The sequence below is a fragment of the Nesoenas mayeri genome (assembly GCF_963082525.1).
Source record: "Nesoenas mayeri genome assembly, chromosome: Z".
NCBI lineage: Eukaryota > Metazoa > Chordata > Aves > Columbiformes > Columbidae > Nesoenas > Nesoenas mayeri.
In genome coordinates, this window is record NC_137542.1 from 49535159 (window position 1) to 49790511 (window position 255353).

General features: G+C 40.5%; 2 protein-coding genes across 5 annotated transcripts; one reads left to right on the plus strand and one right to left on the minus strand.

Annotated features, from left to right (window-relative positions):
• Positions 1-60237: 60237 nt before the first annotated feature.
• Positions 60238-172766, minus strand: ZSWIM6 (zinc finger SWIM-type containing 6; the record flags this gene model as incomplete). Its single annotated transcript, XM_080362239.1, has 14 exons — positions 172241-172766; positions 110900-111256; positions 100603-100751; positions 99913-100063; positions 85165-85344; positions 83467-83643; positions 83031-83177; positions 79868-80014; positions 77434-77694; positions 74093-74228; positions 69101-69258; positions 68409-68572; positions 63234-63315; positions 60238-61100 (listed from the first exon to the last, which is right to left on the minus strand). The coding sequence occupies exons 1-14, from the start codon at positions 172749-172751 to the stop codon at positions 60238-60240; spliced, it is 3483 nt and encodes a 1160-aa protein (XP_080218365.1). The 5' UTR covers positions 172752-172766.
• A 280-nt stretch (positions 172767-173046) lies between these two features.
• On the plus strand, positions 173047-194993 carry LOC308051753 (uncharacterized protein). Of its 4 annotated transcripts, none has more exons than XR_013923525.1 (4): positions 173047-173318; positions 182325-182412; positions 184729-184837; positions 185105-188537. XR_013923525.1 is itself a non-coding variant. In XM_080362377.1 (3 exons), the coding sequence occupies exons 1-3, from the start codon at positions 173178-173180 to the stop codon at positions 194813-194815; spliced, it is 351 nt and encodes a 116-aa protein (XP_080218503.1). In that variant the 5' UTR covers positions 173047-173177; the 3' UTR covers positions 194816-194993. The 4 variants fall into 4 exon arrangements, 1 of the variants encoding a protein (XP_080218503.1); XR_013923526.1 differs by having other exon boundaries at positions 186408-188537; XR_013923524.1 differs by having other exon boundaries at positions 184729-188537.
• The last annotated feature ends 60360 nt before the right edge of the window (positions 194994-255353 follow it).

Consider the following 255353-nt stretch of genomic DNA (forward strand, 5'->3'; position numbering starts at 1 on the left):
CTCCATGAGTAGGAGTCACATTGACAGTGCTTTTCCCATTGTTTTTCATACCATTTGATTTGCTTCTGGTAGTCTGCTTGCAAGGCTAATGGTTAAAATCACTCGTGCAAGCTGAGGTTTTCCTGTTACAGATAATGTCTTCCTCCTTTGTTCAGTCATGAGTTTTAACTTGGACATACATTTCCTGTCTAGCAAAGTTTGTTGAAAACATTTCCATAGGATTGTTTTTTATTGGAAAATGTAAAGTAGTTGGAACCCAAGGCCTCAGCAAGGCCATGAGTGCATGGGCCACCTGAAAGACAACACAAGGGAGAAGCTAAACCCATACAGAAAACCCTCACTTCTTCAAAATGAAACAATTTCAGCCTTATCAAAATTAAATTATGTACAATGAAGTTGAAATAAAATGTTCTTTCAATTTTTCTTAAATTTGATTTTTGAAGCCAAGTCAAACAAAAACATTTGAAATCCCAGCTTTTTCCCCTGGTTGCATCTCTGTTATGGTGTTCCCACTTCTTGGGCAGTGAAGAATGAATGTCTGGCTACTTCCTGCATGGCAGCTGATGTACAGAGATGCTCAGGACCATCAGGGCAGCAATATCCTGGGCACAAGTGAGATAAATTATTTTATCATCTCATCTGTAAAGAGATTTGAAGTGAGGCAAGTATATTAGGTTTGATTTTTCCAATGTAAAAAATGTTACAGTAAGAGGGTTGTTCACATATGGTATCTGCCTTGTGCAATAGCCCTCACCAAAGACACACTGCAAATACCCTCTATTACTCCCCATGTTTTAGATGAGAATTTCTATCTTTTTTCTCCCTCTTCCCCCTCTGTTTCACCTGAGGAAATCAGGATTCAGACATTTCTTTCTGCCTTCTTGAAAGTATCCCAAAACCCCAGACCCAAAAGTCCTTTCCTTCCAGCAATATTAGTTACTCCAATTGCAATGTGTACTTTATGTGTAAATTTAAGTGATTAGGTTAAACTAAGTTTCTCCAGGAAGGTGAGGAGCAGTGATCTCTGAGACAAAAACAATTTGAAGTTGTCGAGGGTTTAGATTGTGGGGTGACAATAAAACCCTGGCAGATGTATTGTTAACGTCCTCTTCCTCCCACTTCCCCCGTTTGCCCCTTCCTCTCCCCGCTTCCCACTCAGGACAGGCGATCGGGAGGGAAAGAAGGACAGAGAGAAGAGAGCTGGAAAAATTAAAGATGTTTTACTACTGCTACTAATAAGAATAGAGAAAATAATACAAAATATACAAATCCAATCTTGAAAGTCTCAGCAACTGCAGAGCCGGCACCCGAAGTCCTGGATTGGACTCTGCAGCCAACCGGAGCTGGATTCAGTCTGTCACTAGGCCTCAGTTTGCAGGGACAACTAGCAAGGTCCGCTCCTAATGTCAGCCATAAGCAGAAGGGAAAAGGGAAAAAGGGACGAGATCCTCGTGATCTCTCACTTTTATATGAAGTATTCACGTGAATGGAATGTTATACTCAGTTGGTCAGTTTCTTGGTTACTTGTTTCTCTTCACCCCTCTCGCGAGATGTCCATCCATGCTTATCAATAAATTTGCATTCCATTGCTAGGTTTACCAAAACATGTGTCTGGTTCTCCAGGAAAATGCAGTTAATATGAAGGCTTTAGCTGACAGGCAAATTCACTAAAAGAGAAACTTGTTTTTAACAAAACCAGGACAGAAGTAGATTGATAGCACATGAGAAAGTATTATTAAATTGAGAACCTACTTTACTGTGTACACTAGCAAACTTATGCAGAGGAGTTTCAAGGCAAGGGTATACTGGAGAGAGAGATAAAAATGGGATAAAACCAGCATGTGAAACTCACAGCAGCTTTTTTAGTGGAAAATAAATTATAGAACTCAAGCCATTTGGTTCTGACTCTAACTGTGTAGTCATTAGGAGTTTTAGATCACAGCAGAGACTGTCATGGGTGGTTTTATTTCATAACAAAAAGCTAGTAAATCTCTAGCTCTTAGGAGCCAGCAAAGAAGAGACATGAAAGCAAAGATGTTACTTTTTTTCTTTTCTTTTTTTTTTTTTTCTCCAGAAGACAATTCTAGCTCACTTTTGCAAAACCATAAGCTGTGGCCAAAAAGACAAGAGTTTCTGTTCTACCTTAGTGGAGATCAGTGTCTCCTGGAGATGCAAAACACTAAATAAGACACCAACCACTGACGACGTTTCCTTACATAATGCCGAACAAATCTAGGTGAATCAGACACCAAGCTGGGAGGGTCTTTTTTATTCTCAGGTCTACCTGTAACTGGACTGAAGACTTTTTGACAAGTTCTCCAAGTCAGGAATTCCACCTGAAGGGAAGGGTGGCAAGGACTACTGTGTTTAAACACAGGGGCCAACAGTTAACATCTTTAGCTGTAAATGATATTAACCTATGGCATCTGAGAAACACAGAGTACCTCTGAACATTATATTGTTTATTCAGAAGTTTGAGCATGAATTCATACACCTATGTGGAATTGTGTACCTCTATTTTCCTACCTGCAAAAGAAGCAGAACAAATGAAATAACCACCACTGTGCAGCATGCATAGTAGAAGAAAATACCTAATCTTTCTACGCAGCTAAAAACAAGCTATATAATATTGCTGCTTGAAATAATTGGTCTTACTGGCCTTGGAGCCTTTCCCATTCCTTCATTCTTTAATCAGTCTGAACAGTCTGATGATGCTCACCAGAAAAATAGCACATTCCTTACCCTCTGGTTTGGACAAGTCCTCATTCTTGCCTGGTGCACTGAATCAAGATGGGCACACATATGGAACCCAAATAACTGTGTCCCATTTCACATGCTCCACTGAAGCATATGGAAGATGTGGTACTACAACCCATGAGATGTAGCAAAATTACTCAAAATTAAGGGAAGAAAAAAATCTCCTTGGGACTGATTTATCCCACAGCTGAGAAATCCCGTTACAGTGAGAGTTTCTGAGAAATCTCCCTTACCTGCCATATGATTTGCTATTACATATTGCTGTGCATATGCAGAGATATAGTTAGCTTAGTTTATGTAGAATTAGCCTGTCCAGTGTCCTTTTTTCCAGTATGGTTTAATGCAACCTGTACAGGGGGCAGTAATTTTTCCCTTATTTAGGCAGTGACAGAAAAGGAGACATGGTATTCTCCAGAAGCCAAGCTGTAGGAAGTCAAATAGCTAGTATGAAAGATCTATCAGGAAAGCTCCAACAAAATATATTTTCATTAGAATGCAGGAGACACCTCGTGATCTGCTGACTTACGGGATCTCTAGCTCTCTGGCAGGTTCTTGTTCAAGGTCCTGCTCCAGTAAACTTTTTCTTATTTAGAGCAATGCAACAGGTCCAACATGAGAGACTGAGAACAGTATTTGTGATACAGCTTCAGAGATCTGGGAAAACTTTACAAAAATAGTATTTGTCAGGAGGTAAAGAGCACAAATGACACCAACAAGAAAAGAAGTAAAATATCTGTCTTGGATAAGCTTAGAGAGTACAAGGAAAAGCTAAGCGTCTTCAGACCATATGGCATGGTGAACTCCTGCTCAGGGGATGGGCTGAGTCCTTACTGTTATCTCTGGGGACTCATGAGTGAAAGTCCAAAATGGTGCAGTAAAAGGGGAGGAAAGGCAGGTCTGCTTGATTTCAGTGTCTGTGAAAAAGACTGTAATGCAAGGTTTATAAAGACATAGCGGTGCTTGATTGAAGCTGGTTTTACATTGCATTAGAGAAGTTTTTGAATAGTTTCAAAAAGACCAGAACAGACCTTGACAGCAAAAACCTAAATGTGTCACAAACCTGTACCTCAAGGAAAGCTGCTAATAATTCTGATGTGACTTGGTCATGGCTGCCTGGGTTTGTTTCCAACCGCTCTGTGCTTTTTGTTGGGTCCATGCAGGAAAGCTGCTACACTGGATGACATGCTGGAGAGGAAATCCTTCAGAAAACTCCCTGAGTGCATCAGCATCCCTAACTCACAGGCACGGGAGCATACACGGGCATCACAGAGATGTACCACACAGCATACACATTCAATCAAACCAACTCATATTTTGAGTGTTAAATATTTAAAACAAGTAACACAGGAAAAAGTTGTACCTCATGAATTATTCACAGTAATTTGGTATTTTCAAAAGTGAATATTTGATAAAATGTGACTTGTTTGTGGACTATTTGTAATCAGAAAGAGATTAAAATCATCGATACATTATTCATTACGAAGTATTTGCTCATTTCTAGTATCAGGGTATCTGAGCTGTTTACTCACTCCTGAAGCTTCTCTCCACGGTCCTCCCCAATGTCACTTCAGAGAGCCGCACACCTGAGAGAGCGCAGGGCCCGGTGAACCACGGAGCCATCCCTCTTGGCCACCCCTCGCCCTTTCCCGCTGCACAGGAGATGTGTGGCACTGGCTGCACCCTCTGCAAATCTACTCTCCTGGGGCTGGTAAGAGTTTGGCAGCAGAAGTACAGAGTAACTGCACAGTGCAACTTGAGAAGGAGGGAATATGAGAGTAACTCCCTTCCTCACCCTCCCCTTGTCCTCCAAGGACAGAAAGCAGCCCCAGGCTACATCCAGGCTGAGAGGTGAGACAACTGATGCAGTAGTTTTGGGTAGTTCATGGGGTTAGACTCCCCTGCGAGCCAGTGTGTGACTGGTGGTGACACAGGCTGAAGCGGAGGGGCCCCAGTCCTGCTTGCAGCAGTGGAGGGGGTAATCAGGTTAGCAGGGTGGTGAAGGGGTCTGTTGCTTTTCCCATTTGGTTATTATCCATGATTACTCCTCACAAAACCTGATGGATTCAAAATAGCAAAATGGAAATTGATGCACTAATTTTCTGCAAAAATGTCTTGGCACTTTTTGACCAACATATTACCTTGCCAAAGCAGGGCTCAAAGTGATCCCTACAGTACACCACACTGTGTAGTGCTGTATACAAGACCTAAGAGATGGATGACAGTGTTTCTCTTTATAGAAGATGCAAAGAATAAAGATCTTGCAGATGCTGCAAGTAAATATATCACATTTTTAAATGCAGAATATTCAAGCCATGGCTCTGCTTAGTGTTGCATTTCAGGAAGTATTTATTTGATATTCATCATTTTTATTCTCATTTAGAGCAAGCAGCGACTGAGTGGAAGGCCTGGGCATCTGACATTCACCAGGATCTAGAAAGCTGGTTGCTCGCAAAACCTTTCTGTAAATTTGGAGAGAGAACCCAGCTCTTTGTCCTTTGTATAATTCCATTGTAGGACACTCAATTCTGTAACTGTCTTCTACTAGAGAAGCTGTACATCCTGGTGCCAGGCATTACCTACTGTGTGATCAGTAGTGCATTGTGTGAAATCCATTAATTAAGGGTGAATGAATGCACCCAATTCAAAGCTGTTCTTCATGAACTCCATGCTGGAGTTAGGCTCATCAGGCATAAAAGGCTGTAAAGACTGTACTTCTCCAAATACATACCTCTGTCTCATGGGCTTGTGGGAGAAGCAAACTTCACCACAACAAATTGGTGTGTGAGCCAGGACATTAACATGGCTACAGACAGAGTAAGCAGAGGTTTTGCTAGAGGCCATCTAGTAAGCTTTCATGCCTAATCTGCTGGGTCCCATTGAAAGGGATACAACAGGGGCATTCAGGGTATTTGACCTGCAGGCACGGAGGAGTCATCAGTCAACCATCTGGGGGTTGTGTCCCACCTCCATATCTCCCACCTCTTCTTCCACAGCTGTGGTTGCAGTGGTAGGGGAAGAGCTGGGAACACAGCTGGAGAGGAGGAAAGTGGTCTACTCTCACACCTTTGTCTTCTGGAGGCTCTTATGCACTCGAAGTGCCCACCACAACCCTAGTCCCAAGCATGCTCTTGAAGATTGCCTCAGCCATGGATTTCTTTTTAAGAAATGGGTGTTACATACAGAGATGCGCTCAGCAACAACTTAGAATAGTTAGGTGTGGTGTACAATACTTGCAACATAATGAATTAAAAGAGCATGATAAATGCACCCATATTGAGAAGTATATGAGTGTTTCAACCCCAAAGACCAATAGGAAAGAAAGATACCCATTAATAAATAATGGCGTGGTAGCGCTTCCCTTTCTGAATTAATATTCTCCATCAGAAGCTATACATACACTGCTCTACTTTTATTTGGTACCAGCATATGCGTCAAAAGAATGTGGTTGGTGATTAACAGTATTTGTCCTCAATACAGGATTTGAACAGGAATAGATGCAGAAAAGGATGTGAGACAGGATGTATTCAGAGGATGACAACTGTGAATTTTGAAGGCCAAATGTTAGAAAATACTTTATACAGAAAAAGGACTTTTTCTTAGACTTGGCAGGCATACATGCATTTCTTTCCATGCTAGTGTTAACTAGAAGGATAGGGGACATATTTAAGAGCTGTCTTTGTCTTTGGCAAGGCACTCTCTGTTTTCTGTTTCTATCTCTTAGATCCCGTGAGGCAAAGAATAGATTTGTCTGCTCAGCCCTCTGTCATCATTAAACAAACCGTATGAAGACAATACTAGTAACACACAGAAAGAGCTTTCATTTTAATGCAATCAGAACTGAAATTAAACCATTCACATAAATAAACAAAATACCAGCTGTCTTCAAAATAAAAAAACTTATGTATCAGGTCTGAAAATTACAAATGTTTCCAGACTTCCGTGCTTTAAATGTAAGTCCTTGTCTAGCACCTATGGGTGTTTGGAATCTGATACAGGCACTTGGCTAACAAGTGCAGTAGATAACAATGTCATGAGTTCATTGGCTTTTCGCTGTCACTTCCTACTGAGCAGCACACCTTGGGCTGGCAGAAGGAAATGCTTGTCTTAAAGCACTTTTTTTTCAGCAGGTCGAGCAAACACAGAGGTACCTGCCCTGGAACAGCCAAATTATGAGATCACACTCTTTCCCACCCACTCTGCTACTGAGAAGCTAACTTCCAGCAAGAAAGCCAAAAGGACAACTGTCTAGTAACTTTCTAGACCTTTGCAGCAGTATTTTCCAGAGCTTGTCTTTCACAGTCATAATGCTGCAGATTAGTTTCCTAGGTGCCTTTGTTAGAAGATAATGAACCATTATTTATGTCAAGATTATGTGATTTCAAAAGTCAAAGAGATCACCAGAAAACTGAAAAGGTTATATTTTATTTGCACAGTTGGTACAATAAGAGAGTAAAATTATCATTTATTAGCCATTTTGATGAAAATATTTTTGGAATGTGGCATAGCATAACAATGAGTGTATATTTCATATAATCTGCCATGTAGCACAGAATGGCGGTCTCCTCTGGGGTGGATTTGAGCCAGCATTCTGCACAAGTAGTTTAGACAGAAATATTATAATTTGCCTAATGTTATCTAATTATAACCACTTGTGACATCTCTTTTTGTATTAGTAATGTCATTGTGTGACATTTAAGCAAGGAAAAAGAATAAAATTAAGCTGAGCAGTTCTTACCTTGTTGAGCATGCAATGATATCTATGATTTGACAGCAGGATAAGTTATTTATTTATTTATACAGCAATGCGCTGAAGAGCCTATTGGATACTCTGTTGGATAGCTCAACTTCTCATTTGTAGAGTAGCTGAAATTCATCTGGATATAAGTGTCTGCTTTGAAAGACTTGGAACAGAAGAAATGCAGGAGAGAGAATTTCCTCTTCAGGTTTGGAAGTGCAAGGATTAGAAAATAGGGTAAAAATTTAAAAAAAAAAAAAATTGAGAAAGGAAGTACACAAATAAGAGTGTAAACTTTGGTCAGAGAGGCATTACTGTCTGTGAAAGGACTGTACTTGTTTGAACTGCTGGATGAGGATGTTGAGAAACACCGAGCAGCTTGTGAAACTTTGATTCGTATCAAAGTATCAAGTTCCAAACTTCACCTAGAATAGTACTTGTTGTCAGCTACAGGGTCACGTTTAGACGTGGATAACATCTCTATAAAGCTATTATAGAGATAAACACTACAAGGGATTTATTACTGTTGTGTCATTGACCTCCCAGATGTAGATTAAGAAGTGCAACCACTAATGGTACAGCTTACCTATTCTTGGACATGATAGCTGACAAATGTCTTACCAAATGCTCTGTAACTCCACAAAGAAATAAATTACAGAGCTGCTGTGTTTCAAATAACCACTGAAACTACTAAAGATAAAACTATGTCAGAAGTAGATTTGGTATGTATTCACAATGTTGTAGGACAACTGATCAAACTCAGACTGACTGTATGTGAATGTATTTAGTTTAAATAAAATGAAGAGTTAACAAACAAAACCAGGTCTGGAACAGGGTCTACTTAAAAAGCGTCACCATTTACTGTAGGGTGACAACAAACCATGGCAGATGCTCTCTGTTAACTGCCTGCCCTCCCCACGAATGAAAGGTAATAGGAAGAAAAGGGAGGGAGACTTGCAAGCTGTAAAAAGTTAAAAAAGCTTTACTAATAAGCAGAGAAAATAGTATCAAATATACAAAACCACTCTTAAATTTCCTGGGGTAGCGCAGGGTTGCCCGATGGAGCTGGCGCTGCTCCAGAAGCTGCAGGGCAGGCGCCCAGGAGTCCTGGGGTGGACTCTGCAGTAAACCAGAACTGGATTCAGGCCTCAGATTGCAGGCACGACCCGCAGAGTCCCCTTCAGATGCCGGCCATGGTCGAAGAGAGTGAGGCACTCGTGATTTCCCACTTTTATAGGGTGTATGACATGAATGGGATGGAATACTTAGTTGTTCAGTTTTAATCACCTGTTCTGTCTGCTCCTCCTTGCAAATACGTCCCTCTCACTTATGGGACATGAGAAATTCATCAGCAACCTTGACTGTCATAGCAGTAAGTCTAAGCCTGGGTATCTTCTGCATACCATTGCTACTGTTATCAGCTCCAGAGTGGACAGTGTCTGAAAAGACATGCAGCCAAATTCAGAAAAGTGCAGCTACTTAGAAAAACTTAGCTGAAAGGAAAATTAACTAAAAGAGAAACTGATCTTGTTTCTAACAAAACCAGGACAAAAAGGAAAACTGCAAAATAAACTAAACAAGTTGTTGACAAAGCCTGAAGTGCTGAACAAAATGAACACTTGGAATTCAGGAATATTCTTAAGTAAAAGACAAAAAAAAAATTGGAACTGAGAAAAGAGAAAAAAAAAATGTTCTAGAAAGACTTTAGAAATGGCCATTTTCAAAAATCTATTAGGAGTAAGAAAAGAATACCCAAAATAGGAAAAAAAAAACTACTAGGAAAAGCACCTCTAGGAACTCGAAGTTCAGGTTTAGCTGTAACTTACAAGGAAAATAAAAGTAAACAGTGAAAAGTGGATTGGTCATATAAATAACAAGTAAGAAAGAGTGGGAGAGTGGGCTTACCTTGCAGTCAGAGAAGGGAGAGACTAGGGAAGTATGACTTCAAATTTAATATTTTGTTGTAGTTTCAACATAAAGAAGATGTCAAGCAGAAGAATAAGGATGGCTAATGAAAATAAAGACTTGGGCTTGGATCTCACCACATCTGGGATTGAAATAAAACTTAAATCACTTAACGTATGCAAGCCGGGGCAGTGTGGAGGTGGGGAGTCAATTGCCACACAAAGCAGTAACAGACCTGACATGTGAAACTGCAGGTCCAGGAGCAAAGATATTTTTTTTAAAAATCTTTCGAGTTTAAGTAATGTTGCATGACTGCAGAGTAGCATACATAGACTGTATTTGAGGACAGAAGAAAAAGGACTTGAACAACAAGACTGTTAGGCTCATTTCAGTATTGTGAAAGGCTTTAGACACAAGACAGTGCAACAGAAACTTTGCAAAGGTGAATCACAACAGGGCAAATAATTATCCTGTTTTTACTGAAGTATTAGATTTTTCTAAAAATAAGTTTGATTTAATCTAGACTCTATCTCAATAAAATGTATTATTTACCTATTATTTAATATTGTGCCACATGACAAACTAATAGTTAGAATGGTGAAATTAGGAGTGAGTCAGATTTTAAGATATGCATTAAACTAACCAAAAGAGAGATAAAGCAACATATGTCTGTGGAAGAGAACTACAGTTGCAGAGATTTACCAGAGCAGTCTTTTATCAGTACATTTCAGAGCAGAATTAATTCACTTTCTTGCACGGCATAGAAAGCTGGGTTGTAGAGTTAAGGTCAATTGGAGTATCACAGAGGAAAAAAATCTGAAGGAAACTGAGACTGAGACTACAGAACAGGATTAAATTTAACCACTCAAATGCAAGATCAGGAACTTGGAAATTACACAAATTTCTGCTAAAAACTGGGAGCTCATCAGATGGAAATGGTGTAACAGGAAAAAGATTAAGATACCATTATCTCTCTGAGGATGACAATATGCTGCTACTGCTACCATGTGGTCCTGTAAGAAAAGCAAATACAAACCGAGGATGTATAAGAAGCAGCAATGCCATGAGATGAGGCCCTGGGGAGATAACATCCACACACAGTTCTGGCTGCTGTGTTTCAAGGAACACAAGTTAAAACAGAAACAGGTACAAGGAAAGACAACCAGCAGTGCTAGGGGATGGGAGACTCTTTGGGGAGCAGAGGCAAATACAGCTTGTCTAGTTTAGTAAGTAAAGGCTAAAATGGACTAGAGCTGCCACTTATAAGTACTGGGAAAGGAGAAGTGCTATCTAAGCTAAATGATGTGCCGGAAGGAAAGCAAAGGATATCAAATGGCCACAAATACCCACAGGCTGAGAATCAGAGGAGGTGTCTGGCCATCCAAGAAGTGACCTTCTACAACAAACTTCCAGTAGCAATACTGGGAGCAAGAAATTTAACTGATTCTAGGATGGATCAGGATAAACTCACAAAAGTGGTAGTATGAAATATGTTTGTGAGGCCACAGAACTACACTCAGAGTCCCAGAATGTGTCACACAACCTCCCATCTTCCGTTGTGAAGGAGAAGCAGAAGCAGAGCACAGAGCAAGGTCCTGTCAGATGTCCACGCTGTTAACTCCCCATGAACTGAGGCACCCACAGTCAGCAGACGGCAACTTCTAGCCTATAGACTACAAAATGTTAATACAAAGAATTTCCATTTTCCAGTTAAAATTAATTTCTTTGTGGAGTTACAGAGCATATTACAAAGGCTGATTGTCAGCAATATTTTTCCTGATTTATACCTTCCCAGATTCCCCGACGATGTTTCATGATTGTGTTTACACATCTGTGCATGCAAACCCACAAAAACTGTAATTTTCTGTGCTGGAAAAAGGGAACTGCTTCAACGAAATTACTGTTTGTTGTGGATACAAACTTTACTGCCATTGATACCGGTCCCTTGATACTTCCCTGTATAAAGTCCAGGGTATCCTGACCTGGCCTTCACCTCTGAGGTGTTCACCTGCTGTCAGCCAGCCTGGCTCCCCTTTGCTGTGCTGCAACTCTGCTGCACATCCCTAGCACAAGGCTGTGTGTTTCTTCTAGTCCAGGACTGGGAAGGCAATGGCTTGGGAAACAGGCAAAGCCTCTTTCACAGTCAAAGCACAGCTGGGGTTTGATGTGTTATCTGTACAGAGTGACAACAAGCATGACAGTCCATGCATATTTAGAAGAAGCATCAACTGTCCCACCTTCGGTGACACATTAGCAGAGGTGGAGGATTAAGCAGATGTGGAGACTGGACCACCAGTCTCCAGAAGTGTCCCAGATCACGGCTGAAGCAAATGCACTGAAGCTACACTTGCGGAGGTTGCCTCGCTCCTATTCTGCTGCAAACAGAATTATCTACAGCTATACATTCAGTGCCTTTCCTCAGTTCACTTAAATAATTAAACACCATGTTAGTGCACACAGCATGCAGTAAGACCAACTCCACCACCCCCTTTCCACATACACAAAACTTTCATTCCTCTTCTGACAGGGAAGTCTCTTGTCATCTAGTTTGATGTAGTTAAATTGACATATCTTGTTAAATCTTACCTAGCAGCTGATGTTAAATTGGAATGAACTAAAGAGATAATAGCTAGCAATATTGTTTCCTTGATTCCCACAATGACTTATTTAAAATCAGAATAAATATTAACCAATTCTGCAAACCTGCAACTTCCAATTACCAGAGAATTTCTGTACTTTAATTCTTCAAAGAAAAAAATGATGCATAATGCTTCTGAGTGGGAGAAAAATACAGCTTCAATTTTCATATGTTGTAGCATTGTAGGGGAAAATCTCCTTTCTTGTCGTGTTGTATCTTGTCCCAGAATGAATAAATATTTCAGGCATTTAATGCATTTATCAACTCTGCTGTATAAAAAGTACAGAAGAACCTATGCAGTGGTGTCAAAGGCATCTTGTGTATTAAGGGAGTCTGTGCAACCTCTTGGGTGCTTCTCCACCTTGAAATTTAACTTTTCATCTTATCCATCAACTGAGCAAGAAGTGACAACAGTTCCCTGCTCTCCAAGGTAACTGTGTGCTGGTTTTGCTGGTAGGAATGCAATTCTTTCAGCAGTTAGATGCTGCACATTTCCTCGCACTGTGAAATTTCACAGATTACTGTTATCAAGAAAATAAAATTATGAAGCATGCAATATTAGTCTTTACAAATACTGGTTTGCACTAATAAATATAAAAGAAATTGATCCAGTAATTTACTTTTCTTTTCTTCAAGTTTAAGATCTTTAAGAGAGTAAAAGAGTTAGACACCTCAGTATGACATTTCATAGGACCAACCTATCTAATTTATGAACCCCACTGAAAAATCCCATTCTGGATTTGTACACTGGAAATTCTTGTATTGAAAAACAAACAAACAAACAAAAACAAACAAACAACAAAAAGACCGCTACTTATTATTTTTCTTTATACAAGCATGTATACAAACTCACAGGCATGCACATACATGGATACACATGAAACAGAATTTAGTATTGTGTTAGATAAAAATCCACTAGTATCACTAAGATGGGAGGCATCATCAATAGAGATGAGGATCACGACATCATCTCAGAAGCACTGGATTATCTTGGGGTGACCACAGTACAATTAGCATTACATTTATAGTCAGAATGAAGGCAATCTGCTGAGACACCAGTGACAGCAACCTTGGCCAAAAAGTAGAAGGTTACATTGACTGGGAAAAACAAAACCAAAACAAAACACCAGCAAAAAAGTCCTTTGGTATCAGAAAAGCAGGGGTTGAATCTGAACCACCAGCAAGGTACATGCCATTATGAAATGTGGCAGAAAAGAGCTCAGTTTCCTTAGCAGAGTAAATGAAGTCTAGGAGAGATTGTCATCCATGTTTACATATAGAGGGATAAGGAATTTTGATTTGAGCAAAGAGACAATGCTGGGCAAGAACACATGTATATATGATTGACAGGAATAGATGCAAGATGGAAATAAAACAGAGTCTTCCCCAGGGGAGCAAAGTTGCTAAACAACCTTCTCATAAGGATAATGGGGACAAGTAACCAACTATTTAAAGATGGAGATATTTTACAGAAAGATCAACCACACTACAATTCAGGAAAATTATGCAACATTGACAAGTGCTATTCAAGAGAGATCTGAGACTTGTATAATAAAGGTATTGTATGTGAGGAATGAAGCCATAAAGATCTATGAGTAAATTAATAAGACTGTTTATTGTTCTAACCTGAAGAAGATTACCTAGAGATTTAATCTTGAGTTTTAATTTGAAAAAGCTATTTGGGACTTTCTCATAATTAGATCCTCTTCTATTGAGCACTCTCTGTAATGTCTAGTGACATCTTTAAGGAATTGGCTGTTTCATTAATAGCAATGTTTCACTTTCCAGTTTCCAGTCAGTCTTCTGTCCAGATGGAACAGGAGAGCTAGGAACTGGAAATCAGCATCTAAACTTTGTTATTTTTAGTTATTATTTTTAAGAACAACCTGTAAGTAGCTTTTCATAGTGTATGTATCAGTTATTAAAACCAGATCTTCTAGTCCTTCATTTTTCCTGGTAGTCTAGCTGATGGCATTTCACTGTTAGGAACTGATTCCATGACTTTTTATGTTCTAACTAACTCAGACCCGCTTTATCCTTTTTTCCTCTCTTCTCTTTTATCTTGGATCTAGGATGACTTCCTTGTTACTTATAGCAATCTCTTTCCTCATACTGTCTAATTCAACACAAGTTCAAAATCCTTGAATTTTTCCATAGCCATATTTTTGACCCTGAAGTTCCAGGTTTTGAATGGGTCTCCAAATTGGTGAAGGTCCTTTGAGCTGCCCTTGCTGTCATAGCAACCCACAAACTTCACAGAGGGACCGAGTACAACATGAAAGGTCCCTGTGAGGACACATAAGCAGGATGGAGAAGTAACAGGATGGAAATTTTCCACTCTAGCATACAGAAGGAGAAGCTTATCCCACTGTCTGATTTGCATAGGCACTGACATGCCCTCTTGTGCAGTCAGAGTTTGGCAAGTATTCCTTATGGCATAACGATCCTGTAAAGTGCTGCCCGCTTCTTCCTCTCTCCTGTGGTTTTCTGTGCTTCTTTCTTCTTTGAGGAATAGTTTTGTTTGATTAATTTAATAGGAGGAATCCAGAAGACATTTAACCTAGGCTTAGCCCAGACTCTGCGATCATTACCAAACTCTTAAATGAACCTGGGCAAAGGTCTTTGGATGCTGTGTCCTGTCAATCTTGACCTCTATCTGCGCAAGCAACTCGCCATCACCCATCTTCAGTTTTCACAAAATGAAAACCCAGGAGTGGATAGTAAGAATAGGCAAAAGAAAAGTAAAGAGGAGGCCCTTACTGAGAATATGGTAAAGCTGACTTACTTCAAAAGAAATGCAAGAATAGTACAGGGAGCTGAGTAGTTTCTATAGAGGCTGCTGTCAATGGCTTTTAATTTTAACCTGCTGAATACTTTTGCTTTTCATGTCCCAAGGCTCTGCAGCTAGAAAGTGTCATTTTGCTCCAAATATTCAACAGAGATTGGTGAAAAGACCATCATACTAACTGGCTTTACTGGGTCACATTATGCAGTGAAACCCAGGTCACTGGGGACAAAAAAACCCTGAAAGATTACCTTTATTTACCTGAGTAGGGTCTAACGTCATAGATGGTAAAATTAGTGTTTAATGTCCAGTCTCAAAAGTTGTTTAGGAGTGCAGCTGCTCTTTGTATGCAGTCACTGGGAGTCTGTGATACCCTATTTTAGATGATGGGGCCATGGTGCTTTTTTTGCCCCCTGAAGTATCACCTGATTTGTTTTCTCAGGTGCAACAAACAGTGTCTTCTCCACATCTCCTCAGCTCAGGAGCATATCTTTCCCTTCCTCACAATGTGCTCATTACTGCTTAGACTGCTCTTGTCAACTCTCTTCCCTGTTGGGGAATGCACAGGAATAAGGGGAAACTGGGCATTAAGGAGGGGTGGCCCTGCTTTCCCAATCAAATGACTACATTACTGTTATTTTTATATTATTTATATTTGTTTAAGGCACACATAAGTCGAATGACAGGGATTTCCTTGTTAAAGGGAATTGGAATAATAATAAATACAACATTATGAAAACAACCTGTGGAAAGAATGAAGCTGCAAGGAGCAAATGCACTGAACTGCTGCCTGCTTCAGCCCTTCCTGTCTGTGGAAATCAAATAGCAGAAGGAGTGCAGCTCAGAAACTCCTCCGTCCGCCGGGAGCCAGCAGCGTGCGCGCCGGGGAGGCTCCGGCGGCCGCCCCGTCTCAGCCCGGCAGCGGCTCCCGGCGCCGCCTCAGTAGCGGTAGCCTCATTACCCGCAAACTCGGCGTTTCCATCTCTCCTTCGCTCCGCGGCAGGAAGGCTTTTTTTTGCGAGATGCGAGACGTGGTGTTCACTCCCCTCCCGTCAGGGACAGGAGGGAGGAAGGTGGGATTTGAGCTCCCCCGGGGGCAGCGGGGTCCCGCCGCACCGCTCCCCCCTCCGCCGGGCACAGCCGCTCCATCCCCAGCGCCGCCTCCCAGCCCGCCCCGGCACCGTGAAGTTGCTTCATGCAAAGTCATCATAATCCCCAGGTAAACTCTGATTTCCTTTTCATCGAGTTTAGGCTGGAAAACAAAACAATTAATTAAAAAAGCAAAACGCAGGACCTAAACATTATTTATGCCCCTAATTATCTCATTCTAGTGGGTATTTTAGTCCCTGTCTGGTCAGAACATTAATCATCTTCATAAAGACAGCAAAAGTTAAATAATAACCACCCAGAGGTACAGAAGCACAGCAATGATCAAGCTTAAATGAACATATAAATTATATTAATGGATGCTTTATACAACTCCATATATTACAAGTCAAACAAGCCCCTGCTTCCATCTTCTAAGTTTGCAATGAAAAATCTTTAACTTTATTCAGGATAATTTTTATTGAGTTTAAGACTCCTTCTTTTGCCATAATGAGACTGTTATGGGGATAATTTAATCTGTTTTGTCATGAGACACCACAGCTTGTTAAATAAGTTAATAAATGACTGTGCATTAATCAAAGTGACAAAGCTATAAGGACCTGAGGATGGGAGACAATTCTGGTGATAGTATTAATTTGTATTTAATTAGAAATTTAGGGGCCATAAATAATAAAAAAAAAATAATAGGAGAGACACTTATGCAAATTGGTTTTAATGTGTGTTGGAGCTGTATTTGCTTCAGGAAAAATCCCTTCCCTACCTTCTCTTTTTAATTTTTTTCCATGCTGTACATAGCAGAGTTGCTGTGACATCACACAGATAGAAATGAGCTTTTATCAGTTTTAATTTTTTCCCAATTAGGGGGCTCTGCACTTGAATAGTGTTTTTTCAGTCTCTGGCTTGAATAGGAGGTGGTTTTTTGAGATGCCTGATTTCTAGATAAGCAAAGAGAAAGAAGAAAAAAACAACAACAACAACAACAACAACAACAAACAATGGAGAGAGAAAAGGAAGGGGATTTCTATTTCTGCCATTTTACTCAAATGTGCGTCACCTTTCTCTAAGGAAGAATTGATGTCACAACAATGCCCCTGCAATTCTCTCTACGCAGCAACCTCTTCTATTGATGAGCAGGAGCTTCATTCATTATCTCACATTACAGAACAGAAGTAGCGTTTATAATTATAGCCTTTTTGTTGTTTCTCCCCACTAGGTGCCCATTTTGAAACAGACAATTCCTGCAAGGACAAGAGATAATATATCCCTCTTTTACGTATGTCATGCTGTTTTCCCAAGGAGAAGACTGTATTTTTAGTTGCATTTATGCAAGAATGTTACCTGCAGTAAAACTGCTTTTTCTCTTCACCAGTCTATCTCTGTCATGGTTCATTTATGTGTGAACATGACTGAATGAAGCCAACATTATCCACAACTGACAACTGCCAGACCTACAGTTCAATCAGCCCCTTCCTTAAGATAATGCCAAGGGCCAGCTGTTTGAAGTAGTGGAACAATAAAGTGCAGAGAGACAATCAGGGTCAAATTGATCCAATTCCCTGTGTATTAAAGGGATTCTGCCTGATAACACACAGCTCTTTTTGCTCTCCAAACACATTAGACCTCAAACAGGGACCTGGCCTTCAAGGAAATATGTGACTGGCATGAAAATGCTGAAGGTTTAAGGTGGTTTCTTTAGTCATTTTCTTCTAAGGCCTTTCATTAAGAGTATAGTGTAAAGCCAAGGTAAAATGCACCTGGTACCTGGGGGTTTCGGTTATTTTTAGAGGGATGTTTAGACTGAAGAGCCTAGTGATGACATAGAGTTCATTCTCCTTCTTCTTTTGTTTTGTATGTACTTAACAAATAATTTGCATCTGTCAATAAAATTAAACCCGAAAAAAAGAATAAGAGGCAGCTCCTTTCAGTGATTCTCCCAATTCCCATTACCAATATAGCAAACTGAGTTTGTGAATATGTTTCTTTGTATTAAGTCTCCACAGAACGTAGCAGTTAACACAAATATTCCTTCAAAATTACCAGCTGCTTCTGCACTGCACTACTTATCAAGGCTGGAATTTAATACAATATTTTACTGAACTTCCAGAAGATAAAGGGCTGAGCAGTAGTCACTGCTGTGTGGACCACAAGCTGTATGTTGGTTTGTTCTGTGGTAACTGTAGTATTTTAAAAAATTTCTGCCGAACCCAGTAACGATGATAGCATATTCAGCACTAACTTTTTTTTGCTGGTGCTGGTCTTCTTGGGGGTCTTGCTGCCCCGGCCAGTACCCACTGGGCAGTGTGTCCACAGAGCTTGGAGATCTGCAAGCACCTGCCATGACTCCTATCCACTTCAGTTCAATTCAGAAGAGCTGGGCTGTCTTAGCTCTTTTTTCAGGCTAGCCTTGGCACCCCTTCACACATTCCTAGCAAAACTCTGCTTTGTGTGCAATGTGGCCAAACACAGGTTAATACATAGCGGGGAGTAGAAATTAGATCAAATGAGGATTTGGATGCAGTTCACTGAGCTTCAAATGCCCCAAAGTTGTTGGGCTACAACCAATAAGAGGAAGTGTGCTTTGGTGGTAGGGATTCTTAGCAGATATGGTGTTCTGGAAATTTCCCTCACTGTTCCCTCACTCTTTTATGTTTTTTCATGTAAGCTTGCATGCTCAATGAGGGTGCTTCCTCTAAAAGAAATGTTGGTTTTGTGTGTTTATCAGTGCACAGAGATTTAACCTCTGTCATATTCTTGCTCAGCTAATGAAAGGGCTTGTATGATGCAAGTAATCAACAGGAGGACTCAGGGCTTGGTCCTGTAGCTCTGCAGCTAGTGAGAAAATTTCTGTCTCCTGGGCTTAGTGTGAGTCTTCCCACCACAACAAACACCAGAGCATGCAGCCCTCCAGGAGGAAGCACACTGATCATGGTCACCACTGCTTGTTGAGTGGTCACAAAGGCAGTGTGACTCTTTCTGGACACAGGAAGGCTCCTGGTGGAGGAGTTGAGTAGGGGAAAGGGGGTGGTTTATGCCAACAGAGAACACAAATGCACTGCTCTGAACATCTGAAGAAAACCATTTCTCTCTGTTCATGAAGGAAGGAAACCTCCAGCACTCGGGCCAGCCCTTACAAATATCACCCAGTCTGGAATGTCTGGTGAAAAACTTAAATAATAATTAGGATAGAAAATATATCCATGCAAGTGAAAAGGATTAACCATTGCAAACACAATCTAAAGTATTTTTAATGTCATATTAGCAGAGCCTGATACATTGGAAAAATGTATTTGCACCACTTGTCTTGATAGTAAAGCACCTAAGCTTTTCTACAAAGCAGCATCAATTTCGAGGATTACACAGAGCACACCACATAAACACAATGCACTACTTACAACTTTGATCAGATTGGTTATCCAAAGACTGGCTCTATACATGTTTTTCATAGTGCTCTCAGTCAGAGAGGTTCCATAATTTAGGACCTGTGCATGGGCACCACACTCTTAGGGAGTCTGTATTTCTAAGCAGTAGATCTTGAGACTGCTCTTAGTAAGACTAATGTTTTCCCAGGTAGAATTTCGTTGTATCATTATTAGGAAATAAGAATTAAGTGCTTAACAAATGTAGCCCTATTTCATTTTTTGTGAAGCACTCATTATCAAATGGGGAGTCCACAGCCTATGTCTTTCCAGCAATACCAGGAAAAGAAGAAAAATGAAAAGAGAGTGCCAAGCTATCTTTAGGATACTACTCGGGCAGTTTGCAGCAGTCATTATATGATACAGTCGCCTTCAAAAGTGGAGAATTGGACATGGTGGCACAGCAAGTACCTCCCAAACCTATGTGCTTCTGAATTTATGTTATCAAAACAGCTCTAATTATAATACTGGAAAAAATTATACAGACAAATAAATTATACCTTTCCTGAGCTTTATGTATTTGTGCTGACAGCTGGTAAAAAAATTCTAATTACTTCTCTAGTTCCAGAAAAATTTTCAATATACACTGGAATTCATTGAGGTTCCATGGTGTACTGGAGAACATCATACTGGAGAACAAATGTTTCATGCCCAAGGCATGTAATTGCATATGAAATTGCATGCTCTTCCTTTTAATTTGTTAATGCCTGCTTTGATGTGTTAAAATTTCATTTTCATGAGCATGGGAGGATGGAAGCCAAACCTGGAATGCTCAAAAAAAAAAAAAACTAAAGCAAGAACCAAGGTAGTCTCTCAAGTTCTGCACTTCTTTCCAGGAAAGTGATGGAGTCATATCTGGATTAACAAAAATAAATAAATCCAAACCTACTTTTTTGCAGCCATTCTGAAGTTTAAGTTAACCAGGGCTCACTAATTTCACCAGGCAGAAGATCTGATACAGTGATCTCCAGGTCTTCAGAAGGAAGGTGGAAACATCACTGAGCACAGCGTTCACAGCGTGGCTGCCACTTGGGCTGTTCATGTCAGGACCCAACCTGAGGGGCATTTCAACATGGGCAGCCCTCTGTACTGTGATGCTGGGGAAACGGAAATGCTCAAAATGGAGTGTTCCAGTTCCTGTCATTAACATTTTTGCATTTTCTGGGTTTTAACCAGTGAATTCCCATAGCACTTCTTAGGAATGTGTAGAAAGCAAAACTGGTACACTTGACTCCATGCAAGGAGGAGACGCAGACAGCAGGCATGGAGGCAGCAAGACTTTGTCACATAACTAGAGGCTCTGTGTGCCAGGTTACGTGCCTCCTTACTCCTTTGCACATCCACATTTGTGTATATATGGCACAGCTCAGAAAAGTCAACCATTATCTCTCCCCTTCCAATTGTATATATATTCATGGGCTAAAGTGGCATAACACCAGTCATTGCACTGAGCTACTGTGTGTGTGTTTAATGATTTTGCCTGGTCTGATTATTACTCATGCTGTGAACAAAGTGAACAGTGTTTGAAGGTCAGACAAGAGCACAGAAAGAAGTAACAAAACCATAGAGTCACAAACTTCAGCTTGCTTTGATAGTTTGCTGATATTAAATATCTTCCCACTATCATGTCATATACACTTTTCCTTGCATCTTTTCAGTTTTATTGTTATATGACCCTTTTCTGTACTGTTCTTGAACTTGCTCTCCTGTTCCCTGAGCATGCGCAGAGGTAGGAGAGGGAGTTTGCATCAATTCACCAAGATGACTTTCAGGCTCCTGTTTCTTCCTGTATTTCTGTAAGTATGCAGCTTAATGTATTGCCAGTTAAGATAGAACATAAAGGAAAACACTGAAATGGACTGGTAACACCCTGGGTAAAAATACCTGCTTTGGAATAGAAGAACATCTGGAGGGGGTGTGGAAAAAAAAAGGGGGAAATGGGTAGGGAAGGTAGGTTCCAGAAATTACCCCAAATTGTCTCTTCTGGAGGCAGGAGAGCTCTTCAAGTGATCAGTAGTAGTCTGGAGAAAAACAAGTACATTCTGAGAATAAGAAACAATGGATATGGCAAACCTGTCTGCAGCAGCTGGACAGAGGCTTGGGGAGCTGTGGAGTGGGAACAAAGGTCTCCTCCCAGGAGCCCAGTGACCTCCACCAATGACACATGCATGGGAAGGGGACTCTGGCACAGTGCAGGCAGCACGTGCTAAGGGCAAGCTGGGAGCCCTGACTGACCCAGCCCTTTCCCCTGCACAACACCATGGCAGGGGAGTTTGATAAGGCATACATATAAGATCCCTGCAATGATGCATGGCCAAACACTCTTTCAGGGTATGTCTGTGGTGGAGTCACCAGTAGCCAAACCTGTGCCTGCAGTGCCATAAGACTGCCTCTGCCTCCATCTGTGTGAGCAGCCAGTTTGGAAAGAAGAGAGATTTCCTGAAAAAGATTCACCATGGAAGTATTTCACATTTCTGAAGGGCTCATTAGTGAGAAATGAGAGAGCAAACTATTAGTCCTTTGAAGACAAATACAGCTTTTCTAAACCACATCAAACAGAGACGGGCTTGAGTAACACTGTTTGCACTTTCTAATTTTGTGTAAACTTCCAAGGTGCCTTGCTCTAGGCCACTCTATCCTAATAGGTGATCAGAAGCCCAGACACTCCAGACACAGAATCATAGAATGTCCTGAGCTGGAAGGGACACACAGGATTACCGAGTTCCACTCCTGTCCTTGCATAGGACAACCCCACAGATCACATCATGTGTCTTAGGGTGTTGTTACTTCTTGAACACTGTCAGGCTTGGGGCCATGACACCTCCTTGGGGAGCCTGTTCCAGTGTTGCACCACCCTCTGGGTGAAGAACCTTTTCCTAACGTCCAACCTAATCTCCCCCTGGCACATCTTCCCGACATTCCCTCAGGTTCTGTCATTTTTCACCAGAAAGAAGAGTTTGATGCCTGCCCCTCCTCCTCCCCTTGTGAGGAGGCTGTAGCCACAATGGGTTCTCCCCTCAGTCTCAGGAGGCTGAACAAACCAAGTGACTTTAGTCTCTCGTCATATGGCTTCCTCTCCAAACTCTTCACTAGCTTTGTACCCCTCTTCTGGACACTCTCCAGTAGCTTTATATCTTTTTTTTATCCAGTGGCAACCAAAATCACACACAGTGCTCCAGGTGAGACCGCACCAGTGCAGAGCAGAGCGGGACAATCACCTCCCTCGCCCGGCTGGCAATGCTGTTCTTGGTGCATCCAACACACAGTTGCCCTCTTGGCTGCCAGGACACACTGTTGGCTCATGTTCAACTTGCTATTGACCAGAATCCCCAGATCCCTCCATGCAGAGCTGCTCTCCAGCCTCTCGTCACCCAGTCTGTATGTACAGCGCAGGTTGCTGCATCCCAGGTGTCAAATACAGCACTTGCTCTTGTTGAACATCATATGTTTGGTGATTGCTCAGTTCTCCAATTTGTCCAGATCCCTCTGCAGGGCCTCTCTGCTCTCGCGAGTGTCAACAGCTTCTCCCAGTTTTGTGTCATCAGTGATCTTACTTAGTATTCCCTCAAGTCCTGAGTCTAAGTCATTTATGAAGACATTGAAGAGCACTGGCCCTAAGATGGATCTTTGCAGAACCCTACTGGTCACTGATTGCCAGCCCAACATAACCCCATTTACTAGAACTCTTTGAGCCTGGCCCGTCAGCCAATTGCTCACCCACTGCACCGTGTGTTTATCCAGCTGTGTGCTGCACATCTTGTCCAGGAGGATACTGTGAGAGACAGTGTCAAAGGCTTTAGTGAAATCCAAAAAGATCACATTGACAGGCTTCCCTTTGGCAACTAGGTGGGTAATCTTGTCTTAGAAAGAAATTAAGTTTGTTAAGCAGGACTTTACCCTCATGAACCTGTGCTGGCTGGGACCAGTGACCGCGTTGTCACTCAAGTGTTTTTCAATAAGTCCCAGAACAATCTTCTCCATGATTTTGCCAGGCACAGAAGTGAGGCTGACAGGCCTGTGTTTGTCAGGATCATCCCTGTTGCCCTTCTTGAAGACTGGAACAATGTTTGCCAGCTTCCAGTCAACTAGAACATCCCCAGATTCCCAGGACCATTGAAAAATCATGGAGAGAGATCTCACTATGATATCAGCCAGCTCATTAAGTACCCTTGGATGAATCCCATCAGGCCCCATCAACTTGTAGGGATCTAGCTGGAGCAACAAATGCTGCACAAGTTCTGGATGATTGGCAGTTTTTCATTCTCACAGCCATGGTTCTCTAGCCCAGGGTTCTGGGGATCCTAGAGCCCATCTTCAGTGTTAAAGATCAGAGCAAAGAAAGCATTTAACATCTCTTCTCTGTGTGGTGGGTGCCTGCGGGGCTGGGGGTGAGTGAGCTCCCTGTGTTCCTCTGGGCAGCAAATGGGATGGGCTTGGAAATCCCAGAGAAACCTTGGAGGGCTTACCTCAACAAATTTAACTTTTTCTGGAGCAATTGTGATGCTTTTGAGGAGTGGCTCAACTCTGAACTATTTTATTTGCCAACACTGTGGGACACTGAGCTTACCACGATGCACATGATGGAGAAAGATATCTCTTCCATGTGTGATATTAAACATCACAATACAGCTACTACCCCTCTCTTCCAGAGGAATGAGTGCAATAGGCAAAGCTTATAACCATTTACAACAGCCTAGAGGGCAAGTAATTTCTAAATTTTCAGAAGAAATCACTGCTTCTTGCAGGACTCCATGTGCTGGATGGTATTTCATTTAAATACCATACATGTCTGTTGAGAAGACAGCCACGCAAGTGCTACAGAAGAATATATTTTTTCAAAATCTTTCAGAATATTTTGTGCTAGTGAGAGAAATCACTTCACCGTCAAGAAAATGCAGGAGGTTTTTCAGTACATTGATGATCCTGGGGCCATCACCAAGACTTTGAAGGGTCTGGCAGAGTTTTGACATCACAGACAAGATAAGTAGGTTGAGACATTAGTCCATTTCTCTTATAAGTATTCAAGAAGGCTCTTGTTGCCAGGTCATTGTACTAAGAGTCTGAGCCAGATTTGCATCAGTGACCCTGGAAAGCTGATGTACACAAAGGGAAAACTTCGGGAAGCACTCTTTGGAGCTGTAGGCTGTCTTGGTCACTGAGCCTGAGTCGCAGGTGGGCCTTTCATAGACAATACCCAAATAATTCCTCTCTCTTTTGACTCATGGCTGTGTGCTAGCACACATGAGCTTTACCCAGCCAGGCAATGTACACCACTTTCTCCTGTGCAAGGTCAGTCTTGTACCTTTGCTATCACCACGATAACCCTCTCTCACTGTCCTGAACAAGTGGTTCACCATGACAAGGGCTGCCACATCCAGACCAGTAAGTGCTCTATATACAGCTCAGATGAAATACATTACCATGAAGTTACCTGTGGTATTCAGTCCACTGACGCCAGGGTCTGACAGTACCAAGAGGGGAGCTATATGCAAACTCATAGCTGCACACGACAATGAATTTTGGAGGCTTTTTTCTGCAAATGTTGATAAAAAATATAACTTTTCCCCTTTGATAAAATGCAATGGTTAATTATGCATTTGGTTTTAAGTTGGTGTTTTCTTTTAGCTGTAAATCTCTCTTTTTCCTCTTGACACCATTCTGCTTCCCAAGCTATTTACAGAAAGTGGTCATGTCCCTCTCTCTGCCAGCAAAGGCAAGGAGCTGAGAACCCTTCACCTAGGGCAGGATCCATTGCCATGCCAGTCCTAGGAGCCTCCCTCTGCCTGACTGCCACCTAAGAACCCTCACTAAACACAGGAAATCAGACCTATACACAGATTTTCAGATGGGAGCTCTTCAGTGTTGCATGCTCCGGCATGTATGAAACCGTTTGCTAACTGTAATGATGCCACCTAAGTTTGCGTTTTTTTCACAGCTCCATTATATTTATAGCTACTTCATGCTCAGCAGTGGATCTCAGGAATTTCTTCTGTTGCTAGCCAACAACCTTATAGCAGAAATGTTTGTTCCCCAGTGTGTGAGTGACCCTGTGTATGCTGTAGCAAATTCCATACCTCATCTGTTAGTTCTATTCACAATTTCACCTGGTCCTTCCTCTGAGATCCTCACATTCCCTTCATGCCAGCAGTGCTTCCTACACCTCCAGCAGCCAACATTAGGATCTTTCTTACCAAGGTTGGCATTTCTCACTCATCTCAGGTCAGTGGATAAACCTGCCTGCTTAGAGCAGAGTGGGAAGAGGCAGGGACGGAGCTCCTCACAGTGGTAAAGCAAAAGTGAAGGCAAGGAGGATCTACATCAGGAAACTTTTACAGATACTATAAAAATGACTCTAGGTTCAGCATGCTTAAGGCCTTCTTCTGTACATATGTTTGTTTGTTTGTTTTACAGTGTTGTATCCTTCAAACAGCAACCTGTGAGGGACCAGGCAGAGCCCTGCCATGCTGGGAGGAGAGGGCACTGTCAGCACCAGCTGCACCATCTTGTATCAGCCCTACTTGCACCACCCAGGCTCTTGTAGTTATTGTTGTGCATGTCCTGTTTTTCATAAATATGTGATAGCCAAGTCAGTGGGAACCCCAGTAATCAACAGCAGAGCAGAATACAGCAGGTCTGACACAAAAGGAATACAGTAATGAGATTCGTGCATTCAAGGTTTAATTGTTTAGCATTCTTTGTCCAGTGCTCCTGTTATTTTCTTCTGTTACACAATGGTTGTCTTCACAGAATAGATTAGATTTCCATCAGATAAAAATGGATTAGTCTATAACCACTAAAATGTATATAGTGTCTCCATATCCACATGTACACAGACACAACAAACGGCTTGACAAAAAGGACATGAAGTGCACTGTGTTTTCTATTACAGGTCCACTGAAAATACTACAGGAAAATCTATTCCCATGGTACTGTGAGTGAAATGAAAGATAATGGCATGGAAAATAAAAATGAACAAAAAATGCCTGCTGAGATATGCCAAAAGTAAGGGAATGATAAAAGCCAAAACAAAATTCTGAAAGTAAAAACTTACAGAAGGAATTAGACTAAACCTTTACCCCACTGATTTTAGCATGAAAATCTGAAGAAAAATGCACCGTTAAAAAAAAAAAGGGGGGGGGAGGGCTGTTGTATAGCAAAGCCGACTAGAGGGCCTGTTGCTATCCTAACTGTGGAGTAGTTGTGTGCAAAATTACATTGAAAGGACATCCCTGTATCCCATATGCTCCACATATCCAAACTGCTTCCCTGAGCAGAGGATTTTGCACCTGGAATAATGAATTGCCTCCTAGCATAATATACCTATGTTCACCTTCATCTTTCATTGAGAAGAAGATGTTAAACACTAGTGATATACTGCAGCAGCAAAGAATTTCGTATTAATCATATAAAGGGATGTCAAACGCCCTGCTAGCATCATCTGTGACACTGCTGTAGAGCTACTGAGCTTTTCATTGTCAGTGTTGATAACTTTTGCTGAATTCAAATGTAAGTACTACAAATAAATTCCAGATTAAAGTACGCCAGGAAATTCTTTCTCTTTTAGAAAAAAGAAAGCTGATATTTAAGTCTTAAACAAGCTATTTTCTTCCTAAGATCTTTGTATACAGTACACAAACAGCTTACCACAGGCTAAACTGTGACGTGAACAAACAGGATGCTGTTGGCTGCTCTGGGTAACCACCTGTGGGGATGCACTTACTCCAGGGCAGATGTACACCAGCATCTCTCTCCCCATTCAGGGAATTAGTTGCTCTGCATACACCATGGGCAAGAATATACTCATAGTCTGTAATCAAGATGTCATCTATCAGCACCCACAAAATTACTTCACAAGAACTTTGTACTGAAACTGTATTCCAGGCAGAGATTTACCCTGGTGCCATGGGGAATTTAATTTCTGCTTCTTTTCCCTGTCTATTGCCCCTGCCCTCACCCCCAGCAGTGTGCTGGTGTTTCCAGTATGAGACTGCACCTTCTTTCTAACTCTCCACTTCAGATGCACGTGGAAGGTGAGCCCGGTACTGGAGACATACAAGGCCCATGCTGTCTCAGGGGAGGAAGAGACAGAAAGCAAAAGTACTAACACATCTTTCTGGCGGAAGATGTGTGCCACTTGCCCTTGCTCTCACATCATCCACCAGGCAAGGGCACCCCTAGTGTATCATTCAAAACAAGGTGTGCTTGCATCAACACATGTGGATTCGCAATCTATTCTTATACAGAGTTACATTAACCCTGGTGTGTCAGTAAGTATCTAGTATACACAGCACAGATTTTTAAAAGCAGAGATGAAGATAAATCACATAGAGCAGTCACATTCTTCCCTAACATTGCAGGGCTGCTCCTTACAGTTTGGAGCTGAAAAGCACCAAATTATGGGCTTCACACAGGTTCCTGGTGCATTGTTGTGTTTTCACAGACAGGAAATATTATTCTGATCTTCATCTCAGTTTACTCAAGGTGCTGTTCCCACACTGCTGATAATAAATCTTTGGAAACTAGTACTCTGCAATGACTGCTTTGCAGATTTTCCCCTCCAGACTGCAGGCCTGGACTGTGATGATGAAAAGATCCTGCCTTAGAAGTGTGCCAGCACTGCAGGGAGGTCACTGTCACAATCAGTGCTGAGACCAGCTGCTCAGGCAGACATATGTGGGCAAGGCAGTTTGACAGTAGTTTGATGTGGGTATAGCCAGCAGGATGTTATAGCAACATGGAACTCAACACAGCCAGAAAGCCTGACCGAGAGCCTGGGTAAATGGTGAGGCGCATAGTCAACCTGGTTACAGCTCCTAGTTTTGGCAATCATGCTTCTTGTTTCATCCAATCTGATTTAAATTGGCCAAAGCCAGCACAGATATATTCAAAGTTAGAGGTATATTGAAGGAACGTCATTACAAAGGAGATGAGCCCATTCTAAATCTGACAGTGCCATTTTTCTGGTGAGAAAAAGGATGATGCTGAGAAAAACTGAGGGGAAAAAAAAAAAAAAAAGTTTTGATTGTTTCAGTTAAAAAAAAAAGGCAATAAAACATTGCATTTTTTGAAGTTTCATTCTTGTTTCCCTTCTTTCCAAGTTATCCTAGCTATATTGAACTAGAAGATAGAATACAGTTACAACTGGAAGAAAAATTTTCTTTGCAACTTTTGCCTTTTAGAAAACAAGTATTTCTCTGTTAATCATTGTGCTGATTTGACTGAAAATAAGTTAATTTTCTTAATGCAGTTAGAAAACTTTCTTTTTCATAGCTAGCACGCTCATTATTTGGACCTAGTTTGAGAACAAGAGATAACACCCCAGCACAGAGTTAATATTTTTAATTGCTCTTGTCTGAGAGCCAAGGACATTCCGAGTGCTCTGCCCACAGGTGTGAGGTAACTAGGAAGGGGGGAAGGGATGAGGCAGAGCTTCACTGACATCTAGACTGATCAATAAGAGTGTTCCATCCCATTAGTGTCATTCTTCATATCTAAGTAGAGCTGGGATCTTCCAGTCTCTCTCTTGTGCACGCACATTCTTTCTTCGTTCTATTTGTCAGAGCCAGGGAAGTTCTGTTTGGGACATTTAACTAGACCTTTTGCCATTTTGCAGAGACCTCTGAGCCTTTCTGCCTTTTTCCTTTCTTCTGTTGGGACCAGGTTCTGCTTCCTGGGACTGGCTGCTCATTGTGGATGGAGTTTGTGAGGAATTGCCTTGAGCATCTTTTATTTTATAGTCTACTTCTATTATATATATATATTTACTAGTAGTGTATTTGCATTTTGTTATTTTATTAAACTGTGTTTATCTCAATCCAAGTTTCTCCCTTCCCTTTTGATTCTCTCCCCCGTTTAGGGGACCGGGGCAAGGGGTGAGTGAGTGGCTAGCGTGGTTATATTGCTAGCTTGGGTTAAGCCACGACAATCATACACCTTGTTTAGATGTTTATTTAATTAAAAATGCTTTTTAAAACAAAATCACACTATTGGAAGGTTGATATTAAGGATTCCCTACCAGGTGTCACAATCCCATGGTTGTAAACCCTGACAAAATGACCTTCGAAGTTTCATTCAGCAAGCTGAAATGTGTATAAAATTCTGCTTCGCCTTGAGCTCTGCCAGTCTCTGTGTTGAAGGTACAAAGAAAGGATAGACTATGTCTTTGTAATTTTCCCTAAATAAACTGTTATAACTTTTGTTTTTCTTCTTTCCCTCAAGCTTCAAATTATTGATCTCTTCTGAAGAGGCACCTAATTCAGAGACTTTGCAAAAGAATACTTTTGGTTATGAAACTAGCTTTGGGGATAGAAGGATAAGACATTTTTCTGCACCTTTCTAGAGGACTCATCAGTCCTTTCTGGTTTTCTGTAGTGTTCTTAAAGATTGCTGTTGTAGCTCCATTCAGTCCCAGGCTGAGCTGTTCCAAGCAAGGACAACTGCAGAGCTGCTCAGGGTAGCACATCTTCCAAGAGGACCTGCTGTCCTCGGTTTTAGTGACAGAGCAGCTGAGACCTCTCCAGAGCTGGACATGGGAGCTCTGGCCCAAATTCCTGGGACAACAACAACCTTAGAACCATATGACTGAAAGCAGAAGGTATAGGTTTTTCCAAAATCTGAAGCTGTTCACGTCAGACCACTTCATCCCTCCCTAATAATCCGAACTCTCTTCCCACAGCTATAGCTCCTCAAATAACAATAATTAATATTGTTTTGTTAATATTAGTAATAATAATAATAAATACTGGCCAGAACTTTTTCACTACCAAATCCCAGAGGTGGAGGTCACACTTATTCTTTAACGCCAAATCAGAACACAATTAACAGACACAGCTGCTTCATCAAGCCACTTGGTGGTCAGTTCTTCATTTTGACATGCCCCTTACAGGCCTAAACATGAAAGATTGCACAGTGACTGCATGGCACTGCAGCCTGTGACGACACACATTCAGATAACACCCATGCTCTCTTGCAGCAGTAAAAAGTCAAAGGTTTGAGGAGGGAAGGCAAAATCAACCAGTCTTTCCCATCCAAATTTGTAGTTCTGGTAAAAACACAACCTGATCCAGATTTCTAAAGTGTCTTGAACAAAACCTAGCAGCTACACAGCCACAGTACTTTGGAAGTCTCTAAGGTCTAAAGTAAAATAAAATGTGGTTCATATTGCACCACAACATCCCAAAAGTTTGAGGGAACCCAAAGACTCCAGAACACTTATGAGTTCAGATCACCAAAACCTGAGAAAAACAGAATTTCATCAACCTGCCTCCTGTGTTTTTCAAAAAAAAAAAAAAAAAAAAAAGAAAGAAAGAACATATCAATGTTAAATACCAGCAGATTTTGCAGGCTGAATATCAGTACAGACCTGGACTTCAGAGCTTTTTGGAAGTAGTAACTCAGCAGGGTAGTCAGTAAGACTTGTAAGTTCATTTACTGCATCTTTTAGATCAATTTCTTTATGATTTCTTCTACAACATTTAAAACCCGTCGAAGTCCCAAGATATTATTCTGCTCTGGCACCTTTAGAATAAACCACTCAATCATCAGAAAACACTGTGTATTTTAGCTTCACAGCCATGATGTGTGACTGGTATTTTAAGTGCTGTTAAAGCTAAAGAGCTGAACCTTGGAAATACAACAGTAAGTAGGTCTTTCATAAGTTCCTTCCTTTCTTTCCATACTATTAGTTTTGGCCTGCTTTCAAACAAGTGACTGATTCAATTTCTTGTTACTGTTCTTTCTCCCACTATCAGGTCTTAATTGCAAGCCAGCAACACATTAGCTGTGTGGACAAAATTAAAAATGCAGTCAAAAATCAATAAAAGCATGTGCAACTTCTTACTACAATTTGCTTACCTGTGTTTAGTTTCATAACAAGTTATTGTTTGGCAAAACTTTTTTCCATAGTATAGTTTTTCCTGTTTAACTATAAATCTGGTGTTATTGCCTACTATCCCTCAGTAACTTTCCTAGGGTTTTGCCTTGCATCCAGTAGGAACATTTTGAAAACAACAGGGAAATTTGACACAACAGCTATGAGGTTTAGCCCCTCTTCTCTAGATCATAATGTGAGAAATAAAATTCCAAGGTGTTAGTCATGAGCTATTTTCACCTCATATGAATACTTTGGTGGGCATCTTAGGGGAAGAAAGAGTTATTCTACTCTACTTGAATGTGTGCTGCAGCTCAGAATAAAACCATTAAACGTATGCAAATTTGCAAAATCTCCAGACTGATATTAATAAGTACCTGTCTTGCCCACAAGAAGTGACTCAGATGATAACTTGAGTCTTGACAATACTTCAAAGCTAATCTACACTCAAAGGTCTCAATGCATATGTAATGTGAGGTGGGGGGATAGTCTGGAGTCTGAGTAACCCCAACAAACCATCCATGCTGGGAGCACCATGTGCTGCAAAGCTCAGACCAGTGCCATGGAGGTGCTGCCCAGCACTGCTTCTCAGCCAGCCACGGTCAGCCCCAGACAAGTCAACGTGGAAAATGACTCAGAAGATAACTCTGCAGTGAAGCTGTAGCCTCTGGGTGAAGCTTAGGTACTCTGGCAACTGCTTCCTCGCTTTGAATGATACCTACCACCCACTACAGATTGCTGGACTTGGATTTTTGCTGCTAGTGCACAGTAAATTCAGGTTACACGGACCCACAGGTTTTCTGAACAGCTGCTGCTGTTCTTAGCTAGAATTGGGTCAGCTTCTCCTACTGAACAATGCATTTAATTTGGTCACTCTTATTATATCTACACATAGATTTCAGTGTTTTCATTATTTAGAATTATTCACTGAATAATGCATGGAAACATCTTGCAGACTGTGTACTTACTTGTGAATGCTGTGCCACGGTTATTGCTTGCTCACTAGTTGGACTGTGTGATTGGTTGCTGAAGACAAACAACATTTTTTTTCCCCAGATCAAGAAGCATTTTCAAGTTGTATGTTTTAGAATAATAAGTCATGTGCACTTTTGCACCAATACTTCTAACATTTCCAATTCCTTTGCACATTCCTCAGAGAATAAATTTTGTGTGCTCACGTGTGCAGTCAATAAAATGTGAAACAAAACTGTAAATGTAAACGAATAAATAAAGTCAGCTTTTAGCCTAGTTAACAGAATGCTTACCTAGGAAATGGGAAATCTTTGTTCAGCTTCATTCTCAGCCTGAAGGCATTCAGTCAGGTCCCTACAGCTCCCATGGGGCCATCCTTCTACAGCTGAATCCTGCAGGTAGAAACAACCCTCCCACTTCACTTTGAAATTTTCCCTTTCACTAGTCAAAATGATGAGTGACCTAAAGCCAGAGGAAGGGGGGAAGACAAGCAAAACAAACAAACAAACAAAATAAATAAATAAATAAAGCCACCTCGAGGAAATGTGATTTTATAACTTTGTAACCCAGCAGCTGGTGGGAGAAGGTAGTCCTGATCAGAAGCCCTTTTCCAGAGAAACTCCCTGAACTGCAGCAAGAGCAATGGCAGAGGGTAGCACTGGCACAGTGAGAAACACCATCCAAGGAGAAAGGGCTGCTCACCCAGCACCAAGGTAGTCGCTGTGCTCTGAGTCCTGAGGGAATGCTGAGCACTCACGATACAGCTGTGATTCAGCCATCAGGAGGAGCAGGAATGGAGAAGAACATCCTGCTTCATGTCTCCTTCTGACTGGCTCCAGATTGCTTCCTAAACAGTATTGGGAATTTGGGGGTTACCCTTTGTAGCTGTGGTATCCCTCCCATCAATTCCACGGGTCTTGTTTTGAGGTCTGAACCAATCTGCTGGGTTTGGATACCTGAATTTTTCAAGAATGCGAGGTCTACGTAGGAGGTTCTGAGCAGATGATCTGAATCTGGCCCCTTGTTTGTAAATTCATAGAATCGTGGAATCATACAACAGTTGAAAGAGGCCTTCAAAGGTCATCTAGTCCAAGCCGGCTGCAATAAGCAGGGACATCTTCAACTAGATCAGGTTGCTCAGAGCCTTATCCAGCCTGGCCTGGAATGTCTCCAGGGGTGGGACATCTACCAACTCTCTGGGCAACCTGTTCCATTATTTTACCACCCTCATTGTAAAAAGTTTCCTTCCCAATGTCTAGCCTGAATCTCTCCCCTTTTAGTTTAAAACCTTTACCTCTTGTCCTCTTGTAACGCACCTTTCTAAAAAGTCTATCACCATCCCTCTTAAAAGTGTCTTTTAAGTACTAAAAGGCCACAATAAGGTCTCCCTGGACCCTTCTCTTCTCCAGGCTGAACAACCCCAGGTCTCTCAGCCTGTCCTCACAGCAGAGGTGTTCCAGCCCTGTGATCATTTTTGTGACCTCTGCTGGGCCCCCTCCAACAGGTCCATGTCTTTCCTGTGCTGAGGGCTCCAGAGCTGGACACAGGACTCAGGGTGGGATCTCACCAGAGCAGAGCAGAGGGGCAGAATCACCTCCCTTGACCTGCTGGCCACACTCCTTTTGATTTGGTTGGCTATCTGGGCTGCAAATGGACATTACCTGCTCATTCCAATCTCTCATCCACCAGTACCCCCAAGTCCTTCTCCACAGGGCTGCTCTCAACCCCTTCATCCCCCAGCCTGTACTGATACTGGGAGTTGCCCAACCCAGGTGCAGGACCTTGCGCTTGGCCTTGGTGAACCTCATGAGGTTTGCATGGGCCCAGTTCTCAAGCTTGTTTGGGTCCCTCTGGGTTGTGTCCTGTTCCTCAGGTGTGTCAACTGCACCACTCAGATTAGTATCACCCACAAACTTGCTAAGGGTGCACTCGATAATGTTCAAGTATTTCTCTCCTACTGACCCTGGAAATTACTCTCACCTGTCACTCCTCACTGCCAGACAGGAGGTGCAGTGCATTGCGGAAAAGCTAACAGAAACTTTGCTTTCCTCTGGTTCTCTGTATGCCATGGCCTTGAGAGAGCTGAAGGTACATGGGCAAGGCAGGAAACAGGGGAGGTCCTCCAGGGACAGGCTCAAGGAAAGGCATGAGATTGTCCTTCACATTTCCAATGAAAAAGCCAGGTTAACTTTTTGACCTTTTCAAAAGGAGGGGTAAGGTCTTCCAGGGCTGCCATAGAAACCAACATGTCAGAGGTGAGGAAAGGCCACAGAGAAGCTGTGAAGGTAGAAGTTTTATAGAGAAGAAGGAGTATAAACAACATTTGATGGATACATTTTTAATAAAAAGCAACAAACTACTGAAATAGGTCAAAAAAAGCCCTGTGCAAGACCCTATATTTCTAATAATTATTGATTTTGTAGGTCCAGAGTTTTAGCCTCAAAAAATTATGGTGGTTTCTGCTCTGTATCCTGTGCTTTGTTACCCAAAATATCCAGCTGTAAGAGACAGTAACATGGGAAGATAGAGACAGATTGAAAAATTTCCTTGCATTTTTTACACCTAGTGTGCCTGGCTCATTTGAACTATAAGGTACAACAAGGTGTAAGATTTTTGTGCCTTGAACAACTGAACTCACACACACTTGCCATTGCCTGCCTTCACCTACAGTGTCCATTAAACAAGAAATATTGAACATGAGGATAACACTGTGCAGCAGAAGATGCTGCCAGAGGACTGGAGCTACACAGTGAACGGGCCTTGCAGCAAATCGATCTCCCCAGAGATCTCATCTTGGTCTATTCCCCTCTGTCATTTGGCATTTGTTTTCACAGTCAGATCTTTGCTTTGTGGCAGTTACTCCTTCTTTCTGCCATTCTGTCTTACTCCATCCTTTTTCCGGCTTCCTCTTGGTTTACATCCTTCCTTCTGCACTTTGGGTTTCTCTTCTCCTATTGTCCTTCAGAAGAAAGGGAAGTCTTGTGTAGGGAAGGGCTTGTTTTGTCTCATTTCCCCTTCAGCGGCGATGAGATGAGTCATCCCTTGACCATGCTGCCCTCCAGCACCCACTCCTCCCTTATCTCCCAAGAGCCAGGAGAATAAGTTGGGTTTCCTCAGTTAAATAACACAATTAACAACATCATGCAGATGATAGAAGGGTTAACTGATATTTGTACAGCCCTGAAAGTGTTGTGTAAGGTGAGCACAGCAATAACTGATCCCCTTCTCCAGGGGTGCTGCTGTAGCCACCCCAGAGTGGCTGGCATGGCTGAGGACCCAGCCCAGGCAAGCACCTCAGCAAAACTGGAGAGCAAGGGGCACAAGAGACATCCTCAAATGCTCCTCATCTTACCATGTCCTTCCTGCAGGGGCTGGGAATGGTAGGACAGCCACAACTTCTGCTGGTGGCGCTGGAGTGACCTACTACACGTTTCAAGCTCTTTCTGACAACATACAGGCTGGGTTCTCCTTCAGCTGAAGGAATCTCACTCAGGCACCTCCCACCTTCCTAGGATGCTCAAATGCATTAGCCTGAGCATGTTCCTCTTGCTTTCCTGGCAACGAAACCTCTCATGTGTCAGCATGAAGATGCAAGTGCCCATCAAGACAATTAAGCAGCTTAGATGCTCTCCCGCTCAGAGGGAGACATCAACGCTGAGGAGCTGCTTGAGCAGCACACTTTCCTGCCACATCTGCTTTGTTTCACATCACTTAGGAAAGTCCTTGAACACAGCCCCTGTAAACAAAGTTGCAGATGCTTTTAAATTGCCGCCTGTGCCTGGTGGCACAACACAAACATGCATTGATGTTCTCAAGTTTGGCCCCTCAAGGCTCGCATTTGAAGACAGCTCCTTGTATGTGCCTATTTTCCATCTGTAGCACAAAAAACACCAGCTATTGAGAAGCACAGCCAACAGCAATGTACACTGAAATTAACAGAACTTGGAAAGTAAAGCAGCAGGCTCCAGTCTAATAACTGAACACAACACTTGTCGAATGGCAGGCTGGGTTCAGATGCACTACCTTGGGCCATTTGCTCTGAGAATTAGAGTGGCTGGGAGCATTGCCAAGGTAATGATGGCCACCTCCAGGGAAGAGCACCACGCTCACAGCTCCCCTGCACCTGGGCAGCGAAATGGAGACTGCTGTGGCCAGCCTTACGGGTAGTGGTGCAAAGACACACTCTGGTACTGTTGTCCACAGTTGCCTGTGCCTAAGAACACCTTCTCACACTTTGTGCCCCTACCATGCATGGCTGGGTGCTTCAGGATGTCACCGGTCTGCAGCTGATTCAAGTGTCCTCCCTTTCTGATGATCAGCCAAGTCAAGTGCAATATCAAGTCCATTTTCCAGCCCTTAACTCAAAGCAGGTCTTTTCCTTGAGCTGTGTGAATAATGGATTAATTTGTTTGTTGGTGACACAGAGATTATGTGTTTTATTATGAGTCAACCTACAGCAGTTTATCTGTTTTTTGGCAAGGGAGAATTCACTGTGGCCTATAATGTTTGACTCTAAACCAAGATGTTTAGTTTCATTCTTTGGATGAGGGACGAGAACAGTGTATTTTTCTCAAAATTAGGAAAAAACACAGAGGGTGAGTTAGGTAAGCTTAAGGTAGATGTTTTAACATGAAACAAACACAGTTGCTTTACAAATAATTTTCCTTCCCAAATTTAATGCAGGTCCCTATTCACTATGAAAAGAAAATGAGTCTTTCTGTGATTCATTCTCATATGAAATTCAAAGGGTTTAAAAATATTACTGATTCTGGAAAGTTTCCTATGTTGTTACACAGTTTTATAGCTCAGGTAAGGTGGTCAGTGAGAAAGTCCAGCTCCAGTAAAGGCTTCTGACCATGGGCAGGGAGAGAAATCCCAAGGTGCAGGGTAACCTGGCACAGCATGGTTTGTAGCATCCAAATAGCATGTGCAATGCTGGATGGGAGTGAGGAGGTAGAAAGAGAAAGAAAGAGAATGGGGAAGTCTGAAGAAACACAGGATGTGAAAGAGGCACTGGAAGAGTGAATCAGTACTGTTTTCCAGTAACCATGAAGTCACAGCAGGGGCCAAGGGGCAACATCCATACACAAACTCCAAACTGCTGAAACCTTCAGGCACAGGAGGGGTGGTGGGACTACGGTCACAGATGAGGTTGAAATGTTATCTCTAAGCAGCATGAGCATTTGAAGAATCCATGAATTCCCTTCCTGCCCTGCTGTCTCAAGCATCCTTATATCTCCCCTTTTAAGGAGAGATGTTCAACTATATGTGTATCTACACTTTACAAAAAGACGTGATTATGTTAAAAAAAAAAAAATCAAAACCTGTTATAGCCATAATAAACACACTACAATATTGCAGTACATTTAATGGCATACACACAAGCAATGCATGAGTAGAGGATGCGTTCTTGCTTGCCTCACTCCTGGATACGAGGTAAGAGCAGTAGCGGGGTTCACAGGCTTAGCCAAAACAACCAAGGTGCCTGAGACAGGCTTGAGGCTGGCTGGTCACCAAGGAGAGTGCACCACAGCTGTCTAGACTATACATGACACTGTAAACACAAGAATGAGATGTTAGAGATGTGAGCACTTGGACAAAATTTCAGCAGGAGGTTTAATAGCTGCATCTAGAGAATGTTTCTATATTCCAGTCCCTCAAAAGCTGCTTTAGCAACTGTCCCGTCCCAACAGATGGGATGAGGGATGAGTTAACTCCGAACGCGACACGCGCCCTGACTCAACAGATGAGATCAGGTGTGAGTTAGCTCCGGGTAATTCTGCACGGCAATGTGAACTGAATGACAGACAATGACTCTGGGGGTCCAATTAGGAATATACTAAAAGCACAGGGTGGTATACAAATTACAGCAACCAGTGACTTGGCAAAAGTATGTTATAGTACCACAAAACTTATCAATACATAGACAGCAAAAACTCTTCTAAAAACGGTGAATTGGCAACAATTAGTAAACTGTAATGCAAAAGTTAACAAGACTTTAGCAGCAGAACTTAAAATGATATTACTTTATATGTTTAAGAAAAAGGAAGAGAGAGAAGAGGAAAACTAAAATATCAGAGAAAGGGAGAGAGAGAGACAGAGAGGGAAAGTAAGATATCACCACTCCACAGGTACATCGGTTTCACGATGACCTCTGGATGGGGGGGACATGCTGAAGATTTACACGCCGCCAACCTGTATCATACGTGGGGTTGTTTTATAACCCAGTTCATTTACATGAGAAATAGGAGAAGGCGGTTCGTCTCGTCCCTCTGCTCGCTCTTCATGCTAATTAGGAAGATTCTTCTGGAAATGGGTCTAGGGTCTTCAAACTAGGGGAAAGTTCACGGCACTGACCAGAAGTGATTTGTCCTGCCCGTCAGGGGTAGCTGTTGGTTTGTGGTTTCTTCTGGTAGTTGTTTGTCCGACAGATGGTTCATCTCTATCATCCCAATTAGTCCATGAAGCCTTTCACAGCAACACTGTTAATTGTCCTTATCTTCCAAGGTGTCTGCCTTCATGGCCATAAAACTAAAGATAAGATGAGGCGTCATCTATCTCTTCCTCCCAAAGCAACAAAAACCAGACATTTAAGGCATAACAAGGTCTTTGTTCTGCTAAGCATGGGGGGAGTGCTTCAAGGTTGTCACAGCAACACAATACAGTGGGAGAAGGCCACTCACTGACTAGAAAATAAATGTCCTCTGAGACTGGGGTAAGGATCCGGCCTGGTGTAGCACCTCAAGCAAATTACAGGACAGAAATGAAGGACGGAGTTGGAACCGGGGATACAAATGAATAGAAACACAGTAATGGCTAAAAGAGCTATAGTCAGAGGTGTCCAGAGCTGGACGATTGTGATTCAGGCTGAGGGAGACTTTTACTGTTGGCACAGGCCAGGAGTACAGCAGTTAGGTGGCTGAAACATGGTCACTCCTGTCCCTGAGCCTGCAGGGATATGAGCTGTTTCTCCAAAACGTGTTCCTAAATTCTGTCCTACCTCTTTGACTAAAGTCAAAGCTGATTTCCTAAAGTCCTATTTGTATCACCCCCCATTAAGAGATTCCATGCACGTCATCATGATACAGATCTGCGGCCTTAAGTAAAGACTAGAGCAGACTCAGAATATTTGATGTTGCAGAGGAAAATATAAGTTATAGGTAATAAGAAATATTTCTCTATCCTAGATGTTGTCAATTTTTCGGTAGAGTAAATAAGAAAGTAGCTTGTGAACTAAAGTTTAGAAAACAAGCTGCCAAAAGTGAGTCCTTAAAAAGTTGTCATGTTACTAAATTATCTTTATTTCAAAGCAGTAAGGGGGCAACTACATCATCCCTCTGCCTTTGTGTATAAAGAGACCCTGTTGGAGATCAATGAACGGGCATGTGCAGCCAAGCTTCTGCCAACTGTCTGCAGGTTATTACTTTGGAAGTTGTTGGAAAATTTCAAATTGAGCCTGAACATTCACTCACATTGGACTTTAATGTAAGAGCCTAAAGGAAGTGTTGCTCTAAATTTTAAATCACACTGAACTTGATGAAGGGCTTGACACTATCCACAGGAAAAGGTCAGAAAAGCTGTAAATGTTTATTTCAATCAGATTAAACCAATACTTTCAAGCTTGCTTTTGTACTTCCATCTATGCATTCACAGTCTCTGCAGAACCTTTCTAGTGCATTTCTGTCCTAGGAAAACTTTAGCATACATGCGCTGAAAGGCGATGTATATGGCATAGAGACAGGGACTGGGGTAGTGAATCTGCAGGCAGCTGCAAAATTACTAACTCCATCAGCTCATGGGTAGAAAAAACAACTGGGCAAGAAAGAGAAAGCTTGGGCTGATACAGGAATATTAAGTCCTTCAGCAGGAAGGCTAAGGGCTGGTTTGCTGATGGCAACACATATTGAAAGGTACCTCCACTGCTGAGAGACTACACAGTTTCATGCAGATCATGTAAGGGACTGTCCAAAGGGGATGTCCTGCTGGGAAGTCGTCACACTACACTACAAGTACCTATCAGTTGTGGAGGACAAAAAAATCAAAGGAGAAAATGAGACTAGACAAGACAGGCCAAATCATCATACTCTTCTCACAGAAAAGAGATGTCAGTACATGCTGAGGTACTTGTGAAGGGTGCCAGAGACTTCACTGGCAACAGACAAAATAAAAACATTTTATCAACTGTTTGGGCCAGTCGGCTGCACATGTTGCACAACACAGATGTGTCTGCCCTGCAGCAGGATTAGGAGAAACTCACTAGGCATTCCTCATCTTCAGCTGTGTCTACTCCAGGCTATAAGCAGCATTGTCAAGCTGTGTTTGAACTTTGCTTAAATGGTTGATGATTTCTGTGGCCAAACTGCTAGAGCATGAACTCAGTGCCATGTAGGAATTTGGAACTAGTGTGTTTAAAGTCAGCTGAAGTGTGCACCTTCATTCTTGAAGCTGGCTGCTAAAATTATCTGGCATAGAGAAAAAAATGACAGAGGTCTGACGGTACGGTCTAATATTATTAACTATATGTTCTTGCACATACGAAAAATGAGGCATTTTAAAAACAAAGAAATTTTGAGTTCAAACAACAAGAAGATGCCACTTAAACTCAAAAAAGCTGAATTTAACCCTGGTCAGTTTGACACAACCGTCTTGCAACTGACTGGAGCTACTGACACTGACACGTGGTTCTTGTTCTCTTGCCTTAGGTGCCACTTACAGCACTATTCCTTATTATTTGCTGTGTGCACTTTCTTGGTGTTCAAATCACCAAACTGACTTGCACTTCCACTGCTAACTTAATCACCATTAGATTTTTCTCCCGCTTACCATGTGCCAAGTCTGATCTGCTACCTTTTGTGTGTGTATTGATGATTATTTCCAAGATAAATTCACGTCTGTGATAATTTAGAGGAAAAGCACCGTCCAATGATAAAATACAAGAATTTAGATGAACTTTGGCATTGTTACATAACAGACAGCCACAAACTAGCTCTCCAGCACCTCTTATTTTCATCTGAGCCTGACTATTTGCAGTGGCTTGAGGGCTATTTAAAAGACCATAGCAAGCGTACTTCGGGAGCATGTGCTCTCTGTTCCTTGTACCCATGACAGGTGATTTCTTGGTTTAGTTTTCTCTATACCCTCTTCTTATTTCCATCCATGTTCTAATGCATGGACTTCCTAGTCTACAAAGTAAAACAAAGTGAGTAACCTGCAATAAAACAGGAGGATGAGACCATTGAGTGTTCACATCAGAAATGTCAGGTTCTGGAGGATCAAGTCCAAGCATAAATAACTGCATATGTATCATTTGTTAAAGCAATACTGCCTCTCAGGAGTATTTGCTGATTTCCAGTTTAGGAAGGTACACTACTGCTCATTTAGGCTTGCATACAGAAATAAAGTTTACAGGTCTGTTTTGTAAAACAGTTACTCAAGTTGGCTCATCACATTTCCATAATGACTACTACATTATATATAATAGTGACTTTTTAAAGCCATTGAATATTTTGTTCCATCCGACCACTTTCTACGGAATGGTTCAGTTTGTACTGGCTACTGAAAGTGAATGATGGCAATATTCTCCGAAGTCAAAGGCAAACCTCATGCAATGCCCACAGTGATCACTGTGAATTAATAGGGCTCTCCTGCTGCGACAAGAGGACCACAAAGCTGAGGTGCTGTAGGTAATGTCATTCATCATCTGGGGCATCTCCAGCAAAGAAAGGATGAGTGTAGGGTGAAAGAGAATTTGAATGATTTTTAAATAGATGTAGTAGGTTTTAGTATTTTGATGCTGGACAAGAATGAAATCTCTCAACTTCAAAGAATGAATAGTTTCGTATGTCAAGCATTTAAAGCCAAATGTTTGCCAGGATTTTTCTCTTAGTCCAAGTATTTACAGTGGCTCTAATGCTGTGTAAAATACTATAGCAAGACATCCCCAGGGATTTATATTACCATTTGGCTTTATACTTCTTCCACCACTTTCAATAAATCATGAACTTCTTCATATGTGTCAAAGGGCATTCCATTTCCTCAACTGCAAATGACAAATGATGAATAATACACATTGCTGACTTTTTTTTCCCTCCTCAAATTCCTATCTAGCTCTTCAGTGACTCCAACTGTTTCATTTGATCTGTTTTCGCAGATATATCCTACACAATGACTGTGATTCTCTCAGATTTCATGTATGAAGGTCATCCTCTTTCAGTACTACACATGTGTATGCATTGTATTATATTCGGCTAATTTACTGTAAGTGTGAATTTAGAGATTCTTCCTTCCCAGTTGAACATACAGAAATATGTGGAAATAAAGGAAATACTATATGGAAATAATTATTCATTGTTCTTTTGAATTTAGGCACCGAAGTAAATGTGTGAGTAAGCATGTAGCAAGCCTACTTTGTGTAGTCTGTGCTGAAGAGCATGACCTGGCTCTGGCTCTCATAGCTAACTAAAGCTAGTATAAACATGCCTTTAAAAGCTGCAATCACAAATTCTAAAAATTACAACCTATGTTTGTCATAGCTATAAACAAAATATTTTTGCTCACTCTCCATACTAAAAGAATGTCAGTGGAGGAGGTGCTTGCATTCGGGGGAGGACTGGCTGGAATAACAGGAGACACGTATGTCAACAGAGTCAAAGCAAGCACTCTCTTGCACACAACAATGGCTATTATTCAAAAATGAGCTGAAGCCAGTGAGACTGTCCCAGTCCTAATAAAAGTTTCAGCAGCCTATGTTTGCTTTGGTCTTTCTGGGCACAGTTTACATCATCTGTGAATTAGTGTAACAAAGCACACCTATATGTTCTTCCAGCCACACAGTCCCGGGTGCCTTGGGAGGTGGCTTTGTCAACTTCCTACTGTGGCATAAATCTCTTGGGTGAAATCAACCTCCTTTGCCTGCAAGACCCTGGGCTGCTATATCAGTATGGAGTGGGCACAACACCTGTGACTGACAGAGATACTCCTCTGTACCATCCTGGAAACTCTTATGAACTGAACGTCATACTGCTGGTTCTCTATTCTAAAATAGGTACTCCTAAAATATCACCTAAGAACTGAACACACTTCGTCAAAGAATGCATAAAATAACCCACAGGCATCCTGCAATCTGTCATTACCCGGTGTGGTACAAATCAGTACAGTCAACCTCTGCTTGCTGAGGAGAGACTTGTAGTACGACCCTTGTAGTGGTCTTTGGGTAAGAGTAGAGGTACCTGTGCTGACAACTATTTGGAACAGTCTGCACATGGCTTTAACCAGAAAATGTTGTAATCAGAAATAACAATACGTGTTTCAGAACAATAGACTTTAAAAAAAAAATAACCATCAGACAATGTTCCTCAGCTCCCCTTAGATTTCTTGTTTACAATGTCATATTTAGTGCTAAATATCACAGAATCACAGTATCACAGAATGTTAGGGATTGGAAGGTTACACAGGAAAGAGTCCAAGCCAGTTTTGCGTGTCTCCATAGAAGGAGATTCCACAACCTCCCTGGGCAGCCTGTTCCAGTGCTCTGTTACCCGCACTGTGAAGAAGTTTCTTCTCAAATTTAAGTGGAACCTCTTGTGTTCCAGTTTGTACCCATTGCCCCTTGTCCTATCATTGGTTATCACCGAGAAGAGCCTGGCTCCATCCTCATGACACTCACCCTTTATATATTTATAAACATTAATGAGGTCACCCCTCAGTCTCCTCTTCTCCAAGCTAAAGAGACCCAGCTCCCTCAGCCTTTCCTCATAAGGGAGATGCTCCACTCCCTTCATCATCTTCATTGCCCTGTGCTGGACCCTCTCCAGCAGTTCCCTGTCCTTCCTGAACTGAGGGGCCCAGAACTGGACACAATATTCCAGATGTGGTCTCACCAGGGCAGAGTAGGGGGGCAGGAGAACCTCTCTCTACCTACTAACCACCTCCCTTGTAATACACCCCAGGATGCCACTGGCCTTCCTGGCCACAAGGTCACTGTGCTGGCTCATGGTCATCCTGCTGTCCACCAGGACCCCCAGGTCCCTTTCTCTTACACTGCTCTCTAACAGGTCATTCCCCAACTTATACTGGAACCTGGAGTTGTTCCTGCCCAAATGCAAAACTCTACACTTGCCCTTGTTATATTTCATTAAATTTATCCCTGCCCAACTCTCCAGCCTGTCCAGGTCTCGCTGGATGGCAGCACAGCCTTCTGGTGTGTCAGCCACTCCTCCCAGCTTGGTGTCATCAGCAAACTTGCTGACAGTGCACTCTATTTCCTCATCCAAGTAACTGATGAACATATTGAATAGTACTGGTCCCAGTACCAACCCTTGAGGGACTCCACTAGACACAGGCCTCCAACTAGACTCTGCCCCATTGACCATGACTCTCTGGCTTCTTTCCTTCAGCCAGTTCACAGTTCACCTCACTACCTGATCATCCAGTCCACACTTATACAGTTCAGCTGCAAGGATGCTGCGGAAGACTGTGTCAAATGCTTTACTGAAATCAAGATAGACTACATCCAATGCTTTACCATCATTTATCCACCTTGTTATGTCTTCATGACATGAGGCTATGAGGTTGTTTAAGCATGACTTCCCCTGGTGAAGCCATGTTGACTGTCCCTAATGACCCTTTTATCCTTGATATGTCTTGAGATGGCATCAAGGATAAGTTGTTCCATCACTTTTCCAGGGATGGAGGTGAGGCTGACTGGTCTACAGTTACCCAGGTCCTGCTTCTTGCCCTTTTTGAAGTCTGGAGTAACAGAACCAGCTTTACTTGTGAGATATCTGTCAGGAGAGCCTATGATGACAGAAAATTTCCTTTCCAGCCAGTCTGTTTAGCAGCCATGTCAAAGTGCTCTTCTAATATCTTGCAAACTTCCTGCTGCCTGGAAGGGACCTGTCAGCACTCAAGCCTGGACAGGCCACTGCCCTGGCCTACTGCCTTCTGCTGTGTCCTGCAGATTACAGAGGGCTACTCTGGAAAAACAAATTTAAAAATCCAACCTGATTACTTTTTGCTAACTAAGCAGTCCCTACCAAGCAAACCATAGCATTTGATTATCATAATTTACAGAAAACGCTGCTCAATAGCAGTTAATTCCCACAGTCAGTTCTGGTATAAGCCAAGAGGAGCATGCAATTTGCCATAGTTTAGAAAGACGAGATTCAGGTTGGTCTTTCTGGATACCAATGTTTTGTAGCTATACCCATCATTAGAGCAGTTTCTACGGAGCAGATAAGATCAAAACAAAAGATCGTTGACCCTCTTGCATTTAAAGATTCCATTATCTTTATTATAGAAATCCCTGAACGCAGCTTATTTCCCATTACATATTGAAATCCATGTTGCTTCTGACACTCTTTAGTTCTCTCAAGATTGGAAAGCACTCTTTCTCTATGGTTATTAATTTTACGTGGTATTTTTGAGAGAAGTTAGTAATAGGATCCAACTCATCCACTGTCCCACTGTTGGGGAACCAAAATGCACAGATGAGAAATCTAGTGCTAATAGTGATACTATTCAGATAAAGCTGTTTATATCCAGCTGTGTCAGAAAGTTAAACAGCCTGCCGTTCCTGATCTCTCCAGGTTTGTTCTGTGGAAGACAGTAAACAATCCCACAAGTATTAGCAACTTATGACTTAATTTTCCTTCCATCTACTACATAAATTATATTATTGCAATTTATATCTGAGGTTCACATGCTTCCACACTGATACTGTCTGTGCAATGGAGACGTAGGTGAATTAACCAAAATATACTGAACAGCAGCAGCCGTTCTCCGTTCTTGTAAAGGTAGTAGGTTCAGGAAGGAAAGGCCGTGCCAGGGAAATGCCATGTAGTTTTAAATTGAAGGATTCTTTCTGTGCCAATTACCATGCCTGCACTGGAGGCACAGGTGATGCAAGGAGACAAAGGCCCACACTGCTGTCTTTAGATACTAGCATAATACAAACATTCACCCTTGCTTGACAAATTCAATTCAGGAATTATTAATTATCACAGGAAGTCACAAAGCCATGAGTGCAACGAGTGATGTATTCAGGTAACATAGCCACTGCTGTATTTGTGATTAGCCTGACACAAACAGTAGGTTTCTCATCATTATTTGTAGTTCTGTAGTTTACTGAAGTAAACTTCCGCAATTCACAAAAGTACAGCCTTGTTTGAAGACTTCATTGCATAACTTTTGATTTTTTTTGCCACCTGAGTCACACACTACAGGTCCTCCTTGGGGTAACATTTTGCTTAAGAACAGGATACATTCAGAGGGATCTGGACCAGCTGGATCATTGGACTGAGGCCAGTTGTATGAGGTTTAACAAGGCCAAGTGCCGGGTCCTGCACTTGGGTCACAACGACCCCAGGTAGCGCTACAGGCTCGAGGAAGAGTGGCTGGAAACTGCCTGGAGGAAAAGGATCTGGGGGTGTTGATTGTTAGTTGGCTGAACATGAGCCAGCAGTGTGTCCAGGTGGCCAAAACGTCCAACAGCATTCTGACTTGTGACAGGAATAGTGTGGCCAGCAGGACTAGAGAAGTGATCATCCCATTGCACTCAACACTGGTGAGGCCCCACCTTGAATACTATGTTCAATTTTTGGCCCCTTCTCATAAGAAGGACATTGAGGTGCTGGAGAGAGTGCAGAGGAGGTGATGGAGCTGGTGAGGGGTCTGGAGCACAAGTCTGATGAGGAGCAGCTGGGGGAGTTGGGGCTGTTCAGCCTGGAGAAAAAGAGGCTGAGGGGAGACCTTATCACTGTCTACAACTACCTGAAAGGAGGTTGTAGCATGGAGGGTGTTGGTTTCTTCTCTCAAGTAGCAAGTGATAGGACAAGAGGAAATGGCCTCAGGTTGTGCCAGGGGAGGTTTAGATTGGATATTAGGAAAAGATTCTTCCTGTAAAGGGTTGTCACGTATTGGAACAGGCTGCCCAGGGAAGTGGTGGAATCACCATCCGTGGAGGTGTTTAAAAGGTGTTTAGATGAGGTTCTGAGGGACACAGTTTAGTGCTAGAGTTAAGTTAGGCTATGGTTGGACTCGCTGATCCTGAGGGTCTCTTCCAACTGAAACGATTCTATGATTCTAACCTGAGAAAGCCATCTCTCTCCAGGACAGATGCAGAAGACAGGCACGTTAGAGGGAAAACTGGATCTTTGGAGAAAAAATTTGATAAATAAGCTCGTGAAGATTCAGGATCCTCAATTAAAAGTTGTGGTACTCTTCTGAAGAAGAAACCATATTAGACCTATGTGCACAAACTGCAGACTTTTAGGAAGCTGGTGCCTTCGTGGGGCTGTGTAGGGTACCTCAAAGACTGTGTGCTCCTACCTAATGTTTGCACCAAGGCACTCCTCATGTACACAGATGTGAAATCGTAACTGGAAATACTGCAGCTGAGCCCCTGCCTGGATTGTTAAAAAGACAGACCTCTCAGTGTTGTGAGCTGAGGGCACCTGTGTCCATCCCACCACATGTTTGTTCCATTGTACCAGCCTGGAGCTCACATCGCCCCACTCCACCTGCCAGCTGACATGGCACCTGCCTGCCGTGAACCTTCTGCTGCACACTGGAAACTAGGAAGCTTCTGGAAGATTTGCAGGAGGAATTTGCTTAAGATACAAAAGGAATTTGTGTAATACTGCACCTCCAGTCAATCATCTGTTTCTATAAGACTGTTTTCTGCTGTCCCAGTTGTAATAACCACTGTTCACATCACGGCTCAGAATACACCCAGTGCAAGTCACCTCGTTTTTGGTGACACAGGAATTTTTCAGCATCTTCCTGTCAGCACCAAGCTGAGTGTTTCACCCCAAGGCAATCTGGCCTCCTTCTCCCTTCCCTGTGAAAGCGTGGCCCCAGAGTCCAATGATGCAACACCCCCTGCCTTGTCTTCGAGCCTCTTCAGACATACTGCACAATTTTTCACCCTATGGTCAACATAGTTTCATCCCACATGGATCTCTCGGGACAGGAGGCTGCAGCAGGCTGCTGGCATGCACCAGGAGACTCTGCGCCAGGGTACATTTTGTTCTGTGGGGGACAATAAGGAATCACAACAACCACCACCAACCACAGAAAAAATGTGCTGTCACTAGACCTCATGCAAGAGAAAGGGAAGACTGTGGTAGTGAGCCCCAGGAAAGGCTCCAGCAATGTCCAACAGAACAGCAGCACTCCTGTGTTTAACACCCCTGCTCCCTGCTTGGGCTGCTTTCCAGGGTGAGGATGATCCCCAGGACCACAGCTCAATTCCACACCATGTCCCTGCACTTGGGCTGAAGATCCACTTTGTAGCAGGCAAGCTTCATGGCCCCGAGCAACCCTGAGATGTTCCACAGCTGTGCTGCACAGATGTGCTGCACAGCTGCCCCGCTCCAGCCCCAAGCTGGTTGCCTCCAGGTGGCAGAAGGGAAGGATCCTCTCCAAAAGCACTCACAGGAGCTTGGGTGAAAGCTGTGAGATGCAGCTAACGCTAAATGTTGCAGCATGCTTCTGTCTGCTGTTTATAGGAAAGACAGAATTGTGTTAAAATCCATAAGAAAATGGTTAAGCATAAAGTTAATGACAAGGTAGGTCTCTCCTGGGAGGAATTTAAACAGAAGCAGGAGCTTGGCGATTGCACCCAGTATACAAAACACTAGAAATGTTGCCCCATATTGGGGTTTATTTCAGGAAATAAAAACTAGGGAAGAAGCTGAAATGTCTTTATGGACTGTAACACACACATATCGGAAAAATTACATGTTCTGAAAAGGGCTGTGGTTCCTATATTGTAACTGGAAAAGCTTTTTGATATCAAACATGTTATTTTTCTACATGCTGGCACCATCTGAAGCATTAGATATAATCAAGGGCTTCTTAGAAGCCATTGAAGATTCAAATGGTTTGAAGAAAAGAAATGACAAGCTTCACTTCCAGCAGAAGCCAGTATATCCTCCCAGAACTACAGATATATCTTTTAAAACCTCTATGGGATTTATTATGGTCATGCCCATCAGCATCAACATATTCAAGGATGTCAGTGTTTCCATATAAAACACTTCAAAATAGAGGTTTATAAACTCAGTTGTAAACATGCAGCACTTTGCAGATACAGACGCAATTCAGCTGTTTCTATACCAAGACTTTAAGAAACTGTGCATGCAAATGTACACAAGTATATAGGCAATGGTGGAATCTTAGTCCTTGACACAGGTCTGTAGCTCAAAATGAACTAAACCAAGAGAATAATTTGTCTTCAGCCTTTGACACAGCTCTTTATTTTCACTGGTTTCCTGTTGTAGCCAGTTATAACTTGTTTTACAAACCTTAAAAGCAACTGCTGTTAAACCATACACATTTCTCCTCAGGGTTATAATGTTAGTGTAATGGGAGTTACACCTAAGGAGGGAGCCTCCCTCATCTTCCCCATGCACATTTTTGCAGCAGGCCTGTAATGAGCTATTTGGTAAACAAGCAGCAGTCTGAAAACCTACTTTAGCAGGCACTTACAAAAGCTACCTTTAAATAGGATAATTTTTTTTAAACACGAGGCTGCAAAGAGCTTTGATACATTCACAAAACATCAGTGAATAAAACAGAGCTGCCAAGAAGCCATTTGTTTAAGTTTTATTTTGCATTTGTGTTCTGCTTTTTATTTTAAGCTGTTAAAAAAAAACAAAAAAACAAAAAAACCCAGGAAATTAAATGAAAAGCTCTTCCATTGCTTGGCTGTTCCTTCCCCAGCCTCCCTAGTGTACTCCCCCATGCCCATTTCTGAATCTCCAGGGACTGCTGTTTCTCTCTAGGCAGAGCAGGATGGTCTCCTCCTGGGACCCACACGTGGAACTTCACCGCAGGGGTGGAGGTGGGGAGTCATCCCAGCAGCTCTGGGCTGGTGCCCCCAAGGATGATGGACTTTGCAGAAACAGACCAGGTCCTGCCAGCTGCTGCAGGAGCAGGCTGAGCACAGCACTGTGCTTCTGAGTCCCCTTTCCAGCAAAGTACTTTAGAGAAGCATCATTGACCTCATAGGGACTACTCACACACAGAAACTCAGCTGTTTGCTCCCGTACCTTGCTAATGCAGAGACCTAAATCAATAAGACTGTTCCAGACTTACATCTGGTCTTCATGTTAGGCATACCTGAGGTCTGCTGTGGGAACTGCTACTTGCCCAGTATATAGCATAAGATTTTGTGGGGGGGAAAAAAAAGAAAACCAAACCAAACACTAAACAACACAATAACAACAAAAACAAAAAGCCAGATATATCTAGTCTTTCAGAATTACAGCTTTCAAAAACCTCTGTCTTCTATATGCTTTCTCTAGCATCAAGATGGCTCTGCAGTTGTGCTGCTGATCTGGAAATAAACACAGGAAGCTGAAAAACACCCATTTGGAAAAGCCAGACTTCAAGGACCTACTGAAGAGGCCAAGGAATACTCTTTGTAGCAGAATTCCAGAGCTCTACCATTTCTGTATTTTATCACAAATCCATGGTGTGGCAGTTCAATAGGCAGATTAATTCCTCACAATCCTCACATACAGAAATTCACCAGAATTGCTAAAAGGTTGAAACATCTGCAGAAAGCCAAGCACTGCACAAAAGAGTGTTCACTCAAACAAAGGCACAGATGGGATCGGATACCCGAGTACAGGGAGGTTCTAAGGAAGATCTGTGATCTCTTTCAGCCACATGCCCTAAACCAGACCAACTCTGCTGCCTTAATCCTCACCATCACGTGTCCAGTAGAGAAGCATTCAGTACCAGAGAAGGAAACAAAGCAATTTCTCCACGGCTACCTATGCCCATGGTTTATCAAGCCATGTAGTTGTGGCCACAAACAAACATGTTGTTTTGTCCCCCTTGCTGTCCTCTGGCTCAGCCACAGAATGTTCTTGCAGGATGTCCATGGTGCTTGGAAAGACCAAAGCTACAGACATCAACTACTGAGCCAGCCGGTTCCATGCACCGGTCCACAAATGTTTCACCCAGCTGCAATATCTGAAGAAAAACCTGTTCCTGTGGTTAATAGCCATGTTTGAGCTTGCACACCTCCGCTGTCCCCACACCACGAGGTCAGTCTTCATTTGCCCCCACTGAACACGCTCACCTGCAAGCACACACTTGAATAGCAACAAAGACAAAACCCCTGTGAAGTTACTGGCAAATTCAAGGCCTTGAACTCAGCAGTTGCTAAAGTTCAGCCTTCAGCTCTAGAGCTGTCAGTGCAGCTGCACTTCCCAAGCATCAGTTCAAACACCAGAAATGTCTTTCACTTTATTTCCCATCAGTAGAAAACAAAGACTCAGGATTGCTGCTGGTAACAGATAGCCTGGATGTATTGTTAGTAAAGCAGAGCGAGCAACGAGATAGCACAGGGAGATTGCCAACGTGGCAAGTGTGCCAGAAATTCACGTTATTCTCCAGTTCAGTAGGACAGACAGGTGCATAAACTAGCTTTTTCACGCCGGGCTGAATAGAGTCACTGCCATTTTAGTGTATCAAATTAGATATCACCCACACACTCCTAAACTAAACAGACCATCTGGGTACTGAACAACAGGCAACTAAGAGACCAAATAATCCTGTCTGGTTTCTCTGAACTTTTCTGGGAGTGGAGAACTTGTGCCTTGGCAGCGTATATGCTTAGTGATGCGCTCCAAACTCTTCTCAGTAATTACTGTTTTGCTGATTTGATTCTTTCTGTTGGAAGAGCAAATGTTGGAAAAATCTTTGCCTTTACCAAAAAAAAAAAAAAAAAAAAGCCTGCAATTCCCAAGTAAGGAAGTCAATATGCTTACAAAATGAATGACATCAAACTCTCAGTAGCACTGTGTCCCTTCTAATGAGCCACAGCCAGTTCTTCCTCAACTGAGAGGCAGGATGTGACCCATGTAAGTTTCCAGACAAAACCAAACCAAACCCAAACTCTGATTGCCACATTAAGGTAATGCACCCCAGCATTAGGAACATACTGTAATACTGCACACATCTGTGAGTGGTAAAATGGAAAAGAGAATTGCTGATTTACAGAAGTCCTGGATTGTTGCAGTGACAGCTAGGACAATGCAGGCTGTGAGACCAAAGTCAGTGTGCTAGTGCAAGTTAATCTTTCTCATATGGAATAGCCTTCCCATAAAAGACCGAGAGGCTCAGAGCAGCTTGAAAACTCTGCGAGCACAGTCTCCCTCTGCAATTACCTCTCCATCAACCAATGCTGAATTTTCTTTTTCAGTATTTAGGTATCATCTCACACTAAAATTTCCCTACATGTCTCTTAGACTTCTTAGTTGCCCATTATATGATGTAGACAGTGTATGAAATACCTCCTAAATGACTAAGTATCAATCAAGCAATGCTGCTTACAACAGACTTTCAGAAGTCCTGTAGCACTTCGTGTTTTTAATTTAGACCCTGGATTCTTGAGAATGGATGGAGAAGCTCAGCTTTCAAAACCAAAAGTACCCAGACCTCACAGCATAACATGAGTGGAGACAGCCTCCTCAAGGAAGTAAAAAATGCAGTGTACCAAAGTATGTGTTGGGTCAGACATTTGCACTGACATAGAGGGGTGGTGGAGCAAAGACACTGTGAGTAAGCGGGCAGAATTACTGCTACATTTACACCACACACAGAAATCAGCCATCAGGTGGCTAGAGAGAAAAGGCTTTTAAATTCAGGAAGCAAAACACCTTCCAAAAATAGGTCCTTACCCTCTCTCCCACCAAATCTAGCTGGAAAGGGATGATGGTTGTCACCACACTGTCAGTAAGAACTGCCTTTTGCAGTTCCGTCTTCATGGTAAGGCAGGCAAAGCATGACTGAAAAAACTCTTCTGTAACAATATTTGTTCCTTCTGCAAGAAGTTAGCAGGACAATCATGTCTTCCAATTTGGTGGTTATTTGTGGATATTTTTAGTTACCATACTGATCTACTGAACATGCTTAAAGTGTTAATTACAGGCACAAGAGAAATAATATTTTCTTCGGAAACCATGATTTCCACTCACTTAAGTGAACAGCTGCTGTTAAGCATTATACAAATAGGATCTTGCCGGGAAACCTTTTAATGCAGTTTTCCCTGTTGCAGCCTTAGGCTCCAGAATTGGTTTGCTCCTGCTGCTAAAGGTTCCCTAACATGCGGGCAAGATGTCCCAAGTAAGGCCAACCTTTGTTACAGCCTCCTTGTTTTCAGAGGAGACAGAGGGCTACAGTGATATCATTTGTAATGCATCTGATAAGAGATGAGTTGCAGTTTGCTTGACTGTTTCCCTGTGCATTGGAAAAGCTAAACAATAAAGAAAGCATTACAAACTGTCATTGTGCTGTTTAAGGAGATTCAGGTCATCTGGAATCAGAGGCCACAAACCCCAAATGATTATTCCTGCCCACTGATCAGGCAGAATTTGGCACTACTTCTCTCACCACTGTTGTTCTTATAACTAACAGGCTTCCCAAAAGTGTCTGCCAAGATTAGCCTTGATGTAATTCCAGCAGCTCCACCAGAGGAATATTTAGCTCTGTCCTTAATCACCCTCATCCATTTTTCGACTTTCCAAAATCCTTCTATGAACAGTTACTTTCCTTTGATGCCTGGGACAACAGACCAAGGCTCCTCTGTGGTCAGACAAGCAATTCCAAGGTCAGAGGGGTGGGGGGCGGGCAGTGCTGGTCCTGCCTGCCAGCGGTGGCTGCTGCCTCAGGTCTCAGCTCACCCGCCTCTGCAGTAAGTGTGACTGAACAGCTCACACTTCTCGTTCACTGCTCCTCAGGTACTTCCACCACCAATGACCACAGTTACCAAGCAATAGCTCCACTGCTCATTCTACATCATCAGACCACAAGTACGTCATGTTCCACGTAAGCATTTTTTTGAAATAAAAAGCTCTTGAAATTAAATACACAAAAAGATCAAGGCTAAAGAAGAAAAAAAGGAAAGTTATAAAAATGAAAAGCAGTTGGTACAAAACTTAGTGAAACCCGACTCACTGGCTGGCTCCTGGGCATTTCATGATTGTGGTACTTTCTAGTCATAATTGCACTCTACAGCAAGAGCTATAGAATTCTGTCAAGGCTAGTTCTCAAAACAACTACTGCTTTGTAGCCAGTACATTTTAATAGACATATCTGATCCTATGACCTTGCAGATGTCTGCAAATATAGCAGCTGATGCAATTTTCTTTGTAAGGCAGGTTCTTTTTCCTGGAACATAGGATGCTCTACTCTTACTAACTCTAGGGATACTGATACTACCTGCAAGGAAGGATCGCAAACATTTCATCTGACAGCTAGGTGCTACTTGATGCTGACAGACCAAGGGGTTAGTGGAGGTAACACTCTTGTCTTCGCATGTGCAGTATTCACTGTACACTTCTACAGGGGAGGCAAATCCTAGAACGTCTTCTCTCAAGTAAAGCTACCTGACACCTTGTCTCTCCAAATAAGAATCTTACACAGCTTTTCATCTCAACTCAGTGTAGTCTGTAACATCCCCACATCTCTACTACACATTGCATTCTCAGAAGGCAAGGGTTGGACATAACACTTCATGGTTTGTGCTTCTTCCTTCTCCACTTCACCTTGCAAAGAGTCTGCTTTCAAGGGGACAAGCACTTAAAAGGATGGGAAGATGTTAATCTATGAACACTTCATACTTTAGCCAGAACTACAAAGCAAGAGAATACTTCAGGGCATCATACTTCCCAATTCTGTAAAGTTATCATCTATATTGCTATTTTTCCAAATTCTACGCTGCATTAAAAGCAGATGAATTACCAGGATTTTTGTTTATAAGCAGAAATAGAAAGCTGGATGATTTTTTGAGTAACAGTCTGTATTTTAATCAAATTGAAAGCATCTCAGTGAAATAAAATTTACTTCTAGCACAAATCCACTCTTTGGAATTACAAATCTAAATTGGGACAACTCAAAAAGCAAAATTTCCTTCCATGTAAGCAGCACCCCAGTTTTGATGCACTTACGCTACTTATATCCACTTACATGAAAAGCTTAATTGCTACTAGACAAACCTGAAAGAAAACAACTCTAACTAACTTGGCAGAACACTAAAGCATTGTTGAAAAGTGACTTTCACGGAGAGATTTGAAAGCTTGCAGCACGAAACTTTGTATGGATATACAAAGACAATGATGGAAGATGGTAATTCTGTAGAAGGGAAACTTACTAATGCGAAGCACTCAACAGTATCTTCTAGCCTCAAAAATGCTAGAAAGCCAATTTTACTTTCTGCTAGTGAAAAAAAGAGTCCTCTAGAATTTCATCTGTACTGCAAGAGCTGTCAACTGGTCATCCAAAGCACTGATAGCACCTATTAGCAGATGCATTGCCTTGAAGGAGCATCATCTGTTCTACTAGACAGCCATGGTGAAATGCAGTCCCAGTCTTCTCATTGTAGCTCTAGCCTCAGAATATTATCTGCAATTCATCTCAGACAACCTAATAAATTCATTGTCATATACATGCAATCTAGGTTTAACTCCACTGCCATAGCGTTAAAATGAAGATTTTGAAAATTAGACATAAAGTTCTCTGAGGGAGGTGGTTTTGGATTTCAGGTTGTTGTGGTTTAAGCCAAGTCAGCAACATAAGCACCAGAGCCGCCCTCTCACTGCTCCCCTGCCCCCTGCTCCTGAACAGGAGAGAGAATCGAAAGGGAGGGAGAAACTCGTGGATTGAAATAAACACAGTTTAATAAAATACTACTACTAATAATAACATATATTAAATGAAAATAGATACTCAATGCAATTCCTCACATCCTGAAAAGCCAACCACAGAGAGAGAAGAGAGAAAAAGGCAGAAAGGCCAAGAGGCCTCTGCAAAACGGAGGGATGGCAAAAGGCCGAACCAAAGAAACTGCCCAACAGAACTCCACCCAGCGAGTCTCCATTTCACGTTGAAAAACCTGGCTGTAAGACCCTGACACTCCTTAAATGTGAAGCCTGGTGCTAATGGCACAGAGTACTCTTTTTGATCAGTCTGGATGTCGTTCAAGGCCTGTCCCATCTATGCCCCCCGTCCTCACGCCTCTGGGGGCAGAGCACTCAGAATGTCCTTGGCTCCCAGACAACCACAATTAAAAACATTAACTCTGTCCTGTGGTGTTATCGTGTTGTTCTCAAACTAAATCCAAACAAGGACTGTGCTAGCTACAGAAAGAAAGGTTTCTAACCGCGTGAAGAAAATCAACTCACTTTCACTCAAACCAGCACACAGTTGCACCTTCAAGTCTGGGTCTCCCATATATGCTTTTCTTTCTCTTTCTCATGCTAAGAAGTTGTGCAGTTTTCTCTAACGGGAAAAGTGGATGTGGAAATGAAGTAAGTACCAAAACATTAAAAAGTTAAATAAAAGTAATGACATTTGAGTAAGGAAAAACCACCATCTTCTGTTCTGGCAGAATAAAGGCAATCTGAAAGCAAACCTATGTGCAGAAGTCAGTTTCTTGGGCTGCAACACAGTTTAATAATACAGAAATAATATCACATCAACTCAGCAAATGAATGAAGATGCAATGGTAGCCTGTTATATGGAAGATACATGCTCAGTTCCCTTCACTACTGAATACAAATCCTGGATTTAAAAAAGTCCTTCTCATTTAAAGGATTGTTGAAAAGCCGTGAAACACTTTGAGACAATGACAGTGGTGTCCAGTTGTGTAAGTCACATATACAGCTCTGAAGAGAAGGAATTTGAGACGTATGTTGATAAGATTTCCTTATGCTTCAGAATTAATTACAATACATATTTTTAGAAGTTACAGAGATATTTGAACTGTTTTCACCAAAAGAGTCCTCAGGCTTTTTCATGGAATCCCACTCCCAGGTTCTTCCTAGCTCCACAAATCAAAGAGCAGTACATATCTAGATATGTTTACTAGAGAAGTTGGTCAAGCCTCTGTTGGTCTGTGAGGGCTCTAACATGGTGTGAACTGCACTGCACAGCACCACTAAGGACACAAAAGAGATTTTACTCAGTCATGCAAACAAGTAAAATAAACTTCCATCTGAAGTTCTGAAAGAAGAGTAAGCCATTGTGCCCATCAAAAGCAGGTAGCAACCATAAGGACTGCATTTAATTCTACAGCCTGGTCTTAAAATAGGCTTCAGTTTTGCAATCTACGTAATAACCACAAAATCCTTAATACTGAATTATTTGCTATAGAAAAAAAAACAAAAAACAAAACCAACAACAAAAAACAACCAACACAAAACAAACTCACACAAAATAAATAAACCAAACCCCAAGCAAACACTATTACAGAATAGAGTATCCCTCTTGTTCCTTACTGTCTATAGCAGTATATTCATCTAGGACAAAGTAATGAAGGATTCATCTAGGACAAAGTAATGAAGGAACAATGCAATGAGGATTGAATACTTGGAAGGGATAGAAGTAATAGAAGCTATAGAAAGTTAGTACTATTTGGTCAGGACAACTCAGCTCTTAGCAAGGTTTGGTAAAGACTCATATTTTACATGACAAGTTGTACAAAGGTTCTTTCCTCCTTAATCTTCCAGTGACACAAGCCTCTCTGTCAGAATTCACAGGTACACCGGCATCTCTGATAGTTTCTTGATGCATACCAATTCTCTTTTCCGCTGAAGATACTAAAAAGAAGAGAGTGAGGGTGTTCAGGTCATGTATTCAAGTGTGACATCACATAACATTTCAAAGATAAAGATGTTGGCAAAGCAGAAGGCTCCTCTTCAGTTTTCAACCATGCTGTATCCCATTCTTCACTGAGGGCTGGAAAACTCATGGAAGTCCAACTGAACAAGAACTCCAAAAAACCAGAAATGTTGGCTGTCACCTGGTGATCAAGAACTCCATGCTGGATGGTGTGAGTTGCATGGCTCAAAATACACAAAATACTTCAGAAAAGCCAATTAATTTAAGAATAGCAAGAACTGTTCTTGTATATATTCGCAGCATATCTCAACTCTCATGGTCACCCAAAATAATGCACACAGTGGGAACATACTTCCACACACTCTACCGCCCCACCAAGGCAATATGTCAAAACTTAATTTTTGTTGTACAGACCACAATCATAGGCAGCATTTGGTCCCTCCTCTGATGCACCATGTCTTCTTCCACCAGCAACTGTGAATGCTGCCATTCCTCAGATTTTTGAGGAGCAAAGCATTTCTACCCTGGGCCTGGTGGTCACAGTTCTAACCACCATAATGCATTGAAGTTGCACACTGGAATTTAAGATCTATGAAAGACATCTACTCTATTCTACTCCAGTAACAGACACCATAAAGGACACAGAATCAACTTTCAAAAAACTAATTTTAATCAAAACAAAAAATTGTTGATCATTAACAAGTTTATAAAACAGTGATTTAGTTACATAAATAAATTGATATCAGTGTATCAAATCTTAATTACTTTCAACTTCATGAGCATGTGTACATGGGTGATGAAGTACAACCTTTTTACCTATTATAATAAATAAAATGGAGAGCATGAAATAGTTTTTCTAAACAAAAATACCTACAAACATACCTCTAGCATGTTCTCTAATGAAGGGAACAAGAGACACTGGACAACTTTTGCACCAAAACATAAAAACTGCTTTAAAAAGCACAAGGATACAGAACCATCAGCTAAAGTAAAGACACTATACTGTAACCAAAGTTGGTATTTAATAATATAATGAACAGTTTGGTAGTTAGATCTCCAGTTTGGTTATTTTAAAGCATTAAGACAAGGCAAGATAGAAGGCTGCTTTTGTTTGAGTAATTCTAGAGAAAATAAAATATATTAAAAAAACAAACTGAAAAGTAGAACAGTCATACCTACACAACTTTCTGTCCTGCACAAAGTCAAAATACCTATGCAGAATATATATATATATAATATATATATGTTATTTGTGCACAAAGGTTAGCTTATTATTAGCTCACTGCAAAGGCGTAATGTATCATGTCAATCATTTTGGAAAACATTTTGCGTTTTGTGTCAAAAAGGATATTTCTTTAAGTCTTCTAGGCTAGGAGGCACAAACCCCAATTCTGGCATACTGTATTCTTAATGCTAAGGCTTGCTGCTCTGGCTGTGTATTTTTTGTTGTCCCTCTTTACTATAGTGCCTGTTACAAGCATGTGTGTATGAGTGTATACATATATATGTATACACGAGTTGTATAAATATATATATATAAAATTTCCCCAATAGGTATCAGTCCAACCATGCAATCCAAAAGGTGGCTCTGCATAGATGCCCAGCATATAGTTCACCACCTGAGCCAACCCTGAAGCAAGGCGCACTTTAGTCCTTCTGATAGGTTTTCTTTTTTGTTTAAAACCAAGCTACTGCAGCTTCAAGTATTTTGCATTACATAGATTTTTTTTATAAATTAGTTAATGTTATATTTTTCAATATTCAGACATATACTATAATATATATACAGTACAATAAATGCTCTCATTCTTTTTTTTTTTTTTTTTTGATAAATCCCTGAGAATGTATGTTGACAGTTGCTAAGTTTCCACATGCACAAGCATTGTGTGCCATGCTTCTGGATGAACAACACTGCAAAGCCACGTGGTCAGCCTTTTAACTATTAGTATTTCATTTGTTGTTTTTTTTTTTTTTTAAATATACTGAAATGTAAGGATGAGTTACAAAGGAGTAAAGCTGAATCCATTCGAGGTACTTATCACAGGATGGAGGTGTTTTGTTTGGTTTTTAAAGCCATTGCAATACATGTTTGTTTTTGAGGCTGTGAACGTATACAGAAAGAACAGGAGAGCAACGTGGGCTTTTGCCACTTGACAACACATACTCAGTGTAAACCAAACCTTTTTTAACCTCTCTCTCATACAAAACAGAAAAAAGCAAAAAAAACCAAACAAACAAACAAAAACACACAAACTTTCACAACATGACAGTTTAGTTTGCAAACTCAGTATAACTATACACATATAATACCGGTGTGGCTCTGTTTCTTTAAGTTAAAAAGGATACAAAGGCAGGCTCAAGTAAAAACAAACCACCCCTCCCTCCTCCCACCCCCCCATCCCCATTCACACATTTTCATCAACCAAACCGCTCACGAACCAGCATCATCAGTTTCTTTTTGCCTTTGTAGATTTGTTTTAGGTTGTCAATAAATTGTGTAAACTGGATGTGACCATCATGAGCCATTAAGAAGGTCTCTCGAGCCTTGCTGAGGAACTCTATAAACTCACTATAGTGTCGTGGGCTGATGTGAGTGAGACGTGAATGAGTTGTATTAATGTAGGCTCCGATCGTGGCATCCAAGAGTTGCCGCAAAGGGGCTTTGTCCAGTGACATGAGCTTACCAGAGTTCCTCCTTCCATGAAGTCCCACCATGCCAGGAGTGGTCAAAGTACACCTACGCAAAATGTCTGACAGTACTGTTGCACATTTGACACTTTTGACCACCAGAGGTATTATAGCTGCTAGCTCATTTTTCCCAAGGGAGTGGCTGAGCGCACATGCCCACAGAACGTCATTAATGGCAGGGTGTGTGTCCTGATTGTAACTCAGGTTGAGATGTGTCATGGCCAAAGTGGCCAGCTTGTAGGCCCGCATGGGGTAACCACGGTGTTCCATGTATCGTGCTATAGTAAAAAGCTGCGAGTAGCTCATGCCGGTTGTAGCAGCATCTAGAACGATTTGGTAAGCAGTCTCAAAAGCTATGTGATCCTTTTCACATAAGGTCAGTGCAGAAAGGGCACAGTTTTGAGGATCCTTCATGGCACACTGTAGAGCAAGCGTCCTAGCACTGCCGGCCAACTTCTCCTGCTGATGGCAGTCCAGATGCAGACGGACAATGGTGCTGTTGGACATCACTGTAGTAGCAACAATACTAGTGGCTTCTGTTGGAGTGAAAAGTGTAAACCAGTTTTGCATGATACTATCCAGTGCATAAACACCTGGGGAGAGAAAGAAAAGATTAGCCACCATTGACAAGAACTAGCAGATACAGATGTTCCACAAGAGATCACATTTGCAAAGTCCTAAGAGATTGTCAGTACATCCAAGGGGATGCACTTCAGCAAGAATGGCTAAACCAGACAGCATTGGTGAAAATGGACATTAAAACAAGGGCTACGATGCGAACTCTGTAGCAATCACCCAAATGCCGAGAAGAATATAAAAAAGCCTGTAAGATAAACTTTAATCTCCTGGTGTGACAACTGCACTGTTTAACTTGTTATTTAAGATAATTTGGCTCATTTGGTCTCAACACATCACTGAACAGCAGCCCTCACCTTGAACACTTTCAAAAGGCAATTTTAACTTCTTTAATCACTGCACATTGCAAGGCACAGCACATGTACAAAGAAACAGGAAAGCATGCTAAGTGGCTTTCTTAATAGAACACCACAGTACACTTAAAAAAAAAAAAAATCCAAATCCCTACCTCCCCCCAAACAAGCTTTATAGATACATCTTGTACCCAATTCATATGCACCTGAACAGCAAGATCCTCATTAGGGAAATACTGAGCAATATGAACTACCGGGATTTATCCAAAATAGGTATTTTCTTTAGGATCATTTTATTCCGGGCATGTGTGTTTGTTTGGTAGGGGGACAAAGGGGGAAACTGTGACTAATGGATTCTATAAATTGAACCTTATAGCCAACTGGAGTGCTTTATTATCGCTAGAGGTAGTTTACACACATCTGTGAGTGCACCTAAACCATACCCAGAGGCCCTCATTTTCTCTGTAGGGCTCTGATGCTTCCCACACACCTCTTCACTCATGTGCAAAAACTCAGCATAGCCTGATAACACCAGATCTTAATTTAAATAAACAGATTCCTTGCTTTACCAACATGATTAAGTCTCAAGAGTACTTTGCATGACATTATAGGTTCTTTATGGGATACTTCTATTAGAATATGTAAACTAATTTAAAGCAGTATTTAACCCAGCATTTTAGTTGCCAATACGCAACTGCACAAAATAATACCCAGGCACTAATATCTGTACGATAGGCTCAGTAATAATCATCTTAGCAAAGATAAAAAAGCAATAAAACAAAAGCATTGCACAAAAATTTGCAGACAAAACACTTTCTGGCTGAAGGCATACAAAGGCAAGCTGTATTCTCCTATGCTACTGACAATATTAGTTTCCCAGATAAGCATATGGGAAAAAATAAACTAATAGAGAGAATAAGCAGCAGTAATCTTCTGAAGTTCTGAAACTCAAGAAGCCTCTATGCGATACAATCCAAATCAGATGCATGAAAAAGAATAAAGTACGGAAACATGCCTTCCAGAATTACCTTTAGTGACAATTAAAACTGATCCCTATTGTATGTACTTCTATTGTCCCCACTCCCACAGCAGCTGATTTTTTTTTTTTTGGTTAGAAGTACAGTTTTCAACACATTGATCTTTACTTTCAGATTCTGTATCCTCATTATGCAGATGTTAAACCTGAATACAGGAGCTAAGGCATGCCTCATCCAGACACACAAGAAATCCATGGCAAAGCCCAGAAACAAACAGAATATCCTGCTGAGTGCACTGTGCTCCCCCTCACATCCTAAACTTGGACCCACCCAGGGGCTTTAATGAGAACCCCTTCATGAGATCCTGTCTGCCACACAGTAGGAGGCATCCTCAGCATTTCATTAACCAGTTTTCTGGTTCCTCTTCCCATAGCTGACCAGACAGCTCTCTCACCTGCCTTTCAGAGCAAGCAAAATTTTAGCACGTGCAATAGCCCATAACCACTAGCCTTTTCTTTACAGCAGCCTCAAATTCAAACCCATCACGGAGGGGACCAGGGTTAATCTGTGGGTATTTCCCATGAGGTTATGCACACCCCTGCCTTGCAGGGGAAAGAAGTCACACTACATTACTCAATTATTGTCTTGCTTGGTCTGTGTCTTAAAAAAAACCAAACCAAAACGAAACTACATGTTACTGCCACAATGTCTTTTCACCAAAGGATGCATAGAAAGTGGGAGACATTGCAGAACCTGGGTGTTGACAAGCAAGATCAAGCCCTCTAAAATTAGATAACAAGAGAAGCATATCAGAACATACCTACTTCTGTTGCACATGTCACCAGCCACCTCACCATTTCCCGCCGTCGCCAATTCAGCGTTGACAGCGTCATCCGCATCACCTATTAAAACAACACAAACAAAATAGTAATTAATCCTATTGCAAACCAAGGCAATATACCAACAATTATGGATTTTAAGTTACTCAAACACACTGAGGTTCAAAATGGCAGCCACTTGCCCTCTCCACTCTGTTACCTGTTTTTTAGCTGATATGTCAAAAGATTTGAAAAATATTCCTCAGCTCTCTTAGAATAGCATGCAGAGAGTAATTCTGACTACCGGTCATTCAAGGCTAGAGAAGAGACTGTTTCATCCATGGGGGAAAAAGAAATAAGAGAAAAGCACTCCCTAAAGCAACAAAAAAGCCTAACCAATTATAGAAATTAAATTATATCATGCCTCCTCCCTCTATGCAGGGTAGCCTTTAAAGTTCAAACATGTCAACTCTTGTTGGCCAAAATAACACCTTTACTTTTTCTGCCATCTGCATTTCTTTTCATTGATTTCAACAATAAAGACGGGACTTAGTACAGTGCTATTTGACTGGCTGCTTATTTTGCAAAGATACATATGAAGTTCCAGACACATCCAGGTATTATTAAGAAGTCCACAGTGATGATTTCTCTCTCTGAACAATGAGTCTCTGCAAAGAAGTTCCATCGTAAAACCATCAGAATCCTAGAAAAAAGGACTATAAGCTTTGATATAAGCACTTGTGATTATTGTTTACATTGTTTCTCAAAACATGGGCAAAGATACTGATTCAGTAAAACAAACATTGCATGGAAATTGCATGTAAAGGCTTGCTTCAGCTACCTGGGCAGACCCACAGATATCTAGATGAAGAAAGCAAGTAGTGTTCCCCTTATAGTATCAGTGATCATACCATGATGTTACTAGTCATAGCAATTAAATAAAGAGCATAATAGGTCAATCATAGAGCTCTCAGAGACAATCTTTACAGATTAAACTCAATAAATGCACTTACAAAACAGCTTGGAGCCAGAAGCACTTCTAAGAGGGTTCTCAACCCATATCCCATAACCAATCCTGAGGTGACTTCAAAGTGACATGTAACCCTCTGTCAAATTTGTTACTCCTGCCACCTCCTTTACCTATGCTACAGATAAGATAATTAAGATGGAAAGATGGCTGAGGAGCACAAATGCAGATATGATCTTTAAGAAGTCTAGTTATAAGCAACTATGAGCAGTTTCAAGGTGGCCTCCAAACATTTCTACTTTGAGACTCTGCTGACCTATTGCACACCACCAGAAGTTACAGGATAAGGCCAGCTTTGTTGGCCTCAAATATTGTGGAATCATTTTAACTAAACCATAAGCTAAATGCTAGATTGGAGAACAGCATTCAAAGAAAGCAAACTGATCTGTAAGGAGCAACCCAACACATTCTAAAATATGGCTAAAGCAAATAATGGAACCAGCCTTTGCTTGAAGTCTTTCTGGAAGAAAAACAGGCAGCCCAAGTCAAAATGCGCTGTAGTGCAATTACGTGTCCCATTCTGTCCATTAAAGGGGAGGAGTCTAGGTGACTTCCTGTGCTGATGCAGACACATATCGCAGGCTAACACACTTCCAATATCCATGATCAACTTTCAGCTTCCCCCAGGCAGAGTGAATTCAAGAAAAAAATACAGGATTATGACTGAATTCTGCTACTGGTCATGAAGGTAAGTAGAAAAACAAAACAAACAACAGTGTGAATGACAACTTCTCTGATGACTTCTCTCATTGTGGCAGTTTGTGTAAAAGGACTGGCAGCCCCAAGAGCCTTCAGCATATGCAGTGGGCATTAACAATAGCCCCAGTGTAGACAGTCCTAACTCAAGAACAAAAGCAACACCATATCTAGTTTCTTGACATGTAAAAGTTTCTTGATTAACTATTCTGGAATTAGGTTCCTTTCATTTGATTAAAGTGACAAACTGAAAACAGCAAGAGAGAGGCCATTTACTGATGATAAAAACCCAACGATTTCAAATAAACCAAGAAAGAGCTGAAGATAATTTAAACTGTAGCACATGTAGCCAAAGAACTATTTCACTTCTGCTCAATACATTCTCGAGCTACCTCTTCCTAAAAGTTCTACATCTGTCCAAGATTCATCCAAGATCTGTGCTATCAATTGAAGAAAGCTTCTCAACAAGCCAATAAGTCTGAAAATTATGAGAAGTTTCTGGAAATTACATAGCTTATCTGAAAGCCAAAGTCTCTTCCACACGGAATAATCTTGACTTCGTCTTGACTGACCTTTATATGAATTTCTTAGTTTAGAAGAACAGACGATCTCACCACCCATAAGTGATACAATAAATGTCCAACCACTAGCTCCTGCACTAAAGTAAAATCTTCTCATCATGCACACTGGAAGCAGTTTTATCATTCATTCATTCATACGTCTTGAGGGAAAGGACACCACTTGCCAAATATGCTTTGAGTGATCACCTGCACTAACTTGCTCATCAGTTCTGCCAGCAGTATCTGTTTGCATGTGTGCAGTAATACTCACTTGTGCTGACGTAGCATACAACAGAAGACAGAGAAACAGAAGCCCCTCCTGTACATGCAGATCTTACAGCATCTGCACCAGTAAGGTTCTGAAGGACAGAATACACCTGAGATGCTCCATGCTCATTTGGCCATACTGATGACCCCAGACAGTTTATGCTGAGTCACATAACACATGTTGCCATTGGAAATAGGGAGAAAGAACCCAGGAGTCCAAACATTACTGCTAAATCTAGAATAATGTAAGGGGCTTTTTTGTCATAAAGATGCCAGTGACAAGAGTTGTGAAACTGCTGATATCATAACAGGCCAACGTGTTGCTGTACCTGAGGTGGAACAGTGTACCTGTGAGGACACTGCTGTGGCAGTTGCAAATCCCCCTATGAGATCCTCCAATAGGGCAGTTGATGGCTCTTTAGCACCTTTTGTGTCCACTGTGCCTGTCCCCACTTACACACTTAGGCTGATATCAAGGTGCTGACAGTCATATCCTCTCCCACCCCAATGCATGGTGAGTACTCATGTTCACCTTCCCCTGGCTGATGGGGCAGGAGGGGTGGGACCCTTGGTCAACAGACAGAATGCTCAACAAAGGAGGTGGCCGAGAGAAGCTGAGAAGCTTCTAGACCATACTCATGATGACCACAGCCAGATCTGACCAGGCTATAAAACAAGAGCCCCCGAAGACCCCCTCTGAGTGGTCTCAGGACTGTGAACAGAGCTCTCCCCTTAGACTAGGACACCACTTAAAGAGAATTCATGGGTTTGAACGCCCTTGCCTCCTCTTTGGTGAGTGATTTTCCTTCTGGATATATCCTTGAGTGAACCCTTGCTCCTCTCGGCCACATGGCAAGTTATTATTCTTTGCTGGGTACCCTAGAGCAAAAGAGGCTTCTAGTTCTTTTTTTTTTTGGAGTGAATAGATGCACAGTGCAGGTTGTAATTATTCTTGTGTAGTCATACAACAATAATTTCCTCACCTGGTATGCAAACCTGTGTTTTATAGTGTTGCTGGAGTGCTATATAATTTGGCTAAAACCTGTTTCTAGGTTTTTTTTTGGCTAAACTGTTCTGTCTAGAAGAAAGTCTGTTTGGAGCTTGTTGCCTGCCTAATTTGACTTTCGGGGTGCTTCCATGACACCATGTGAGGGGAGAAAGAGTTTTCCAGGGCACACAAGTGTCATAGGTAGTCAGATACTAGATAGTGAATACAGACAATCTAATGGCCATTAAGTTGGGGAGTCAGGGAAGGGGAAGCAGGAAAAGCATTACTGTATAAATCTACACAGCTGTGAGTTACTATGAGAAAAATAGTATGCACCTTTCTTCTGGAAAGCAAACTGCCTTTAAGATTCTTAAAACAGGTTTGTAAGCTTGGGACAAAACAGTGGACAAGTTCTACACCAGTTTGTCCCAAACTCTGGGATTGATGAGAAAGTACGGTTTCATTATGTTTTTTTTCCTGTATCTCAATGAAGACACTCTGACAACACTTTTAACCACATACAGATATCCATTAATACAGTGGTATTCAAAATATGCTGCTACCACTGAATGATACTTGGTGAATGCTTGAGGTGACATACAGGTCAATCATAAGGATCTTTCTCTCTCTCAAGTAAACAAACATTTAAGGCAGAATTATACCAAGATGTGTAAAAAAAAAAAAAAAAAAAAAAAGGAGCAGATTCCCACAGCAACCTTGTGAATATGACAGTTTAAAAATGCATATAGAATCTCAGCTTTCTGACTTAAGACTTCAGCTTCTAAATGTCTAGAATAGGCAAATAGTACCTTTCTTTGTCATGAGAAGCAACTGGGATAATATCCTTTCCCCACAAGTCTTTGGAGCTTTGTTTACTGATGCAAAGTAATAAATGGTTTTCTGATCTTTGCATGGTTTTTTGAAGAACTCCCTGAAGAGGGATGAAGAGATTTATTTTTGTTGAAATTAACTGTGTAAATTCAAAGATTCATCAGTGTAAGGCAATATTACTCCAGACACCTAAAACTTGGCTGTCTCCTTTTAGCTTGCAAAGTCTGATGTAAGAGCATGAAAACTGATCTGAGGTTCTTGTACACCTCAAGCCAAGTCTGATGCATCTGACCATCCCACAGCTTGTGGAATGCAGGATTTTGATGAAGGAAGTGAGAGGGCTGCTCTTAGCCTAGGCTACCTTCGAAACAGGTCATTATGGTTGACCTTGGCTTTCTCTAGTGATTCAACAAGCACCTATCCAATCTCATTTATGGGAAAGGGAGGGAAGGAATGGCAAGAAACTCCTCAAGTCGATGAAGAAAATATAGCGCATTACTGGCGAGCACAATAATTTTGCTTTCTAGCCAGTCCTGTGTATACTCCTGAACCCAGTTCACTGGTCCTGTCTCAGCCATGAACAGAAGAGTGCCTTTCAGACAGTTGCTCCCAGCTCTCTCTTCCACCTGGATGGCATAAACAGGCTGCACAGACCCTTGGTCTGTGTTTACCACTCAGTTGTACAGAATCGAAAAACTCCAGACAGATCCCAAAGAGTGTATGGTCCTCAGTGCTTGAAGTGCTATACCCACCAACACTGCATCCAATTCCTTTCTTCTACTGTAATAATAAAGAACTAGGGAAATACCTGAAGGCCCAGCTCCAGAGAAACTTTCAGAAGAGTGATGTCTGGCAAGCTGTCCATAAGTGTTGCTATTTTAAATGCATCCTGGGCAAGTTTGAAGATGTGTGATGAGGAGTGGATATTTTTCTGGATGGATTCTAACACTGTTTCCAGCCTGCGAACATCACCTGCAAGATGCAAACACAATCACCAAAACAGAACACACTCCCAAAACATGTAGAGATGCATTATAATTGTGCCTACCATTGCCATGCAATGATACAATGTTTCAGTTATACACACTTTGTTTTTAGTATCCTTCCATAATTAAATCACATATGAAAGAAAGATACAAGAGAGCACAAACTCCTCTAGTGCCTGATGGTGTTAGTGCAGTACATGGCCAAAAGTCATCCTGATTTGTGAATCTTACAACTGATTTGTCCACACCTGGATCTCAGTCTATGTTGTATGTCAGAAGAACAAAAAGCTGTCTCATCAGCCACAAATCAAGCTAATTTGGCTACCACCTAGCTAGTTTAACTCCTTTGCTAGTAAATTAAGTGACAGGTTTAATCTGGTTCAGTTTGTTGTACTCATTTCAAGCTCCTGTCAGACTGCAATTTGGATTCGTAAATGCAAGCTTTATAACCTGTTTACTCCATGCAATATTAAAAGCATACATTTAGTTGAGTACCTAACTGACAGCAATGTACCTTTGGCTGCTGTTAGCATGGTTGATGCCAGCTCACACTGCTGAGATTCAATGTGACTTAGAGTGAACCAGCGGGGATACCGGTTTGGAACAACTGATGCAATGTGGTGCGGGCGGGACACATCTCCTGAAGGAGCCGTAGATTCCAATACTAGCAACCTGAAATAAGGAAGAAACACTTATTAAATAATTACTACATTAGGCTACTCATGAGCAAAACTAAAGCTGCAAGAACACTTCACCTTCTTTATGAAATGTACCTCTTTGACTATAAAGATAAACCACCCATTTTCTTGGGGAATCTTAAAAGTTCATTTGCTAAACTTGTTGACATCAGTGGGCATTTGCAAGAATTCACAGGACAACTAAACCATCCACTAGCCAAGGCAGTACAGACTTTCTGCATTGTGCATGGAACTGTAGCTCTTTTTCCCTGCCTTGTTTCAGTCTTTGAACCACAGGCCACAGGAAGGAAAGTGAAGTTGTTCTCCACTGCACCGAGAACTTGTAAGTATTTTTTAACATTAGGAACATACTTTCTTCACTTAAAAATTCTTGAACTAAGGTAGAGGAATATTCAACAAGTAATTTGAATTTTGACCATGCAATAAATTCAGACATATCAAAGAGTACATTTTCTGCTCAAATACAACTACTTTTTAAAGTCCTTAAAACTTTTGCCTACCAACATTTTTTATTATGTACCATAATCTGATGTTAGGGTCCCAAACAGGAGTGATAGAGGAAGTTTCCTTTAAAGTTACTTTTAAGACTCCATTTTCTAATCTTGAAGCAAAAATTTCTTTAAATAAGCAATCTAACAACAGTCTTATCCATCAAGGAGAAGTCAAACTTCAAAAATTCAAATTAATGTGTGTGTTGTTGACTACCACAACACAAGTGACAGCCCATAACAGAGACCCAGCTGATGGCCATTACAACACACTACACACAACCGATACACTAGATAATATATAAATGCCAATGCAAAAAGCAGGAGTGAACAAAAATCAGCATTTTTATTCAACACAATTAAGTATAGTTTCAGGACATGAACAGTTAATGAGACATCAAATGATAATAACAGACAATGTCCAGAAGAAAAGAGTTTCTGGTGCTTGCCTTTTTGATTAGGGTTAACATCTTAGTTCTGTTTCTACCAGCTTTCATATGCAAGTGATTTTTTAGCAGGAAGTCATCTGGGAGGACAAAGCAAATTGGATCTCTTTTGTCAATAAAACTGCAACTACTGAATATAGAAAAATCACATTGCATTGCATTTTCTATGATAGAATATTTCTTATGGTATAAGCTCATTTAAACATAAGTCACAATTTCTTGCACTTAAATCCCTACATTCTTTAAGTAACTGAAGTGCACAGCTTTTTTTCAGTAAGTTTTAAGATATCTGCTGCAGTTCAATCAGTATTGTGTGGGTTCTCAAGCATACGAGAGTATCTTTAAGAATTCCCTGAGAAAGGTGATTTTGAATATAAGGAAGGGTATCTAGCAGACACACCAACACATGTAATAAATATAAGCAGGTTATACTAACATTTTCAGACACATGCATGTGCATGATAATATATAAATAAAAGACTTCTCTTTTGTTTTGTATCAAAAGTCAAATCTCTTCCACTGAGACACCTCTTTATCTAGCTTTATATACATACAAATAAAATACATGTAAACTCCTCAGCTGTGTTTTGTTTGTTTTCTGAACCACAGAAGCTGGGGAAGAGATGCCTTAGATGGTTTCAATAAACAGTGAAAATCCCAACTACCTAACGCAAAAAGGCATTATTAGGTTATGAGTAACAGTAAATAGACAAAGAGCACAAAAGAAAGAGACTGTGTTGGGAAAATCTTTTGTCACTTTGAATTTCACTACCAGCTTCTATGTTCCTTTGTTCTCAAAAGAAATGCTGCTGTGAATTGGTGGCTTTCATGCAATTTTGGCAAGACTAGAGAACATCAGAACAAGCACAGGAAGATTTAGCATTCTTCACTTTTTTCCCCCCCTTTCGAACATCAATTATCTAGCCAGGTTTTAGCAAAGCTACCTTGTGATTAAACATCACCATTAAAGTCTGGCTCCCAAAGCCTGTGTGAAATTGAGGCTTAATAAGGGATCAGCCAAACTAAGCCAAACATTCAAGTTCAGATTCCAAGTGAGCAGTCAACTAGGTCACTGCAGATCCACGTTCTCCAAAGCTCTACTCCATATGTTTCAATGCTGGAAGCAGAGAACTGCAGACAGAAGTGACCATCAAGAATAGCACAACCCAGTCCTTGTAGACCTGAGGCGAATGCATGAAAAGTTTTATGGTCTCAGCTTCCGTTGATTCCATATTGAGTATTCCACACACGAAAACAGGATTCAAAAAATTAAACAGCAACATCTGATTTTGATGACAGAGAGGCAAACTATTCCAGAGCTGCCATCACGGGTCATCGACTCATGTAGACTGACTCCAAACAGTTGTCTGGAGAGCAACTAGCTGGGGTCTTGGGAAGTTAACTTGTTTAATAAATGTTGAAGTGAAGAAATATGTTCCACTTCCAAAATAATGAGCAATCGCACAGATTTCTATGCAGCACCTCTACTAATTTCCACATGAAATCTTTGCCACGGCCATTTCCCCTCTTCCATGGAAGAAAAGATGCTCCAAGTTTTTCCTCTTCTGATCCATTCAACTTCACAACTATGTGACAGACATTCAATTTTCCCATTTACTTTCTTCTTTCCCACTCAAGGCAGTATTAAGTTAGTTTTTCCATTTGCTTTGTATTGGGAATCCTTTATACACTGAACTACAACTTTGGTGCGAATGCAAAGAGTAACCTTCTTCAAAAGAATGTGGGAAGCACTGAGGAATGTAGACAGACATGGTATAGGAAATGTCTAAATCTGCCATCACCACAATTTGAGGTAGTAGTCCACATTTCTGAAGAGTACCAAATATCAAAATACAGAAAGACTGATTATTGTTTAGAACTGAACTCTCATCTTCCTTATGAAGTAATGACAGAAGGGCTATGGGAACAGCCCTGATTATGCTGATGTCTCCTGCGATTTTACCAGTTCGAAACAAACAGGTAACTTTCTTACACTGGTCTGTTTGAGAAGTAACTTTGGCTAAGATCACAGCTTCATGCCAAAAGACGGTTGGAGATCCCCATGACTAAACTGAGATGTCACCATGTGGATTTTTCATTGTCTTGCTTGTTTTTCCAGTTGAGAAAGGAAACTTGCAGAAAATAAGTTTTCAGTTATGACTGGTTTCTGGGGAAGGCCCAAATCCTTGTTCAAAAGGAATGGCATGCTGCCGTCATGTTCACTGAAGTGTTCAGTGCACTGTGCAAAGCTGCTGACGGATGTCTATTCCAGCCTTTCAGCATGGTTTCAGTAGTTTAGTTTCAGGAAGAAAACACCACACAATCAATCTCTGAGAGACACTTTAAGGGTAGCGACTGAAAATAAATACAAGGACACAAGTCTACTTTATAAAATTGACCTTTTTTTCCCTGAAAAAAAAAGCAGCCCCCAAAAAACAACCAACCAACCAAACTCACCCACCACATTTTGTGCTGTCCTGCTGATCTGATATGACCAGGATTATTGATGCATGTAACTTGCAATAAAAGGAGTGTACTTACATGGCCCAGATACCTTTCTGGTCATACATTTTAATGTTCTCAATAGTTCATCAGTAATGCCCTTTTGTGTTCTCAATCTGTTTCTTAAAATGCTAATTATGAGCAGCAAGTATGCAAGGTCATTCTTCCTATTTCTTCGATGCCTTCTTTAAGATCCAAGTACTAAACACTCTTGAAGGCAAATAGACTAAGCAGACCTTTGGCCTGACCTGATAGTAGCTATGTTTTGGTTTTGTGCATGCTGTCCTGTTTAGTCCTTTACAGAACTATTTTTTCCCCATTTAGCTTTTTGGTGAAACTAGCTCCAGAACACACACCTCCAAAACACTAAGACACAACCTGTCTGATGAAGCTAAATACTACTTACATGGATAGTGTGTCCTCCAATCACTGTGCAATCATTCTTAATAATAATTAATCTAGGACTTGATTGCTCTTAGTATTCAGTTGTGGCTGTTCTTTGTCAACCATCAACTACAAAGTTCCTGACAGCAACTAGGCAATCCAGATGGGACCAGTTTTTATCCTGCATTGTATGTGGACAACAGATCTATCACTGATCATTCAGATCCTTGAAACTTCCTTCAGAAGGCTTTTTTTAACTGCCATTACCAATCTGGACTGCTCTGAGATAAAGCGAGCACACACTGCGCACTTCCTGAGAAACATCTTTTTCCTGATTACTGAAGACAAATGGGATGCCAGTCAGACTTTTTTTTTCACGATATGACATACTCCATTTAAATCCCAATACTCCCCCAGAAGTGGGCAAGACTGCTTCATTATGAAGCACAAGAGAAAAGTACTGGCTCAAACCACACCATATGTTTTAAAATCTATCATTGAGAGTTAATTTATAAAGAAAGCCAGTGGAACAAACAGTCCTACCAAACAGGCTAAATAGCAGATGATCTCTAGACTGCTGGTGAGATGCCTCTTTCCTCACTCCCTTCCCTCTACCATCACACATACACACAACCACATGAGTGAGAGAATGCAGGTGCTAAAGCCGTCGATATCTAACAAAACCGCATGCCTGAAGAGTGGGATTGTATAATAGAAAGACTTGTAACAGAGAATGCTGGTTTACAGTCACAGATAAACAGTAACTGAACATTTATAAATTATTATATTGCAGTCACTACTGACACCAATTGCTTTTAGAGACAACAGAACCTAAATAACTTTTCCTTAAAGGGAAGGATGCTTCCTTAAGGGAAAAAAAACAAAAAAACCAAAAAAACAAAAAAACCCTAGGATCTTGAATGCCAAGCTTTTTCCCCTTTTTGCAGCTGCTACATGTGATTTTTCTGGACTACTCATGAATACGTACCGCATGGCTCTCAGTGCAGTTTTGTATGCCAATTCAGCATCATGAGGTAGGAGAGAGGTAAAGAGATACTTGGCAAATGTGTGCATTGGAACGCTCTCTCGATGGATGACTTCACCTAAACCACTATATGGTCCAGCTGCAGAAAAGAGAAAAAGAATTTCAGCCTTTACACACTACTAAAACCCAATTTCTGACCTTCAAAAACACTGACTATACCTTCAAGTAGAATTGGTATTAAAAGACAGAATTTGCTGTACAAAAGGTAAAGTTATATTGCTCTTTTCTGTGAAATATATTACAAACATATCACATATGTATTACATATCACAATGAACTACAAGCATATTAAATAACATATATTGAGACAACTAGACTGAAAATTGTGTAGTACTAAGCGAACTACCCATGCACATACAAAGGAATGAATGGTTCCAGTGCTCCATAGGGCTCATTCAGCAAGCCTATACGTTATGCAAAAGAAGAAAGCGATAATCCTAGCTTTACCTCCATGTAGTTATACTGTGCACATGAATGCCTATGTATGCAGCTTGCTGCTGTGTGACTGCTTTATCACAAATCCACCAGGAAAAAAGAAGAGTGGTTACAGTGGAAAAATGCATATCTTAAATTGAAGTTACATAACCAATCGCTATAGCAGCAGATGAACCCTATCAACATCTCACCTGACATTAAGCATTTAAATAACCCTTTGGTCTGGACTTGGTCTCCAGAGAAGACTAGGTCAGATCTTGCAAAAAAGCTGGTTTTGTTAGTCCATTATAGCCAAAGGGTCTTAAAAATCATATTTGTTCTGGGAAAATAATTTCCATTGTTGGGGCAATGGATTTTGTTTGCACTCAGTGCAGCTAGTTCAACTTCATAAAAGCAGTGTCAAGAAGTCAAATGCAACTATTTCCTTGCTGAGTTCTGAATGTTCACTGTGCATACGAATCCCATTTTTACATTTTTCCTGCAACCTTAAGAGTATCATTCCTGTTAAATGGAAAATTGTGTCAAACAGTCTTTTACTTCAGTGACTAGAGGTTCTAGCATTAAATGTTGCATTAAATGTTGCAAGACACAGAATAAGGATCTTACATTAAGTATTACTGCACTACTATTGCACAGATAGCAGACAGCAGTCCTAGAAGTTACTATTACTTCTTCTACTAGATACTCCAACCCCACCACGCTTGGATGAATGATCGCATGAGCACACTTCTTTGCTGAAGTTACACGTCATTCAAACAGCTTCCAGCAGTGGTTCAAACTAACATGGCAAACCCTACACTGAAGCAGACAAGGAGAGCAGGCAAGGAGAAACAGACAGGCTTTTTCAGCCATGTTTTCCTTACTGGTGGCTTAGCACAACATGCAAAGATAAAAATCACTAGGCATGAAGAAATTCTGAGCTCTATAGGTGGGCATTTCTGAAGACTGGGCCTGATTACAAAGGAAATGTCAATGAAGATTTAGTAGTTGACAGTGTGTCTCAGAATAATTTAAAATGAAGTTGAAAGCCATTCAAAACTGGCTGGCATTGCTTCAATGAAAGAAGCCATTTCATGTATGTTTGCCAGTTGGTGGTCCAGTCAGAAACTCAGTTAGGACACAAAGAATATACAACAAAGCATTTATATGAAAATATATTCTGCTGTTAACTTTGCAGCGAGGCAAAAAAATTAGAACAGTTCTTCCAAAACAGTCTTAGGTTCCACTTTCCCACACACTCAAATGGTAGCTACATGCAGCATGCATTAATCTGCACTAACAGCATGGAAATCAGCTTAATATTGGATTAAGCTTTCTTTATTATATCTACAGGACTTTAACTATAAAAACACAATTGATATGATTAGCATCTTAAATCACTGCACAGTTTTTCTTCCATGTGAGCCATCAGTTTCTGCCTAACCTACAGTGAACTGAAGCTATCGCAGGAAGGAAATTTTTCATCACACAGTAATGCAAGACCATTGCTGCACACCGCTCACCACAGGAATTTTGTACGCAGCTCTATTAGCAGATTTCCTGCTATGATCACTTGCTTGCTACTTTAAGAAAATATTGAAACAACTTCAGTGATCAATTAGTAAACTAGAATTTTCAGAGAACACTTGAGAGAAATCCTGTCTTCTACACATAAAATGTTCTTACCAGTAAACAGATGCAGCAAATTGATTTTATAATCCATAGGATGCCTGTATAGTGGTTAACAGCTGGATCCAGCAACCAACTGTTCTTGTCCAAAGGCCATAAAGCAGCAGTATAGCCACACTATAATGGAAACTCTCCCCATGATGTGGCTTGTCTGCAGTTTCAAATGGCACCATCAGTAGGTACCACAGTCTTTAGGGATCTGGGCAAAAATAGTGACTCAAAGTTGAGAACCCTAAACAAGATATTGCATCTCTTCCATTAAAGAGGAAATTTTAAATAAATGTCTTACACAGCAGTCAGGTTTTGCTTTCTTTCTGGAACAGCCTTTACAACCTATCTAGAGAAGAAACCACACTCCCCACCATCCTGTGGGCAAGCACTCAAAACCTGGACCATGCCTTTGGCTAACTGGTTCAATCTAAAGTTTTTTATTTCATTTCAAAAAACAAAAACCAGAAGGAGCCTCAGAACCCATGAGAATACTCTCTGAACATGAAGCTTAAGTGTTACATGTTATGCCTTTTTAAAAGCTAGGGCAAAAATATGTGCTTTTTAATAAAGATTTTATTGCAGCCCACCAGCTAATTCCCAAAGACAAATTGTCTTAGTCAAAATTTAGTCACAAAATCAGGCCTTAAGCCTCAATATTTGACCACTTATTTCTATTCTCACATATAATACAAACTTCAGAGGCAAGTCATTTTCTTAACTGCTACAAATAAAATGTTACATTTCTGTCCCACCAATTCTAAGTGGATTTTCTGAGCTCTTAACTTGGGAACAGAGGTAAATATCTTCATGTGTTTATAAAGCTGGCAGTCTCTTTTTCAGTTTACAAGGAACACTTAGAATTTTGCTACCTGCAAACTGTTGATGATAACTGATGTCTATATAACTTAATTGTGAGCCTAGGTTGTATAATAAGGATAGTGGAACTACAACAAGCAACAAATCTGAAGAACAAAATGTAATAAAAATTAAAACAAAAAGCTTAAAGGTTAATAGATGCTTTATCTCTAAAGTCACACGATATCTGAAGTATGTTTGATTTTTGTAAGAGATGGGAGTTCTACATCAAAAAAACACTGGAAGTATGTAAGGCAGTTTCCACTGGAATACTAATTGTGTGTGCCTGTGTAAATGAAGACAGTTTAAAGCAGTTAGTATCTATATTGAGCTACCTTCTAATAGGAAGACTGCTTGTTTTCGAAAAATCTTCACCAGAGTATCATCCAATTCAATTTCCTGTAGCTTAGAAATGAGCTGCTCCTCATTTCGACAAACCTTCTCTTGTGCATACAAGCCATCTGGCATTATTCGTTGCTGTCCCAGCCCTATCAACGCTACTTCCACAGCCAGCGTTAAATAAGATTCCCCCTCTTCTAAGAACTTGTGTGCAGGCAGGTGCTGGTACTCCAGGGATTTGCATTGCCCCATGTTCTCTGTAAAGGGTGACAAAAAGATAACAGATCAGCAAAACATTCTAACCCATAATTTGCCTATAATTCCACATTCACAAATACACCCTCTGTCAGTATTTATTTTTTAAAACAGCTTAAATTACTACTGTAGTGTCAAGATCCAATGATCCAATCTAAAATTCCACATGGCAGAAATCCATCCAATTCCACATGGCAGAAATACACAAAACAATTAGGTTTTAGATAATCCACTCAAGTAAGAGTTTTCATTTTTAAACTGCACAATTTAGAGAAAGGCAGTTTCTCCAGCTTTGTGTTAATAAGGCTAAAATTGGAAGATCCATTTCAATTCTTTTTCCCCCACCCATTTCTGCACCTCCTTAAAGCCTTGATGTGTAAGAGGAAAGAAAAGGTGCTAATACACCTGCATAGATTTTTGTTGAAGCTATTAGGACTGTGCAAATACAACAGGCCTGGCAACTCAACAACTTCAAGGCATCCTCTGTTTGCTAGCACTCTTTTCAGGTTTTTTATTGTTACAGTTAAATTTATGATAAAATATATACTATTAACACTAAAGTCTTACTTTTAGTAAAGATTACATGTAAATTTCACACAGACCAAGCCATAGATTCTCTAAAGAGTACTACCAATTCATTTGGCACTTCACAGACACACCACATAACAAAACTCTATGCAAACCTGTAGCACTTTACAGTCTAATTTGGGAATAAAAAGTTATAATTAACAGATGTAAGCAGATGGACAACTACAACAAATGAGAAGGCTGAATGCATTTGGTCAATTGCATATGCGTGTGTAGGAGGAAGTTATTTTTCAACACGTAACGGTTTCATTTCATGGGGCTGTAGTGTTTGTTTTGTTTTGTTTGGGTTTTTGTGTGTGTGTTTTTCTTTTTTTTTTTTTTGTAACTGCAAATAATCTGATTTCCAATTTCTTTTAAGTAAAAGTTCTTCTAGAAGTAGTGGATATGAGATTAGAAATTTATTGAAGAAAATCTAATTGAATAATTAGAGTTTCAAAGAAAAACCCCAGAAGATTGCAGATGTTCATATGAAAGAGGTGCAAGCAGAGGGATGAATCCAGTTTCTGTCTACACAAGTGGTGATAAGAAGCTATCACTGAGGCAGAAAGAGACTGAGCATAAGGAATTAATCAGTTAAACTCCTGGGAAGCAAATACTGAAATTAAAATGGGCGTACACATCCTATCCTAAACCACGCTACTTTAGAAATCATATAATTTACCAACTACGTATGCCATCAATTTGAAGTACTATGTACACTTGCAGCTAAGAAGTCTAATAACATCCTGGGCTGCACTAGAAGTGTTGCCAGCAGGTCAAGGCAGGTGACTCTTTTCCTCTGCTCAGCACTGGTGAGGCCACACCTGGAGTGCTGTGTCCAGCTGTGGGCTCCCCAGTACACAGGCATACTGGAGCAGATCCACTGCAGGGCCACAAAGGTGATCACAGGATCGCAGCATCTCTCATATAATGAGAGCAAGACAGGTAGGGTTATTTAGCCTGGAAAAGAGAAGGCTCAGGAGGATCTTACCAAAATGTATATATATCTGATGGGAGATTGTAAAGAAGACAGTGCCAGACTCTTCTCAGTGGTATCCTGTGACAGGACAAGAGGTAACGGGCACAAACTGAAATACAGGAAATTCGATCTGAGCATAAGAAAATACTGTTTTATTGTGAGAGTGGCTGAACGCTACAAGAGGTTGCCCAGAGAGGTTGTAGAGTGTTCATTCTTGGAGTTATTCAAAACCCAACTGGACATAGTCCTGGGCAACCAGGTGACCCTGCTCTGAGCAGATCAGCTGGACTAGGTGATCTCTGTATGTGCCTTCCAACCTCAAACGTTCTGTGATTCCCTGTGACTTCTCAGAAAGAAGACATGTGGAAAGGCCTGCTGCTATGAAGTCTTATTTGGTTTTAAGTGTGAAATATGGAATTGTGTTCAAGAATGAGTAACTCGTTAATTTTTAAGTGCTGTAACATTTTACCTTAAGCATCTTCTCTCCCTTGTGTTTTCTTAAGGAAAGCTAATATGAGGTCTTACACTGTAAGAACATTGGCTTTGAAGCTGATTCACAAAGACACGATAGAAAAATGCCTCCAGTGAATGAAGACATATAGAAGATTGCTCCCTTTGCTTGGCCTTACCCATGAAGTCTGAGAATCCATGGAAGCTCTCATCATCCACCCTGCAGGCTTCCATCAGGCTACTGAAGAGAGTGCCAATGGGGTCCAAAGGGTGTCCCACCCAACCTTCAAGATTTGTTATTGAGGTTACTCCTCTGTGGAGAAGTTCTGTGACAGAAAAGAGGGAGGGAGAGTGAGCACGTTAGCTCCTCAAAACAACTATAAAAGTAAAACTGATTAAAATGCTCTCAGTACAAAATTCAGAGTATTTCCAGTAACTTCTGCTTAAAAGGAAAAATTGTACCTTTCAGGGTAAATTAATTGTCCTTTGGAAATATGTTGAAAGAGAAAAAAAGAAAAAGAACAAAGGCCAAACAGCATTTTAAGCACTAGCAAATATGGGTCAAAAATTTCAACCATAGTGTCTTCTGAAATCTCTTACTTGATACAAATAACTCTTCTAAAAATGTCTGCTGAAAAATTACAGCAAAGAATTTTTGTAAAATATTCACAACTGTTTTCTCACTCAACAAGATGTAGTACCTTTTTTACATTTTAAGTTTAGCTGATGGCTCTGAAGTAAATGAAAATATTCTAAAGTTTGTTCTGTTTTTATAAATAAAGTATAAGCTTATCTTGCATATAAATATTTATTGAAGTAATAAACTCACAATGACAGCTCCTTTAAAAAAGTAATATGTTTAAATGACATATACGAGAAAAATTAGTCATTTAAGTGGAGCAAGTAGGTTTTTTTGCCGTTCTAAAATGTTAGTCAACAAATACCTTAATGAATACATTGTTTTGTAGCCCCCACCCATCATTCAGTTAGAACATGGAATAACTGTTTAGCACAGTGAATTGAAGAAATTGTTGTTGTGGTAACATGTTAAGAGATTCCCCAGATACTGTTTTTTACTAAGAGTCTTATTGCAACAGCTCCCCTTTGACTCCAACTCCTAACTTTTTTCCTCCTAGACACATACACACAACTGAACTATGACATGTCAGATACATTATGGGTGAGATCATCTAATATCTTTATACAAGCCATTACGGATGCTCCATTTCTCTGCCTCTTACACACTAACTTGGACGTGCTTCTGCTCTCTCTTGTCCAAAAAGTGCCATCGTTCTGATGAACCATATGTATTACAACAGAGCTCTAAAATCCTGCTTCTTGCCTAATTAAATGTGTAGAGATGCAAAATGAAAACACAGCCACACAGCTGAACTTTGTTTGGTTTTGTTCGGTTGGTTTGTTTTTTGTTGGTTTTGTTTGTTTTAAAGAATCCAATGATACGCAATACGAAAAACAAACAAGTAAATCATTGTCTTACTAACAAACGGCATGTGCTAAAGACAATGGGCAGAAGTAAGTAATATTACCAAAAAGGATTTATCACAGTGACTTATTACTGACTCTTTTTTGTTTAATTTATTGTGCCTACTGATAAGCTTCACTCGTATCATGCCAAAAAAAGGCTTCAGTCCTCCAGTCATGTAGACATTTAACTTTAAATCATGCAAGTGGTTACACAGATGTCAGATCAGTCACATGAATAAAAGCTAAGTAGAAGCATGTGGTGTTTGCTGAACTAAAGCCTAAAGCTGAGCTGTAGCTGTAGAATTCATCTGCTCATAGACAAGACCAACACATCTTGTGGTATGAAACAAGTATTCTTTTAAAATTCCACACATAAGAGGAAAAAATGGAAAAAAAGCAGTGAGTGACAACACAGAAACAACAAACTTATTTGTTTCAGGGCAGGCTGGATCGCATTTCATATACTCCATTCTTTATTTATAATAGTAGAATATTAGTTGACAGCTACAGAAACTACTCACAGGAAAAGGAACTTATCAGAAGTATTGAGTGCCTAGATACTGCATTAGCAGCTGGGAATGAAAAGGAGCAGTACTGTGGCCAGCAGACTTGCAGCAGACCCTTCGCACCTGCCAGTGGCACCTACACACACACACACACAATGAATGACACAGGTCTCTCCCTTCTTGACCCCCCCAGTCTGAGAAGCTAAAAAAGCTGCACAGGCTTAAGGGAATGCTTGTTAAGAACAGATACATTACATGATAAAAAGCCCTAGCAAATTCTCCTAAGCAGTAATACAAAGTGCTCTTAGGTTTTTTTGAGCACTGTTGTGGATTCAAGATTCTGACAAAATCTTTCTTGGGTATCATGAAAAAAAAATAAAAATGGAGGCACACAGGAACTACCAGCTAATTTTTTTTTTTTTTTTTTCCAGTCAGGCGTCTACTTTATCTTCTAAATGCTTATTTCCGGAAAAACATCTGCACACATACAAATTAAGAATTTGCACATATAACTTCACATTGGTATTTTTGCCTACAATGCATGAGAATGCACATAGTTAAGAGTAGCAATGAAGATTTAAAATAAAATTTGAATTAAGGGATTCCTGTAGCAGCTAAGAAAGCAATTCCAGTTTTTCCCCATGTGCATTCTTCAAACACATACGCCATCCCCTTCTTCTACTGCCTCCTCAAACCAACGACAAAGTTCAGTGTGGGATTATTTTGGGTAGCAAGGATCACATGGCATAGAAACTGTATCTAAAGAAAAATGTTCCTTCTAAAACACAGGGGTAGTGCTCAGAGGAACACCATGGAACGTTTTATTAAAAAATATGTTTCAAAAACACACCAAAAAAGCAATTCACCTCTATTCAGAAACACTAAAATGTTAAGCATTGTAAGAGACTCATTTGGAACAAACTGCCCAATTTGATGAACTTCCATAGCACAGACCTTGCCTCATTGTTACCCTCATTGTCAACCTCAGGTTTCCACCTGAGAAATACACAGTTCAGCTAAATTATATGTCAGAGAAAAATATTATTTTAAACACCTGACATGTCAAATGCAAAGCTCTGTTTAAAAGTCTTTAAGTTACCCAGGGTGAATATTTTTACTGTGTAACCAAAAACCCCGATTGGGATGAAGGCTCCACTATGCCAGACATATTGCAGAAGGCAGAAAGCCTCTGACATCTAGAATGTGACATCATCACTGTGATTGTCTGGACCAAAGAATTAAAGTCACCTCTTTTCTTTAGTTTCAAAACCGGTTTTCTCATGCAAAGTTCCAGTCCGGTGTTACTATCACCTCTGCACGTCCTTTGCCCTTCTGTCTTCCCCACATTTACCTTTCTTCTGAGCCCGGAACATTTCCAGCTGTTTCTGCTGCTGCCTTCTTAGGGTATTAACAATAGCTATTGCTAGCCTCAGTGCTTCTCGTGGGTATCCGTGAGATCGTAACGCATCCACCCTTGCACAGGCTGTAGGAACATGTTCTAAAATGGAGAAAATAATTGAGGAATCACAATGCTTCCGTGTCTCCAATGGTCTGTTTTGCTAGGTTACTCAAAAGGGCTTTTTTTGTTTGGCTGGTTGGTTTGTTTTTGTTTTTAAAAGTATGCAAGAGAGACTTAAAGGACTACTTCTGAGCCAGCATTTCAAGGGAGCCTCTGTTCTTTTTGCCAGGCTTTTCATTCATCTCCCCACCATCCCCCAAAAAATAATGCCATAGAAAATGAACAAAGCAGCAAGTCATGGAAATGTCTTTCCGATTTAGCCACTTACCATGCCAGAGGGGCCACCCGTGAGAGTCAAAGAGTGAGTTTTCAGTGTCGTCATGGTAACAGTAGTTGGTGTATAGGTCACTGCTGATAATGTGCTGTAAGTGGCTGTCCTGCCAGTGCAGATCGCATGCCTCAATGGCTCGAGTGAACACCGTCCGATGCGGCCTGTTCGATGAATCTATCATTTTCACAAGTTCAGAAAGCTACATCAGATTTTACTCATTCATACATGAATCAGTTATTCACAGTATTCTTGCCTTCTGCCTATTCACCAACCCTCAGCTGAGGGCAGCCCACCTCACGCCCCTCTGCACCAAGCAGCCGGCAGATGACATTACGCATCCTATTGCTACCCAACAGCTTGGATGAAGTGTGCGCCATTCACTTTGCATTCAGAGAGATCTACAAACCAGCACAGCTGATGCTAAACAGGACTTTGCAGAGAGACAGCTAGAGATGAAGGACATTCAACAGGACATACAGAACTCCCCTAAAAACAAACTAGAAAGTATGGCACGCAGCTACTCAAGCATCCCCAGCTTCTCCTCAGACCCAGAGCTGCCAGGATGAGGGATGGATAAACATCGCATGAAAGATTTTTAGTATTTCTCTTTGAGAAGTAATATTAACTTTGAACAATTGTATAACTTGTCATAAACATATACAAATATGGTAAAGAAAGTGAGGTACTGAGGCCATGGGACTGACACAATCCTTACTGGACATCTTCCTATGGCAAAATCACTCTAACACAGCACTGTCTATGATTGTTGAGATGCCATGTCAGAGTTACCACTAGCCTGAACATCACAAGATACAGAAAGCAAAACACCTCTGTAGGGAGTTACATGCTGAATGAACTTCTCTTCCCAGATAGCTGTGAGATATGTAATCTTCCCAGAAAAGAAACAAGGAAAACCCCATCTAAGTCCAAATCTGCCACCTCCCAAGCATTTATCATAATTACATTGAATACATATCAAAATACTGGGGGTTTTGAGAATTATTAAGTGGTTTTTCCCAGATAAATATCCCGCGTCTTCACCAGTTATTAGCAAAGTAGCCATCTTTGCTTGAAGGGGACTGAATAAGGCTTCTGTCAGATTTGATAATGGCATTTTAGATTAGAAAGCATGACATCAAGTAAGAAGTGACACCTCCTCCAAGACAGCAGTGTTGCTTCTGCTTCCCCCAACACACTTAGCAATGCAGACTGCACATACAGAGCACATCTCACAGATAGCTGCTTTAGTTTCTCACACACAAGTTTAATGTAGTTGCAATATATCTCTCTTTAAACATGTATCAAAGGCTTTGTAACTGCAAAAAAAACCCAAACAAGAACAAAAGCCCAGCAGCAGAAGGAATACAAGATCACAGCCAAGCAAAGAAACAACAGGCTTTTACATTACATATTTCAGCACACCCAATTTTCATTCAACACATATTTAGAAGGACCAAGTGAAACATTAGAAGACCTAACTGAACACAAACACTTGAACACATTGTGGCTCCAGCACAAAAAGCCCACCTATTCATCCCTTCTGCAAGGATAGTATTAGTGAAAATAAGTTTGGCTGGTCAATCCTCAACAAGAAAGTTACTTGTACCAGAAAGGAATGCTGAATTCTGCAGGCTAGAGTATATAAGATAGAGGTTATAATACATGTTGCAAGTCAGTGCATATGTTTAGGCTCACCTTGGTTAGCATTTGCACCCTGAGGCAAAGCATTGGTTAAATTGGGCAGCTCGTTTCCATGGTTTCCATCTTCCCAGGGACAAACATCCACACTGTTCCATTTTTTCAGCTGTTTTAGCCAACTGGCCTTCTGCTCCAACTTGCAGTGGGGATTTAAGACTATACACATCCACAGAGCACCTGATTTTAAAAAAATCGCTAAATTACGTTTTCTATTAAAAAAGCAGCAGCCAATGACTAATTGCAAACTTCAATACTGTAACACTTTTTCTGCCCTCAAAAGCTACACTGCTTGCTCCCCAGCTACACCTAATACCAGGCAGACTGAGCTGTGGACACAAGATCTTTGACTTGGCGTAGCCCATCTGAAGCAGCTGAAAGACGGTACCAAGCCAACCTTCTCAATTAAAAGGCATTAAGTGTATTAGAAAATCCAGAGTTCACAATGTGTGATAGACAGAAACATCAGTCAAAAGCAAACAGGAATTCACATAAAGTTACAGCAAGAAATGACCCAAGTTTTTATTCTAATTTTTTTACCAGAACCAAATGTTTTCCATGAACAAGAACTATGTCTTTTTCGTATCACATTACAGGAACCAAAGTAGTGCATTAGTATGACATGTGTTGTGTAAACATATACTTCTACACTTCAAATCCAGTTAACTTATATCACTCATTCTCAAACACATCTGGGCCTCAGAGATCCAGTAAACACTGGTTTTATACAGTCTAATGAGAATAAAATATTTTTACTGAAATTACTTCTGTAATTTGGTTACATTGAAAACTCGTTTTACATTTTTTGTTTACGGAGCTTGAAGGAAAACTAATTTGTGCAGACATTTCACACATACCATCACTTTGGAACCTGCTCCCTGAGACTATAGAGCAGGGCAGACATAAATACATCAGGGTCTCTAGCAACAACTTTCAAATGGAAACGTTTTTCTCTAAATCAGCAGTCTCTTCATCAATGTGAACTTCAACAGAAGCATGAACACATCTGAAAGTACTGTTTAGCAACAGTTCATCTGCTCATTAAGAACATGCCTTGTATATTACAAGAGATAAAGAATATAGGCTTGAACTATGCAATCTTCATGACAGGCTGAAAAAAATGCAGCTGGTTCTTCTAGAATAATAAAATTCTCATATTCAAGTGTTCTTTTGCTAACTAAGAATGCAAAATGGATATGCAGAGCACAGGCCATCACATTACATTCATTCCTAAAGTAACTTGGTCTGTCACTATCCCACAACACAGGATCCAGTGAAAACACAGCTTGATCCTTAAGGCTGCAAATCCCCTGCTATTCAGATCAATATAGAGTAGGGAAGTAATATTAAAGAAATCTAAAAACTACAGTATATGATATGGCACACCGCAAAACACCAGAGAGAGACACTACTCTACTGCACAGTAGTTAAATCCTGTACAGTGGGTGTTTTTAGTTTTGGTTTGGTGGTCTGAAGCTTACAATAGGAGTGAATAATGACAACAATACTATTTTAAGAAACTTATTTTAAAATCAAATCAGATTACATTCTTTAGACACACTCATCAACACACTTCACTCTCTGAACAGAGTCAAATTATAACTAGTTCTTCTTATTAAGCATTAATGCATTCAGTACTGCCCAAGATGGAATGACTTGCAATCTGCAGAACAAAACAGAAGATGAGGCATATTGGAAAGCCTTGGAGAATAGTTAACTTGGGCTTGCTTATTTATTTTCAAAATTAAGTATCATTTGAGGGCACTATGGAGACACCATACCCCTCAGCATCTAAAAAAACCCCCACAATTTAATACTTTGTTAACCAGATTCCCAGTGTTTTCAGATTCAAGCCAAAGCAGAGTGGACCACCTTAATCATAATTGGTAAGTAACTCAATCATTCAGCAAAGCAGAAGACACACTACTGATTATACCATGGCCCTACAAAATGAGTGGCCTTTTCTTCTTCCACATCTCAGAAACAACACTAGAGGCAAAGGAATTCAATTGCCTCTTCAGAAGCTCCTCTTTGCATGTGGCACATCTAAGAGGCAGGAGAGGCAAGAGATACTCTGAAGTACCAAAATCCTTTAAAAACTTCTGTTTAAAGAGGGAAACTATGTCAAGCATAACTACATTGTTAGCAGTGCAGTCTCAGAAACCCAGGCTATTTTTATGCAAATGAAGCAAAAGGGAAAGTGTATTTCTAATAAACCCCACACAAGACACTTCAAATTTCAATAAAACCCAACTTCACCCTTCTCCTAGTGACTTCAGGGCAAGCTGCATGCACATCTGAGATCTCCCTCTGCTTTCATGGCTGCCCCGCTCCTTGCAGGAGGAGTGAGAGACAAAACTCCCTCACCAGAAAAGAAGGGAGCAGAAAGAGCCTCAGGCTCAGCTCCTGTAGCACTACAAAGGCCACCATGTGGGAGAAGGATGCATAATGCCAGTGACCCCACACTCTTCAGCCTATTTGAGTTTCTAGGTTTTTCAACTCGGCTTTTTCTTCTCTCCCACCCCCTTCCCGCACCCCCCTCCTGCCCATGTTTGTGCATTTGCCTGTACTCATATTTCTTCCCCCTCCTGCTCCCTAAGCGCCTTCCCCCTCCCCTGACATCTGCTCCATACTGGCTCTTTCAATTCACTGGTTCCTGCCCCGCTCCTAGCACTGACAAGACTAAGGAAAATGTTCAGTTGTGCCCAGATTTTTACCATGTGCCAACTGGAAGGAGCCTGGAGGGCTTTCTTTCTATTTCACTCTGATGCTTCTCAGTATAAGGGCCCCTAAGCTGGCCCTTAAATGTCACCACCAGACTGAAGGCTTACATTCGCCACAAAGAAGATTCTCTAGTTTCTGTCCAATGGCTCCTATACAGGGAAACTGCTGGTGCTTACCCCTTACTACAGACATGGCTCATGAAAAAAATAAGGGCAGCTACCCACAATTTGTGGGGAAAGTATCTGAATCCATTTCCAGTGACTTCAGCCTGGAAACTGCTGTTGGCAACAGTCTATACTCAAAAGAAGTTTCCCAAAATACATTCCTGGCATTCTCAAATTTACCTGTTTGACTAGATTTTATGATGTCACCATTACCACCTGCAAAATAAGCAAATGCCTCATTAAATAACAAACACATAACAACAGCAAAGCAGGTAATGTGTTCATGTTTCCATGCTCTATTTGTCTCTCTAACACATCGCTCTCTTCTTCCTGTCTCCTGTTCCCCAGGCACCAGATGTCTTTTCATACAGGTTTTCTGCAGGCTGATACATCTTTCCACCTGAACTACAGGCTACTAAACCAAACCAAATCAAGTTCTGATTTGGATCCCTTGATTGTGACCTACAGCTTTCCAATACAAAACTCCTCACAGCACAGCAGCAAAACGATCACAATCCAATACACAAAAAAATTTCCCCCAGAAGATAACTGGAAAATAAGACATGCTGCAACTCCAATTTGATATTAACTTCACAAGGGAATGAATATTAGAACTGTCACATCGCAGTGAAGAATTGCCTGTTTTGGTTCAACACTAATCCTCCTGACCTGGAAAAAGACAGCTTTACTAAAGCAGACCTTCAATTCAGACAGCCCTCCTTTTGAAAATGTATGGCTGGTACTTTTCTGTTTCTCAGTAGATATCCACACCCTTGAGTTCACAGGGAGAAAGGGACAGCATGCCTTCACACTGATTAGGATTTGTACATGCCAAATGAAAAACATGAAGAAGTACTCAGTCACTGTAAAAGTAGGTGTTGTAATAATTACACAACCTGTGTATGCATGTATTCATGAAGCCAAAAGAGGTGCAAGGAACATACAAAGATTCTCTCAAGAGATTAATCACTTTCATAAATCCCATTATATTTTTCTCTTGCCCCAGTAAATGAGAAGGTGGTGATGGAAAGAGTTTTACTGGGGGGCTAGGACACTGACCATGACTGAAAAGCCAGTGAACGATTCTGCTTGACTGATTAGTCTTCCTAAGAAATCTGCTTCTCCTAAAAATATTATGCTACTCGGTTAGGGCTGCTGTATAGCTAAGCTTGGGTCCGCATTTCCACATTTACAATACCTGTGTAATCAATGGCTATGACTTAGCCTTTGCTTTTTTTAACTATACTTAGGATCAATCTATTCATTTGCAAAATTTAAATATGCAAGAAATAGAAGCTTCTTTGCTCTTCCCCTTAATGAGCACCTCTTTCTTAAAAAATAAACCACCATAAGCTACTAGGTAAGTAGCACTTGATCATTTCAAAGAAAATTGAGTCAGGTGCTCAAGATGATTCCCTTTATGCAACAGACAAATCAGTTTCAGCACTTGCTGTATACTTGCCCACTGTGCCCCATTTGAGCATAATCAATTCTATTACAAAAGCATCATTTTCCAGCATGTGAAGTGCCAGAAAATAAACAATACTACTTTACAGGTTTCTGTCTCCTAGAAGTATCAACAAAAGATGTTGGAGTGGTTTACATCTGGTTTTTAAACACATATGCACTTACACTGGGACATCCACTAGGAAACCTCAAAAAAGGTAGTGTATGGTATTTATTGCTTCTCAAAGAGAAAGACAAGTGCCTTCAGAATGACTGGCAAAGCCACCTCCTTCCTCCAGGCACAGAGAGATCTCCATCAGAACAAAGCATAATCAGAAGTCCCACTGGAGAATGCTCCAATTAAACAGTTGCTTTTATGGAACAGTGAAGATAGGCAAAGCACTTCAGTGTTGTTCTTGATAAGAACCCCAAGGAAAAGTACTCTCAGCACTCAGTTGGATCCAAGCTGCAATTTTATTCATAAAAACAATTCCTTAATGCATTATGGTTTCTCTGTGCAGCCTTCAGAAAAAACGGGATTTCTATAGGTGCTGTGTTGGAGAACAGAATGCTTCATTTTGCTCTAATTCATTCTATTACTGAATTAAACTTTGATGTATTAGTCTTGACAAGTGCTTCATGCTGATTGTATTGTGTATGATAGTATAATCACTCCCCATGCATTTCACACTAGCTGGCTGATTAATGCAATAGATTACCTGCAGCATTGATGGCAAGAGGGAATCACTGCCCTTCTGCACACTAAACTCCAAACACGCATCAGGGGAGTGGAGATGTAACCCAGGAACAAAAAAATGCCTAATCCCTTAAAATTTCCCTTTCTCTCTTGCTGCACACTGCAGCTCCATGGGTTAAAGGCACATGTGTATTTGGCTGAAAGGGAATAGGTATTTAAATATTGAGATTCTATTCTAAGCTATCATCAATTACACTCTCTGATCTCTGTGTCAAGTAAAACACTCCTGCTCTCCTCTTCCTGCATTTTCAACTTCTAGCACAACAGAAAAAGGAACCAAGCAAGCACTCTGTCATTTTGCAGGCAGCTGTTGTTTTGAGTTACGTCTTTTTGAGTTTGTTTGAAAAACTGCTGCATCTTTACAGACATTCTACCGTTTGACCAAAGGGTTTAATGTAACAACAGAAATCTACTTGAAAGGAGCAGTTTACAATATCATAGCCCAAGTCTACAATCCAAGAGAGCACTTAGGATTTGTCACATGTCCATTAGATGCCCCTCTATGCACCTATAGTACCCCTCCAACCTGACTACCACAAGAAGACATGAGCTATTAGTCTACAAAGCTAGAGAAAAGTATAAAGCAGCTGCTAATGAATCCCACAGATGAACTTCCCTAATATTCACAAAACCATTCATTTGTTAAGAAAGAATAAATTTAAGGTAAAAGCATTGCTAATACTAGCACAAATAGTGCAAAATCACTCCGAGTATCTTTATACGTTTCTTCACAATTTTAACTAGTTGCTGACATTTACAGCTAGGCGGTGAACAAAAAGTATGCTCCTCCTCAAAAGAGGGATCAGATATTCTATCAAATATTTTAACTGGTTATACACTCGCAACAGTCACAGTCTATTTTCAGAGACTTTGATGATTTTCAGAAGAAAAGTTAATGTGACTACTAACTGTAAACACATTAACATACCTCTATTTTAATTTATCACTGAGATGAATGAATTCCTCTCACAGTTAACTTTTTTAGGAAGATGCAAAACCAGGAAGTTTGATAAGTTCTTCAAACAAACAAGATATTCATGAAGGGATGAAAATACCTCTCAGTTTTTAAAAAAGTGAAGCAAGTGCACACACTCCCTTGCATAGTAGAAGTTCATTAAAAAGTACTATTACCACAAATATGCTCACAGAATGTAAACAATCCACTGTAACTGGCAAGAGGAACACATTCTGATTTTCTAGTTGTAACTCTTTCTTACTCTAAGATTTCCTGAGTTACTTTAGTCTTCCAGTCCAAAAGTGATTGTTGAGTTTTTACAAAACCAGCATACTTCAATATCAGCACAGCTCCTGGTTAGCTGGTCTACTGCCTGGCTATGACAACTCAAAATTCTAAGCTTATTTCTAGTTTTCTAGTTACATTTGTCTGGATCCAATTACAATTTTCAGCTAACTTTTGTTTGTTTGGCAGAAGTGTCTTCCCTATCCTTTTTTAAGTCTACATAGGTATCTCAAATTATGCAGGCTTTCCTTCGTCTTGCTTCGATAGACAAGCAGACTGACACCCCTCACTTTAAATGACTTTTCCAATTTCAGCTATTTTTCCAGTATCTATTCAAGACATAAAACTGGAAAATATCACAAGGCCATATGTTAGACCACAGTAAAACTCAAAGAAACCAGTGAAGATTCAGCAATTCCTCTCCATAAATGTACTATTTCTCTCTAGTCTTGGTATTTAGTAGAAGTGATACTGAAAAATTAAATGGCTGCTTAACATTACTGAATTATTAAAAATAAAGAGAGAAAGGAAAAAAAATTGCTAAGTATCAGCTTGGGCTCATAGTAAACCTCTGCCCTTGATCTTGGCAGTCACAATTAAACAGTTAGGGCCATAATGAGTTTTGTAACAGCTCCAATATACAACATTTTTTAGGACATTTATAAGTAAATCAGTTCAAGAACTTAAGAATAAAAACTTCAAAACTGTTTTAATGTGGGTATTTCAAGAAATTTGGCTTCTGTGTAAAAGTACTTTCAATCCAAGTAAACGAAATGGAAGCCCAGACTTTCTGTACAGCACTAAAAATAAGACCTTCAAGCTATGCTTATAAACTAAACTTAATTACTTTCACTATTATTCCTCAAATCTGATAAATGCACTTTAATAATGGGAAAGAATAATCTATTTGAAAATAGCTCCCACTTACTGTTATACCTTAGCCTCATATACTCTCATTTCAAATATCATTATGGCACATGTCAATAATGAAGGAAGGAAGGAAATCATCCTCAGAAGACGGACAGAACCCATCTTCACAGAATTGCAGCCTGGCTTCATTCACCGGGGAAATGAGAATGACAGCAACAACTGAGACACTCTGGGCCATGACAGCAATTTATTTAAGTTGTCATCCATAACTCAGGCTTTAAAGCAGCAAATCTGGCTTGTGATGCTAACTCAGAGGTACTGTTAATTTAGTGACTCCAATAACACAAACCATTCCAATACACTGACATACATCAACAGCTTATTCTGTGAAACAGCAGATGTAACTTTAAGTGCATGAACTGAAAGCACATGTGTTTATCAATTAAGCAAAGACAGTCTACTGGATATGATACAGTTGAAGACACAAATGTGTAAGGCATCACTCTACTCAGAAGTCCCATGATGAAAAAACAAGGGAAATGGTGCAAAGCATGATGCATCCCACTTTGAAACATGGGTCTTCCTACAGCTTTCACTTCAAGGCCAGCATTGTAATATGTGCAACTGATTTAACTTAGATATTTGAAGTTAACTTTACTTTTTACAGGAACAGGGCATTGGCACTCTCCTTAGCTTTAAAGCAGAACATGATGCAGCTAGAACCTGAGGCACTCAGAGAAATCATGAAAATATAGACATAAGCTTAGCACTCAAATTTGAAACTTAGAGCCTTGCTTACCATTTTCAAAGCACCATAAAATTTGGGCAAAAATGATTTTTTCTGCTGCACAGCTGATCCTAAAAAGACATTACACAAAGTATGCAGCTCCAGAAAAATGGCACTGGAGAACAAAAATTGTAATGAATGCTTAACTTCAGTGATTCTTTTTCATGGCAGCCTTGAAGTAGTCATCAAATCTGGCAGTAGGAAGGAATTTCTCTAGGGGTGTATTGGCAACAACCTCAGCTGCTTTTGTCCTTTTTCCCCTCCATTTATGTACTAAGCAGAGATAATCTGTTTAGAACAGCTGGCATGACCCATTCATGTAAGTTTGTCTCTCTAAATACAAATGGAAGGAATGCCTGAGATAGAAATATACATGGAGAATAGCTTCATTTAGTTAAATTTACAAGAATCTAACTTTGTATTTTCTAGAGATGAATATACACTTTTATTAGAAAAATTTAGAGTGGTTTCCAGATCAGAAAAGCATTATTTAACATTGAATCATTAGTTTGCTCACAGCAATAGAATAATTAAATCTCTCTTGATTAATCTATAATGACTCCTTGCCTAAACTCAACATTTAGAATTAAGTTTTAGATGAGGAGCAAAGTGTTACTAATAAAAATTTAGGCAAGATCCTTCAGGAAATATATTGTACTATTTCGCTACAACACATGACCTTGTAAAATGATACATTAGTTTTAAGTTAAGATAAAAATGTATCACTCTAATGCAGAAAGTGGCCAAAATATAGGCAAATGTGAACTCAGTGCAGACCATCAGGCCTCTCCAACATTTAAAAAGCTGCTCACAACAGGGCAAAGTCCTAGTGAAACACTACCAAGACTAAGGCTACTACAACTAGTAAGGCAAAGACATGCCATTCTGCTCAGGAAATACCTTTATGATAACAACCCATTTACTACGTGTAACAGAAAAGACTCTAAGGATATCACTCAGGAAAGCTCTGTACCATGAGTAAGTGTCATGGCAATACCGTGACAGGTTCCTACACTTAAAACCTTTAGGTACCAACAAGCAGTTGAGGTAGACAGGAGAAGTATATGCATTAAAAATGGAGGGACTGCTCAGCTACCTTTTAAGCTCTCCACAACACTGTAAAATAACAGGACCTACAGAGACGAGGATGAGCATGATGCAAACCCAGAACACATTCACCAATTTTCTCCACTGCCATGCCTTGAAAGAGCTCTTTGGACACACCCTCTTCCCCATGGCATAGCCATCTTATTTTTGTTCCACAAGAAACTAATCCTTGACTTAAGAAAACCAGCCCTCCTCCACTTAAACAGTGCTTATATATCAAAATGGAGGAAATCTGCTGGAAAAGTTTGTTTCGAAACATGCAAATTATGTGAAGTTTCTACATCAGGAAGGCAAGCAAGAGCATATAAATACAATGAAAATGCTAGTTCACAAAAAAAAAAAAAAGTTTTGATCCTGTAATCTACATGTTGACAAGCTGTTGGGCTCCATCATTCTACCAAGCAGTAGATACTTGAGATTCTTCTACTTGACTGCTTTCATCAGATTAAGCATCTGGGATTTAATTTAACAGTTTCAGCTTTATTAAGCTGTCACAAGAGCAGCCCCGCTTTGATAACAGTAGCTGCTCCAATTATGGCTTGGTTTAGGGTTGACAAGTATAATGATTCATTCGTGGCACATGAGAAGCAATAAAAGGTTGTTTTGCATTACAGCTTTAAAAATGTGGGCACCTTTTTCATTTAATTTGTCACTTAGATTTTGCTAAGAGGACATTTAAATTGCAGTAAAAGGCAAATGGGGCTTTTAGTTTAAATGTAATCCCCATATTTAAATTATCTGTAATGGCGCCGTGTTCGAGTGGGAACAGTACTGTTTCACAGTGGGCCCTGATAGTGACATGTGATATTTGTATTCAGGTCCTGTATTATCCATGTGGCTAAAGGGCTCCCAATTTCATTTCACAGCCAGAAGCCTACAGAAAACATCAATTAACTTGCAGATCCCATTCGCTGACAAAACTCAGCCTCTTCTCGATGTCTGGCATCTGGCAGCGCTCAACATTTAATTCCAAAGTAGAACCTCACAAACATCATGATCCCTGGGCTGGGGCACAAAGTCAAATTTTCCCTTTTTTTCAGGAAATATTTTCAATTTTGTAGATAACAAGCAACTTTTACTTAATTTTTGATGGATGAATTATTGCTGCAGTAAGATTGTATGGTCCAAATTTCCCTCTAGACTACAAAGGAGGCTAAGTGACCTTTTCTTCAAATCAGACATCTCAGCTCAACGGGCATCAGCAGATATATACTGTGCATTTCCATAACCCCCCATTTTACCAATGTAATTTAATTAAAAAGGCAAACCGAGGGGCTTCAGATAATTAATCACTCTGATACACTGAAGTCTTCAACCATGCTCACCAACAGAAGATCAGCATGTGAAATGTGCCTAGTGAGACACCATTTAAACGACACGTGAAGACTTCTAACTCTGCTCTAAACTCTGGAAAGCACGTTCATGCATTATTGTGGCTGGTTGCAAGTGTTCACCAGTGTGTCACTGAAGTTCCATCTAAATTCTTCTAGTACAAGAAGTATATTAGCAAGCCTTATAGCTTTGACCTATAACCTTGATGCTTCCAATACTAAACCACTGGAGTTCTATACGTAGCATTTAGCTCAACCCATTCTTTGATGTACAATAGGGGAATCTCCGAAGTGAAATTATTATATTCTTCTTCCTGATCTAAACGCTTAAAAAAACCCACTAGCTAGTTATGTGTAAGGCTTTTTGTTAACTTGAGGCTTTTGAATCATAATATTGCTTACAGAATTAGGACTTTGTATTAGAAAATTGCTAGGTTCATACTTAGATGTGAAGTATTTGTGTTTTTCAGTGGTGGTGGTTTTTTGTTTTGTGTTTGTTTTGTGGGATTTAGTTAGTTTGTTTTGTTTTAAAATCAGCTCCTTCAAACACTCAAACCCAATCTGGCTTCTTTTGAGGTCAACAATATACCACAAACCTAACAGGAATTCTGATCAGAGCCCAGTGTGTCCTTCCAGTACCCTTCCCAATGCCAGGCAGGAAGCATCAGTTAAGTTCTAATGAAAGGCTCAAGTGACCCAGCCAAAGACCAAAGCTTAAGTTTTTTAAGTAACTTAAAAGCCTGTGCCAAGATGGAACTGACAAAGTGGCCATATGCCTAGCAATTGGCAGACAGCATACCAGGATAAGCAAGCAAGCCTTTGCTAAGCAGAGTCTGTATTTACATACTTTTTTATGTCCTAAAATTCCCCATAATGACAATGTTAAATTGCTACCTACCTGTGAAATAAATTAGATCATCATAGATAAAATTGTTTTTAAACACATACATGTATGCCATTCCCAGATTACTTTGACCAGATTATTAAAAAAATTAAGTATGCAAAAGCCTGTCTCACTCCCTTTATTGATATTTAATTTCTGACATCCTAGAAGATGGCAAGACAGGAAGCCAACATTATTTTAGAACATAATGATAATATCACCCCCCTAAACACAATGTCTGAGTTATCTCTGACACTACTGGCACAGATTGTATGTTGCCAGGATCATTCTGCTATTCCTTCTGCAGCTTGCTATTGTAACTCTGGTCTCCGTTAAAATCTCCTTGAACTTATGCATGGTCACATTTTTTAAAGATGCACTTTTCATCTGGAAAAAGTTTTGTGTTCCGGTGAAACTCAAGGTGAAATCCAAGCAAACACATGGCAGCAGCTTGTAACTTTCACACAGGGTAAGTGTCAAGCTAGAGAGATTTATCTAATTAACAGCAATTTTGAGGGAACTTTCTAAGCACCAGTGGAAGGAACCCTACTGGTTTGGGGAAGAAATAGACATTTCGCAACATAAACATGAGCTGGAGGTGGAAGAAACAAGTTAAGTTCTACCCTCATCCTACTACACACCTGAAGTGACTGAAAAGTGTTTGCAATTGAAACCATGGTACACAATATATTTTGAGACTGTTAGAGGTGGCAGAGTTCAGGACTGAAACAACAGGGTCAGCCTCAGATTGCAAAAACAGCAGCTGAAGTGGTGAGGCTAGAGGTTGCACTGTGCTTTTTGGGGATCAGCATCTATAATTCTGATTAAACAAGGTAAACAAATAAATTCAATTAATCTAAAATATTGCTTATTTGATGTCGCAGGCAGAGAGATTCCACCTCCTCTACCTTCAGACAAGTGCTGACAAGAAAATGATGTTAATATGAAACTGATGAAACAAGAAAATTTAACAAAACCTTTCAGGTTTATTGACAGCATGTGGCAAAACTGCTACAGGTAACAGATGGAGAACACATTTCTGCCTCTGCCACCTCCTACCAGCTCAACCCACATAAGCAATGAAGCATGAGACCCTCCAGTTTTCATCAGTACGGTGGGATACAATTTTAATGCATATATGTCCAGCTAAGCACGTGCCCCGCTTGGCAAAAACTGCTATTCCCCAAAAAGACAAGGCATCATAAAATGGCATACTAAAACAGTTGTTACACTTGAAGACAAAGCAGTTATATCCACACTTTCTTTAACAGAGATTTGCTTGCTCTGATATTAAGGCTTTCCACCACAGAAGTCTATAATCTCAACAGCTAGTGCTTTATTAGCCCAATGCTTCATTTACAGTGAACATAACATATGATAAACAGGTTTATACCTAGTCTTAGCCCCACCAGTCAACACACAATCAATCATGGTCATCTTTAACCTTTAACAGTGGAAAACTTAAGTTTTGCTTTTGGTGTTTCCTTTTTAAATGAAGAATATTATTCTTGCTTAGATTTAATTGTATATACTTTGATTTTGGACCTTTAGAATATATCACAAGCTTCATGGTCTTTGATTCTGTTTTCTGCAATGTTTACATAATGTCCCATAGGTCATCATCTGCTGGGCTTTTTTGTTTGCTATTTAATATTTATGTGTTCCATGCCACGTAAGTCAGTGTCCTGGTTTTGTTAAAAAACAAGATTCTCTTCTAGTGAATTTGCCTGTCAGCTAAAGCCTTCATACCTTCATATTAGCTGCATTTTCCTGTAGAACCAGATACATGTTTTGGTAAAACTAGCAATGGAATGCGAAGTTATTGATAAGCATGGATGGACATCTCGCGAGAGGGACAACGAGAAACAAGTGACCAAGAAACTGACCAACTGCGTATAACATTCCATTCACGTGAATACTTCATATAAAAGTGCGAGATCACTAGGATCTCGTCCCTTTTTTCCTCATGGCTGACATTAGGAAAGGGCCTTGCTAGTCGCCCCTGCGAACTGAGGCCTAGTGAGAGACTGAATCCAGCTCTGGTTGGCTGCAGAGTCCAATCCAGGACTTCGGGTGCCGGCTCTGCAGTTGCTGAGACTTTCAAGATTGGTTTTGTATATTTTGTATTATTTTCTCTATTCTTATTAGTAGCATTAGTGAAACATTTTTAATTTTCCCAACTCTCTTCTCTCTGTCCTTCTTTCCCTCTGGATCGCCTGTCCTTACTGGGAAGGGGGGAGAGGGAGGGGCAAGAAGGGGAAAGTGGAGGGGAGAGGAGGTTAACAATACATCTGCCAGGGTTTTACTGTCACCCTGCAATATTAACCCTTGACAGTCAGACATACCAATATTGATCAGAACACATCTCAAGACAGATTTCTTTTCAGTCTACGCTTGACATGTCTTTCCAGATTGAGTGAGAGCAGAGGTAACCACTCCAAATTCCATGAACCACAAAGTGATTCCATTTAGGCTGTGTGTCTTCACCTTGCTCTGAGAAAGCTGAGACAGCATCCAAAACCTTACTACAGCTAAGACATGCACACTAATCCCTTCACTCATATGCAAAACAAATTACCTTTTAGAAAACAAAATTAGATTTGTCACTGTATTTTAAATAATTCAGGTTGTCTTTCACAACCTTTATCTTCTACACACACACCAATTGGTTTGTTCCAGTACCTTACACCTAGGAAAGCAATGCTTGTTGTTACTTAATATTCTTTCCACTCAACTACCCACCTATAAAATACTGGTGACATTTATATTCAAGTTGTTTTGAATTTCTTCTCTCTACCACAAACTCCTTTAGATTTTGAGAACTTCTGAAGCAGTAGTTCTAAAGCATGTCAGCAAGTTTCCAGAACACTGTAGAGCAACCGTCCTCAGACCTTAACAATTTAAATATTCCTTTCCCATTTCAGTCTCTGTTCCTCCCTCTGTTGTACAACTTATCTGGTCACATCTGACCTTTCCTGTAAAGCAGTGTTCATTGTTTTAGCCCTCTGTTATTTGACTTCCTTCCCTGCTCAGTAATGGACTTTTTCTTTGTTGGTATCTTCTTATACAGTTAATTAATATTGTCTTTTTGTTTTCTATTTCTCTCTAGTTTCTTTCTTAGCCTTTCCACTAGTGGCTTATATACTTACCCTCAGTTGTGTAGCTACATTTCTGCTTTTGCTTAATTCTTTTTAGATCCTCAGCCACTTACAATGTGTTGCAATTGTACTTGTTTCATACCATGCTTCCTCTCCTGATTGTCTGATACTGTAGATCAGAAATTCAATTTCACCCAACACTAACTAAAGAAGTGAAACTGCAGAAAACACTAACCTGCTTTATCTAGTACCACAAATTTTTTCTCCACCCCAAACATGTAACTGTTTCTTCATTATTATACATATGAACACCTAGGTGATTTTGAAGACTGTGCATTTACCCAGTTCATCCCAGAGCTGTCTATACTTGTCAGTCATTGTAGTTCCTTGTTGTCTCCAAAGTAACAGACGAGGGTCAGCCATGAACTGTTCTGTTATCAACGTCAACATGCGAGCTCCATTTGAATCTCTCATCTTTAGCATCTCTCGCACCTAGGAAACAAGTCTTTTAAAACAAACTTGGAAAAAAGAAAGAAATCACAATACAGATAGTATGCTGAAGAATTAAACATTCCACCTCTGTTAAATAAGAAAATGTAACTTATAGATCTGGTGTGAAATTTTCAAGTAGAAAAAAATAAACAAAACAGTCTGTCTTCCTAATTGTAACAGTTTTTGGCTTCAGTATCCCATTGCAATTCTTCAAAGACATGTCTTCAACAAGTAATCCACAGTTCTAACATGCAACCTGCTGCAAGATTAATTTCTACAGGTTTCTCCAACATTTTGGGGGTGGGAAAGAAAAGAATAGCAAATCTGCAGACAGCTGAAATGTTCCTTCATATCCTTATACTGATCTCAAGACACATCAGATTGTATTCCATTGCTGTACAATTCATTATTACATTGCCATTGTGTTCCCAAGACTTTGTCTTGTTTTAGAACAAGTCTTCAAGTAAGACTCGAAGAAGTACAGACTGGCTTGGGGATGGAGAGAGAGAAAAGAGGAAGGTTTAGAGTACTCAACAAACCTTCGCAAAGAGCAAATTGAGCTGCTTCCCTGATCCGTGGTATCCGCCCTGGGAGAGGAAGATTTTAACCTGTTCTTGGACCTGTTCCTCATCCAAATGCCAGCAGTTTTCATCATCTATGCTAGCACCTGCTGTTGGGTCAGGAGCACCTGTAAACAGCAAGAAAAGAAAACAATCATGTTTCATACAAAGAAGAGAGGTTCAAGGGGCCAGGGGAAAGAAGTACTGCAGAGGTTTTTGTATGTGTTTTGTCCTGTTTTGGATGTCTTGGCTTTAATCTAAACATTTTTTTTAAAAAAATACTTAAATTTCTCCTCAGTCGTCATAAGCACTTAGAAGTTACAGCCTATGAAGAGGTATTTAACTAAAAATATTTTACAATAAAACATTAAAATAAAGGTGAGGTTTTTTCCTCCCATCTCAGCTGCTATGCTAGAATGCTTCTACAAGGAAAATGAGACTTTCCATAGTATTTCTACAACTGTGATGTTAAAAACGCTCTCTCCAAAACATCTGCGTAATTCCTATAACTTTGGCAATCTCGCTCATGTTTAAATGACTGCTAGTGAGTGCTGCTATTGATGAACATTAGGCAGATCATCACCTTGTTGCCTCTGAGCTGTGATGGATGGTTCTGTAAAGCTAAACAAATAAAAAAAAACCCCAAACAAATCCAAAGTCTTAAAGCACTAAAGGCATTTCCATCACAAATAAGATTCACCACCCTGTGAGACTGCGGTGCTTCTGAAGGAGCATTTTCACATAGGCAATGTCAGCACACAGACAATTCAGATCAAGTCTACCTGAATTAGCCTAGTATGGACTGAAGTGACTAGATTTACATCAGGCAGTGCTTTGGTCACAGGTTGCACTAATTCAAATTTTGCAGTGACATCAGTGATTTTCCACTGGTGGCCTCTTATAAAGGTTGACAAAATTAGCTAAAGCAAGTTCTTGCACCATCTACTCATCTCTGTTTTTCTGAAGAAGACTGCACCTCCACTGGGTATTTTTTAAGACATACTCCAACTGAAAAGGCTGAGAAGCATTTATCTAGACAGTCAGGGAAACTCAAGTAGTGCACCATCAAGCCAGATGCAAGGTATTTTAAGCATGGCCAAGACAAGTTAACATTTTGATTTGGGGCTTGTCACAACTGTGTAATCAGGAATAGTGCAGCCAGCAGGACTAGGGAAGTGATCATCCCCCTGTACTCAGCATTGGTGAGGCCCCACTTTGTATCCTGTGTTCAGTTTTGGGCCCCTCACTACAGGAAAGTCATTGAGGTGCTGGAGAGAGTGCAGAGAAAGACAACAAAGCTGGTGAGGGGTCTGGAGCACAAGTCTGATGAGGAGCAGCTGAGGGAGCTGGGGCTGTTTAGCCTGGGGAAAATGAGGCTGAGGGGAGACCTCATTGCTGTCTACAACTACATGAAAGGAGGTTGTAGCATGGAGGGTGTTGGTCTTTTCTGCCAAGTATCAAGTGATAGGACAAAAGGAAATGATCTCAAGTTCTGCTATTAGGAAACATCTCTTCACAGAAAGGGTTGTCAGGCATTGGAACAGGCTGCCCAGGGAAGTAGTGGAGTCACCATCCCTGGAGGTGGTTAAGAGATGTGTAGGTGAGGTTCTTAGGGACATGGTTTAGAGGTGGACATGCCAGTGCTAGGTTAACAGTTAGACTCAATCTTAAAGAACTTTTTCAACCACAATGATTCTATCAATCTACCTTGTTAAGTTTTGAGCAGATGTTAGATACTTAACCACATTACACAATCTATCACTTAAATTCTAGGGCCCATTACCTCTGTAGACCAAAAAAACCCCAAAACCAAACAAAAAAACAAAAACACAAACAAAAAACAAAAACAAAAAACAACCACAAAACAACCCAAGACAAAACACCACCACCACCACAAACAAACCCCCCCCCCACCTCCCCAACCCAAATGAACCCAAAACAACAAAACAAAAACCACACAACAGGGAAGGAAAATTACACAGTCAGGCTTGTAAAAACTCCCTTTTTCAAAGGAGTAGTGAGACCTTGTAAAACCAAGATAGCTACAACTCTTCAGATGTGTAGGAAGTAAACATTGATTCAAGCCTTCCTTTAACAACTTCAGCTCTACCATGTTGGTGAAGTTTTTAAGCAGTCACAGGGAATGCTGGAATCTTTATTCAATGAAAATACAACCAGAGGTTTTAAAGGATCAGAGGGATGTCTTGTCTACTAGTTGCTGAGTAAAATACAAAAATAATCTTCCATCTCAGCAACTTCCTAAACTGCCTCCAACTTCAGAGCCTACAGATGGGAACACAGCACTGCTGTATATTTAACATAGATATATACACACATATACATATTTAGATTAATAGGAACTGTGTCTTCGAAGATGCAAATGAACTCTCCTGCCTTCCGCAGGAACCAGCACCATTTCTCAGAAGACAGGAATCAAGCCCAAGACAGTACCAAAATCAAGGAATGAAAAACCTCTTCTTCTGTGTGGTCTTCCATGTTAGTTTTAAGAGGCTTTCATATCAGTCACATGAAACACATACCGGTAAGTCTTCAGTTGCAAAGAACAAGATAAAAAGGAAAATCAAGCCACATGAGAACAAGCAGTGCAGCTGTTGCACAGACCCAAGTTTGCAGTATCACCTTGCAATTAGTTTAAATATTTAATTGCTCTTAAATGCAGATAAAAGACCTGTGAAAGGAAACCATATAAAAGCACCGACTTAACAAAATTCACTTATATTTATCTCTCACTTCAATGGAGAGTTATGTTTAAATAATCTTGGTATGGCTACTTTTAGGTTGAATTAAAAATAGCCCAAGATTCCTTAGCTAAGCCTCCCTGTTTAGGAAAAACACAGAATTCCTTCTGTAACTGTTTACGTTTTATCAAAAGCTCATCGGTCAGTTTGTGCTAGAAGGTTAAATTTCAACATAGCTACTACAGATTCTTTAACAACAGGGCTCCTTAACACAAACAAGGGGTGCCTGCTGCCCTGGCCAGCAAAACTGCCCCCATCAAGGCCTTTTCTCCCAGCATGATCCCAAATACACCTTTCCCAGGGGCTCAGCATCGCTATACTTACACCAGCATTATTTTCAAGGCAGTAGGCTGGAACACTATAAGAGCTGGAGATAGCAAGCTGAGGGTCTGAGCTCTACAATGCTCTTCAGCACAGTAGTACAGATACATTTGACTCAGAGGGATTTTTCCTTACAAGACCTTACATGCAGGCTACACTCAGGATGATAAAAATTATTAATCAGGATGTATAAAGAAGTTTCAGTATAGATGTCACTGGCACCAACTACAGTTGTAATTCACTGATCCTTCAACACTATTGGCAGTCTTCATCAATAGCATGGACTAAAAGAGCACAGAGATGGCATGCCAGATCAGGCATGAGTACAAACCCCTTCCCCACTATGGCAGCAACCAGAGATCCTAGTGGTGGTGCTAGGGAAGCCTCAGCTTCCACTGTCCATATCACTCTTGTTTTAGTGTTGAGACATGACCATCTCCATGTCTCTCAACCAGGCACTTCTCAAGATCACTACATTCACTTACAGTCAGGAGGACACTGATTTAGCCTGTTTCCACTCTCACTCAAACACAGACTACACTTGGGCAACAGACAGGATTTCTACACTGCCACTTCTGAAAATGTGGGACTGGGTGAGGAGATGAGAAATCACCTGAGCAAGCAAGGGGATGAAACTGCCTTAGGAGCTGGAAGGTGCAGCCCTGTCAATAGCCACAGGAAGGCTCACGTTCAACCCCAGGCAGAGCTACAGGTCCCACACCAAGGTGGTGGCTTCCATTGGGGTGCAGCACAGCCCCAGATGAGCACCACGATGCTGTGGCATGGCATATGGTTGGTTTTGTTTGCCTGACAAGAGGACCAGGGGCAGCCCAGAATTCCTCTGCAGTGCTGTTTGGTACCAAGACCAAATCTGATTCCCCACTTGTGAACTGGGGATAAGCATTGCTCAAGTGCTTTACAGCAGGGTGTCATGAAGATAAATTAGTTCACATTAAAACCATGAAAGTGAAAAGCACTGTATAATTATATTAAATATTAAAACCTGTAATTAAACTGTGCTAGTTTGGAAACACTAACATATTAATCTCCCTCTTTCCAGCCTCTGACATTTTAAACTTCTGTCATGACTGGTCTTTGAAATAGTTTTCAAGTTACGTACTTAAAATTAATTACAATAAATAAAGTATTTATACTCAGTGTATAGATACAGCCATACATACTTACACATGCTCTTTTACTAACATTATTAAATTGCAGTCTTTGCAATCAAAGGAGGAATACTGTACACAACTGTTTGTAACACTGAACACCCAAATAAAATTTGAAAGCAGGGTAACAGCCTTTTATATTTATGGTCACAGCAGGTTGTATGTTAAATATAATCAACTCCCAAGTTCTAAGAAGCAGAACCATTTAAAAAAAAAAATAAGCACTTTGATCATTTATATAGCAATTTTAAGTACAGCTGCTTTCAAAATAAGCAACCACGTTCAGTAAATGGTATTGTATATGCAGAATTTAACCTTGAATAGTAAGTGAAGCAAGGAGCATTGACCAAAATAGGAAAAGGACTGCCTATATTGCACACTACTCCCTTGCAGATCAACAGTGAAACGTGGTTAAAACAACAGAAAAATCTTAAATGGAAACTGCTTCCCTGAAACTTATTTCAGAAGTATCACAAGAGTTGTTTTAATCTTCACATGAAACCACGCCAGATTACTCATAGCCATACTAAAACTTTTTTGAACTTCATTTTATAAAAATCTTATTAAAATATAAAATGAACTGTAAATCAGTAAATTTTATTAAATGTCATCCCATGACAGCATTAAGGTAAAGATATAGAAAAATTATTACAAATAAAAAGCATGACTTACTGAGTACTATGCCAAGATTGAATGATCCCAGGTAGAAACCAATACTGCTGTATGCTGATTCATGACAGAATAGTGACTGATTTTAAAAGTGTTAGTGTGCTCAGAATTATTCTAAACAATAATTACATAAACCAAATGATCATAAAATTAATAATTCAAAAATATTTTTGTCTTTTATTCCCCAAATGATTCAAAGTTTAGACACAAGTAACTTTATCTTGCACTTAATTTCAGAACTCCTGGGTGGCATGTAACACCTGTTCAGCAGCACACAGTATCAAAGAAAAACACCAATTGGTAACATCAAATATAAAGACAGACAGGTTACGTCAAGTTGTTGAGGAAAGCTGTTGAACTCCCAACGAGGTTGTCCCAAAAAATTAATTCCTTTCCATCTGCAAACATAGTAAAAAGCATAAACTTGTTTTCTGACAATATCTAACCTTCTCCTGCTAAAACCTAGTTCCCACAAACATTATATTGCAATGAGTTTCAATGTCTACTTGCATGTGGCAGATAAAATAACTTCTTTATCAGTATTAACTAGCATGCATTATTTTGATTTTTACTTTTTGTGTCTCAAAACTGAAACTCACTGTTTATTTTAGATATACTAAGTTTTATTTTAATGTTCCATGTGTCTTAAAAACCCTTTCCTAAAGAATATGAACTTGATGAATTTTTTTCATGCTATTTTGCAGCTCTCAATCTTTCATTCAATCTCACATTCTACTACTTACTTCTACTTGTGTTTCTGAAATTTCTCTAGTTCTGGCTAGTCTCATTACTTCCTGTCAAAATCTGGTTCAGCAAACAACTCTCATACTAAGCACTGGAGCACTTCACTTCCATCCTTCTTGAAAGGAAACTCAGCTGCCATTTCCCACATTATTCTCCTGCATCTAATCTCTCAACCAATACTGCCAGTTCAAGCATGGCTGTATGAAAGATTCAATTTTTTTTTAATAATGCATCATCTTTAACATTAAATGTTCCCTTTTCTAATAGATTGGCAATACATTGTATTCTGTTGTTCAGGCCTATCCTACCCTACAATTTTCCACTAAAATCATCATTTCAGTCAAATACTCTAAGTTCATATCAACACATATTCATCTGTACCTCTGGGTTGCCCTTTGGAATTTAAAATGTACAGGAACAGCACTAGATATCCTGAAATCTTCTTGTAAAGCAATTTTTTTGATAGATGTTTCCTTCTTTAATACGTCCTCCATCATTCCTAATAAACGTCACAGATTAACATCTGCAGAGGATGTGCCTAGATCTGGGTGGACAAACACAGAAGCAACTACTCAGGTACCTCTGCTTCTGGGAAGACAAATGTAATTGAACTGCTTTCTCCTAGGTCCTCCCTCTTATATTTGAGTTCGTCTGCGTGTGGTTTTGTATTGGCAAGTGACTTGTATTGTGAGTCAGAAAATGACAAGGTCTGGAGGAATCCATACAGTTCCTCCCAGAACAGAGATTTCAACAGCAGCACTAAACATGCAGGAAAGAAACAGTGCAGATTAAAAGGTAAAAATTAAATTGGTTTGTTAGGCTGTCCTTTTACCCATAAAAAGCAGACACTTTTTCACTATGCACATAATAACAACTCAATGCTAATATGAGATTAATATGTAAACGGACCTTCCCTCCTCCCTCTCCTGCATCTTGCAATTACCTTCCTATTTCCACTTAAATTCTCAGGAACATAGCTTGATCTTCCAAACAACCTGAGTAGAAGTTTCATACTCAAGAGAAACTAGATCCAAGATGACAAACTCAGATTCTAATCTCTCATTCTGACCATTCTCTACCTAGATTTACACATCTGCCAGCTTCCTTTGCTACAATGGTAAAAAATTAACAGGGAAGAAAAAAGCCTTGGCTAAGCAGGATTCTAATCTACATCCAGGATGCTCAAATCAAAACAGTGCAGATGTCAGGATATCAGTATGAACACCTACAGCTGTCTTCAGTACAGAAGATCAGACCCCACAGATATCCAGTTTTGAAATCACCAGGAGTATGTACAGCTGTAGCAGTATCACATGAGAAAACCAGAACACAACTCATCTTCTCAAATGTAGGAGGTGCTTTTGTGCTCTAAAACCATGCAAATCTCTCTTGTAATATAATCACCACCAAGAAGAAATTTGCATGGCAAATAAAGAAGAGGGTTCCCAATAAGTCATTCAGCTCTCCTGAAGAAGTTAGTGAATACATAAAATATTGCTGTACTTCTAACAGCATCCTCTTAATTCTTCCTGCACTAAGGCTGCCTTATGAAGCAAGAAAGGATATTGCTCTGTTCATATCCACCAAGGAACTCAAAGGGATCTGTCATTTTAAAAGTTATGTCACCAGCGCAGTCACTTCACTAGTTCCCCCAGTAACCTTCTTCTCAAGGAAGGTGGCCAAAGCCAGTTATCCAATCATGCATAAGACAATTTTGAGCAAACGAACAATTATCCAATTCACCTTTTGTGAAAGGAAATTACTACAGAGTTGTTCCATCTCCCTAGCCAAGTCAACAAGACTGCTGTGGTCCAAGCTCTTCAAAGTCCCAGATCATTTTTATGTACAAATAAATAGCATTCAAGAGCTGATTTATTCTGCCTATTGCAGGAAATATATGGAAACTAGAACCAGTACAGCCACAATGAGAGAAAAAATGTTTTATAGAAAATAACTCTGAAATTAAAACACCTCTAGGTAACATTGAAAATAATTTCCTCATCCAACTCCAGATTCAGGACTTCTCTTTGACCAAAGCTGTTTATGGTGTTTCTGCGACAGGTCTTCTCTTACTTTTATAAGCAAGATTTTTAAGTTTCTCCTCTTTCTTACCCTGTGCCATTAAGCAGTGCTCAATATAATTCCTCTTCAAACACTAATTTAGTGAGGTTAAGCTGTTCAAAGCAAGACAGATCTACAACTCAGTTTTGTATTACAAACTCAATATATGCAGCACAAAAGATATGATGGAGTGAATGGTGATCTCATGTTCACCAGCCTATGATATTAGAACCAGAGACAGATTTTTTTCATAGAATGTCCTGAGATGGAAGGGACTCACAAGGATCACTGAGTCCAAGTCCTGTCCTTGCATATGACAACTCCACAGTTCACACCATGTGTCTGAGGGCATTGACCAGTCTCTTCTTGAAAACTGTCAGGGTTGAGGTTACCTTTATTATTTTTAAGGAATTTGATTAAAGATCAAGATAATAGAACTACAACATGAATCTCAGAAGAACACTTACTTGCTACATAAGATAAACTTACTTTTCCCTTAAAAGAATATTGTAATTGTTTATCATTATAAACATATCAAAAAAAAAAAAATCAGACCATAGTTTCACAGGAGTCTGAGAGGAAAAGCAGGAGACTACAGTTCCTCTTTTGAAATCCATGTCTTTGGTAACAGCTGTTTCTTTCTTTTGCTGGCTGGACTTTCTGCTTCAGTTTTTGGTATTTTATTAAGAAATACAAACAGTCAATAAAGACATACTGCAATCTAATTTACTAGGAAAACAGCAACATGTATAAGAAAATTCAGTTTTGTGGATATTTTTTAAACTATCCTACCCAAATTCATTGTGACATTTCATAATTGATCATCAACCTAGCTTTTTGTTTCCTATTCTTTCTGCTATTTGGGCTGTGATATAAACATCAAATATCTCCCTAAAAATACTTTAATGAGTAATGAGATAGATATTTTGACAATAAGGAAATAGCGGAGAAAGACCAACATGCCTCTGATTAGTATAATTACAGACTTAATGTTGATCAAGTTTAAGCATCCTCTGCAACAGCTTGTCATTTCTCTTACATAATATGGCTAATAAAGCCATACACAGTCATCATCTATCACTCCTTTCCTACCCCTGCCTTCCTCTTTCCTAATTACCCTTGACTGTTTAAATGTTCTGTGCCATGCTCATATTCACCATCATTCTTCCTTCCCCTTAATTCCTTATGTTCAGGCTATTACCAGTTCTCATGCAATACATGCCTTCGGCTTACGACATCTGAGCATCTTCCTCTATTGTTTAATGTCCTGCATCTGCTTTAGCTTCCCTTTCTTTCCACCATCACCAGGCAGCTCTGCCAATCAATCACCCTCTCATTATATTCTATAACAACCAGAGCAACCATTATGCCTCTGGCCACATCCCCATAGCCGCCAAAGCCAAAGAAGAGCACTGCTCCCAAAACTCACCTTCTTGTAACACCACCTGCCTGGGCCTGCCAGGGTCACCGCACCCTTAGGAGAGGAACTAGGCTGCAGAAGAGTCGTGTTATTGGAAAGACTCCCTTGTTTTGTTCTGCCCACACTGTATTTAACAAACATATGTTTTTCCTTCTCTAATATTAAGCAGCTTGATTGTGTTTGCAGTGTAAATTCTTCAGAACAGTGGTCATCCCTCTTAAATATTTAACACAGAAGAATTGTTCCTGTCAATGACCAAACAAGATATTTTTAGATATTTAGATAAGTTATTCTTCCCCTCTAAGTTGCCATTATGCTTACAGCTCTGGTCACCTTAGAGGACATTTCTACCAGGTGACCTTACAGGAACACAGGGCTCTCTTAAACCAGCTGGGGCACCTCAAACACACAATTACCCTCTTGCAGTCCAGCAAGGTCCACAGAAAAGCCACCTCAGAAGCCTCAAGTCACATCCAGCACCCTCAAACAAAGACAAGATATTCAGTACAAGAAACTGAGAGCCATTAAAACCATGTGCAGCAGAAAGAGCAGGAAAGATCAAGACCTTTGCTGGTGTTGTCAGCTGCTGTAGCACTAACAGGAAAAAGGCACTGAAATACACAGGTTTCATATTTCTCCTGACTTCATACAGAAACCAAATCCCAAAAGATAATTGAAGTATATCTAATGAATGAAATTAACACCTACTTGCTTTCAAGCTTTGCCATTAAAACAAAATTACACAACCATAATGTCAAAAGATTAGGTCAAAAATAACAAAATTATAAAAAGATGCCAAGGTAGTTCCTTTAAGCAATGTGGCTGTACAAAGAACACCACGACTTAGTTTTTCATAGCTGGAAAATACAAGCAAGAAGCAAATCAGGCCATATATTAACAGTGCTGGAGAGATACAGCTAATTGCTTATGAATTCTTTCCTCTTTCCTGAAACTACTGCTTTCCAAACATCTTAAAGCAAAGGTTCAGTAATACAATCCTCTTTAGTAAACACCACAGAATTACAGAATAATTCAGGCTGAAAGAGACCTCAGCAGGTCACACTCCCAAACGTCACAAAAAAGCACAAAACCAGAGGGAATGAAGCAAAAGGAAGAACAAGTCTCAGACTCACCATGGACTTGATTGATTTCTGAATTCTGAGAAAGAATTTCATCTGCTAATTTTTGAGCAGTTGGCAAAACTTCTGTGTGGTGCACTGTGATCAAATACTGTACAAATTTTTGTAGTTGGTCTCTGTTCATTTGAAAGAGTGTCTCTGAAATGGGAAGATGCAGTTTGACCTGATCTGGCTTGCGGATCCGGTATAAAGAGAGTGCCACAACATGGGCACAATAAAATATGTCCTTGTTTCCACAGCTACAGGTCACTGAGGTAATCTTGCAACGATCAAAGCTGATAGCTACATTGCAAACAGTTTCTGGCTCCGATTGCATTGCAGGCTCTGTCACTGTGCCACTCAAGTGGAAACCTGTGGGGGGGAAAAAAAGAGAACTTATTATATAAAATACTATATCTCATTATCAGTAACCTTTCGCTAATAAAGCCAAGTCATCATTTATTTCTGAGAAGCAATATATCTTAACTGGCTTTAATGACAAATAAGATTAATTTCTTCTTTCATACATATCCTTCCCATCTACAATAAAAAGGTGGGTAAAAAGCTAGTTTACAAACTCTCTTTGCTATTCCACCACAACATTCATAAGAGTTTGATGGTAAGGAAAACATTTATTTGGTAAATGGTAGCTGCAGAAGCCGAGCTGCATCTGATTAAGACCAATGTGAAACTCCCAGTACCTCACCAAGTTGGTATCAATTTTCCAAAGCACACACCAGAGAGCCTGCAGCACCTATCAGGAAATTTAACCATTCTCTCAATAAGTAAGAGGAGAGTACTGCACTCTAGTGGCATGAACCCAGGTCCTAGTCTCAACTCTGCCACTGGCTCACTGAGACAAGTCAGTCTTTGGTTTCAATCTCCCACCGCTCAGCTCATGTTAAAGCCCACCTTCACCCAAGCAATCCAGTAGCATGGCTACGTTTCTGTAGCTCTTTGGAGACAAACTGCTGAAGTTACCTATACACGGGATATCAGATTTGTCATACTGAACGAGACATATCTGCACTGTTTCAGAAGTCGGCATTATCGTCCTGTTTTCCATTTGGTGTGATAAAGTACACGTCAAAACAGCAAGATTTTCTTGTCTACCACAAGAAAGAGGTTCACTTCAGCAAAGATGCCAGTAATCGACACAGCACCCTGTTGGACCAAGGTCTGCAACTCTGAAAATCACACCTAAACACATCTCTGACCAACATTAAGGCCCAGCTTTGGCTCTCAGTATCACTGAATGGGTGTTTCTTTTGGATTTTACTTAAGCTTGACATTAATTTTAGCTCAAGTATTAGGTCAGAGGCATAGATAGAGGGCAATACAAGCAAATCTCATACACTGTACCAGTATTAAACTTGAATCAACAGTGCATATAAAATCTGGGATGAACACTGTAAGATGTTACACATTAACTATTTATAATGGAAATAATAAAAACTCACACTCTCACAAAGTTCAAAACTGATTTAGTGTTCCTGAAATTCCAGAAAAGTTTACTGCAGGAAGCAGTACAACACAGAAGTTAGGTGGAAAAAAGGAAATATATACATAGCTTTAGTTCAAAATATTGTATCTCATCATTTTAAAAAAGCTCTTTGAGTTATAGGAAACAAAGAGGAAAATCTGTCATTTTTTCCATTTGTTTACACTGTGCATTTCATGGCAAGTTGTATAGTCAGCATCACTCTTTTGGTTGCATTCAGCTGCAGTACTCTGATACTCTGACTTGAAGGTCATATGCACACACTAACCTCAGCTTTGCAAGAAGATGTCTACCAGTTCAAGTAGCTAAGAGCCGGAGCTGAAGAGTCAGTAAGCTGCAAAGTGTACAGAGAGGAAGGGGTGTGGATGAAAAGCCCAGGAATATGTGGCATTCTTGGTTTTGTCTCCACTCAACACTTGCACAGAGAAGAGGAGAGGAATTGCCCACCACATCTTGAGCTCCTCCCTCTGCCTTTCCCTTTGCCTTTCAAGTAGTCTTGGCATGCTCCTGTAAGCGCCTTCTCTCAAAAAGAGAGGTTTGTTAAAACTTAACCTGAAATAAATTGAGCTGGCTAAGTCCCAGTAAGTGAAAGCTGGATTGGTGGTCCCAAAGAAACCACATGGGAGATTTTTCTTTTTAATATCAGTTTCCTATAAATCATACATATGCACTGAGGAAAAGCCTAACACTTGAACACTGAAAGGGCCTGATCTCAACCCCTCCTACTCTCAGTAAGTACCTGAACTCTTATTAATTCAAACAGAAACCCAAACAGATACTGCAACAATATTACCACTTTTGTGAGTATATAATTCAGGCATTCAGAAAGTTCAATTCTTCCTGGAAAGATGAATGTCTCCAGAAATATTTAGAATTAAGAGCAGGCCTGCCTTTAAGTGCCTTCACTGTTCAGATGAAAACACAGCTCATGGGTTCCCCTCCTTCTATACTGCGAATTTTTGAGAATTCATTTTACAAGCATTACCATTTATAAACATGGATCCTGGTCTAAACAATGTCAGCACTAATACATTCAAGTTATCTAACCTACCCTTCTTAAATTACAGAGAGTTTAAACAACATCAGCTGCCCTTGCAGGCTAAAATGTGTAAGCTCTGTATTAACTATGCCACAATGCTGTACTATGCCTGGTATTTATGAAACAGTTTTCCTCCTCTTTTTCTGTTTGTGTTTTTAAAGAATGAAACTTCCGTTAATAAATACGACCTTTAAAAAAAGTTTCCACACACCAATTAACGAAATTCAGAAGATTTCGGCTCAGAAGCCCTGGTAGGGCTGTAATAATGTAACCTACCAGACATCAAATGCCACCTTCTCCACTGCCCACAACAGTGTAGAGCACTCAACAGCAACGGCTGTTACTCTCCTGCAGACATAGCGTCAATCTTTTTTGACCTAACCATATAATGCTCTCCAAATAAAGCAGGTAAAGAAATGCATGCACTGTGCTTTGCTAGATAGCTTTCACTGGCAGTAATTTATAGCCTCCCAAGGAGACGGTACACGCTCGTAGAAGGCAGCAACCCCCATGCAAGGACTTGAAATAATGACTAACAGATCCAAAAGAACAGAAGAAGTCCCTTCAGCTAAAAGTTGCATGCCCTCTCTCCAAACAGGTAGTTCCCTTCAAAGGGAAAATTCTTCTTTTACTCAAAATTTAAAATGTTTTCTGGAAATATTTATCCATTCAAAAAAAACTTCAAGAACACTAATGTTTCACTTTTAAACTAAAAAACTTGTTTGTTATTATGTAAAGACAACAAAAGAGTTGCAGGCAGAAAAGCCTGTGTTCACGACAGAAGCTATTTATAGAGCAGGCATGTTTCACCTTTTCCCTTCAGCTGCTGCGGTTTGAAATGTTTTACTGTTTTCAAACCAGCACGTGATCAGTAATTCAAGCTCTGCTGACATTTTCAATGTGCAGAGGCTTTGCATTCTGAAAAAATGTGTTTAGAAAAGCAGTTGGAGCACTAAAGCAATGGATCAAACGAAACTCTTTACCAAGTGATTTTGCTTCTGTTTAACGCTCACCTCAAACACACCACAAAAATTATTTAACAGCCAAAAAAAAAAATTTTCAGCTGCCATTCTTTTGGAAGGAGACTGTGCCAAAGTGCCATCAGGAGGAAAGCATTAAGTAGTCACTGAATTTTACAAAGTAGTTTTTGCCAAAATCTGTTTGACAGCATCCAGTCCATTAACTGAAAACATTCTGGGACTGTAGAACTGCCTGATAAATTAAAATTCACATTACTACAATGCTGTATTGCCAACACAAGTATACACACTTGTCATAAAAAATAAATACTTTAGAAGGAAACAAAAGAAACTTCATACTGTAAGGCACTAAAGAGGAGAAATGATGCTGGCATGCTGAGAGGCAGCAGCAGCTTGGCTTTTAGTTACTTAAGTCAAAAACAAATTTTGAAATAGTGACTTCCACTAATCCAATGGGATAAGCAGTAAAGTTACTGTACTACATAAGCATCCTCAATGACATGTCACAAGATTAATTCATTTCTACTGTCACACACTGTTACAAAGCATCTTCCTTCATATGCCCAAGTTCAAAGGTTTGTTTTAAAAATATACAGACCAAAATGAACAAAAATCATCAGAACAACAAGCCACATAAAATGCTGGGGGGCATGAATTACCCTGAAATTACATAGTGGTGTGGTTCAAGGACATAAAACAAGAGTACAACACAATTTAAGTTTACTATATTCAACCCAACATTTAGACTGTTTCTTTTCTCTCTGCAATTTATAACTCCAAATTCTAAGATGTTCCTGTAAAAAATAAAATAAATTAAGAATAAACCTCTCATTTAAGGGGAGTTTAACAATTTGTGATTCAGTCAACAATACAGCAAACTGTTATTGAGTGAACTACATCTGAAAAAAATAATTCTCTTAAGCTTCTTAACCGCCTATTCAAAACCACCAGTAATATGACATCAAAACAAACACACTAGGTTAAAAATAGCAAGCCGTTCTTATGAAGATAAAATAATAGCACTTTAACAAAATGTGTTAAATGTAAACCTGCACTGCATATATGAAAAATATACCTCTGCTGTCAAGAGTTCCAATGGTTACAAAAAAAAAAAAAAAAAATCATCACTTTATGTGCACAGTTTCAATTGAAAGCTTTGATTGAAATGCAACCATATATTGCCACTGGGTATTGTTTATCCTTTACCAAAAAAAAAAAAATATATATAAAAAAATGTCATAACTGGATTACAGTAATACCCTAAAGCTTTTTAATAGCTTTCTGTCACATACCCTTTAAGAACACCATGCATGGCTCATTCACTATGCACAAATTATACTAAAATTAGGAAATACGCTACCCATTTTATTTGGAGAATGGATGTGTTCCTTAATATTGATCCACTACCCCTTTTGTCAAGTAGTTTACAAGAGTTGTAAATATACTCCTAGTGTGCAAAACACACGAGCTGTTTTACATTCAAAGGAAACCAGCAGGTGAGGAAAAAGAACGGAAGAGCTTGTTCTGGGAGTTGAGAAGTCTTCAGCATGCAAGACCTGTGTGGGTAACCTCCCCCTACATAACTTTACTTTGGTAACCAGAATCATAACCTCTACCTTTAACTGTCATTTAAATTAACTTGCACGCCTACCAGCTAAGATTTATTCATAATCCTACATTACCTGGCAAAAACATGATCACTAATTAAAGTGAAAAACACTTCTGCTTCATCTTGCCTACCAAACAACAGCTAGAACTGCTTATGGAAAGTAGTTTCCAAATATGCCCATTAGCTATTTTTTCATAACTTAGACCAGTGGTTGCATTTTTTCCCAACACAAACAAATGTCTAAACCATGTTTACCTCATTCAAATCTTGTCTTTTAAGAAGTGGTTTTCCTTGAAGATAACAAAGTAGTATCCTACCTTCAGTTTTGTCTGAACTTTGGAACACTCTAAAAACAGATCAACATCACACTTTGAAATTATTATTAAGTCAAAACTTTGCATGCCACCACTCAGCCTGAAGCTAATGTTAACGGTCAATTTATAAACCAGAGAAAACATTGATTTAAAATGGAAAATACTTACCAAGTATGTTAAACATGCTGGTACAAAGGTAATGAGGAGTAGGGGAAAAAAAAAGTTTAATTAACACAAGCGGCACATAAGATATTTACTGTATGTGATGAATGCACAGGGTATAGATAAGCCTGTTCTTTGAGAGCACTACCACCTAGAATAAAATTGATATTACCACTGCACCCAAACACTAACAGAGGAACCGCCACAACCACCCACCCAGGTTCCATCATTCCCTTTATGAAAGGCAATAGTCAGGATTTGATATTTCAGGAGTTTCACAAGTAAGAGAGAGAGTGGAAACAGTATTAAATAAGTCCATGCACACACTCCAGCGACCAGTCCAAAGTTCACTACTGCAGGCACACATCCAAGAATATGCACACTGTAACAGTGCCAGCACTAGTGACTTCAACAGCAAGATTTATTTGTCCCAACATTGTGAATTCAACAGTTTCACTTTTTAAAAAAATCCAGGACTTCCTTTAGCAGTCCAGACCTTCAAATCTGAGAATTGTTCAACTAACTATTAATACATTCATTAGACAAAGGCTACTATCCCTTCTACTATCCCTTCAAGCCAAACTGATCACAAAAAGCAGCCACTTAACATTGTGGTCCAAGCAGGGTCATGGATAACTGTAGATGGGATACATACATCCAGACTACTCTTCCCTAAAAGATAGAAAGGTTGTTCAAACAGCTTCCCCTGCCCAACCGCTGTGTAAGATGTGGACTGCTTTAAGACAGATGCAGACTGCAGCAGCTCATACTGTCTGGAGGTGGAGGCATTGAACAAAACATGCACCCCATGAGCATGGCTTCAAGGGTCCCTCAAGGTTTCACTGCTGTCCCTGTGGTTAAACAACTTGCAAATCACTCCACAAAAACCCCATACAAACTACCGAATGATGTTCTCATCAGCACTGCTCACAGCCTTGGATCACATCTCTGCAAAACCTGGAAGTTGTCTGCATTCCAAATAATTTAATATGGATATAATCAGCCCCATTTTAGGTGTGTGTAGCATAAGCTTTGTGAGCAAAGCAAAAGCAGCAAAATCTTGGTGTAAACAAGAGATGTTAAAAAATATGCCTTCTGGATAGCAGTAACATAGAACTCTACCTCTAGCACAGTGGTACTCGAATTGTAATCTAGGATGCTATGGCAAGTGATGCTTATGGCTCACAAAACAGAAAGAGACAAGTCTCTTCAATTAAAGGCTTAACATTCACTAGCAGTGTTAACACTGACTGACTTCTGTCAGGGTAAGAAGGCCAGCAATCCATGGCTGCAGGCCACCATTCATCAGGTGTACAACCCAAGCCTTTCTGTTGCTGCTGAGTTGCTTTTTCTTGTTGTTGTTGGTTTTGTTTGGTTTTTAAAAAAGAACATCAGTGTAAAGCAGACTTTGCTCCTCTATGTTAAAGAGTTTAACAGTTCCTCAGTACAACGTATCATAACAGCAGCAGTAAACAAAATAAAAAAAACAAATCTCTGTGAGGCTGGAAACCCTGAAGTTGATAGGTAGAAAAGTACAGCTTGCTTTGAGACACCAGCAGACAGGGGATTTATTTGTATATGTGACAACTTTTCTAATAATATACCCCACAGAGATCATATGACAGCTATTAAAAAAAAAAATCAAGACCCCTGAAGAAATCTTAAGCTTTGCAGAATGTAGGTAAATTAATGGGATAGAGTAAACCTCAAACTTTTGAGGTAGACTTAACAGGCTATCTGAGCTGAGGGAAAGGGCCCTGGGGGTGCTGGTAGACAGCAGGAGGACCATGAGCCAGCACTATGCCCTTGTGGCCAAAAAGGCCAATGGCATCCTGGGGTGTATTAGAAGGGGGGTGGTTAGTAGGTCAAGAGAGGTTCTCCTTCCCCTCTACTCTGCCCTGGTGAGACCATATCTGGAATATTGTGTCCAGTTCTGGGCCCGTCAGTTCAAGAAGGACAGGGAACTGCTGGAGAGAGTCCAGCGCAGGGCAACAAAGATGATGAAGGGAGTGGAGCATCTCCCTTATGAGGAAAGGCTGAGGGAGATGAGTCTCTTTAGCTTGGAGAAGAAGAGACTGAGAGGTGACCTCATTAATGTTTACACATATATAACAGGTGAGTGTCACGAGGATGGAGCCAGGCTCTTCTCAGTGACAACCAGTGATAAGACAAGAGGCAATGGGTACAAACTGGAACACAGGAGGTTCCATTTACATTTGAGGAAAAACTTCTTCATGGTGAGGGTGACAGAGCCCTTGAACAGGCTGCCCAGAGGGAGGTTGTGGAGTCTCCTTCTCTGGAGACATTCAAAACCTGCCTGGACACATTCCTCTAGGTGTTCCTGCTCTGGCAGGGGTATTGGACTAGATGATCTTTTGAGGTCCCTTCCAGTCCCTAATGTTCTGTGAAACTGGCTATAGCCATTACACATCAGCTCACTGCAGCAAAAGTCTGAGTTGGGAGTCATTAAAACTACTCTGGTGCTGAAGAGAAACTGGAAGTAAATTCAAAACAAAGAGTAAGGGGAGGGGGGGGAAAGGGTAATTAATACCCAAGAAAGTGGCTAGAAGTGGAGCTACTAAAAAATAATTGAGCTTTTAACTAACCACACTGCCTAGACCATCCAGTTAATGTACACTAAAATGTCTATACATGAACTGTAATGGAATATAAATGTAGGCCAGCATGAGGCTCAAGTTTACATTCACCCATAACAAAGGCTGGAAACATGACAGATTACTAATCTACATTTACATTTTGGTAAACAAACCTTCACTCTGCTGGTGAACTTCACAGGTCCTTGTTTTTTGCAAGGGGAATGGACTGAGACAGCAGGATGTGCAGTCTGCAAGGATCTGCATTCTGGGAATACACTGTGAGTAACCAAGAGCAAGGATTAATTACAACCTGTCTTCAGAGGATCAGTGCAATGACATTTGTCAGTAGCTTTTGAGGAAGAATTTGCTCTTCTATGGTGAGCAGACGCTGGCATCGCTCCTGGAAGAACCAAGCAGGAGAGATTCATCACATAGCCCAGGGTATCTATCTCGCAAGGTAACTTTTCAGCTTCTACTGCTACTTAGTTTTTGCATCACAACATTTGCAAGAAGAAATTATGCTTACTTGCTACAGCAGAAGTAAATTTCAGGAATGTGAAAGTGATTGCAAGGGAGGAAGAGCAACAAAACCAAGCAAATTCAAAATTAAACCTCCTGCTTTAATAAAATAACATTAAGGCAATACAACAAGAAATAGGCTGATCTTTCATTTATGAAAGTAAATATTTAGAGACCATCGGTTGTTTTAAGAAACAGAAGATGCCTTGCCTGTCAAACATCTATAATAAGGTCATTTTTTAGAGTTACTATTTACATTCTTATTGCTAAGAGAAAAAAATTCCACACTATATGCCCACAGTTAAAGATTTAACTTCAACTAAGAATCATCTGCCTCCATGAAAAGGAAGGAGCAGAAATCAAATCATCGGAGACTGAAGAAAACCACCAGCAAGATCTGATCATTTTTAACAGAGAGAAAGGGAAGAAGAACCCAATCCAACTATTTCATAGTTGGCTGGTTTGTTTGTTTTGGCCTTTTTAAAGTTTCCCTCCACCAGCCCAACCACATATCTGCTCTTCGCACACACTCTATTGCAGCTACCACATGTCCTTTGCTTATGTCACACAGGTTCTGTCAGCTTCACTTTATAATTTTAAATCGGGATTCAACTTCAGCTTCATTTGTACAGTGCCTCTGTAAGGCTCCAGCATTGCTCTGCTTTTACAAATAAAGTGTGATTAACAGTGGTTGTCTATGTGGCTTTTTGAGGACAAACTGAATTAAACTATTATAACATAGGCCACAGAACAGAGCTTCGTCAGAGGATGGGTGAAAGCAAGAAGCAAAAACCTTTAAAAACTATATCCTGCTTAACTTATAACACTGTTTTATCACCAGGAAAAACTGCTTTCTTGTCCTCTTGATAAGTGCTTGATCAAACTCCCACTGTATTTTTAATGGGAAGCGGATAAAATCCTAAAAAGGAAGACAACAACAATCACTGACAAACTTAGGAAAATATTTTCAAAATATCGGAAATCTACTGCTTCCTGAAAAGGATGTCTGGATTACCACAGCCGTACCTAGAGTTTGGGAAAACCCACCACAGGTGTCTGAAGCACAGCCATCCTGCAGTAAGAGGTTCTAGGTCATTCCAACAACACAAAACATTTAACTGATTGAGTAATTTAAGACTGCACTCGAACCGGTTAAGATAATATAATTTTGAAACTAAACTGCCTTTCCATCAGGAAATGGTATACTTGGCCTAGAAGAGGAAATGGCCACTCCCATTTCCATTACTAGTTGTGGAATAAATCATTTTCTTTTGTTTAAAAAGGGAAGAAAAAAAAGAAGAGATCAATGATGCACTTGTGCCAAATGAAAAATGGCATTAAAACTCTGAGAAAGTAAGGGAGACCCTTTCATTATGCCCATGATGCTGATCTTTCACTTGTATACTAAATATTCAAAAATACCTAATTCTTGGCATTTAGAAAAATATGTTATTGCTTTAATTTTTTAATAAATACTTGTGTATTATTGCAAGAGTCATGATGTTCACTGAATTTCTGTTCTACTCATAATCAAAGTGGAACTGAAAAGAGAAAAAGGTTTAAGTGTAGAAACAACAGTTACTACATAGGACATAGGGAGTGGCTCAGTTCATTTTGGACTGTAAATTTTGCAAGATGAATGTTTTCAGCCACTTCCTCTGATCACCATCGCACTATAAGGGATTCCAGCAAAAATAATGAGGTACAACGTAGTATTTCCTGACAAAGCAGCAGAGAAAAAGCCACTGAAACCATAATGTTGAAAGAGTTCCAGGATGAAAGTCTGAAATACCACCAAGATCACAAGTGAGTCACCCTTGCATCACTGAAGCCAACATCAGTGGAAGTACCTTTTTTCCAGCTGTTCAGGGCCAACTGCAATGGAGCCCCAAATGGAGAATGGAATCCCTAGGAACTATTGTAATAACAACACAAGCATTTAAAAAAAGGGTCATGCAAAGGCCACTTATATTATACATCAGAATATCCTTGATAACACTGGCACATAGCCTAAACCCACACAATGAGCAGACACACTGTATGAAATGAGGTTCTTGTGGTTTAGTTTTTCTGTACAGTTTCTAGGCAATATCCTAATTCACTTCTTGCTTTTCCAATTATTAGTCAACTAAATCCAATCAATATACAGAGGTAGTGGTCAGTGCACCTCATCATCAAACCTGGCTGATAAGACTTGCCATACTATTACTCCTCCATATAGACAGGCACCACGTCTTTCCAGAGATGGGATGCAGAATGAATAGTCTTCATGTAAGAGAAGCAGTTCCAAAGGCACAATTCTGATTATAAGTTGCTCACATATCTTTTTATATTTATAAAATATAAACACCTGCTACTTCAAATAAAAACAAACCCTCATGTTCCCATGCCCTAATTTGTTGGCATGTCTGATTTCTGGGAGCTGTGTGCACAGCAAGCACTTGGAATAAGTAAGAGTAGGTTGACACATGTGGGGGAACCTGGTGTATGTCCTTCTACTGCTTAAACCAATGCCAGCACATTCAGAGCACTCAGCTGTTCCTCAAACAATACAGGTAAGATTAATTTACGATTTTCTTAAAGAGGTAATTTAAGAGCCCACCTCTTCCTCTAAAGCCACATACTAATTCTCCTTGATTCTAGACAGTATTTTAGTACATAACATGATATCTAAGCTTCTATGAACATGCACTGAGTTGAACAATAAAATGCAAAAATTATATTTTTCTTTTTTTAAATTCATGCCTCATACTCATGAAAATCAAAACTTTCCAGAAAGGAACGCAGACAGAAGTAGTGAAAACTTTGGAAAGGGAGGGGAAGGAAGGGAAAAAATAAATCCAAACAACTAAGGAAGCAAAACTTCCAGGGTAAATTAAAGAAAACAAACCATCTAAGGAAGGAGGACAAATTGTAAAACTAAACACAAGCTAATTTGTCATTCAGATTTATTAAGCAAGTTAGTGGAATTCAGCATGCTGTGGTTTGGCCTCCAGACCAGATTTTATAGTACATAAGCTATTAGACTGAAGACCCCAACAAAAAGCACTTCTGTTAACATATAACATTTCTAGCTTTCACTGACAAGCCAAAGAACACCTTATAACTATCCTTTGACAGAAGAAAAGGAAACAATTGCAAAACCACCATCATTTATTTCAATCTTACAGTGCACGGTGGGGAAACACAAAACAAGGAGACAGAGACAAAAGCCTCAAGGATGGCAAATCTCTGTCTACCAATGAGCCAAGAAACAAGTGCTTTGAAGAAATTATAAAGTAACTTTCTCCCTTCCAGATCCCTGCATTCTCTTGCCATTTTTTTGGGGGCTCCAGCTTCCGACAACCTATCTACACTACAACTATTAGCATTTGTGACAAGCTTGTGGAAGTGTGGTTAATGCCTCATTTTGTTAGCTTTTCTTGTTTACTAAAATAGTCAAGGGTTAGGTTTGCTGACAAACATGAGACCCAATCCACAAGTCTAAGCACATCGCTGTCTTAGACTTTTTGTGACTTAAGGTTGTTTGCCAATGCTGCTTCTTTGAAAACTAGACATTGGCCTTGTAGTGGTACTAAATCTCCTTTTTAATGCAGGTCTCACATCTACTGGTCGTCTTTTTGCGATAAGAAGGTTCTTTGCCTATGTTCCTAACTTTTATTGCAACCTACATAAGTGGGAGGAAAAAAAAAAAATAAACCATTCCAAGTTCTTGAAGAAAAAGCAGATGTTTATACAAACTCTGAAGCAGATGCAGGTAAAGATGAAAAATGCCCTTTGCTGGACGAAAAGCTGAACAGAAATCATGCCTCTTAATATCAGGGTTGTTGATATTATTACCAGTTGTTAAAAATTGTTTTCTGGCTTAAATTCAGTGACACATTGAATTATTACATCATACCATTGTCACCTGACTAAGACTGTGTCATCACAGTGCACTTAAATAGCAAGACAGAGACAAGATTACACATTAATTAGCTTTCAGTATTGCCCATGACACTCAGATCTGCTAGTATTTGAAGCAGATCTCTAGATCACAATATAAAAAGACAGAACAGAGTTCAGTTCTGCATCTAGCCTCTGTTACAATGATGAAAATCCATAAACTGAGACCTGGGCCTTTCAACACTGTCAATATCCCAGGTCTCATCAAAACAAAGGCCCCTTGCATAGAAGGCCATTGATTTTTTTTCTTTATACTTTGAACAGTTCAAGAGAATCTCAAAGTATCTAGAAAAAATCTTCTCAGTCTTGTCCCCTTGTGCTGGTTTGACTGAAAATGAGTTAGTTTTCCTTCATGTAGTTAGAAATCCTTATTTTTTGTAGCTAGCACAGTCATTGTCAGGATTTTGTCTGAGAAGAAGACAACACCCTGGGACAGACTTAATGTTTAAAATTGTGGCTGTCTGGGAGCCAAGGCCAAGGTGGTTATATTGCTAGCTCAGGTTAAATTGCAACATCCCTGCAACAACATCCCCTTCCACAAATCTCCTCCACTCCATCTCAAACTAACTTGAAGGAAGCAGCTGGGTACAAGGCCAGAGTCACCCACTTATTTAAATCAAAATGACTCCCTTAAAAAGATCTATCCATTCTCTCTCCAGTTGAATGGGAAGGGAAAGAACTGTTTAACTAGAATCACACTTCCAGAAGGCTGACTATGACTTAGGTTATTTTTCTTTATTGAGAAAGGGTTTAAATGAATCATTCATGATACCAAGGTGAATTAGGCTATGTAGCAAGGATTACTATTCCATACATGTGTTTTTTCCTGTTTATTTAGTCAAACAGGAGGCTTCTTCCTCTGATAGGAGTCAGACAGATACTGGAATTGCAAACATTATCAGCTGTTTCCTTAGAAATCTGCCTTTTGTCTCTGCAGTCTGAATCTCTGGATAAGAGTCTGACAGATGTCCATATGATACCTCCTGCCCTTCTTTAAATTCTCCAAGAAAGTCTTAGAAGTTCAGATTCACAGACCTAGCTTAGTCCTACCAAGCAATGATGATGTTTTAAGGTTAAATGGGGCTACTATTCTATGTAAATAGACAACTATTTTCAAAATACTTTCAAAACACAGAATAATATCAGTAACGAACTTGGAATAACCAAAGCTTGTCAGACACTGCTTACTCAGAAAAAAAGAAAAAAAAAGTTTCTCAACAAGAAAACTCCTAACTCTCACCCTTTACAAGACAATGCCCATTAGGGGAGCAAGTGCCAGATTCAGCTGCTAGCTGAATCTTTCAATCTGTGACAAACATTTACTGGATCAAGCAGTGTCCTCACATGTTCTGAAAGATGGATGAGCAAAAACATTGTTCACCCTTTCAGTGCCAGTTCTCATGCATGTTTTTGCTGCTTATTTCATCTGTTGGTTGCACCCCCTAAAAAAGTGAAAGAGACACATACCACCTCAGAAGAGGCACCAAAGCCTATCACCATCTCATCCCTGCAATCTGCATTTCACAAGCCTGCTTGCCTGTTTGTAGCACTGATTCCTTAGTTTGAATATGAAGTAACAGATGAGCATCTCTCTTTACCAAATCACTCCCAAGAGCTCAGAATTGCTGCTCCATTAACAGCATATCTCAGCACATCCTGCTGGTTTTGGTTGCTGGAACACTCTACCCCTCCCTGATCCCCTCCAGTCTCTGGTGGACTATAGAGCTGGAATTAGCTATTCATTACATGTGAAGGAGTCTCACATAGAGCAGCACCCTGCTGCTAAAGGCTGCTACTTCACATGGCAATTTCAGAACTACAGCATCTGCTACCTTACTAATATGTATATTTAATGCCGTTGCATAACGTGTAGAATTATACGCTATTCATTGCCTGTTTGTTCAGATATTATGTGCTCCTAAGTAGCATTACTGCTTTGAAAAACATTGTACTTTTTATTAGACCTTCTCCCTGGTGTTCTTTGTAATAGAGCCCCAAATGAACAGCTCATAGATTATTCTAGACCAAAAAACCCCACGGCTCAAGGTAAGATAACCAAACATGACAAGCTCCTGGCCTGCCACTATTAATATAATTTAGTTTATTTCCTGGATCTCACCCCCCAGTCTATAGTTTTACATTGTTTTGATACAAAGGAAAGTGGAAAGGCAATAGCATCTCAATAGCTGGTGGGAAAAATATTACAGCCTACTCTTGCCCCTGGAAATGTGAATATTTCTATGAAGAGCAATGTCCTTTCCAACAGATTTTATTCTTTCTGCTACAGGACACTAGAAGCAGTAACATTAAGATTCATTACATAAAATTATTAATAATTTGTTCACAATATCAAACTACCTTAGAGGAAAGAAATCAAAGCTTTAAACTAGAGAAATATGGCTTTTGGAATCAAGTACTGGATCAACACACTTAAGATGATTCATGTCCTTCAGGGAAGACTTCAATATTCTCCTATGTCAAATGTCTTCTTAAGGCAGCGTCACCAATCCTCCCTATGTCTAACTCCGGGAAAAGTGATTACCAACATGGTCATTCCAGGTGACAAAATGATTGGTCATCTACCCTGGAAAGCAGCGAGCACTAGCACGTGTGGTTCCCTGCTCAGATTTCAACTTGAATTATGTATGTCCAAAGCAGCCCAAGTAAAGCTAAGGAATGTACTCTGCATTACTGAAGTGATACTCTCTGGGATAGTGATAATCCGTTCTCAGTTGGAGGGCACACGTAATGCAAGGCAAAGGAGATTCCAGTATACTTCACTAAAAACTTTACCTCAACTAGACATTCAGGATTATGCAGGAAGACATTTGCTCTAGAATTAGTTTTCAGATCATTTTGACATTAGGAGGATTTGGGGACTATGAAAACACCAAAGTACCCGCTCAGGCTGCCTTAGGATGTTAGGAACAAAATCCCAACTGCTTGTTGCAAGCTACAAAAAGATCTACAGAGGAGAAAGAAACAGCAGAGACCGCCTTTGTTGGCCAAACAGAGCCTCAATCCAGTCTCTTATCTGCTGTGACCATGTGATAGTCAAATAACCCATTGTTTTGACATGAAAGGATGCCCAAGGGTTTCCTATCCCTCCTTTCTTTCTATGCAGTACACAAGCCTCATTCCTGAGGACCAAAGGACTCCAGTGGACTGGGCCTTTCTGCTCACCCAACACATACACAGCCGGCTCTGATGCTCAACCCAAGCACCACCCTGTGAATTTTGTAAAGCAGTGCACTGTCTGACAGCTTAGAGAAATCACAGGGCTGAAGGAGGCTGCTGCCTGCTATGCATCACTGATCAGAGCATGGACTGCAGATGCTGAGAAGACTGCACCAAGGAAAGACCAACATCTCTCCCTGTCACACGCACACAGAGTTTGTAAGCAACCAAAACAACAAGAAAAATTGTCAATTTATCTTCTCAGTTTTGGACCTGCTTTAGACATTCTATAAAGCAACAAGAAGAATATTTTCTTTTTTTTCTGTGCTATTATGGGAATATACAAAATTTATCTTTTTAAAGCAGCAAGCTCTTCAAACACCACATCAATATCTCTTAAGATGAGGCAATGGTGACCCTCTCAGTGAGGAAGGACAGGCACAACTATAAAGCATAGGAGGGCAAACAGTCACTTCTCAAATCAATTATGCCAGATTCAGAAAAAAAAATAAAAAACACACACCACACAATGAAAACACTCACTATTTCTTCCACCACAAGCATATTTAACAAGTACAACCCTCCTGTAGTACACTGGGAAATAAATAACCCGAATACCAAAATCCTGAAGTAGAGCAACAATTTTTCTTAAAACGGATAATATATAATTCTTTTTTTACTCATCTGCATAAAATTCAGGAGTAAAATATGGAACTGTTATATTTTGGTTTTGCAAATTTAACATGCTTTTGAAGTATTCTTGCCAGAGATAAAACTGGCCAGAAAAAATAGCTTATTTTCTTTAAGGGTAAGCATGTCACAATCCACACTTTGTTTTGACAGGTGATGTTTGCTTTTTGCATGAGAGGGCATGCAAATTCCAAACCTTATAGACCATGAAAAACAAAGGACAGCTGAGGAAACCACCTTTTCAAGCAAGATAATACTTCATTTCTGGAAAAAGCTAAGCAGAAAAAATAAATTGTCTGGTTGTGCGGGATACTAAGAGAAGCAACCTTCGTATTCTCTCTTCTGTTTATCTTCCAAATAAGTGAACACTGCAACAGTCACAAGCATTCTATTTCAGTTGAGTTTCAGGAATTACTGTTTTTAATCTAGCTGTCCCTGCAACCCTATTGTTTACCACATTTAGATGGGGAATTTTTATAGGAAGTAATTTTTACAGTCAAACAAAAGACATTTGAGGACATTCGTAGGATCTATTCCTAGAATTAAATGGTCATTTAGTAAAGGAAGAAATAATAACCTTAAAGATTTTCCACAATCCAAACAGCCCAAAATGAATGCTACTTGGCATTATTCTTTTAAAGTTAATATTGAAATCAGGAGTAAAACTTATTGAAAACAAACTACTTAACCTTTTTTTTTTTCCCCTTGCTTAATTACCTGTTACGCAAGAAAAAATGCCTTAACAAGAGAACATTTGTTTAGATTCGAATGTCCTGGCCTGGAGTTACCCAGTAAGAAAACACTTTACTTGAAAGCAGAGAGGCTTCCCTTCTTACTGTTCTTTAAGGGTAATGAGGAGAGAGAAAACTACTGTAATCTCAGTAAGTACCCGTGCCTCTAAGGATCTAATGAAGTTTGTTTTGCTTTGTTTTCCCCAGGACTCCAAAGGCCCTGCTGTAAGAAAGACACTCACTCCTACATTTGGATGCTGCACACCACTGACCACCACTTCAAAGGGCAGAGAAAAAGCTTCCAACACACCAGAAGCAGTTTGCTAATGTTTGCAGTACTACAGTATTATTTATATTCATAATTCATAAAAAGCATCTGCATGGGGGGGGGGGGGGGGGGGAGGCAGAATCTGTTTCTCTTCTTATCCTGTATTGAGCAGAGTCACATTGAGAAAAAGCAGTGAAGGCACAAGTGCCATGGCAAGAGTGGGCTAAGGCACAGCAAGGCTGACTGCTAACCTAAAGAACGTATGTGCAACACCCAACCTCTCCCAGCCCCACAGCAAAGTTAGGCTGCAGTTGCCAAAAACTGCATCCTATTTACAGCAGTCTGAGAAGCACAAGTTTGTGAAATGCTTGCAGGGTAAACTGACCCCCCTCAGATGAGAAGGATGTGTAACACCAGCAGAAGGTGAATTCCAAATGGAGGAAGGAACAGAGCCCCTGCTGGTGCTCACAGAGGAGCGAGAAACACAACCTCTGAGTAACGTCTGCTCCGAGGAAGCGCAGTGCATGAGAAACAGACAGTCTAGACAGGATGGGGGGTAGGAGTGAGTGTCCGACTTGTTTGCTTCAGCTGTTTCACAATGCAGACTTTTGTCACATCAAAAGCAGGGGAGGGAGGGGAAGAGGCAGGCACCCTTGCAGGAAGACCTACCCCATTTTTTAATAAGGAGATATGTCTGCCACCATTTATTGATGATACTTACTACCTGTCTTAGAAAATAATACTTTGCCACTTAATAGCTCAAGGATCTTATTTTCCCATAGCTGTGTCACCAAAATCTGGATTCTATTAATTATCTCCCAATACATTTGATGGTGGCTAGCTAAGCTGATGCTAAGAATCTTCCAGCCTAGTCCATAGCCAAGTATTAGAAACTAGGTGAAAATGCTAAACTGACTATTTTTATGCACCATGTTAAACAATTACGCAAGAGATTAAAAATATTACAAGAACAGCAGAGTACTCTGGGCATCCATACTCTGCAAGAAAACTATTCTTCCCTCAACAGCAGTTCTCTTGTCATACAGCAGCTAGCCAAATGTACTATGGTTGAACCTTTAAAGCAGGAGGATGGAATGGAGTATGAGTGAGGAAAGGACCTGTTAGAAAAATTAAGCCTTCATGAAACTAGAAATTATTTGACACATAGTATTTAACAGTTGTTTAAAATATGCATAACTAGGTTTGGAATAGTTACCTTGATTTAGAGCAGGAGCACATCTGTTTGTGTGTAAGTACTGGCTGACAGAAATTTGGATCATCTATCAGAAAGAATCAACTGCAAGTTTAATAAGCATTATTTGTATACTGCATAATAGTCTATTTGTTCTTTCAAGCCACTGCAGTGATAACACATTTAAAGTCTTCCACCGTGTGCTAAACCTAAAGTACCTAGGCAAAGCACAGCATATTCCAGTTGGATGCTTCCCAAATCATATCGGTCAACTTTTTAAATATTACGGCCACCTGGCTACTAGGCTTTGTTTATCGAAACAGTAGCTCTGCACACGTTTATACAGCAGCTGTAGTCAAAAAAACAACAACAACAACAAATTCAAAGCAATGCCATTTGATTTAGTTACAATTAACATTACAAAAACAGAGAACTATTTTATCAAGCCAGTTACCATTTTACCTAGAAAAAATAAATATATATATATATAAAAATATATAGTTTTGTGTTTTGTTTTCTTTCCAATTTCAGTGCTTTAATGTTCTTCACTGACTCATTTCCCATCTACACTGATACAAGAACAGTGACCAAAGAATATGTCAAGAGCAAAATAAGTAGTCTTGCCTATATTATCTGTAATTACCTTCTGGATAAGCACTGATGCTACTAAAGTATGACACAGAAATGCTGTTAGTACTAGTACCTCAGGTTGTTCTTGGGGTACAGAGCAAATCCTACAAGCCTCTCAAAGAGGCCCCAAAAAAATCAAGCTGTTCAGAGGCTGGAAGCTCTGATAAATTCCAGGGACTCTTCCCAGTGTCTGGGCCACACTAAATAAAATAAATATTTCAATTATGACTAATCTGAAAAAATGCACAATGAAAGCTGGCTAAGTTTGGGAAGCAGTGGGAATATTTAAATTGGAAAAGATCCTGTAGGGGTTTTTCCTATTCCTAATTACAGTACACTGTATTAATCAGGTCTGGAAACCACAAGCCCAAGGCTCTTTGTGACTGAGTTGTCATGACAGCACAAAACACCCTCAAGGCCAGGCAGGTAAAAAAGCATTTCTAGCAGATTACTGTGTGGATATCTTAGAGGTGTACGTCATATAGAGGAATTCCTATATTTCAAAAAAGGCCATGGCCTCAAAGAGCAGATAAACCTTGGCTGGATAAGTGTCAGTGATAGTGTAATTACAGCAGAGGATTTTTTTAAGTTCTGCTGTGCTTAAAACCTTGCTAAATTCCCATCCAGATATTTACTCATTTAGTACTCAAATAAGCAGACATGAAAGAATCTATCAGTTGCTTAAAATATGCACAACTAGAATTGTAATAATTGTACCAATTTAAAGCAAAAGCACATGTGTGTTTTTGTGCAAGAAAATACAATCTGACAGCAATTTGGATCAACTACCAGAATCAACTGCAAACTTAAACTATGGGATAATTAACAAGCGTTGTTCCTACGTATGTCAGTATGTTGAGCTATGTGCTGTTGGCCCAAGTTCTCTACCAGGAACTCTGTACGAGTTTGGTACACGCATATGCATTCCTCATGGCAGACACAGCTTGTTCCTAGATCTGAATTAAGACTGCAAACTGATGAAGCGTTTTACAGTACAAAACAGCTCTGCAGGCTGATTTTGCCGACACTACAGTTGAAAGTAGCTGTCTGTTCTCATCCAGAGAGCAGAATTCTGCATCCTACAGTTTTTCACATATCAATGTTTTAGAAAGAATCCAGATTTTTTTTTAAGCAATGATGAGGCTTTTACTTTTGTTTCTCCTCTCTGGAGTCAGATAATGCTAACCCTTGTAAGAAGTGATATGTTCCAATCCACTGTGCCTGACACAGCTACAGCATCTGGCCAAGTTTTAGCCTGAACTGACTTGAGTGCTTTATATAAGATTTCAGGCCATAAAAACAGCTTCCTCTTGCTAGGGATGGATATATATATCTCTATATATCTATATACAAAAAAACCAAAACATATATACATATGACTCATAAGCAATCAAAAAACCCAACACCACACAACTATCTGAGAAGATCATGTGACAACGCTATGGAAACCAGGGAGTGTCATCGTAAAATACCTTCATGAATGGATCCTGAAGTGTCGGGAAAGTTACCATTAGGGTTTACATATAAAGCATTACTAAGCCAAAAAGAGAAACCAGAAAGAGATTTTTCTTCCTGTTTAACACAAAACAGCTTTGAGATGATCATCTAAAAAGGAAACTAAAGGAACCACAGTAGCTTTCCTCAAATATTTTCATAACATGCTGCATTTTTCACCCCTAAGATAAAATAAAACCTAACAAAAAATTAATTAACTATTAATGAACAGCAATAACATGATCCTGAAATTTTATGATACTGTGCAACTGCTGAGCATTTGAAAACTACCAGTGCCTGTCTGCATCCTCTGATCAAGCTGGGAAACCTATGGCAGGTTTGTGCTTTATATAAATAAAACCAATATAGGTTACAGAGCAGAACATTCCAGTTAAATCTCTGAGCAGACAAGTAATAGAAACATTACAGGACATCTTTCCATTTCTAAAGCTTGAGCTAATTCAAGAATTACATATTCCTTCTCTGGATGCAGATCGGTGAGTGAGCAGAGATAAAATACAGAAAAGACAAAATTGCAAGATACAAGAACTGCAACACCCAATTACTACTCTAACTGTACTTAGGTCCTAGACAAAAAGTTTACTAATGTGGTGCTTGCTTCAGAAACATGTCACTTCTCCAAGAGATCAATTGCTGAAACTACAGGCACAGCTAGCAGGGAAGAACAGTACTTTAACTTCTTGGAAAGAGGTAGAAAAAAGAATGCATTACCTTGTATAAAGCCATTCATTTTCGATATTGCCTTATACCTTCCACCCTAACCTTTTCTGTGTTTATCTGGTAAATCTGATAATGACAAAGAGTTTGCACTGATGCATTAAGTGTTTTTTTCCTGTTTGTATAGTATATACTTACACACAGTTCCAGTCTCAATAAAATCCTTAGGAGCTAGAAAAATACTTACATTTACTTTTAAAATCTGACCTCCAAGGTGGATACAGCAATCTAAACACTTAAATGCATGGTTTCAAGAAGTCGTTGTGGTGGTTTTATTTCTCTCCTCCCCACTTCCCACCCCCACTCTTCAGTTTTGCGCCAACAAGAAATCTCCTTTTAATCCTCCCCTCAGCTTCTGATCCACACCTAACTGCTTTTCCAATGCTAATACCAGCTGGGGTAGCTATGGATGAAAGCATTATTCACTTGCCATGGGCTTCAGGAGCTGAGGTCCACAGTTCAGTTTGCACAGGTTGTCTAGATCCCATCACCATCTCCTCCCATGATGCATGCACATCTAAATTCAAATACAGCACAGGCCAAAGTTTAATTTAATGTTGTTGAGAAGAGGGAGGCAGAATTGTTTTGAAATTCTCCATGAAAAGCAGCCTGTTGTACTAGAACAAAGCAGCTTGTTTCTATCATTCCTTTGTTTGACAAGTTTGGGCTGGTTAGAAAGGTCATTTATGCCTCAAAGCATCAAATTAACATTTGAGGACGTGAATTTTAAAAATGGCTATTTGCTTCTCTCTGAATTGCAAATGATTTTTTTTCTTAGAAGAAGAAAGACAGACATAGCCAGACCCCAAAAGGAAAAAGAACCTTTTCCTCCAGCAAACTAGGCATTGATTTTATGTTTATATCAGCACAAGCTGACTGCATCTGAATTAAACCTCACAAATTAAGCAGGTAGTTTAAATGGTGTTAAACAAGAATATTGTTTAATTACTGAAGAAATACTTTTTGGCATATCATACACAACCTTCTCCCTCCCCTACACATATACAAGCTCCAATACTCATAACATGAAACCCCCAATAACAGCAAGAGCTTCCAAGCATGCTTTGCACTGACTTGCAATTTTTAACACAATACTGATCATCTTGCTAGTCCTGATTTTAGTAAACTATTTCTCTACTCATAACACAAATACAATTATTTATAAGTGTTGGCATTTTTTAAATGAATAAACAAAGCCTATGTGCTTTTAAACTGGTTAACCGTAAGTATTTGGGACCTGGTTCTCTAATTTTAGGCCTTCCACTCCCTAGCTCTGAAAGCACCTGTGGTTTTCATTAACCCTTCACAACTAGCATCAGTCTAACTAAAAATTGTCTTTCTGTTAAAAAGCTGACAAACTTACAGGATGTTCACAAACCCACAAATGTTCTTCAAAAACAATTATTCCAAACATGTACAGTTTGAGCAAAAGCTCATACCTGGTCATTTGCTTCCTCCAGCTCTCTGACATCTGGTCATCTGTGTTGCATTCTTCTTCCCCCACTAGTAGACAGAAGCAGGAAGACAAATGCAGATAATGTTCCCCACCACAGGGAGGTCTGCTGGCTAAAGACACTCTAGTTTTAGGCAGCAATTCCCAAACAATAGCAGCAACAGCTCAACTCCAGCAGCCTGTGCAACAGCAGCTGGCAAAGCCAGTGCCAACTATAGTAAGTTGCTTCAAAGAGGTGGGGCATCAGGAGGAGCCCATAGTAGCACACAGGTTGTTTATATTGGCAACCTCCCTGGGAAACTTCCCCACTTGCCAAAAAGAATAACTTAGAATTCACTGGGGGCTGTTTTTTAATGCTCCATTCAATGGGAAATTTGTATTTACAGAAAACAAGACACATTCACTATAAAAACTTTTAAGAATTGTTCAAAACCTTTCAGGCAAAAAGAAGAATCTCCTTCCTGCTCTTGCACAGGCAGAACCATTTCAGACTCAGCATCTCTGACAGCTGAAGTTATTACAAAATATAACAATTAACTTCCAGCCAGGGCAAGACTCATGCAAACTCAAGACACTTCACTGTATCTTCAACAGATACTGCTTACCTAAAAATCAACTGGATAGCATACAGTCTGACAGAGTAATCCATAGCAGCAAAAGTATTGCCTATATGTTGCTAGGCACTAGTTCACAGTAAATACAAATTGTAAATTGCTAGTACAAAAACAGCTGTTGTTTTGAAGGCAGCAAAAAAATTCAGACAACACACCCTTACACAAGACAGTGAAGTCAAAATTTTCTTCATGTTTCCACTTGTTGATGTGCAAAGTATCCCATTGCTTTATGCCAAAACAAAGAAAAGATCAGTGAGCAAAGAAAAAAACCAACCTGCATAAATCTGCTTATAAAAATGCTGCTTTGTCACTTTCCTGTAATTGTTATTTGTGTTATTTTTTGAAACAGAAAAAAAGGAGTATTAGTACAAAGTTACACACAGAAATTACTTCCCAGCTCAGGGGAATTGTTCTTTCAGAGTTTGAATTTATCAGCATGAAATGTACTTTAACATTACAAATTTTGCAGCTAGCAAGTTCTTAAAGAAACTCTTATTCAAACCACTATATTATTCCAGACAGGGAAGAGCAGCTATGTAAAAACTTGTGAATCCTTTCTCTTATTACTTTTAATTTCAGTTAGATTTACATCAATATGTCAATTATAAGGGTCTGTGCAGCAACTGTTGCTTCAAAGAGCATACTTCGAAATAGCCTCAAGAGGAAAAGTTTCCAAAATTTCATGAGGTCAGCCAAAACCAAGCCTCTACTCTTGCACTCTGTTCCTACAGATACAATAAATCTCAAAGCACTGGAGAAATGCAGATGATTCTGTATCTCAATGTACTATTACAGTATCTCTGTGACATAAGTACCACACTGTGTTACAAGAATTTGTTGGCTAATACGAAAGAGCCCTGTATGTTTCAAGGCTAGAACAAGGTTGTATCACGTTTTATGGAAAATAATGATCCATACTTAAGCCATAAGAAGCAGTTAACAAAAAGAATGAAAAATCTCTTCAACCAAATCCTAACTGAGCAGGATCCAAGTTTTCCTAGCTATGGGCCTCCTACTAGCATGGGCCAGACACATCCAAGCCATGCCAACTAGTGTCTTGCTTTTGGTATGCAGACAACAGATACACTCAGCACAATGAGCTGTGCCATTTCCACCCTAAAGTTAAGAAAATGCTGTTTAAATTTTGCAGAATAATGTGAGAGCAGAAGGTGGTCAAATCAAAATTCAAAAAGACACAGGAATTCAAAGTTAACACATTTTACAGGGACTGAAAAGACATTTTAACACAAGTTTAAGAAAAGGCTCCATTCATACATTTAGCTACAGTCTGCTGTGAATACAGTTATTTTACTGTTATTAGAAGCATTAAGACAAACATGTAAATAACTGTTATTGGTCAAGCCAGCCAGCCACAGTCAAGCCCACTCTGTGTAGAAGAGCATTTGGTGTGGGGATCCCGGAGACATGAACATTCAAAGCCTCCTTGTTGCTGCTCAGCTGAAGCACCTGCAGCCTCCCAGGACCTCTGGACAAAAGGCACGAACTACACTGTCACTATGGCTCACATCCTGGTGTAGGGACAACACGGGATGCTGGACAGACAGACCTGAAGTGAAAGCTGCCAAGTGTCTGGGGAAGCAGAGACAAAAAAGGAAGTGATGTGCAGCAAATGGGATGGGACAGAAAGGTTGTTTGTCATTTCTACCATGTCCAAATTCCACCAAGGCAAGCGTGAAGCAAGGTTTTCATTCTCCCAATTCTTCAAACCAGAGGGGAGAGGGAAAACAACCAACGAACCAACAACAAACCAACAACAAAAAACCCCCTCAGTCTTTTAAAACTAAATGAGCACTTCCATCTCCACCCCATGACAGCTTTCACATTCACCTTCTGTAGAGTTCTACTCAGAATCACTAGACCTGCCTTTTGCTGCACTTAAAAACCAATTATTTTTCACTAGTCATAATACTCAGGAAACTAGTTCTGTTGAGTGTTATTTTCCTACCTAATCAAATAGCTGCCTAATTTATTATTCCTAATATATCCACCAGCTGTAAGAGGACTGTGCTCACAGCTCTCCGGCTGCAGGAGTTCACCAGAAGAGCAGTCCTCAAAGACAAACCTAGTGGGGGAAAGGAAGGAAAGAAAAAATGGTGGTTTAATCGCAGTCATTCCTAAAGTACTCTACTGTAGAAACTCCATGTGACATTGCCTTTTAGTTAATGCATCCAGAAAAGAAGTACGGCATAGACATGTTGCATTTCAAGTTTCTTTCATTATTAAAACTCAATGCAAGGAAGCAAATTTAGCCCAAGTACCCCTTTGTCCAAATAGCCAATACAAAAAAAAAAAAAAAGAGGCCCTTAATACCCTGTCATGGAAAGGAGGATCACCCAGTGAAAGCAGCTAGTACACGGCATTTATTAGAAGCTTGATCTCTGACTACCACTCTTCGCCCATTAGCAGAGGGACACAACTTCTATAATTGAAAAGAATTGTTATTACACTCTTTTAGCTTCTGTAGAAGCATTTTGGTGTTTTGATCCTGCACGCTTACATTAACATTGCACTGAACTGCTAACACTGCATCAGTATAGATGGACAAGATCTGTGTGAGACCTGACCATCAGCTAGTGGAGCACAAAGGTAAAACAATATGCCACTTAGGTACAGGTACTGCAGCACTGCTCTGTATCTCCACTGATTTCAAAATTACAGTAAATGCCATGCTGCACAGGATTTCTTAGGGGATACATTACTGGGTATGTCACCTTTCAGTTTACAGGGGAAGGGCCTCTCTACCTGAACTGCTGCTAGGTTTCTTTCATCATGACTCATGATGATGAGACACTTTCAAGTACAAGAGCAAGGAGAACTGCACCTTGAAAAAACAGGCTCCGAAAAAGAGAAGTGAAACAGCATATACAATGAACGCTATCTACCACAGCACCAATGAAAACCAACCACACAACCAAGATTGCCTCTACCATGCTAATTCATATATTTAATCAAAAAAAGAAAAATGCACACTTAGACATTTTAGTAAATACCAAATCTTAAAGTTTAATCCATCTCCACACATCACATTAAACCTCTGACAGTGAGTTTCAGAAGCAAGCCATATGTTAACCTTTATGTGGTGTCTATTCCTTGCAGAAATGCAGAACTTTGAGTCTGTCATGGCTCAAACCTAGTATACCAAATTTCTGTTCAATACACAGCAATATTTAAGAAGCCTGAAAGCTCCAAACTCCTTTTTTATATGGTCTATGCTGCATTTAACTAGACTTAGTCATTTTATAGCAAAGGAGGTAATCCCAGAATGTGCTCACTAGAATTAGAGGTGTAAAACTAGTCTGATTCACAGAGGGAACCCAGAGGCTTCCTTGTAGTCATGCTACTGTAATACTACTGCCCAGATGCCCCAGACAGAACTTGAGGCACTGCGGTATGCACTGTCCAGCAGCAGACGTGAAATTTAATAATAATCTCCAACAGGCAAGACAGGAAAAGGATAGTAGAGAAAGCAATACACACAAGCAGACTGACTCACCCAGAGTCATGCAGCACGTCAGTAATACAGAACAAATTCACTTCTTCTGACTCCTAAAGCCCCAACCACTGACTAGGTTATGTCTCAAATTTTAAGAGGTGGTTTCCATACTAGCACATCTGGTGTTTTTGGCTCCACTTCAGACCTGGCCCCAATACCATCTGAAAATGAATTTCATTAACTAGTCCTGTCTTGCACAAACAAATTCTTTTTAACAGTTTAAAAGTTGTTATCTCTAGCCTGCTGACTGTTCTCTTATTTGTCTTCTTTTTTATTATTACGAAGAGATAACTATACTGATGCCACCTCCATCTGCAATATCATTCATAGGAAATGAAGTGAAAGAACAAGGAGAAAAGGGCTTCTCTTAAGATTCTTGGCCATCTCCCCTCTCCTTCATAGGACTATCAGCTTCATTTCATCATGTGTTTACGTTTAAACTCCAAATGGAGTTCTGCAACCTCTACTGCCAATTTACAATAAGATTAGCTGGTTTTATACAAGACTTAGTGACAAGTGCACATTGAGTAGAGACCTGTGATAAGGAACACTACTAGTAAATCTGCAAAACTTCTGGGGCAAAGACTAGAAGCAACAGGAGGAAAGGTAACCCCAAAAAATTAACTAAAAAAGCCAAGGAAGCAGCTTCAAAGAAGTTGACTGGACCTGCTTAGCAAGTATCCAGGCAGCTTAGAACCCTCTGCAGCCAACAGCTCTCCCCAAATCCTTTAAAAAAGGAGACCTTTAAATAATGCTCCATTTACCTACATTGCCAGTAAGGCTGATATTGGAACATGTTTTCTGTCACTCTTCTGCAGCCTACATATTTTCCAGATACGCTCATTTTTTGTATTTGTTTCATAACAATCCAGAAACAGAGATTTGCACTGAATATGGTTATAGAGCTGAAAAGAGCATCACCCAGAAGGCAATCAAAGCCCAAACCAGGTTAATTAATGTTTATCTGAAGGGCTAACACCTTGCCACCCTGAAAATACTTTTCCACAGAATTTTTCCGCTAGTTTAAGAAATTGGCGGGGGGGGTGAGGGGAGGGGGAGGGGACGGGGCAAAGTTGTTTCATTTTTTTTCCAGTTACACGGCAACTTCGCCTTTATGTAGCGCGACAAGGGGCTGCAAGTGGCGGGAGGGCCGCGGGGAGGACACCCGTGAGGGAGCAGGGCGGCGCAGAGCCGGCCCGCGGCCCCCGCCCGCCCGCCTGGCCCGCAGCTGAACCGCCCGCCCTGACGTCAGCTGGCGGCGGCGGCCGCATTCCTCAACAGTTCAGACGAGCCCGCTGGTGGGAAGCTTAGAAAGCCCTCAGCTGTAGCGAAGAAAGCAAAGACTTGGCCGGGAGCCAGACTACTGAGCTCAGCATTTTGTAATGCACTTCCTTTTTACTTAACAGCTTGCATAATCCCTCGGCCCTTTCCACCTTTAACCCCTTATTCACCCGCACCCCAAAATCGGGTTTACAGCTGCAGCACTTTCTCACCAGAACAACTCTCCCTCAGAAACAATGGAAACAAGCAGTGTTTGCCACGACCAGGGAGTTATGTCACATTTATTCCTCAAAACTTCGTGCTTGAAAAAGAGGAACTCAACCCAAGTACCCCGAAGCAGATGCAAACAGGGCAGTAACATTCACAGCGACATCACCTTAGTTTCATCTGGTTCTATCCAAACACGGGTGCTGACAGTCAGAGATTGTACTTGAAACACCTCTGATTTTAATACGCGACACTTGTACACAAATCCCGAAAGTGCCACTCGTTACACAGATCGACCCCTACAAGCAGAGGCAGGGGCTGGTTGCGGAGCACAGAGCACGCAAAGGTGCAGCCCCTGTCAACACCCAGCTGCCCCCCCAAAGTTCAGACTCCAAACAAGCAGATCTAAAACCAGAGGTGGCAAGGAGACCAAGAACAGCTGTGTTAACAGCCTGCTACATATGCTATGCAAATCATTTCCAATAATCTCTACAAAAGTGAAAAAAAAAAAAAGAGGAAGCTTTCTGAAGGTCACATAACCTTAGTTTCCACTTTTCATTTACATAGCGCTACTACTTGTGAGACCGCACTGTTCCAATTCTAAAGCTGTGAAGACAGCACAGTGTAGTAAATGCCTTCCCACCACCCGACCCACACTGTTTTGTGACTCTCTGAAGACAACAACCTGTTTTTAGATTGCTGTACCCAGACTACAGCTCCATTACAGCCACAAGACTACCACTGCTTCCCCTCCAAACATACACCAGTTGTTTTGCAATTAATACCAAGAAAAAAGACAAAGAAAGCTTCACTATCCCTGAACCTTTTTTTTTAAAGAAAAAAAAAAAGGTTCAAGAGTGAAGTTAAACCAAGAGCTCAATCTAGTTAAACACAGTCAAGTTCAAGTGACAAGAACAGCATGGAAAAAATTCCCAGATAAAGCGCACTCACAGCCTGCCATTTTGTAATGTTCCTTCAAAGATCCCTACTCTACACCATCAGGTTTAGCTTTGGTTTTCTTAGCATGTGCAACACAAAAGATGCTCTCCTAGAACATAAGAGTTATTGCATGTTTAGGTGAACATCCAGTACATGCTGCCTCATCCAGCAAGGGGCACTCATTTTAAAACAGTGATCACCTTCAGAAATATGTGTAACGGAATTCTTTGATTTTGACTGTCAGTATCACCACAGTACCACAGCATTACAGATACTGCAAACCTGAATCAAATAATCTGGTAATTGTCATAGTAAAGTTAGAGATAGTTTTTAATTCCGCTACCAGGTATATTGTTGGTAATGTGCAACTGCCACACAGAAGATTCTTTACAAAAAGCAGGTGAGCATTTTACAGACATCTAGTTTTGATCAGCTGTTTCCAGATCACCACTACCATTTGCAACATAAGTAATCATATTCTTATAGACATGTCCGATGACGAAGTCCAAAGAAGAAAATATCTACTGCCTGAAGAGGAGCAAGTACTATGTTGGCAAGAACTCATACATTCAGTTACCTTTTTGTTAAATGACAAACTATATTTCCTAAAATGGATGCTCATGTTTTTAATCAGAAAAACAAATTCTGATTTCTAAAGTTCCACACGTGAAAACAAAACAAAATTATAGCCATCTCATCTAGCATTCCTCAGAAGATTGCTCAGGGACAGGTGAAAGCAAAACAGAAGGTTTGACTTCTGAATGATAATTTTTTCACACTACATTTTTATTTGAAAGATAGATCATAGTTTCAACCTGTGCTCCTAAACTGAATGAGTGGGTAGGATGGGAGAAAAAGGGTGCCTCTTCCCTCACATTCCCTCCATGCCACCTATGCAGTCTAAAGCATGGTTTCAAGAAAAGTCCCTTTTTCGGTCTTCTATAACTACCAGCATTAGAAGTGTAGAAGCTCCAGTTGTCAAGGCTCCAGAGCTGATGCTTTACAATGTTATAACACTGCAACACATGTGGCACAGACAATTTTAACAGATAGCATATAGGATTTCAAATACTAACAAATACCTAACATTTCTACAATTCCTTTCATATTAAGTTTTATAAATCTTGCACAGATTGCATTGTGGTGGCAAACTGGAGAAATTGAAAAGTTAACTACAATAAGTAAAAGCATTTTATCTGAATGCGTGACACCAGTATATAAATGCATGGAACAAATCAGTTCAACAACTTCAAAGCATCAGGGTGCTTATTTGAATAGAAGTTCCCCATATAACCAATACAACGTACATATTTTAAGGCAAGATTTAATCTGCATATACAGCAAAAAACTCAAGTGCACTAGGGGATGATTTAATACTTGCTGTGGGGGCCATAACTTTCCATTTTCTTGATGTTTACAAATTTGGTCTCTGCTTCAAACATGCGAGCGCTGTATTTCTTTGACATTTTATAGGTAACTGAGTTGGAAAAGATCTGTTGCTATATCTAATCTAGTGGATCATTGCAGTGTACGATTCTCATAAAGACATCAATCTCCCTGAAATACTCTTAACAATGCCAGTTCCACAAACTGACTAAAATGTTCCACTGTGTAACTGACAGCAATGTTGAAGGGATTTCAGTTATTTAGCTTCCTCCTTCCTAGTTTTAGTTTTTCATTTGTGGTACCTTGTGTGAAATATTAAAACTAGATCTCCATGAGCCTCACCTGTTTCTTCTTCTGTTCCATAACGGCCCTAAATCACCTTTGTTGATAGAACACAGGCTAAGAAACATTTAGCACATCTCAGTTTTAGACACTACAAAGTGTTACAAAATTAACAATTACTTTCACATGTAGAAGCAGACAGACATTCTGAATTTAGATTTAACTTTCCACCATGTTTCTAACACTTTCTCAGGGTGATTCCAGGTAGCTCTCCTTGAAAACCATGTCCTTTGGGTGGTTTTTATTGTATCATAATCGCAATTATCTTGGTAGTCCTCAAAAGAAAATGTATCCTCAGCACAAAAGTTAATCACATCATGTGCTGCTGCTCGCTCCTCTTAGCAATTCGAAAACAGGAAAGTGACTGATGGTCTACATGTTGTTATGATCTCAGAAGCATTTAATATCACCAGGTTTATGTTTCACTAGTAGCCTAGCATTTGAAAAAGCTGAACATCTCAATACAAGCATGGGCAGTTGCTGCTACCTTCAAAAGTCTTCCTAGAATAACATAAATCTTAAATTTCTCATGGCTTTCTACTTGCCACTGGGCTTCTCTCATTTAAAACAGTAAAGTTTCATTTGTGTCTGCATTTTAGCCTTCGGATTATTTCTAGGCTTGTCTTTTCAGTAGCAGAGAACAGTTCGAAAACTGCAAACCCCCAAGCCTGACAAGAGACAAATAACTATGGAATTTCAAAATTATCTCCTAGGGTTTTTATTATTTTTAAGCGTTTTATTTCAGAAGTTGTTAATCATGATTTTTGAACACTTCACTTGACAATTACACAACACTGTAATTATGTACCTATTTAGCTTGTGAAACCACACGTTCACATCTTTGTTCTAACTCACTCTTCCCCTTCTCTTTTTTTTTTTGCTACACCCTTTTGCATCATAATTTAAGAATGAACTTTTCAGAGCTATGACTGACTGGTAATGTGAGTTTATACAGGATCTAGCACAAAGATGACAAAATAGAAACACCATACAGTAGGATATAGGTGAGTAAGAGCAGAGGTGATGGGAAAGAACTGGAGCAGTAGTGTACACAAGCTCTGAGGAAATCCTTCTGTCATCTAAGGACATCTCTACCAAATCAACCAAAGATCATACTGTATAAACTCTAAACAAATCACTCACTCTTTGTAAGGTTGATGAGAATTATTATAAAAAGCTTCTAAACCTTAACAATACAAAAGAGAAAATCCAGAGAGCAGAAATTTCTATACCACAGGAACAAGGAAGTAAAGGGAAGCAAAAGGACAATTTAGCATAAAGATCATACAGGTAAAATTTCCATTTCACGAGAAAAGCTAAGGTGGATCTTATACCCAACATGTAACTTTATTTTTATTGCAGATAAATATAAATTACTAGCTTTGCAACTATTTTTAAAAACAAACTCCAGAGTTAAACTGCACCCTTTTTGAAGTTGGCAACTCTTCCCAAGTTCTATTTAAGAGCAAACTGAACTCTTGTGTTTCATTTATGCAGACTAAGACATGGTTTTCTCCTGTAAGCTCTTTGCTTTAAAAAGATTGCATTCTTTGTCATCTATACAAACCCATATTGCACCCATAAAAGGCCTGGAAAAAGGGAGTTTCAAATGACCTTACCTTGTCCCTTACCTATCTTTACCATTTGTACTACAATGGATAGTGAAGTGCACAGATAGAAAGCAATTTCTAGCAGTTGTTACTACCTTGCACTCTGTGTGTCAGCACAGCTTTGAGCATCAGGCTATTTCATGAACTCTACAGCAAAGACCTAAGGAACAACAGATGCTGCAAAGGGAACAACTCTCCTTCCATTTTCTCATCCAACCTGGACATATTTCAGGAAGCAGGGTAGCATACATTCCTTTCTTTCAATCAGCAAAGACAGGAGTAGGAAGAAGGCTTGCCCACTGAGGCTGTTACACAGCCTTTTTTACATGTAGAGCTACATCAGAAAAAGCAAACCCTTGAAAGAGTCACCTGGGAGAAAGGGACACTCACTGTCAGGTATTTTTCTTCCTTAGTTTTAGGTGCAGGGGATGGCTATCCTTTCCTCCTTCCACCCTGTTTTTTAGAAAAGCTTCTTCAGCAGACAGCCCAGATGTAATTTAACAACTGACTAGGAGAACCTAGAAAAGCCAGATACAAAGGGGACTCTGCTACTCCTTGGACAAAGATTTCCTCCCTTAGCATAACCACAGATCAGAAGAAAGAAGGTAATAGAAGTATTCCACTGATGGCCTATGGTTAGGACTGGGAAATCCATAGCACCTCAGGCTAACATACCTACACCCATGACCTCGTATGTGTCACTTTCAGCATTAGGGAAGCGACAGAAGCTGCAGAAGACTGCAGCAGACAATGACACTCATTTTGGCCCTCTACTCAGTCCTCTGAAGTTCCACCAAAACTCCCCTTGGTGTTCTTATGACCTGAACTGAATCAAGGAACAGATCCAGCCACGACAAAAAAAAAAAAAAAAAAAAATTAATAAACCATCTTTCACTGGTTAAGTTTCATGACCCACATCAGCACACCAGGCCACACACAAAACAAAAACCCCACTGCTGCTGGCACAAGTAAAGAAATATGGTAAAGACAGAAAGAAGCAGCTGAGAGCAACTCCAGCTTATACTCGCACTGCAAGAAGTGTATGTGAATCCACAACTTAAATCACTTAAGTATGCATTGAGTTCCCCCACTGGCCACAGCACATGGCAAAATGTACTTGCAAATATTTAACCCATTTTAGGAATTATTTTAAGAGGTCTTTAAACTAGTAAAGTGTAAATTTCAAAATAAAAACTGGCTAAACCAAAAACACAAAACAAACAGCAAACAGCTTCCATGCAAAGCCAGTAGGTAAAAACATACACCAATAATACTTGTTCCCGCACCACTGCACCTTCAAATTGTAAAAACCCCACAACACAGGCATCAGTTTTGCAAAACTGACATAAAACCAGCACTACTTTAGCTTACAAGACACCACAGCATGAACACTGATGAAGCAGTCTGAAACTTTCACAAGCACCCTGAATACACAAAACTGGACCGCACACCAATTTCAAGTAAAAACCACTAAGTTCTGACATTTGTGTTTCATTATGAGATGGTTCAGGGTATATACTGCTAGTTACTCTCTTTCAGAATAGTTTTGCAAACCACTACCAAGGTTTAAACCTGTTTTCTCAAAATGTCAAGCTTCTACAAGATAAAGCATGAACACTGCTTATACAACATCCTGGAGTTCCACAGAGAGATGTTCTAGTTCAAACTACAAACTTTCCTGTACTTTCTGCTTACAATATAGGATTTATAATAAGATGCAATAATCTGCCAGGAAGCATCATCAGCTAATTAGAAACACAATTCTAGCAAATGAAGAAGTGTCATCATAGGATTAAAAAAAAAAAAAAAAACAAAAAACCAAAAACCACAACAGCAGTATAATAGGATGCTCCAGCATTAACAGTCCTTACAATCATGTATTGGACAACAGAAATCATCATACAAAGAAGGGACCTCAGATACCTAAACATAGATCATAAGCTGCTGGTCAATTACCTGTTCAAAACAGGCTCTTCCAAAGAATTACTCATTCTTATTGACATTTTAATGGATCAGAAACAATTGGAAACATTCCTGCCATGCATCAACACAGAAAAGCCAATTGTTAATACCATTGTATTACTGAGACAAAACATAAAATGAAACGAACAAACAGGATTGCCAAGTGCATTGAAACATAGCAGTATAACTGTTATGGGGCCAACTTAAGAGGCACTAGTGACTCAAAGCCACACCAACAAATGCCAAAAAATTTGGTTATATCACATCTACTATGTAAGAAAAGCAACCATTATAAAAAAAATATAATAATAATAAAGACCTTCGTAAAAATGCCAAACTTGAAGGATGTTTAAACATCATAGCAATAACACCGCCTACAGAAGTAATGTTCACAATTAGTAACAAAGCCTCCAGGCCCTAATTCAATTTACAGAATGCTTGGTGGGAGAGGAGAGAGTAATTTTTAGTGTATCAGGATACAAGATTTTGCCTCCAGGTTAAAGATAGGACAAAAAAATTCCAAAACACTAAGAAGGACTGACCTAGCTAATGACAACAGTACTGAGGCCCCAAGAAGTTTGATCCAGACTGCCTTTGTAAAGGGAGAGTCTCTCAGAGAAGATGAGGGTGAAAGTTAAAACAGATTAGCAGACACCTAACCTCTTAGTAGGCTCCTGGAAACTTGCCAACAGGCAAAGCAGAAATTGGCCTTGCAAAACTGAGATATAGCTGACTAAGCCATCTTCTCCAAAGATTTTTGTGGAAGAAAACAGTTCCCAGGGAGTACGCATTTTCTCAGAACGCTAACTTTGTTGGAGAAGTCTCCTAATTTTAATACAAAGAATTTAGCAACAACGTAATACAAACACACAGTTTCATTCTTGTTGCTCCTAAATAAAATTCTCTACTTGAAACCCTTCTATTTAATTGCTGTTCCTTCAGGGAATGTAACTTTTAAAAGTTATCTTTACAAAGAACAGCCTTTCAAGTCTTTTAATTAGGCAGTGGTGGTTACCTCAGATTTTATCTGAAAACCTGATACCATACTTAGTCACCATGCAAGGGCATAAATTATAACACGTAGGCCAAAGCTATGCCAAAACTCCTACTGAGAATTCACTGCATGTCTCATGTTCCAAGGAAGCTGGCGTTTGATGGAAGGGACAACCTTATTATAATAATTATGGTAGAAGGTGAAGACACTAATGGTTTACAGGTAAAACCAAAGTATTTAACTAACTGCTGTCACAGATTTGATTGCAGCAACATCTACTTCTGAGCTAGAAAGTTACGTTATCTTCTCCCTCCAGTATGGTGTGGGTCAGAAAAAGTGTCACTTCCCTGTTTTGCCAAATGAAATGAGCTTGGTAGAATCTACTGATGTACTTGCAAGCCACTTTCTCCCGTTGCTTTGCAAGGAATGAGAGACTGAGGAGGAAATATAGCATCAGTCCAGTTGCCTCATAAGACCTGGCCTAATCTCTGGACAAAGTAACTTCTTAACCTAAAGACACAGAAGAAAGGACAGGGTCTCTATGCCAGCAAAATAGAATCACACCTGCTCACCAAAGCCTGAACCTCACAAAGCTCTATTTTGTGTTCGCAAAATTTTAGGCAAGACAAAGTTTAGCCAAATCTGCCATCTTAATTACCAAGAGAAGGATCTGAAGCACAAACAGCCAGAGCCAGACTGTGGTTTGCCTGCTTACAATCTCTGCTGATGAAAATTCTTCTGTCACTGTCATCTTGACAAAACAGATCAGAAAACTAAATAAGGTGTGTGGAATTTCTAAAGAGGATCCCAAACATGCCAGTGTCATTTCAGTCATACAGCTCTCCAGTGACAGTGAACTGTGGTGTCCGAGGACGTGAACAGAAGGAGCCAAGATGAGTTTTATTAGTTCCCAGTTTCTGTGTCAGTAAAAAATAAAACTCAAACAATTATTTGCCCACATATTTGCACAAACAGCCCTGCCAAATCAAGTTGCTTAGACCCAAATAACTTTGCCTTTTGGACTGAAAGAATCTATTTGCCTCATTTGGTTAGGTATTTGAATTCAAACCCATCAACATGCTCTTCAGTCTGTAATTTCCATTCCTATGTCACTTCACTGTGGATTTGTAAAACCCTGAATTCTCCCTCATTAAATCTTACTTGGAAGAATCTAATTTACTTTAGCTCCCTTGCACTCAGACATTTTCTTAACAATTTCAATGACTGGATTACAATAATTTTAAACAAGGTGCAAGGCAAAATTTTAGTGGGGATAGCATGGGTGAAATGAATACTTCACTAGACACGTTCATGGCATGGAGGGAATGTGAATGAGCAAAGCTCACTTGTCACTGATGTCATCATTATGAGTCCTCTGGCTGCACTTGAGATACCTTCCTGTGTCTGCCATGACCCTAAACATTTTATATTTTTACCCAGCCACACATCTTCAATGATCCATTACACAGTATGTTGACTTATCTTTAATTACCATGAAATCTTCTGTATCATATTCAAGGCAAATTCCATGTCTCTTTCTATAACTTATTTTTTTGCCATCTTCTTATAAGCAACAGTAGTATTTCTGCAATGTATTCTAAACAAAGCACTTTGAGTCAACCATATTATTTGTACCATGACCTCTTCCTGCATGTTTATCTCCACCTGCTGCAAGATGTCCTCAAAAGTATATAGGACGGCTAGAGCTTTACAGATTATAAATCAGCTTAGGTCCACCTAAATGAATACACACAACACGAAGAGAGTATTTGACAATTAGGCTGTGGCTATGACTTCATTCTTACACATCCAGAGGTAAAGGCTGAAAATGCTTGAGGTTTTACACCAAGTGTTCAAAGACATAAGCAGATCCTCACTATCGGGGAACAAAAAAAAAAAAAAGAAGGAGTAGGAAATTTTTCCTAAATACTCCTAAGAAATATCACTTTAGAACACAAGAATTTGCAAAGAAAAAAATGTATTAGAATTCTACTAAGCAGCAGTCAAGTACATAAAGTGGAGTTAAAAGCCAAAGATTATTTTCTACTTGTTTCCAGAACATTTTCTTGCTTCCTTAAACATCAATAAAGCTGTATCTTTAACTGCACTTCATATTTTCCTGAGGGCTAAAATTTTGCATGGTGGTGTCTGTATCTTCATCTATTCTATTGCTTACTTTCCAGTCTTCCATCCATACACCAGCTTTCTACCCAAACCGTAGCCTACCTGTATTTCTCAAGTGTAATCAAAAAAACAAGAACAATATAATGACAACACCACCACAATCTTACTGGTTTTATTGTCATTTTGTTTGTTTGGATTTCTTTGGGGTGTTTTTTGGGGGTGTTTTTTAAAAATTATTTTTATTCTTTTCCTGTGTGTGTTTTTGTTGTTTTATTTTGGCTTGTTTTTTTAAGTCACTCCTGCACTACTTATCTTCTGTACATAGAAGTGACTTCTCAAACAGCATGAAAGAGGGAGCAGAGGAGAATATGGATCAGTTGTCTACCACTCCATTTTTGATTAAACTGCAAACAGAAAACCTCACTTTTCTTCAGGGAAGGTAAAAAAAGCCATCAGTACACACTTACTATTTAGTTACCCCTCCACCTGCATGAAAATGCTTTGGTAAGTCTTAATGTACACAGAAAAGTCACATAGACTGTGGAAACAGAGTCTCTAACTTCTGGGAAAAGATTTTTTCTTAAAAGAACATTAAATAATGTCACTTCTCAAGTGTAATTTTTCAGCTATTTTTCTTGCCTGTCATTTTCTCTAACTGTAATAAACTGAACCTATAAAAGTATAGCACTGGTTAAGGACAACTAATCATTGTCTTGAAAATTACTTCACTTTCACAGCATTACCTGCTCCACACTAAAACATCTTTGCCACTTCACCAGAAAGTAACCACTCAAATGTATTTTGCAATTACAATTTTTAAGTATCACCTAGTAGTAGCAGACTCATCATAAGTTTTATTTACATTCTGGAAGAGTCAGAAAGAGCTATCTTGATATTTGTTGGTGGGAGGGAGACCAGGAGGGAAAAGAAAGGGCAAGGAACAGATCCTGACAGATCACTACCTCCACCTACACCACCGTTTCCATTTCAGCTGAGGCTAGTAATAAAACCAGAAGGTTACACTACTGCAGAGCTCTCTGATTACCTCCTATTAAAAGCACTTATTAAAAGTTGCAGCAGTTTTCTATTGCATGCAGAACAGAAGATACAATAATCAAAATTTCTGCAGGAGATATCCCAAATTCCTCTTTACTCAATGTCTTGCTCTATTCAGGACGACCTGGCAGAACTGGAAAAGGAGGGAAAGAGGGGCAATGCAGGTAAACATTACATTAGCACCATCATGCCCCAAGAGACCTGAGAACCAATGCATCGGCAGGTCACCTGAAACAAAATTCTGTTAAGCAGAAATCAAATCAAATCATAGAAACAGCTGTAACAAACTAACACTGGTTAGCAAACAATATGCTAACAGAGAAGAAAATATGTAATTCATTAAATAATTCTGTAGCTCTTCCCAAATAAAAGCTGCACCATTTCCAATCCCTGTCCACTAATTGGCATTAATGCTGGTGATAAAAATTCAAGCTTGAACTATGAGTTATGAACGAAATTGTTCCAATTGCACAGGCAGGGCAAATGAGTTGTGATGGCTTTGTAAGCAAATGGTTTTATTTCACTGCTGTTTGGGGTTAAGGGTAGTTTGAAGCTCTGAAACCAGAAAAAGTTAGAACATAGACCAAGTTCCAATGCACCACCTGCCATGCAAGCCTCTGGTCGCTGACATTCAGAGCTCTGCAGTAATGCAAGCTGTATCTGTACTGCTGCACAGAAAATGCAACATTATCTTCCATCAACAGCCAGAAAAGAAATTTTGTTTATGTGGCCAGGTATTTGTATTGTGTAATGTATTGTTCTGTGGGCCAACCAACTGGAAAGCAGCTTTGCAGAAGAGAACCTGGGGGTCTTTGCAAGCACCAAATTCAACAAAAGCCCTTGCAGCAAAGGTGGCTAGTGGCACCCTGGGCTGCTGAAAGAGGAGTGCTGCCAGGAGGCTGAGGGAGGTGGTCTTCCTCCTGGCTGTCAATATTCTTTAATCATGACTGAGAGGCCAAAATCCCAGAAACAGAATTAGTTTTCTCTTTATATTAACTCTGCCAAAAATCCAGACTAAAGAGTTTCAGTTCTCAGCTAGCCACTCAAAAAAAACCCCCCAAAACACACACACACCAAGTAGACAGTAGGACTAAGCTATATTGATAACTGTCCAAAAGTTCTAAGGCTTAAATTCAGCTGCTAGAAAACACAGAATTTGAAGTGGTTAATGCCTGCTTAAAGATTTGAAAAGCTCAAGAGAAAACAGGCAGTGTTGTTTTTGTTTAAGAATCTCTTCTTAAAGCTCATTCTTCATGGAGCAGTTATTGCTTGAAAGAAACCAGGGAGGACCTAGTTTGTTGTTTTGTTTTGTTTTTTTAAAGACATTTTAGTGCCAACAAATACAAACATGTACTAAGTGATCAGTTGTGTAACTACTGTTGAGCTACACGCTTTTCTACAGACGGGTATAAAGTACTCTACAAATCCAACTCCAGCCATTTCTGTTTCCAGCGAAAATTAGGTTTAAGTTCTGCCATCACTTTATCAGCTTTCAATAGGTTCTACATTAGCAGTATATGCCTCACAGCACATGTAATTCACGTGAGCTCAATTTAAGGGTCATCAGCACTCAGAGTAGATGTTCTTCAACTGCACGTTAGAATCAGGAGTGTCCGATGACACTCTGAAGATACATGTCATAGTATAACATATCCCCATTTTTCTACAGAGGCAATGAAGTTTTTAAACAGCAGGCAAAAATTAAACTATTAACTTTCAATTTGCCTTATGGCATACAGCTCTTTACAGGATGAACCACATTTCTAGAACTGCAGATGCCCTTGAAAATGGTTTAGGACTCTTTATACAAATTTTCAAAAACAAAACCCACAATAAATTCAGTAAGAAAAAGAACAGATCTAAGCATTATACTACAAAAGAAACCAATCAAGCTTTCAAATTACCTGAGATAAGAAAAAAGCTATAACAGTGAGGGTCTTGGACAAGAGACTCATCACACTATTCATTTTCAACAGATGAAGAACACAGTACAAAAATATTTTGAGAGGGGGCCAAGAGAACAGGAAAAGGAACATCCTGATACCAGTATTTGGGCAAAGGGAACCCAATGATTTCTTGAGCTCCAGTAATTCTGCTCTCCATAATCCAAAAGGTGCCTTCAATAGCTGACAAAGAGCTTGCCACAAATGAGATTTTTAAAAAAGTGTCAATTCTGCAATACAGATGAGTAATTTTGGCTTGGTGGGACAGAGTGATTGCCATCCACAATCCTTCTATGACAGTCACCTCAGCTTTATCTCTAATACAGGATAAAATTTTGAATAGCATAATTCACTATATCATTTAGTGCTGAGAGTGCTGTGTTTTGATAACCATACACATAGTAAGTCAGTGAACTGTTCTAACTCAATGGTTTTCAAATATGCACTATGTCCTTTTAAAAAAAGAACCATAAAGTCTGACAATCTCTTGCTTTTTACAGACAATACAGTCTAATAATTGCAAAGCAGCATAAAGAGCTTAGAAAAAATGGTGGCTGTAACCAGTTTTAAATTGTTTTCTATTGTTCAATGAACACACTGCTTTTTATCCTCTGTAAGCACTTAAGTCTGCTGTGACTAAGATCAATGCCTACTACATGCAAGACATGGAACTTAGAATTAGTGATGTTCTTAAGATTTTATGACTGGCATAGAACTCAAAAAGATTAAAAATGTACTTCAACTAATATAGTATAATAACTTATTCTAATTAGTGAATTTAAGTATTTTCATTTTCAATATTCAGTAGCAGTTAAAGCTCCCAAAGAAATGTTGAACATGAAAATGTTATTTCATTTGCGATCACGTAACTCTTTTAGATTCAAGCCTCCTTCCTTCAGGAAGCCTCCCAAAGTGTTCAACAGCACACAGTTTTAAAACAGGTAGCATGTTGCATTAGAAATGGTCTTGAAATTAAAGAAGTACTTTCTGTTCTGGGTTTTAGACTGCTAGATTCATAAGAGTTTATAAACTGAAGTACAAAAACATCTGTGTGCCAATTATGAAGGCTGTAAAAGCCTTTTTTTGTTTTGCTCTTCAAGGCAAAGAAATTTACTCTCAGCAAATAAGATTAATTGGGTAACATTGCCTTGCTCCATTCGTGCAAGAGCTTACTTATGTCATTTAGCCTGTATATTGCAACTGTGCTGCTTTCTTGTTATCATGCTGTTGCACTCAACTTCCTCTTCTTTGTGGCTGGAGAACCTGATTTGATTTCTGCCAGCACAGCCCTCCCCCAACCCAGTCACACATATTAGTAGCCACTACCCTTCAAAGCAGAACATGCATTTCTCCCTAAGAAAGTTCCCTCTGAGCACTGCCGTTGATCTAGTGTTACACAGCAGAATAAACAAATCAGCAGAATAAACAAACAACTCAAGAGCTAAAGCAGTTACAGAGCTAGATCAAGGGTTTGTGGTGATGATTTAGATACAAAGAAAAAATAAGAGGGAGATGAGTAGCATTCCTTTAAGGTTATCTAAGTAATAACACATATGCAAATTAAGAGTTACTATGGCTGTGGAAAGAGCATTACAAAAGCAAGCACATCAAGATACTGGTTTAGAACATCAGGGACTGCTTATTTTGAATGAGTATTTCCATAACACTCCATGATAATGCTGAATTCAGGAAACCCCAAGAGCTGCATGACCTACAGGGCTTATTTATTTAATCTGCTTTAACCCCGGTGACCCCCTCATTCCTCACAAGACAAATCGCACCGCTTTTGCAAGCACTTCCTTCCCTCTATTTTAACAGAATTATTCTCTGTGCATTACAGCATTTTTCACAATCCAAAAATCAGCATACAAAAGCATACAGTTTTATTTGCTAAATACTAACGTCTTTAAAGACAGTAAGACAAAAATAAATCTTTGCTCTTCACTAACACCACAATCGGGGGAATTAAGTTTGCAGATATGTTTCTGATTTGCACTCATGTGCCAGCTGCCTTTACATTTGTGCTTCTGCAGAAAAAATGCCTTCTCCCCCCTACTAAAGGTCTTTGTTCTAACCAGAGGGCAGTACACCTTAACCCTGAAAGCCTGAGCTTTCATCAGCTGTTCACACAATAAACAGCTGTGGATGTATGGAAAACCTATCACCAGTGGAAGAAAACGAAAGCTGGCAAGTAGTTTGTGATTACAATGGAAGAAAATCTCCAAAATACGTAAGTATTTAAATATATTCCAAGAGGTTTGGGGTTTTTTTCCCTCCTCCTCACAGCTACTTTGTATGAGCCTGTGTAATTAGTCTGTGTATACAGCATGATAAACATAATCAAACCTCAGAGTGGCAAAAATAGGCTATCCCCCCACTAAGTGCTAATGTGAAAGCATTAGCAAGAGGAGCAGCACACAGGGTTAATTAAAGTTTTCCTACAGGTCCTGTTCTTGCTTTAAGTGAAACACCAGGTGGTCTGACATAAATCTAATAGCATAGATGTAGATCAATTCTGAATACTGCCAAAGAAAAAAATTACCTTTCCAGATACGCTCAAGAATTTCATGACTTCCAGTGAACTAGTTAAAAGCTACAGATTCCCTTCACCTGCTTTGTTTTTCCTGTCTAAAACAACCTGGAAATTATGGTACAGTTCCCAGTTTGATATTTTATTTCAGGCATAAACTTCAAATTATGACAAAGACATCGTACATGCATACTTTATCCCGTCTTCTAAGGAAATACTTTATATTTTTTTCCTAAATGACCAACTTGAGTGAAGCTATTCCAACTGTCAGCTGAGATTTCTCTTTTGTGTTCTGTTCACTCTCTTCATATTCACCAAATTAAAGTAGGCTTCATCAAGATGTACCAAATTGTATACAGAATAACCAGAATGCAAAAAAAAAACTAAAAAGTTTACAATCGTCAGGACTGTTCTTCAGGTTTTTAGCACTTAGGAGTTGAAGGATTTCAAAAGTTTCACAACCATTGCAACTAATGAGGTCAGTGTCACATTCTGCTTACAAATAGGTGGTCTGAGTCTCAACTGTTTCTTTATGACACCCAGTATGAGATTCTCATCACTACAACATGACAGGGGGAAGAAGAAATGGAAATAAACTGAAACTATCATGAAGCTCAATAAGAATCACAGTGTAGACCTGTCTATTCACTAAAATTCACCATTCAGTGCAGATTCTTCCTTGTTTTAAGCAGGCTAGTAATTCCAAAACTGACACACTGCTTTTAATTTCTCTATTTGCCAAGAATTCACAATAGTCTAAGTCAGGAATAGCCACACTTACGTAAAAGCAAGTTTCACACACTTGATTTGAGTGAACAATGTTCTGAGGCCTCACAATAGCCAAGGTTCCAACCATGATACACAAAACTACTTCTATTTGCTTTACTTCCTGGTATGTATTTCTTTGGAAGATAACTATTAAAGGGCATCTTTTAAAGATTCAGACTAGTCATTTTTGCACCTGTTGTTTCTGTCCAAGTGTTCTGAGCTAAAACAGATCCAGCACTTGCATCCAGAATCTGTACCAGATTCAACTTGATGGAAGCCTATCAAATTGTGGTCATTACCACTTAAAAGAATGAATCCTTTTGGCAACTGCTAACCTAAAGATATGTAAATCTTTCAGTTTTAGGCCAGTCCATTCCTCTAACAAAGATAAGAGTGACTTGTAAAATACCAAATCAGAAACTACAGAGACTACTGACCTTGAAGCTTTAGACATTCCCATGTCTGCACAATTAGTTGAGTCTTGTTTTAACACATATCTCAAGACTGTTGGATAAAGTGTTCTTTAGCTGAATGTTGCATATTATATGCTAAAATGATTACATAACCAATATGCAAATATATAACCAATTGGCTCTTTAGTACCACCCTGGGAATGAGAATGTGGTGACAAGGTTTTGTATTTGATGGCTGTTACTTTTCTTTCTGTGTGTGCTGGCTTTATTCCAGCATTCAGACTTGTTCAACTCTGTAATAAACAATATCTCAACTCTGTGTGCTGAATTTGGCTCATTTACATGCATAATGGGGGAAAGAACCTTGGTTTTGGGACGACAACAACAACAACAAAATCACTGTGCACATTCTAGATACATTTAGCACAACTTCTGTGATAAAAGTAATTTCATGAGTTACAGCTTATAGTTTGCACACAATTTTATCTTTAAAGATAGTACTGGATGAACTAAACCTGCCATCTGCACAACATAACTGAAAGGAACTCTGGCCCAAATTCAAGTAGCACCAGACTGGATAAAACCACACAATTTCAGTAGTAGTAGTAGTTAACCTGAATCCAGTATGACTTATTCCTCATATCTTCAAAACTTAAAATCCAAGAGTTGCCTTAGACTTCTCTATTAGGTCAAACAACATGCATAACTTCACACCTACTGCAGCAACAAAAACTACATAAAGGCATAGCTGGTGGCACATTCATCGCTCCATGGAAATTGCCCAGTGGACAGTCTCCCAACAGTGACTGGAAAGCAACCCACAGGACTTTATCCCTTGGTGGAAGGTGGTCAGCTGTCTTTCAGGAAGGTGCAAGATAAAGGTCTTAAGAGAGGAAATTACAGTGAGCAGCTGACATGCAGCAGCTTCTGGCCATGCAACCACAGCAGCATCCTCACCTCCAGCTGGTGGAAAGATATTTACATAATGCTTCTGGAGGGTTTTGGCAAGGATGGCAAGAGCAAGTCAGGATTCTTGAACCAGTTTTTCAAAATTCTGAACCTGTGAACAAATCTGTACGCAAAGAGCCAAGTACATTCTTCTGGTTTTTGGTGGCAGACTGTGTTTCAGTCAACCCCAGAGCTGTGATGAGAACATTCACTCTGAGCTCTCTGTTCCATTAAAAAACATCAATCACAACAAGTTTTAAGTTGGGCAGGTTTCAGGAGGGTCACTTAACTGTAGTGCATAAAAATCCCAGGTTTTTAACCCTCTTTTAATTGTCTTTCCAATAAAATAATGCTTATTCACTGAGGAAAGAAAATGGTTTCCCCAGATTAAAGACAAACCGTACTCAGTTATAAATAAAACGTGAGCTAAAATACTTTTTCTAGACTAACGTGGATCTCTGTCACAATCTCAGATTTGTGCAAATACAGTAATTAAAGTACACCCGTCCATCCATAGCAGATTAAATAACTTAAGAATTTTATGAAGGTAAAGCAAGCCTACAAGCACTGCTCCTTTCCTTTTCCCCCGACTCAGGTCCTGTAAGCCTTGATCCTTCCTGGGATAGTTCTTACCCTGAATATAACTTAGCGAAGCTTCAAAACTGAACACTTATGTTTTATTTGTCTGTGTTTAAAGAACCTCTTGCATTACTCATGGGCATTGTTCTTTCTTCTATGTTAGCTTCATGTGAGCAACAGTACTGCATGTAGCTCAATACTCTATTCTGAAGAGCCAGTTTCCCCTGATTGTACTTGTCTTCAAAATAGCAAAGAGGAAATAGGGGGAGAGGTAAAGGGGCTAAAAGGAAGACAGCCAGGAAACCACAGTAATTGGTATAAAATTGAAGGACTGATATACCTGCTCTTCACTGTACTACATGGACAAGAGTTCAAGCTGGTAATTCTTTAACAAACCTGGCTTGCAGAAAACATTCAGCTTACAAAAGTATCACATTAAACACCTGTGATCAGCCTAAAATATGATTTGACAGAAAGGAGGCATCTAATTTTATAAGACTATCAGCAGTACAACAACAGAGTAGGGAAGAAGCCATACTAAGTTAACTTCACTCTCCTCAAATAAGAAATACTTAGTTTAGGAGCCTGGATAATACAATAAACAGCACCTGCAAAGATTATGAAGGAAACGAAATGCTTCAGTTGGGGTTGGAGGTCATGCAGGCTCCCAGCAGGAGACAACCAAGAAAGGTAAAGTACCCTGCTTAAGCTCTGTACAACTTAAAGACCCGGTCTCTTGCTCATGCATGCCTTAAAGAGTCTGACAGCCACAATTATCCAGGTAGACCTGTACAAGGGCTCTAGGAAGCGAGCAACCCAGATCAATGCCTCCTCAAAGTGGGCTTCTGTTGAAAAAAAGCTAGTAATAAGCTTTAATCAACCCCAGTGCAAGCAATTGAGAAAGTCAAAGCATCTTCTCCCAGACAGGCCTCCACGAAGTCCTACAAAATCTCTTTTTGGTAAAGGGAAGTAATTTCTGCCCTGAAAATGGACTCATCTGCACTGTGAAGTGTGTAACAGGGCTTCCAATGCATTTCTTCCCTTCAACAGTTATGGGCAAGCTTAGTTCTGCAATAGTTCAGTCCCTGTGGAATAGATCATACACTTGCCTTTGAGCCCTGGAAACAGGTAGTTTCACTAAATATGCCTCACTTACTGGAGCAGCTGTCTGTCATTTAGCTTCCACATTAAGCAAGTTACACAAAAGCACCAGCATTCCACTCAATTGCTGTTCTCCTTGGAGAAGCAGTAATGACACTGGAACTTCACAAAACTATCTGAGACTCTCAGTGCAGTCCATATCAAAAGTACTCAGTTTACAAGCAACAAGGGTTCTTCCCCCTGCTATGTGCCAGCCCTACAAACTCAGACTGAGATCTCCAAGTCATGCTCCACCATTTCTTTCTCAGGCGTTACTACCAGTAATAAAGACCACGCAAAACAACTGAAGTCTCTGCTACACCACCATGACCCTGCAGCCTCCAGTGAGACTGCTGAGTGGCAACATATCAAAGTTCAAGAAGCAAAGAGGAGACTTCAGCTCATTCTTAGCTTTGTTCATTCAGGAGGCCTGACTAGACAAAAAGATCTGAGTGCTTACATTAGCAATGGAAGTCAACACTATGAATGAAAATAAACACAGAACATGTTATTTGGTCACCAAATATAATAAGCAGAAAAATTGCCTCCAATATCTGCCTTATGAATAGGTATGCTGAAGCTCAGCACCATCCCAGAAGAAGAGGAATGATATGAACTTTGAAGGCAAAAAGCACCTTTTGTGATAGCTGTGCAGATATAGAGAGAAGTAAACATGTACAACTGGAGTAAATAGTTAGGTATTTCCCCTTTCTTGTACTTTTGAAGGAAATATTTGTCCTTCTTTTAACCACTGGTTGAGTGTGGGAGGAGTACTTGTCACTTGGCCAAGGTTTTGTAACACAGAAAAATACAGTGGATGGAGAGACGTGAAAGACCACTCTCACACAGGCCCAACACACAGCCTAGGCTCAGGAAAGGCCCATGCTGCTGTCTCTGGAACAAACAGGCCACCTTTGGCCACAGGTGAATTCCCAAGCACAGCAGCCATCTCCTTTCCCCAAGCATCAGTCAGGGCTTCATGATCTTTTTAAGTCAGTCTAAGCATGAATGACAGAGAGAAAAGCCCTGCCCTTCTCAGGGGCCTCCTCTTGCAATCTCATTTCCCTTCAATCAACAGTAGCATTTTCTTGGCCAATAAACCAGGTAAAACTCACCCAGTGAGATCTGAATTCATAAATCAGGCCAGTCCTCTGGCTCACCATGCAGCCCTACAAGCCCTGGCACAAGCTGGAACCTTGAGGAGAACTGCAGTGTCCCTTTGACAGCAGTCAGCATTTAAGCCAGCCTAAAGCAACCATGTAACTTCAGGGTGGAAGTTACAGTGGTCTCCACAGTGGGTCAAATTTTCAAATGACAAAAAACCTTTCCAAAATACAAGCTATAAGCACAGCAATGTGCATTTTGTGTTTTAAGAGTTACACAACGAGGCACAGAGTAGTAAATGAGTCACAACACAGCAAATGAGTCAGTTATTTCATTTACCATATTCATGACTAGAGTGTTTCACAATGGAAAACATTTCTTCTCATAGGCTTGTTTCATAGTCCATGCTTGGAGGAGTTCACTAAGTGACAAGAGGGAGCAATTCTGCTGGAATGGGCTTTTGGAGAAGGACTCCTGCACTCACAATCATGCAGTGCTGCTGCACCAGCAGCTTTCTGCAGGACAGCAGGTTTGGTCAATCAGGAATGTGCCCACTCCCTAGAAAAAGGGAGTGGCAAGAGTGATAACACTGCTAAATTGTAACTGAAAACACAGTTTCAGCTTCTCTCAGAGTAAAGTTTATGGCCTTTTGTCAGGCAGCTTAAGGTTACCTGCCTTAAATTGATATCAGGCTGTTATTTTAGCTTTAAACCTGTATTTACAAGGACCATAGACTACCGATCTCGGCTTTTGATCAGCACGCCACCTTTATGACACAAGCTGGATTTTGTAGGCCAGTACAAGAGCCTCTGAAGAGCTGACAGGCTAAGCTCAAGCTAATGGACGCCCTGTACTGCGCTGCACCAATATGCCCATGTCAGGGATAGCGAGCTGTAACCACCACACTGGGCATTGCTATTAGGGACCTACAGCACACGTTGCTAACAAACCTCACAACAGCTCCCTGCTCCCAAACACATTCAGTCCTGCAGAAAACCAAACTGACTAAAGGCCTGTGGAAAAGGAGCTGCTTGTTACCAAAGCAGGGTGTGAGGGCACCAAGCTCTGCAGGAGATGAGCCCAAAGGTCCCTTCAGCCTGTGCAAAACATGCTGCTGGCGAATTACACTACTTGTAACCAGCTACTGATGGAAGATGAAACTGCAGGCTACCTCTGCAGCAGTCCTGCCTCCAGCCTACTCTACAAACATACCCTTCCCACTCTAGTTCTGGCACTTCAAACCAGCATCAGCTGTAATATGGGTGGATCTGCTATGATTTTCTGTCTTACTTGCTCACACCACACTCTTCCATCTCCAGGCTCAGGACATTCACTTCCTCACCAAGGCTGAACTGTCCCTCCCAGGCTGCCTGGTCCAAAACACAGCTACAGATAACCCGACCATGCCTACTAGTCAAACTACACATGTGCTAGGCTAATATACAAACTGCACTCTGCTGCTGACTCCCCTACCTCCTTCACCCATTAATTTTTGCCTGAGGTGCTTATGTTATATCACAAGATCACCTGTCCCACATCACCATCTTCTTGCTCCCACAGCCAAGTCATTGAGTATGCCAAGGCCCTTGCCTGGAATGTGGTTCTGCCATTGGAGATCTCTTCTGGGTGCGTTTCAGGACTCCTTAACCTTTCAGTGCTTCTATAAGTTGATGATTCCTCTCCCAGAACATTTGACCTTTATTGGCTTTTGTGGTTCTCCTTTTCCTTCCTAAAATCACAGCCTAGTGTATCATTGCACAGTCATCCTCCTTGGCTTCCTCCTTCCAGTAGATGTTTCTCAACACTTTATCTCTACTTCTCAACTTCCTTTTGTTATTCAAGGAGGGAGGGGAAGATGGACCTCATAACAGGCAGGATTCACTGAAGTGCATGCCCATGATTCACATCTCTTTCCATTCATCCAGTCTAACATTGCACTAGCTATCGTTTCACACTTTGCGTAATCAGGAAGTAGTAGCTTTGATCTTAGTGCCATCTCGCTCCTTTCAAGCTTGCTCTTCATGCTGGGAGTATTCAGTTTTCTGACCACATCAGCACCCTTCCTTGTCCCCCTGTACATATACAAGTTCTTCCTTTTAAACCAGCAAAACTTTAGATCTCTTAGCTACTGAGATTACAATGCTCACATTTGTTCTACATTTCCACTCTTTATCTTTTAACCCTACCAACATCAGGTTTGTTTTCCACATGGCCACTAACCCACAGAAAAAACTCCTCCAATCGTTCTGATCACCACTGTAGCAATTCAGACAGTTCTCTTCCACTTCCACCTCCCTACTTCCTACCTTTGTCTGAAGAAGTGCCTAATAAAGCTGTGCATTACTCTTCAGCAAATTCCTCTCTTTTCCTCACTGCACCCCCCATCCTTATTCCTAGGTCAGCACAATATACAGCCCTGAGGAAAAAAAAAAAAAAGAAAAACTGTTGTTCACAAGTCTGAATACCATAAATATTCACTACTGTGAGAAAAACAAGATAAGAAAACATGTCTCCTCATTTTGCAATAAATATTGCTTTCAAATTAAGCCATTTATTGTCTGTTGAGGAGAATTAAACCATAACTTTACCATGGCTTATAGTAAAATAAATTCAGTCATATTCTGTGATCTTATCAATGCATATTTAACTCTATGAATAAACCTGTTTCAAGCAGCTGTACAGAAATGAAGTGGGTTTGTTTTACCACTGTAATGGTGGAGCCTCCAACATGACTCAATAGAAATAGCTTCTGCTTCTGATAAAGTACAGTCCAACATAGATCCTTCAAACAAAGTCAGCACTTTCTGAAAAGCAGTTTCCTTTGTGCATAACATACATCTTACTTATAAAATGGAAACTGGGATGTAAGGTTGGAAAAAGAGTTGAGAGAACACCCACTTCATAATTTAAACATATTTCACAGTTTTAAAAACTGGAGGAAGGCTAAGTTAGTTTGCCAACCTGCTTTTCATTTTGAAAGCTTTGTTTCATTTTGTAGGAAAGAATCAACAGCTGCTATGCCTTCACTAATAGCCCTTTAAAGTAGACCATATAAAGGAGACAGTCATTTGGACTATATTCTCCTTAAATATACCTCTTCAGGGATCTGCTGAGGTCTTTGACTTTTGCCTTATCTCAGGCATCACCACTTCCCTACATCTCTTCCTAGTCTCTCATCCGTAAAGGTCAATTCAGCATATTACTACCTCTCTTCTCTTCAAGTACATCTTATTCAATGAGACAAACTCTTGTTTACTCCTAAACACTTCTCCACTGCTACCAAACAGCCACTTATATTTATCATCTACATAACTACCTAGAAATCAAGCCTGTAAATTATTGCCAGGATACATGACAATGTACTTTGCTCACTGAAAACTGACAGTAAAACTACATGCTATGCTGCTTCTAAAACTTTTAAGTAGCACTAATTCAAGTTATTCTCAGCTTCCTTATCCCATGAGACTGCCATGGTCTCTGTTACATCAAGAGTCCAGTTCCTAGTCACTGCCTATAATTCATGCATTGGTAGCACATTTAGCTGAAGGCACCTCAATTAATGCATTTAGATTTGACCAGGAAAGCCATGGGATGTCTCTCTCATGTACCATGGCCTGCAACAAAAGCTAAAAAACAGCTACACATTCTATGTCATCCTCATCCTCCTTCTCTAGAAGCAGCAAAATTGAAGTTCCATGCCTCTGTGCAATAAAGCTACACTAAATCCAGACACAGATATGGAATATAATGGACTTGATATTTTATCCCCAAGACACTAATTGTAGTCAGTTTGCAAGGTTTCAGTTTACAACCTAAATCAATGGAGCAACTGAGACTCATTTCACATGTACAACAGCAGCAGCAGCACAGCCAGTTGTCCCAGTTGTCATTGCTCATAACACAGTATTTCTGAATAAAAGTGTTCAAGGTTTCCTTCCTTTAGCTAATGCGTTAAACAATTCATTTGGACTATCAATTTTTTCCTGTTCTTGAACCTAATATCAACAAACACAGCAGTATTGTCTTGAAGAAGCACAAGCCATGCTTGACGTGGTCACTGAAGCAAGCTTTGTATATATGCAAACACATACTTTACTAAGACTACTTTTTACCCTTCCAAAGCAGAGCATTGTATTCCAACACACAGGAGAAGCAGAATAAGTACTTCATTGAGGCAACTGCTGTGCAAGTAATCAATAGCTTACTGTAAGGTTCTTTGCTCAACTTCGCTGATTTGCTTACGTTTTCCAGAAGATTCCAGAAAGATTACCCAGAGACATACGGGTTAACGAATTCTTAATATAGACATTTTATCTGCTGTACTTTCATAGGAAAAGCTGCAAATGAGTAGCAAAATCATCAAGCATATGAAACCCTGAAGACCACACTACCTGTATTCATTTATACTTTCCATAAATGCACAATGAATCTTATAATGAATCACTTAATATGGAATGGTGCTCTATAACCTTTAAGCCAGACAAAACCAAAGCTGAATGTAGAAATAAATACTGATAACAAAGCTCACCAGCTGCTCTTGACAAGGGTAAGCCAGGAGCTGATGTGCCAAAGAGAGTTTGTGCTGCCACTACGCTTTCTGCACTTAGAACACGACTATGCAGAGAGAAGGCAGGCCACTAGTATAAAATAAGAAAAAGTCAAACTTTAAGCGTAAGGAAACAAATCCAAGAGAAGCAGTGCTGCTAAAAGTCTTCAACACAAAACTTTTCTTCTAGCACAAGTTTAAAAATACAAAAATAATTAGAATACATGCAAACTTGATCCTCTACTACAGATTGTAAATTTGTCTCACACTTTATAAAACAGTCTATCCAATTGTAAGTGCCTCAATGTTCTAATGTTCTTTATTTCATTAGTCGATATAAATTAAACATTGCAGTCAGCTGCACACTCCCTGCACTGTATCTGCATTACTACTGGCTGTCAGTAACCAGTTAGCAGTTAAACTTGGCATGCATACAACAAAGTATCTCATTTCTTAGAAGTCATACAGCTATGCAACATTTGATTTTCCCAGCCTTTAAAATGATCATTTGAATACAACTAACTTTTGTCAAAAAAGGCACAATAAAGATACATATTAACACCTACTTCTGTGAAATTTCTTCCTATTATGCCATTTTTCGCTCACTTATTTTTCCAACAATCCCACAACGTACTGAAGGTCTGACACCAATTAACAATGAAAGATGGCTTATGTAAACAGGCAGATTGTTAAATACAGCAGGACAAAACGTAAGTCACCTGAATTTTTAGCACATTAATTCATTAAATGATCTTCCGATGTATCTGATCAGCTAGCTGTACTGGTGTAGATTTAAACTTACTGACAGGTTTTACTGCATCCTACCAATTAATGTCAGACTTTCTCAGCCATTGCCCATGCATTCCCAAAGCAAATGTTTTCAGATATTTCAAGGCTGTCAAATGCACTCACTTGCAGCAAGGAGGATAGAGTTAGAGTAAAAAAATAATGAAAAAAATTAAGCTTTCCTTTTTAAAGCAGGTGACAGTGCACATCACAATTACCTTAAAATACACTTAAACACTGTTAAAGAGTGCCCTTTCACAATTTGTTTTTCATTCTTCAGGAGGGTTTAATAAGTGTTGGTAAAAAGCACACAGTAGGAGACACTTCAGCCTATACTGAATTGTGTCAAAACAGAACAAAAGTATTTTGTGCAACTGCTCAGCTCCTACAGCAGGCCTTTTATCAGTTCTGATTTAACCACAAGGGAATTCTCTATACTGTGGTTACTATTAGAAGGCTACACTCCTCTGGTCTGTTTGCACATTTGCAAAATGATGTCAGAAAATAACATTTTAAGACAGTGACTTACATCACAAGTTTTCTAGATATCCTATCCTTCAATACAAAGGCAGCGGCAACAAACACTGGATGCACATTGCTGCTTTGTCAGAGGACAGCAGGGCAACGCACCGTAAGGGCATCACATAAATCATGGTAATTGGCTTGTAGCTAGAAGGATGCAAACCAGCATACAGTACCAGCCGACATCGGTGGTGATCCAGGTCACAGAATGTTATGAAGCCGTATCAAAAGCTGCACACAACTCCAGCTGAGAGAAGCATTTTACATAGGTAGCCTTAGATAGTAAACTGAGAGGAGAAACTGGAAGTTCAAGGAGACAGATCTCCCAGAACAAGTGAGGTTGCTGGACAGCACTCAAGTATTCACATGCTGTCAGGCTGACTGCATTCCAGGCAATCAGAATTCATATTGAATCTGTACCCTTGTTGCACATGAAAGCTTTTTAAAATTTCAAATTAGTTCCTGTCACAGACAGTATATTCATAAATTAGGATAGTTTTTGTCAGTTAAAATAATGTCATATTTTTGTTGTTTTGTTTGTTTGTTTTTAAAGACGCAGTAAATTTTCCCATCTAATCCCCAAAGAAAACCAGCTGCAAAGAAAGCAAGCTAAGGGATGTCAGCTGCATTGCTATACTACCATAGCTTTGTATTCATATTTTGCTACACGGCTACAGAACTACACAATTCGTCTTGACACAACAACTAGATTACCTAGATAGCAGGTAACACTAAAATTGAAGCCATGCAGGAATATCTTAGAGCATGACATCTAATATATTTTATCCTTCACCAGTAAAGAGTGCTGTATGTGATAATATACTTCTTTTCACTCTAGTAGGTTATATTTTTTAATTAGAACTTTACCAGAGTCTTATGCAAGGGTTCAATTTTAGCAGGTTCATTTAAAAAAGCAAATGATAAGGCAAAATGCAGCAACTACCAGTTGATTTTTAAGGAAACTCGTTTGTCCTGTGCTGACTCCTAAATAGTTCCAGTCTATCCTCACACACAGGTTTTGCTTTTGATTAATTGTTAATCTCTGAAAGTTAAAGTACAGTCAGAGAGAGAGAAAACAGGCATCATCTGCTGGCATGACAACTGGCTCAAATTCAAGAATTGCTACATACCAAAACATCTGATCAGATACAGAGATTGAATCACTTTCTAAAACAGAAAGCAAGCTTTGAAAATGAAAAATGTTATCTTGGAAGTGAGGAAAGCCTTGAAATTAAGGGAAAAATGAAATATGAAAACTGACCTAAAACAGACAGTGAAAAATTGTTAGGTCAACCCAATATAAAACTCTTCTATAAAGGAAGATTCATTGTTTTTAAAACTGTGATGAGAACTGATGTATATTCATTTTATTCCTAAAAAATAAAACATAGGGCAGTATTAACATTGTCCTATTACATTTATCTTCATCCCACTACTCATAATTACATCAATAGTATAGACTTCCATTTTCATATCTTGAAATCACTCTAGAATGTTTACTTTCTCTTGAAATCCAGATTAGTTGTTTTTAGAAAGAGTGAAAAAAGGTATGAGCCAGTTTACAAAATTTTCTACATTTAGTGATGTGGTCCTGAAGGAAAGTTTTTCTTCCTCCTTTTCTCTTTTTTTTTTCTGGAGGGGTTTCCAATGAAATTATTCAAGGTCAAGGATAGTACATCTGAGCACCCATGCACACACAATCAAAATAGCTTCTGCATTCCCTAATTAATGCATTGCATTCCAAGTCTAACAAGGCAATTGGAATACATTCACACATTTCGCCTTCCGGGAAAAAATATTTAAAAACAAGTTTACTTGTTTCTGTTGCGAAACTTGGGAATATTGGTAGTTATTTCTTCAAGCAAACTGAACCTGGAATCAATGAAGATATTTTCAGCAATCTTGGAACTAAGTCAAAAAAAGTCCAGCAAAAAGTCAGACATCGTTTGTTTACCCACATTATCTTATTAACAAATTCTGCATAACCTGTTTTAGTCACACATTCCTAACCAAAACCCAACATCAGGCTGACTGTGGAAGAAACCACGCTTGCTGCTTCAGTATGTCAGCAGATAAACTAATCCTCCTCAAACAGACAAAATTTAACACAACCTTTTCCCCTTGGCAAAAGGTCACTGCATGTACCAGGACAATTTGGTGTCACAGGATACCAAGATGTTAATGGAAAACACTGTGTGTGCATCTCCAAAAATGACAGCCCTCATTTTGTCACACAATTTAGTATTACTTGCTTTAAATAAACATTTTCTTACTAAATACATGTGTCCTACAGGTTTCATCAACAATTTGCTATATGTCACATGCAACAGTGAAGATCATCGTATCTGCTAAAAGACACATTCCAAATTCCAACTTGCAGCACAAAAATGTTTGTGCCACTTTTACTAATAAAATACTTGGTGTCATATTATCAACAGAAAGGTGTCTCACATTATACTATTGGCACTAAAACAACTAAACCTTGGAAGAAACTGTATTTAATTTCACATTATTTCAACTAAAGATGGCTAGAAAGAGAAAAACAATATATTAACTAGAATAACTGTCTACTAAATGATCTGAAATTTGCTGAGTACAACACATATTCCACCAGAATTACATTCAGCAATTACCAACACAGTCTTGTAAAGCTGTTTCTTCTTCCTGGTGAAAAAAAAAAAAAAAATAGCTCTTCCTGGTGAAAAAAAAAAAAGCTCTTCCTGGTTTTGAAAGCAATCACCAGCTTTTAGCTCATATTATAAATAAATAAATAAATGGGGAGGAATAATCAGCGGTAACAATAGATGATAAAAGTACCTCTGAGTCAGAAGATAAATATTGCTCATTAGAAGAAAAAATGGGGAAAAAGAAAAAGTCTTTAACTTCATTTAAGAATCAATGAAAGAAACACCTAGGGAGCTCCAACTATTATGTCACATTTGAGAAATCTGACTTTGTTTTCCTGTAAAAGTATTTTGGATACATCCCTCTGATCACATATCATAGAGAGGCTTCAGAAAAACAAGTCTGTGACTCCACACTGATGATGCTGTTCAGCTGAGCCCTCTTCCACAGACAAGGCAGTCTTCTAGCTCACAATATTAATATTAAATTCTAGATCAGTCAATTAATTCTTTACATTATTTTCCTTCCCTAGGAGTTTCTTCCCTCCAACTCACTCCCTTGCCATTCATACCTAAGAGGCACAACTACTGTGATTACAAACCCTTATGCTGCCCAGGAAAGGACTGTAACACCTTAAAGGAAGTCCTGTATGAGAAAGCAGGGTCTACACAACAAAGACAAACCAACCTCAAATTACAGACAGACAAGAATAGTCTAGGAGTACTTATATAACATATCAAAAAAAACCACACCACCATTTCAAGTACTTAGAGCATGGATAAAGGTACAGTAGGAAAGCCAAGCTTTGTAATACTACAGCGAAGACAGCCTCCATCTTTCCCCAAGCAAGAAGATCTACACCAGCAGAGGCAAAGGTTTTTTTAATTCTCCTAGAATAGCTGCATTAAGGGCTCTCTTCAGGTCAGCTGTGCTATTGAGGGATCACACCTCTTTCTAACCTCGACAGCCAGAGCTGTGACGAAAATACAGTACTGTACACTAATTCAGGACTAACCTCAGAAACCAAACAGTCACTTCACCATCTAAATCTGTCTGCTGGCTCCTGGCATCTTCACAAATTTGGCCAAAAGAAACACAGTCAATTTCTAATTTTCCTTTCAGATTGTTGTATTTACTCAGAAAGTGTTTTCATGTTTAGAATGTAATTTTTACTAAAAATCGTCGGTTTGAAATAAATGAAAAGCATGTATGGTAGAAAAGCTCTGTTTTACACAGTTAAAAAAGGTTTACTTTAGGAGACCACATTCTGTATTTTTTTTTTTTAATAGGCTGAAAAAAAAATCCTTCTCATTCAACTGAAACATATCAAAAAGCTACAAAAACACCAATAATTTAGATGCAAATGGAATTCTGAAGCAAACTTCTCTGGTGAAAAATCTTTCAAAATTAAGTGATGCTAATTATTATGCTGGGACAATATAATTTCATTTCAAAATAGCCTAGCAGAAACTTTACTGTTTGATTATTATGAACATTTTTAGTGTATATCACGAATGTGTCATCTTCCTTTTATTTAGAATTCTCTTTTCGTTACACTCATGAGATGAAGCTGAGGTTCTACAAAGCAGGATGACATGAGGATTTTTAGCAGAGCACAGACACAAGGTTTTTGAAACTCTCCTGTTTGAAATGAGTTACGATGACAAAGTTGTCTGAGTGTTTATTCGCAGCCAGACTGAAAAAAAAAAAAAAAAAAAAAGGCAAAATCCAGAAGCAAGTGGTTCCATTTAACTACCACTGAACTGAAATATGTGTCTCCCTCAGAAATCAAATTCTGCATTCCCTGTTTATAGTAATACTTACTGTTACAAGTAAGGCTGTTGGAACTGATATGTAATAAAATGTACTTTGTCCAATAACTGCACTTTTCCACAGTACAATAGTAAACATTTACAGAGTTTCCATTACTCATACAGCAAAGAACATAAGTCCACATTTATATGGCCACTAAACACGCACTTACATACACTCAACATTAAGTTTTCCTCAATGCTACATATTCAGTCATATTATATGGAACCAATTTCATTCTCCACCCAATATAACTCACTCCAGTTGAATTGGCTTTAACAGTTGCACCTTTCTGCTTCACAAGGAATATCTAAACAGCAAGAGCCAGCCCTAATGACACAGCTACCTACCCAAATTACACAAGAACTTTCCTACAGCAGGACCTGGCTTAACCAAGTGCTCCACAACACCCTTGCCAGACAAGCCAAAAGCCTCTGTCAGAACAACTGACATGTTTCATATCACCAGTTTCCACTACTATTTTTGCACAGCCTTCCAAAGGAGGCTCACATAAGGTTGGAGAAAAAAAAAAAAAAGCCACAAACAAAAATGTATTTTCAGCAGTACGTATAGCATTTGTTTGGAATGCATTTAAGAGCTCCAGAAGCAGCAGTCAACACTTCAGTTGTATTTATGCATATTTTCTTTCTTCACATTGACCCTTGCCAACATTACTGAGTGCCCATCCTCCCCCTTTTGAAGCCATACAAAAAGTTACTTTTTTTTCTTTCACAACTACTCACTGAGGCCTATTCCACTGCTGAAAGCAAGTGAAGTAAAGCCCACGCTGGGTGTCTGTCTCCTAGAGAAGATTGCATCTTTTATTTATCGCCCCTTGGCTTTATTTTCACAGTGAATTCCTGGCTTAAATGTAATCAGCCAAGAAACCCTCCCTATGTGCACTCCTGTCATTCCTCATCGCTTGCAAGCAGAATCAAGTGCAAGAAAAAAAAATAAAAAAATAAAAAAAAATCTTAACGCTGCGAACCAAACTAAAAAAGCCCTACTTCTGGTTTTGCCAGTCCTGAGGAATCCCAGATCTCCCTCAGACCTTTGGAAAGAGAAAGCCAGAAAATGAAACTTATTAGAAAGTTAATTTAAAAAAAAAAAAAAAAGGACAAAAAATAGATTGAACTGCCCCTAGGCAGAAGGGCAGGGCACTGAGCCTAGGAGCAGGGACACGGCTTCCCTTCAGGGAAAAAAAACTGATGGCACGTTTGCAAGCTGCCCAAGTCAAACCCACAGCAGGCAGGACCCAGTGTTTTTGAAGGGTTTGGGGGAGTGGGGAGAATTCCGGCGTCTCCCCCAACCCCGAGCCGCCGCCGCTAACAAAAGGCAAGCAGCAGCCTCTTTTGTCTGGCTTCCCCTTTTCAGGGGAGGAGAAGGGGAAGCGACAGAAAACAGGGGGGAAAAAAAAATAAAAGACACAAACACGAAAACGAGAACAAAGTGGCCGGGTCGCACAAAGAGCATCACCCACCGGCAAGGAGGGCTGTCTGACAGGGAGAATCTCCCCCCCATTCACGGGGGAGCCTCTCCCGGGCAAACAGTCCCCTCAAAAGTGGGGGGGTACCCACCTCTGCAGCCCTTTAAACGCAGGCAGGGAGGAGTTAACCAGGGGCGCCCGCAGCGGGTGAAGAGCAGCGGCAGGCGGCGGGGCTGGGGGGGAGGAAGAGGAGGGGGGGGGTATTGTTCCAGGAGGAGGAAGTGCACCGCACCGCTCCCCCCCCCCCCCCGCCCTATCACGAAGCGGCTCATCCCAAAGCAAACCCCCGCCATACCCCCCAGGCGGGGCGGATCGCGCCCCCTCCCTCCGGCTCGCCGTCGCTGCCCTAGAAATGCCTTTGTTCACAGATCCTCCCATCCTCCCCCCGTGCGCCCCGCACACCCGCTGCCGGGGTCTCGCACCGCTTTTATGTCTTTATTTTGGACGGCGGCGCATCCCGCCCGCTCCCCCTCCCAGCCCGCCCCCGCTTCTTCCCCCGCCGGCCGCCCTTCTGCTGATTCATTTCCACCGGCGGTCCCCCCGGGATGGGGGGGCGGCATCTCCTCGCTATTGTGGCTCAGGGTAAGGCGATGACCCGGATTACCGGGGGTGGGCGCTGGGAGGGGGAAGAGCCAAACGGGATTACACGGACTGAATTACCGGGAGCGGGCACGGCGTGGTGCCGGCGGAGGCGGGGGGGAGTTAAAGAGACAGGCGGGGGGGCGGCCCGCCCGGCGGCGGGGGTCGCGGCCGTGTCACGGAGCGAGGGAGTTACTCCGTGTCCCTGGTGCGAAGGGGAGGAGACCGGCGGAAGAAGTTGCCGGCCGCATTACAGCTAAGGAGCGAAGGGCTCGTACGGGCCGGGCCGTAGGGGGCAGCTCCCCCGCCCGCGCTGCCGGACCCCCACAGGAGCTGCCGGGGGAGGCTCCGGCTGCCGGAGTCGCGGAGGGAGGGCCGGCGGGAGGCGGCTCCCCGGATGGCAGGCGTGTGACACGCAGGGGGAGCCCCGCGGCGGGGGAGGCCTGCGGCGCCCTGCCCCGGTGGCGGCGGCCCGGCTTCGGAGCGCGGCCCCGGTCGGTGACTCACCGACTTGTAGGACGTTATCGACGCAGCCGCCGTCGAGCAGAGCGATGCCCCTGCGGAAAGGCAGGCGGTTCTCGTCGGCGGCAGCGGCGGCGTCCGCGGCCCCGCCGGGCGCTGTGGCGGCCCCCCCGGGGGCGGCGGTGGGGTCCTCGGCGCCAGTGTTGAAGGAGGAGTACATGCAGATCTCCCTCTCGCTGCGGGGGAAGGACCAGTAGACGATCCTGCGCTGCACCGGCTCCGGAATCCGCTCGAACCGTTCCTCCACCCGCTGGAAGGGCCACTTCTCCGCCACCTTCCGAGCCGCGATGTCCAGCAGGGACTCGGGGCTCTGAGTCTTGCCGAGTGGCAGCAGCCCCAGAGCGGCAGCGGCAGCTGCGGAGGAGGGTCCAGCGCAGAGCGCCCCGCTGCCGGGTCCGGCGCCGCCCGCCCGCTGGCCCGGCCTGCACCCCGAGCCATAGCCGGGTCTGCAGCAGAGGCGCTTGGCGGCGGAAGGGAGCTGACCGCGCTCCGCCATGATCGCGCCGCTTCTAAGCAGACAGCGGAAGTGGCTGTACCCTATAAACGGCTCCAGGAAGGCAACGGACGGCCGCGAGCCCCCGCGGGGCACGCCCCCTCTACCCTAATATGGCGGCGGGGGGCGGTGTCGGACGCGGGGCCAACGGCGGGGGCGGCGCTCTATGCAAATCAGCGCCACGAACGTAAATAGAAAGGCCCGAGGAACGCTCGTTCCGCACGCCGGCGGGGGGCGGGGGGAGGGGGGAGGGGCGGGCGGGCGGGCTGGCTGGCTGGCTGGCTGGCTGGCTGGCTGGCTGGCTGGCTGGCGCGCGCCGGCCCCACCCCCCCCCGCTGATGTCACGCGCGCAAACCCGGGCGCGCCTCTAGCGCGTGGTGGGAAAAGGGGGCGTGGCCGGCGGCGCCCCTCTCTGCCTCCATATAGGGAATGGAATGCGGGGGCGGGGCCGCCGCGGCCTCAAGCCGGTCACCTCTGCTGGGAAAGCCGGCGGGCGGAGGGAGCCGCGCCTCACAGCCCGAAAATACGATAACGGCGGAACCGGAAAGAAGGAGGAGTTTCGGCGGGCAGGTAAGAAGCGCCCACACGGGGAAAAAGGCCCAGACTCCTGCCTCAGAGGGGTGCTGAAAGGGGACAACCTCCTCTGGAGCAGGAGACGGAGTGAGTGCCCCCACGCAGCAAGCCCTTGAGGTACCTCAGCGAGGCGCGCCCCAATTTTATTTCCTTCCCCCCCCCTATTAGTGGCATTACGGTAGCCGGGGCCGCGGGTGGCCCGGCGCGTGCAGGCCCCGCGGGTGGCGCGCGCGCGCGGCGGGCGGTTTCGCAGCCCCGTACGAGGTCCTGGCGGCCGGTCCGCTCCGCAGATGCTCCGGTCGGGAACCGCTCCGGCCGCCCGAGGGGAAGGGGCTCGGCGCCACAGACCCGCGGTGAGTCAGTTGGACGCAATTAGCGCGTTGTGCTTGCCTTGGTGTCGGCGAAAATGCGGGCTTTGGCCATCTGTCCCGGTTAATGTTCAGCGAGCGGTGCGGTTGCAGGAGAGCGTAAAGCCGCAAGGATTACTTTTATTTTTCTGTATTCATATAAAAAGCATACCATTACGGGGCCGTACCGACTCCTCAAGTTAAACGGCCTTCGTAAAAATAAAAAAGAGAAAACGAACGACCGTGTCAAGCTGAGGATGTCGAGCTCCTGCACAGCCCTGGGTAAATACCCAGCAAATACCAAAGGCTACCTCTGCTTCTAGCAGGGAGTTCTGACCCTAATTACAACTACGCTGTGAATGTAAAATATTATGAAATAATCAGAGCTAGCAAATAAAGCCAATACTATCTTTCCAGCGGAGAGAGACTTTGATGTATCGTTTTAGAACAATAAACATTTTTTACTATAAGATCTTCTGGAACTTTGGCTTGCAAATGGCGTTTTTGGCGACTCACAGTTGAAAACAGTACTTCTTCACCTGGCTTGGATTTAGCAATGAACAGCACTCGCTCTCATGCGGTACAGAAGCCATAATTTTGGTGCCCAGTGGGCTCGTTGGCGCAGGCTGTTCACCCAGGCTGGTTCACCCAGCTGTACTGCATTTTCCATGGTGCAATGCAGGTCTTGGGCTGGAAGGTCTGCAGGCAGGAGGTGGTTTTGTCAGGGAATGCAGCGAAAGAATGTCAAGTGTGCTAGGCATAAGGTCTGAGAATTGCGAATAACATCACGTTGTCTTGAAACTTCACATCTGCTTTTTCTTTCAACCCTGACCCCAAACTAGAACAAGAGCATATTTTCTGAACAGGGGGTTGAAGAGCTTTGCATAAACAGCATTTTTCTATTAAAAATGTATGGGAAATGTATTGCATCAGAGTAGCTGTCTTTAACTTTTAACAAAGGTCAGCAGAAACCTAAAGATGGTTTAGAATATGCATGTACTGACCTCTTTATATACTAGTAAATCAAGACAGTAGCACTGATGTGAAATTTCATTGAGGATTTTTTTATGTCTAGGTATATAATTTTTTCTTTTTGTGCTGTCGCTAGCTTATACTAAGAAAGTGACTGATGTTTTTTTAACCAAGTTTAAACTGCAGGCTACAAACAGGGCCTGCACTATGTTCTGTGTAGCTTATTTATTTCATATACTACAAATTGTTTCTTCTTTGGGATCGTAAAAGCTACCCTGTGGGTAAGAAATTAGTTTAAACTGATGCTTGTTCTTCTGAGTGTAGACCACACAAAACCATTACTCTTGAGGTGCCAGTTTCCTAAATCCACAAATACCCTGCTGGCATATTAACTGGCTTCTTCCTTATTTTAGGCATGTATTGTACATGTGATCTACTGGATTTATAAACTTAACTGCAACTAAATTTTGTAGGTGTCTCAAAAGCAATCCCAAAGCAATTTTTCTTCTCTATTTTTCTAGTGCTATTTCTGTTTTAAACAAGTGTCGAGCAAGTCAGTAAAAATGCTCTTCTAAATTGGGTAATGTCTGTTCTTTACCAGGTCTTAGCCACCTGCTGCAATAAAAATAACACACTAATGCCACCAGAAGAATTCTTCCCATCATAGTAAAGAAGCTTTACAGTAAAAATTGAGAAACAAGAAAAGTGTCAGGAAAGCCAACGAACAATAAAACATCCATAATAAGCAGAAGTAGCCCACGTGACAGTTATCTGAACTTAGTCGTTCTTCTGCCTTTTCAGATCTGGCAGGAATTATTAATTTTCCTTAAGAAATCCCAGAGAAAAGCAGGTGGAAAATCCCATAGATCCACCTCTTACATCCATCCACCGCTCAGCAGAAATAGCTACTTCCCATTAAGTCTATGCATATTAATAGCTACACTGGATGCTGGTGAAGCTTTTTTATTTCTGGGTTAGGGAGCACACAGAGAGGTAATGGCATCTTTGCTCTTGACTTTCTGCCATGAGCACCAGGTATGCTTCTCCTTGGGCTCCCTCTGTGCTGGTGTGGCACCACAACAGCTTGCAAATTATCATTTGAGGCCGAAGTTCTTTTGTCCTGCCAGTCTTACTCCTTGAGTTCCTTTCATGTTCTGAAGGGAGGTGGGAAGGTGAGTTAACTCCAGGGAAGAAAGTAAAATGAATTAAAGCCATATCTGAGCTCTGTTGTATTTTCTAGTTTTTTCTTTCAGTGGATATTCTTCTTGTGGAAAGACCTTGCTAGGCTGAGCTTTCATTTCCTCTTTTTCTGCCTCACAGTTTTGGGAGGTCCAGAGCTATGCAGAGAGGAAGGAATGGCTGCGGAACAGCAACCTTAACTTGATTAACTTCCTGATGTAATCAAAGGCTCTTCTATAAGCTACTTGGAAAAAAACCTGTTGCCACCACTGAGTGAAATTCCTTCTTAGCAATATTTCAAAGCATTAGGCCACTCAAAGTCATTCTTGTAGATTACAGTAAAACATACAGGGCTTGAGCATTCTACCAGTTGTGCTAATTTAAAAGAAAGATCACATACAACTGCACAGTTGTCTTTGTAAGAAGCAAACAGTCATCTAAATGTAGAAAAATGGACAGCAGGCAACCTAATGCTGGCCAACAGAAGTTGCCCTGGTGGTTAAAACTTATCTGGAAAGATGATACTCGGCATTCCTGTATTGAAACTGAACAAGAATCTGGATTTATGCACTGCATAAAATATTTCTAAACACTGGGAGGGCAGGAGGTCAAAGAAGAAGAGGAAACTTGGCAAGGGAGGGTAGAGGGTTCTCAGAGCTAGAGCTATTAGAAAAAAAAAGATTGCTTGAGGTGACAGCACTAAAATAATCAAATACAAGAAAGACTAATGAGCCTACTGGAACAGCTGAATTTACAATGCTAAACCAATTCTTTCTTATCCTGTTTCTCTAGGCGTTTTTATATAGCTAGGTACTTCAGTTCTTATAAGAAAGCCAGAGGTTTTACAGATGCCAAATGCATTCTAAAACATCATTTGAAAACATGAAAAACACTGCTCTAAAAGGTAGTGAACATCACTGCACTTTAAAGTGTAGTAACTCTGGAAATTCAAATACAGGAAAAAATAGACAGTAGTCATGAGTGTTGGTGAAGTTATCTTATCATTGGTCAATGAAGAAGATAGTGTTATTGGCCAATATCTTCAGATTTACAATGTTTTGTTAAAATAGTTTCCTTCATTTTGTTCAGAAACTACCTTTAAGGAGTTAAAAAAAAGAACATGCCTTTTACTATCCTTTTAAATCAAATACTCTAGGATAAATATTGCCAGCTCTTTAGAGTCTCTCTTCTAAAGTGAAAATAAACCAACAGCACTGAATGAGCCTTTTCAAAGTGTAGGTTTTTATTCTATTTAAATTCCATTATGATGATTCCAAAACTAGAGTGAGAGACTAGAAGCTAAAAGCGTTTAGGAAAATGTACTTAAAAGACGAAGCATGCTTTACCAGTATTCTGAAATAATGAAAAGAGACAAACATCTTAATTTGTGCTAAATTCTCTTGACATTCATTTCTGTGTCCTGTGCCTTTTTGTGGCTTGACACTTGACGTATGAAGTCATTCTGAGATGGACTGAAGGGGAGGGCATTGTGTGCACCAGAGTCCCAGAGCTGTGTGAATTAATGCTGCTCTGTATTTCCTCAAGGAATGAGCACATTCAGTTTACATTTATTGAGAATAGACCCTGGGAATAAATTATTTCTTCCTTATAAGGAGCCTTGTGTTGGGATATCTGTTGGGACATTTTAGCTCACTACAAAGTTACGGGGGATAAAAGCGTCACTGTTACAAGTAAAATGGTAGTGTGCAAGTGACTTCTTAAAATTAAGCTTGTTGAACTGATTTAGAGGGTTCAGAATTTCAAAGTCTTAGAACAGAGGAGTAAGAGTGTCTCACCTTTCTTCAGAGTTTTAATTTATTCTCTAAGCATTTACAAAAACTCAAAAGCAGAAAATCATGTCTGTGAGAGGACTCCAGATTTAACATCACTGTGGGTTTGTTGTGACCTTCTATAGATATGTTGTAGAATTCATGAACATTCAAAGTAAAACCAGTGTTATTCCTGTTACAAGTGTTTGTAAACTTTATTTTTTCTGATATCAGAATAAGAGTAAACTTGATGAAAACTTCAGGTTTTATAATTACTTTCTTGTAGGTATTTTCTCTCTTTGCTGCAAGTACATACACTTAATTGAGGTAAAGTGGTTAAAAAAAAAACAAATAAAAGATTCCTCCAAGCTTTATCATCTTCTGATCAGACGTCCTCTACCAAAAAAGTGATAAGGTAAAATGCCAGCAATCACTATGTCAGCATGTATAGAAACACTTCAGTATATGTAAGGTACAGAAAGTGAAGCGGACTGATGGTCTAAAAGGAAACATGATGCTATTGCCTTCTTGAGCATAAGCACCCTGCACTAACAAACCTCCTTTTTATCTGCTCGGGCTTCCTTGCTTTAAACTGCACTTTCCTTTATACTTCCCTGCATTTCGTCAAATAACTACCTTGCTGCAGCAGCCAGTATAATAATTTGTGGGCAGAAACTCTGCATGGAGAAGGGCATGCAGACCTCTACCAGCTAATGTCAGGAACAAAAGGCATTGCTTATCCAGAGTTTCACCTGTGGCCAAGAAGGAGAAACAGCATATACTAAAATTCTCAGAAGTGCATTTTTCAGGATGCTTAGTGCGGATAGGATGGCTTTAAAGGAAGGAGAAATTAAAAAAAATAATAAGAACAAACAAACAAAAAAACCCCACAAAAATACAAAAAACAAACAAACAAACCAAAACAAAACAAACAAACAAACAAACACCACAAACCCCAGAATGACAACAAAAAAACCAAACATTTCAAGAAGTCTGAGTCTGGATTTGTTCATGATAGCAAGAGAGTTGTACTTACAAGACAACAGGCTAAATATTCCAAAAACTGAAGCTCTTGCTCGTGTGCTATAGAGGTGTGGTGCCTATCAGTAGGACTCTTGCTGTGCTGGTGCCTCCTTGTCCCCACCAGCACAGCCGAGAGCAGGGCAAGGAAAAGGCAAGTATAGCTAACCGACTGGCAATTGTTTCAGATATTTCCCAGTCTTCTGTGAAGTTCTCTGCTTTTATGAATTATAACTGAAGACCCACAGAAAGTATGGAGGCAGAGAAAAGGCAGAGATAGCTAAGCAACACTTAAACGGTTTCAATTTAAGTAACTAGCATTCTTTCAAAAAGGTTGAGTACAATGTCTGCTTCCCCTAACTTGGTCACTGGTGATTACATTTGGCATGCTGGGGAAACTGAGCTGGACTTTAAGATTTTTTTAAAATTATTATTATTAACAGCCTATTTAAAATTTGATTCTTACTGTACTTAAATTCTTAGTTTATGAGTATTTGAACAATATTGTAAACCTGCCTCTAGCTTTTTGGGGACTGAAACCCCTAGTCGGAACTTATGGACAACTCTTTTCTTAGGTTGTATCAGAGACAAACTTATAAGGTAGTGCTTTAAATACGAGATCTTCTGTATAGTTTGGACACCCTATGAAATTAGAGACAGAGATTTTTATGTATGGCAGAAAATTTATGCTGTGTGATCTGGTTAAGCTTCAATTGGTCAAAGAGGACCATACACTGAGAATATTTAGTAAAGAACCCATTCAAGAGTATAACATTTTGGGGAGTTGTTTTCACTTTTTTGTTTTTCCACACAGATTTTATCTTCTATTTATATCTGTATAGCAGTATTTGGTGTCAACTCCATCCTTAAGCAAAGTGCCATTTAGATACTTTTGCAGGTTGGGTTCAACTAATTAAAACTTAGGCATTTGTCCTAGAGCTTTAGAAAGTATTTGAAATTTTGTAGCCTAAGTGCTAATTAGACTGATGTGTACGTGTTTTACCAACTTATCACTACAACGCTGAGTGACTGAGCTGTGGAATACTGCATCTGTTTTGAGCAGTCAGCTTTCAAATTTAAACATAGCTTATTGATTTATATCTTGGGTGATGTTGATATACTTTCACCTCTATTTCATACCCCAACTGTAAGTATTTTCATTGTCTGTTTGCCTGTTTCTGTCCCTTCTTTCTCATGCCCATCTTCCTTTGACCATACTTTGGCGCTGCCCATTCACTGTGCACTATACTGTTCTGTCCCATGAACTTTGCATTCACTTACCTCCCTTTTTCCTATCCTTCATGTATTGCAGTCTTGGAAATTGTACCAGAGCTAGTATGTCAAGCTAAGCCTTGTAATCTAATTGAGAAGCTAGAGATCAGCTATGGTTAGAGCTCTGCAGTAAATTTTTTTTGAGAAAACAATACTTCTATTTCAGTAGCTTCAAAGGTCTCACTGGAATCCCTATCTTGGAGCAGGGATTTATTTATTTTTTCCACTCATCCATCACTAAACAACATATAACTTTTGAAGTTGCTCTGAATAGAAAGTGAGGACATTCTTCTTTTTCTTCTTTTGTGCTCCAATGATTAAGATGAGCAGAGAGATATGCCCCTGCTGCACTTCAACACTTGGAATTATAGTGGCACAATATACTCGTATATTTCCAGCCTCTTGCTGGGGGAGTATTAGGAGTTGCAAGAATTTGGCAGCTTTACTGCTGAAAAGAAAGGGACACCTTAATAAGTATCCATGCTGCTTTGCTTCAATAAATTAGGCAGGACTCATGGGGCAGCTGTCCTATGGCTAGACACTGTCCTCTGCTGGGCTGTACAGCGGTCCTCCAGAAGGAGCAGATACAGGCACTGTGTATGGTGGGGTTCCAATGCTGCAGGAGATACTGTGTCAGATACTGTGACTGAGAGCTTAGGCAGATGTCACCATCAGTCATCCTGCAGATGATGTGATCCATGAGCGGGAGGGGTAGAAGTCTATTCTGGTGTGTTCATGTAAAATACATTTTGTAGCGCTTTGAAAAAATGGAGCCTCTGAGTGAGGACAGGTCTGTATGGAGCCTCTGAATTCACCCAGTTGTAGTGAAGGTCCGATGCTCTTGTTGGACCAAGATGGAAGCAAGTGGAGGAATCTCTCCGGTACCCCAACTCAGAACTGCTTCCCAGTTAGTTCTTTTAGTATGTGCTTCTCAGAGCTTTGTTACAGACAGCGCAAAATCAGCTTGTTCTTCCATGGTTTCAATGCTTCTGAGCAGCAGCAAAGCCTGAGCACAGTTTTCACTGTGCCCGGGCCAGCAGTGCAGGCACCAAGGCTCCCCATATAGGCACTTGGACAACCAGTACTGAGTCGGTTTGCGTTCTACTCTGACCTTTCAATTTATCTCTGCAAACATAAAAGCTTTGATTCTTGTTTTTTAAAACAAAAGATTACTGGCTGCAGTTGTATGGCTGCTTTTTGAAGTTCCCTAGAAAATATGAAATCACTAGGGTATGATTCAGGAATGGAAGAACTGAGGAAGAGAAGGGCAGAACTAATGCGAGTAAGATTTGAAGGATGAATGTGTAAATGAGTCCCTTGCCAACTCCACCCTTTAAATGGCATTTACTGCCTGGGAAATTGGATCCACCCTGAACCGGTTCAAGCGTCAGGAAAATCCTCCTAAAATAGCTCTGGGCCCTGCAAAAGTTACAGTTTCCTCTCCCAATAATTGATGCTGTGGTGACAATCTCCATCTGGTACTCATGAGTCGCAGTCACCACATCTGCTAAGGGGGGGAAGGCAACTTTTTCCATTTGCTCAGAATCTCTTACCTTGTCTGTAATGATGACCCAAGGAGTGAAAAATCGCTTGCTAAGTTTGAACGTTTTTAAAAGGGATGGTGTAAACCGCAGTCTCTGCTTACTCAGATTTTAAGTGTAAATGAAGAGGAACCACTTTAAGAGTACCTGGGGATTGGTCTAAGTTGCACTATTGCCGTCAACTGTGGGTTTATTTTATACTGTTTACTAAATGGAGAGTATAACCATGGCAACATTCGTGACATGCTCCTTATGGATCTGCCAACATGAGCCTGAAATTAGCATGCAGGAGACAAGTGTTTGAAAGTAGCTTGAGAACTGAAAAGTCAGATTTCAGACTACACGTCAGTGTCTGCAGAGTGAACATTATGCAACATTTACTACTTTGGCTTTTGCTGATCTCAGCAAGAGTATTTGTTGTATCTTTTGTATAGATCTCACCCTGATGAGTGAAAGCATAATGGTATAAATATAATAGTTAGTGGTAATTCTGACTAGTCCCATAACAGCCTCAATTTTGTAGAAAGCGTACTTAAAAATACAAATACTACTAGCCTTTTATGCTCAACTGTAGTGCAAAGATAGTTAAAATATTTTTGCAAGTTTACTTGCAAAAAAATAAATAATGATCATTCGTAGACAAGATGGATGTTCTGCTGTCTGCATATAAATAAGAAAGGTGCGAGGTCAATAGGAATAAGGAGAGTAATATAAAAGCAAGTTCTGTATCTGCTTTAATCTTTTGTTATTCTAGGTATAAAATGTTGATACACTTAATCTAATACGTATTTTTTATTGTTGCATGTTGTGATGTTCTTGCAGAAATCTTTTATATGAGAAGTCATGGTCTGACAGAATTAAGGTGAATTTAATAATACCTTGCTGCTTCCTGTCTCTCCACAGGTCACTTCTTTCTGAAAGGATCAGTGTGAACATAACTACACCTTTCTCATCAAATCATACCAGCTGTTGCAAGTAATGCTGAACAAAAGTAATTCCCTGGTTACTCTTTTCTTTTATGTGTGGTTACTTATCTTCACGGTTTTTGTTTAAGTCAGTTTCTTCTTTTTTGTGCATCTGTCACATAGCAGGAAGGACATGATTCTGTAAGCAAGCTTTCCAAGTCATTTGGGAGATGTGGAGGAAAATATAGAACTGCTTTTAACTAACTTTTGAAGGCTGGCTAGATTTTAAGCTGATTCTGCCCTTTCAACAGATGCACAGAACAGTGTCTGCTCTTTATTGCCTTAACACACCATCTTGGGATAACACATCAGCCAGTCTGATGGAATATTTTATGTAGAATTACTACTTCCCATGAGTCAGTGCTGTAAATGGCAATTACATCTGCAAAGAACACAACATCATTCATGTCCCTTGCTGCCCTCATCACTGGAGCTGGTACAATTTGGGATCACAGTATCACAGTATGTTTGGGATTGGAAGGGACCTCAAAAGATCATCTAGTCCAATCCCCCTACCAGAGCAGGAACGCCTAGATGAGGTTACACAGGAACGTGTCCAGGCGAGTTTTGAATGTCTCCAGAGAAGGAGACTCCACAACCCCCCTGGGCAGCCTGTTCCAGTGCTCTGTTACCTTCACTGAGGAGAAGTTTCTTCTCAAATTTAAGTGGAACCTTTTGTGTTCCAGTTTGCACCCATTGCCCCTTGTCCTATCATTGGTTGTCACCGAGAAGATCCCTGGAGCGATGGTTATGTTAGTCCTAAGAACTATAGAAAGGACGGAAGTGTTGCTAGTAAAACACAAAAGACTGAATAATTTAATATTTTTTCTGTGTTTGAAGCATGCAGGTAAACCCTAAACTTTTATCATTTTGTAAGGTGAGAAAACACATCCTATTCTAGGCAGTCACTCAGGAATGTATTAGCCATCAAAGCTGTGTTTAAAGGGACACATTCAGATAACTTTAATTCAGTGTTCATATTTAAACTGACCAAACAGCTATCTGTATTGCTACTGTTTGTTTTCAATAAATTTGAAACTGAGAAAGACAATCCAGAGGATTTGATGAAGTTAAAAGGACTGGAAGTAAAAAGGGTAAATAGGACAATTGAGATTATTATTGGCTAGCATCCATGTAGGCAAAAAAATGTATAACTGATATGTAAGCTATTAAAGAAAATCAGTAGAACTAACGTTGGTCAATACAAGTATATGAAAAACAGATCTGACCACAGTTTTATTAAATAACACACTTGATAAAAAGTATGATGTTTACACAACAATAATGTTTATGTAATACCTAGACTTCTTCTAAACATTTTGACTTACCACTGCATGACACTTTTTATATGTCATGCTAATTTAATCAATGTGACCCATTAATTAATAGAATATTGGTTAACTGACAGTCAAAACCAAAATAGTAAATGGAGGATTCTGACTGAGCCAGTATATTCGTATTACAGTTATTTTAGGAATTGCTTCTGACCATGCATTATTTAATGTTTGTTTTAAATGGCACAAAAAATTGTGTAAAATTATTGATACTCATAGATGACCCCCATAGACGGGGGATGTAGTAAGCACCAAAGATGAGTCATTGATGCATTCCTGATAACTTTATTCAATAAGTTGGGTGCAAGCAGTGTTTTCTGGCTAGCTATTAAGTAATACATCTGTGAACAGTGAAAGCAGACTGTTGTTTTCACTTGTACATTTGGCCTGCATACCAAATACCAGAGCTCAAGAACAGACAAGACGCTCAAATGTGGGGCCATTGAAGGTCCGTTCAGCAAGGTGTTCTCTAAAAAAAAAAATTCCCATGCTATAGATTGACTCTGCTTTTGAGCCTTCAGCCAGTCTTTTAAAATGCCTTATATCATCGATGCATCATGACTGCTACCCTTTCTCTGCCTTGCATAGCCTTTTCGTGTGCATTTGTAATTGTGGTCATCCAAGACTATGCTATCATCTAATCATCAAGCAAGTTTGCAGACTGTGTTTTTCTCCTGTGAAGACAATCCCCATGACCGATGATCTTTTAGCTCTCTAACTGGCCCAACTTATGCAAGGCAGCTTTACCTGGTGGGACTCAACAAAAACGTATGTCTTGTTCTTTCTGTGCGCTCATTCTTTGTCTCTCCTAGCTTCACTGCTCTCAAGAGGTACATCTTACAAAATTGCTCTGGATCATTTCTGAACAAGTCCAGTGGCACAGCTGTAACAAAAGAGGGAATAAAATCATGTCTGCAGATAATTCCCATAGTCTTAATATTCAGTCACATTATGGCAAAGTTAATGCTGCTGTTGCCTATTTCATCTTCAGAAATTTGTGTCTTGCAGGACCTAAGAAGAACTGAAAATGCTGGTTGGAATTTTTATTCTGTTAATGAGTTTTTATTTGGGGATTTGGAGGAAGAATGAAGAAGTGCAGAGAGGTTTGTCAAGGAAGGTAACAATGAGTGAACTCTCTAATATGGTGTTTTGGTTAAAATACCTCATGTAATTCTTGGCTATACAAAGAGAAATCTCTGGTGACTACAAAGGCAATACTGGCTCTGTGTTTGGCACTGAAACAATTTTTGCTGGAACTTGCTTTGTCCAGTTTAGGATTCAAGAAGACTGTTGGTGGACAGAAAAGCTTGAGTGAAGGGCCAGAAAACTCATTAATTGAAGTGGTGTGATACAGGGAAGTTTTTCTGTTTGGTTTATTAAACAGAAAGATGTATCGACTGGAGTCCAAAAGTATCTGCAATGAAACAGAAACTTAATACCTGCCTTTTCCATCTGGCTGACAGATACATAACAGGATCCGATCACTGGATGTTGAAACCCAAAAAATCAGACTAGAACCAAGCGGTACAATTTTCCCTAGATAATGAGCACTTATCCATTGGAACTGTTTGATGAAAATTATAATGGGTTTTCCATCTCTAGGAGTTTTAACCTCAAGGGAGATCTTTCTTAAGAGACATATTCTAGCTGAACCAGCAGTAGTTCGGGAATTGTCAGGAACTTCTACGACAAAAAAGATCAGCCCGGATGGTCATACTGGATGTTCTAGCCTTATCACTGATGGAGACCAAGATGGTTTTGATTCTTCCTTCAGCTCTGCTTTGGGCTTACTTCATGATCTAGTTTTTTGTCTACGGGTGCTAACATTTGTACTGGAGCTTCAGTGCAGCTGCAGTCTTTTAAGAAAGGGCGTAATCATCTGTAAATAGTATAGTGTGGTAAGGGATCCAGACTGCATAAAAACCTGTTCTAAAGATGTCCGCAGATGATAGGCAGCCACATGTGGAATTTTAGGACTTCTTTTCCTTGTTTATACTGCTTTCTGAGCCACAGTCTAGTGAATTAACAGTATACCTGGTGATGCTCTGCTACTATATGAAGGTGCAATACTGGTTTGGATTAACAGTTTTAGCTGATGTATTATCTCTTACATGATTTTAAATGCACCAGGAATATGCCCATTTTGACACTTGATTTTTTAGCTTGTCCAAAACTTGCAAATTGTATTTAGGCTCTTGCCTGTAAAGTGATGCTTAGTCCTTCAAGTAAAAAGTGCAGAAGTAATCAGTAACATTAGCTTATTGTTATATACAGCAAACCAATTCCCTCTTTGTGCATAGAAAACTAAAATTACATCCTTGCTTGGCTGAAAACCTCCTTTCTGCAAGCGATAAAAAATGCAAATATCCCTTACAGTGGCTACTTCAGCCTGCTTGCAGCTTGGGGCAATACCACATTGACAGAAGGACAACATATTGTCTCTGATGGCTATGAAGCCTCTCTGAACTCAACCTGAATATGAACTTATACAAAAGGGATCTCTGTGCAGTGAGAAGAACTTGAAAACAGAGCATCATTATGTAAGAAATTTAAAATAAGCTAGAGAGCATGTTTCAATGAGATCAGCATTCCAAGTAGTCCCTAACAACTGGATATTTCTATCTCTGTTGCCACTGTTTTTTCTTTATGACTGATCATATGAATTTTTCTGTTAAATGTCCTCCAAGCTGAAAACTTTTACCTGATAGCAATCCTTCTACACAGCCTTTTGGTGCAAAAATGACCTATGCAAGTCTCCCAGCTTCTTCAGTTACTTTGATACTGGTAAGGAAGGGATGTGTTAAATTTTTTTTTTTTTGATACAAAGTACCCTGTATTTTCCTGTCCTGTATTGAAGAAGCTAATAAATTGCATGATCTCAAGAAATCAGGACAGAGAAGAGCCACAGTAGTGTCATGAAAGTAGTAGGTAACTCTGGTCTCCTCCTCCTTGCAGCACTGACCAGGAAGGAGCTGTGCTATTATTGTAATAATTGCTGCCCTTAGGATCGGTAGCTCCAGGGCTTAGCCTCTATTCAGATGAAATCAATTTCTCACTAAGCTCCTAAACAGTATTTTACTGCTGAGGAGATTCTTTATTATCTTTTAGGGTAGCTTTTATCTTTTACATTCTCATCCGATTGCCTTGCGTGTTCTTTGTGATTTCACTGGTCACCGCTCATTGAGGAGTACATGTGATATGTCACTCCTTCCTCACCCATCCTTGGATCAGATAGCTGTTTGATTGTACTTGAGGTACTCTGGAAATCCACAGGTAACAAAAGCATCACATTTCTAAGTAGGCCTTGTGTCAGGTGCATGGTCCTGATTCCATGCCTTGGGAATTCCAGTTTCGTATTGAATGCTTCTAAGAATCATGTTTGACTGTGAATCTTCTTGTGTCCCCTCCATGGTAAAGACTCTGCCCGGCAACTCTCACTGAGACAGGAGGTTCCGAAGTACAACTGTCATGAAGCCATGGCTTAGTCCCTCAGACCTCCACAGTTAATTTTTACCTTCTCCTAGTGGAGTCTTGTGTCTCAGGTGCTGTTGTTTGTATTGCAATGAAGTCACAAGGAGAGAACCTGGAAAGCAGCACAGCATTTGCTGGTCTACACACACTTGACTATCATTTCCCCCTTTCTCATGGGCATCCGAAGAAATAAGTTTTGATCCATGGCTGTGGGAAAGGAGGATGGAGAAGGTTTTGCCTCCTTTCCCCAGTTTTTCTTTCTGTCTTTGCAATGAAGGAGGTTTCTTTTCTGAAAGAGCCTAAGTCTTTTAGACTTCTAGTGAGATTTTCTGGGGATACACACCAGGCTGACATCAAAGTGCCGTGATAGCAGTCAGTTGTTTGTAGCGGCAATGTAATTGCTCTTCCAGGCTGAAAGTACACTTGACTGAGGTACTCTTGAAGGCTGTTTCGGCTCCATAGATATAAGCTTGTCTCTGCTACAAAATGGTGAGTCTAATCTGCACTTTAAATTTCAGTGAAATCGTATCCACAAACTGGCAGGCATTCCCCAGACTACCACCCTTTGCTTTTAATGTATGAGCTGACTGACACAGTGAGATCAAATGATTTTCCAGACTTTTTGCTCTATCCACTAGGCAGCATTTTTCATTTCAGTTTCCTGTAGTGAGACTGTATCTCCAATGATAGCTTAGATTCTCATCTGGTGTAAATTATCAAAGTTCCAGCCACCTTCAAGGAATTTGGTAATTTATGCCATCTGAAGTTTTACATCTGAAAACTCTAATAAAAAGCAGATGCTACTTTCCTTAACTAATCTGAAAAATGGTAAGTGCTTAGTATGTGTCTGAGTCTAGCTATCTTAATACCTGTTAATCAGCCGCCAGCAGACCACTGCATAGTGGAGAACTGAAGTCCTTTGTCCTGAATCTGAGTAACTGATATTGTGTCCTGTATTTTATCAAAAATGAAAGTTGAACAGAGACTCACCTAATCCTTGACAGCAACTTTCCTGGGATACCTAAAAGCCAACACTCCCTTGGCAAAGCCTTTGAGTTTGGCTCTGCCAGAAGCTAGTGAAATCTTTATACTGACCAGGAACATTATGTGTATTATGCATATGCAGTATTTTAGGGCAGTTACTTAGGTTTGTCAATTCAGTGTGGTTTAGTTTTGATTTCTGTATTCAGCTTCAAGCCATATGAGCACTACTTGATTTGTGATATCAATGTGAACTTGTAAAGAATATGAGTTGCACAGATACAAAATTTATATCAAGAATATGGGAGGAACTTGTGAAGAGTTTCAGAGAAAACATGGTGTCTGACCTATTGCAGAGTGCAATACTGGAAATAAAGTACCTATCATGATATGTTCAAAGAAAATGTGTCTTCTTTATTTACAGTTCTTGATTTAACTCTTCACACAGAACAAATCATCATTTTTATATGACTAGAGTATGTTATGCAATTTTGCCTGTAAATAACTGTTTTTGGCATAAAGCATAAAATTTCCCTTATCACTTCAAGATTTATATACAATTGTGCTCTTTCTTTTGGTAATGACAGGGAGTAGCTATAAACACCACCATTTTTATAAATCAGACGCAGTCCTGGCTCAAGCATACTCCATGGCTGCTACCCAGTGAGGACACTCTTACTGAATGACAGAAGTTTCTGTCCATGCTCAAAAAAACCACCCTTAGTAGATCAGCAAAAAAAAGAATAAACTGGTCTCACTGTCTTTACATCTTGCGAAGACATTACAATCATCTAGACCTAAAAGTAACTTTTCCTGATGTGCATAAGTAGAAGCACTGATAAATGACAGAATGCTAGATTTTAGGAGATGAACTTTTTTGTCCTGCTACCCGCAGGTCATCTTTTACATCTCTAGGGCTGGTTGCTTCATGCTTTCTCTGCATCATCCCCTTTGTTTGATACCTTACTACATACTTCAGGAAATCTCTAGCTAGTGCTAAACCTTAAACCCTCTGATTGTGATTGTGTTGGGGGATGGCAGGGGAAGTATATTTGCTTTTTCTTCCATTGTCACATTTTCTTAGAAATGTGTAATCAATAATGAATTATGAACCACCAACCTAAAGAAACGAGGTATTTACAATCCCAGACTGGGAGAGATGTTTTAGCAATATGTGCCAAGTTCTACTACAGTCGGTGGGATTTGATAGGAGGATCCTGAGTGGGTTGCTTTGGACAGTAGCGGTAGCTACATCACCAAACAGAGCCTGCTACATGCAAAAGGAACAAATTCACCCTTCGGAAGGCTTTTGGAGGTGCAAACAGAAGCTTGACAAAAATTACCCACCTGACCATAGGTGAATAAAACACCAAGCACAGCCAAATTGTCCTTGTCTGTAGGTTGGTGGCAAAAGTTAAGCAAGGATCTCCCCAGACTTCTCTTTTCCATCATTTTCTCAGCCTCTCAGTGTCTTCACCCTCACTGCTGTTTTACCACTGTCCACATATTTGGGTGACTCAATCTTACTACAGAGGGATGACACCCTCTGCCCATCCCAAACTGCAGCTGCTTTCCAGCTCTTAATCTCCTCATGTTCTTGCCATCTTGTTCCCATGCAGTGCCCGTGTGTGTGAAGTAATCACTAAGGGTGAGATAAAGGGCAACAGAGACAAATAAATGTATGGAGATCATCATCTCAGTGAGCCTGCAGGAAGCCTGAGGTGTGGTTGAACTAGTCTGGTAATGTTCTGCCCTTTGGCACTATTTTATGTGTACTCAGGGGAAATAATCAGTAGTGCAGTCATTTTCACATTTAGCGTGTACAGATAATTTGTGAGTACAATAAATATTTTGTTTATGCAGCACATATGTTTTAGTACAGCTTTACCCACTTACGAGAAATGGCTCTATTCTGCATGTGCTTCAAAATATGCTGCTTTTTTGCAATGCCACTATGTATAGTAAAATAGTGTATGTTATGTGTTGGACACAAATATGGCAACACTTTGCATTTTTTTTTACATACTGACAAATTTATTTGATTGGCAGCGAACCAAAACCTGGTCTTAATTATGGATATTCAATTTTGTGTTTGCTGGAACAAATAAACAGCATCTTATGTCAGGGATGAGTTTGGATGATAAATAGAAAATGAGATGCATTCCCTGCAGCTTCTCCTCAGGTCTAGCCAAAGGATGCCACCAGAACCCACATAGCAAGGACAGGCCTTGGCAGCTGGGCAGGAGGGCACTTGGGCTTGGGCGGAATATGCAGAGACAGGGAAGGAAGGCAGCCTGAGATCCTCCCACAAAGCCAGTTTTGCAGCCTGTCCTGCTGTATAAGCTGGGATGTAGTAAGTAATTTCTTGTTTTGAAATTCCCATCAACAGTCTTTTAAAAACTTAGCACAAACGTTTTACTAAGCTGAACTGGTAGGATTTTCCCTTCAGCTGTGAGAGATTGTTCAAGGCCTCATTCAGGCCAGTAATGGAAATAAAGAAGCTTGGAGAGGGTTACAGGCCAGAGCCAAGGAGGAGAGGACAGAGCCCTTGTCCACTTTTCTACCTTTCTTCTCCTTTTCTGATCACTTCCACATCTCTCTACATGTCCTCTGATTTACTGGATTTTTTTTGTTTGTTTTTCCTTGCCACCTGACATCCTGATCTACCTTATCTGTCTGCTGCAGCTACAGAGCCTTATTCCATTCCATTCCATTCCATTCCATTCCATTCCATTCCATTCCATTCCATTCCATTCCATTCCATTCTACTCGATGCCTTAAGAAAAACTGAGAAATAATAGCAAAACACACAGTCTTTCTCAATTTCCTTGTGATCCTGTTCTTCCCATGTTCTAGCATACTCCATTTAATGTCAAGCAAACTTGTTGGACCAAAGTCAAGCCATGCTCACCACTGCTGTTGGTGCAGCTACACCTAGAGACTAGAATGGCACCAGCTGCCTCCATGACAGCAGCTGCCTGAGGAAGGTGGCGGAGCTGTCTGTCAATCACCACCTCACTTCTAGTTTGAACAGACCCTGACACAGACTCAAAATGCCACAGGTGTCTTGGTGAACGGTTTAGTACTCAAAAGGTCTGAAAAGAGATCATTCTTTTTCTCTTCTAAGTAGCAGTGCCATTTTAAACAAAAAAAAAAAAGCATAAATCCTCTCAGCCTAAACAGCATATGAACCTCAGGCAGTAAGGACTAGAGACTGTCATGTAAGTGAAGAGAAAGAGACCAAACCCAGCTTCACAACACCATAGCAGCTGTAATAACTCTGTCCACACCACTTGCTGTGTATCCAGTAGAACAAGCAACCCAAAGCTTTCCTCAACCTTGGGTCCTGCTGCCATCAGTAATGTATACTGTATGACCTAAAAATGTTGTCAGCTACAGTTGAGGACAGGGCATGTTATGGAAGCTACTTTATAATAAGCAAAATTTCACTGAGAATTTTAAATTATAGGAAAAAATAATTTTCTGAATAAAAAAGATTTGCATCATGGAAGGTTTTTATACTTATTTAGCAATAACACAGGATGTAGTGTACTCTAGCTGCAAAGTCCATCTACCTATCCAGAATCGGACCCCACACAGGCAAATGCAGACACCCTCCTGATAAGGGAAATGCATCCATGAGGTAGTGCAGCTTTGGTACAGCAGCATGGACCTTCATACACAGTGAGAACATCCACAGCTTCCTTTGTATATGGATGTGAATGCACTCATCACTCATAAAATTTCAAACTTTATGGAAATCCTGCTTACACAGGAGAGCTTTTTGCTCCTACTCACCTTATAGGAGTGAACTCCAACTGCACAAGTCTTTTATGTAAAAGGCATTTCCCTTAACGAGTTTTCTATTTGATATCCTTTTGATTTCCCAGTGTGTTTTCTGCTTCTCATATTCTGAAATAGTAAATAAAAGTAGTTTATTTCTTTCCTCTTCATGTTTTTTTATGCTGTACACAAATTTCTGTTGTATCTCAGATCTGCCTACCTCCAAACATTGAACTGTTTTCTGTCTTTTCACTCACAAGCAACGGATACGATAATTTCCAGAACCTCTGTGTTTTTATCAGGCTTTTAAAATCTTGGTAGATGTTGGTTTTTCACTTCTTTTATTTTAAGTGAGGGTACTCATAAAAAAGCATGAAATCCTCTATGCAATATCCAATCAGTACTTACTGCTAGCCCTTATCTAGTTTACGTTTTTATTAAGATTCATCTGACTTCAAGCAGGCACAATTAAAGGCTGTAGCCGGAGAAATCAAGCTGAATTAACCACTACACTATTTTTTTAATAAATTTTAGAGTATATTTGCAAGTATTAGGATAGCTTGTGTGAGACTAGCAGAATAAATAATAAATATATTAAGAACATTAAAATAATTTTAATTGTTAAATGTTTTCTATTAGAAGTTAGAATTGGCTAAGACATTCTCTCATGCAAGAATATGAGGGCTGACTGATTTTGATAACACCTCTTTTCTTCCACGTAATACCACAGATTTGCGTGCACACATAAATTTGTGTAGTTCTAGTCTTCCTTACTAATATTTAGTAGTGCATATAAATACGCCTGAATCAGTATAATAACTGAACACATTTTGAAGAGGTAGCAGTATTTCATTTGAATTTAAATGTCTTGTTTTGAATAAGCAGTTATGTTATAGAGCTAAATCAGTCGTCTTAACAACAAAGAGCAGTATGCTGATGAATTATGTATGTTATCTGCATTTTCTGCCTGCTGATAATTGACAGGTATCATGGCACGTTTTACAAACTTCCTGTAATTATATGCCACATATCAAACACTGACTTATATGTAATGGTCCTCCCTCCACACACATATACACACAATGTTTTTATGTTTTATTTAAACCTTACAGTATTTTTACATTTTCTGTTCCCCTCACTCTGGTTTCCAAGCTGCTTTGCCACTCAACCCATTGAGCAATGTTAGATTAATAAGATTTCCTCAATGTTAGTTCGTCAGAGTCACTCATTCAAGTGTTTTTTTCCATCCTTTGTTTTATTTATTTTTTTTTTTAATTAGTTAGGATAAACCAATACTGAAGAAAATTTACCTTAAAGTTACCTGCTGTTTGGATACTTGCAGTAAAACAGATGTCTCAGTCTTTGATATCAAGTTCCTGTCTTTACTGACAGATATATTTTCATCATTATGTAGCAGCTTTAAGTAGTAACAGATTAAGAAACCTAGTGTCTTAACAGAGCTGATTAAATAGCTAGCTCCTTCTTGGTAGTATGCCTTCGTTCAGACTAAACTCTGACATAACAAGGATACATTAATTCGATAGCTCTGCAACTGGACTCAGTAGATGTAATGCGTACTGATTAAATTGAACCACAACTGGCTACCTTAGCACATGATTCAGAATTACTTTAAGTTCAGTGTTCTGTTCCTTGGAAGGAAATTAATTGTGCTGAGAATTATTTTAATAAACGTGTTATAATAAAGCTATAATTAAAAAGGAATTACTTTAGTTACCTTGAAGGGCTTTTTAGTTATATTACGTCAAATACCCAAATTTATATTTTAATCTAAAATCCTACATTCAGTAAATGATATGCCTGGTGTATGTAAAAAAGCACCATTAATGTATGCTGTAGAAGAGTTCTTCACTATCATTGCATCCTTGACAATATTCACGATCAGAGAAAGTACATGAGACAAAGCCCCAGCAATTACAGAAAGTAATTGTGCAGAAAGAAAATTAGATAAACATCTCTTTTGTTCCCATTAATTTAGACTTGATTTGTCAGCTTCTTCAGAAACCAAAGCTTATATTCTTAACCTGTATCATTGACTGAGTTGGTTCTGAGGCTCATACCTTAATGATAGAAGTGATCTGATACACTAGTTCTCACTGAATTAGAATGAACTATTAAATATATTTATAAAGTCCCTTTCACCAAAAAACACTTCAGCTTACAGAATATGATACCCTGGGACTCTAATAGAAGGTAACAGCCTCTGAGCAGCCAGTGGTGGCAAAGGAAGGGTAATGTACTACCTACTAGTACTAATGTACTACTAATGTACCACCAGCTAGTAAGATCCCTTCTGTTTTCTGAACTGAAAGATGAAATTTTAGGAGGGGAAAAAATAACACTATTTTTTCTCTAAGGCATTAATTTGGCAAAGATATATATCTGTGTGTAGGACCTGTCTGGCTTGAGAGCTCTAAACACTTGAGTGCTGATAAACAAGGTAAGAATCAGAGTGCAGATCTTTTAGCAATTGTTGGCAAATTCTTATGTGAACAGTCATCAATAACTCCACATAAATCCAGTTTTCAGAGGCTTAGCATTTAGCTGAAGTAAAATCAAAACTCACAGGGACATGCGGAGGCACTCTGCTATCAGCCTGAGTGCTGACTTCTCTATTTCTACCCTGGTGTTGAGGCCCTCTAGCTGATTCTACAGGAAAAAAAAAATAGCCTGAACTTTTTTTAAACGTGCCTTCAGGATGAAAGTTATAAGAAACTGCAGCCATGATTTAGATAGAAATGATCACACTCTCTCCAATTTTTATTTTACATTTCCACCAATGCACCTAATGCTTCTGAAAGAGGTTTTGTTCTCTAGCTGCTGCTTATCCAGCCTGACCTGAAGCAGCACAGATGTCTCCCAGAAGTCTATCAGGTTCAGCAGAAGATGTCCAGATGATCTCACATGGATCTTCACCACAGAAGGAACTGGGACAGTGAACAGACTGAGGTGCTTGGCGTACAGGAACCACCCAGGGACAGAGTGTCCTGGTGACGTACAGCAACCATTCTCAGAGGGAAAGTGGCAAATCAAAGATATTTCCATATGTTGGCTTATTTAGCTTCCTAACATGAAGGTTAAGAGAGGGTTGGATTACTTTTGATAAAAACAAAATGCGAATGTCTCCCACTCTGTACCCTTGTAAAGAACAATCAAACAAACATTCAAAACAAAACAGACTGTGTTGCCTTTTCATCTTTTAATGGTCTCACATGTCAATATGCTTAGCATAGCCTTATTTGTTTAGGGCTAAATAATACACCGCTTTCTTCACAGAAGTGGTAAATATGTAGGCAAGTAATCTTATGAAATTAACAGGACTACTCCTTTAATTAAGTGGTTCAGGACAGGACCTTGCAAAGAATGTTTCTTGTCTGAACATTCACATCAAAAGTGCTTACGTAAGGGCTTATTATTACGTCAGAGCAGCATTATCTGATCTTTTTTAGTGGAGGTGGACCCCATTACCTCCTATTGGAGCACTCACGGGCTCCAGCTCCCCAACTTTCCATTATAATGTGGTCAGAAGAGAGAGCATTACGTACCCCTCCAGCCACAGGAACAGACTGTCACATCATGGGCCCAGATAGGTGCATTCCCAAGCACGTAGTGGAGGAAGATGCACAAAGCCCTTGGGATGGGGGTAAAACAGCTACCAGAGCAATCTCCTGGCCCCATTGAGGGGAAGGGGAGCAGGGTGTAGCAGTCGAGGGTCTTCTGTGGGGCTGGGCAGCACCAGCAAGCCCTAAGCAAGCATCCCCACCCTGGATGAGTTTCAGTTTTGGTTGTGGATTGCAAGCTACAGGGTTATGGAGATGCAGGCTCACTGATCAGCCTCCAACAAGGCAGTAAATGAAGGAGCCACACCACCAGCCTCCAGATGCTCTGTTTAAACTGAGTATTCCCATGCAGGTGAGCTGCAGCTGGAGAGAACGGCTCTGTGCCCCATGGACCCATGTCCAGGGTCCCCATGCTGTCCTCTCAGCTGCAAGGAGCTTCTGCCAGGGCTTACACCTATATCATTTTGTGGGTAAGCCTTCAAAGGGTGAACTGAAAACACACTGGCCTATACTTGCCCCTAGAGAACAAGCTCATCATTTCTGCTTATTTTGGCACTTGAGTCTAACAACAAAAAAATCCCACTGTGGCAAAACAGGCTGTCATTCTCATAGCAAGCTGGCTTGATTAATACAGTTGCAAAGCTTGTTTTGCAATTCAAACCTTGTCACACCAAATCCAAAATGATTTTCCTGGATAAATCCAATTACAATGTAAATACTGAATCAGAACCTATTTTCTGTAATTACCAAGCAATTCTATAAAAAAGGCTCTTAAAGTAGGCTAAGTTGCCTGTTTTGCCATGCCAGCCCTCCTTGCCCTCCCAGGGACACCTTTCTGGAGCAGTGCCATGCTTGGCAGAAGAGGCGGGAGGTCACCCTGCATATGCCCCCAGATTTGGGCTGGCATGCAAGTAGGGGTGCTCCACTCAGCCCTAGGGCTGCTCTGGTGGGAGGAAGGATTCCTGACAAGCTGGTGTCTAATGGAAATGGACAACTCTCCTATCCTCTGTTTTTCATTTGAAGTACTTGTCTAGCTGGATACACTTCTGTCCGATCAGTCCGGGCATTGGCAGGCTTTGCATTGCATTGTTACAAACGCAGCAGTATTTTAAATTATGATAGCCATTTGTTGTATGTTTCTATTTCATTTAAAAAAAAAGAAACCAAATAAACATTTTTTGTCTTTGTAAGAATGTCCATAGGCAACATTGGAAGTTTCCTCTTCCTGTAAAGCTGGCAGACATGTCAGCATTACTAAGTCTAAGAAGTTTGAAGACAAAACGCCAATTTTTTTTAACAATTGCTTTTTTTGATCAGCTGGCAACCTTGATGTCTACAGTAGCTTTGGTTTTGTATGGTCTGATTTTTAAGTGAGCAGCAGTGTGAAGGCCTTAAATAATTCATAACAGCCCCCTCAGTTTCGTGTTACTATATTCATCAGTTAAAATAATGGGGTACCAGGCCAAGGTGAGGCTCTCACAAATAACAGCTGCTGCGAACAGTACTTCCCAAACAACTGGCTTGTGCACAGGAGTATGTGTTCATCACAGCAGGTGGAAACATTTTTGTGGAAAGCTTTTTTTCCGTCTAGAAGTAAGACTTGCTTGAATGTTTCCCAGGAATGTCACAGTTTTGACAACACCACCACCACAGAAACGTGAATGGCATCCCTGGGCCAGGGTGGATTCTGGAGGAGGAGAAGGAAGGGGCTGCCCCCACAACGGTAGGATGCATCAGGAGAAAAAGGGTTTTCCTGTCTCCCTGGCCAGTGCCATGACCACAGAGCCAGGCTCTGTACTTCTTGCTTTCCTGCTAAGGATACTTTACTTTGGAGAAATAATTGAGAGCTGTCAGGGCTGGGCTGCAGCAAATAGGTTCCAGCTGCCCACCGTGGCCTTGCAGGCAGGAGCCAGGGCTGAAGCCCCCACAGGCAGCTGGAGATACCAGTGCCTCTGCAGAACTGGTCACTGCGGGATTGTTTCGCCTCTCGTTTTTCTCCTTTTATTGGAAAATGCAGTTTCACGCTTTCTCTGTAAGATGTGAAAGGAATTAATTATTTCATGCCAATATAGAAATAAAAGACATTTTAAATGTTATCATGGACAAAGTTGTTGTTTATCAACCAGACTCAACAAGAAGAAGAAAACCAATTACATGTGATTAACAAGGCTGAGGACGTTCTGGAGTTCTCCAAGTCAAGGCCAGCTCCCTATCACATTTTTAGTGTTATATTTCACTTCAACAAAACAAAGAGAAAAAGAAACAAGCTTCCTATCTCCAAAATATTTTCACCCACACCAATAAATGTCCTTGTGCTGATGATGCTTAGACTAGGAATTTTTGTATCATTATATTTCAAAGATGCACTTTAAGTACTACATGTTACAGGTTCCTGAGTAATACAGACTGTACTTGTCTAGAGCTGTTTCTACAGCACATTTTTTCAACACCCAGTTACTCTGTACTTGCCACAAGATAATTTGTGGGAAATTTCATGAGAAGTGCATTTGCTGTGATTTTTACAAGATGTTATCAGAATCAAAACAAAAATTCCTTAAATAAATATACAATCTCTCTATGCCAGTTTTGTGTGCCACTTCTGGTTCTATACCATGCACAAGTTGCACATTTCTGTTTCATCAGTATCTGTCATATTAGTAAAATTACAGTCTTAAGAGACAGAAAATATATATGAAAGTATGAAAAATTAGGCTAAAAGACTATGACATAGACATGAAAAATTGATAAAAACATTTAATAAAACCAGGAGATCATTAAAAGCATCAGATCAATTACTGTATTTCCTTACTTTTGATATAATGAACTAAACAGTGTCCCATAAGGCAACAGAGGAACAGAATGTGCTTCATTGACACATTTTAGGTTTATTGTTAGTTTTAATATTAGAAAGGGTGAAAGAAGAACAATGAGGTGAATGTAACAATGATAATGATGAAAAAGTACTGCTGTTCTGACAAGAAGAGTAATGATGTTCTCATCAGTGAGAACCTGCAAGTGAAACCAGTCTGCTCCCACCATTCAAGCCACATGAAGATGGGACACAGCAGTACATTAATGAACATCAGCAAGGCAAGTTTAACATCATTTTAGTTTACCTTTTAGAACCTCGAGAACTCAAAGTACAGCATTAGTATTTAAAGAATCCATTCAGTTTTAGCTGGAAGAAGTGTGGAGACCCAAAGCAGTAGTTTAGGACTTTGCCCAATGAGTATAAAAAGGCTAAACATGGTGCACAGGCAAAAAGGCTGACTGCAATGTAACCCGCCCCTGGTCCTGCAGTGAGGTGAGCACCAAGGAGCATTCCGGGAAAGAAGACCGTGAGCAGAAACCCTCAGGGTAGCATGAGTTTGCACAAGCCATCCAATGAAGGCAAAGACTGGATCTCATACTGCAGCTGACTGAGGTGGAACCAGCACTGCCCTTTCCATCTGTTACACACCTCCCGCAGCGCTGGTGCTTGCCCATCACAGCTCCCTGCACGCTGGCTGCCATACGACCAGCCAAACAACTGGCCTGCACCTCTGGCACTCACAGGGTCAGTCCCAGAGCCACACTGCTATCAGCACATTAATAAAATGAACAAGCACGTCAGATCCATATCACAGCCATCCTAAGAACCCTTTAAACGGAGCATGTGGAACAGTTTAATTTAAGCCTTACTTCAAACTTCATTAAAGACTTAAAAAACTTTGCACAGATACACTGAAAGATTTGCTGAAAATAATCTGGTTCTGGCAGCGCCAGCTGAGGGTTTTGAACGTTATGAGTAATGCAAACAAATCATAACTGAACCCATAACAACAGTGACTGAAGTTGTAACAGATACTACATAACTGTGCCAACTGATAGCAACTAAGCAGCTGAGAAGGCTCCTGTTTGCTGTTCAAACCCTGCTAGAACTGTTTTCCCTTTACTTTCCCCCTTCACCCTCCTTTTACTAAAAGCTGTTACACCATGTGATAAATACAGAACATTTATAGGGTAGGAGCTGGAATTTTGGTGTTTATTTGTGTAGTCTATGATGTTATGGCTAATTTTGCTGTCATCAATGTTACTCTTCTACTCCCTTCTCTCTCACGGATATACCTTAATATCTCCGGACACTCCTTTACTCCCATCTTTCTCACGGTTAGGCCTTCATATCTTCAAGGCTAATTTCTGTTCCCATGCCCTCCGTCAGGGAATCCACAGACCCACTGTAGTTCCCCACACCCAGGTTCTATAACAGGTTCTGTTATACTACAAAACACTATAATGACATGATGGATTAGCATTTGGTTTGAGTAAGGGCAGCAGGATGTAGCCAGTGCCCCAGGGTGGCCTCTATCTTTGCTTTGATCTCCAGGTATGAAAAGATAGAATCACAGAATCATATGGTTGGAAAAGACCCTTAATATCATCAAGTCCAACCGTTAACCTAACACTACCGAGTCCACCACTAAACCATGTCCCTAAGCATCATACTTATATGTCTTTTGAGTACGTCCAGGGCTGGTGACTCAACCACTTTCCTGGGCAGCATGTTCCAATACAGGTAGAATTTTTTCCCAATATCCAATCTGAACCTCCCCTGACACAACCTGGGGCCATTAGCTCCCATCCTATCGCTTGTTACTTGGGAGTAGAGACCAACACTCTCCATGCTGCTACCTCCTTTCATGTAGTTGTAGGGAGCAATAAAGTCTCTCCTTAGCCTCCTTTTTTTCCAGAGAAAAACAGCCCCAGTTCCCTCAGCGGCTCCTCACAAGACTTGTGCTCCAGGCCCATCAGCACCTTTGTTGCCCTTCTCTGAACTCTCTCCCGCACTTCAATGTCTTTCTTGTAGTGAGGGGCCCAAAACTGAACACAGGATTCAAGGTGAGGTCTCACCAGTGCTGAGTACAGGGGGACAATCACTTCCCTGATCCTGCTGGCTGCACTGTTCTTGATGCACGCCAGGATGCTGTTGGCCTTCTTGGCTACCTGGGCACACTGCTGGCCCATGTTCAGCCACTGTTGATCAAGACCCCCAGGTCCCTTCTCACCAGGCAGCTTTCCAGGCAATCTTCCCCGAGCCTGTAGCACTGCCTGGGGTTGTTGGGACCCAAGTGCAGGACCCGGCACTTGGCCTTGTTGAACCTCATACAACTGGTCTCAGCCCAGGGATCCAGCCAGTCCAGATCCCTCTGTATGGCCTTCCTACCCTCCAGCAGATGAACACTCCCACTCAACTTGGTGTCATCTGCAAACTTACTAAAGGTGCACTCAATCCCGTCTTCCAGGTCATTGATAAAGAGATTAAACAGAACTGGCCCCAATAATGAGCCCTGAGGAACACCATTCGTGACTGTCTGCCAAATGGATTCTACTCCATTCACCATAACTATTTGGGCCCAGCCATCCAGCCGGTTCTTTATCCAGTGAAGAGTGTACCTATCCAGGCCATGATCTGCCAGCTTCTCCAGGAGAATACTGTGCGTTACGGTGTCAAAGACTCTAGTAGAAATCTAGGTAGACAACACCTACAGCCCGTCACTCATCCACTAAGCTGGCCACCTTGTTGTAGAAGGACATCAGATTGCTCAAGCAGATCTGTAAACTAGTGCAAAATAATCATCCTTATGCAATAAAAGCATCTTCCTTCTCCTTTTGGTTAGATATTTTTAGAACAAGACTCCTCACATAAAAGAAAAATAGAATATATAAATATATAATATAAAACTAGCACTGTGGAGATGAGGAAAGTGATTCTTTAGTAGTTAAAACCAACAAAAACAAGTTAAAGCATCCCAGAATTTAAATTCTTACCAATTTCAGTACTTCCTTCTCTGCTTGCACTGCAGAAACTGATGCTACTAAGCAGTAGCATCCATTTAGGATCAAGTATGCTTGTCTTATGTGTCATAGGCACCATCTTCTAATACTGCAACTTAATTAGAAAAGCCAATATACTCCATCTTAGGAGGAAAAATAATTGTTTGCTTATTTCTGCATCACTGAAATATGAGACTCAGCCTAAATACTCCTTTAATAAATACACTGCTTAAATATAGTTGTTCTGGCCTGAATCGTATTAACACATCATGGATTCAGCAAGGGGAAATCATATTTGACCAAGCCAATAGCCTTCTATGATGGCATGACTGGCTGTGTAGACAAGAGGAGAGCAGTGGATGTTGCCTACCTTGACTTCAGCAAGGTTTTTGACACCATCTCTCACAACATCCTTATAGGAAAGCTCAGGAAGTGCAGTCTGGATGAATGCACAGTGAGAGGGATGGAGAACTGGCTGGATGGCAGAGCTCAGAGGGTTGTGATTAATGCAGCAGATTCTGGTTGGAGGCCTGGTGTTAGTGAGATTCCCCAGGGGTCAGTACTGGGTCCAGTTTTGTTGAACCTGTTCATCAATGACCTGAATGAAGAGACTGAGTGGAACCTCAGCAAGTTTGCTCATGATGCCAAGCTGAGAGGATCGGATGACAAACCAGAAGGCTGTGCTGCCATTCAGTGAGACCTGGACAGGCTGGAGAGTTGGGCAGAGAGGAATCTAATGACATTCAGTAAGGGCAAATGTAGGATCCTGTACCTGGGGAGGAACAAACCCAGGCACCACTACAGGTTAGAGGTTGACCTGCTGGAAAGCAGCATTGTGCAGAGGGACCTGGGAGTTCTGTTGACAGCAGGTTGACCAGAAGCAAGCAATGTGCCCTTGTGGCCAAGAAGGCCAATGGTATCCTGGGGTGCATTAGGAAAACTGTGACTAGCAGGTTGAGGGAGGTTCTCCTCCCTCTCTACTCTGCCCTGGTGAGGCTGCATCTGGAGTTCTGTGTCCAATTCTGGGCTCCCCAGTTTAAGAAGGACAAGGAGTTACTGGAGGGAGTCAAGCAGAGAGCTGTGAAGATAATGAGGGGTCTGGAGCATCTTTCTTCTGAGGAAAGACAGAGAGCTGGGTCTGTTCAGCCTAGAGAAGAGAAGAGAAGAGAAGAGAAGAGAAGAGAAGAGAAGAGAAGAGAAGAGAAGAGAAGAGAAGAGAAGAGAAGAGAAGAGAAGAGGAGAGAAGAGACGAGACGTCTGAGGGGGGATCTTATCAATGCTTATAAATATTTCAAGGGTGGGTGTCAAAATGAAGGGACCAGACTCTTTTCAGTGGTGCAGTGGTTACAGACTGAAGTGAGGGTCAGTGAGTACAGACTGAAGCACAGGAGGTTCCACCTGAATATGAGGAGAAATTTCTTTACTGTGAGGGTGCCAGAGCACTGGAACAGGCTGCCCAGAGAGGTTGTGGAGTCTCCTTTTCTGGAGGCATTCAAAACCTGCCTGGAGAGATTCCTGTGCAATCTGCTGTAGGTGAACCTGCTTTAGCAGGTGGGTTGGACTAGATGATCTCCAGAGGTCCCTTCCAAACCCAACCATGCTGTGATTCTATTATTCTGTGAGTCTGTGGTTTGTGGGTGTCCAGTTCACCTAGATGATCTCTAACTTGATCCTCCTCAACCAAAGGAAAGTCTTCCTTTCTCCAGACTTTCCCTCCTACCTCTATGGTCTGGGATTCCTGAGGGCTGGTTTTAGCAGTAAAGATGTAAGCAAAGAAGGCATTCAGTAACTCTGCCTTCTCTGTATCTTCTTCACCAGGGCACCCTCCCCATTCAGCAGTAGACTTACATTTTCCCTAACCTTCCTTTTACTGCTGATGTACTTGAAGAAGCCCTTCTTCTTGTCATTGACAGCCCTGGCCAGATTTAATTCCAAGTGGAGCTTGGCCTTCCTCACCGCATCCCTGCACACTCTAACAGCCACCTTATATTCCTCCCAGGTGGTCTGTCCCTTTTTCCACTTTACATAAACATCCTTCTTCCACGTGAGTGTTGAGAGAAGTTCCTTACTTTCCTGTCTTTCTACTCCCTTGGTCTCTTGCTCATAGGTACACATCAGTCTTGAGCTTGGAGGAAGTGAATTAACTCCATCCTAGCCAAAAGCAATACACACTCTCAGAAAATAATTGCAGTTGGGGTGGCATCTCTGAAAAGACTTCCACCTAATTTTAACCCCAGAGTTCATGCCACTGTACGTGATGTTGGTCAATGCTAACTTAGCGTCACCAATAATGGCAGCAATGGTCATATCACAGAAAAAAGGCCTTGAATGATGATTCAATATTTCCATTTACAATGTTTTCAAAATTATTTTCAGCAGCATTTTACCTGTTTGAATGCACTGTTTTACATCTCTCTAGAGCTGCATCAATAAAGACCTAGTGTTCTACCTCTATAAATGCCCTTCAGATATTGAAAAAAACATATATCACCAATAGTGAACTTTTAATGTTCTCTCTTGTCACTGGTTCACTCTCACTCTAGCCAAAATTAACCTCAGTTACTCTCTTGACACTGTTCTGTTACAAGGCTTAAAGTGTGCCTGCTACTTCACTGTGTAGGGACAGATAAAAAAGAGAGTAAGTGGAGGAATTACAGCTCTGTAGTGAAAATAAGCACAGCCCTGGATGCAGGCAGAGCCAGGACCAGCAGATACACACAGTCATGCTGCAGAAGGTGACTTATGCAGCTCATGCTGAGCTCCTTTGCATGATCAGCACCAAAGCATTCACTACTCTTCCACGAGTTTCATGTTTTACTTAATTTCTCAGATTTCTCAGTTGTTGCCAGGCTTTTTTTGTTTGTTTTTTTGTTTGTTTGGTTTGGTTTGGTTTGGTTTTGGTTTGGTTTTGGTTTTTTGGTAGAATTCAGCAACAAAGCTTAAAGGTGGGCAATGGGAGGCCCCACGGGAGCTGTGAGATTGTCACAGAAACTGGGAAAGTGACTAGAGCGAGTACACATGGAACAGAGGGAGGCTGCAGAGCTGTGGGAGCTGGTGAAGCGGATAGGGAAGGAGCAATGAGAAAATCTCCAGGCGGGAAACCATAGCAAGGGAGATAGGTGGAGAGCAACGAAGGGGAGAAAGAGAGATAACATGAAGCAGGCAGGTCTAGAAACCGTTTGGTCTCAGTTGTGCTCCAACACTCTCACTAAGATAAGCAGAATGGTTCAGGTGGCTGATTATACACCTAAGAACGACAAACGTATACTCACCATATGGTACACACAGTTCCAAGGACAGCCTACAGCAGTTCATTATTACCTTCCCCCTGTAAAACACACAACATGCACCACAATATAGCACCCTGAAGATGGAGAATTTTTGTATTAGTATTTGGTCTCTCAATCCCAACATTACTTTTAGTTCATGTACTATACATTCAAACACATCTAAGGAAAGTTAAGCAAAACCATTGCAACTTACTGAAAAGTCATATTCTCAGGTTAGATCATCAGGGTGCTGTTAGAAAACTAGTAATGTGTTAAAAATGCATTCAGACTTAATTGATTATGGTATTCCTTTTATAAAGGACAAACCTCAGATCAATGCGCTCACAAAGAAAATACCAAAAGTGACATTGCTTTACAATTTTCATTTTAAAAAATATCCTCTTAAATGTACTTCTTTTACCCCATCAGCTGACATAGCTAGCAATCACTGGCAGGCAGTATGCTTTGCTGTAGCTTATTTCCCTTAAGGAAAAAAAAAATAGTATCAAGGCCACCCGTGTCTAACAGGGTTTTTTTTTACAAAAGTAGTTTTCAGGAATGAGGTTGCTCTTTCATCCCATGTTCTCCCTGCTTTTCCTGCTGTGAATGTTCCTCCAAATGGTTAGGCTGGCTCTGCTCAGTGCATTATTTGTTATCCCAGGTCTCTCTATGAATAATAGGCAACAGAGTGTAAAGTGCATGGCTTGCAAAGTGACTCCTCTTCCTTTATTAGTTACAGATGCAAGCAAGAAAACTCAGTCTTCCATATTAAAGCCTCTACCCTCAGCAGAGCTGTTCCCATAAAACTTCCTCTGAATCTTAGGCAAGAAGATCAACTATTGACCACAAAATATTAAAGCTAAGTCCAAACATAAAAGAAATTCTGTTTCCTGGTCCAGCCAGCTCAGCATGACTGTCTTTAGGAGGCAGAACCTCTTCCTTAACAAACCTGAGCAGATCCCCTTCTTGGAAGCCACCTTCTGCATATCTCCCCAGGTAAGAGGGTAGATACATTCTACCCTTCATGAGTTTGGCAGAAAGGCTCTCTGATTAGCCACTAAAGAAAGATCTCCTGACTGAGAACAGCTTTTTTTTCTTCTGCAACTGGCTAGTTACATACATAAATCTCTGTGCAGAGTGGATACCTCACACATGGTGATAACAATACTTCTACCCAGTATTGTATCCCTACAGTCTCTTCACCATATAAGCCCAAAGTTTATGTCTACCAGCACCAACCAAACAGGAAAAAACAGCATCTGAAAGCTCATTAAATTATGTGTGAGACAGGCATAGGATTTTACATGCAAATAAACTTAATCGAGTGTATTATTCCTAATGTATGTCATCTGATATCTGAACCACACCTCCTGAAAACTGTATCTATGAAAGTCACAAAACTAAAAAGAAAACCCACAAAACTTGTACTGACTTGCTTTTGGGATCATCTGGCACCTTCGGCCACAGTCCCTTGCCCACAGGAACTCTTATTATAGCCCAGGTTGAGTTTCTTTCTCTGAGTAGTCACAGGACCTATGTATTGGATCCACCTTTTAGATCTTGTTTACTTTTAAGCCAGCTCAGTTCTGGGGCTCCCTTTGCAGCCTGGATTAGAGCCATGTGTGCTGCCTTGCCCAATACACAGGAAATATAAACTGCTTGAGAGCATAGCAGCCAGTGCGAATTTTTTATATCTCTTTTGAGGAACATGAAAGTGTGTCCACATAATTAATGAAGCCGTATCACAGTCAGACTTACTCAGTTCCTACATCTCATGTTTGCCTATTTTATCTCTTAAAACATAATTATTGCTACAAGTTCTATTCACTAACATATTTAGTTTGTTTTACCAAACCTGTTTTTCTTGTTACAATAGCATGAGATCCATCAACTATTTAATATAATTAAGAAAAAAAAACCAGTAACTCTGCAAGTACGACTGTGCACACATTCCAAGGCTGTGATAATATCACAACTCATGAGAGCTTTGCTTTTCTGAGAGAGTATAATTTTGTTAGAACAACTGGGTGTGGGTTAAAAATTAGTTTTGTAGGGTTTTTTTGGGCACAGATTTTGATTCCCTTGCCTGTGTTTGTAAGATAGGAAGAAAGCTTGCTAGTGCCAAATGCCGCATCTAAATATGTGACTAACTACACCAGAGACAAGCAGTGCTACCACTGATGAGAAGAACAAGTTCTGAGAATGAACATTTCCAGGATCACCCCAGTATGTGGTTTTTGGCAGCCTGATGGTATTTAAACTTCTTATTCCAGAAACTTTCTTCCCAAAGTTCCCAAGTTGTATGAAGGTGACTTGATGTGACTGTGTTTCACTTGATTAAAGATCTCCCATTTGCTTTCCAGTACAGTTTGGAGCAAGGAAATTTGGCCCACTGATGCAGATCTCCAAGGTGCAGCTCTCCTGACTTGAAGTATGGATGGATTTGCAAAATAACTGTACATCCCAACTCATCCTAAGGTCTCTTGCATACCTGATGAATCAAGAGAGATATTTCAGTGGTTCTACCTCTACCAAATACATTCAGGACAGTACCTCCAAGGTATAGCATTTGTTTAAATTGATGAGGCCTTATTTAAGGTTGTGTTTCAAAAATATATAACACTTCGGTGTTTTTTTTTTCTCTTTTCCTTCCTGGCCTTTGCATACTAGGTATTTTTGTCTGCTTTCCCCACTTGCTATTGCATGCCAACTAACTTGTTTTTGTGGCACAGAATATACCCCATCTGTCACAAGTATTTTTTAACCGACTCTAAGCTGAATGTTGAATGAAGCCATGCCTTACATAGAGGAGTTTTAATTATTTTTCGGTCTCTGGAAGAAGGGAGTAGGGCCAGGATGAGGAGGACTGAGTTGTCAGGAAGATAGCTGGAGGGAATCAGAATATATCATTACCTAAGGGAGAGGTGTCCTCAGTCTTCATCTACTTTAATTCTCTCACCAGACACATCAAATGAAAGTGCTGTAGGGCTTAAAAAAATTGGGGCAATGCTGGGGCAGTGGGTGGCTGATAATGACAGCCTGTCTAAATGTCTGAGTGGCAGACAAGTGGAGAGAAAGAAGTTTGTGGTATGGGCTAGCTAAGGTGAAGTGACAATGTATTTGGTTTTTATCTGCTTTCTTTCCTGAGCAGGATTTGGCAGCTAGTTAAGTTGGCTAGCTCTACATGAGCTTCACAATGCTGTTTATTAATTTTTTTACTAAGAAAATTGAAATTGGGTAATAATCTCAGCTTGCCCATAACTGATTGTTATTGCATGGAGCACAAGAATGAATGACTTGAACAACTCTTGCTTCATTGGCAGAAGCAAGAGGCAGACGGTCTTCTTTCTTTCCACACCTCCTACAAGGGACCCAAGTTACTAGTTCACTACAGATTAAATTACTTGAGGTAAAGGAGAAGCTCTTCAGGAGGGGATGTAGCTGCTGTTCTGCCAGTCTCTCCTCCCCATGAAAAAACATGTCTATTCCATGTTTGTCTCGCTATTAACACATGGAAAACTATTTCCTACTCCCTAGGCAAATCTGACATCTGTTCCTCTACTCACTCAGTTCTAGTGGCACATGCATATTTACTTGGCACCATAGCCACAGGTAACCTGCAAAACCCCTGCTAATCCAACCCCAAGCCCTGTGAGGCCAAGAGGTGCTGGTTCATCCAGCACAGTCAGGAGCCCTGGCACTTCCCACTGGTTCTCATGGGAGATGAGGTGTCTCAGCAGCCCAGGACTTCCCTGCCCAGACTTGGGGATTACAATGAGCTGACAAGTGAGGGGAATAGTGCTTCACCATCACTTTAGCATAGAATACAATTCCTGATTTAAAAAGCTTTTCCATTTCCAGTGAAAGAGAGCAGACAGAAAGGTGAGGAATGTGCACATGGAAGGGTGGGGTATTTAAAATTTAGGCTTTTAGCTGGGGTAGTCACAAGCCTCCACCTGTAGACAAAGCAGAAAAACAGGCACTTCCAGAGACACATTCATGCCATCCGAGACAGATAACCTAAAGACAGCACCCATGGTAGGTGATTTGTCCCACCTAGCACTTTCTCCACAGACTAGAGAAGAAGTGTAGATGGGGTATCTAAACTTCAGATGACAAAAATTAGGTTAGATTAATTCAATGCAATATAGGTAAACATAAACACTGGCATGAGAGTTTCCTTTGGATACCATCCCCCAGCTGTTCTTCTACAAAGTTAATGTTGTTGATTTTTTTTCTTTTTTAATGTTAGCTATTATCTGAAGCCAAATATTTATTTAGCAGTGAAACAGGCCGAACCAGCTATTATAGATCTGCCTGTTGATTACCAGCAGTTTTGTTAACACATAAGACAACTAATGCACCATTCCCATCCTATGCCATTGGAGCCTTTTAGTCAGTCTGTCCCAGATATCAGAGAGCCCATGACATCTCAGAGGAAATGTGGGGGACTACGGTGGGTCTGATGGGGGGTAAGAGAACAGAGATTGGCCTTGAAGATATGAAGGCCTACCTGTGAGAAAGATGGGAGTAAAGGAGTATCTGGAGATATTAAGGTGTATCCGTGAGAGAGAAGGGAGTAAAAGAGTAACATTGACATTAGCAAAATTAGCCAATGATACGTTACTATTGCAACCTGTAGCCAATAGCAAAAAGACACTTGAGCTGGTAAAAACTATATAAAAAGGCATTTGTGGCAATAAATGGAGACTGCTGTTTGTACTTAAGAACTTGGTCTATGTCGTTTGTCCGTCTCAACCACGACAAGGAAAATTTTCAAAGGTTTCTCTCTTTCACTTCCTTCTGCTTAAGCAAACAAAGAATTGCTCAGATGTAAAGGTGGCTGGCCATATATAAATATACAGTATATGGACTCTTTGAAATTTGCCGCCACTCCAGATTTCCAAATTACTTATCTGTGAGTCAGAATCAGAATCAGCAAGTAATTCCTCACCAACAAACTGATTGTAAAAAGCTCAACACCAATAAGTCCTAATTTCTGCTCTCCTGGTTACACATCAGGTGACACTGCTTCTATTCCCTGAATAGATGCAAGAACACACACAAAGTAAGATCTGCATTTCTTTCCTGGTCTAGGACAACAATGAACTAATGTCATGCAAAGACCAAAAGACAAAACAAAGAGCAACATCCTTCCCTGAATGCATTGCAGCCGTAATATATATGTATATATATATATATATATAAAGAGACAATAATCAGGCACAGAGCCGAGTACAAGAAAAATGGCAGTAACAGACAGCTTATCAGGCAGTACACGTTGCACATCAGCAGCCTGCCTTATTCAGGCCTCTGCAAACTTCATGGAAGAAAAGAGCTTGGTGGAGACAAGCTGGCATTCTGCAAAAGCTTGCAGCAGGCTCCAGAGCACCAGGGCAACATGGGCTTTCTCAGTGGCAAATATGATGTTCTCTGCTCCTTCAGAGGAAGGAGAAAGTTCAGCAGAGTGATTAGAAATGGCACCCTTTGTTGCCCAGAGTAACACTGTCAATTCTCAGCAAAGCATACAATTTGAAACATATCCTTTCCTTGGCAGCACTATTGCCCAGCTTTGGCAGCTCCCCACTCAGATGCCTTCCACAAATTGTACTCCAAAGTGCCAAATTTCCAGCATATCCATGGATCAGATTTGGATGTTAGAAATGCCATTGGGTGCCTACAACTCAAGAACGATGACCTTCAGCATTATAGTGCCCAAGTATCTTTTTGGCTGTGGACCAAAGACACTGAAGGGCCTCATAGAAAGAGAAATAGAGAGGCTGTTCACATACTTTTCAGCTAGCAATAGGGCATCTCTTTCCAGGCTGCCTCAGATAATGTCCTGCTAGTTTCCAGTCTCAGAACACTGGGTGGTCAGTATCCCCTTTTCTAAAGAAAAGAAAAAAGACTTAGGTTTTACAACAACATCCATAGGGAAGGTGCTATGTTAAGAACAAGGATCAAAGGTATACAGAATTCAAACAAGCCATACTGATGAGTGCAATGGACCCTAGAGGACTCCCTTACAGGAGATCATTGTTGAAACAGGGTGGTTTAGCTTTGGGGAGGAAAGGCTGCCTGGCTGCTTTCCATTACCCCATACTTGTGGCATGGTGTGGAGAAACTGTATCTCATTACCCCATCTCATTACCCCTACCTGCTTGCCTCCTGTCCTCCATGGCCTGGTGGCATTGGTGGCTCAGACTGGAGGCGTGGGAGCAAGGTGCTAGTGGCTCATGAGGGGCTCACATGCTTTTCACAGACTTGGTGCAGGGGTTTATTTGCTTCTGGTCTAACTTAATATTAAATTTTTGCAGTAATCAGAGAGTATGGAAATATTTGTAAGAAGCTAACAAAAAGGCCACAAATATCTTGTTCATATTCAAACAAACATTTGTATATCTCTTCATTATCTTACCCTGTCTTTAGGTGTGTATTTTTCAGCAGTAACATCTGTTTGTGATTTATTTATTTATGTGCTTGGATTTAGATCTCACAGGGGTCCTTATTGCCCAGCTCAAGGCAAAAGCAAGGAAAACATGAGATTGTGCTTAAATTATAACTTGTAAGTCACCCACAGAGTGGGAAAGGATCCGACATGAAGTTACTCTGTTCTGTCCTTCTTTCCCAAATGCAGAAAAGCTTTTAAATCAGCAAAACCATGCTGCATCCAAAGTAACTGGAAGCAAATTATACTATTATTTTCCAAAATGAGAAAACATGTTTTCAAGAGAACCACAATGCACATGGCCATGCATTAGTCTAGGTCCCAAATAAGTTTGATATTGAGGAACCCACCAGCAGACAGTGGTGGTGCCCTCTTGTCTAGACTTCAGTTTGCCAAGGAAGGTTAGGCCAAATGATTCTTGTGGTCCCTTCCAACCTGGAATTCAATGATGGTGATTACTCTAATCACCTGTGAGTGGCTGCTGGCACTGGCTGTGTCTGATGGGAGTTGCATCCTCCTGTCTCAGTCTATCACCCCATGAAAGTGGTGCTTGATCAGCCACTGCCTCTGTGACAGTGTGACCCAGAGCCACTGTTCAGGACAGGATACGCTGTATTTCACCTTAGCCTCAGTCTCCGAGGGACTTCCACTTTGCTAATCCTTGCTGCCCTTTGTCTTTGCAATGAAATGAAACACATATTCCAGTAATTAAAAAAATATGTTCTTAGAGCATTCATATCTGCAATTTTCACCCCACATTGCACTGCCAAAATGTTCAGAGCCAGTCCTATCTGTTAAAAGAAAGACTTAGAGACTCAGAAAAGCATATAGTTTTCTGAAGCCACAGACCAAAATCTACAAGATGAGAACATTTCAGGGCACATGTACTATCTTATTCAGGAATGAGAAAACTCTGCTTTATCCTGTTGTTCTTTGGTTTGCACAGGATAAACATTCCAGACTGATACACATCATACAAAGGATCACTTCTGGCTTAGGGAACTAGAGATTGTATTGTGTTTTGTTTGGTCCTAGACCTGCAAACAAAATATTTCAGTTGGAGATATTACTAATTTTCTGAGCAGCGACAAAAAGAATCTGCACTCCAAAAATTGCATTCAGGTGTATTCCACTTAATCACAAGAAGTGTAGGTACTTAGTCTTGCAATGCAATGTGCTCCCTCTTCCTTTGTGCTGCCACTGGAGTTTGCTGGGCTGCTCTGTCAGCCAGGGTACGGGACTGACATGGCTTATAATAAATCCTTCTTGCTGCCTTTTCTGTCGGAGTACACAGACTTAGAGACGAGCCTCTTCACTTTCTGGAGGTTTTCAATGAAAGGACAATTCATTCACTGGCTCTTGGCCTTCAGCCCTGAATTTGGTCATCCGTTTGGGCCATATTCTCCCCTTGGGCATGGCCTAACGTGGTCACACAATGCCTTCAGTGGCAATCCTGCCCACTGAGCTGAGAGCACAATTTAGCTGTTAAAGCTGACACAAAGCCTGATGCAAAGTCTTTCCTTTGTTCTTTGTTATCTCAGAAAGAATTTCAGCCTCCCTTGCAGCTGTTATTTTTATCCAGCAATAACAACACTTTTGTGGTCTTCACAAAAAAATATCTGCCAAAAACCTCTGCCTAAAATAGCACTGTACAGCATTTAAAGTATCATTTTTCTTGTATTACTACTTTTAGGCATCAAGCTTAACTCCATAAGTTGCCTTTTTATGTGTTGATTTAGGTACCTGCATTTCCTGTTGCAGGGGTGAAAATAACATGCTTATTTTTTAAAACTACTCTTCAACTTCCAGTGGATTAAACTGTTTCCCAAATAGCACAAGACTATGCTCTAATTCCTTTTCTGGTATTGAAGAATATTTTACTGTACAAGTTTTCCTATTGAATCAGTGAAACTATCTGTGGAATAAGGCAGCATCTGGAAATAGTGAGGTTACTGACATTTAACCCTTCATTACAGAAGTGCCTCTGTAACTGTAGGCATGAACCAAACCAAATACTTTGCACAGGATGATGCCAACAAAAAACCTAAACAAATCAGCAAACAAGTAATAAATCCTTCCTAATGGTCAACTATGTGTGCTTACATTATATATATATATATATATATATATATATATATGTCTTGGATTAGTATTTTCCAGATATAATATTTTGGACATTCTCACAGCATATGCTGTTGGTGTGTATCTGTGACCAGCCATTCAGTGTATACCCAAATTTGACAAGGAGTGCCCCAAGAGATTTTTTTCACTCATGACGATATGCCTCAGATTTTGAAGAAGTAGAGATTTTATACTCAAGTAAAAATTTCCTGCATGAAAAGTAATTCTGTTGGAAACAGAAGATTAGTTCATACATTTCAAAAGGGCTTTGGGACGATTACAAAACTCTTGAAGTGCAAGTCAGATTCCTTGCCCACCTTATTGGGCAACTGCTTCCTGCATACACTTCAGCTGGTGGGCTTTTGCTTAAGATGAGTAGAAAGTGTGATGTACAGTGAGGAGCATGGGCATCCTTTGCTTTATTAGTCACCCATCTGCCCTGTCCTGAAGGTGTGCTTTTCATTCAAGGATGTTTCAGGGAATGAAAAGATGCCAACTTTATTTTTGATGGTCAGGATAACCATTGGGGTTTTTTCTCTCTGAAAATTACAAAAATAAAATTTAAAAAAAAAAAAAAAGAAAAAGAAAAAAACCTTGGAACAAGATTAAGCTCATGGTACATAGGATTATATTTAGAGAACATGATGTTTTCCACTACAAAAGTCTGGACAAAACCAGAAGCACTTCTGCAAAAACACTTAATGGACACCATAGAAAAACGAAGTTGTATTTGTCATAGTGAGAAGAGAGTGATAAAATATCTTGACATTTAAATAAAAGACCATTTTATGAGTGGTGCATTTTTCTTTCTGTGCTTCTAAATCTGCCCTGCCTCTTCCCTTTTGGACACCTGGGCTGTAACCTATTCAAGACAAGAAGAATGTGTATTACAATTCAGGATGAACTCTATTCATAGTAATTAACAATGGAACAGAAAGGTACTATTGAAGAGGGAGACTTTCTCAGTGGGATGTGTCGTTAGTAGGAACTGTATGTTTCTCTTTAGGAGAACCATTACACAGAGAAAGATGAGAGCAAGCCTGGCATCTGGCACTAAACCCTGGGTGCAGAAGGCAGGCAGCTCTGCTGCAAAGAGCTCCATGATGTGCAGCCTGTCAAAGCAGCTTTTACTACATGGATCAGGAAAGGAAGTGCAACAGTGAAAACTGTATATTAATAACCCAAGTGCCAGTTAAGACTTGGTTATAATAAAGGCAGAAATCCCCTCAGCTCACCTGGCTGTGATAAAAACTAGACATCCCATCCAAAATAGTCATCTTGACTCTTTCCCTGTTTTCAGTGGTGAGAGAAAGACACTCCAGAGGGTGATTTATGCTTCCTCTTATGGGTGCGTGCCCTGGATAACATCACTCACCTTCTAAAGGAAACTTTGAATACCATCAGGTTACAGTCTTAACACCTTGTCTCTTCTAGAGCTTTTAGCAATTTCCAATAAAAAAATGACAACACTACCACCATGCTGGAAGCATCTGTGAGAATGCTTGAAGGAAAACAACGTTTTTGGCTACTTCTCATGTGAACCTTCTTCAGGATGTTGTAGGTAACATGATAATGCAAATGTCAATGGTTCCCAGAGCCCAATCTGTACCCACATTCCCTCTGTGACTAGCCTAAAGGCAGCTGTACTGGCAGCATGAAAGGGCACAATGACAACTCTCCAGCTAGCTCCAGAAATTAACATTCTCCATTAACAGAGTGGATGGCAACACAACAGACACAGCAAATTTGCCAAAGAATTCATTATAGTGGATTATTGTGGTGTGGATTGCACTGCTGTATAATGATCCCTTTGTTAGGTGTAAGCTGCACAGCCCTACATGGGAGGTTTGATCGAATGTTTCATCATTTTAAATTTTCATCCAAAGATGAGATTGCAATACAGATGTAAATATTGCCTTTTGTTTCAAAAAAAAAAGCATCTAACTCTTAGTAGAAGGGGCATATTTCCTCCTTTGCCATCAATACAAAGAAGCTGCACTGTGAGAAAATTCCTAGTGAAGTTCTTTTTGCATACACTAACCATATTTTCTTCCTAGATATATCTATTAACCCGGTTTTGCTCCGCTGAAGTCAGTGAAATAATTCCAGCTTTTCACTGATGCAGGGGAGATCAGAGTCTGCTGGCTGTGACATTAGGCTTCAGATTGCCTGTTCAAGCAAGTCCCACATCATTATGTGGGGGGTTTTTTTGTACAGAACAAACTGCACTACAGAGAGGGGGAGGTGGGTTTGCAGTTAAAGCTCCAGCATTGGTTTAAGGCTTCTTTGTGCTACTGTTTAGGAGATTTGAGGGATAAACAGCTCTACTAAGCCTGTAGCTCTGGATGACTGGGACTGGGAGACCTAGGAGCCCAAAGGCTGGCTTTGTTGTCCCTTTTTGTGAACAGTGTGTGGGCACAGAGGGTGCAACCTGCTGGCAGAACAGAGATCCCTCCACACTGTACCCATACACAAAACTAAGAGCTGCCCCAAATGAAGAACGCGGTCAGTGTCTGGACTACAAAATCCTCTTCAGAGAACATAATTCTATTCTGCTGTATAACCTAAATCTTCAATATAAATGCAAAGCAAGCAGTTTAGTGTAAACGTATCTTTACCCAAGTACATATCTGGTTATGGCTCAGTTTTAATACACCATTGATAAAATGATCAATAAGAAATAAAAACTGGCACCTGATGACCCCATAATTTGAGAGATGCTATAATCAGAACAAGAGAGGTTATTTGGAAAACTTCAAAGAATCTTTCCCATTCCAGCATCAGATCTCTTGCTAATATCTTAGTTCCTCCTCTGAATAATAATGCCAAAGCTTTATTAGTTAATCAATAAGACATGATACAGGGTATGGTTATCATAAGATAATCATACCCTGGAGCATTTTGAGGCATGAGCCTTATGCCTCTAATCAGATTGGGGTGAGATTATCTTTTGATAACCACACCCTTGGGGACTGGCTCATTTCTAATATGAGAAAATTTTATGGTTGGGGAAAATGTGTATTTCTGCTGTAGAAAAATGGAAATGGTAGTTTAGAATCAGCAGCCATTTCTCCCAAGCTGAAAAATCAGATTTCCTTTTGGAATGCTTCAGGGGAATTCCTCATTATACATGCTATTTTAAGGGAAAAACAATTTCTAAACAGGTGACATGCTTGGGAGTTGGTTTTAACCTACTGTACATATCAATACAGTTACTTATATATTGATATATATATACATGCACCAAAGAGGCAAACAGGAGAAAAAAATATCCAGTGACACGTTTGCTGTAGAGATGCAAAACAAAGGAAGGCATTGTTTTGTTTAACACACAAACAAACAAGGCTGGCTAATTAAGTTTTGTTTATGATGTCACATATGCTACACATCAGATCTGCAGTTACGTTTTGTCTACAGTTTCCTAGTATGAAATTGAAGTGTTAATAAAAATTTCATTTCATGGAGAAAAAAAAAAAACAAAAAACAAAAACTGACACATTGCACTGAACCAGGAAATAAGCTTTTTAAATTATTCTGATTAGAAGTAACAATTACACTTGGCTGTGTATGTTGAAAATGTACATATACACTTCATAAACCAGCTCACTGTATACACTTTTAGATATTTTGTAATTGCTTTCTTTGAGTGTTTGTGAGAAAAATTAATAAAAGAGTCTCAAATTTGCAATTAAAGGTGATTGCAAAAAGCAATTTTTGGATGTTTATGAACAAATACCTGAATGAAATGTGTGTGCACACAGTCCATCCATGATCGGTAGTGACAGAATTCAATGACTTCACTGAAAAAGAGTAATGTTAATAATAAAACCTCAAATAACACTAATTTCAGGGCTTCTCATTTAAACTAGTGTTTTTTATCACTGGATCTCATCTCTGTGTTTTCCCCCACCCTGCTCTGACAGGCTGGGAAAGAAAGGCACAAGGAGATGAAATAACTGGTCCAAATTTACCCCAGGCCCCAAAGACAGAGCCGGAAGCAAACTCATAGTCTCTGTGGGGAGCAAATTTCCACACTGCTACATGCCTGAGAGGGCCTAGTCACTAAACTGAGCCCATATTGGGCTCTTGTTTGTGCCTGCTCAGCTGAAAAAGTTCTGCTGGTGAGAATACATAAACTCTCTTTTTGAGTAACCACTGGATATGAGACTTACTGCAGAAAGCAGAGAGCACAGGAAGTGAGCTGTGACCTTTTGAAGAAGATCCATGCTTCACAGCCCATCTTCCTACTTCCACCATGTTCTTTGTGCTCACTTCCATCCTTTCTGCTGGTTACAATTTTTCTAAACTTTATCTGCATTTCATAGGTATGTGTGGTTCTTCTTCCATAAAATCAAGGAAAATATTTTTAGAACGGGATTTTTCTTGCTATTGCCTTCAGGACACACATCTTTCCCATCTGTTTGCTGTCATTATTCTTAGACGTATTTGTCTGTACAATCCAATAGAAAGAGATTTTGTGATCACTTAGATATCAGAATAACTATTAAAACTATCGTAACTAACTCAAGACCTTTCATTTATATACTGGGACAACACTTTGTTCCTACATGTTTAAACATTGAACTATTTCCTTCACTCTGGTATTATATTCTGGTATTGGTGACTAGTAAAGGACTCATGGGAGAGATGATGGTGACTCTCTTGGCTGCGGTGATCGTTAAATGATTGTGTTTGAAGTTTTTAGTGTAATGAGAAATAAGGACGGTGGAGTTGCTACCATGGACTTCAGGAGAGTTATCTTGGAGCTATTCCGCAAGCTGCTTGGCAGAGTAGCCTGGAAGTCTGCTTTTGAGGGCTTAGAAATCCACAAGTGCTAGTCAGTCTTTAAGAAACACCTTTTAGAAGTACAGGAGCAGGCAAATTGACTGTGTCAAAAGTCAAGGAAATGGGGCAGAAAACCAGCTTGGCTGAACAGGGAGCTCTCCATGAAGCTTCAAGAGGAAAAAGAAATTATATGATGTCTGCAAGAGAGGTCAGGCTTTGCAGGAAGGTTACAAAGCAGTGGGTCATGTATGAAGGGACAAGACATGAAAGGCCAAAACTCTGGTACAGTTGGAACTGGCAAGTGTTCTGTCAGACAACAAGAACAGCTTTTTTAAGAATGTTAATAGAAGAGGTCTAAAATACATTAGAGTGAGACTTGTTGAAGATGGTCATCTGACTAACAGAGATGAAAAAACAGTGAAGCCGGTCAATGCACTTTTTGCCTCAGTCTTTAATACTGATAGACCTTGGGCTGCTCAGTCCCATGAATTGGAGGACCACAGGTGTGGGAGCAGTGATTTCCCATTTGTGAGCACTGATATTGTAAGGGACCAGCTGAATGTTCACAAGTCCATGGGGCCCGGTGGGATTCATCCCAGAGTAACGGAGGAGCTAGTGAGTGTTATGGCAGGACATAACAGTCTCAATCATCTCCCAAGGGGCTTGGAAGTCTGTGGATGTCCCCGCTGACTGGAAGCCAGCCAGTGTTATTCCAGTTCACAAAAAGGTTGTGAGAGAAGACCCAGGAAACTACAGCCAGTCTAACCTCAGTTTCTGGAACGATTATGGAGAAGATTATATCAGGTACTATTGAAAGGCACTGAAAGAACAGTGCAATCATCAGGCACAGTCAACATGGGTTCACAAAAAGAAAGTCCTGCTTAACCAGCTTGATAACCTTCTATGATAAGGTCACCCTTCTAGTGGGTGAAAGGAAGGCAGTGGTTGTTGTTTTTCTGAATTTTAGAAAGGCTTTTGGTACTGTCTCTCGGAGCATCCTTCTGGACATCCAGCTGTGGGATGAGCAAGTTCACAGTGTGCTGGGTGAAGAACTGGCTGAAGGGCCGGACTCAGAGTGTTGTAGTGAACTGGGCTACATCTGCCTGGTGACCAGTCACCAGCACTGTTCCTCAGGGTTCAAGTCTGGGATCAGTCCTATTCAATATATTAATGATCTGGATGCAGGAGTTGAACACACCATTAGCAAGTTTGCTGATGATACCAAACTGGGAGGTGGTGTTGACTCTCTTGAGGGACAAAATACCTTGCAGAGAGATCTAGATAGATTGGAAATGGTGGATAGGATGAAATTTAACAAGTCAAAATACCAGATTCTGCACCTAGGACAGAGTAATGCAGGACACAAGTATAAAGTGGGAGATGACTGGCTGGAGAGCAGACCTGCGGAAAGAGATCTGGGTGTGTTAGCTGGACACTAAATTCAACATGAGTCAGCAATGTGTCCTGGCAGTCAAGAGGGCAACTGCATCTTGGGGAGCATCAAACATGGTATAATCAGCCAATCAAAAGAGGTGACTGTCCTACTGTATTCAGCATTGGAGAGGCTTCACTTTGAGCACTGTGTGCACGTCTGGGTCCCACAATTCTAAGAAGGATGTGAAGGTACTCAAATGCTTTCAGAGGAGGGCAACAAAGCTGGTGAAAGGGCTGGAAGGAACGTCCTATGAGAAGTGGCTGAGGACTCTGGGCTTGTCTAGGTTGGAGAGAAGGAGGCTGAGGGGTGACCTCATTGCTCTCTGCAGCTTACTGAGGAGGAAACATAGAGAGGGAGGTGCTGGGATCTTCTGCCTGGGATCCAGTAATAGGATCTCTCCTCTCCTCTCCTCTCCTCTCCTCCCCTCCCCTCTCCTCCCCTCTCCTCCCCTCTCCTCTCCTCTCCTCCCCTCTCCTCTCCTCTCCTCTCCTCTCCTCTCCTCTCCTCTCCTCTCCTCTCCTCTCCTCTCCTCTCCTCTCCTCTCCTCTCCTCTCCTCTCCTCTCCTCTCCTCTCCTCTCCTCTCCTCTCCTCTCCTCTCCTCTCCTCTCCTCTCCTCTCCTCTCCTCCCCTCCCCTCCCCTCCCCTCCCCTCCCCTCTCCTCTCCTCCCCTCTCCTCTCCTCTCCTCTCCTCTCCTCTCCTCTCCTCTCCTCTCCTCTCCTCTCCTCTCCTCTCCTCTCCTCTCCTCTCCTCTCCTCTCTCTCATCCTGTTTCTATTCTGTTTATCTCCTGATCTTACTGCAGAGTTAAGTAAATGTAATGCTACTGAAATTGATGGAATATGTGGAAACCCATAAATACAGGATGAACAGGATTTAACTCCAAAGGGGTATAAGCAGCAGGATCAGGTCTCATACTTAGATGCTTTAAAAAAACCCTCAGACTTAATGAAAAAAAAACTTCATAGGATCCAAGTAGTCAAAATAGTCTTTTTTTTTTTTTTTCTGTCTTATATCACTGAGCTGTGAGCTTGTGTGTGATTTTTGTCCCATCTCATGGTTAGTCACACACCAGTAGAAGGAAGTGTAGAGCATAATTTGTAATAGTTCAGATTGTTTTGTATCATTGCCCTGAACATACTCCCAAGTACATCAAAGGTTAAAAGTCGTCATGGACTTAAACAACACAGCATGTGTGTGTGTGGTTGGAGCATGTGTTAACAGTATAACTCTGACTAGTCTTTCATGATGCCCTTAAGGGTCCAAACTACGTGGGATTTAGTCATGCATTTGAGTGTTCCAGCTATAATTCTTGAAACAACTTTTAGAACCAATTTACATAAGTAATCCCAAAAGGCGAGTGAGTGCCCTTTTGCTTTTCCCTACAGGCATGTTATTGCAACAGTGGCCAGTGGGGGGGTTTGCATCTGAAGCACATCAGCCTGTCACAAGGCAGCATTCCTTCTGTCCCAACTCCCAATGACTTTGGTGAAGCTTGGAATGTGTTAAGTGATCTAAGAACTTCTATTTATACGGTGATTTAAAAAGCCCTACTTGATTGCTTGCGTCAGCTGCTGTTTATTGTATAAAGAAATTGGTTTATTTTTTTTTTTAATTGATAGGTCTTTGTAATTACAACACAGCTGGAAGATCACAATCCTAAAATAGAAAATTAGATACAAGTGTCCATGGTGTTCTTTTGAAGATGATCATGAGCTAATCGTAGACTGTCCCAAAACCCACCCTAGTTAGTGAGAATATTTCCATTGCATGCAAGGAAAGAACTGTCATATCTGACAAATTACATATTACACTGAAGACGTACAACAGCAGCTCAGCTCATCCTGAAGAAAGGCCAGTATGCACATCGTTACTCCACATGAGTTCCAACAGGCATATGGAATAATCTACTAGGATGCTCCTGCACAGCTTTGCAGCTTACACTAGGGACCAGCCTCTGCATGGTCTCCTTGCACATCTACCCACAAGTTGTTCATGGCCCAGGCTCCTGAAACTGCTCTGCATTCTCCACTTCAGCTCCTACTACTCCCTGAAAAAGAAAATGTTTAAGACTGCCTGTTGTAGCTCTCTCCTGGCAATATCTCTGAATTGCCGTTATACTGACTGCTGGTGTTGTGAATGGACAAGGTTGTAACGGAGTCAAATATGGGCCATATGTTGTCAAATTAGCTAAATAAACTTGGATTTAAAAAAGCAAAGATGGCAAGGGGATTGTCTTTGACATGAATGCTTAAGTAGTATTTGGCATTTTTTAGCCCTGAGTCCTTTTTAAATTTTTATTATTATTAAGACAGCATGAATCCTACTATTATTTATTTTTAATTCCCTGTTGACTGTAATATGAGAAAAATCAAAAATAGCTGGCACTTTTTTGCCAGTTTTGTTTAGGAAATATTGCAACAACCCTTTTTAAGTGAGATCCTGCTTTCCTTATTTTGATGTATTAATCATGTATGATTCCAACATAAATTTGGGATTAATAATTATTTATTAGCATGTGCTCCATCTAGTGATGGGCTGGCTTTGTAACAGCAGTGCAAGCACACTGAATATAACCACATTAGCACAGAACAACTGTTTTTTACAAACCACCAATGGATTTAAAGGTAAACTAGAAATAAAAGGTCATCTCATGTAGCAAAACAGTCTCAGAAACATTCCACAAACTATTTACCAGCATCTCCTTCATAACAAAGCTGCACATCTAAACTTGATGGGTATGCAATATAGGTAACAGGTACATTATGTAATATAGGTACATTAATATAACAGGGGAGGAGTAGTCTTAGTTATTGGGAGCAATAAGCATACTTTGACGACATGCCATCAAAAGAATCATCAGAAACTTTGATTTATCAAAAACAATGTGAACATTTTAAGTGTCATTAAAATTGATTTACAATGCCTAGATGAATCCCTAGGGCAATAACAACATTCTTTCTGGGGAAAATAGTGTATCTCCAAGAGAAAAGCATATGAGATGGAGAAGGAAGAAAAATCTAAATATAAAGTAAGATGTGTAAGCAAAACAGCAATGCTCACAGGTACCATGAACATTTAACTACTGAAAAGTTCAGATTTTCTGCATAAGAAATGTATGCCAAAGCATGCTTGCTCCAAATTCTTGTCATTAAAATCTTATTAGACCTTGCACAATTACCATCTAATCTAGTGATTAAATGTGCATGAGAGAGAAATAAAACACATTTTTATAAACACTACAGTGCATTTATCAGAGTAGTCATTTTCTAAACCATCAAATTGACTATTCAGATGTGGGATTTTTCATTGAAATAACACACTGGAATAATTTTTGTCTATTAGAGAAATGATACATAGAATAAACTTTAGCATGCAACTTAAAAGGTTATAAAGATTTCTGTCTAGCCTCTATGGGTAACTAAAAACTCTAAGGGTATCAGAAAAATGAAGGAAAAAACACAAGCTTAAGGGTTGAGACTATAATTTTGCTCTTAAGCCTCTCTCTGAGTTACATGGTGTCAGCTTGTACTGGATGTTTCATACTTCTGCTTACATGAATACTTCAGTATTATGTACCTATCTTTCTTAAGTATTAAACACTAGTTAATTTTTGCTTCCCTAACACCCATTTGCAGAGTGAAAGTAGATCCTTCTTTCCTGCTGTGTTCTCAGTAAACATCAAACAATAATGTCACTTGCCTTCACAACCTGTCTTCACAGTGTAGCTTACTCAATATGATCTTGCACTTGAATAGAATTTCCCTCCTCAAGGAAAAGCATTTCTTCATTTTAATTTCAGGATGTCATTCCCTTCTAGAGATTTGTCCTGTTTCTTATAGACTGTTTTTAGTGGCATAGTTTTTGTGGCATGGCAATGGTCATTCACCTGGCTTAAAGGATAAAATGTAATGTATCTTCCTAGTTTTGTTAACATTAGAAATAATTTCAGATCTTGCTTATTAAAACCCAACAAAACCAAAACCCCCTCAAGCCATGTTACCATGAATCCAGAGTAATGTTGGCAGCAAGGTAAAGAATTCACGATAACGTGGAACTCAATTATAGATAAAGAAAACATCCTGAATTTTACAGCAGCCTGTATTTGTCAGCACTGCTGAAATGAAATATACCCTGCTATTTCTTTTGGGTTTTTGAAATGACACACTTGAAAAGAGTCTACCCTGAGTCTCTGCCACTGTTAGAATCATTAAAGGCAGGAAGGGACCTCCTGAGATCAACAAATCCATGCCTCTTGCTCAAGCAGAGCATGCTACAGCAGGTTGCCCAGAACCATGTCCAGTTCAGTTTTGAGTATTTTCACAGATGGAAACTCTACAACTTTTCTGGACAACAGTTTCAGTGCTTTTGCTATGGTTTAACCCAGGCTGGCAACTAAGCCCCATGCAGCTGCTCAGTTACTCCCCTCCAGTGGGATGGAGGAGAGAACTGGAAAGGTAAAACTGAGAAAACTCATGGGTTAAGATAAAAACAGTTTAACAGGTAAGGCAAAAGCTGTGCACACAAGCAAAGCAAAACAAGGAATCACTTCACCACTTCCCATGGGCAGGCAGGTGTTCAGCCATCTCCAGGACAGCCGGGCTCCATCATGCGTAACAGTGACTCAGGAAGACAAACACCATCACTCCGATTGCCACCCCTTTCATTTTTCTTCCCTCAGCTTTACATACTGAGCATGGTATCATATGGTATGGAATATCCCTGGGGTGAGCTGGGATCAGCTGTCCCAGCTGTGTCCCCTCCCAACTTCTTGTGCAGCCCCAGTCCACTCACTGGTGGGATGAGAAGCAGAAAAGGTCTTGACTCTGTGTAATCACTGCTCAGCAATCACTAAAACATCCCTGTATTATCAACACTGTTTTCATCACAAAACCAAAACACAGCCCCATACTTGCTACTATAAAGAAAATTAATTATATCCCAGACAGAATCAGCACAATTTGACAGTAAAAAGTTTTCTTGCGTTCAGGTGGAATTTCATGTGTTTCAATTTGTGTCCATTGCCTTTTGTTCTGTCACTGGATACCACTGAGAAGAGTCCGGTACCCCTCTTATTCATTCTCTACTGTCAGGTATCTAGACATATTGATAAGATTCTCCCTGATTCCTCCTGTTCACTGGGACAGTCAAATCTGTGTAAAACATCAAGAATCTGCCACGATAGAAAAGTACTGTGTGATCTCTAACTGCCAACTGGAAAACTATCTGATCAGAAAAGTTAATTTATCTCTAACAGTTAATCGAAATGACAGAAATACTGCTTTCTGTAGAGCTGCACTGTTCTACCAGAACTTCCGCAGGTTTTCTCATTCAGAGGAGAAACTCTTGACAATTTAGTTTTGAGTTGTGCGTGCCATGAGAACAGATGTGCTTCCACAAATAAGTTTTCCATCCTTTCACCAGAATACATCCATATGACAGGATTAATTTGGGCATTTTTTTCTGGGCCTAGCTAACCTGAGTGCAAACCCTACTGCTGCAGCTTTCAGAATGCACTTTATTTCTGAATTTCAAAAACATATTCAGAGTACAGGTGTCTGTCATGAGCTATTGAAGGGTCAGTATGTAAATATGAGAAAACTGGCCTGTCTCAACATCCAGTCATTCTCAGGAGCCATTCTATATAGCTGGTCAACAAGTGACAGTGGCTTCTGATACAGAGACAGAAGTGTATTAGGAGCTGGACTACTCAAGCACTTTTCCATTTCAAAGTCAGTGGCTGCTACGTAAAACAGAGCATTTGTCAGCTCCTGCTGTAGATATTTTTCTATTGATAGAGAAAACTGATGCTACAGATAAAGTTCTGACACAACTGGATTGTAATTCCCAAAGGCATTTAAGATATAAAATCACGATGACTATAATGAGAATAAAGAATAATCCTGAAGGTTAATAATTGAGAAAGTCAAAGGTAAATAGTCAGTTCTGCTGTGTGGCATCTGTCCCCCATGCACTTCCACAGCACACTGGTTGGACACATCTGGTTGGATACCAAAAACTTGTAGTTTCTTATAAGCTTTCTATTGAAGGTTGTTTTGGTTTTGGTTTGACGGTTTATTTGATTATTTGTTTGGCTGGTTTTTGTTAGATGCTTTCCATGCAGGGGGAAATGTCAGAGGAATTTCATACCTCAAAGCAAGTAACTTGACTGGAATGCAGAATGGTGTCCCCCCAGAGAGGAGATGACGAGCAATAAACTTTTCTCACCTTGCTAATTTTTTTAATCAAGACTTTTCATCACATTTAATTGTCCCCCCGTAGTTCTTGTCACAAGATTTGTACACACATACCATGAAGACATTAGTAAGTTGATTTTTAGGTTAAGTTCCAGAATGAGAGAAAAACAGATTGCTAATATTGATTTTTTTTCTCAAAATTCTTTCCAGTAGCCATCCCCAATGCATGGAATCCCTGTCTACTGCAGTTAATGGGAAAGCTATGCTGGCTTCAATTGGCAGGATTTTCCTCAGCCACTCTTAAACGCTTTATAGCAGACATTCAGTACTGTGAAGTCTACATGCCCACATTGTGTAACTTATTAACAGCTTCATGGTTTTGATCTCAGTGGAGCTTATTGCATGTTAATCATTGCCCCAAGACCAGTAAAATCACTGAACACATATGATAATATTTCATTTTAAACTTATTAAAAAAATAAAAAATGCTTTTGTCCTAGTGAAATGGACACATAGCTAGTAACCCAAGAAACAGATGGGAAAGAACATGTGATGTATCTCCTGTTTCAGCACTCCTTGGTAGTTCTGATGGTTGCCATTGTCAAGAGTGGCGTAGTTGTCTAGGAATCCAGGACAACATTTGCCATTCTTTGCTCATGATTACAGTGTGTTGTGTATTCTCCACAAAATTAAAAATAAAACAAAACACAAAACCACAGTAAAATTGGGTGGGAACTGTGACCCTCAGTTCAGCTGTCATTGGCAAACCTGATTTCATCTCCATTTGCAGCTGCCTCTGCTGGGTTTAGATCAGACACTTTCACAGAAAGGAACTATTTTTGGTGGCTCAAGTTAAGGACCCCCAGGACTGTGAATATACTAGTTTTGGTCCACAAAATCATGTAGATAATTAAACCTCATCACTTATGATTGACAGAAAGAATCTGAATTCACTGGCCTCAGCTATGAAAGATATAAGAGTACTGAATTTGACTTCACTTTAAAAAATATGTTGTTCTATAATGTATAATTTAATCATAGATAATATACTTTGTCTCTAAAACCTCATTTGAAACCCAGTCCTTATTCCCAAAGCTATTTTTTAGGTCACCTAACAAAGGCTTAGTAAAAGTATGGTACTCCAGTATATAAAATGTCACTCCAAAATCTTTCCACCTGCGTCTGGTTATTCACATGCTTCAGTTGATAACAAATCAGCTACTTTTAATGAAATAATTTATAGTCGTACTTTATCACTGAGAATGCAAGAAAGGCAAATACTTCCTTCTAAAAATTTCTTTCCAGTCTTCTCTTTGAAGTGCTAAAGGTTGAAATGCAAGGAACAAATTGTGTCTCATTTGGGTAGTACCCAGAATTTACTCTTTATTGGATCAGCTCTGTGGACAGCCTGAACCTACCGACGTTTTTCTTTTTCTGTAATGTCCTTAGGAATCAAAATCAGAAATTAGAAATGTCTTAGAACAAAAAAAAAAAATCTTATTTGAGACTAATATAATGCAACAAAGCCCTATTGTCATGAAACCATCAGTCATGAAACTTATCAGTCAGTCTTTCTTGGCTATCATAGTAATAAATCTAAACATGAGCTTCTTCAGCATTCCATTGGTCTTCTTATCAGCACTGAGTACAACATCGAAGGAAAAATATACAGGCTAAAACTCAGAAAAGTTAGAAGAACTCAGAACCTAGAAGAACTTAGCTGAAAGAAAAATCACTAAAAGAGAACCGGTCTTGTTTTTAACAAAACCAGAACACCTATATTAGCCAAGCATGCTTTTGAAGTCACTGAGAGAACTTAACACTTAGACCTACACAGATGAATTCTGCAGAAGCTGGGCTTTGAGCAGAAAAGTTTAGTCCAGAGGTTACCCTGGTTTCTGCTCTCTTTGGCCTGCTAACTCTTGCAGCCTTGGATCAAGCAATGGATTTGAGCAATCAGAATCAGTTTTAGGCATAACTGAGGTGTTTTAAGATCATACCTGTGACATCACCCTTCATCCACACAGTGGCCATTTCATAAATTAGGCTCACAGCTTTTGGGCTTTAGACTTCCATAAGCACTATCCAATTTGTGACTGCTGCCACCAGACCAGACAAGCCCTTTACAGTTGCCACAGGACCTAGAAACTTGGAGAGTGTCATATAAGCCCTGCTCAGCAAATCCAAGCACACCTAATCAAAGCTGACAGAATGAGATCTTTCACAAAACGCAATTTTGTGAAATGCCTTTTCAGACCCTTTTCCTGGTGGCAGAGGTAACTTATCTATCCAACTTAATTCCTAGAGCACTTTTCTGAAGTGGGAAATTCAAGTTCAGATCTTTCTTTATCCACAATGATTTCAAGCCTGCATATCTCCCTTCACAGAAGACAATCCAAATGCCCAATATACAGGCTGTGAAGCTAATGTAAACACAGAAGCAAGATCTACTGGACAGCAGAACAGTACATAAAGAGAATGATTCTGCAGTGCTTAGTGGCTCTCTGGCTTCCTCTTGACAAAAAATATCAGAGTCAACTTGTGGTTCTCCTCCACTTAAAAACTCCAAACATGTTTGGATGGAAAGGAATAAACCAAACATAAGCACAGGGTTCATTTTAAAGCCCACAATACTCACACTATTATCATTACGCAGGCATGTGTCTTTTTAAATACTATGCTTTTATCACCGAAACAATCCTAAATGGTTATTCTATCAAAGACATTTCTAGCTGGCTAGCTAGTCAGCTTACTTCCGTCTTTTAGTTTCTGGGATATGCATGTCACACTCACAAACTCAGCTCTGCCTACTTTTGTGCTAGAAAATATACAAAACCCATAGACAAGGAATTGATTATGCTGTAGGATGGAGCAAGAGTTTAGAGATTCTGAGGGAGCGATGGCAGTACGGATATTAATGAGGGCTGCAGTTGCCTTTGTTGTTCTAGTAAAGTACACAATGTACCAGCTCTATAGATATTATGTTCTGACTTATCAACACAGAACAGTGCAGAAATACACAAAAAAATCCCAACAGTGATCTGTCTTTGCTGAGGAGCACAAGAGGAGAGCTTTGTGGAAGGAAGGGATTTTAAAGATGGATTTAAAGTCAGTAAAGAAAAGCACACTGGGTATACCAAGTAGTAACCAGAAGTAAGGGAGATGTATGTTACATTCTCCCCATATGTGTGCATCTGAGACTAACTGCTGCTAAACAGAGTCAAGGGCAAAATGTCAAGGAAGAATACAGATACTTGGGAACATACTAAGGATAAAAGCTTGAAGATTTATTATAAGAAAATTACTGTGGTTTAATTAAATACTTCTAAAGGCTATATTCTTAACCATTACACTGTTAATAAAACACCAGGTGCAAATAATTTTAGGGACAGAATGAATCACAAAGTATGTGGGAGATGGCAGGGTCTAGCACGAGCATTACTGCACAGGGAGCATGGCTGAGAGGCAGGCGGCAGCAGATCTATTTCAGACTGTGCCACTGGCTTGTTTCTCAACTGAGTGAATCACAAAGATTCAAATATTCAAAAGCAGCTTCTAATTCCAGATGCTTTGCCTTAGACCCTGAGTCTGTCTTTTCAAAAGTGCTGGACACCTGCAGCTCTCTTTGCAGTCAGATGGGATATTCTCTGGATGAAGTCATAAATATCTGAAGCCAAGCTCTGAATAACTAAGAGTGAGGTTTCATGTTATGGCAAAACTGATCGGCCAGCTAGCTGCTGGTAAAAGAGCTGCCCTGCTCCCACCTGATTCCCCCACAAGCTGCTTTTGCTTTTCTTGGGATAGGTCAAACCTCACAGAGCCAGGGGCTAAACTAGCAGAAATACTTACTTGTGGGGGTTTGCATATTTTCTGCATTAACTTCTTGAGTCATCCTCCTTTGTGGCCTCACAAGCACTGAAGTAGTGCAGGAGAGCATGGAGGCAGTAAGGAGGAGTAAGGATTTACCCTGAGAGAGACACATTTCAAGGTGAATTTTGAACCCATATTTCTTATTTTCACCATTCATTTAAGCCTCACCATTTGTAAAATAGAGATGGGGACAGGTAATTTACAACTACACTAGTGAAAATGGGGAAGTACAAAGACTAGAAGCAACTCTATATAAACACAAATCTTAACTAAATTGTTCTTATCCTCATATTTCTTTAACAACCTTGCTCACTATATCCCTTTCTCATCATTGACACTTCCCTCCTTATTAATGTTGTTGAACACATGTATTTGTTCCAATTTCAATTTAATTGAAATACAACCACTGTATAGCAATTTTCAGTCAATCCTGTATGTTGAAAACAGGCCTATCACTTTTAGTTTCACAGAATGTTAGGTATTGGAAGGGACCTTGAATGATCATCTAGTCCAATTCACCTGCCAGAGCAGGAACACCTAGACAAGGTTACACAGGAATGTGTCCAGGCGGGTTTTTAATGTCTCCAGAGAAGGAGACTCCACAACCCCTCTGGGCAGCCTGTTCCAGTGCTCTGTCACCCTCACTGAGAAGTTTTTTCTCATATTTAAGTGGAATCTCCTGTGTTCCAGTTTGTACCCATTACCCCTTGTCCTATCATTAGTTGTCACTGAGAAGAGCCTGGCTCCATCCTTGTGACACTCACCCTTTACATATTTATAAACATTAATGAGGTCACCCCTCAGTCTCCTCCAAACTAAAGAGATCCAGCTCCCTCAGCCTTTCCTCATAAGGGAGATGCTCCACTCCTTTCATCATCTTTGTTGCCCTGCACTGGACTCTTTCCAGCAGTTCCCTGTCCTTCTTGAACTGAGGGGCCCAGAACTGGACACGATACTCCAGATGCGGTCTCACCAGGGCAGAGTAGAGGGGAAGGAGAACCTCTCTCGACCTACTAACCACCCCCCTTCTAATACACCCGAGGATGCCATTGGCCTTCCTGGACATAAGGGTGCAGTTCTGGCTCATGGTCATCCTGCTGTCCACCAGGACCCCCAGGTCCCTTTTCCCTACACTGCTCTCTAATAGGTCGTTCCCCAACTTATACTGGAACCTGGGGTTGTTCCTACCCAGATGAAAGACTACACTTGCCCTTGTTATATTTCATTAAATTTTTCCCCACCCAACTCTCCAGCCTGTCCAGGTCTCGCTGGATGGCAGCACAGCCTTCTGGTGTGTCAGCCACTCCTCTCAGCTTGGTGTCATCAGCAAACTTGCTGACAGTGCACTCTGTTCCCTCATCCAAGTCACTGATAAATATATTGAATAGTACTGGTCCCAGTACTGATGCTTGAAGCACTCCACTAGATACAGGCCTCCAACTAGACTCTGCCCCATTGACCACGACTCTTTGGCTTCTTCCCTTCAGGCAGTTCACAGTCCACCTCACTACCTGATCATCCAGTTCACACTTCCTTAGTTTAGCTGTGAGGATGCTGTGAGACACTATGTCAAATGCTTTACTGAAATCAAGATAGACCACATCCACTGCTTTGCTTCCCTTGGTGAAGCCATGCTGACTGCCCCCAATGACCCACGTATCCTTGATATGCCTTGAGATGGCACCAAGGATAAGTTATTCCATCACCTTTCCAGGGATGGAGGTGAGGTTGACCAGTCTGTAGTTACCCGGGGCCTCCTTCTTGCTCTCTTTGAAGACTGGAGTGATATCTGCTTTCCTCCAGTCCTCAGGGATCTCTCCTGTTCCCCACAACTAGCAAAGATGATGTAGAGTGGCCTAGCAACGACTTCAGCCAGCTCTCTCAGCACTTGCAGGTGCATCCCATCCGGACCCATGGATTTATGGATGTCCAGATTGCTTAATTGGTCCCTAACCCAGTCCTCATCAACTGAGGCAAACTCCTCCATTGTCCTGACTTCCTCTGGGGCCTCAGGAGTGCGGGGTTCCTCAGGACAGCCTCCAGAACAACAGACAGAGAAGGCATTCAGTAACTCTGCCTTCTCTGTATCTTCTGTCACCAGGGCTCTCACCTCATTCATCAGTGAGCCTACATTGCCTCTGGTGTTAGTTTTATCTGCCATGTATTTGAAGAAGTTCTTTCTGTTGTCCTTGATCCCTCTTGAAAGGTTTAATTCTAAGGAGGCCTTAGCTTTCCTAGTTGCCTCCCTACATTCTCTGACAACAGCGTTATATTCTTCCCAAGTGGCCACACTCTCCTCCCATGGTCTGTAAACTCTCCTCTTCCACTTGCGTTTGCCCAGCAGTTCCCTGTTTAACCAAACAAGTCTCCTGGCTCCCTTTCTTGACTTCCTACATGTCAGGATGCTCTGATCCTGAGCTTGGAAGAAGCAGTCCCTGAACACTAACCAACTAACTGTCTTAGGCCCCTTTACCTTCAAGTAACCTTTCCCATGGGATTTCCCCTACCAATTGCTTGAAAAGGCCAAAGTTGGCCCTACTGAAGTCCAGGTTTGTGATTCTGCTTGGTATTCTGTTCCTGTCACATGAGGTCCTGAATTCCGCTATCTCATGGTGACTGCAGCCAAGGCAGCTCTCAACCTTTACTGCTTCAACCAGACCCTCCTTGTTAGTGAGGATGAGGTCCAGCAGTGCACCTTTCCTAGTTGACTCATCCACCATTTCCAACAGGAAGTTATGAGAAATGCACTGGAGGAACCTCCTGGACTGTGTCTGGCTGGCTGAGTAGTCCTTCCAGCAAACATCAGGTTAGTTAAAATCCCCCATGACAAACATGGCCTGTGACTGTGAGGCTGCTCTCAGCTGCCTGTAGGATGCCTTGTCAGCTTCCTCATCCTGATCTGGTGGCCTGTAATAGACACCCACAACAGTATCACCCCTGCCAGCCCGCCCCTTGATTCTCACCCACAGACTCTCAACTCGCTCTTCATCTGTGCCTGGACAGTACTCAATACATTGTAGTTGCTCTCTCACATAAAGAGCAACTCCACCACCTCGCCTTGCTGGCCTGTCTTTCCTGAGAAGGACATAGCCATCCACGACCACATTCCCATCATGTGAGCTGTCCCACCATGTGTCTGTAACTGCCACCAGATCATAATCTCCTGACTGAACACAGGTTTCTAACTCCTCCTGCTTATTCCCCATGCTGCGTGCATTAGTGTACAGGCATTTCAGGGAGGGAGCTGAGCACACTGATTTCACCCTAGGGGGATGGGAGGCCTCACGGTCTTCATCAGTTCTAGAGTGCTGCCCCACTGGTGCAAGCTCAGCTACAATCCCATCTCCCTTCAAATCTAGTTTAAAGCTCTCCAAATGAACCCTGCTAATTCCTGCCTCAGCAATCTTTTGACCCTGCAAGATAAACCTTTCCCATGTATCACTGTCTGGACTGATGTCTTACAAAACCAATCATTATCAAAAAATCCAAGGCCCTGTCTGTAGCACCAGTCTTGTAGCCAATCATTTATGGACTGAATTCTTCTACTCCATCCCACACTGGAACCCAAAAATGGAAGGAGGGAAGAGAAAATCACTTACACCCCATCTTTCACCAACCATCCCAAGGCCTTGAAATCTTTCTTCATTTCCCTCAGATTATGGGATGCAGCTTCCTCCCCATCTGTCTGGAAGATCAGCAGTGGGTAGTAGTCTGTCGAGTGCACCAGGTTGGGGAGCGTCCTGGTGATGTCCCTGATCTGGGCTCTAGGTACTGCAAACTTCCCTACGATGAGGGTCAACTTTGCATATCGGGCCCTCTGTCCCTCTCAGAAGGGAATTGCCTACTACAATGACCCTTCTTTCTCTCTTATCAAAGGCAATCTTGAGTTGTGGAGTCAACTGCCTCTTCCTATGTGACCTTGTAGGCAGGCCTTGCACCACATCCTCACCTACCTCTCCTTCAAGACCTAGGGTTCCAAACCTATTATGGAGGGGCACTTGGGGAAGCAAAGCAGGTAGGGAGGGGAGTTGCCCACAGCGCTGAACTGGAACTTGCTTCTAACCCTCTTCATCTTTTTGGTCCCCTACCTCTGCCCAACAGTGATGGGGCAGGGGCTGTCCCAGGTCTCCCCACTCTGCCTGACAGGGCGGAGGGTCCATCACATTTTGGGGAGTATCTCCCTGGGGCCTTTCTGGTTGGCACACCAGGGAGTTACTTCACCAGGCAATCTTCTCACACTCCCTGATGGTCCTCAGTCTCTCAGCCTCCTCCCTAAGTTTCACCACCATGCTGAGCAGATCTTGCACCTGCTCACACCTCACGCAGGTGGAATGCTGCCTCCCTCCCCCAGCAGCAGCAGCAGGCTCTGGCACTCCCTGCAGCCAGAGACCTGAACAGCCACGGTTCGGGGCAGGCCCTCTGTCTGGGTCACCACAGCCTTTTTGGGACAAGCTCTCTGTCTGGAGAAGACTGTGGTAAGCTGCAGTTTGAGAGACTGCCAATAGGTGAGATGGTCTAACAAGCAAGGGGTGACAACCTCCGCACCCTGCTGCACGAGCTGCTACACCCACTGCTGCAGAACAGTGTGGGTGGTACGCACTTGCTTCACGCGCTGGTCGCACCTCCCAGCACCTGGTAGACAGCTGGAGTTTCACTCCAGCTGTGCTGCTGCTCCTTGTACCCTGAAACAGCACTCCTCAATCAGTGCCCCTTGTCAGAGCCCAACAGGAGCTGCTGCTTCCAGCTCATCACCTGGGAGGAAAAGGCTTGTGGTTGGGTAGCTGCTGCTCCGCCAGTGCCACTGCAGAACAGCCAGCCTTTCGGGGGGGCTACTGCTGCAGGTACTGGAGACATCCCAGATATACTGAAGAAGGCAGCACAATCTTTGGCACCCGTGTGTACTGAAGCCAAGATTTCATCCATTATTTGTATGCAGTAGCAGCACACTGAGGCTCAGGATTCTCAGGCTAAACTGTAAAAGGTTGTTCCCTGAGCCTGAGTTAACTTAGGAGATGTTGTAGATATAAACCACCCAGTATTTCACCATGACATCCCCATGGAGATAGATATGTCAGCATGGTGGTAGGGAAAGGAGGGTAGATGTTAAACATGAAATCATATTTACAGCTAACAGATGCTGAAAGATAGGCTTTCTTTTTCTTTGCCATACATTTCAGAATGAAAGACTACCTGAAGAAGAACACAAGAAGCACCAAGCTACATCTGACAGAAACTAATTATAAAAAATCCATCAGCTCAGTGATAACAGCAATAGCGGTAACCAATTCAGTCATATTAATTTTGCTTGTTAATACAACGACTATTTTACAAGCAGATTTTTTGACTGAAACATGAACTATTACCAATAGTTAAATCCAATGCTATGTGGTTATACTCCCATAACCTTCCTATAATCTGATAATATGAAAAAAATATGGGCCCTGCTCCCAAACATATACCAATATCCCAAAATTCATGCTTTATATATAACTGATTGTACTTGGCTAATAATAAAGATTAACATCTAAATATTATTCTGAACATTAATAATGTGATGTGCAACCACATTAGGGCATCATTAGGAGCATCTAACTGAAATCACAGTAATTATTTATTTACTGACTACAGTGCATTCAGCAACAACAACCTTCATCACCTGAAAGTGGCCTGCATCAGTCACACATCTAGAATCGTTCCACATCCAAAAGAAAGCTGAGAAATTAAATTAATAAAGTAGTAGGACTATAGGCAGAGAAGAACCAGATTTCTATAGGCAAGAAAGCTGCACAAAAACAAGGCAGCTTGTGCCGTGAAAAATTAGCCTTTAAATAGAAGTGTAGTATGTTATAAAATAAACATGGAGAAATAGAAAAAAAAACTCTAACAGGTAGTTTTCTTTGTGTGCTCACTCCTGGATTCATAACTGTATTTTTGTGCATGGAAAGTACTGTATAAACAGTATTAACAATCTCAGAGAGGGCTTTTTTTCAGTGCTTCCTGTTCAATATGACTTTAATAAAAAGTATATAAAAAAGGCATAATGCAATACTTTTCTTAAAAAATTAAGGGGAAAAAATCTTGCAACACATCTGTTTACAATTGGTTTATTACACTTGAGCAATGAAATAGAAACTACTTGATATCTGGAATATGCACACAGTTCTGTAGAAATGCATCATCCCTTTGGCTAAATTTTGAACAACTAATTTTATAATTCCTTAGCCATTTACTCAGCACTTGGAAATGTCATTCTGTGGACAAAGTAGACTGTGCTCCACATTAGCTGCACTAAGCAAACAGTTGTTCAAAGTAAATATTAACATAACTTCATTTAATGCAGGAGAGAATGTCCTTTTGCATTAGTGTATTTTCTTTAAAATGCTGAAGTATCACACTTGTGAACACAGGAAGACATCTATATCCATTAATGTATCTAAGCATAAATCAGACCAAGTCCCAAAATGGAGGTTCACAGCACTAATTGATCCTGCGCTCACTGAATTTAATAGACGTTCTTCCACTGACTTTTAAGTGCACTGAATCATGTGGTTAGTCACCATTGCATGATTTTAAAACTACAAATAAATGGGTAGGTTGTTCTTATATAAACATATGATCATATTTTAATCACTAAAGTGGAATTCTCTTTACAAATCTTTACTCGTGCTCAACAGAAAACAGGCATTAGGTTTTCTTAAAGTAAACATCTTGTATGTCCAATAGAAAAGTTGTTGCGTGCATAAAGAAAGATAAGAGTTTTGTCAGGTTCTCATATGCTTGCCTCTTAACATTTTCACTCCATGTTAGGTAAGATGACTGCAACCAAGTTTAATGGATACAACAAAGAGCTATTTTTAGTCCAGTCTTGGACAGCAGAAATAAAGTCAGTTTCTTTTTGTTTTCTTTTTTTTTTCTTATGAATAGGTAAAAACATGGCACAGCAGAACAAAAATTGGTCATGGTTTACTACCAAAGGTGAGAGCTATCCCTTTCAGTTCACTTGTACCCAGCCCCAGGAGACGTCCACAACATTTTAGACATGTATGCATGCAAGTACCAAACAAAGTGAAAATGAAAACAGTTATTTTCAAAGCCTAAAGGAAATGTGTGATTTTGTTATATAAGCATTATAGACACTGGGAACAAGAATTACTTGCAGAGTCTCGCTGGGCTACCTCAGGGATATTTGGAGACAAGCTGCTGACTTCCAAAAAAAAAAAAAGAAGACTCAAGCACCTGCAGAAATACTTAAAAAGCATTACACAGTATACAGAAACACTTCCTCCATGTGGAGCACAGCAGCTCCTATGAACAGACTCTGGACCTATGTGCTTCCTTGCTTTTGGACAAGAGGCTGAGTGAGAAGGTAGAAGATATGAGAGTCTCAGAGAGATTCTCAAAAATGTTGCCAGCTTATCTGTTAATTTCTGCCTTTTAACTTCTACAATGCTCACACCTAACACAAAGAATTTCATAAATGATGCACACACACACCTTCTGTGAAATGAATATGGGAAGAGTGCAAGCCAGAGCACGAGTGCCCTGTGCATCCCAGTTTGCAGCTGTGGGTCATTCATCACTTTCGCAATTCTCTTCTGCAGGTCACAACAGCACAGGGAGGCCTGTGAGGGGCCTGAATAATGGAAATGGGACTCGAGAAGGAGTTGTACTGCTAGAGCACAAGTGATAAGAAAAGCAATTTGACAGGCACCCTGATGTTCCTTTAGCTGGTAAAGGTCTTGCCATGTGCACTGCTTCATAGATATGCATGAGAGCACAAATCCCACCTCCCCATCATATGACTCCAAGGAGATTCTGTTGCCAGGATGCTGCAGTATCCTCTACCTGATTTTATTGTTATGTGGGACAGCACTGACTTGAGAGACCAGACTATTCTCCTTTATGTGATGGACAATAACTTAAATTCATATAGATGTTCATACACACAATGTTGCTATTCATAAAGCTGTTTTTATTTGAAGAAAACTGAGATGTCTTTTTATATCATAAATTTTTATTTGCTTTTTGGTATTTTTACTATAGACAAAGACGTTAACCCAGCATGCATGTTAAAAATTGCCATACAATCTCAAAACAAACGCTTTTAATTTCCAGATGTAATGAAAAGATCCTCTTGTGTATTTATAAAGGCTCTCCCGGATGTTACTTTCTGGTTTATAAATTGCTTTCAAAGCTGTTTCGGCAATACCAAGTAGTTAATGATACAATCCAGTAAGCACGATGTCATTCTGGAAAGTGGCAGGCAAAGGAAATATCAAAATTTATACTTAAATACAAAACACTGAAACACAAAATTGTGTTTCTTTCTGAAGGCAAGGAGAGAATCTGTTTTACTAATGATAATACTATTTATGCAGTGTGAAAAGAAAGCCTAGGATAGTCTTGAAAACTATGCAGTGCAAATTAATTTTACATTGGAGGAAAAATGTCTTCTGCATGCCGTGCTCTTTGCTGTGAGACTGCTATACCAGTTTTCAAGGTATGCGTTTGAAGAGCATGTGTGCTTGAGGCACCCATGTACAATTCTGGAGTGATGAGGAGGAGTCACGTAATTTCTGGGTGAGAGGGCTACTATGATACAGCATGAGAAGAAGGAGGAGAGGAGCAACACATATAGTTGGGATTAACCAAACTGTAAGTAGATGTTTACGGATGATCTACTCATATTAAGTCCCTTTGATATTACTGCAGAAAGAAGTAGGCATTTCTAGGGTTACTCTTCATCTTATCCCAAACTGAACACCTGAGTTGGGTCAGATAAATTTCACCCTTAAATTAGCACTTCTTTCTAGCAGCTGTGATGAGGTATTAGGGCTCAGTTGTGGCAGGTAGGCAAGACGAATCCTTTCACCAACACTTGTAAAAGATGTAGGTGAATTAGAAGCAGAGAAAAAAAAAATACAGTGCATGAAGTAGAGGAAGAGGCAGGTATAAAAGCTTCTGGGAAAGTGATATGATTCTGGGTGAGGATGGGACAGGAGAGCATTAGGGACAGAACAGTTCTTTCTTTCTGGAAGGAGCCTCATCCTTACCTGGAGGATACAGTTCCAGGAGCTTGAGAGAGAAGTCCATGCAGACAAAATGCTTAACAGCGTGCACAGTGTAAATGAGTGAACGGAGTTGATCACTCAGAGCACAGCTGTTTTCCAGCACAGCACCAAAATGCAAGCGATTGATTCCCAGCTGTATGTAGAAGAAAAAGGTGTTGTGGACTCCTGCTTGCGCAGACTTCTCTGACGTCCACAATATTTCTGATAGCATCATCCATTTGCTTGGAACAGCTGAAAAGTGAGGTAGTAGATATCATGATGCTTAGCAGAGCCAATTCAAATGGTAGTTTCTAGAAACTTTTCACTCTGGTTTACATGAAAGGCTTGGTGGGTGACACTATAACCTAGGTCTGTCCTAAGGATTGGCAGCTGTTGGAGACAGATCTTGTTGATGTGCTCTGAAGTCTAGAGATATCCCATGGGCCAAAATTTTGAAATCTTGATTTACAGTTAAATTGCTATGTATTACTCTTACTCTCCAAGAGAATCACATCCTATTTCTTCCCCAAAAGGACCTGGATCCAGAAGGCCTGATATGATTCTGCTGTATGGCAGACAAATCCCATAACTTGGTTACTGATGATGTAGGTGGACACTACAGACAAATGCAACAGTCAGCGGCTACCAACACTGGCAGTTCTTTCTACTCACTGCACTTTCCCCATGCCCTGGCAGGTGGAAATGTGTGTGTCTGAAGAACTTCTCTGACTCAAGGAAAGCAAATCAGTGGTGTGTATATGGGAGAATGCTGGCACATAGGTCCTGTTCCTTCAGCTGGGGTGGCTTTTGTCTATATAGCAGCAAAATGGGTGAGAGAGCCAGCCTGACACAAAAATAAACAGTTCATTTGACAACAATTTGTCAAAGAACTGAGTAGCCATGACAGCATCAAATTTCTTAATGTCCAAGGCAAAACTGAGCTTTGTTGTCCTTAATTCGCTTTGGAGCAAACAATATAAACAGGAAAACCTGTTTACACAATATGAGTGTCCATAAATGGACTTATTCTATAATGCTTTTCACACTTTATTTTACACTAACAGCAACAAACAGATGACTTCCAACTATACAGCTGTTTTGTTGGTAAAAATCTGGTGGCAATCTAATCCAGGAAAGGAAGTCTTTTAGCTTCCACTGAGGATTTTACAAATAAAAATACTTTGACTCACTGGTAGTAGTGGTACATGGTCTTTCATATGGAAGAATGCACAGCTAATAAAAAGATGAAAAATGAAATTCAGTATACCTTCTTGAAATTGACCTAGATAAAAACTGTCCCAAATTTTACTCCTCTCAATTCCTGCTTAATGCAAAGTGTATTTGCTCTGAACCCAGGTAATTGTTTGGTTTGTAAAAAGTTTATGTAAAAGTGGAAATCCTAAATTCTAATTATATCTATTAGGGAAGAGGAAATGGGTGTAAGAAATGTGACACCACAATCAAGGCCACAAAGAAACCTGCATCTCCTGCAGTCTCCGCACACATCTGCCGTATTGGATCAACATACAGGGCAAACACGTGGCTCTTACCACTGCATTATCTGCTCTACTAAGAGTAAATCTCCCACAAATAATAGAAAATGCCACAGTCTCTCTGAGATGGACACTTCATGTTTTTACATAGACTCCTATTTTGTTTAGAATTCTCCTCTTTAAACACAGAGTTTAACTAGCTATATTTAATAAGCAGAAAATTTAGCCATATTAAATATACATTCTCTGTGAAGAAGTAATTCTGTTTAAAGAGAAAAAACTTCTAGCCTTCAGAATTACAGCTGCTAACCAATACTTAGACAAAGCAACTACATATTCTTTATTTTCGTCTTTATTTTTCTTGTATGCTATCACAACAGTTAGATAGCTGTGGTTCAAAACTAAAGCCCCAAATCAGAGGCCTTCCAAACTATTTGGGAGTTAAGGAATAATAGAGTACTCCCCATGTGAGGCCCTGGGCTTTGGAACCTGATTCCCTCTTTGGTCTACAAGTCCCTGGATTGAGAAACATTCCAAGCATGCTACATAGTCCCTCTTATCTTGCAGGCGTTCAAAGAGGATGAGGCCTGAGAGATGGAAGGTCTGGAAATACAAAGAACAATGTAGGTGGGGTTTCATAACACTTCTCCCTAGAGTGTCTTTATTTTTTTGTGGGAAAATATGTAAATAGGAGCATTCACAGTTGGAAATTCTGATGAACCAAAGTATTTACTGAAACCTTGTAGGCTTTCAGTATACTAAATGCTGAAATGTACACAGAGCTGTGGGCCATTATGCATGTCTTTTGCTTGTTCCACAACAAAAACAGTGTGAAGAAACTATGCGGTGTAATTGAGTCCCAAATAACCTCACTTACTAAATAATACACAAACATGCAAGATATAGCTAGGGGCATGCTGCTGCTCTGGCTCGTTTCTGCTATTGAAAGGTTCACAAGTGATTTAAAGATACACTAACGTACCCTTATACACCAAGAAATCAAATTGGTGCTGCAGAAATCAAATCAATAAATAAAAAGAAATGTAGACTGTAAAAAGAAGTAATTCCACTCTATTGTCCATTATTTTTTAATGAGAAAAAGTAAAATGCAATGGTTGAAGGAATTTTGGTCAGTAATATTCTTAAACAGCACAATTCATAACTGAGAAAGATTCACACAATAATGCTAGAATAATACTAAAGTGGTCTGAGAACTGAAGTGGTCTGAGCTATATCTAGTTTCAGCAGTCTGTGTGGTTATTTAATGCATTGCATTTCTACTATAATTGTTAACCAAACAAGTAATAAATAGCTATATACAAACCTCCCTTCAAACTAAAACCAAAAGCAGAAAAAAACTTTAACATAAGTACAATAAGACTAACAACAAAGACAGCCATATCCACATTATGGTCCCTTTGTATCACTCAGACAAAATACAAGGGCATTATGCAAACATAAATCTAGATATGATTAGGCCTATCTTAATGCAGCCTTGGTGTAACTAAGAATTGCGTTTACAGAATTAAGTTCCCTCTTATTTTTCCATGTTCTTTACAAGCATTAAATCTAATTCTTTTGGTGTTCACGTACCATAATCCCAAGTGCCTTTAAAGACAGCAGTGATAAACATTACTGTTAAGTATTCCTTTATACTACATGAATGTACAACACATATCCCCAAATATAGTATGACAGAATGCTATTCTGTGCGTTTATATGTACATGTATGTGTACAAATATATGTGTATATATACATATATTTATATGCATATATATTGATATATCTGTATGGCTTATTACAGACAACAGTGCAGTTCAGTTTTGATTGCATCGTATTACATTTTGGTGCCTGATGTTTTGGGATTATGCAATTCAATGGCCTGTCAGGGTGTAAAATTGAAAAACTACGGAAGAAATATCTCTGAAAGTAAGTTTTAAATTTCCTGCCTTGTGCATCATTAAAATTAGAGTTAACAATACATCAGTGCACACCATTATATAGCATTCTCACTATAGACTGCCCCAGTTAGCAGAGAAGTGAGGCCAAGGAAGAACTCCTGGCTCAGCTGCAGTCAAAGAAGTTTCTGAATTGAACATCAAATATATAATAAGTACAAACAAGATCAAAGTGCAATCTGCCTAAAAGAAAACTTTTCAGAGGTAGTAAACAAAGTGATTCACTCTCATGCAAAAGGCAAATGCCAGAATCTCACTTTCTTTTCCATCTTTACTGACCACATTAGTGAACTGGCCAACATTTCAAAGAACCAAATGACAGATAGTAAAAAAGTATTTTCAAAGGACCTAATACAATTTCATTAAATCATTACATTATTACATTCACTTTTGCTGTATTGTGTTCAATACATTTTTACAGCATCCTCAACTTAGGGTGGAAGATGTTATACACAGCGTAAGAGACAACCATGTAGCACAATGAGTCATTTAGGTTTTATTTATAATGCAGACTCTTTGGAGTGAACTTTTGCACAGTCTAGAACTGGTAGAAAGCTATAGCCTTGTTAAAAGTTGTTTCCAGGGAACCAACTGCAATCATGAGTGAGGATTCCTGAGAAAACAGAATTATTTGGATGTGGCTTATCAGCACCCCTCAGGAAGGACATATACAGTGTAAATGTAGAATTTGTACTTGGAGGATATCCAAACATCACATTACTAATTTCTCTCCAAAGGGCAAATAACCACTAAGGTCCCAAATTCTACCACATGGCAGCAAAGTGAAGATATTTTTAAATTAAACAATTTTTTTCCAGCTGTGGTTTACAGATCTGTTTGTAAATTAATATCGGCATGTCCTATGAAAGAAGCAACAAACCTACCATTGTGGCGGCCCACACTAAAGCTGGTTTATACTTGTCTGTCACTACCACAATGTTAAGGAGAGTAAAGAACACCTGAGACTATCTCCTGCCCAGTCAGCCACTGCTAGCATTAAGGCATTGAATCTCAATCCCTGACACAGGGGACTGGGATACGACTATTCTGTGCTTTTTGAGGAAAGTACAATGCAAAGAAGTCCTCCTATAGGTGTTTTACTTGCCTTTATCATATGTATTTTTTTCAATTTATTAGCTCCCTGAGGCAGAGGCATTTTGTTAAGCACTTGCCCAACATGCAAATTCAGTGTAGGCAATCATCTCCAAACAACTCAAACAGCCCTCTCCTCTGCCTTCAATTGTTTTTTCTTCTGCAGATCCTCTACTGGTGCAAAATCAAGTATCAGCTTCCAAAAAGCCAAACAATTCAGTACTTACCTCTCCCAGACTGATGTAAACAATGGTTTTGTAGGTATAAATTCGCATTGTGCTTCTCACTGTCATTTCTGAGAGCTCGATTCTCCTTCCAATTAAGTCAATGGTAAATCTGACACCAACATCAGCAAGACAGAACTGGTCCAGCACTCATGAATATCCTTCATCTAACAAAGGAGCCTGAGGGCTGTTCTTTCCACTGCTGGAGTGGGCAATGCAATCATTGGGGCAGTTTGTGGGAACCACCAGAACCACAGGTCTTTCTGTTCTCCATACCAAAATGGAGCGAGCAAAATTTCCAGCGGAAATGTTTGAGTAATTAGAAAAACAGAACAAGCACAGAGCAGTTAAACTTCAGAGTATAAACATTCTTGTTTAGTTCAAAATGTTTTAAGAATGAAAACAAGAGGCCTAGCCTCTCCCAGCCCTGAAACGGACTGTGACTAATGTGAAAAATGTTCTTGATCAGAGCACGAAAAAGTGTGCCCTCTGTTTTTTTGAATACTTCCCTGATGTTTTTGATGAAACAAAAGCTTTCCTTGGAGACAACACATTGCCTCCTGTGATGTATGCATGATGGCAGCAGGGAGGAAAAGGCTTCCCTTTTGAGAAGCAAATTGGAGGAAAAAGCATAAAATTCAAGGAGAGAAATCAAGAAAATGGAAGAAATAGTTCTAGATATGCAGGTGTTTCTTTGTTAATAACAGTTTACTGGCAAGTCTTAGAATCAAGAGCATTGTGTCACGTTAGGCTGAAATGTATGTAATGAAATGTCTTGAAATGCAGGTAATTCAGTATTCACGTGCTATAAAGGTTCAGCTGAATTGTAGTGTTCAACCACATTATGAAACACTTCCCTTCAAAAAGGACACCAGATCCATTGGCCTTCTCCAGCAAACATTATACACTGTGTAAAATAACACAACAAATACCTCTGTAAGATGTGACAAAGAACACGAACACCTAACTCATAATCCAAGCTAGAGGAAATCCAGTATTGCTGGGAAATAAAAAGAAACAAAAAAGCAAAACCATCCTATGCCTTAGTTTGAAGGATCATTATGCAACGTAAAATACTATTGACTAAGACTGTTTCAAAAACAATAGCGATAAAATTACATTTTCTAGTTGGAAGTAAAAAATAAGTCTAGGAGGCAAAAATTTTCTTAAGGTGCCACCAACAACTGGCATTCATTGCTGCTGGACGCACCTGTTTCAATTAAATAGAATATTCATTAAACATGAAATATAGGAAATCCCCTGGGATAACTTTTCTACCTCCTGTTTGATTCTGGCAATGAAATTTCTTCAAAATAGCCTCTTTGTAGAACCATTCTTTCCCTGGAAAGAGTCTTTTTGAGATGTGTAAACTTGACCTATCCTTTTATAAGTAAGTGGATGCACATATTAAGCCATAAACAAGATCATTCTCCAGATGTAGATCATAAATATTTACTGAATGTTTCAACTGTTCCTGGACAAATTCTTTTATTAGAAGAGAATATAATCAAAACTCTTGGTTATCCTTCATTCTGCTGGCTATAAGCTTGTCCTCCTGTACTTACTTCTCTTACAACCTTTCTGCAGTTCCTACATTCTGCTTTAGAATATGAATTATTGATCGTTTTTTGCTTTCTTTATAACTACTACTTCTGAATAATATGTTTTATTTTTCCCTCTAAATGGGTTTTTTAGACTATCTCATTTACTTTTTTATTCTGCGACACCCAGTAAAATCTTTAAAAATTTCCAATAATCATTATTTTTCTGTTCTTTTAAAAGTTATTTAGCTTTTAATAATTTACAGCATTTTTAATGAAAGAGGAAGATATGAATCACAGATTTAGGAAAGGTGCATATTACCCAACACAGTTTTTGAGAAAAAAACTCTTTTTTTTTAAGCAAAAGAAATGATGTAAGCAAAAAAAAAAAAAAAAAAAAAAAAAAAATGCTTACAGTATAAGGTTTATTGCAGCTAAAGAACTGGTAGATGACAACAGTTACTGTTGAAAAATAAGGTGTAAGAGTTCCTAGTAGAAGTTATTAGTCTTGATAAATGCTTTTTTTCTAATTCTTTATTAATAAGCCTTCTACAAAAAGTAATGTGTTGATGACCAAGTTGGATACCTGGAGTGTTTTGTCTAGTTCTAGGCTCCCCTGTACGAGAGAGATGAGGAGACCAAAGCAAGTCCAGCAGCTGTCAATAAAGATGACTGGGGGCTTGGAGCATCTGCCATATGAAGAAAGGGTGAAAGATCTGAAACTGTTTAGCCTGAAGAAGAGAAGGTTCAGAGAGATCTTATCAATTTGTACAAATACCTGATGTTCAAAGGAGGAGAGCGGCACAAAGAAGATGGAGCCTGACTCTTCTCAGTTATCATAGAATCACAGAATGTCCTGAGTTGGAAAGAACCCAAAAGAATCATCAAGTCCAACTCCTGTCCTTGCATAGGACAACCTGTTGGAAAGTAAAATGTGGGAAAGCAAGATGTGTGGTTCCAGCCACCTGGATGATAAAGGAAGATCAATACTAACATGACCATCTGGACGGTCAAAGATATAATAATAACATAATAATATGTAGAGGGCCTTGGACAGATTACTTTGAAGTACGTTTCTCACAATTGTAAAAAGTTATAGCCCAGACTGGTGAGAATGGTATCTCGGGCCAGATAACCACCCCCAAGTGCATGGGATGTGTGAATGTCCTTGGGCCTGGTTTGCGAAGGAGTGGAAAAACAAGTGAGACAAACATCACATGAGTTTAGTGTGTTTTTAATAACAATTAGTGGAAAAAAAACTTTTGTAAACCTCTTAGTCCAGGCCCGTACGTGTAAATCCCATAAATTGTCAATGGTGAATAAAGAAGGTAGCCTAGGCCTAGGTCAGCTCTCTGCTTGGCCAGGCTCTGCGCTCCTTCCTGAACAAGATCTCTGCCTCTGCATGAATTTCTGTCTGCGTGCTGGTATGTGTCGTTCCTAATCACCACACAACCCAAAAATGCACACTACAGATCTGAGGGTGTTGTCCAGTCGCTTCTTGAACACTGTCAGGCTTGGGGCTGTGACACCTTCCTGGGGAGCCTGTTCCAGTGCTCCACCACCCTCTGGGTGAAGAACCTTTTCCTAATGTCCAACCTAAACCTCCCCTGATACATCTTCCTGCCATTCTCTCGGGCTCTGTCATTTGTCACTAAAGAGAAGAGACCAGCACCTGCCCCTCCAGTTCCCCTTGTGAGGAAGCTGTAGCCACAATGAGGTCTCCCCTCAGTCCCCTCTGCTCCAGGCTGAACAAACCAAGTGACTTTAGCCACTCCTCATACAGCTTCTTCTCCAAACCCTTTACCAACTTCATAGCCCTTTTCTGGACACTCTCCAGTAGCTTTGTATCCTTTTTATCCTGTGGCACCTAGAACTGCACACAGTGCTCCAGGTGAGGCCGCACCAGTGCAGAGCAGAGCGGGACAATCACCTCCCTCACCTGGCTGGCCATGCTGTGCTTGATGCACCCAGGACACAGTTGCCCTCTTGGCTGCCAGGGCACACTGTTGGCTCATGTTCAACTTGCCATAAACCAGAACCCCAGATCCCTGTCAGCGGTGCAAAATCTGATACTTGCTCTTGTTGAACTTCATGCAGTTGGTGACTGCCCAGTTCTCCAATTTGTCCAGATTACTCTACAGGGCCTCTCTGCCCTCGAGAGTGCCAACAACTCCTTCCAATTTCGTGTCATCGGTGATCTTACTTAGTATTCACTCAAGTCCTGTGTCCAAGTCATTTATAAAGACATTGAAGAGCACTGGCCCTAAGTAACCCCTTGAGTAACCCCTCTGGTCACAGGTCGCCAGCCCGACATAACCCCATTTACTAGAACCCTTTGAGCCCAGCCCGTCAGCCAATTGCTCACCCACTGCACCGTGTGTTTATCCAGCTGTGTGCTGGACATCTTGTCCAGGAGGATACTGTGAGAGACAGTATCCAAGGCTTTATTGAAATCCAAAAAGATCACATCGACAGGCTTCCCTTGGGCAACTAGGTGGGTAGCCTTGTTGTAGAAAGAAATTAAGTTTGTCAAGCAAAACCTTCCCCTCATGAACCTGTACTGGCTAGGACCAATGACTGTACTTTCATTCAAGTGTTTTTCAATAACTTCCAGAATAATCTTCTCCATGATTTTGCCAGGCACAGAAGTGAGACTGACAGGCCTGTAGTTGCCAGGGTCATCCCTGTTGCCCTTCTTGTAGACTGGGACAACATTTGCCAGCTTCCAGTCAACCGGGACATCTCTAGATTCCCAGGAGCATTGAAAAATCATGGACAGAGATCTCGCTATAACACCAGCCAGCTCTTCAAGTACCCTTGGATGAATCCCATCGAGCCCCTTGACTTACAGTGATCTAGCCGGAACAGCAAATCCTGCACAAGTTTGGAGTTGATTGGGATTTTTTCACTCTCACAACCATGGTTCTCTATCCCAGGGCTATGGGGCGCCCCAGAGCCCATCTTTGGTGTTGAAGACTGAGACAAAAAAAGCATTAAACGTCTCACCATTGTCTATGTCCCTGTTTATGGGGTGACCACACTCATCAAGTAATGGGCCAGTGTTATATTTCTGGCTTACCTTTTACCATTAACATATTTTTAAAAGCCCTATTTATTGTCCCTCACAGTACTGGCCAGCTTCAACTCTAACTGAACTTTGGCCAAACAAATTTCCTCTCTATAATGGTGAGCAGCATCTCTGTAGTCCTCCCATGACATCTGAGCTTGCTTCCACTGACCACATACTTTCTTCTTTTTTTACCTTAGTTTGAGAAGAAGATCTTTGCTCAGCCAAACTGGCTTTTTGCCTCATCTACTTGCCTTCTGACATTTTGGAATTGCCTGCTCCAGTGCTTCTAGGAGGTGGTACTTAAAAAGTGACCAACACTGATGGAACCCAGCACCTTCAAAAGCTTCTTCCCAGAGGACCTTACTAAGTAGGTCTCTGAGAAATCTAGTCTCCTCATATCCAGAGATGAGGTCTTGCTGGCAGTTTTTCTCCTGTTAGCTTAGCTTTTAAATCTGAATGCTTCATTGTCACTGTGGCCAAGGGAGCCACCAATCACCAGTTCACCCACAAGACCCTCTCTGTTAGTGAGCAGCAAATCTAGGAAATCAGCTTTTCTAGTCAGTTCCTTTAGTACCTGTACCAAGAAGTTTTCATCCAGAGGTTTAGGAAACTACCGGACCTGTTTGTACCAGCTGTGTGATATTCCCAGTTGACATCTGGCAAGTTGAAGTCCCCCATAAAGACAAGGGCAGATGACTTAGAGGCTTCCCTTAGTTCCTTAAAGAATAATTCATCAGTGTCATCATCCTGGCTGGGTCACCTATAGTACACACCCATGATGACATTCACTTTGTTTGTCTGTCCCTTAATCCTTACCCAGAGGCTCCCAATTTTGCCATCACCAGCAGCCAGCTCCATGCACTCCAGCCCCTCTGCTACATACAGTGCCACCCTCTGCATCTCCTGCCCTGTCTGTCCCTTCTGAAGAGCCTGTAGCCATCTATTGTAGTTCACCAGTCACAGGGCTGATCCTACCAGGTTTCACTAATGCCAGTGATATCATATTTCTGGGACTGGGCCAAGGCTCCTAGCTCATCTTGCTTTTTCCTGATGCTGCATGCACTAGTGTAGAAGCACTTCAAATGTGGTTCATTGTGCCCTTCACCTCGTGGTGCAGTCTGAAGAATCTCAATTATCACACAGCTCCTGAAGTTTTGGTGTGCCATACCATTGCTCATCACTGACTGGCCTCATACTGCCCTCTTCCCCATTCCAATCTAGTTTAAAGCTCTGTAAAAAGATGATATAATTATAGAATCATAGAATGGTTTGGATCAGAAGGGACCTTAAAGATCAGCTAGTTCAAATCCCCCTGACATGGGCAGGGACACCTTCCACTACATCAGGTTGCTCGAAGTCCCATCTAACCCGGCCTTGAACAGGGACAGGGCATCCACAACCTCACTGGGCAGCCTGTTCCAGTGCCTCACCACCCTGCTGGTAAAGAATTTCTTCCTTGTATCTAATCTAAATCTACCCTCTGTCAGTTTAAAGCCATGACCACTTGTCATATCACTACATAGCCTCATAAAAAGTGCCTCTCCAGCTTTCTTGTACGTCCCCTTTAGGTACTGGAAGCCTGCTGTAAGGTCTCGGTGGGGCCCTCTCTTCTTGAGGCTGAATAACCCCAACTCTCTCAGCCTGTCCTCACAAGAGAGGTGCTCCATCCCTCTGATCATGGTCATGGCCCTCCTCTGGACTAACTCAAATGAGTCCATGCCTTTCTTCTGTTGGGGGCCCCAGAACTGAATGCAGTATTCTGTGTAGGGTCTCATGAGAGTAGAGCAGAGTAGAGGGAGAGAAATACCCTTAACCTGCTGGCCGTACTTCTTTTGATGCAGCCCAAGATATGGTTAGCTTTCTGGGCTTCAAGTGCATGTTGCTAGCTCATGTCAAGCTTCTCACCAACAACACCTCCCAGTACTTCTCCTCAGAGTTGCTCTTAATCCATTCTCTGCCTGGCCTGTATTTGTGCTTGGGATTGCCCCAAACTGTGTGCAGGACCTTGCACTTGGCCTTGTTGAATTGCATGAGGGCCAAATTTGCACAGGCCCATCTCTCAAGCCTGTCAAGGTCCTTCTGGATGGCATCCCTTCCCTCCAGCATGTCAACCACACCACACAGCTTGGTGTCATTGGCATACTTGTTGAGGGTGCACTTGACCCCACTGTCCATGTCCTCAACAAAGATGTTAAATAGAGCTGGTCCCAATACCCTCCCCTGAGGAATGCCACCCATCACTGGTCTCCACTTGGACATTGAGTTGTTGACCACAATACTCTGAGTGCGAGCACCCAGACAATTCCTTATCCACCAAGTGGTCCATATGTCAAATCCATGTCTCTCCAGTTTAGAGACAAGGATGTAGTGCAGGACAGCGTCAAATGATTTGCACAAGTCCAGGTAGATGACATCAGTTTCTCTTCCATTATCCACTAACACTGTAACCCCATCGTAGAAAGCCACCAAATTTGTCGGGTACAACTTGCCCTTAGTGAAGACATGTTGGCTGTCACCATTCACCTACTTATTTTCCATGTGCTTTAGTGCAGTTTCCAGGAGGATCTGCTCCACGATCTTTTCAGGCACAGAGGTGAGACTCACTGGGTTGTATTTCCCCAAGTCTGGGGTTATGTTTCCCATTTTCCAGTCAGTGGGAGCTATGCTGGACTGTCACAACTTTTCAAATATGATGGATAGTGGCTCAGCAACTTCATCTGCCAGTTTCCTCAGGACCTGTAGATGCATCTCATCAGGTCCCATGGACTTGTGCATGTTCAGGTTCATTAGATGGTCTTGAACCCAACCTTCTCCTACAGTGGACAGTTCTTCATTCTCCCAGTCCCTGCCTTTGCCTTCTGTGACTTGGGCAGTGTGACTAGAGCACTTGCTGGTGAAGACTGAGGAAAAAAAGTCCTTGAGTACCTCAGCCTTCTCCATATCCCTGGTAACCAGGTCTCTTGTTTCCTTCCAGAGAGGGTCCACATTTTCCTTAGTCTTCCTTTTACCACCTATGTACTATAGAAGCTTTTCTTTTTGCCCTTGATGTCCATGGCCAGATTCAATTCCATCAGAGCTTTAGCTTTCCTACCTGATCCCTGGCTGCTCAAACAATTTGTCTATATTCCTCCCAGGCTACCTGCCCTTGCTTCCACCCTCTGTAGGCTTCCTTCTTGTGTTTGAGTTTGTCTAGGAGCTCCTTGTTCATCCATGCAGGCCTCCTGGAGTTTTTACCTGACTTCTTCTTCTTCTTAATTTCCAAAACTAACATTTTAGAGCATGAAGTAGGTAAGGACATTTTAGACATCCTGGTCTAGCTGCAGTCAACTTGAATCAAGATGTTGTTTCCCTTAAAGACCTACCAGTATCAGCATTGCTCCTGAGTTTGGAGGAGATGATCCTTGAATATTAACTAGCTTTCTTAGGCCCCTCTTCCCTCCAGGGCTTTATCCCACAGTGCTAAACCAAACAGATCCCCGGAGAGGGCAACATCTGTTCTCTTTAAGTCCAGGGTAGCAATCTTGCTGTGTGGCCTCCTTGCTTCCCTAAGGATCTTGAACTCCACCATTCCACGGTGACAAAAAACCATGAGCCAGGACATTCCATTTCAATGTAAGAAACACTTTCTTACTGTGAAGGCAGCCAAACACTGGCACAGGTTGTGTGAGACATCGTAGAGTCCCCACCCCTGAAGATATTCAAAACCCTGCTAGACATGTTCTTGAGCATCTTGCCTTAGATAAACCTGGCTCAAGCTGGGCTAGGTGATCTTGAGGTCCCTTCTAACCTCAACCACTCTGCAGTTCTATGAAACTAGCAGATTATGTTGGCATAACAAAAAAAAAAAAAAGTTTATAAACTGGCTATAAATACACATAGATCATAAACTTAAATGTTAAAAAACTTCAGAATAAGGAGATTTTGCACAGATTCTCCATCAGGAGAAAATAGTTGAGAGGTTGAATATGATGAATTAATGAAAGGGATTAGAAGACACAGTTTCCCACAACAGCTTGTAATGAGACTTAGCTGCCCAGACGATACCTTCCAGTCTTAATTTCCAAAACCAACATTTTAGAGCATGAAGTATGTAAGGACATTTTAGACATCCTGGTCTAGCTGCAGACTAGATTCAAGGTCAACTTCAATCAAGACGTTGTTTCCCTTAAAGATCTACCAGTATCAGTGCATGTGTAGCTGCTCCTTAACCCAGTTCTGTTAAATGAGTCAGTTTATCTTAAACACAATTTATCTTAAACATGTTTAAATTGATTGTTTTTAAATGAAATATTTTTGACAGAACTGTTAGAGAGCCTAGGTCTAGTTAGGTCTAGTTGGATGGTGGCCTCATGCATAAAAGCTTTGGCAAGTAATAGTGGGGGTGACCTCATCACAGCCTACACCTTCCTTGAGGGGGGCAGTGGATGGGGAGGTGCTGATCTCCTCTCTCAGGTGACCAGCAACAGGACACGAGGAGATGGGACGAAGCTGTGTCAGGGGAAGTTCAGACTGGATGTTAGGAAAAGGGTCTTCATTGAGAGAGTGGTTGATCACTGGAACAGGCTCCCCATGTAAGTGGTCTCAGCACTAGGCCTGCCAGAGTTTAAGGAGTGTCTGGACAATGTTCTTAGTCATATAGTTTAGTTTTAGATAGTCCTGCAAGAAGCAGGGAGTTGGACTTGATGATCCTTACGGGTTCCTTCCAACTTGAGATTTCCTATGACTATGTTTTTATGACTTAGCTGCTTACAGCTCAGGCTCAGCACTGGCATCATGCTGCTCTGTGACCTTGAGTCAGAGGGCTGTGTAGAAAAAGTGGTGTGAGAAAAAGCTGTGAGAGGTGCACCTGTGCACCTTTGTTCCAGACCTGCTTTTAAGCTCAGGCTCTTGTTCTCAGTCTTTGACTGAATTTTGTTGCAGGAATGCCTTGGTCTTCTACCTTCCTGACTCAGTTCTCATCCTGACCTGCTTAGTTGACTTGCTGGCTTGATCATGCAGCTGTCTTATCATCAGCTTGCCTGGTGATCTGACCTGTTGGCTGAGCCTTGCTATGATCACAAGACCTGCTCTGCTCTTCACACTCAGGTAAAGTAGCAGTGTATGCTTGTCAGGGAGGCGACAGTCCTGCCTGCCTTGGCCCCTAGCTTCCCTTCCCTTACAGAGTAGCCTGCCCTTGCTGCTTCCTGCCAAGTGTGACTGTAAACCCTTGCAGGTTTCAGAATAAATTCCTGTGCTACTTCTGTGGATAGAGCTCTTAGGAAGCATGCATACAGGAATACTTCCATCTTTAAAAATATAGCTGATCTCTTCTATAAAGGCTTTCTGCTACCAAGAGAAAGGGAAGACTGATGAGCATTTGAATCTACTGCTCTTCGTGCCTTCAAATGGAGAAAGGGTTAAGGAAAAAGCACCTGATCTTCTTGAAGGGATGAAACATCCTGATGGCAATTTTCAGTCGCCTAAGCTTAACTGTCTGAGCTTTGACAGTTAGGCTACCAAGCTGCTTCTAAACAAATTAGATGTATACAACTGTATTTAATGACAATCCAAGTTGCACAATTTTAGTTGCTTGTTTTTGCTAAGTGATACCTGACAGTTACCCAGATTGATGTGCATGTCATTAACAATTTGATTTCAAGTACATACATTATTATGTTTTGTAAAATTGACCATTGCTGTTAGGATAAAGGTAAATATATGTATGTGAAATATCACAGTTGTGAGGGCATTTCTAAGACCAATATTTCCCATAAGTTGAGGAAGAAGGAAATAAGTACAAATTCCATAGTAATGAATCATGTATCTTTACTGACTGTCTTTTGAATATGCAGTATCATTTAAACACGTGATCCTGAAACTGAGGTGTTTCAGATGACAAAATCAGCATCAAGAATGGCTGATGTTTAGATATTCTAGCCTTGGCAATGTTCATTTGTGTTTGATCATTCTGCTTTGATAAGAATGATTTGAAAAGCTTTTAACTTTAGGTGTTTTAGCTCCAGCATGAAAACTAGGTACGGGAATATATTAGAACTTCCTTTTTTGCTAAAGAGCACTTTGCTGCTGAGCAGAAGACTGGAGGAATGTTCATATAATGTTACAGATTGCAATAGCATTCCATTCCATAGCACTAAGAATTCAAATAAGGTACAGACTCCCACTTCCACTGACAACAGTTTCTTTCTACATAAGATAGAGCAGGAAGCAGCCAGCCATGCTGGCTGTCTTTCATTTCTCAATAACTCATACAGAAACTGCTCTTGTAAGTAAATTTAATACTGAAATGTCATTATTGATACTGAAGATTTATGCAGTGTCTTTCATCAGCAGAGAGCTCACAGAACTTTATAAAGTGTTTCTAAACACACATAAGCAAAAAAGAGAAGATGTTGCTATGTTCTGATGGAAAACGACAGCCATATGATACACAGGAAAAATATACTGTAGCAAATAGATCTAGTTGCCCAGAAAGGAATAAGGAAATAGAATTAGGCTCCTTTGTTATGACAGTAGTCCTTACTCATTAAGGTATACCCTATAATGAGACGCCCAAACTTCACTTTTACCCTGGATCACCAGGAATCCTTGTGGTACCGTGTAAAAAGGAAATAAAAATTGGAGCTGCAAAAATGAATTTTTGTTTAGGAAAATGTGCTATTTGAACTACAATTTAGTAAGGATGCAAGAACAGCTATGAGAGACATTCCCTGGCTATGTGACGAACACTTCAGAACACTGAAACACTATACAATACAATTATTATTACTGCAAATATCAGGACGTCTTTCTTACACCATATGCAGAGCACAATTATTCAAGTAAAGAGGTTCTTGCAGGCGCCATCCTGGGACATTTGTACAGTTCCAGTTAGGGACAGTACAACCTAGTGAAGCAGCTGTGACACTCAGCGAAGCTGTATCATTACTTCCTACTGCTCTCAGAAGGAAAATCTAAAAACAATAACTATGTTCAGCTCTTCTGTGAAATGTGATGGATTAGACAGAAGGATGGTTCTTCTTCTCCAGTTCTTCTCAGAACATAGATTGTGGATACAGAGCAGGCTAAGGTTCTTACCCTGGAGTGTACATCAGTCAAGTTCTAAAAAGAACATAATTTAAGAGCTATTATAAATGCCAATCAGCTTTCTCAACTTCAGCTCCTGCTGAAGAAGCCACAAAATGAACCTGTTGGCACACAGTTTCGAGGAGATGTCTAGCTGCCCACTAGAAATACCAACTTCCAGTAAGTTTTTGTAATAGAAAATACAGTAAGTATTATAGAATTAATAGAAGTAGTATTAAAACTGCATCCATACTCCCTGAATTTAAAAAGGTTGTGTTTAGATCTATGACTTGCATATGGCTTTATAATATACATAAATTGCCTGTTAAGCTCAAATTTGTACAAAATCAAGGAAAATCTGAATCCTAAAAGTTAAGCTCACAGTCATACTG

Bases quoted from the DNA above. Each gene is read 5' to 3' on its own strand.
- LOC308051753 (XM_080362377.1), top strand. From the start codon at position 173,178: ATGGAATGCGGGGGCGGGGCCGCCGCGGCCTCAAGCCGGTCACCTCTG. The intron at 173,319-173,489 runs GTAAGAAGCGCC...CCCCCCTATTAG, and splicing joins GGAGGAGTTTCGGCGGGCAG to TGGCATTACGGTAGCCGGGG. The intron at 173,675-194,790 runs GTGAGTCAGTTG...TTTGTTCTCTAG, and splicing joins CTCGGCGCCACAGACCCGCG to CTGCTGCTTATCCAGCCTGA.